General features: G+C 37.6%; 4 protein-coding genes across 4 annotated transcripts in view; all 4 read left to right on the forward strand.

The window, feature by feature from the left end:
* The first annotated feature begins 2329 nt into the window (after window positions 1–2329).
* Window positions 2330–105256, forward strand: Rrp1 (Recombination repair protein 1). The gene is made up of 7 exons (XM_090383814.1): window positions 2330–2496; window positions 29069–29335; window positions 55294–55495; window positions 64981–65052; window positions 69559–69702; window positions 85640–85820; window positions 105085–105256. Exons 1-7 carry the CDS (start codon window positions 2479–2481, stop codon window positions 105200–105202), a joined length of 1002 nt encoding a protein of 333 aa, XP_090239940.1. The 5' UTR covers window positions 2330–2478; the 3' UTR covers window positions 105203–105256.
* Window positions 105257–118946: 13690 nt separating this feature from the next.
* On the forward strand, window positions 118947–119303 carry LOC150091418 (uncharacterized). The gene has a single exon (XM_090390280.1). The coding sequence runs from the start codon at window positions 118947–118949 to the stop codon at window positions 119301–119303; it is 357 nt and encodes a 118-aa protein (XP_090246406.1).
* Window positions 119304–147684: 28381 nt separating this feature from the next.
* LOC150091419 (protein Abitram) lies at window positions 147685–148251 on the forward strand. Its single transcript, XM_090390288.1, has one exon. The coding sequence runs from the start codon at window positions 147685–147687 to the stop codon at window positions 148249–148251; it is 567 nt and encodes a 188-aa protein (XP_090246414.1).
* A 61629-nt stretch (window positions 148252–209880) lies between these two features.
* Sting (transmembrane protein sting) overlaps window positions 209881–288358 on the forward strand; it is a 103759-nt gene continuing 25281 nt past the window's right edge. The window contains exons 1-4 of the mRNA XM_090383827.1: window positions 209881–209958; window positions 224416–224542; window positions 242172–242422; window positions 283579–283771. Of these exons, the coding sequence (XP_090239953.1) occupies window positions 209932–209958; window positions 224416–224542; window positions 242172–242422; window positions 283579–283771 (598 nt within the window). The 5' untranslated portion in view covers window positions 209881–209931. The remainder of the gene's footprint in view (window positions 209959–224415; window positions 224543–242171; window positions 242423–283578; window positions 283772–288358) is intronic.

The following is a 288358-nucleotide window of genomic DNA, read 5'->3' on the forward strand; positions in this document are numbered from 1 at the left end:
TTTTGGCTGGTGCAGAATAAGCCTCAGGCTTCCTTGCACCATATGGCTAATAATAATAATAATAATAATAACGCTGTAGTGGACAGACTGCTAGTGGTGAAGGGGCTGATAAGGTCGGAGTAACCCCTGGCCCTAGTAAAAGTGGAAACGGAGCATAAAAAATGTGCCTTCGTAAGGTTCTGTTCAAATATCTAATGGGGAAAAAAAAAAAAAAAAATCGGACATTTCCTCAGTCAGTTTCATTCAAAATTTTTTCATGTTGGGTAGACAACTTGTACAGTCGAGACCCTCTAATTTTCATAAAATCGGACAAATGCTAATTTATTTGTGATTTTTTTTAGCATTTGTCCGATTTTACGAAAATTAGCGGGTCTCGACTGTACAAGTTGTCTGCCCAATATGTCTAATAAAGTTTCGAGACTTTAGGATTACCAGAATGTTTTTTTTTTTTTTTTTGTTTTTTTTACACTGTCAAAATTTTTCCTCGACAAAGTGGTAATCTAATACCTTCCGTTACTCGCTTGTGGCTCATGTTTCTGTTGAAACCGGGACTGTCCAGACAGAAAATCGGACGGCTGGTAACACTAGTTGGATTTGATTATTAATTTTGAATTTCAATCGGAACATTTTGCTGTATGTGGATCACCGGTATATCGTCTATCGATATTGTCGCAGTCAGTGTTGAATCCAGTGGGGTGACGGGGGGTGAGTTTCACCCCAGTGGAATAAAATTTCCCTCCGGTGAAAAATAATAATTTTCATTTTATAAAACACGAATTCAATAAATTTATGTCAAATAAATACAACACGAAAAATCACATCAACTAATGTAGTACTTGTTAGGTGGTACACGGCGAAAATAATCACTAAAATTCAAAAGACACGAAATTTTCAAAATAATTAAATGGGCAATATTTCTGGGTGCACAAATTGTAACTAAAAGACACTATATCAAGTGTCTGCATTTTTGTTTTATGGTTTTCAGGTTCCCTTTATTTTCACACGAACCATCTCTGGATAGTGTTTCACACAATCAGACTACTTACGACTAATTCTTTGTTTGTATATCGCAAACAAGATTGCAGGCTACGAATAGGTTCGCCTGAATTGGTTCCTGACAGATACTTTTAATTATAGTGTCCCGCGGCTGTCAGGGGAGTCTACTGTAGCCCACAGAGAAGTAAGATATGTTACTACTCTGTGCTGTAGCCACTAATTCATCGTCAGCAGTTTCGCTTTATGGTTTTCACATTCCCTTTGTTTGTTTATTTTAACACCAAGGGCCAATTCTTGTGGCCAATTCTTCCTTTGTATACTGCAAACAAGACGGTTTTTGGTCGCAACCTATAAACAATACATTTTATATCCTTTCTATTATATATGTATCTGTACTGTAATATTGAAAGATTGCATGAAAATAAGCTTGCTTAGAGAGCCCAAAATGAGTTATCCGAAAAATTAATAAATGAAGTGATTGATACATATGCAAAGAAAAAAGCAAAGAAGAATAAGATTAATACAATACATCACTTGCATGTTTGATTATAATTTGTATAATTTTTTTTTTTTTTTTGCAAATTTTAATCGGTCATTTTCATATTTTTAAAAAACTGTGATTATTGTCAGTAATGTGGTTTTTATGAACTGACTACAGTATTAGTATTTAGATGTTATAAATAATAAATATTTCCTTTTGTTTTCTCATATACTGTATGTCTCATAAATATATGCATATTATGCATAAATATAAATATACAGATTTGTTTGTAACATATAATTATGTTGCAAATATTAAATAATAATAAAAAATATACTACATGTACCCCCCCGAAGCTTACATTCTTCCCCCGGTGCATGTACCCCCGAAGTTTACTTCCCCCCGGTGCAAACGCTCTGGATTCAACACTGGTCGCAGTGACAATTAGCTGCCTACTGCCCCGATAAATTACTCGAGTTGATTAGTCGTTACTACTGAGGAAATTTTACTGTTTCAATGTGGTACCTGTCACAGTTGCTTTCACAGAGAAGTAAGATCAGGGACTCACATCTGGTGAGTACGGGCTTGGCACACCCAGGGTCCTGAGCTGGATATCATCATTCTTCTCTTTCTTGGTGATTCCTTTCTACTTCTGACTCTCTCTCTCTCTCAGGGTAACTCGGGAATTTTTTTTTTTTTTTTTGGCTGGTGCAGCATAAGCCTCAGGCTTCCTTGCACCATATGGCTAATAATAATAATAATAATACTTTGTAGTTACTAGCTAATTTGTCGTTCCCAATACTTTATATTTTCAGGTGGCGCTGGCCTTCGTGTTATATTTTTTCTGGACTGGCGGTGTCGGCAAAATGCAGGACGCTGAGAATCGTGTTCTGCGTTTTGTGTGGAAGGCGGGAAGTTCATATTGACGTGCAGTGGGATTATTCTGCTTTTTGAAACCAGATTATAAAATTTATTTCAAAAAGATTTCCCGTTTCGCAGACATGCCGCCAAAACGAAAGGTAAATGAAACGTGAATTAAACATTGTTTTGCATTATACTAACGAACATTCCACAATAGTAGGTATTATACTCATGAATACTCTAAGAAAAAGAACTTGCACTATTGGACGTTAGATTTTATTTTATTTTTATCTATTTAATTTTTGCGCTTATAAAATTTCATAATAGATAAAGAAATTTTATTACATATATTTATGGTCTCATCTTAATAGTCTTAAATTTGGCGATTTAGTCTTGATTTTTGAGGTTCTCTGTAGCTTACCGAGTTTGACCTGATTTTGCAGTTTGGCGTGCCGTAGTCACTAAATTTAATTTTTGAAAAATTCTTAACTCTTGTTCGGGAGGGGGGGGGGAAGGGTGCTAGTGAGTCTTAGCTATAACACATGACTGTTCTACAATAAGTTTTTAAGGTTTACTTTGGAAGTCCGTAAAGGTCAAATAAAATATGAAACAGCAAAGAAATAACGTATTCGAATATTCTATACAATAATATATTAAATCAGCATGACGTTACAAACCTTTACCAGGTCCTTTCCCTAACCCTAACGTCATGTCGTACGAGGCACCTCCAATCCATTGGCTAGTTTATTCATGGCACTCCCCTCCCCAAACTGCCATGCTCCATAGTCCCTACTGGTCGTTATTATTATCAATATTAGCCATGTGGTGCAAGGAAGCCTGAGGCTTATGCTGCACCAGCCAAAAAAAAAAAATTCTGAATTTCCCTGTGTGTGCTTGTGTGAGAGAGGTAGAAGGGAATCACCAAGAAAGAGAAGAATGATGATATCCAGCTCAGGACCCTGGGTGTGCCAAGCCCATACTCACCAGATGTGAGCCCCTGGGGTAAATTATTGCTGAAAAGCCCATTCCACAGTTACCATATATTTCTCCCCTTGTTTCTGTTTCTTTTCTTTTTTCAAAGTTCTGCAGTCCCCATTACGACAATTTTTACCATGAAGAAAATGTCCCATTTAAAGATATGATTAAATGTATAGGTTAGTGCAAAAGCCTCATTTTAACATAGCCATCTACCAAAGTAGTTAAATTAATTAATTAAATTGGCATCATTTTGGTTATATCTCATATTGTGAATGCCTTCACAACGAGTTACCATGGTATTGTACTGTTGTTGTTGGAGTGGGGTTTAATGGCGCAAGGGCTACTATGGCCAAATTGCGCCTGTTACTTTGATCTAGAAGTGACTGTATTGTACTACCTCGAATAAGTAACACTTCACCAGTGGAGAAGACTAGTGTTACTTATTCTCAGCGGATACCACCACCCAGACGGCACCGTTTCAAAGCTTGTTGGCTTCTCCTCGGTGGATGGGCAGGTACCCTGGTGTTGCAATGGTGACAACCCAGTTATGAAGTATAACTTCACAATATGAGAGATGCCTGTTGGTGTGCAGTGATATAGACTAAAATATTTAAGGGCAAAGGCCTCATGCTACGAGGTAGAATGACTAACGTATAGGTTAGTGCAAAAGCATCATTTTAACGTAGCCATCTACCAAAGTAGTTAAATTAATTAAATTGGCATCGTTTTGGTTATATCTCATATTGTGAATAGCATTAGCATTAGTAGAGGCATATGATGCAAGAAAGCAAGCTTATGCAGCATCAGCCAAAAAAAACACACTTCCATTTTACCCCTCCGTTCGTTCAAAATACCTGCCCAGCTGAACCTTAAATTTATTTAGACTATCAACTTTCACAACAAGGGATGGAAGTCTGTTCCACCAATCTAACTACCCACTGGCTAAAGGCAGATTTCTGCAAATCTATGCCTCATACCTCATATATACTTCATAATTGGGTTGTCACTATTTCAACACCAGCATACCTGCCCACCCACTTAGGAGAAGTGGATGGGCAGGTATGCTGGTGGCCACTTCACAAAAAAGAGTTCAATGAATGATCTTACTTGAATGCACAGTTTGTTTGTTATTTGGTTTTTAGGAGCATTAGCAACTAAGGCCATATTGCTCCAGGGATATGCGGTAGTTATTCCGTGACCTTTCCGCATCCTCCGTATTTGGTGGTCACAGTCTCAAACCCCGGTCTAATCAAGAAGCGTGTGCTACGCGCTGCTGCTCCTGCCCACCTGGCTACGGAGTCATTCCGTGACCTTTCCGCATCCTCCGTATTTGGTGGTCACAGTCTCAAACCCCGGTCTAATCAAGAAGCGTGTGCTACGCGCTGCTGCTCCTGCCCACCTGGCTACGGAGGCGCCTGTACTGTAGCAATTCTGTATGGAGGATTCAGTTTGTGAAAAATGAACCTCTACCAATGAACTGGATAGATAATATGTAGATAATTATGACCAATAGCCCATTATGATTTTTGGTGTCCACAGATACAGGGTATCCATAAACCTCCTTTATAAAACTAAAACATTTTGCAAATAGGGCACATATGCAAATCTGAAACCACTTCCAGGTGATAAAGGACATCTTCAAGTTTTTCTTCTACAACTGGAAAATGTGCATGCTGCAATAGATAGAAAAATAATTGCAAAACTCTAATCATTGCAGAATTGACCACCCAGTGATGCTGTGGTGTGCCCTTTGGTTCAGCGAGTTGCAGTCTGCCACTGCTGTTATATGTAAATTTCAAACAATTCTGCAATGGTATGGAAAGTTCATAAAGAATGCGTCTGTGCAGCTATCTTGGCATATGTGATGGCCAGACAAAAGTCTCTGTGAAGGCACAGAAGTTTGATGAGATTTTATGCAAAGCCTATGGAAATCCATAGGCTTTGCATTGGTACAAAATTTCATCAAGAGGATGAAATTTTGTTAGAAAATTTCTGCAGTTTTGGGATTATGTTGCCATCTACTGTAGCATGCACATTTTCTGATTGGTGAATAAAACTCAACTATTATTTGAAGTGGTTTCAGATTTTTATCATTTGTCCTAATCACACAGCTCTTGTAAAAGAGCTTTTTGGACAACCTGTACATTTGATATTCCTGTATATTCAATGAAAACACTGATGCTTGACATTACTTTCATAACTTTTAGCGACAGAAGTGTCAAGCTTTTTAACTGAAGGGATAAAGACGGCTACTTTCACTCAGCAGTGAGAGCTGGTGGTTGTTTAAGTAGCTGCATACAAAGTTTGTGTATGAAGATTTGTATTAAACCCCCTGGAATATTGGTTTAAAATTTTCTAGGCATTACGTTGATTGCATGCTAATTTTTTAAGAAACAAGTTAGAAGATTGCTTCGCTCCCTTCTGCCTTGTGTCACATGAACCTGAATTATGTTTTTATATTTTAATTTTTTTAGTGGGGGACCCCCCCCCCCTAAACACACCCCATTCTTCAGCATTTTTGATTCATTTTCCATTAATATTAATAGAGATTTTTGGTTGCCTTCAATTGTCCATGCGAAAAGCATGGTGATGTTAAGTCAACACCAACCTCAGATAATGATAACCTTGACTTTTGTTTATTGTCATACTAAAAGCCACAGGAAACTGTGTTCGTTGAAAAATTAAGTTATATTCCCCATCATTTGAATACATTTGAATCCGTGGCTATCACCAGCTCTGTCACCTGTGATATGTTCACAAACAAACATTTCTCCCTATTTCCACTACATGTAGTCTTGTGATATAAAAGTAGTCTTTCGTTTTTTGTATCTTTCCTTTCTTAATTGTGAAGCCTCTAACTTATTATTTTATTGTTTTCTTCGATATCAGGGTTTTTAAGTGCTGCTTCATACTCTATCTTTTCTTTTCTTCTTAGCCTTTCTGATACAATCTATCTCTTTTCTATTACTGTCATTATTAACAACATTGCTAATTGGTGAAGAAACTTTTGAAAAAAATGAATCATTGCCTTGAGACATGTAGAATTCTAAAAATTAAAAGCACTATAAATATTCTTTTATATGTAGAAAAATTTAAAGACTAAAAAATTAAGTTTGTAAAAGCATCTTTGAGACAGACCTGTCAATCACTTTGTTGTAGTATGACGCAATAGCAGTCAGCCCTGCCTTGAGGAATGCGCCAATAAAACCAAAACCAAACCAAACCAAACCTGCCTTGAGGAAAGCAAAATACTCTTATTTATAGATGAGGTTTCATCTATTTGTGGCAGGGGAAAATTTAAAAAGGGAGGGATTTTGACCCATTAAATTGGGTGGGGGGGTATCAAGCTAAAATTTAATTTTTTAATAGAATTAAAAAAATTCTATTAAAAAATTTTAAGAAAGAGCCTCCTACTGATCCAGATCTGAATCCAGTGGATTCAGATCTGGATCAGTAGGAAGCCATTCACAAATTTTCCAAGATGATGGAAAATTTGTAAATGTAACTCAAACCATTTAGATACAGTTTTTGCACAGTGGATTGTTGCATTGTCACCTTGAAAGAATCCATCACAATACAAGTAAAAACAGAGCATTGCAGGGTGAAGTTGGTCCAGTATGACAGAAATATATTCATTGGAGGTAACATGACCTGCTAACAGTATGAGTCAACCTAGTTCATAACAACAGAACATAGGCCATACCATGATACCACCTTCAGCCACTTGAATGGTGGACACAAGACAGTCTGGATGCATGGTTTTAAGGTTCACGCCACACTTTCACCTGACTATTGGTGCAAGAAAGTGTAAACAGAGACTCGTCAGCCTACACAATCTTTTTCCACTATTCCACGGTGCAGTCTTGGCATTGGCGGCACCGCTGAACTCAAATATTTTCATCTTTTCCAGAAACAAGTGGCCTTTGTGTAGGCACATGGCCACCAAATCCTAGGGTCTTTTAATTTCTGTTATGTAGTACAATTGGAAACAGGTCTTACTTTGCATACATTGAATTTTTCAGTCATTTGCTGTACACAGGACCCTCTATTCTCATACACAATTCACTTTAAAACTCCTGTGGTCTCATTCTTGGAATACAGACTTCCTGCCACATTTCTTTTTAGAGCTGTGTTCTCCTTTTGTCATCTACTCATTGTATACTTTTGAGATGGCTGTTTTCAACACGCCAGTGATTTCCTTTGTTTTTTTAAATTGTGGCTCCTGCTAATATACTCCAACAGTAGCACCTTTCTGAAAATTTGAATGATCACTTGTCTTTCCCATGATTGGATCAACTAAGAGGACCACAAGAACAAATAGTATTTATCTGATACCAAGGAACTGTGATCATGCTATGTGGAAACTTACATTTGCATACTGTATGTTTAATTATCTTTTGATACCATTTGATACCTCAAGGACCATATACCATGGTCCTTGAGGTTGTCACAGACATTCTCTCAGATATGCCAGACAAGCTGTACTTGCTACCTGGGAGTCTAAAACGCTGATGGAACTGATATTCGGGTGACACTCAAGTCAAGTGGACCCAATTTCAGCGAAGTCCGGACGGTCTGTGACAGCCAAATCCTCTGCTTGCACCTTCACGATGGTGGGACTGTTAGTAATCCTGGGTATAACCTCCATGCACAAGTACATGGTGGGTGACCACCCAGGTGTGAACCAACGTAAGCAGGGGTCGAGGTGTGGCGCCCACACCACATGGAGGAATGCCGCCCCTCTATGTTACCAGGCAGTACTAGGTGGTAGATGACTCTCATCAACTGGTGAATTACCACCACTTTGCTTATTGGAGGCTTGAAGTGGTGGAACCCATGTTTAGTCTCCAGAGCTAAGTTCCGGTCAACCCTTCCCTATCTCTTCCATCATGCAGTATGATTGATCACTTTTGAGGTTATGATGAACGTCGTGGCGAGATCCAATATTCCTTACATTTCGAGGGTACAGCTCTAAAACGGTGTTCGCAGGCCGGCCGCTAGTTAGTACACCGGACTGAACCTATTGGTAACTCTCTAGGAAGCTTCCGGATCAGCTAGTGTATAATCTTGCTACCTCTACTCTGCCAGATAGTGACTGGAGGGAGTCCGAGTAGTGTGTATGCGGGGAGCATTGTCGAGGCCACGTTATGTCAAGGATCAGGGTATATTCTTACCACATGTACACCATATCCAAAAATTTCATTACTTCATACAGCATATCCCACCTACTTTTTCTTACTATTGAATACACCATGAATTGTCAAACTAATAGAGCAAGCTTATCTGCGAAAAGATCTAAACCTCCCAAGGACTTCCTAATTCATTTCACAAATATACGTGGTCTCAATTCTAATCTCAACGATGTCCATTTCCATTTGCAGTCTGCCAAACCCCATGTACTTTTTCTGACAGAATCTCAGTTATCGGTTAATTCATCTACTGCTCATCTCAGATGCCCAAATTATTCTCTGTATGATTCCTTTCGCCTCGAAGGTGGTACTTGTGCATATGTCCGTTCTGATATTCCCTGTCAGAGACTTGGCAATTTGGAATCTCCTCTCTTTGATCTTCTCTGGCTTAAAATCTCTCTACCTCATTGTGTCAAATTCATCTGTTGTCTCTACCGTTCTCCCAACTCCACCAATCACTTGGAGCTCTTTGACTTCCTCTCTTTGCAACTTGACTTTCTCCAGTCCAACTTTCCTAACAGTGAAGTAATTTTCCTTGGTGATTTTAATGTTCACAACTCCAGCTGGCTTCCGTTTTCTAGTCACACCGACCCAGCAGGTCGAGATGCTGAGGCTTTTGCAATTACTAATGACCTAGCACAGATTGTTCATTTACCCACAAGAATACCGGACAATCCTAATCATACAGCCAATACGCTTGATCTTTTTCTCACAAACAACCCTTCTAAGTACACGGTCGAAGTGAGAGGTCCTTTAGGCACTTCAGATCACAACTTGGTGATTGTCTCTTCTCCAATGGAACCTTTATCTCATGGCTATTCCCAACCACGTGTTGTTTGGCATTACAAGAATGCAAAATGGAATGACCTGCAAGACTTCTTTTCTTCTTTTCCTTGGTCGGATTACTGTTTCAAAACTTCTGATGTCAACATTTGCTCGGATCGTGTCAGTGAAATTATTCTTGCAGGAATGGAATCCTTTATCCCACACTCCACTTTAAAATCTCGTCCTTTATCTAAACCTTGGTTTTCCAATAAATGTGCTAAGGCTGTCCAAGAGAAGAATTTTGCACATCGTAATTGGCTTGTTTCTAATTCTTCAGTTTCATTTTCTGCCTACACCAAAGCTCGCAACAGTTGTAAAGCAGTTATTAATCAGTCCAAACTAGAGTTTGAACAGGCTAAGAGTAGAAAACTTGCTTCTTGCCCTAATGGTAGCCGAGCATTTTGGTCTCTTGCCAAAGCTATTGGCCGCAACTTTTGCCCATCTTTGCTCCCACCTCTGTCCAAACTAGATGGTTCTGTTGCCACTTCAGCCAAGGATAAAGCTGACCTGCTAGCATCCCATTTTTCTTCCAGCTCATGTATTAATGATCTTGGTAAAACTCCTCCCACCATTCCCAACACGCTCCAATGCCTCCTGTGGTCTTCCGTCAAAAGGATATCAGAAGGATTTTGATAAATCTTGATGCTAAGAAAGCTCCAGGTCCTGATGGTATTTCTCCACTTGTTCTCAAACCTGTGCTCCTGAACTTACTCCTATTCTTTGCCGCCTTTTTTCACTTACTTATTCCAAAGGTGTTTTTCCTTCTGCTTGGAAATTTGCTCATATCCAGCCAGTTCCTAAAAAGGGTGACAAATCCCTCCCATCCAATTATCGTCCCATTGCAATTACTTCTACTCTTTCTAAAGTAATGGAGAAATCAATTAACCGCCAACTCTTGAACTATCTAGAAACCTTCCGTCTGATCAACAATCACCAGTATGGATTCCGCCAGTGTCGTTCCACTGGAGATATTCTGGTTTATGTTACCCATTTATGGACTAATTGAATGGAAAGGTTCGGTGAAGCACAAGTAGTTGCTCTTGACATCTCAAAGGCTTTTGATCGTGTTTGGCGTAAAGGTCTTCTAAACAAGCTTCCATCTTATGGTTTGCCAACTGTTTTTAGTAATCGGTTATCCAGTTTTCTCTCTTACCGCTCACTGAGGATGATGGCTCTCTGTCTTCTAACTTCTCCACTAATGCCGGTGTCCCCCAAGGTTCAGTTCTTTCCCCCACTCTTTTCCTCTTGTATATCAATGACCTTCTTCCATTGACTGGAAATCCTATCCATAGTTTTGCTGATGATAGCACATTGCATTCAACTTTCCATTTTGAGAAACCTTGTCCTGCTCAATCAGCTTCAACTTCTCGAAAATCTGCTACCAATTCCTTAAATGCCGATCTTCAGGTAATTCTCCAGTGGGGCAAAGACAACTTAGTTGATTTCAATCCTTCTAAAACTCAGTCTTGTCTTATATCTCGCAAAAAGGATTCTTCTGCTCCTATGCTTATCTTTAGTGACACTCCGATTTCTAGGCAAAATGATATATCTCTTTTGGGGATTGCCCTGACTTCTAATCTCTCTTGGCACAAGCACATTACAAATATTGCTTCCTGTGCATCTAAAAAACTTGGTTTTCTCTTTCGCTCTCGGCGTTACTTTTCTTCCAAACAGCTGCTCACTCTGTATAAATCGCAAATCCGCCCTGCCATGGAATATTGTTCCCACATCTGGGGCGGTGCCCCCAAACCTCTCTCAGGCTTCTTGATTCCATTCAGAAGAGGGCAGTTAGGTTAATTAATGATTCATCTCTAACAGAGTCTCTCCACTCGCTGTCTCATAGACGTACTGTTTCTGCTGCATGCCTCTTCTACAGATACTTCCATGGGCACTGTTCTTCTGAATTGTCTATAATTCCTGCTCTCTCTTTCAAAACAGTCCGAATACGTGCCGCCACTAGCCAACATCTATTTACTGTCCAACTTCAAACCCACAGAACCAACTTTTCATCTTCCTCATTTATTCATTCAACTGCCGTTTTCTGGAACAACCTTCCTTCATACGTATTTCCTGAAAATTATAATCTACAGAAGTTCAAGTCCAATGTCAACAAATATCTTCTTTCGTCTTCTTAACCTCAAACCCAAGCACGGTACTAAGTACTATAGGTTCTAATACCTCTAGTGTTTGGGGTTCACGTAAAAAAAAAAAAAAAATTTCCAGAAGATTTCTAAATTTTTGGCCAGTGATTGTATATCTCAGCAGGAACTGAGTTGTAAAAAGAGACACGTACAAAATGGATAAAAAAAAATTTTGTGTGACATATATTACAGTAGGGTCAGGGTTACCAAATGGATAAATAAATATGAAATTGAAATATGAAAAGATAGTCTGTAAATATGTCTATAAAAGTAAAAAGAAATTTTAAGGTTTAAAAAAAATATACAGGGTATTTCATAGTATGTGGAACGTACTTTCAAGACATAAAAACAATGAAAAATGTAAATGTATGCCCAAAATCATTTTTTGTCCAGTAAAAAAAAACCAAAAAAAAACCAACCATTGGCTGTTTACAACAGCAGAAGCAATTAGTTATAAAAGTTTAATATTATGGTGTACATAACTCTAAATTTATTTTAAGTGATATTTTATTTTTTTAATACAATTAAAGCTCTTTATAGTGCTCTTTTCAATGTCACAGTATGTCTACCTGGCGTAAAAGGTGACATTGTACAGCAAATATCATCTTTTAAGGGCACAAAGGGTGATAACTAATGATGTTAAGAGTAGATATGAACAAATACAGGTCAATGTTGAAAAAAAGTCACTAGTTAGAGTTGAATTTGAAAGTGTCTGCAATTCTGCACAGACATGATAGGAAGGAGTATAAATGAGAGCCTTATCAATAAATTTGGCCCTGGAGAGATTGTGTAAAGGTAGAATTTTTCTCAGTGTGGTCTGTTCTGCTTGTTAAAAGGAGAGTCTTCAACAGGGATGGGATAAACTTAAATAAAAAGGGCTCAAGAATATTTGCTGATGCTATTGAAGCAGTGTAAGGTCAGTCCGAAAGCTTCTAGCTTGGGGGATTCACAGACTAATAGATTAACAGTAGCTGCAAGGCAGAGCTGGGAGTAATTCTTGCACTGCTTCTATTGGAATGAGCAGCAGCAGAGAAAACAAGGTGCTGAAGATTTCAAGAACCGTTGGGAGCCATCATGGAACAGGTAAATACATGGGCTGTGTTAGGGTAACTAAGAGTAAGAACAGGTGCATGTTGAATTTCATGTACACCAATGCCAGGAGTATAGTAAAGAAATTTGATCAATTTGAAATTCTGATTATGACATCAAAGAGATAGATTGTTGGGATATCAGAGACATTGTATCACTCAGATATAAGGAATGCAGAATTGGAATTTGGGGAGTACAATGTGTATAGGAAGGGAGGAGGTGTTATGCTGTTAGTTAAGAAACAAAAATGCATCTAGTTGACATGGGTGAACAGTGCAGTGTTGAGTCAGTTTAGTGCAACAGAACCATTGGGAAAGCAAAAATGAGAGTGGGATTGTGTTATAGGCCTAAAGACTCTGATAAGCACAACAAACAATTGTACAGAGAAATAGCGGGCCAGTAAATCAGAATATGTTTATAATTTGAGATTTTAACTATCCGTATTGACTGGAGCTTGTGATTTGGTCACTCGCACACTAGCAAGACTTTTGTGGATTTACTGGATGATTTTCTACAGCAGCATGTTCAAGAGGTAACTGGAGGAAATAACACTCTTGATCTGATTATCAGCAGCATTATTCATGCCATTAAGAATCTGCTGATAAAGGAGCCACTAGGTGGCAGCGATCATAGTGTACTGATGTGAGATTTACTTAAAGATGTAACTACCATCAAGGGTAAAGGGAAAGGTTTTTACTTTTGTAAAGATAACTACAGTTGTCTCAGACAGTTTTTAAATTCTGTACAGTAGAACTGACGTTACCATCAGCAAATTCTAAATGTGAAGCATTCAACGAAATAATCATAGAATTTGCTAGGTTTTTTGTCAACTAAGAAATGCCATTTAAGGCTTAGACCTAAATGGATATCACATGAACTATTGAGACTCGTGGCAGAGAAGAAAAGTGATTTGGATGCATATAAATCAGTTGATATAGAATCAACTGATTCTATATCAACCCTGATATAGAATCAACTGATTCTATATCAGGGGTGGGCACGCATGAGGTCAATGAGAGCCACATTCCGGTTTTTCATATATTATAAAGAGCCACACCATAGTTACATAGTATTAAATACACAAATTCAAATTTAATTTAATTAATTTAAAATATTAATTTAATAATTAATATGGTTATATATTCTACACAAGTCTTAAGTGCTATATAAAGCTGATAGCAGAAAATGGCATCTCTCAAAGGCAAAAGGGAAAATGGCTTCTTCCTCTGAAGGAAATGCTAAAAGAAACACATTCACTTGGAAAATATTCTTTGTGAATACATACTAAGTATCATTTACATGTTTATTATGTATTTATTTAGCTGCTTCACAAAAATCAAATTATAATTTTAATCCTTACATGATTATTATGTATTACAACAATATGATGAGGTGGATTTGGTCTGAGGCCATGAAATACTTGTTGGTCACATATGTGGTCAGGAATGCGGCAGGTAGAAAACATCTTCAGATATTGATTCATGTCAAGAGGCTGGCCATGCATCATCTCTGGTATCAGTGTACGCCTAAGGAATAACCAAATATTATTAAATTTTCAGTAATTATTTATCTTAAATACTATATAAACTGTAGATTTCTTATTTAAAGGAATTAAACAGTTTTTTTTTTTTTATAAAAAGTAAATTAAGTTATTCAGAGTTGTTGCCCCAAGCATAAGAAACTTACATCCACAAGTGGATTCCCTATGTGTGATTGAGAAATTTGCTTACCAAACAGCCAATAATCCAAGAATGTGCTGATGATGGTGCTTAAATACACCGAATGGCAACTTTATTAGGTATACCTACCTAATAGCAAGCAGATATCCCTATTTGAAATTTGGTTGTTCTGTTTTAGTTATCAGAACAGCCAAATTTGTTGTAAATCTCTACTCCAAAGTGTTCATCCTACAGATACTCAACTGAATTGACATCTGGTAACTGGAAAGGCCATTGCAGTAGGCTAAATTCACTCTCATGTTCCTGGACCTAGTTTTGTGCAGTTCTGGCCTTTTGACATGGTGCATTATCCTGCTGGGAAAACCCATCTATGAATAGATAACCTTCACTGCAGCTACAAGGGAATGTGCCTCATCAGAAATAATTTGTGAATAACTTGTAGCATCCAAATGTTGCTCCAGTGGTATCATGGAACCGAGCTGCACCATAGAAAAACATTTCCTCACAATTACGTCAAAACCAGCCAGCATTGCTGACACCTTGCGCAATGGGTCCACAGACTTGCTTTCACCACATTCTGGTATTTCCAACAGCAGGGTCAGGGATTTGTCAAACCAAGCAATGGTTTTCCAGTCCCTGCACCCGTCCAGTGTTGGTGCTTCTGAGCTCACTGTACCATACCATATTGTTTTTTTTTAGCATTAGCATTAGTAGAGGCATTTGATGCAAGAAAGCAAGCTTATGCAGCATCAGCCAAAAAAAAAAAAAAAAAAAAAAACCACTTCCACTTCACCCCTCTGTTCGTTCAAAATACCTGTCCAGCTGAGCCTTAAACTCATTTAGGCTATCAACCTCCACTACAAGGGATGGAAGTCTGTTCCACCAACCAACCACCCGCTGGCTAAAGGCAAATTTCCGCACGTCTATCCTACATCTGTCTTTCCTCAATTTGAATTTATGCCCTCTCAGGTGATTTTTCTGAGCTAGAGGAAGAATCCCATCAGCATTGAGCATGCTCAAACCATTCAAGACTTTATACACCTCTATCAGATCACCTCGCTGGTGCCTAGTCTCCAGGCACTGTAATTTGCAAAACTTAAGCCTTTCTTCGTAAGAGCACCCCTTTGTTCCATTCACTAATCTTGTTGCCCTTCTGTACTCGTTCCAGCAGCTCTACATCCTTCTTGAAATGAGGCCTCCAGACCTGTATACAGTACTCTAGGTGTGGCCTGACCATTGCCTTATACAAGGGAATAATCACCTCCTTATCCCTGCTGGAAAAATTCCTGTATATCATTGACAATACTCCATGAGCTACTCTTGCAGCCCGTCTGCACTGCTCAGAGAACTTCATATCTGCCTGCACAACCACCCCCAAGTCCCTTTCATTCTCTACCACTGTCAGTGTAGTACCACAGAGTTGATACGTTGCTCTGGGGTTGCTGTTTCCCATGTGTAGTACTTTACATTTGTATACATATATATATTTGTATACATATATATATATATATATACACATATATGTATACATAAAGTATACATATATAAGAAAATATAATTAAGAGAAAGAAAATACAAAATAATTATTTCAAAATTTTAATAATAAAAATAAAATATAATAAAAATGCATTAATAAAAAGTATAACATTTAACGAAGACCTTTGGTCAAATCTTTGAAATTTGGTGTAAAATTTGTTAAAGCCGTTCGCAGCAATTCTGTAAGATGATGATTGGTTAACTGTGAACGATATTTCGACTTCACAAACTTCATTGTGGAGTACAAAGATTCACAGCAATATGTTGTACCAAAAATTGAAATTAGAGGGCAAGCAGCTTTCTTTAAATGTGGATATTTTGATTCTGGCACGAGTTTCCAAAATTCAATTATAGAAGTAGATTTGTGCTGCATTTGCAATGCCTGATCCTCTTTCACATCTAATAACTCCAATTCCCCAGCCGCTTTTTCAACAAGTATTATTTCAGAAATTGGAAATCCATCTTCAATAATATCACAAATAAATGGGTTCACAAAATATGCAAATATAGATTTCAAACCTATGTTTTGAAATCTGCTTGCAATTCTTCAGTTTTTCTTTGTATTCGTCTAACTTTTCTTCTTTGATATTAATTATATTTGCTTTTACTCGTGGAAAATGATTAAATATTTTGTTCTTAAGATTGTACACAAAAAGCCGAAGTTTAGCTTCAAAACTAAATACAGTTTGTGACAAATCAATAATAATTTTTTCCTTTCCTTGTAAAGCCAAATTAAGTGTTTGCAAATGTTTTTTAATGTTTGTAAGGAACATAAGTCAGAAAGCCAAGTTTCATTTTCTAATTCTGGGTATTTTTTCCTTTTTCTTTTGTAAATGTTTTGTAAGTTGACTTACAAAACATTCAGTTGTAAGTTGACAGCCATCTTACAACACACCATAGGGATAAATCACTGGGCAATTCATCTGTTTCGTCATTCACTCGCAACTCTTCTAAAAAGTTCCTAAATTGACGATGTGTTTTGGCATTTGTTGTAATTAAATTCACAATCTGCAAAACAATCTTTCACACATTTTCGTATTTGAAGTACTTCGCTATGAGATGCTCGCGGTGAATTATGCAGTGAAGAGAGTAAGAAACGTGGGATTTAGGATCGTTGTTTAAAAGACCAATGAGACCTTGGTTTTTCCCCTATCATTGCAGGCGCTCCGTCAGTAGTAACACTTACAAGTTTATCACGAGCCAATTCAAATCTGTTCATTACTTCATCAAGTGCATTTCTAACATTGATACCGTGAGTTTTTTTGATAAGAGCTACTAGGTCTAACATTTCTTCCTTCACATTTACATCTGCAGATACATAGCGGACAAAAACAGCCAATTGTGGAACATCCTGAATGTCTGTAGACTCGTCGAGAGCTAAACTAAATGCTGTACAATTTTTCAAATCACACATCAAACTATTTTCAACCTTTTTACTAATTGCACCAATACGACGCTCAGTTGTACGGCGTGACATAGGAACCTGTGCGATCAATTTATGTAGTTTTGTATTATCTGGATCCAAAATTTTAACCAATTCTTCCAAGTTTCTTTTGATAAATTTTCCTTCTTCATATGGACGTTTGGCACGAGCAATATTCCAAGCTATCAAAAAACTAGCTTTGTTTGCTCTGTCATCTTCGCGACTAAAAGAAGACAAGAGTCCTTGTTGCTTATGAAGACCAGATTGAAGACCAGAAGGACTTAAGTTTCTCTGTTCGCAGTTTTGAATTAAGTGGATATTGAGTTAAAAAGTGGGGATGACTTACTTCGTAATGTCGACATAAATTGCTTACTTTGTAGTTTGCAATTGTAACTTTACAAATAAGACACAACTTTCTATTATTGTCAATAAAAGCAAAATTTTCTGCCCATTCTTCTTGAAAGATTCTATTTTCTTGTTCGTATTTTCGTTTTTTGATATTTTCTGAGGTCATGTTATCAAAAAATTTAAATAAATTTAATTCCAAAGTCTGAAATTGAAACAAAATAATTAAATTAATTTTCGGCGTGGAAAAATTACACTCCGTAAACAAGTTTAAATTGCTTAATAAAAAAGTCTACTTACCAGATTTTTTTTAAAAGTATGAAAAGCACTGCTGGCGCCAGCAGTGTAAATGCGTGCAGATTTATTTATAATTAAAATAAAAATCGCAAAATATCTAGACATAAAAAAAAAAAATAAACACAACATAAAATCCGTATAACAAAATATTAGTTACTTAGTTAATTTAACAAGATTCAGTGAAAAAAGTTCTGAAATAATAATAAAAAAACGGATTTAAATTTTCAGTGGGAACCGCATTTGCCCACCGTTGTTCTATATCAACAGATAATCAGTTTATATCCACCATAGGCTTCTATATCAGTTGATATAGAAGTCTATGGTGGATATAAACTAGTCTGTAATCATGTCACAAAGCAGGATAGGCAAGCGAAGGCAGATTACGAGAAATCTTTGGCAAAGGATGCAAAGAAAAACAGCAAAGACTTCATTACTTATGTAAACTCTAGAAGGAAGGGATGAATCAGATTGGTCCACTTGATATCGATGGTTCGACTATTGCTGATCTTGCTGAAGTTGCAGACAAACTGAAAGATTATCTTGCATCTACGTTCACACGAGGAATTCTCTAGGGAAGTAGAAGCCAGAAGTTTATTAAACTCTAATGGAGCTAAATGATTTTGTAATAACTGAAAGCAAAGTGGAGGAGAAATTGAAGTTAAACATAAGAAAGGCACCTGGGGTGTGTGGGATTTATCCAGTTATATTAAAGGAGGCAGCAAAGGAAGTAAGCAGACATTTAGCCACAATTATGAGAGCATCCTTGTTCAGGGGAGGTCCCCCACGGACTGGAGATTTGCAAATGAATCCCCAATTCACAAAGGGGGATCAAAGTGTGACACGAGTAATTACAGACCTTAGTTTAACTTCTGTTATGGGGAAAATATGGAGTCATTGGTCGAAGAATATATAGTTGAGACACAGTATGGGTTTGTTAAGGGGAAGTCTTGACTGACCAATTTGATTCGATACTAAGAGGCGGTGACTAAGGAACTGGATGCAAAAAATAATTTTGATATCATATATTTGGATATCAGGAAAGCTTTTGATACTGTTGCACATGGAAGAATACTGTACAAATTGGAGCAGTATGGCATTAAGGGCAAGTTGCTGCTATGGATAAAGGGATGGCTGAATTGAAGAAGGCAGAGAGGTAATCAATGGAGACTGCTCTTTGTGGGCTAATGTTATTAGTGGATTCCCCCAGCGATTGGTATTGGGCCCATTTTTGTTTTCTGTATTTATCAATGATATTTTGTTTTCTGTATTTATCAATGATGAAAGTATATCAGGGTTAATGCCCATATTTGTAGATAATACAAAGATTGGCAGGGTTTTTAATGACATTGATTGACAGTACACTACTGCAACAGGATCTAGAAAAGTTGAGCAGATGGGCTGAGAGGTGGCAACTGAAGTTTAATATTGACAAATGTAAAGTACTGCGTATGAGTAGCATTAATCCCGGAGTAATGGACAAACTGTGTGGTACTACACTCAGGGTAGTGGAGAATGAAAAAGACCTGGGGATAATTGTGCAGTCAGATATGAAGATTTCTGAGCAGTGCTGGCAGGTTGCTAGAGCTGCTCATGGGATCTTATGATTTATATATAGGAATTTTGGTAGCAGGAATAAGGTGATTAAATGCTTTGTATAAGGCAATGGTCAGGCATCACCTTGAGTACTGCATACAGGTCTGGAGGCATCATTTTAGGAAGGATGTAAAGCTGCTGGAATGAAGTTGGTGATGGGAACAAAGGGTTGTTCTTACTAAGCAAAGCTTAATTTTTGCAAATTGCAGTGTTTGTAGATTAAGCACCTGCGAGGTGATCTCATTGAGGTGTATAAGGACTTGAATAAGCTCAATACTGATGGGATTCTTCCTTTTGCTCAGATTATGTACCTGAGGGAGCATAAATTCAATTTGAGGAGAGACAGTTGTAGATATTTATTAGATATCTATGAAACTTGCCCACGAACCCAATTTTAGTACAGACTATATTTTTAGCGCCATCCGTCATACCCACTGATAGCAAATCCCAATTCAGTTTGAGGCTGTCAATTGTTTCTGACACACCCAAAAATATATTTTCACCTGTTGTATCTTTAAAGCATTTTTAATTCAACTAGCTCTTTGTCTACTTCAAAACTTTGATTTACACCTCGGATATAAATTAGTAATTGCGCTGTATGGCTTATCTTCACTCTCGTCAGTTGCCATTGAAAAATGTGTGGATTTACGAACTTTTTCTACGAGTTGATTTTGAACATCGGCTCCTAAATCTTCAATTATTCTCATTACAGTTGACGAAGATAAACGTACAGATGCAAAATTGTTTACTTTCTCAGGGCATACTACTTCTGCAATTGCCAAACAAATTTAGCATTAGCATTAGCATTAGTAGAGGCATTTGATGCAAGAAAGCAAGCTTATGCAGCATCAGCCAAAAAAAAAAAAAAAAAAAAAGTAACATAAATAAATCAAAATAACCACTTCCACTTCACCCCTCTGTTCGTTCGAAATACCTGTCCAGCTGAGCCTTAAACTTATTTAGGCTATCAACTTCCACGACAAGGGATGGAAGTCTGTTCCACCCACCAACCACCCGCTGGCTAAAGGCAAATTTCCGCACATCTATCCTACATCTGTCTTTCCTCAATTTGAATTTATGCCCTCTCAGGTGATTTTTCTGAGCTAGAGGAAGAATCCCATCAGCATTGAGCATGCTCAAACCATTCAAGGCTTTGTACACCTCTATCAGATCACCCCGCTGGTGCCTAGTTTCCAGACACTGTAATTTGCAAAACTTAAGCCTTTCTTCGTAAGAGAACCCCTTTGTCCCATTCACCAATCTAGTTGCCCTTCTCTGTACTCGTTCCAGCAGCTCTACATCCTTCCTGAAATGAGGCCTCCAGGCCTGTATACAGTACTCTAGGTGTGGCCTGACCATTGCCTTATACAAGGGAATAATCACCTCCTTATCCCTGCTAGAAAAATTCCTATATATCATTGACAATACACCATGAGCTACTCTTGCAGTTCGTCTGCACTGCTCAGAGAACTTCATATCTGCCTGCACCACCACCCCCAGGTCCCTTTCATTCTCTACCACTGTCAGTGTAGTACCACAGAGTTGATATGTTGCTCTGGGGTTGCTGTTTCCCATATGTAGTACTTTACATTTGTCAATGTTAAACTTCATTTGCCACCTCGAAGCCCATCTGCTCAACCTTTCCAAATCCTGTTGCAGCAGCATAGTGTCAGTAGTGTCCTTGACAACCCTGCCAACCTTCGTATCGTCTGCAAACTTGGACATTAAGCCTGATATACCATCATCAATATCATTTATAAATACAGAAAACAATAAAGGCCCCAATACTGAACCCTGAGGGACTCCACTAATAACATTAGTCCACGATGAGCAGTGTCCATTGATTACCACTCTCTGTCTTCTCCCCCTCAACCACCCCTTTATCCATAGCAGCAACTTGCCTCCAATGCCACACTGCTCCAATTTGTGCAGCAGTCTTCCATGTGCAACAGTATCAAAAGCCTTTCTAAGATCCAAGTATATAATATCAAAGTTATTCCCTGCATCCAGTTCTTTTGTGACTGCATCATAGTATCCAATCAAATTGGTCAGGCAAGACTTCCCCTTAACAAAACCATGCTGTGTCCTAGCTATAACTGAAGTCTTGTCTAGATGATCCTGCAGTGCTTCTTTCACCAGTGCCTCCATTAATTTTCCGGGAACAGAAGTTAAACTCACAGGTCTATAATTACTTGTGTCAGCCTTTGATCCCCCTTTGTGAATTCGGGTCACATTTGCACATCTCCAGTCAATGGGTACCTCCCCTGAGTCCAAGGAAGCTCTCATAATTATGGCTAAGGGTTTGCTTACCTCCTTTGCTGCCTCCTTTAATATAACTGGATAGATCCCATCCACCCCAGGTGCCTTTCTTGTGTTTATCTTCAACAATTTCTCCTCCACTTTGCTCTCAGTTATTACAAGATTCTCTAGCTTACTGCTAGAGTTGAATACACCTCTGGCATTCCCCTCGCTGAATAACTCCTCATGTGTGCAATGAAGCCTTGATGTGTTCAAGGAATATAATGTGAAACGTCATTGCACCACAAAGCATGCCTCACATTACAATAAATTTCAAGCAGCTTTGCAGCAGAACAAACTCCAAGAACTAAACCAAACTTTTCAAAGTCAACGATAGAAGATTGTTTGTTTTGAAAAACAATTGTTTGTTTGTTTTGTTTTGATTGAAAATTTGTTTTACAAATCCTCCATCCGTAAAGGCCCTTCCTTCTTCGGCAATGATTTGGAAGACTTGAAACCTAGCTCTAACTGTAAATAAATTTTGATGAGTAAAAGTTCTAATCTTCTATCGTTGACTTTGAAAAGTTTGGTTTAGTTCTTGGAGTTTGTTCTGCTGCAAAGCTGCTTGAAATTTATTGTAATGTGAGGCATGCTTTGTGGTGCAATGACGTTTCACATTATATTCCTTGAACACATCAAGGCTTCATTGCAAATAAGACATTTGCAAGTATCATTGAGCAGTGCAAAAAAGTAATTAATTGGCCACTGCTAAATAAAACATGACATTCAGCATCAACTTTTCTTTTTTTCGACATCAACTTTTACATGATTTTTATGGGGTCACTGGAACAAAAAAAAAATACTTGTGAATATTGAAATAAGTAAGCACTGACATGTCTCAAAATTTTATGAAATATTTTAACATAAAGGTTTTTATTATAATATTATCACTCTTATATCACGTGAAATTAATAATATAGTTTATTAGGCTGCTTGCCTAATAAACTACATTATTATAATATAAAACTTAATTTTATATTATTTTATAAAACTATATTATTAATAGTTTAATAAGGTGACTTTTCGGTACCCATCAGCACATAAGGTGACTTACCGATACCCATCAGCCCTTTCTGTTCTCCCCATAGCATGGTCTAATGGGTATTGGTAAGATACCCGAAAAGTCACCTAATTAAACTATTAATAATATAGTTTTATATTATAATAATGTAGTTTATTAGGCAAGCAGCCTAATAAATTATATTATTAATTTGAATTTGAATATTTTCAGATATTACAGTTACAGTTACCAATATTACAATTTGCAAATTAAGATTCTAAAGTATTAAGTTTTGAATTGCTGTTACTATAGAAAACAGGGATTTTAATACAAAGATTAAATTCATACCTGCTGACAGCCTCCTCTTGCCAATGCTACTAGAAACTTTATGTGCATACAGGCTGCCAGCAGTTAATTTATAGCAGAGGGATTAACTCCATTAACCAATAGGATAGTGTCATATTTTTATCCTGGATCCTGGAATCTTGTATAGTAGAAGCCAGGGTTGACCTTTGCTCCCATGCTCTATGTGCAGGCTGGTTCAGGATCTTACTGATACCAATCATCAGACCATGCTGCTGGTGCCAGGTTTTATCCTGGATCCGGAATTCTTGTGTAGTGGATGCCTAAGGTGAGCTTTGCTCCCATACTCTGTACATCAGGGTTGGTGTGCAGGCTGGTAAGGGATTAGGAAATCCCTAATTACTGTCTCTAATGCCTATTGCTATTTAATGACAGGGTTTTATTAACGGATTATTTTAACAGTTTCAAAGAATAGCTCTGAGTGTTGAATGATATCTAACAAGACTAAGCTGACGACAGAAAGGTGTCAACACTATTAATCAACCAACGAATGTTAAAATAATCTGTAAAATGTGTTTTTCATAAATTTTATTATTTGATCTAATATAAACATTAATTTTTACGATCTAACTGAAATATCCACGGGCTGGATAAAATTCTTTTGTGGGCCGGATCCGGCCCACAGGTTATAGTTTGGGCACCCCTGGCTTAATGTATTCTGCTGCCTCAGGTAGCATCAGAGTATGAAAGATAAAGTATCCAGATCTTGAAAAGATACTTCTGGACTGGATAATGTTGATGATGCAAAAAACATACCTGTAGATGGAAATGTTTAAAAAATTAAGAATGAATTGTTTGCACTTCGGATGAATATTGGAGATTTCAAATGTTCTGATGGATGGTTCCAGAAATTTGGCTCGTCATGGGCTATATTCAAAAAAAGTAGCCGGCAGAAGTGTAACTATCAACAGCTATGAAGGAATGCAAGGAAAATTGTTTAAAAAATGTTTTGTTGACTATGATCAGAATGACATCTTCAATATTGGTCTGGTTATATGTCCAGAACAATGGAACTGATGAAACTGGACTGTTTTTAATAGTAGTAGTAGTAGTAATAATAATAATTATTATTATTACTACTACTACTACTAATAATAATTATAATAATAATTATTATTATAATTATTAAGTTGCTGCTGGATAAAATGCATACATTTAAATGTGATAATGTAGCGGGGGGGGGTTAAACCAATGGATTACCTAGCAGAAAACATGTTTGGTACAAAAGAGGCTTTCTCTCTAATCATTTGGGAAAGCCCAGAAGCCTCAGTGCTTTAAAGGTTCAAAGAGTTGCTGACTTTGTATTGAGTAAACCAAGTGGCTCCTGGATGTCTCCAAAAATCTATGGATCGTGGACTGAGATTACAAGATGAGCTGGGAGAATAGAAAAATTTTGCTGTTTAGAGATAGCCATACCCCTTGTTACCAATTGAATGGTCTATATGCAATAACTGTTGAGTACCTGCCACCTAATATGACATCAGTTCTTCAGCTACTCGATCCAGTTGTAATCTAGTTGTTTGAAGAAAAAGCTGTTGAAGAATGCTATTAAATAAATTTGTGCTGTCTCAAAAACAAAACAGTGTGAAAATGATGTACTGCAGAAAATGTTTTTATGTATTTCAGAATGGGATAAAGAAAAGTGATTGCCAACAGCTTCAAACATGCTGGATTTGTTAATAGCCTTGAATGATGCAAAAAATGAAACTTTGTAGGCTTCTTTGTCTGTTAATTGCAAAGAACAGTCTGGTAATACTGAGGAAATTTTTGAGGATGCATGCCATTTTAAACTTAGTGGGAAATGTATTTTGAAGACTGTCTAGAGACCTGTGTTTTTAGCAACAATTTTTTTTTTTTTTTTTTTTTTTAATTTAGGATTTTTATATTTAAGTTTAGCATTTTTTCCAAAAATTTTATATACTTTTATATTAATTTTTTTTTATTCAAAAATATCATTTTCATTTCAATTACAATTTTAGCATCTACTTAGCATTTTTATTATGAATCATATTCAGTTTCTAAAGTATGTGCTAAAGTATCTTTCCGCTATTGACTGACCACCATACTGATTTGCTTGCTAACATTTCCAAATTCTTCATACTTTTAGTGGCCAACAATAACTGTAAAATATCAAGTTTTGAGGCACATTTAATGTTCAAAATCATTTGATCAAAAAAAGGGTTTGTACCCTTCAGTACATTTGATATCCGTCAAGTTAGGGAAAAAAGGTATTTTTCTAAATGTCATGTTTGCTCTGCATTAAACGAGCATTTGCACCCAGCTACTGAATTGTTATTCATTTAAAGGAATATCTAATTTTGAAATCCATTTCTGAGAAAGTTGACTTATATATTATTTTATTATTTTTTTTTTTCTTGCACATTACTTAGTAATTCTGAAGTTTCTACTGGGAAAATATCATCCATATTATTTTGTAGGCCATTTTTAATAATTGATTTATTCCTACAATTATTGAGCATATGAATAATTAAATCAATAAAGAAATGGATTTATCACAAATTTCACTTACGTATTTATATTCAATCCTTATTGATGGATCCAGCTGATATATTTCTATTTTTTCTGATGTATGATATATGCTATCAGAATTTTTGAAGAAATCAAATAATGGATTGAAATATTTATCTAAATATTTCACCAAACAAAATCATGACTTTAAATGAGCTTGGGCTTGGAAATAATTTTGAAGAAAGATAGTGAATAAGATGTTTCCAAAAATTTTTTATACCTTGACTTTTTTTTTTTTTTCAAAAATATCGTTTTCATTTTGATTATTACTTCGTTGAGAGATTTTGATTCATTCATAAAAATATTTCCTACTAAATTAATTGTGTACTCAAAACTACAGTAAATGTAAAATTTGATTTCCTGTTAAAACAGAAAGTTTGCTATCAGAGATGAGGTGATTGTCCCCTTGTATAAGGCAATGGTCAGGCCACATCTTGAGTACTGTATACAGGTCTGGCTGCCTCATTTTAGGAAGGATATGGAACTGTTGGAACGAGTGCAGAGAAGGGCATACTTTCTGTTAATAAAATGGCAACACTGTTTGAAATAAAACTGCAAATACACAGCATTCCTTTTTATCCTACAGTTTCATTTATTGATATCACTATAAGTTTATCTTTGACATTTTTTTTTTTTTTTTATTTCTGCTTTAATGCTTGCTTTGCAAATTGGCAAATATTCACTCCTTAAAAACGAGCCACACACTGTAGATCCCCAGAATCTTGTACATGTTTGTTGAAATACTATCACACTGCAGGATTATAGAATTTTTCTAGAGGAATGTTTGCTTTGAGACATCAATACTGTGTCTTGAATAAAAATGGACTTGTTCTCATTTACACATGCTTCCTGACATGTAAAATCCTTGTTATTGTTGACTGGCAACTAAGATTGGTTGGTGGAAGGTTTCGATAGTGCTTAAGATGATTAACACTTCTGATATATTTGTTCTGATTATCCATCTTCTTCCAATCTAGTCGACAGTTGCAATGTTTACTTATCAAAATTTTTTCATCATTTATGTAAAAGCCTTCTCTCTCCTTTTAAGTTTTGCTGCTCACTCAAGAATATCAATTTGTGTTTGCCCCATGATGTTAGGATTACCAGAAAAATAAGTATTTTTATATTATTTTTACTTAATAAAATTTTAATGAGCAATTATTTAATAATCTTTATTTACACAATGAATATACAAGCGTGGTTATTATTTGGAAAATTTAGCTTACCTGTGGTTAATAGTAAATTATGTGAAAAATTGCAGGAATCAGTATAACTTAGAAAATAAGATTGTTCATATAAAATGTTTTTAACCACTAATAATAAATGGATAATGACACAAGCAACAGGCTAAGCATGCTAAGTTAACTTACATAGGGATTTCCATTTTGAGTTTTTCTGCCACCTGCCTTCCAGTATTACTTCAACTGAAGTGAACATAGAAGGGAAGGAACCAATCAGAGCCTTCAATAGGTTAATGTTTAGAAACTGTTTATTATAAAAAATAATTAATTTTTGGTTTATGTCAAATTAAGTCCTTAAAAGGGAATATTTTAAGGAGTTTGCATTCTTAAATTTCTCATTTATCACATGCGAAAAACACAGGTCTCTAGCTATGTATGCTAAGTGGATGTGAACATGTATATTTGAGGATGTGTACAAATGAAGAGGAACTCCTTGCAGATACAATGGAACCTGAAATTTATAGCGATTAAGAGGAATCTAATGTGATTGAGTAAGAAGTTTCCATTTAAGGATACTCAAGGGTTAGAACTTATGCCATTTTTTTCAAACACAGCTTGTGACAGTGAATTGGCCACTATCATGTACCTTCATAATTCTCTTTTAAAACATGCTCTGCCACCGAAACAGTGCATTTTGAGAGATTATTTTGAAAGGCTGAAAACAGTTCTGCTGGTTATGGTTAGGCTATGATATATAAGTATGTATATGAACACATCATAGATACTGTACATATGTAATTCACAAATTAACTTTACTACACCATACAATAACTGCAAAATGTATAATCTTCATTTTCTGGTTTAATACTGTAGTGCATATTTTGAATTAGGTTATACTATATTATATTATTAGAATCACATTAAATGTTCACACTTTTCTTTTGTTCTTTTCATGATTTTGTGAACAATCAATTCCCTCTTGGGGAGAGGTTGCTATAAACAGCTTTGATTCTAGTAACGTTTTAACTAAAAAGATCAATTCTAAGTGCAATTCAGTGGCGAAGGTTGGGGGGGGGAGAAACCTTAAAAGTGTTTATGCCATTAAGTGAGTGTGCATTTGAAGTGTATGGACTTGCTGAGTGTTGTGTGTCAACACGAAGACATCTGTACATGGAGAGGTTTCTGCATTGTGTGTTAGATAAGACCTTTCAGAGAATAATATATGAGTGTTTTGGAGATACAGGATTATTCACCAAGTGAGTTTCAGGCGATTGGTTGCCAGTACTGTTAGGTCAGAGGAGTAAGTCCTGAATTAAGTTGAGGAAAATCCTTGTGACAGCACCCAAAGGATATCAGCAGCTGGCACATAGGACATGCAGAGAATTTTATGGAAACAGTAGTTCTATCCATTGAAAGATTACAAAGGTCTTTCTGAAGCTGATTTTCCACCATGAGAAACTTTCATACTTGGTTCATATAACAGTGTGCTTGCTATCTGTTATATGAATCAATGTTTTATCTACCCTCCATGTTTTCTAATGGGGAGGCTTCACAAAAAAGGAGTGGACAAATTTCAGTTGAACTTCAAATTGGGAAAGAATCACTAAGGAACAGGATGCAATCATCTTTAAAAGCTATGGAATTTTAAAATAGTTTTTTTTTTTTTTTTATTAAGCAAGTATTTTTCTTTGATTTTAGTCATCTAAATAATTTAAAGCTGTACATTTATTAAATTGCAGGTCTGTGATTTGTGATGCTGTTTGACTGATTAGTATTAATCCTGATATTTGAAGTAGAATATTAGGATTGATAATTTCCTACTACTGGGCTTATTTAAGAGAGCTTTCAAATTAGTTTAGTTCCTGTGTGTGTGTGTGTTAGCAGTTTTCATTAACTACTTTGTTTTTCTAAAGCATGAGTACATAGTCTGTGTGCTGAAGCATTAATCACAGCAAACACTGAAAACACATGTTGCGTGGTGGTGGTAGTAGTAATGGCAAATGGTGCAAGAAAGCAAACTTATATGGCATTAGCCTTATATAGCTCTGGTACTCAAGTGTTTTGTGATTCTGTCACCTTATGTATATGCATTTGTTATTCACTTGCTGCTGTTTTTTATATATGTATTCTGTATTCACTTTATGATGTGTGCATTGAAGCGCTGTACGCTATGCAGCAAATACTGGTTTTCCTCTGGATTGTACAATAAAATAAATCATGTTGAATTTCACCAAAAAATCTTATTTACATTACTTTTTTTTTAGGTAGCAACTAAAGCTTCAGGATCTTCAAAAAAAAGAACTGTCTCAGAGAGCAGTTCATTTAGTTCTGAAGAAGAGGTAAAGGATATCAAAAAATCTAAGAAAAAAGTGCCATCAAAGAAAGCCAGAAAAAGTAGCCCTTTAAGGTCACCTAAAGTTGCTAGTGTGTCACATCAGAATTTTAATTCAAATGCAAAATCTTCCCAGGGGAACAAATGGAATCTGAGGATATCTTCTTGGAATGTTAATGGCGTTAGAGCATGGCTTGAGGTGAAAGATTTTTAAATGTCTTAAGTCATTAAGTGCCTTTTTAAATTTTAACTCGGTTAAATATTTTTAATGAATGCTCTGCAAAATAATCAGAAATAAATAAAATGCAAGACAATATCTATCCTTGACATATCTTTTATCCACTAGGGAAAGGTGTGTAAAATATGCTGCAGGTCAGGTCCACATGATGGTTGAACTAATTCCATCCTGTGTAGTACCATGTCAAATATTTATAAAACATGTATTACGAATTTGCTGTTAGCAAAATTTTTTTTCCCCTAAATACTTAGCATAGTACTACAAGATTTTTTTTTTTCTACTTTAAGCTTGTTTATTGTTAGGTGTTAACTTTGTAATAATACATTGCTTATTGGTCAATTTGAACTAGGCACAAATTGATGGGAAAAAAATCTTGCATTAAAGCTGAGAATTCGTCCCTGTTAAAAACTTAGCGTTTAATGCTTCAATGTAGCATTTTGATTATATCATTTCAGTGCTAAACTTTAAAGTTCATATAATTAAACTAATTTGTTCTTGTGATTCTCTTTCAACCATTAGTAATTAGTTCAGTAGTGAATAGTGACAGTTTTGCTGTTTATTTACTGTTATTCTTTTATAGTTATTTACATCTTAAAAATCAGAGCTGTGAGGTTATCAATAATTTTTTTTCATCAGTCAAATAATTTTGCTGATCTGTTCCAATATTAATTACAGTAGAAGCCTGTTTAACTGATTCACTGAATTAACTAGTGTTTTGCCTTCCCTCTTTAAAGCATGCTCTCTAATGCCCAGAGCACGCTGCAGCATGCCATGGGCACTGGTTCAGTGTGTTTACATTTAGTGTAGTACACTACGCCTGCTTTTCGAATTGCTTGTTTCCCAAGGTGTGTGTCTGTTCCAAACTGTATTTGCACCAGTAATATTATTTGTTACTGTAATAAACTTAATTAAACTATTACATAAATTAATGAAATATTGGGTAAGAACAGAAAGAGCTATTTCTATGAAAACCAAGGTGGTTGCTCTGGAAAGACTCAAAGGTGAATCTCAGGGAAAAAAAAAAAATTGTTGTTGAATTAGTGTGGGTGACACAACTACAAAAGATGGAAAAAAATCATAAAATCCAGAAGGATTTTGTGCTCAGTTTGTTTCACAAGGGTTGTTAATTTCTTGTTCCACTTTAAAGAAACCAAAATTAGAGATAGTAGACAATGCATTATGGATGTGATTTATGCAAGAAAACTTCAGTCATTGGATCCATAAAAAACAAGTGTTGGTCTTACATCAAAAGACTGATGTGTGCAAAGTTTTACAGCAAGTGATGGATGGCTTGGACATTAGAGAAAATTTATTTTGCTGAAATATTTATGGAAGGTTTAAATATCAAAGAAAAAAATTGATTGGAGAATAACTCTACCACCTGCATGGTAAAGAATAACTCTATCATGCAGGTGGCTACTGTGAATCGCTGTAGCTACTGTGACAATGCAATTGGAACTTATAAATTACTGCTTTTTGTTGTTGATAAATCAACTAAACCTAGATCTTTTAAAAAACATAAATTGTTGATCTTTATTAATTTACTATCACTTGCAAAAGTCAGCATGGATGGATTCTGTATTATTCACAGATTTTTTTTTTTTTTTCTAATTTGTGCCTTCTGTAAAGAAACATATGAAGAAAATAAACTTACCTTAAAGGTTATTCTCTTTCTGGTCAATGCTCCTTCACGTCCCAGTTGTGAGAAACTTAATGAAGGGGGATAAAGGCCTTGTTTTTACCAGAAAATGTAACCTCCTTGATCCAGTCTGTGAATCAAGAAAGAGTTCTAGAATGGCAAAAATTTGAGTTCAATTTTGAAAAAATAAAAAACATGAATATAGGTCTTATAGAATTGTTAAAAGTCAACATCAAAGATGTTCACAATATAACACTACCATGGAACAAAATTCCTAGTTCAAGCTATGCTAAATATTGGCAATGACTGAGGTTGACAAAACTAATGAAAGTCTTAAACTGCAAGAAGATAATGAAGAACATAGTGTGTTAAATGATTTCAGGCAAATTGAAGAATCCAAAGATTTACATCAAGAAGACATAACGGTGGATTCGTTGTGACAATTTGTTGGAAAACAGTATTAAATGATACAGAAATCAAATCAGCTGTGATAGAAACAGATGGAGCTAAATATGAAGAAGAGATTAAATCAAATCAAGGGATAAAAATTTCTCATGCAGCAGCCAAAAAATATCCTATATATAGCCCTACATTGTATTGACCCACAGTTTGATTTTGAAATGTGGCAAAATATCATATTCCAAATGGATTAATGATTTTACGTAAATGAATGTACAAGTGAAAATAAAATTCTTATAGTGTGTGTGTGTACAGGGTGTCTCAAAAATATTGGTACAAATGTTTAGGGGAGGTAGGTAACATCTAAAGGAATGTGAATCGCACAGGAACCCATAACGGGAAAGTAGTAGCAGAGGCACAAGAAGCAGAAATGACACAAGACAGTAATTAGTGGCAAACATTTATTTGACATAATATTAACAATGGAGTATGAGATGGATACATTTCATGATGTTACAACAGATGCTCGAAGGTTCCACCAAGAGACGCAATGCATGTGTGACACCGACACTGCAGGGATTGGTGGACATGGTCGAACACACCTGGAGTTTCTTTGACAGCAGCAGCACAGACGAGTCTAGCAACGAGATCCATTTCCATCTCCACAGGCGATTCATACACAATAGATTTGAGGGCCCCACAGAAAGAAATCAAGGCTCGATAAATCAGGTGAGCGTGGGGGGCCCAGGCCAAGCAACAGGTCCACCACGGCCAATCCAACGACTCCCAAAACGCCTGTTCAAATGGTCACGAACACACCTTCCATAATAGGCAGGCGCCCCGTCATGTTGAAACCAAATGTTGCGTCTCACATTTGCTGGAACATCGTCAAGTAACCCTGGTAGAACTTGTTCAAGAAAGATCCGATATTTAGTGAAGTTCATGCGGGATGGTAAAAGGTATGGGCTGACTAAGCAGTCACCGACCATACCTGCCCACACATTTATTGCAAAGCAATGTTGTACCGCATGGGGGCACACACCGTGTGGGTTGTTGCGAGCCCACACATGAGCATTGTGCTGATTGAATAAGCCTTCCCGAGTGAAATAAGCCTCATCCGTGAACAAAACATAGGCTGGAAAATTCAAGTCTTGAACACTTTCTTGGAGAAACCACTGCGCAAAAGCCACACGTGCAGGATGATCTTGGGGGAGCAGTAACTGAACCCTTTGGAGATGAAGGGGGGGTGTAAGGAATCGTTGTGCCAGACACTGCAACGAGACACTCCTAAGGCAGAGGCAACGGCACGTGTGCTGGTAGTAGGATTAATCTGGACGGCATTCAACACACTTTCTTTCATGGCGGGAGTTCGCGTCGAACGTGGGCTACCCGCACTACTCCTGTTACCTCTAAATGACCCATAATCGCACAAATTTTGATGCACATGCGCAAACAAACGGTGGTCCGGTACATGTCTGTCTGGGAAGCGTTCTCCATAAATTCGTTGAGCGGCTCATCCATTGCCCTCTGCTAATCCATGCACTAGGTGCATGTCTGCCAGCTCACAGTTCGTATATCGATGCATGCTCTTCGTGCGGCGACTACTGCTTGTATGAGTAAACCAGAAATTTTCCCTCTCGTGAACTGATGAACAGTGCTGTCTACCGACTTACAGTGACGTTTCCTGTTATGGGTTCCTATGCGATTCACATTCCTTTAGATGTTACCTACCTCCCCTAAACGTTTGTACCAATATTTTTGAGACACCCTGTATGTGTGTGTATAAACTTCAGTGAGAATAATGATTAAAAAATATTTTTTAATTTTCGCTGCATCAGGACTACCACTATTCAAATCCTCTGCATTGGCGGTTCGATCTGGGGATCGGATGGTGGACTGATCTTTCGATCAATTTGCCTTTGCGGCGATTTGTCTAGTGATCGAAATGCAGTGATTCCCTGACCATTATTGCCCTTGTGGTACTCTGTTGAGATGGGACATAATGATCAAGCTATTTCTGTTTTTGTTTTATTTTATTTTATCGTAGTTGTTCACATCTCTGTTCATGATATTTCACATAAATTTGGACCTGGTGCCCGGCAGAGGGGGCGCCGTTAAATTTCATTTAATTGGCTATTCAAAATTTAATTGATTGTATTTTATTATCTTTGTATTTGGACTTTCTAAATTATCTTCGAGAGTTTCTGCTGCAATAATTTTATTCTCTTCCCTCCCTGTTGGTTTGATCGTTACGTATAATTTCACAATTCTCGCTCTTTTGTCTTGCCATGCTGCTGGCATTTTTATTTATTTTTTAATCATTATTCTCACTTAAGTTTATATCTGAAGTGTCATGTAGAGGAAAATATGATCTGATGCCACAGCACTTGCCAAAACTATATTTGGTAATGGAACGTCTCATATCCCCAAGGCTCCCATTGGCCGTATGCTTTAGAGAGAGAGAGAGAGAGAGAGAGATAATCTTTATTACCCTTCACGGCCATTTCCCAAACTTCCGGGAAAATTGAACAATTATTTACAAAAAGGTAATTTTACAAAGAAAACATATTATAATACAAAGGAGAGAACTCCTTACGAGAGTTAAATCTGATTGAGCTGGCTTAACATCGAGATAAGAGCACCAGCTCAATCAGACAGGAACAGATGCAAGGTATACATCAGTCATTGCTGATTAGTCCTACTCGTCATAATTTTTTTCCGATAAGTCCGGTCAGCAGCGAATTTGTTCAGGTCGGCGTCCAGTGCCTGGGTTTGCTAGAGCATCTGCTGAGGAAGGAACCTGTCTGAGAGATGGAGTCGTGCTGAATGCGAGTGGAGCTCGGGATTGGCCCTAAGGGCAGCAGGGAGGATCCTCCAGCCACAGGTATCCCAGAATGAAGGTATTGCCATTATGCCTGTTATCATCTTGACTGTTGCTAGGAGGCATTGGTCGTCGACTAAGGTGGGAAGCCGTGGAATTCCGAGAGAGTTGGCAAGCTGTGTGGTCCGAATCAGAGCTGGAAGGTTGTGCTTCCTGTTAGCCCACTTTAGGAGCCAGAATTCTGTGGCAAAGAGTGGTTTCTTTATTGACAGTGCCGCTGACGCCCAAATTTCAGCAGCATAGAGTAAAGGTGGAAAGATAACTGTTCTTATGTACCTCATGGTTATCTTTTTATCTGTGATATGAAGGAGATGTTGTTTTGCTATCCACCGGAGTCTTGAAGCACGTGTGAGGAGCATATCCATGTGGGCGTTGAATCGAAGTTTTGGGTCGAATACAACGCCCAGATCACGATGGCTGGACACAATTGGGATGAGGGTGTTGCCGACCGAAGGCTGGAGAGAAGAAGGAGTTTGCTTCAATGAATACACCATGAATTCGGACTTAGCAGGATTGATCTTAAGCCCAAACTGGCAGAGGTAAGATGTGACTGTGGTGAGAGTGTTGTTAATTTCCACTTTTACCAGATCTAGATCTTGACCGGGAGTGATGGGAGTGAGTATCTTGATATCGTCCGCATAGCTCAGTAGACATCGAGAATGTGCAACCAGTGGGAAGATAATGGATGAAAACAGAAGGCCCGAAAGGACCCCTCCTTGTGGGACTCCTGCGGTGACGGATCTAGTAAGGGTGCGATCTCCTGTATGAAGCTTTATAACTCTGTTATTCAGAAGAGAGGAGAGAAAGCATAATATGTTCCCTGTGATCTGGAAGTGGCATTCCAGGAGAGTGAGAAGTTGGTTTACTTGGATGGCATCAAATGCAGCTTCAATGTCTAAGTAAGTCACAGCTAGTTCCTGCCTATTCTCCAATGCTGACAAGATAGTATTTGTGGTGGCTAGCAGATTGGTGATCGTTGATCTGTTTGGAAGGGAGTAGTGAATTTGGGCTGGATTACTGGGCAAGATCTGCTTAGTGAGGATGGGGAGTAAGGCCTTCTCCAGGAGCTTCAGCAGGCTGGAGGAGTTGGAGATGGGTCGGAAGTGTTTAGGTTTCCCCTTTTTAGCTTTACCCCTTTTTTATGTAAGATTCAGTTTTCAATTATTTCAAACATTATTCAAGTGTGTGTGTGTGTGTGTGTGTGTGTGTGTGTGTGTGTGTTTATTTGGGACACATCAGGACTAGTGCATTTTTGCCCAATTAAGCAGCTGCCCCAATTATCCGAAGTTTCACGTAAATAGTTAAAAATTCAATGTATCCCCCCCCCCTTTTTTTTTACAATTGGTTCACTGTACAATCAAATCACGTTACAACAAACTCAACATAGTAAAGTACAGTTCACTATACGATGTGCAGTAAGCGCCGGTCATTGTGATCATGTTTGTGAATTGAATTTTAATTCTATTAAACAGCAATTCTAATTATCGAAAATAGGAGGAATATTATCCACAGGCTATAAAAGCAAATATATATTAAGCACAAATTTACCCTTTATTACCTTACCAATTAAAAAATTAAATGATACATGAAAATCAGAAGAACACATGTGATAATTGGAATAATTAATACATACTGTAATATGTACATACGAACTAATTGACATTTCTGTTCACTGACATTTGTGGGTGGGGGTTAAAATTTAAAACAGTAAGAAGATAAGCAATCAATAACAAAGAACACGGCACACACAAATTGCAAGTAACACGATACATGTGAGAACGGAGTAACGAGTTACAAAGCCTTAAAAATAGGAATGAAGAGAAGAGCTGAAAATTAATTTTTTTATATGATTGAAGATTTCATGGAAGTGTAAACACATTTCACCATAATAACCCACAGAATTCCAGCTGTCGGTATTATCGCAAATTCAATAAGATCGAGTTTACTGTCCGTTTATGATAGATTTCACTAACAGAAAAGCCCAATAAAACAGGTGACTGCTAATTATTTTTATTATTTTATGGTTGTGACCTCCAGAATTTAACTGAACCACGTGATACCGTCGGAGACAATCGTAGGGTAATCTCCAGTGCTGCGGTCTCCTGCCCCAATTAAACAGCATGCTGTCCTAATTAAGCAAAGTAAACCCTGGCTATTTTCTCGATTGGTTTCTGTTTTTTAAGATTTGCCCAAAATAAACAGCTGCCCTGATTAACCGGTGGCCCAAATACCGGAATCCACTGTGTGTGTGTGTGTGTGTGTGTGTGTGTGTGTGTGTGTGTGTGTGTGTGTGTGTGTGTGTGTGTGTGTGTGTGTGTGTGTGTGTGTGTGTGTGTGTGTGTGTGTGTGTGTGTGTGTACACATAAAATGTATATATTTTTTTGAATTTCCAACTTTAACTGACTTTTTTCGAATAAAGAATCAACTATTGCTCCTGATCACTTGCATAAGGCGGCTTCTACTGTAATAATAAAAGTAAAAGTAGGAGAGAGTAAATGGAAAAATATTATATTGTACAGTTTAGTAAAAATATTATTTCCCAATCAAAATTATGTATGGCAAAAATAATTTGAAAGGGGAAATGATTTTTTGCCAGAAGTTTCATGCAAGTGCATCACTTTAGCAAAGTCCCATTCTAGGATTTCTTTAACTGTTCACTACTTGCCTTAAGTGACACTTATATGCCTGGATAGTGTCATGTGAGAAAACTTTTTTTTTATTATTATAAAAAAATTTATTTTTATTCAACTGGAAACCATTTTCTAATTACAGTGGGGCCCCAACATCCGATGGTAATTCGTTCCACAAAACCCATTGTAAGTTGAAACCAATAATACATTGTTTTCCTGTAATTCATTCCCCAACATCACACAAAATAGATATTTCTTACATGTTATACTTAATTTTTACATTAAAAATGAGTGTTTTATAAAGATTATTTAATATATAGCCATAAAACATCTTAAAATAAAAAAACAATATATTAGCATTTACCTTAGACTTTAAGTGCAGAGCTGATGAAATCAGTGGTGGTGGGACTAAATCAAGCATCGTGTTTTTTGTCTTGTTTTTTGCTTCTACGGCAAAGAAACTGTCCAAAGTGGACAGTTTTTGACAACTTTTTTGTAGCTTCCTTAAGTAAGAAACAACTTTGTCTTCTATTTTGCACATCATGAGTTCAGTGTTTTCAATGTCGGGATGTTTTTTTACCACTTCTCTTAAAAGCTCCCAACAAGAAATGACAGTCTTCAGCTGACACTTTTTGGGTGTCTTCTTCCTTCTCCTCTCCAGTGTCACTCTCCGTAATTTTCTCTAACTCTTATAGCTCTTCTCTTGTTAACTCACACCCATGAGCATCAATAAGGTCCTCCACATCCTCTTTGCCAACCTCCAGACCCATTGATTTACCAAGAGTGACAATATCATTTGTCAAAGCACCATCATCTTCAAATCTGTCAACATTATGGATAATTAAAGGCCAGATGTTTTTCCAGGCTGAATTTAAGCACCTGGTGGAAACATCATTCCAAGAACTTACAATCAGCCTCACACAGTCCAGCATGTTGAACTTTGACATCCAAAAGTCTTTGAGGGTGACAGCATTTTTGCCAGAGGTCACTGCAAAACAACTTGCAAACATTTTCGTGGTGTAGATTTTCTTGAAGTTTGCAGTCACTTGCTGGTCCATTGGCTGAAGAAGAGGAGTGGTGTTGGGTGGCAAAAATTTGACTTGAACAAAGTCAAATTGTGCCTCAAGAGATTGAACAAGGTTTGGATCATGGCCTGGTGCATTATCCAGCAGGAGCAGTGCCTTCACAGGAAGCTTATTTTTCTCAAGATAACTCTTCACTGAAGGACAGAAAACTTCAAGCTCCCATTCATTCAAGACATCCTGTAATCCAGGCCTTGTTACTCCCAACATGCCCTGGTTGACCATTTATTGTTTAAATACTCTGGGGGTGTTAGAGCGATATACAAGCAAAGGCTTCAGCTTAAAATCTCAAGAGGCATTGGCACCCAACGGGAGAGTGAGTCTGTCTTTCATAGGCTTATGCCCAGGTAAACTAGCCTCATCCTTAGTGATGTACATTCTCCTGGGCATTCGCTTCCAAACGAGGCCGGTTTCGTCAATGTTAAAACCTGCTGGGGAAGATAACCCTCCTGATCAACAAACTCTTGGAATTCAGTTTTAAAGGTCTCAGCCACTTTTTTTATAAGCACTGGAATTCCTCCCCATACTTTTTGCCACTTTTGATATTCACTCTTTTTTTCAAGTGCTAAAACCAGCCTGTGCTGGCTTTAAAGTCTTCAAAGTGCATGCACTGCCACTGGCTGATGGAGCTTTAAGTTTCAGATCACCACAGATCTGAAACAATCGTAGGAGTGATGTCCGCACACCACGTGTTGAACAATAACAAAGACGCTAATTGGTTGAGAACAATTGTACGAGTGATGTGATGTTCCATCCATCTGAAAATTTCCACCCATGTATCATTCCAGCTATATCGGAAAGCGATCGGTACCTGCAAATATCACTGATCCTTAAAATAAAAGATCGTATGGAAGGTATATCGGTTCCTGAGAATATCGGATGTTGATGTCATCGTAAGTCGAGGCCCCACTATATTAGGAAAACCATTTTTTGATTACAAGATATCAAATAAAAATAAATGAGAGAAACAGGTAATAATATTAATATTGTTGTTATCTTCCTTCTTAGAATTTAAGGTCACTCAACTGAAATGTCTTCAAGTGCAGAATGGGTGTAGGCATTGTCATGCAGCAAGAACCAGCTGCCTTTCTCTCAATTTATTTCCCAAACTTTTACAACTGTCCTCATTTCAAGAGGTTGATGGATGCTCACTTCTTGGGTTGTCTTTGAACTGCTTATACCATTCAAACACACTGGTACAACTTAATGTTTCATTGCCATAAACAGTTTTTAACATTTCTGAAGTTTCTGCTGCAGCCTTTCCTAGTTTAAAGCAAAATTTTATGTTTATTTGTTGCTCCATTGCAAAATGGAGCAACATTACTGGATTACTGGATGGTCTTGGTACCATAATCTGTTGGAGGAAGTTTGAACTACAACGTACCACTTCCATTTATTTTAAAACTCATTGAACATGACTGTAACAGCACCAGTCTGGGAACTTTATTGCCACTCCTCATAAGCAACAGATGGCTTAAACTTTGTTGTTATTCAAATAACAAAGTTTAAGGTCACTCAACCGTCCAATTACGAGTAGAAATATCCATAATTGAACATTCCTGTTTATTTAACCTGCATTGGTCAAATGTAAAAGTTATGTTTATTGAATTTGCTAGCTATCAGTGTAACTAAAATGTAAGAGCTCCAGTATCAATAAACTGATTTCTCCATCACTAGTGATCAGTGAGTCTCTGATCACTAATAATGGAGAGGTGTCTTTAAAAGATGTGCTTGCACCTTCACAGTGATGGGACCGATAGTAACCCTTGGTATGACCCCCCATGTGCAAGTCCAGAAATACGGCACCTAGGTGGTTCCGGATGACCGCTAGATAGTCTGCTGTACCGAACCTATCTATGTTTGGTAACTCTCTGAGCCTTCCGGATCAGCTAGTGTATAATCTCGCTGCATCTACTCTGCCAGATTGTTTGGAATAGCTTGATGTAAAGGTTAGTGAGCTTATTTCTGAAGAAATGATCGTCCAACTTGGCTCTCTTCCTGCAGATATGCAGGTTAACACTGTACAAGACATTCTAAACACTGTCTGTGAGACCACTCTAAAAGAGAAAAAATGAACTGTGTTCCATGGTGAACCCCAAATCTCACTATTCTCAGAAAAAACTTACAAAATGCTCATCGTAATTTTCAGAGAGCTATAACAGGCCCAGGGCTGAGATTTGACAGACTTGGTGTGTTGTATAAATCCAACAGAAGGAGTTACTTCAATACCATCTTCCAAGAGAAACTCGCCTGGGCAAGGTTTGTTTAGCACAACATAAATGAAGATCCGTGGGGATTATCCTACAAACTTGTTACAAACAAGATTCATCCCGGTGATGTTTTCTCATCTATTATTGTGAATGGTAATGAAACTCTGGACTGGAACTTGTCAATTAAAGCCATTTTGGATGGGTTGCTCCACGAGGACACTGCCTCCTGTGAAAACACCATCCAAACTACAATGAGATTAGATCATTTATCATACCAAGGGCCCCGCGTCGAGGCTCCATTTTCAGATATTGAGCTGGAATCTGCTATCTCAATCTTAAGGGATGGAAAGTGTCCTGGGCAGGACCTCCATGAGATTTCTGTTCTCAAAAGATTTTGGAAAAATTGCCCATTAATAATATTAAATCTTATGAATGCTCTTTGGGGTTATTCCTGTTGCCTTGGAAATAGGCTAGACTTAAGCTTCTGCTTAAGTCCTTTGACAAACCCTCCAATGATCTGGCCTCTTACAGGCCCCTTGCTCTGCTGCCCATCCTTGGCAAAGTCCTAGAAAAATTGTTTCTTATTTTCCAAATTACTATTTAGATAGAAATCTAAGCTCCCCACTTCAATTCGCCTTTACCTGTGGAAGGTCTTTTGTTGATGCTATTTGTCAGGTTCTGAATACTGTTCAAAATTCCACTTCTAAATATGTCCTAGGTCTCTTTGTTGACTTTAAAGGGTCATTTGACGCTGTTTGGTGGCCGAGTATCCTGGCGAGGTCCAGAGAGGCCGGGGTCTATGCTCCCATTTACTGCCTCCTTTCGAATTATTTTGATTCTCGCAGCATCACAGTCGCTTCAGGATTTTGTTCTGTCACAAGATCTGTAACTAGGGGCTACCCTCAGAGCTCTGTTCTTGGCCCTGTGTGCTGGAACATGATCCTTGATGGGTGGCCCTCGGTTGATCAAGACGACATCCTTCAGCTCGCTTATGCAGACAACTTTGTTATTCTGATTTTTGGTAATTCCCGCCGGGAGCTTGAGCACAGAGCAGATGAGGTTCTTGAGGACTAGAATATCTGGTGTCAAACACAAACTTCAAATCTCAACTAACAAAACAAATGTTGCTAAAGGGCTTCCTTGACGTGAATAGACCACCTGTTATTAAGCTAAATGGAGAAACAATTAGGAGTACTAGGCAGCATAAATACTTAAGAATTTATTTGGATGACCATCTTAATTTTAATTATCATGCAAAATATGTACTTCCGAAAATAAAAGCTATAACCTATAAAATTATTAAAATTACCAAGAGTACTTTTGGTGTAAAGAAATCTATTAAATTATACTACCCTTTTATATTTATATCAATTGTGTATTATGCGGTTGGGACCTGGGGATATAGAATTAGTAATTCCCTTGTTCAAAAATATCTTGCTCAAGCACAAAGATTTTTTCCTTCTCGCTGTAAGTAGAGCTTGTCGAACTGTCTCTACAGCTGCTCTCCAGGTCCTCAGTCATCAATTGCCAATCCAGTATGAAGTAATGTTACACTATCTTTTATATTGTAGAAGAAAAAATGTTCCTGTGGTTGTAAATGGTTTTACTTATAATACTGACTTACGAGAAAATGTAGACATTAAAAGAATGAGAAATGAATGTTGTAGAACATGGCAAAATACTTGGTCTACTTCTACCTTGGGTAGGGAGACCTTTAGGTTTTTTCCCCAGGTTGCTGATTATGATAAGAAAATGGACTGGTTCAATCCTGGCTTATATGTTACGTTTCTATATACTGGTCGTGGCAGTCTTAACTCTAATAAAAATTGTTCTCGTTAGGATTAAGTAACACCTCTCTCTGCAGTTGTGGTGCTCAAGAAACTGTTGAGCACCTCGTCTTTCATTGTCCTCTGTATTAAGACTGGACTTTCAACTTCTCACAAATGTATTTGTTTGCTCTGAACTGCCAAAGTTAGTTAACTGTCCTGAGTATTATGCTGCCTTCTCCACCTATGTGGAGAAAATGTTTAAATGGAGGAAAATAATTCTGACTCCTGAGGTTCAGTAAAATACTAACTTAATGTCAATTGATAGTAAAAGACTGCCGTCTGTCGGTTGGTTGGAAAGACTTTACTGGGTTTTTTGAATTTTAGATGGAAGGGTTTATGGCACTTTCTATTGTTTTGGAAACCAGAAATTATAACTATTCTTTTGAAGTATAAATCTTTGTAATGCTCAGCTGGTTGTTGGGGACTGATCACTTTGGCTTGTTTGTAGACTGTTTCCATTTTTGAATTCTCTTACCTGATGTATTGATCAGTCTGCTGGACTCTGAAGCCCAGTGTTTATTTTGTATCACTATCATTGTAAATAGCCTTTATGTATCATTATCATTGTATATAGTTGCTTTAAATTGTACACAATGTACACTGTTACCTTTTAGCGGCAGATAGGGGAAACTCTGGAGCCTGCAAAAATTTAATAAAATACTTTGAATACTTTTGCCAGATTGTGACTGGAGGGAATCTGAGTAGTGTGTATGTGGGGGGCATTGTCAAGGCTGCATTATGTCAAGTAGGTGGGTATATTCTTGACATGTCTATGCCATATCCAAAAATTTTATTACTTCATACAGAATGCCCCCCCCCACCTTTTCTTGCAACTGAATAAACCATGATTTGTCAAACCAGTAGAACAAACTTATCTGCAAAAAGATCTAAACCTCTCAAACACTTCCTCATTTATTTCACAAATATATGTGGTCTCAGTTCTTATCTCAGTGATGTCCATTTCCACTTGCCAAACCCCATGTGCTTTTTCTGACAGAATCCCAGTATTCGGTTGATTCAACCACTGCTCATCACGAATTGTCTGAATTAGTTGCTGTATGATTGCTTTTGCTTCAAAGGCGGTAATTATGCATATGTCTGTTCTGATATTTCCTGTCAGAGACTTAGTAATTTGGAATCTCCTTTTTTCGATTTTCTCTGGCTTAAAATCTCTCTACCACATTCTGTCAAATTCATCTGTTGCCTCTATGATTCTCCCAAATCCACTACCAAATACAGAGGATGCGGAAAGGTCAGGGAATGATCACCGCATATCCCCAGAGCAATATGGCCTTAGTTGTTAATGCTCCTAAAAACCAAATAACAAACCCAAATCCACTAATCACTTGGAACTCTTTGACTTCCTCTCTTTGAGACTTATCTTTCTCCAGTTCAACTTTCCTAACAGTGAGATAATTTTTCTTGGTGATTTTAATGTTCACAACTCCAGCTGGCTTTTATTTTCTTGTCACATGTACCCAGCTGGTCAAGATGATGAGACTTTTCCAATTACTAATGATGATCTTGCACAGATTATTGATTTACCTATGAGAATACCAGACAATTCTAATTATGCAGCCAACACCATCTTTTTCTCACAAACATCCCTTCTAAGTACACAGTCAAGGTGAGTGGTCCTCTAAGCATCTCAGATCACAACTTGGTGATGGTCTCTTTTCCAGTGGTGTCTTTCTCTTTTGGCCATTACAAGAATGCAAAATGGGATGATCTGCAAGGTTTCTTTTCTTTTCTGTGGTTTGATTACTGTTTCAGATCTTCTGATGTTATTGTTTCCTCAGATCATGTCAGTGAAATTATTCTTGTAGGGATGAAATAATTTATTCCACTTTCCACCTTAAAATCTCATCCTTTATCTAAACCTTGGTTTTCCAATAAATGTGCTAAGGATGTTCAAGATAAGAATGTTGCATATCACAATTGGCTTGTATCCGAATTTCCAGGTTCATTTTCTGCCTACACCAAAGCTCGCAACAATTGTAAAGCAGTTATCAATCAGTTCAAACAGGCTAAGAGTAGAAAACTTGCTTCTTGTCCAAATGGTAGTTGAGCATCCTGATCTCTTGTCAAAGCTATTGGCAGCAACTTTTGCCCATCTCTGTCTAAACGATTTGGTTCCATGCCACTTCAGCCAAAAATAAAGCCAACCTGCTAGCATCCTACTTTTCTTCCAACTCGTTTATAGATGATCTTGTTAAGCCACCTCTTACAATTCCTGGTACATTCCATTTGATGCCTCCTGTGGTCTTCTGTCAAAAGGATGTCCCAAAGATTTTGAAGTCTGGATGCTAAGAAAGCTCCAGGTTCTTGATGGTGTTTCTCTACTTGTTCTCAAAACCTGTGCTCCAGAGCTTACACCTGTTCTGTGTTGTCTTTTTTTCTCTTTCTTATTCCAAAGGTGTTTTCCCACCCTTTTTTTTTTTTTTTTTTTTTTTTTTTTTTTGGAAATTTGCTCATATCTAGCCAGTTCTAAAAAGGGTGACAAATCCTTTCCATCCAATTATCGTTCCATTGCACTTCTACTCTTTCTAAAGTAATGGAGAAATCATTTAACTCTAACTCTTAAACTATCTAGAGACCTTCCATCTGATCAATAATCACTAGTATGGATTCTGTCAGTGTCAATCCACTGACACTGGCAGAATCAGTGTCACTTATGTTACTAATCTGTGGATAAATTCAGTGGAAAAGTTTGGTGAAACTCAAGCAATTACTTTTGACATATCAAAGGTCTTCAAAATAACCTTCCATCTTATGGTTTGCAACTGTTTTTTTGTAATTGGGTACCCAGTTTTCTCTCTAACCACTCACTGCGGGTGATGGTAGGTGGCTCTCTGTCTTCTAACTTCTCCACTAATGCTGATGTTTCCCAAGGTTCAGTTCTTTCTCCCACCCTTTTCCTCTTGTATATTAATGACCTTCCACTGACTGGAAATCCTCTCCATAGTTTTGCTGATGATAGCATATTGCATTCCACATTTGAGAATCCCTGCACAAATAGCTTCACCCTCTCAAATGTGCTACTAGTTCCTTAAACGTTTAAATACAGTTGGAACTTGGTTATAATGAGCACGGAAATAACGAGGACATGGCTGTAACGAGCAAAAAGCCATAATGATTTTAATTTATGCGTATTCCCATACAATCGCCCACTGTTACAACGAGTGTACTACACGGATATACCAAACAAATTTTGGTAACTATGCAAACATTCTTAATTGCTTGGGGTCAAAAAACTCAAATCTTGGAATTGACAAAAATGAAAAGGGCGACTTAGCTTTTATGACCATCCATATTGCATTGGATTAGCGGCAAGTTTATGTCCTTGTCCTTTCGGGGACAGGGGCTATACAATAATGCATTGGCATTCAGCTTGTCACATTACCCTATTTACAGATTTTCTTGTATTTACTTAACCATAAATTTATTTCGGGACTTCTAAAAATTTTGTCAATGGAACATCTAAGGACTTTGTATGCAGATCACTTCACTGTCATTTTAAATAAAATCAGTTAGAAAGGAACCCTTCCTTCAGAAACATGTCTACTAACAAAAGAAAGTCTCTCGATTCACGAAAAAGTCAATTATTTGTGAGTTAGAAAGTGGTGCAAAAAATGTTGAAGTGTATTTTTGTCCTCTTCAACAGTAACAACGTTGTGAAAGAATAAAGATGTTTACATATTGGCACTGGAAAAGAACATAACAGATTTAAAAAAAAAAATTTAGAAAGTGTGAGGTTACAAATGCCGATGAAGCATAGATTGAATGGTTCACTACAAAAAGAAGTGCTGGATTTTCAATAGACGGCCCGATCTTGAAGGCCCAAGTGGAAAAATTTGCAAAAAAAATATTGTGTGCAAGCATGCATAGCGGAAGTCAAGTGAAACTTAACTTCTTTAGGCAAGCATTTATGACTTGACCGAGGATCCTGTATTGATTGTATGAATGCTGCAGGCTGTACAAATGGGAGCCTTGGAGATATGAGACATTCCATTACCAAATATAGTTTCGGCAGGTGCTGTGGCATCGGATGATATTTAAAACCATTTGACTTTGATAGAACTGGAATCAGTTTGTTCTTGAGAGGGCCACGACAGTGTTACAAGCCGACATTTGACTTACATCCTCATTTGGAAATGCTATGCACACAGAACAGACTGAACCAAAATCATTATCCAGGAATGTACATTTAAACTGTGTGTGGATGCTTCGGTCTTTCTTAAAATCCTGTTGCTGCTCCGGCTGTGTATTGTGTTGAATGATTTGGAGTACTTCTGGAAGTCAGTTTTGGCTTCTTCGCTTTCCATTTAGGACTGGGCTTTGAGGACTCTTTATCGTTTTCATTTGCAGTATCAACTTCCATGACTCCTTTTTCCAATTCACTTCTAATATTTCTGGGGTGATGTAAGGCTCTGAAAATGTGGGTGGACCTTCTCGGATCCTTCATTCAGCTCCATTGCATGCTGTAATTTCTTCCCCTGTCAAAAGATAACTTTGTTGATTTCTGTCATTTTAAAACTCATTCCTATCTTATATCTCGGAAAAAGGATTCTTCTACTCCTATGCTTATCTTCGATGACACTGATTTTTAGGCAAGGTAATATATCTGTATTGGGGATTACCTTGACTTCTAATCTTTTTTGGCATAAGCACATTACAAATATTGCTCCCTCTGCATCTAAAGAAATGGATTTTTCCAAAACAGCTCTTCACTCAGTATAGGTTTCAAATCCGCCCTACCATGGAATATTGTTCCCACATCTGGTGTGGTGTACCCAACACCTTTCTCAGGCTTCTAGATTCCATTCAAAAAAGGGCAGTTGGGCCAATTAATGACTCATCTCTAGCAGAGTTTCTCCACTATGTCTCATTGGTGTTCTGTTTCTGCTGCATGCCTTTTCTATAGATTCTTATTGGGCACTTCTTCTCAATTGGCTTCTGCAATTACCACTCTCTCTTCCATAGCAGTCTGAACATGTACCACAACCAGGCAGCATCCTTTTACTGGTTACTGTCCAACTTCAAACTCACAGTACCAACTTTTCTTCTTCCCGATTTATTCATTCAACTTAAGTTTTCTCGAACCACCTTCCTGATACTACTTATTTCCTTAAAATTACAATCTATAGAAATTCAAGTCTAATGTCAACAAGTATCTTCTTTCATCTTCTCAACCTTTAGCCCATCTATGGTGCTAAGAACTATTGGTTCTAATATATTTCATGTCTGGGTTTTCATAAAAAAAAAAAAAAAAGTCACAAATCCCTCTGTATCTAAAAAACTGGATTTTTCCAAAACAGCTCTTCACTCAGTACAGATTTCAAATACACCCTACCATGGAATAATATCAAATTTAAATATCTGCTTAAAATATAAAATTTGTTAATAAGAATTAAGAATTATAAATTTGTCTGCAAACCAATTCTGCAGTCAGGTGAACTCTAAATATTTCTCCTCAGCACATGCCCATCAAATAGAATAGTGGTTCCCAAAGTGGGCAGTATCGACACCTGGGGCAGTGGCTTTCTTTCGGGGCACAAAGAAACAGGGAGGCATGTGAGACCAGACCTTCCTGAGTGTGTTGGTTGCTTATTTACTATTGTTCAGATTAGCGCATAGCACGAATATTTGTGCATATTTTTTAAATAATTACCCATGGTGTCACACGAATGGTGTGCAGCACTGACAAGATTCCATTCTCAAATTATAAGCGAAAATCACGCTTATTATGTCTGTTAATCATGTCTGAGTACAGCATTTTCAGGAACTAGCTTCCTTGGAACAATGGTCTCTTCTTCTTCTTCAAGAGGAGTGTTTCCATTTACAGTGGGTTTCCTCAGCCTACAAGTTATTTCTTGTTAGGAATTTTTTCCCGCCATAAAGCGCGGTTCAAGGTGTCTTGGTCGGTTAAACCTCAGGCTGTCGTGCACTCCCGTACTCCATCCATCCATGTCCTCCTAGGTCTTCCTCTTCTCCTTCTTCCAGGAGGTATCCATTCCAGGATAGCCTTTGGACGTCTATTTTCTTACATCCGTTTTACGTGTCCGTACCATGTTAGACGCTTTTCTTTGATGGTGTCAATAATAGTCTTTTTCACTTCCATTTTTTTCCCCTTATGTTTTCATTCCGTTTTCTGTCTCTTCTAGAAGTTCCTGCTGAGCGTCTCCAAAAATCCATTTCTGTGGAGAGCAATTTGTTTTCCGCTCGCTTATTCAATGTCCAGGTTTCCGCTCCATACAATAGAAGACTTTGTACAATCGTTTGAAATATAAGTTTCTTTGTTTTATTTAGGATATTTTTGCTCCACAGAACAGAGTTTAACATGCTGATAGCCTTTCTGTCATCTGTAATTCTCTTATTGATCTCTGCTCGGGATGATCCATCACTTTGTAAGATTCATCCTAAATATTTGAATTTATCGACTTGTTTGATTTTAAAACCTGCAATATTTAGAACGTGTCCCGGCCCTGAAGACAATATTTCAGTCTTGCTAAAATTGATTTTTAGACCCCATTGTTTATATTCCTCAAACAATTGACAACATGCATACTTTGCATCTTCTAAGTCTTAGGCTATCACCACTTGATCATCTGCAAAAAGTAAATTGTGAATATAGGTGTTCTTATTAATCGGTAATCACATTTTATTACATTTTTTTTACCAGAATCTTAGGCAGATGTCGATATAAATTTTGAAAAGTGTTGGTGACATGCAACAACCTTGTAATAAGCCTTTTGAAGTGTGGAATTCAGGTGACCAAGCTGATCCCACTTTAATTCTGCATCTATTATTCCTGTAAATTGCCTTAATAATGTTAATCAGTTGTCCATCAATATTTGCCTCTTTCAGTGCTTCCCATAAGAGTTTTCTTGGAACACTGTCATATGTCTTTTCAAGGTCAATGAAAATCATAAAGATTTTTTTCCTTTTGATTGGCATTTTTCAAGGATCTGTCGTACTGTTGAGATATGATCTATACATGACCTCCCAGCTGAAAAACCACTTTGTTCTTCTGATACCTTGATTCGGGCTTCTAAATGGTTCCTGATCCATTTTCCAAGGATCTTTAACAGCGGGTTCAGGACGCATATTCCTCTGTAATTTGAACAGCTTTTCCGATCGCCCTTCTTATAAATTGATGTAATATATCCTGTTATCATTTCTTTCGGTATTTCTTCTCCTCTCAGTATACTGTTTAACAGTTTTTGTATCAGAACAGCCACTCCTCTTCCTCCATATTTCAGAAGTTCCATGTAAACTCCTCCAGGTCCTGGTGATTTGCCATTCCTTCCTTCCTTTAGCAGGAGTTCCACTTCCCTAACAGAAACTTTTAAGCCCGAGTCTTCTACACCAAAATCCTCCATTGTTTTGAACTATTCCGGGTCTTCTTTTAAAAGTCCTTGATACACTGTCCAGTCTTTCAAAGATATTAATTGCAAACCAGCATTGTGTTTATTCTGTTTTCTCAAGTCTTTAAGGACCTTCCACAATGGTCTCTGCAGCATTTTTTTTTTTTTTTTTTTTTTTTTTTTTTCAAGTGTAAAAGATTCTTTTACTTTCGTTTGTGTGCCAAGAATTAGCATTTTTAATGAAAAATGACTACAATGAAATAACCAGAAATAGAAAGAAATAGTTTACTGTGGCAGTTATATAAATAAGGAACCATGCAGACTGTAAATATATTTCCATCTTAGAAAATGAAATGAATATTTGCATTTTGTAAATAAGTAGTAAATAGAATGCACAAGTTCACTCACACTTCTTATGAAACCAATTAAACCTTAAGATTAACCAATAAAAACTAAAGATTGGTGGGACACTGGATGATATCTGAGAGTCTTTTGTGACCATTTGGATGCACTGCATAAAGATATGTCTGAACGATTTAAGGATCTTCTTTTGATAGAAATTCCAGAATATCCATTTTTAGATATTGAGGAAGTTGAGGTATTAGAGGAAGAATTAATTGAGTTACAAAATGATATTGAACTGAACCAAGGCTTAAGAAATCTTATCAAGAGTTTTGGTTACAGAAGAAAATTTCTGATCACTATCCTGCACTGTGAACAGTGGTTAAGAAGCTACATATTGCATTCCCAACTTCATATTTAGTAGAACATAGTTTTAGTATGGTCATCCAACTTATTTCCAAGCAAAGAAATCGACTCCAGATTACTGAATGTGGTGATTTGACTCCTCTTAAGTAACTTTGAACTGGACTGAGAAACTGGTATTATGTTATCAAGTCCATCCTTCACATTAAAAATTTATACAGAAAAATCAACTTGTTACTAAATGTAGTTTTAAGACTTTTGTTAAATGATTGTCAGATTTTGAAAAGCTAATATCACTAGTCCACTAATTTCAATATGTTGAATTAAATAAAATAAAACTCTTAGTGGATTTGAAATAATGTGCAATTAATCGTTACCGTCTTGAATTATATTTTTTTATTATCTTCCTCAAAGTCTGCCACTTTGAAAATTTTTTTTAAGTTACGACTGGGGCATTGGGGATGAATATATGAAATATGGGGCAGTGACTCAAAAGTTTGGGAACCACTTAAATAGAAGACTGTTTTTTGTTTTATGAAATAAATCACATTGTGATTTATTATTAATAAATTCATAAGCAAATAAGATGCAAAAATAAAGAATAATATAGTTTTATTTAGTCACTAAGATGAAGGAAGATAAATTTCACCTTCATTCGTTTTACTCTCCCCTGTCATTGCCTTATTGATGTTAGTGAAATTCCCCTCTAAGGTTCACAGTTCCAAGTTATTTAGCTTGCATATTTGAAGTTTTCACTCGTATAAGCACTGCACCCTTTTGCTAATTTACGGTTGCGTTGGCGGTAACTGATGCATTTTGGTATGCCCATTATCTTTTTCAAGTACAGTCTCATTATTGTCTTGTACAGTGGAATTATGACCTTTCTATTTCTACAAGGAAATGTCAGATAAATCATCAATAGGACACCGTTAGGGCCTTCTTGCCACCTGTGTACACTGCATGGAACTTGTGCATGGAGAACTTCCCAAATCCTTTAATTCAACTCCTCCTGGAGTGTAAGTTATTTTAGGATTGTTACTTTTGAAGGTTCCCCCCCCCCCCTTTCTCTTAAGCATTGCATTTTGCAGCATTAAAATATAATATTTACATCCATTGAAACCTACTCATATAATTTTGGAGGAGCACTGCTTGACACTGGCCGTTAATCACCTCCCGATCTTGATATAAGGTGCAAATTTTGACGTCCTCCCTGTATTCCTTTATCAGTGTCATTTTTTTCCCTCCTAACACCAGTCCTTGAGGGATCCCACTTCTAACAGTAGCCCTGTCTGAAGAGTAACTATAAATTACAATCTTCTGCTGCAATCCATCTAAGGATCTTATCCCTGATGCCAACACGATCCAGTTTATAAAGTAATCTTTACTGTGGAACACAGTGAAATGCTTTGCTAAATTCCAAATGTCAGTTATTTCCTATATCCATGTCACAAGTGACTCTTAAAATAGCTAACCATATTTAGTTAAAGATTTTCTATTTATGAAACCATGCTGTGTTTCCTTGAGAATACCATTTCTATCAAGATGCCCCTGTATTTTTAATTAATAATCATGATGATTATTACCATTTTCCCTATGGTGGAAGTTTTCGGAAGCCAAAAGTTAGTTGTTAAGGAAAGTAAATGAATAGCATATGTACACTGCCCTGTGCTTCCAATCTTATTGCAATTGTCTCCAACTTTCTGAGATACCTTATTTAGTTGTTGGCTGTCCTTATTTGGTTTGCTAGCTGCTATTGTAGCCATTGGGGCCTGTCTGCCTCCCTTTCTGAAAGAGATAAAGCTCAAGAAACCTATAGGGAAACAGAAATCCAAAGAAGAAAAAATTAGTCAAGAAACACTTGTCATGATGAACCGAAGACAACAAATGAAGAGCAAGAAAAACACTGACAGGGAGAAAATTGAGTATACTGAGTTATGCAAAGCCATTAGAAAGAGACTCAGAGAGGACATAAGAAGATTTAACACAAGAAAAGTAGAACAAGCATTAAGGGAAAACTAAGGATTTAAATCAGCAGCCATGAGCAGTAATACAGAAAGACAAATGATACTGAAACTGAAGAATAGCGATGGTGTACTTATAAACAGCAGAGAAGGCATAATTCAAATAGCAGAAGACTACTATAGAGAATTATACAAGGAGCGAGGGAATGATACCAGCAGTGGGGAACATGGATTGCAAAGTAGCAACACATACAACATACCCGATATTCTTCCTGATGAGGTAGAACATGCATTGAAGAAAATGAAGAATCGGAAAGCCCCGGGGGAAGATGAAGTTACTGTAGAGTTGTTAAAATTGGGAGGAAGAGACATAACACAAAAACTGGCAAGGCTCTTCACAAAGTGCATTAGAAAAGGTGTGATGCCTAAGCAGTGGAATAATGCAATCATAGTTTTGCTGCATAAGAAAGGAGATAAATCAGAAATTGGAAATTATAGACCAATTAGCTTATTATCCCATATCTACAAGTTGTTCACAAGGGTCATTACTAACAGATTAGAAAGAATACTTGATGAGAATCAACCGAAAGAGCAAGCTGGCTTTAGGACAGGATTCTCAACTATGGATCACCTTCACGTAATATCACAGCTAATGGAGAAAGCAAATGAATATAAAACACCATTATGCCTGGCATTTGTGGATTATGAAAAGGCATTTGACTCCATACAGCATAAGGCAATGTTTCGGGCACTGGAAAGACAAGGCATAGATACTCCATATATTATGATTTTGAAGAAAATATATGAGAGTGCTACATCCTTTATTAGGCTAGACAAAGACAGTAGAAAATTTAAAATCGAGAAAGGAGTTCGACAAGGAGACACAATATCTCCGAAGCTGTTTACTGCTGCCCTTAAGGAAGCTTTCAGAAGATTAGACTGGTTGTAGAAAGGAGTCAATGTGAACGGAGAGTACCTAAACCATTTACGATTTGCAGATGACATTGTGGTCATAAGCCACGATCCCAAAGAATTAGAGGAAAATCTTAATCAGTTATGCACAGTTAGTAAGGATTTTGGACTCAAGATGAATATGGCTAAAACAAAAGTAATGATGAACAAGTATGCCACGGAAAGGGAAATAATGATTGAAGGAGCAGTAATTGAAAAGGTGGAGTCATATACTTATCTGGGACAAGTTATTAGCTGTAATAATGATAAATGGCTGGAAGTCAAGAGAAGAATAAATTTTGGATGGATAGCATTCAGGAAATATAGTCACATACTGAAGAGCAATATCCCAGTTTGTCTAAAACGTAAAATAATGAATCAATGTATACTCCCCACCATGACTTATGGAAGTGAAACTTGGGCACTCACCAAAAGAATGGAAGAGAAGCTAAGAACTACACAGCGAAGAATGGAACGAATTATATTGGGAATCAGACTGTTAGATAAGAAGAGAAACACATGGATTAGGCAGCAAACTCAAGTAAAGGACATTCTTATCAAAACTAAAGAACTAAAATGGTCTTGGGCAGGACACATAGCTCGAAGACATGATGACAGATGGACTAAGAAAATAACAGAATGGTACCCAAGAGGAGCTAGAAGAAAACCTGGAAGACAAAGGCTGAGATGGATAGATGAAATTCAGGAGTTTTTGAGTAGTAAATGGATGGCCAGTGCTCAAAACAGAAGGAACTGGAAAGTTGCTGGAGAGGCCTTCATCCTGCAGTGGATTGAAAATGGCTGATGATGATGATGATGACCTTTTACATTTGGGATTTTTTTAAAAAAATTATATCATTCTCATTTTCATAAAGAAAATGTAAATTATACAATATGAGGATGGGATGACATTGTAACAAAAAGGACTGTAGGTTTTATGTTAATTATGCACTGCTGATTTTTGGACCAATAGTTAGATCTGTACTAGTTTTAACAATAAAAAATATGCAAGAAGTCCTATGCATTTTTACTGCTTCACTGTTGTTTGAATCGAAGCATTTTTGTACCATGCCATTGATCTTATTCTCCTGTAGAAGTTATTTCAGGAATTCCTTAATGCTTTTTGATGTTTTTTTTGTAAGGTCCATTTTTAATAGAATATATAAACTTGATTGTCCATGAGTGTGTTCTTCGTCTAGCTATTGTAATTTGTGCTGTTTACAATCACTGTTCCTATGCCTTTTTCAGACTGGTGTGAATGCTTTGAGAGCCTTGGCACTTGTTTGTTCCTCCAGTTTTAGGTTGAATATGTCTTGTTTGAGTTCTGTAGCATTCCTAATGCTGTGAGTCAACTCTAGAGTGAATTATTTTCCATCTGGAGATTTGGAATTATTGCATGAGAATGCCTAAATGTCGTAGTTCAGGAGTGATTTTTTTTTTTTTTTTTTTTTTTTTTTTATTGGTAAAATAAAGTATTAGTATTAGTAATGGCCATATGGTGCAAACAAGTCTAATGCTTTTGCTGCACCAGCCAAAAGTAGACGTACTCTTCTCTGACTCAACACAGTTCAGGAAAATGATCATATCATTGTGTAATGTACCCAATATTCCACTCAGTGGGATAGCATTCAGCTCTTTTGAATCAAGTGAATTATCCTCCATTTATCATTGATGATTGATGTAACATACATTCTTTTCCTCCCCCAAAATATGCCTGTAATCTGCATACATAGAGCATACTTTTCCTTCTACAATCAGTTTTAGATGTTCAATCCACAGCTAAGGCCAGCCAGGATGTGCCTGGCTGCCCACTCTGAACTACGAGGAAGTGGAGGCCCATTTACTGGTTCATAAATAGTCTCTGTGAGGAGAGTTGAACTATAGCTTAATATTCTTTTATCTACTCAGGACAAAGGAATCACTGTGCACCCAGCTGTTCTACTTGATCTTGGGGCATTCCAGGTAAACACAGAGCAACTCTGGAAGTGGGTATCAAAAAATACAGAGCACTGTATCAGACAAGGACTGAGTTAACCACAGTATAGTGTGGGATGGCTGTACTGAAAGAGACCTCTTCACTATGATTTTTTTTTTTTTTTTATTCTCAACTAATGAAGGATCTGATTAAGAGTACAAATTTTGTAGAATTTGGTTAAATTTCTTAATCTTCTTATCAATAAGAAGTAATTATGTTTCATATAAATAAGATTTAAATAATTACTGATGTATTTGTACATTGTCTTTCATTAAAAAAAATTAAAACAGAAAGATAGTCTAGAATACCTTTCCCATGAGAAGCCAGATATCTTCTGTATCCAGGAAACAAAATGTTCAGAAAAGAAGATCCCTGCAGAAATGAAAGAAATTGATGGTTATCATGCTTATTGGCTATCAGGAGAAAAGGAGGGCTATTCTGGAGTAGGTTTATTGTCCAAAGAGGAGCCACGTAAAATATCATATGGCATTGGTAAGTTATTTGTTTCTTTTAATTCATTGATATGTAGATACATTTATTGATACATTAACTTTGTAGCATCAGTGATGAGATTTTATGTGATCATTTAAAAAACAATTAGGGTGGGATAATCGATGAAATGAAGCTGTTTCTTAGAATTCTTAATAATCTACAGAAATTAAAATTCATTGTTGGTCTTTGCAACTGTTCACAATACTAAAATGTGATTTCTTACTGTCACCTGTGTTCCATACCATATTCCAAACATAGAATGCTATGACATTGTCAGTAGACAATTAATTTAAAGTGAATATAACACATCCTTCTAGAAATGGGACAGTTTGCTGAATTATTTTGCAGTGAACTAATAACTTGTAGCTCAAGAAGAAGCAGAAATTCAGAAATTGGCAGTATCTAAGAAGTAGATAACAGAGAACATAATTCTTTGTCAGACTCAGTAAATAGATAAATAACAGAGCCAAAAAATTCCAAATAAAAACACCATACTGTAAATCTTAATATAAAAATTCTGTCAAAGTAATGTCTTGTTCTAAATAGTATGGAGCTACTGAAATTAGCTGTGCTAATCAAATAAGTTTTAAATTGTAAGGATTTTGTCTCCATAGCTGTCTCAAGTGCAACTGCATGCTCTTACAAATTGTATCCTGTCATTCATGTGTAATTAGAATTAATGATATTATTATTTAACCTCACTAATGTTTGTTAGTATCGATAAGGTTTAAGAAGAAACTTAGTAAAGATGAAATTGTACTTACCTTTAATTAGAGGGTATTCCTTTTATATTTCTGCTTGTAAAAAAAGATTAGCCACTCTCAGCCATGTTAAATTTTATTATAAATGCTACCTGTAGATCAGCCATCTCTCTCTCTCTCTCTCTGAGCACTTCAATCTCAACCTGGAGTGTCACATGCCATACTGAGAGAGTATTATTACCAGGTGAGAGGAATGCTTTTGATGTGAAAACGAATAAGTAATGGATGTTTTAACGGAAGAATATAAGATTTTATGCATTGGGCTTAATGTGATCATTGGTTGTTGTTTGCTAATAGAAATGTTTTGCCTGTCTTTCCTAAACACATTATAAATTCCATAATGAAACTCATTATGATTTTTATATGATTTGAAGATTTCAGTAAAGGGCAAACACATTTCACCATAATAACGTAAAAACCCACACAATTCCAGCTATCGATATTTTCACAAATGCAAAAAGATCGAGTTTACTACCTGTTTATAATTGCTTGCAGTAACAGAAAAGCCCAATAAACCAGAAAAGTGTAAATTATTTTTATTGTTTTATGGTCATGACTTCCAGAAATGTGCTTTAGAAAAATATCACAAAGGCATTTAAAATTGATTCTTATAAGGGAACATATGATAATGATGAAAGTGCATGCATTTTAATGATTTGAATTGGTAACTAATACAATTTACAAACCATGCTCATGACCTTTATATGACCTTAAGGTCACGCTTGTGACCTTAAAAACGACATTTCAGAGAGATAAATAGCTTAGTTATACAGCGAAAATTTCAACTTCCGAGATCTTGAAACGAATTACCAAAAAACTGTATGTTATTGGGTTCACATTACGATATTTTAACAATACGATGGTGTCTCTGGAACGGATTAATATCGTAAAGCTGGGTACACTGTATTGTAAAGCTATGCACGTGGTTTGAAATGCGTTATTTATGAATGTTTAACATTCATTTTTTGCAATTAATGTTCACATTTTCGATTTTGTCGATACTTGATACTTGGGGGGGAGGGACTCGTAAACCCGAGAACTCATAAAGCGAGAACTGCCTGTATTTACAAAATTTCTAATACTTATTTATACTTATTTAGGTTTTTAATTTCTAATCTACTATTTTCTGCATTATTCAAACATCTCATGAAGTTCAATTAATAATTTCATTTTCTCAAAATTCAGTTATTAAATTAATTAAATATTTAATTGTTCACATAATAACCAGAAGTGAGAGGGTGCTGCTGTCTTTCTTCATCATATATAAGGGCAGCAACTTGGAATATAAATCCTTTTAGCTATGTAGTCCACTATAAGAAGGTATAGTTCATTTTCTATTTATTTAATTTCTGTTTTTACAGAAAACTAGTTTTGATTAACTAATTGAACTGCTATTTAAGAAAATGAGGATTTATTCTTATAATTTCCTATGGAGCTTCTATATTTTTATCTTATCCATATATTTTCTAATATATCAGGTATTTTCTATTTTACTTGATTTTATATCTTATTCAAAAGACTTCTAATATATCAGCACCTCCGTAGCCAGGTGGGCAGGAGCAGCAGTGCGTAGCACACGCTTCTTGATTAGACTGGGGTTCAAGCTCAAATACCACCAAATACGGAGGATGCGGAAAGATCAGGTAATGACCACCGCATATCCCCTGAGCAATATGGCCTTAGTTGCTAATGCTCCTAAAAACCAAATAACAACGACTTCTAATATATCACATAATTTTCTAATCATTATTGGATTTATGATACATTAGGTATTCTAAAAGTTCTTCTAATTACATCATATATCACTACATACTATAATACCAGGATCCTTACTAAAAGGTCAGGCAGTTACACTCCCGGTAAATCCCAAGTATCTATATAATATGCTGTTTTGCTTTTGCTTTCTGCTTGCTAAACAACTCTAATTTTTTATACCTCAAAATCTATTAGAGCAATTCAAGGGAGATTGAGGTCTATTAATATCCTTATTCCTCTTCATATTCACCTTAATTTTAGGCATAAGCCTTCCTTTTCACTACATAAATAAATAGTTGGTACTTATATATTATTCAATTCAATTATTATTAATTTTCACTGCTATCTTCCGGGATGGTGGTTATTCTGCCAGTTTTCTGCTAAATTTAAGGTATATTAAAGTAAATAAGCCAATTTGATTATATATTCACAGTAAATTCTTGGTATATTTGAACATAGAAAAACTCTCAAATGGCAAACAGAAACAGATAGCCTCAGCTAATTATTGATCGGATATATTGAGTGGAGCTAGCCCTAGTTAACATTCTATTCAATGTATCCATATATCTATAATTAGCTATATTATTATTTTAATTTTACTATTTCATTTTATTTTATTTATTTTTATTATATTCTGTGTTTATTTATAGGGTACAACAAAGAAGTCCAACTTACGTTACCTAAATACTTGGCCCTTTGAACTAATGAGTATAGTTTTCACCCCTAATACTTTCATTCTAAATTCTCCAATTTATCTAGTTGGTATTATAATTAACTAAAAAATTGTTTTATATATATATATATATATGGTGATTTGCATAACTGTGGCCATTCAGTAGAAAGCTGGTACACATGCAAAAATTTGAATCATGATGAGAGGGCTCACGTAAACAGATAAAAGCAGCATTTCAGCATTAGCCAGTAGACAACGACTTTACCCGGAGTTGAATAATTGGGAAGCTCGAGGAACGTCGAAGTGCTAGGAGTGTGGCTGCAGAGTTCGGTATCGCCCATAGCATCGTCTCACGTGCGTGGTCAGCCTTTAGAACGACAGGTACAGCTGTTCGAAGTACCAGTGGCGGTCGCCCACGAAAAACAATGCCCAATGATGACTGCTATATACTTCTACAGGCCAAGAGGGACTAACACCAGAAAGTGGGATCCATTGCAAACCAGCTGCAAAGGATATCGCGGTTTACTGTGGCCAGGTGACTCCACAAAAGGGGACCATTTTCCTGCCAGCCAGTATGCTGTGTCTCTTTAACACCTGCCCATCGGAGACACCGTTTACAGTGGTGCATCGAACACAAGAACTGGATAGCAGGGCAATGGGGTAAGGTACTCTTTACTGATGAGAATAGATTCAGTCTCAGCAGCGATTCTGGACATCAGCTAATCTGGCGAGAGGTTAGCACATGGTATAACCCCGCGAATATCACTGAAAGGGATCAATATGGCAGTCGAGGTGTTCTTGTCTGGGGAGACATTATCTTGTATGGACATACACAACTCCAGATACCGGAAGGCAGTACTGTAACCTGTGCATGCTTCTGTACTTAGGTAATCCTTCCTCTTGTGCGTCTGTTTCAAGGTGCCATTGGCTCCGAGTTTGTGTTTATGGATGATAACGCCACACCCCATCGCACTGCAGCTGTTGATATGCTTTTGGAAAATGAGGATATTGTTCGTATGGATTGACCTGCCCACTCCTCCAATCTAAATCCAATCGAATACATATGGGACGCTCTGGGGAGACGTCTAGCGGCACGTCACACCCACCAGAAAATGTTCACCAGCTGAAGATGGCACTGACGGAGGAATGGATGATGTTACCGCAAGAACTTATCAGCAGCATTGTTCTAAGTATGGACAGGTGGTGCAAAGCCTGCATCAATTAGGGGTGGCCATATTTCCTACTGAGGACCACCTCTTCCCTTTGTTCCATCTTTGGCAGCAATGCATCTTTATTATGGCAGCCAGTGCTATGTTGCCATTTTTGAATAAAGTCCCTCTGTACCGTTTTGTTTCTGTTGTTGTGTCGGCGTTATTTCCTTCATTTCTGTACCTCACAAGGTTCCTTTGTTATGCTTTTCCCATATCCAGGCTACTCTTATGAGACACTTCAGGTGAAAACCCTTACTGGTCCTTAAGTTTTCCACACCAATGTGTGTGTTTATACTGCATGATTCAAATTATCAACTTTGCTTCCATGTATATATAAATATAACCAGCTTTGTTAAACTCTAATATGTAGACTGATATGTATCGTTAAAATAATTGTAGGTTGGTTTGAATGTTCTTTACGCAATTTGCAATAACCACTGTGAAACCGTGTGAATTCATCAAAATATATCTGAATTGACTCTACCCACAGACCTAATGTAACAACAGTGACAAAAGCCATATTGGCACACCCCAATAACTCGTGCTACTACTACTCACACACCAGGCTCTTTCTCTCTCAACTACCCTATAATAACATCAAACTGGTTAATGGTTCATGCAGGTGCTTTGTGACTAGCTTATATATCTGTAATTAGCAAGAGTAGTTTAGTGCTGTATTATGAAGTTTACTGAATTAGTGGCAGTGCAAAAAGAGGAAAGTTTCACCCCTTTTTTACATGAATTAAGAGTATTAACATTCACATTTTGGGACATTATTTGATGTTTAATACTTTTAATATCCCAAAATGTGAATGGATTTTCTCTCTCTCTCTCTCTCTCTCTCTCTCTCTCTCTCTCTCTCTCTCTCTCTCTCTCTCTCTCTCTCTCTCAAGAAGGTATATGTAATTATAAATAATGAACAACACAGTGCTTGTTTCAATGTTCAACTCATGTACATTAAGCTGTGTGACTATTATGGTGGCAGAAATGAAACACTGTGATTGATCTCTTTTGTTACAGAAATGGAAAAGGTTTTGGTATGCCTCATTGTGAATTTCTTAAGAATTGTTAATTTTTTTTTTTAAATCCTCCAATGCAAAAAGTATTTTCTTTGAAGTACAATTATTACTTTTCTTTCTCAAATTGAGTGTGTTCATGTGGACACTTGATGATGAACAGTGCCAGTATTGGGAAATTGTGCATTTTGTATTGTTGGCAATTGTTCTTTTTTACTGCAGTGTAAACAAAATGGATTGCACATGCACCCCTAACACGAGTTACAGTTATGTGAATTCTCTGTGATTATGCATTCAGTTCTGAAGGAAGTGAATAGCAATGTAAAATTTAAAGGCACCATATAATTATGCTGTATGCAATACACTAGCAAATTTTTGTCATAACAGTGTAGGGTTTTGGTAGTATTTCCGAATTATTATACAAGCTATTCAGAAATTGCTGGATCTGATTCAGACTTCAAATTTCATTTTGGGTGCATTTCAAATAATCCATACTGAAATGCATATTAAACCATATATCATTGGTCAGAGAATGATAGTGACTTTGAAATACATCACATTTCGAATGATAATCCAACCCAACAGTGGGCATGTCACTGGGTAGAATTATTCGAAATGTGATATAAAGTGCCAGAGCTGTTAAAATCTAAAATAACAAAATCTGTCAGATTGACATCAATGTCAATTTTAATATTTCTTAATTTTTTCATCCAATCTGCATCATTGTGTTGGAATTGAACTAGTTTTATTACTAAAAAATTAAATATTAGCTTATTTTTCATTTTGACATGTGTTGTATAAAGGTGCACTTGTGGCTGTAAAGCCAATTTTCATATAAACATCTTAGGAAAATGTATTATTGCTCATTACAATTCCATAGTAATGCTCATTGTGTTGCTTTGTCCACACAAACAGTAATGCAGCTATGTATAAAGTATGCCAATTGAAGTAATTCCTTATAGCCAGTATTAGAGTATCAGAGAATATTCAATAAAATAATAATTGTGCTGTGAAGAAATTTCAGTAAATTTCTAACAAGATAACAAGATTGATACATTTCATTTTTGCCACCATTATACAGTTTGGTTTATATGAGATATGCTTAAAAATAAACACACAAAAAAATTTAGGAAAAAAAAATTCAGATATTCTCTTTCTGATGCAGTTTTGACATGTTCTTGACCACCGAATCTGAACAGCAGTGCCATTGTCATAAACAAACTTTGGCTCATCATTTCTGAAAAGCTGCAAAAGCATGACAAATCATTCTGAAAGAGCCAATTGTAAAATTTCATGAAAATCCATATATATTGCATGCAGATGGAGAGATGAACAAATAATTGTTGGATTTTTATTGGTCCAATAGAAATGAAATTTGGAATGGTTTGATCTTTCTAAAGAACCAAATATGAAATTTTATGAAAGTCCACTAGGGGTTGAATTACTACATGTGGACGGATGGTCATAGTTACAGCAATAGACACTTTATGCATAGATGCTAATGTGCCTAAAAAATCTAAGCCCATTATCACCTTTGCAAAAACAAAATCCCTTCCCTTTGCCTTTGTATTTCTTTGAATAAATCCTGTATCAGTATGCTGTTATCACTGCTAAAATGCTCCTTTACTTGAAGATTCTTAACACATGATGAATCACCATTGCTAACCAAATCAAGAATATTGCTTTCTTTTGTTGTCTAACATGCTGGTGTAAAAAGCAGTCTGAGAAATGTTCTGAGCAAATTGAGAAATGTTTTGCTACTTGAACTACCAAACCACAAGTTCCAATTAATGTTTGGTAAGTGTAAATCACTCGTGATAAGACATTCTAATTTGCTGGCCTACTCTGTGTATAGTTGTTCGTTATACTCATCACAATCATTTAGCCTATAATAGACTCCAGCTTTCATTTTTGTTTTCCCGTGGTTTGTCCCACCAGACTTAATCAGTACTACACTGGCAACTTGTGTACTGGTTGTGATGTTTTAAAGTCTATGTGCTCCTTAACTAAGATCATCGCTTCTCTTCCCCTGTCATGTCTGTTCCTTGAACATGGGCAGGTTTCAGTATTGATTTTGTTGCCTCCTTCCTCGTAATCAAGAAAAGAGCTGTCTTCATCTTGACTTGCCCCTAATGCAGTGGATTTCAACCTTTCTTTCTGTAATGAATTTCTCTTAAGCAGATTACTTGTGGGGTAAGATTAAAAAAAGTTGCATTCAGAAAAAAAATTGATATTCCAATATGTGCAAATTAAATGAAGGTGGTAGATGACTTTCATCAACCGGTGAAATACCACCACTTTGCTTATTGGAGGCTTGAAGTGGTGAAACCCATGTTTAGTCTCTAGAGCAAAGTTTCCGGCATCCCCCTTCCCCCATACTTCTCCTTCAACCCATGCACGGTACTAAGTACTATAGGTTTTGATATCTTTCGTGTTTGGGGTTTTCATAAAAAAAAAAAATAAAAATAAGATACTGTACCACATTTCTGAATGTATTGTTTGTATAAAATGTTATGCAGTGCTATATTTCTTACGAATAAAATATTTCAAAATGATAATCCCTGTATAAACATTCTTACTTTTGTGGTATGCATTTTCATAGTTTTATTTATTTATTGATTTTAAAGTCAATATTTAAGTAAAAAACAAAGAATTTTTTGTTACTTCTATGTCTTAGAAAAAGTTATTTCGGCAGAATTTATATGAACAAATGACAGTTCTTTTTAAAATAATTTTAACAATACAGTAAACCCCCGCTATTCGCGGGGGTTACGTTCCTGAGAAATGTCGCGAATACTGAGTTATGGCTCCCATAGTAATAAAGGGGTTCCGTTCCAAAGTATGAAATATATAAGAAAAACTAGTCTAAAATTTTGTCTATGTATGTATTATATGTACCTTCATAATATGACTATGTACATAGACAGTACATAGTGAAATGCAAGCATATGGCATCGAAATGAAAATAAGAAACAATTTAATATTAAATGTAATATTTATTAGAAATTTCAAACAAATCTTTCAAACTAGCGCCTTTGCTAGCAAAAAAACTTATCCTGCCAGTGCTATCACCAGTTTCACTAAAGTGTTGATAAAGGAGTTTTGCTTTTTCACGAATGATGAGTGAACTTAACGGAATTTTATTTTGAGTTCGGTCTTCTATCCACAGATTTAAAGCTTTTTCCATTTTCCCTAATTTAACATCACGAGTTACAGAGCAAATTTTTTAAGCAATTAGCGCGTTTTCACGGACACCATGGCGGATTTTTTCTTCCGATTTTTTGATCGATCGTACCGTTGACTCATTGATTTTATAATGTTTTGCCACTGAGGAGACACTTTCACCATTAGAAATTTTGTCTAATAACTCAATTTTATTCGCTAAAGTCATCTTTGATATTTTCACATTTCCCTTGTTATTCGTAGCCATATTTTTGTACGGGTTAGAAAGAACTTGTCCACAATAAAGTCACTTTCTTTTGTTAACACACTCGAAAAAGTCTGTTTTAAACTGCAAAGCGGTAGATTTATCACTTTTGTAAGCATATCAATTTATAAATTGATAAATTTATTCAATTTATAAGCGTATAAATTAAAAGCAAACGACAAAACCTTCCATGACAAGCGCATAACACATACTGAACAAGGATTAGTGAGAAACATCCACACTCGCGATTTTGTCATCCCTCTCCCCCCAACCCACTGAGCGTTGTTTTGACAGGGAAAGATAATTTTAGCCACGTCCATGTTTTTTTTATGGCGGAAAATATTCACGGCCCTTTAAAATTCAAATTTTTTTAGGTTTCATTTTATATTAAATCAGCGACTGCGAATACAGATACCACGAATAATGGGGGTTTACTGTACTCATTTTACTGAAATTTCAGTACAACAAAACGATTTGTATGCTCCTAAGGAGTCATTTCAATAGGATATTACTCTGTTTATCATTTTCATTATACTAATTGGAGTTTTGAAAATGATATAAAATTGTTTACTCTACTTTAAGAAATTTATTAATTCTTTGCCTTTTCAAACTTAATCAAGGAAATAAAACTTGCTATTTTAGGTAAACCAAAGCATGACAATGAAGGTAGAGTGATTACTGCTGAGTATGCCAAATTCTATCTGGTAAATGTTTGTAAGTACTTTTTGAATATATTAAATGATCTGTTTTATTTTACACTTAGTATGCTAAAGCAGCATTTCTCAAAGTGTGGTCCACACCTAGTGCCTTTTTACTGAAAAATATAGACATGGCAAGTATTAAACAAAAGTTTACACTATTCTTCCTGCTCTAGGTAGTTTTGATAAATCTGTATAAAAAAAAAAGATAAAATGGGAACTTCTTGGATAGGGGAGAGATATTGGTCCTTGGAAAATATACAAATAATCACATTATCCTATTATTATTATGCAACATCCAAAAATTCTGCAAGTTATGGCATGCAAGTGTGGAACTAGTTTCCCATCTTTGGTTTCTTTAAAAACAAGCATAGAAATAGATTGAATGTAGAGCGCCAGATTTAAGGATAAAATTGCCTTCTTTTGCACTTTATGTGAAGTTGTTATTTAATGTTAAACGTCATCATTACATTATTTTTCTTAATTATTTAAAAGCCATAAAGGGAATAATACATGACATTGTTATATGATTAAATAGTGTACTTCATATATATATATATATATATATATATATATATATATGTGCATTTATATTTTAAGACTGCAAAAAAAGTTTTAAAAAACTAGTCCCCAACTATATAAAGCTTGGATGTGCTAAAATGTGCTAGTGTTCCAGAAGGAAGTTCCCATTTTACCTTTTTTTAATACAGATTTTTTATCAAAACTGTCTGGAGCAGGAAGAATAGTGTAAAGTTTTGTTTAATACTTGCCATGTCTATATTTTTCAGTAAAAAGCATCTTTTTTAAAAAATTTTTTTTTATATCATCCCCAACGTACGTGTACGTATACATTGAAGGTTATCAAAGCTTATACGCTTTAAAATCTGGCACCCTTGGGGATTGAGAGGTTCCTGGTTTTCAAATTTTCTGGATTTTATGTCAGTGTACTACCTAGTGGTTGACAGTTTTAGAGGAGTACATTTCAATAAATATTAAGCACAGACTGAACTTAATTTATATCTGTAAACATTTATAATCACTATTGTATCCTTCTGTCTGATTTGCAGGCAGCAGGATTTAAACTGCATGGATAATGCAATGGTCTTAATTTTCACAGCAGAACAAACTTGCCTTAATGAGTTTCTCCAGCATTACATTATTTTCAACCAGTAGCTCTAGCTATATTACAACTTTGAAAACTCTGATTTCGTATACCACGTAGTAGCCCATGCCGAACAACTTCTTTACAACTTTTTTGCTTACTTATTGTTACTACAAACCATCTACTATCTAACAAGAGACAGCAGCAGTGTCATCATTTAAACAAATGACCATTTAACCTTTTGGAGAGGAAATGTGTTTTAAAGTAGTGTAATACCAGCACGACTCATTGTAAAGGCAAGTTTGCAGTTTGTTGTGCTGTGAGACTTAAGACCACTGCATTATCTATGCAGTTTAAATCCTTCTGGAGGTACTATCCTTCCCTCTACAAACAGAAGTGTTGCAAAGTCTATTGGCCATTACAATTAATATATGACTAGTGAAAAGCCCACTGAAATTAACAAGAAGGTAACCTATTCAAAACTAATTTATTTTGTTACAAATATAAACAACCACTGCTAAGTCAGTTGTTTATAAGTGAAAATTTCCTTTAATGTCTAGCAGACAAAAGTATAAATGACAAAAGTACCACAGTTTGCAAAAATAACCAATTCAAATCAATGAAATGTGGCAAGGAAGCGCATTATTAAAGTGCATATCATATGTGAAATATGTAAATCAGTTCATGAGTAGCATAACCAGAATAAGTGGACCTCAAGAAGAAATATAATTGTATATGAGCCAGGTGACATTCAAACAAACCTGTGCCTCTAATGAAAGTGTTTGAGTCTGTTGGCTTGAGGCCCACCCTTGCAGGAGAACAATTTATAATTAATGTAAGGTTTGGGGAATGATAACTTGAAATTGTTATATATGCCAGTGGGATTGATGTCAGGAGATACTGTTATGTCTCCCGACATGAATCCCACTGTCTTGCCCTTGCCCTGTCTGGGGGAAACTTTATCATTTATTAGAAATAACTGGTAAATGCTGCACCTCCACAAATTCTGACATAGAGTTCAAGGATTATGTCCCTATAATTCACAACAGACAGTTCTGTCTAAGACCTTTTAAGCTCTGTGCATGTGTTGCACATTATGCCTATGTAGCAGTCACTTTCCCTGATATTTATGGGTTGGTTTTAGGCCCTCTCACCCCCCCCATCCCCATCCTTTGGTTGATATACTAAGAATCAGACTACAGACTGAATGTGGACTGATCCAAAAATTATCACTGGACCACTGCTCTTTGATCAAACTAACAAGTTAATGACACCAGTAGAAACACTCTTCTGGTGCAACGAGGTGAGAATGGTACAAATCATGGATTCCCCCCCCCCCCCCCCCCCCGAAATGAATGCAGTTTAGTGGGTGATATTTCACAGCTGCAAACCATGAAGAGACCTGCTCCTTAAGTCATCTGGAAGTTTAGAACAGATATTATTTACTGGTACAAATGGTACCGTTGCTTAAAACACCGGCAGTTGTGTTTTTACTGTTCACCCAGATGTGATATTCTGAATCTCACAATCAGAATTGGAGGCAAAAAAAAAAAAAAAAAAAAATTCTCAAAGCTGTCCAAGAAGGTCCCTTGCTACCTTTACCCATGAATCACCCATTTAGATCCTTGTTAACTACTCTAAACCACCCATATTTGTATATCTGAATTGCTTATTTGCTTCTACAGAAAAGTGCTCATTTGCTTTTACATCAGTCATTTATCTACATGCACAATTTCCATTTACAAAGGTAAGTATGTAACCTTAAATATACATAACTTCTGTCCATCAGTATAGTTGCTCGTCAGTTTGATTTGATTGATGTACCATAACAGATGCTTCACACTACTACTACTAAAAAACATTGACACAAACAACTGTTACTCTATCATGACTAGCTATAATTATCAATTATAGTTGGTCATGATATATGTGACATTACTGTAAGGGAACACCAAAGTACAGATAAACCTTGATATATACGAGTTTAAGTTAATACAGTCACAAACATTTATACCATTTCTCTATATATGTCCCCTAAAATTTCAAATGGTGCAGCTGGTTATGAAATAAAATTTTTAAAGCTAAAAAAAAAGATGCCATAAAACTTTTCCGTAAACAGTGTTACCAGATTGTACTTCTGCTGCTCCATTATCCTGCCATAAGCTCAGTTTCACTTAGGCAGCCATCCAAGGCAGACATGTCAAAGCAGTCTCTTCCCATTACTGTATTTCACATTAAAAAATAATATTTTGTAAAAGTTCACCATATCCAAAAGGAAAAGTGATATATTAGTGGAATCTGATAAGAAGAAAAGTAAAGGTATTACTTTGGATACGAAACTTGACATTATTAAATGGTTTGATAATGGTCAAAGCAAGACAAGCATCAGCATGGTGCTAGACCTTAACGAGTCTAGGGTACGACTAATTCTGTCCAAATCTAAGGAATACATAGAACAAGGTAAAGTTGCATCAACATCTTTTAGCATGCAGTGCACTAGGAACTGAAGTCCTATTTTGGTTGAAACGGAGATTCCTTTAATAACTTGGCTTGAAGATTGCAATCAAAAGCGGATTCCAATTGGTACCAATAACATAATGGTAAAAGCACTTAGCCTGTTTTCATCGCTCAAAGAAAAGAAATTCAAAGGGGATACAATGATATTTTCTGCTGAAATTTCATAATTTTATGAAGGAAAAAGAAGGCTACAACTATTTAAACGACTCTTAAAAAATATTTTTCTAGAAAATAGTATATCCATTTTTCACTCAATTTGTAGCTCATTTCTTTAATAAACATTTTTTTTTTAGCTTGCTTACTTTTCATTATTCTTTATATTTCTATCTATGTACACAGTTAAAACATATTTTAAAGGCCTAAATTAAGTCTTGTGATGAATGTTCCAAAACATCATGGATGAATTAGAATTTTTCCCATTGGTTTTTAACTTCAATTTATGTGGTTTCGAGATATATAGTACACTCGTTGCACGATTTAACCACATATATCGAGGTTTACCTGGTATCGAGGTTATTGGTATCAGGAAGGAATGCCAGACAAAGGAATAGTAGAACATACATAGATTATAATGGAAATAATTTTACACTAAAGATTTTGAAAACTATTTGTTACAAGATTAAATGTAAGCTAAGGTAAAACAAAAATTACAAACGTAACCCAAAGTTTAAAGTTTAAATAGGATGATATAAATAATACATATTTGCATCTGTGATACCTTGTCCAATAAAGACAATCCTATTATTGGAAAACATAATTCATGAAGGATGTAGTATAGTCAGTTTTTTATTCTGAGGTTTAAGATATTTGTGAACTTCCATTAATTTAATTCTGGAAATGTATCTAGGTTTGTAATTGGGTCAAATTACTTTAAAGTAAGATCTTAAACATGTTTTCTTATAGATGTTCCTAATGCTGGTAAGGGTCTAGTGAGACTGGATTATCGAATGGATTGGGATAAAGATTTTCGGAACTATCTGAAACATTTAGATGACAAAAAGCCTGTTATCTTATGTGGAGATTTGAATGTTGCTCATCAAGAAATTGGTAAGAATGGCATGGTAATTTTTAGTTACTTGTATTAATTAAAATAAAGTTGTTGATTTCAGAGTTAAATTTTTCTTAACCATACAAATTGAGTTATTACACAGCATGTCTTAAAAGTTGGGAAACTCATATTTCTGCATATGATACATTAGTTATGTGAGGATTTTCGATGTTTAGTGTATGACACTAACAGCATGTGATGGTTTGCATGAATGATATCCTGTTAAGGGCATTAGCAAAGGCACATGATTCAAGAAAGCAAGCTTATATAGCATCAGCCAAAAAAAAAAAAAAAACCCTTATTTCACCCATCCACTTGCTCCAAATGTTTGTCAAGTCCTGCCTTGAATCTATTTAAGCTATCAACTTCTACAACGACAGATGGAAGTTTGTTCCAGCAATCAACCACCCCCTGGCTAAAGGCAAACTTCTGCACATCTATCCTACAACCGTCTTTCCTCAAATTGAATTTATGCCCTCTCAGGCGATTATTCTGAGCAAGGGGAAGAATCCCATCAGCATTGAGCATGCTCAAACCATTCAAGGCTTTATACACCTCAATCAGATCACCTCGCAGGTGCCTAGTCTCCAGACACTGTAATTTGCAAAACTTAAGCCTTTCTTCGTAAGAGCACCCCTTTGTTCCATTCACTAATCTTGTTGCCCTTCTGTACTCGTTCCAGCAGCTCTACATCCTTCTTGAAATGAGGCCTCCAGACCTGTATACAGTACTCAAGGTGTGGCTGACCATTGCCTTATACAAGGGAATAATCACCTCCTTATCCCTGCTAGAAAAATTCCTGTATATCATTGACAAGACACCATGAGTTACTCTTCAGACCATCTGCACTACTCAGAAAACTTCATATCTGCCTGCACAATTACCCCCAGGTCCTTTTCATTCTCTACCACTGTCAGTGTGTTACCACAGAGTTGATACGTTACTCTGGGATTACTGCTTCCCATATGTAGTACTTTATATTTGTCAATATTAAACATTGACAAATGCTAATAATCATCTCTCCATTGTATATAAACAGTCTGGTAAAAATGTACTCATTCAATTCTCAGCTACAAATCTTGAAAACATACAAATGAGTTTCACACTTACAGATATTTAGATAATAATTGTTTCATTTGATAAAAAAAAAAACTACACGACTATCACAATTTAGAAGGAAGGGTTGGAGACTAGAATTTTATTTACACCAGAATCTTGTAGCACAAAAATTTTATTTACACCACATGTAATCTAATCAGTCAGGATAATCAATTATTTTGACTGTTGATGAAACCAAAATTCACATAAGAAAAGTAAGTTGTTCAGAACATTTATTCATAGTTGAAATAAAACTGCAAAACCAGTTACAATATATGAGTTGTTTTATCTGGCTGTTTGAGCTCGTGCACAACATAACCTGAACCTGATTCGAATGCATCTTCAATTCTTTAAGGCTTGTTATGCATTCCTGTATGACCCCACGTTGTTGTGAAAGCTTTGGCAGAAATTTGACAACAATATGGGTTGTTTAGCGCCATTTCTTTGAAATTTTCTAGGGAGTTGCAAAATGCATCCAACTTCCAGCTGGTTATCTTCTATTATAACCTTTGAATTGTGGTTATGATTATTATGATTCACACTAGTTTGAAAAAACAGTCAGCAATGCTATTAATGGTTGATTGTCTTTGGTTTTTTAATAGCATGAATGTATTAAATATTTGAAGTTGCAACACTTCACTGGACTGTATCAGCACAAAAATCACTCTAGTGGGTACAATCATTGGTAGAACTGCACCAAAGCTTTTTTTTTTTTTTTTTTTAATGTATGAGTAACACACTTAGGATAAAGTTTTAACCTAAGTGTGGATACCCATTATAAACAATTTCTCCCAATGTAAGCAAGCTCAACTTGGAAGACAAAAGCCCATCTTAAATTTAGTAGATTTGGAATTGCCAAGCTGGAAGAGGAGGATCTTACTAAGTTGATAGGTTTCCATTACACTTTGGTCACAGTATGATATGACTGTATAGGAGCAGGAGCACGTGCTCGCTCTTTGAGTGGGCCGGGGTTCAAGGCCATGACTGCTATATACGATTAATGTTTATATTGATGATTTATTGTAAGCTCCACTGATGTAGTGGTCATGCTGGAGTATAAACAAGAACATAGTTACAAAACCAGGAAAGGAAGCTACTTCTTCACTTCTGTCTTCAGTTTGAACTTGATGTTTCGATAGATGTTGTTTATATGTTCATAGAAGGTAGTTCAGGGCCTTGACTCCAAATGGTCAGAGTATAGTCCATGTACTGTAACCAGAGTTTCAGCTTGTGTGGAGAAGGTTTCAAGTGATTCTATTAAAATAACAAGAATGGATAGAAAGTGATTTTGATATATCAAGCCTAGTTTGTTTAATGTGGAACAGATCATATTCTGATCATACTAGGAAGGCAAGCTGAAAATAAAGTTTGTCAGACAAAATAGTATTTACATTGGATTGTTAAAAATATATACAGGTAACCCTCGTATAATACGGTAGTTTGGTTCCTACAAAATCTCGTGTAATGCAAAACCATGTTATACCGGACTAAGAACTAGTACAAAAAGGGGAATTACGTTCCAAAAGCTAACAAAAATACACATTTTTTATTTTTTTTAATAACTCTCGGAAAGTTAATTTTTATAGCAGTAATAAATTAGTATTTTAACTTTAATTTTATAATAGTAATAACTGAACACGTCTTATCTTACAAACTGTGAAACTTATGTCACGTAATGTACATTAATTTAATTTTCTTCCTCTTTATCGCTGCTAAGCACAATCTCTTCTGCAGCATCTAGATTTCGTGTACCTTCTGCTCTCTGTCACAATCAAAGTCACAATTGCATGCTTCGAAGTCACAATTTTTTATGGTCTCAAACAAGCCCAAGTTCGATAGCACAGAACCTAACCTAGGGATCTCCCAACAAAATGCAGTGGACCTCTGCTTTAAAGATATAAAACACAAATTTAACTCTATTACCTTACCAATTAAAGTTAAATGATACGCGAAAATCTGAAGAATATTTGAGTTAGCAAAATAAAAATAAATTTACACTTACCTACATAGCTTTAATTAATATGTACTGTAATATGTACATACTAATTGATATTTCTGTTCACTGGCATGTATGTATGTATATATATATATATATATATGAGGCATTACGTCGAAAAGGGCTGTCAATCCACTCGATGAAGTAGGGGATTGATGGCCATGTGGTGTAATGCAATACGTTATATTATTATATAAATTTGTACAGTCTTTAAGATTTAGTATTATTATATAAATTTATACAGAAATTAAGATTTATTAATTATCTTGCTACAGATAAAATGTTTTCATTAGTAAAATGTTATGAAAAATCATTATCATTTAGCATTATACTTTTTATCTTAACTCAAAATGTATAGGCCATATGGAATGAAGATAACCAAACTAGGTTAACTTGATTACAAATTTGTATGAACACTAATACTTATATGAAAAACACCAATAATTGGTAACAATCTACAATTAAACGTGTGTGTGTATATATATATATACACGCACGTTATTTTTTTTATTTTTTTTCCGGTTGTAAAATTTAAAACAGTAAAAATGATAAGCAATTAGTAACCAAGAACAGCTCACACAAATTACAACAACACAATATGAACAAGTGAGATACAGAGTAGTGAGTTTCTGAAAATTTATTTATGTTCTTTATGATTGAATATTTCATGGAAGGGGAAACACATTTCACCACAATAACGTGAAAACCCGCAGAATTCCATCTGTTGGTACTATAGCAAATGCAAGAAGATAGAGTTTACTACCCATTTATAATTTATTACACTAACTGGAAAGCCCTGGAAAGTGATATAGTTGTACACGTTGGCACTAATAATAAGAGTAGGAGACCGGCAGAATTACTTAACAAGTACAGGTCACTGTTGAACAAAAGCCGAGAATTAGGGTTGAATTTGAAAGTGTCTGCAATTCTGCCCAGACACGATAGGAGGGAGTATATGATGAGAGCCTTGTCGATCAATTCGGCCCTGGAAAGATTGTGCAAGGCTCAAGGGGTAGAATTTTTTTCAGCCTGGACTGTACTTGTTAACAGGAGAGATTGCTTCTACAGGGATGGGATACACTTAAATAGAAAGGGTGCAAGAATATTTGCTGATGCTATCGAAGCAGTGTTAGGTGGGTCGGAAAACTGCTAGCTTGGGGGGAGACAAAGACCAATAGATTGACAGTAGCCACTGGCAGAGGTGAAAGAGATTCTTGCACTGCTTCTATTAGAATGAGCAGAAGCCTGAAAAACAAGATGCATGGTATTTCGGAGACTGCTGGGAGCCATTGCGGTACAAGTAAACACATGGGTTGTGTTAGGGTAGCTAAGAATAGAAACAGGTGCAGGTATACTTGCATGTACACCAATGCTAGGAGTTTAGTAAATAAATTTGATGAATTTGAGGTATTGCTCAAAACATCAAAGGCAGATATTGTTGGGATATCAGAGACGTGGTGTCACACAGATATAAGGGATGAAGAACTGCAATTTGGGGAGTACAACATCTACAGAAAGGATAGGAAGGGGGGAGGGGTTATGCTATTAGTTAAGAAACACATAAAAACCAAGGAAGTGAAGCCAGTCGACATCGCTGGACAGTGCAGTGTTGAGTCAGTTTGGTGTGACATAAGCATTGGGAGATCAAAATTGAGAGTAGGAGTGTGCTATAGGCCTAATGACTCTGATGAGTATAATAAGGAACTGTACAGGGAAATAGAGTGGGCAAGTAAATCAGAGAGTCTTATAATGGGAGATTTTAATTTCCCAGATATTGACTGGAATTTGGGGGCTGGTTACTCACACACTAGCAGGGCTTTTGTGGATTTATTGGATGATTGTTTTCTACATCAGCATGTTCGGGAGGCAACTAGAGGGAGTAATACTCTTGATTTGATTATCAGCAGTGATTCTTCATGCATTAAGAATCTGCAGATAAATGAACCACTAGGTGGCAGTGATCACAGTGTGCTGAAGTGGGATTTACTCAAAGAGGTAACTACCATTAGGGGTAAAGGGAAGGGTTATTGCTTCTGTAAAGGCGACTACGATGGACTGAGACAGTATTTAAATTCTATACAGTGAAACCAACTGACGATGTTACCAACAGCAAATTCAAAATGGGAAGCATTCAAAGAACTTATCTTGGAAGCTACTAGGCTTTACATACCAACTAAGAAATATTGTTCAAGGTTTAGGCCAAAATGGATGTCAGATGAACTAATGAAGCATATGGCAGAGAAGAAAAATGCATGGGATACTTACAAATGAACACATGACACAGAAGCCTATGATAGATACAAGTTGATATGCAACCAAGTTACAAAGGAGGTTAGGCAGGCGAAGGCAGATTACGAGAAATCCTTGGCAAGGGATGCAAAGAAAAACAGCAAAGAGTTCTTTACTTATGTAAACTCTAGAAGGAAGGGGATGAATCAGATTGGTCCACTTGATATTGATAGGTCAACTGTTAATGATCCTGCTCAGGTAGCTAACAAACTAAATGAATATTTTGCATCGACATTCACACATGAGGAGTTATTCAGCAAGGGGAATGCCAGAGGTGTATTCAACTCTAGCAGTAAGCTACAGAATCCTGAAATAACTGGGAGTAAAGTGGAGGAGAAACTGTTGAAGATAAACACAAGAAAGGCACCCGGGGTGGATAGGATCTATCCAGTTATATTAAAGGAGGCAGCAAAGGAAGTAAGCAAACCCTTAGCCATAATTATGAGAGCTTCCTTGGACTCAGGGGAGGTACCCATAGACTGGAAATGTGCAAATGTGACCCCAATTCACAAAGGAGGATCAAAGGCTGACACAAGTAATTATAGACCTGCGAGCTTAACTTCTGTTCCAGGAAAATTAATGGAGGCACTGGTTAAAGAAGCACTGCAGGATCATTTAGACAAGACTTCAGTTATAGCTCAGACACAGCATGGTTTTGTTAAGGGGAAGTCTTGCCTGACCAACTTGATTGGATACTATGATGCAGTCACAAAAGAACTGGATGCAGGGAATAACTTTGATATTATATACTTGGATCTTAGAAAGGCTTTTGATACTGTTGCACATGGAAGACTGCTACACAAATTGGAGCAGTGTGACATTGGAGGCAAATTGCTGCTATGGATAAAGGGGTGGTTGAGGGGGAGAAGACAGAGAGTGGTAATCAATGGACACTGCTCATCGTGGACTAATGTTATTAGTCGAGTCCCTCAGGGCTCAGTGTTGGGTCCATTATTGTTTTCTGTATTTATAAATGATATTGATGATGGTATATCAAGCTTAATGTCCAAGTTTGCAGACGATACAAAGGTTGGCAGGGTTGTCAAGGACACTACTGACACTATGCTGCTGCAACAGGATCTGGAAAGGTTGAGCAGATGGGCTGAGAGGTGGCAAATGAAGTTTAACATTGACAAATGTAAAGTACTACAGATGGGAAACAGCAACCCCAGAGCAATGTATCAACTCTGTGGTACTACACTGACAGTGGTAGAGAATGAAAGGGACCTGGGGGTGGTTGTGCAGGCAGATATGAAGTTCTCTGAGCAGTGCAGACGGGCTGCAAGAGTAGCTCATGGAGTATTGTCAATGATATACAGGAATTTTTCCAGCAGGGATAAGGGGGTGATTATTCCCTTGTATAAGGCAATGGTCAGGCCACACCTAGAGTACTGTATACAGGTCTGGAGGCCTCATTTCAAGAAGGATGTAGAGCTGCTGGAACAAGTACAGAGAAGGGCAACAAGATTAGTGAATGGAACAAAGGGGTGCTCTTACGAAGAAAGGCTTAAGTTTTGCAAATTACAGTGTCTGGAGACTAGGCACCAGCGAGGTGATCTGATAGAGGTGTATAAAGCCTTGAATGGTTTAAGCATGCTCAATGCTGATGGGATTCTTCCTCTAGCTCAGAAAAATCACCTGAGAGGGCATAAATTCAAATTGAGGAAAGACAGATGTAGGATAGACGTGCGGAAATTTGCTTTTAGCCAGCGGGTGGTTGGTTGGTGGAACAGACTTCCATCCCTTGTGGTGGAGGTTGATAGCCTAAATAAGTTTAAGTCTCAGCTGGACAGGTATTTTGAACGAACAGAGGGGTGAAGTGGAAGTGGGGTTTTTTTTTTTTTTTTTTGGCTGATGCTGCATAAGCTTGCTTTCTTGCATCAAATGCCTCTACTAATGCTAATGCCCAATAGACCGGAAACAGCAAATTTTTTTATGGTAGTGACCTCCTGAAATGTTCTTTGGAAAAATATCACGAGCAATAACGACTAGCAAGTCAACAGCAAGGATTCACTAAAAGAATGGAAACATTGAAAATTATATCGAACATAAAGGGTTTTCCCAGCATAAAAGTTCAAAAATACTGTGTTATGTGAGATTTCCTGCAATTCTCAAATCGTGTTGGAGTGAAACCATGTTGTAGAAGTACCATGTTATACGGGGGTTGCCTGTATATGCTATTTGCACTTAAACTGTGATAATACATTTTATGTAAGAAAAAGAAAGAAAGAAAGGAAAAGAGAGAAAATTTAAAAGCATTAAAACATGGGTGCTTTTGATTGCAATATTTGTTGAATGGTGCTATTTGGAGAACAAATTTTTTTGAACTAAATTTAAATGAATTGGGAACACCCCCCCCCCCCCAACAAAAAAAAAGCTCCCATTATTTTTTAGTATCATTGATGATAAAGAAATGATTATTTTGCTGCATCAACACTTTCAATTTCAGTGTTACAACCTACTAGATGCTGTTATGAAGGAAGAAAATTTATGCACAGTGGTTCTTGGTTGTGGAAATGATAAGTGCACAAGGAAGCTTGAAATATAACAAATTATCCCAAGTCATGCTTGGCATTTTAGCAGTTCCTTATGCAGGTGCCTCCGTAGCCAGGTGGGAAGGAGCAGCAGTTCGTAGCACATGCTTCTTGATTAGACTGGGGTTGGAGCCCGTGATCACCAAATACGGAGGATGCAGAAAGGTCAGGGAATGACCACCGCATACCCCCTGAGCAATATGGCCTTAATTGCTAATGCTCCTAAAAACCAAATAACAACAATTCCTCATGGTAATGCTAATTGTGAGAGAATATTCAGTAAGGGGTAAAAAAAAAAAAACCACACTTGCTCAGATCTTCTCTATCTGGTGAACTTTAGAAATGTTCTTGGCAGCCAAATCTAAACAGCAACGCCACAGTTATAATCAAAACTTTGACTCAACATTTCTAAAGAGAGTGGTCAGTATCTTTCTTGTGGTATACATAATCAGTTGATGTCTAACAGACAATCCAAAGACAGAAAAATTCTAGGTAAGCCCATCACACGTGTTTCCTAAAAATTACAATCTACAGAAATTCAAATCTAATGTCAACAAGTATCTTCTGCATTCTCGACCTTCAACCCAAGCACAGTGCTAAGTACTATAGGTTCTAATACTTTTTGTATTTTCATTAAAAAAAACAAAAAAAAAAAAACAACTCTGGTAAAACAATCCTGTTGTGTTTTAATATAAAATATATATGATGTCAATGAAATTTAATTTCTGGTAAAGGTGTGGACTTTAAAACCTCTTGCCCATTTTAAAAATTCATCTGTTTTCCTCTGCATATATACCCAATCTGCAGATTTTCAAAATTTTGGCAGCTATATACATAAGTCCCTTCCAGCTTCAAAACATTGAAACTGTAGCCAATCCACCCTGAATCATAGATGAGCTGAACAGGTATTTTGCATCCATTTTTACAACTGAAAGCATATTTTGAGCCAAAGGGAAATGGGAATGGATAGCTACTTCACATTGGTGAAGCAGTTACTGACAGAAATCCAGTTTAACGGTTGGTTGGTTATTTTATCATACAAGGTGTGTCAATAAAGTTTCCAGACTGGTGCTGTTTAAAAATAAACATAAGTGGTATGTTTTAGTTCAGACTTCTGCCAACAGATTGTGGTACAGAAATTGTCCAGTAGGCTGACAGGTTACAAGTAACAACCAGTTTCTTTAGTAGTGTTAACGTTCCATGTCATGATTTTACAATTGAGCAACGAACAAATATCAAATTTTGCTTTAAACTGGGAAAATCTGCAACAGAAGTGTTATGAAATGTTAAAAACCCTTGATTGTGATGAAATGCTAAGTCATACCAGTGTGTTTGAATGGTATAAGTGGTTCAAAGACGGGCGTGAGGATATTCGTGATGACCCAAGAAGTATCTGTCAACCTCTCAAAATGAAGATAGAACTGCAAAAGTTCAGGAAATTGTGTAGATTGTTATTTGACCCTCAGAATGATGGCAAATAAATTGGATGTGAATAAGGAGATTAGTCAACTTCTGCATGAAGAGTTAGGGAAAAGGAAGGGCTGTACAAAATTTGGGCTGCACGTCCTCTCAGATGAGCAGAAGCACTGAAGAGGTCATCGTGCAATGACTTCATCCAGACTTGTCAAGTGCAATGCTAATTTCCTCGACTGCATTGTCACTGGTGATGAGTGTTGGGTGTTTCAGTACAACCTAGAGACAAAGTATCATCTCAAAATCATCACGAAGGCCCAAAAAGTTTTGCTTACAGAAGTCCAGGATCAAGACAATGCAGGGCATGTTTTTTGACAAACAGGGTGTACAAATTCACAAAGAATTTGTACCTGAAGGGGAGAGTCAATGCTGCATTCTAAGTACATGTGCTTCAAAGGCTATTTGAAGTGCATTTCCTGGGTGATGCCACACTTTTAAGAGAAGGGCATATGGTTCTTGTTGCAAGATAATGCCCCACCTATTCTGTATGTGTTGCAAAGACATTTAATGAAACGTGGCATTGTATAGCTCAACCATCCATCCATCTATCCTGCTTTCCTGATCTAGCACTAGCCAACTTCTTCCTCCTTCCTAAACTGTAAACTGCCCTCAAGGAAAGATTTCAGGATATTGGGGACATAAAGAAAAACGTTACCACCGAACTGAACATCATCTCTTAGGTATGCCTTTTCGGAAACTTTTAGAATGGTGTAATAAGTGCATTCAATCAGGTGGTCATTACTTTGAAAAAAAAATTTGAGCTCCTTCACTTTTGTGTTCTCCTAATTGTCTGAGAACTTTATTGCCACACCTTATACAAAAAGTCTCTTTATTACCGATCCTCTCCCTGTGCGCACACACAACTAGTTGTTTCCATGGAGACCTTGTCCATCTTGCAGTGTTTCAACTGTCACAGTGAAGCTAGTGATAATAAATCCATTATCAAACAGACAAAAAGAACAATGGACACGAATGTGGAAAGATCAAACAAATAATAAACTTTTTGAAATCAAAAGAGAACCCAAAAAGTGGCAATCCAGCCTCAGTCAAAACAGAAAGGAAGAAACCATATAGCCAGATTATGCATTGGTCATACATTCCTCACTCATAGCTACCTACTAACAAACAATGACCCTCCACAATGCAGTAACTGTTTATTCTCATACACAGTGAAGCATATCATCACAGAATGCCTGCTATATCAAAAATAACAGAAAACAGCTTTTTCCTCTAATTTTCATAATTGCAACCAGTTAACACTAGAGTGTCCTAGGAGATCGAGAGAACGTGGATGATATTTTTCTTTTCTAAAATTGATAAATAAATATCACCTTACCTGATCCCCTATCATCTGTAAGAAAAACGAAGAAAATATCAGACAGTAATTAGTGCATTACAGCCTAAGTTGCTGATGCACCAACAAATCTAATAACAATAACAACATAAGATCAGTCCTTCTTTCTTTAACAAATCTTTAACAACTGAGATCACTAGAGCATGTTATTGGCGATCAGGCAAATATTAATGAACTCTTCAGCTTTCTGAAAAAAATTGGAATGTATCTCCGATTCTGAAGTTTTCTAAAATGAAATTGAAATGGCTTCAATTCTGTATTATTTCCTAACACATCCCTATGGACAGGTGCACTATAGCCAGTGTAGCTTATTTTCCATTAAACACACACAGTGGAGCCAGCAGCAAAATGAATTCTTTATAATGGTTGTAGTAAGCAGACTAGGAGGTTAATAACCATAAAGAAAATGACTGTACTTTCTTGGACCATAAGGTACACATTTTTAATGGAAAATATTGCACAATGTCCATGTGGCTTTCTGGTGGGAAAAACCTGTATCTCAGTGACTTTACAATTTCAGTGACAGGTAAACAACAAAAAAGATGGTTGTTCAGTTAAATGCAGTGTTAGCTGTAATTGCATAAGTCTCAGCCAACAGCAGCCATGGAATGTATCAATTAACAAGTCCTCTAAATTATTCAGGTGTGAGGAGTGAATAAAATGGGTCAAGGCACCAAATTAAAATTTGATAGTAACCGGATGAATGAAACAACTATTTCTCAGGTGTGCATATAGGTGAAAAGTTAGTGGTTCTTAGTTATTAGTAATGGCAACGATGCAAGAAAGCAAGCTTATGTAGCAGGTCAAAAAATAAAATTTCCCATATCACTTGTCCATACCTTGTAATAGTTTGTCTAGTTCTTCTTTGAATTTATTAAAACTATCCACTTCTACAACCTCAGAAGGAAGTTTTTCCAACTATTAACTGACTGAAGGTAAATTTCTGTACATCTGTCCTGCAACCATCCTTCCTTGGTTTTAATTTATGCCCCCTCATATGTTATCTTCTTCGTCCCTTTGTTACCACCATCACTAATCTGATTGCTCTTCTCTGCACCCATTCCAACACATCCACATTCTTCTTAAAATGTGTCTTCTAGACCTGTGTAATACTTAAAATGTGCCCTAACCCATTGCCTTATACAATTGTATAATCACCTTTTTCCTGATGGAAAAGTCCCTGTATATCATTGACAAAAATCCCATGCTTGCCTTTGCAGTCTGACTGCACAATTACTCTCAGATCCTTTTGTTTCCACACTACTCTGAGTTTGGTAGCACAGTTGGTATGTCAGTCTGGAATTACTGCTAACCATGAGTAGTACCTATGGGTAGCAGTAAGCCCAGTTGCAGTACCTTACTCTGATTACTGTCTTTAACCCTCTTCCCAATTTTCAATATCATTAATAAATATAGAAAACAACAATGGGCCTAGCACTGAATCCTGGGGGAGAGACTCTGCTAATAACGTTAGTCCAAGAAGTGCATTGATAAGCACTCTGTCTTCTCCTGCTGAACCATCCCTTTGTCCATAGCAGTCACTTGCCCCTAATGCCACACTGCTCCAATTTGTACAGCAATTAGATTGGTCAGACAAGATTGCCCCTTAACAAATCCATGCTGTGACTGCAGTATTAGTGCATTCCTATGTAGATTTTCCTGAATTATTTTTTTGACCAGTGACTCCATTATTTTACCTAGAGTAGAAGTCAAACTAACACAATAATTGAAACAAATTCCGAATTTCTGTTTCAAATATATTTAATAAAATATTTTTTTCCAAAATGTTTCTTCTGACATGGGTGCTTTATATGTAAGATATGGTGGTTGCTTTTATAAACACACTGCCCTATCATTAAGATCCGGACACCTGTCTTTAGACAAAAAAAAAGCTTTTATTGTGTCATTTAATATTTTGTATTGAAATCTTTTGCTTTTATGACAGTCTTCAGTCTTTGCAGCATACTCTCAACCAGCTTTTTATAAATGTCAGGTGATGCGTTCCTCCACTTGGCCTTTAATACAGCCACCAGTTCAGCCTTGTTCTTTGGGCGATCTTGACATGCACATACCCAACGATCCAATACATCCCAAAGAAGTAGGGTTCAAATTAGGGCTCTGTCCTGGCCAATCTAACTTTTCCACAACCATGTCCTCAAACCACTCTGTTAAGACCCGAGCAGTATGGCATGGCATGGCATGTTGTCTTGCTGATACCGGTATGGGCCTTCCCCCGAAGTATTGCCATAATGTTGGAAGTCTAGGATGTCCTGGTATCGCACAGCATTCATGGTTTTGTTAATAACGACCAATGGGCCCAAGCCAAACCATGAAAGGAGCCCCATACCATGACACTGCCTCCACCAAACTTCATTGTTGGAAGGATACAATCATGAAGAAACTGTTCCCCTGACATTTGCCACACCCAGGAATGGCCATCAGACTGGTAGAGTGCGAACCTCGACTCGTTCTGTCCATAGGACTGTTTTCCACTGCTCTACATTCCAGGATTCGTGCTCCTTACACCATGTTAATTGGCATCTAGCATTTGTTGAGGTGATCAGTGGCTTGTGAACAGCTGCACGACCATTGTAACCCATATCATGGAGTGTCCTTTTTTTACTAGTGCTGACATTAGTCCCAATACTCTCACAGAGGGTTTGTGTGACTTGAGACAATGGCAAATTACGATTTTCAGGCACAGTTCTTCACAGAATTCTTTTGTCCTGTTCTATTAGTTTTCAGGGTTTACCAGGCCGTGTATTGGCAGATTCAGTGCCATTCCTCTGCCATTTGCATATGACGTCACTAACTGTTGACCTAGGGATCCCCAGAGTGACTGCGAGGTCTCTTACAGAATGCTTGCTTATATGGCATCGTACTATCATTCCATGTTGAAAGTCTGTTAATTCTGTTGAACGTTCATCTTGCATGCCCACTTTCGCAATTGTCTGTTTGAAGCCCAGTGTGCATATTTATAGCAGATTCTGTGACATGTTGCATGCATAGGACCTGTTTCCCCATCGATGGAGTAGTGTTCAGATATTAATGGTAGGGCAGTGTGTATCTATATACCCATACTTATTTGCTAATTTTGTTTTTTGCACTGTAAGGAATATGCACCGATGAGCCAAAACATTGACCAGCGAGTCGTTATGCAAATCTAAGCAACTGCAGGTGAACTAAGGCGCGTGCACGGGTCTAGACACAGTATAAAAAACACCTGATACTGAGCTCCGTTAATCAGTTTGTTGTTATTGTTTGTTATTTTTGGTTTTTTTAGGAGCATTAGCAACTAAAGCCATATTGCTCCGGAGATATGCTGTGGTCATTCCCTGACCTTTCCGCATCCTCTGTATTTGGTGGGCACGGGTTCGAACCCCGATCTAGATCAAGAAGCGTGTGCTACACACTGCTGCTCCTGCCCACCTGGCTACGGAGGCACCTCGTTAATCAGTGTTACTTTTGTTCTTCAGATGGGAAAGGCAGCGGACTTAATGAGTTTGACAAAGGCCAAATTGTAATGGGCAGACAACTGGGTCAGAGCATATCCGAAACGGCACAGCTGGTGGGGTGCTCACAGTCAGCCGTGGTTAGTACCTACTGAAAGTGGTCCCAAGAGGAAAACCCACGAACCGCCAGCGAGGTGTTGGACAACCACGGCTCATCGATGCTCGAGGTGACGAAGGCTCTCCTGGATGGTACGTGGCAACAGAAAGGTGACTGTGGTGCAACTCGCTGATAATTTTGAATGCTGGTGATGGGAGTAATGTGTCACGACACACAGTACATCGAATCCTGCAGAAAATCTGGCTGCGTAGCTGCAGGCTGCTCAGAGTGCCCATGCTAACCACGGTTCACCGGCGACATCACCTACAATGGGCACGCAAGCATCGAAACTGAACCTTGAGTGATTAGAAGAAGGTAGTCTGGTCCAATGAATCACGTTTCCTGTTGCACCATGTGGACAGCCAGGTATATGTGCATCATTTAACTGGGGAAGTGATGGGGCCTAGATGCACCATGGGACGAAAACAAGCCGGTGTCATGCTTTGGGTGATGTTCTGCTGGGATACCCTGGGTACAGTCATCCATGTGCCGAGCACTCTGACATCTACACCACCTACCTAAACATCATTGTTGACCAGGTGCACCCTTTCATGGCAATGGTCTTCCCCTCTGGCAGTGCCATCTTTCAGCAGGATAATGCGGCATGCCACACTGCCCCGGGTTGTTCGAGACTGGTTTGCGGAACATGAGGAAGACTTTCAGGTATTGCCCTGGCCTCCAAATTCCCCAGGCATCAATCCCATCAAGCATCTGTGGTTTGTGCTGGAACAACAACTCTGATCTGCAGAGTCCTAACTATGAAGCTTACAGGTGTTAAAGGATCTGCTGGTTACATGCTAGTACCAGATACCACAAGACACATTTAGAAATCTTGTAGCATCCATGGCTCGCCTGGTACGAACTGATTTGTCTGCACGTGGAGGACCAACATCATATTAGGTAGGTGGTCATAATGTTTTGGCTCATCGGTGTATATATACTGTATAAGAATGTGCAAATTACATTTTTGTTGCCTTTTTGGCTTTTCACCTTTCTTCTACTACTATGGACAAGTACAGAAATGCAGTTCCTACATGGTCAGGTGTGATCCCTTGATGAAATACCTGATCATGTATCAATGGATTTGCTTCATTTGCATATCAGGATTTGCTTCAGCTGACATCAGATTCTTCACATTTGCCTTACCTATATTCAGCCTTTATCTAAATATGTTTCCCCCAATATCTGATGACAGCTGTACTATTTTTTATTTTATATTTATTATTATTTTTTTTATTTGTATTTTACTGTACTAATTTTACTTTACAGTTCACCCACCTTCTATTGGCTTTGTAATTCACCCATAATTTTTTTAATACATCATAACTTTTAGGATATTAACGTACTTTCACATATCTATTACACTTCCTTTTCTACTATCCTCACCCTTCTAGTTACTAGCACTTTGTGTAATTTTCACATCCATTTATGTATACTTTATTCAATATTTTAATACAAACTTACACACTCTCTCTCTCTCTCTAAATATTTTGACCTTACAAATTTTAATTTTACCTTCTATTCCTCAGTTTATTATGTTTGGAATATGTTCATTCACCATTGATATATTTCTCCCTCCATAGACATTGCCAATCCAAAGACCAATACACGCAATGCAGGATTTACTAAAGAAGAGCGAGATAATTTTAGCAAATTACTTGATGCAGGATTTCTTGATAGTTTTCGTCAACTCTACCCAGATGTTACAGGAGCATATACTTTTTGGACATACATGAGAAATGCCAGAGCAAAAAATACTGGCTGGTGAGTTTTACAGTACCTCTTCCCATTGCTGTGTAGCTTTCAAAATTGCTTCCTGGAAATATGTTCCATTTCTTTCTCCTTTATTCTGAATTTAACATACAGTAGAACTTAGATTGTCTGTCGGGGTATGGGACAGAGACCATGATGGATAATTGAATAAATAATAGAATATGTACATTAAAAACATTATACACATGATAGACCGGGTTATCTAACTTGTTTATTTTATTAAATAACCTAATGAAATTTAATTAAACTTTAATTATTATTTTTTTTTTACTGGGTCATCAAAATCATAGTACAGATATCTACATACATACCCATTTTTAATATTTTAACTTATTATTTTAATATATTTTAATTTAATATTTTGTCTAGTAATGTCAAAAAAATTTAAAAGAAAACCAATATTACATACATACAACATTGTTCTAATGTCATTAGAGAAATTTAAAAGAAAACAATATTGCATAATTAAATTTCTTTTCTAAAAAAGTCAGTCAATTTCTTTTGTTTCATTATCCCTTGAGCCTTTTGGGAGGTAGTGTTACGAATTTTACGCAAAAGTAACACTTGTGTAGCATCTTCTTCTTTTAATCTCGAACCACTCAATTCACTTTGACAACATAGTTTCAGCTTCACAGTGGCTATGTTTGTTCCATCAGCAGTAGCTTTTTCTTCTTCAGTTTCAGAATCATCTGAAATTGTCATCACCCTTTGCACAATTTCATTGTCGTCTTAAATTTTGCATCCGATGTCCATTTTGTCCATATCCAGCCAATCATTTACTTCATCCATCGAAATATTTTTAAAACCAGGAACATTAAAACATAACTGCAAAATATTCCAGCTTCTTTGTATTGTTTGAACTGGAACATCATTCCAGGCATCAGTGACATTGAAAATTGTGTCTTTTATGGCGTAGCTTTTCCAAAACTCTTACATCTAATTTATTTTCTGCCGAAACAAGTTTTTGAATGAATATTTTGTGATAATGACGTTTCATGCTCTCAATCACTACACTTGGTCCATCGGTTGAATGAGAGATGTCGTGTTTGCTGGCAAAAAGTAGCACGATATTTTGCCATCATTGATTTTTAAATCGCATACGTGTATGGGATGAGTAGGCGCATTGTCTATCAGTAGCATTTCATATTGTGTTAAACCTTTTGATGCCAAATATCATCTTACACGTAGTAAATATTTTATGAAACCAATCATGAAATATATCTTGGCTCATCCACGCATTGTTTCGTGAGAAATATTTAACCTGGCAAAGCATTTAAATTAATATTTTTAAATGCTCTGGGTCTTTAACCAAACTTCAATCAGTTATTTCCTTCTGTAGTTTTTTACGATAAACAGAAATTGTTGTCCTATCTGTACTTAGCTTCTCACCCTGGATTGACAACTGTCGAATACCATGGCGATCTGATGCTAGCTTTGAATGAAGGATCTCCGCCTAGTTTTTTTATTGATTTCAGTGACTTTTTCAATTATTATAGGTCCCGACAATGGAATTCCTTGGCTACGTTTTTGAACAAACCATTGAAGCATTGCAGTATCCAATTGTTCATTTCTAGCAAGCTTCATTGTTTTATGACTTTTAACATTACTATCAGTGTTTCTGTTTTCGACACATGGTTTTCAATTTTGTCTGCATCATGCCTTATATCATTTACTGTTGTTCTTCCTGTTCCATAAACTGATGCTATACTTGTAGCTCTTTCACCTTTTCTTAGACGATTGATTATTTCAATTTTTTGTGAAAATCGCTGCACTGCTCTTCTTACTTTTCTCTGTCATTCCAATGGGTTTACTAAATAAAAATTATTAAAATATGAAACAAGAGGTTAAAGTACAACTGTATACAGAGAGTTGTAAACAAAGGCTGAGTGACACATGGTGCCAATATCATAATACATTGCTCATCTCTTAATATAATAAGTGAATAGGCACATTATAGCCTTAGCAGCTTATGTGCCATTAAGCCTCCATAACAACAACAACAAATAATACATTGCAGTGCAGTGGGGTTAAGTGACAGTTAACAGAGACTGATGGTAAATAGGGTGACTGACATTTGAAGTTCTACTGTATACCTTTACTAACAGATCACAATCCTAAACTCATTTGCAAAAATGAGTTTAGAAATGAATATACTCTGTTGATCATTATAACTATATTTAACTGTGATTATCTTACTCCTCTATCTTCAAATAATTGGAGTGGACACTAATCCACTCAAAGCATATCTTATCACATGATCACAAATGTGAAGTTACACTGGAACTTGAACTGCTTAATGTGAACATAAAAATGAAAGCAACAAATATAGTAAACTCTATGTTATAGTGCTTTCAAAGGAACTGTCCCTAAAATCATTACAAGCAGGAAAATATAAGGGGCCATCCCTCTCTTTTGGCAGCTATTTTTCATCAAAATTTGGTGGATAATATTGATTTATTAGCTTTTTTTTTTTTGTGGTGTTTATCAAGCAATGGTTTATATGCAAGTTGAAAATCTGCACACTTAATATATAACATTGCTTTTTTGGCATCTTTGTTTTTTTTTTTTTTTTTTTCCTCCATTCTGTTAAAAAGAACGTTAAAGATCTGTGAATATATTTTGTTTAAATTAAACTAAACCTGTCTTGAATATTGCTGTAAAACCATGATAAATGTAATATTAACATATAATGATGCTGTCATTAATGAAATGTATTGATATTGTGTTAAAAACATGCACAAGATTCTGATTACTGCATTAGTGATGAAAGTGGATGAATAAATAAATGCAAGAAGAGTTTTGGCTGTCACAGACTGACCAGACTTAGCCAAAATTAGGTCCACTTGAGTTGAGAGTGACCCCAATATCAGTTCCATCAGTGTTTTAGACTCCCAGGTAGCAAGCACATCTTGACATATCTGAGAGAATGTCTACGATACCCTCAACAACTAAAATAATAGTATAGTTAATAACGTAGTGAATATAAGAGTAGTAGAGTCTTGTGATACAAGAAAGCAAGCTTATGTAGCATCAGCCAAAAAAAAAACATTTCACACATCCATTCTCTCTTTTGTCCATTTGTCCAGTTCCTCGTTGAATTTATTTAAGCTATTAACTTCCACAATAAAAGGTAGAACTTTGTTCCAGCAATCAACTACCTGCTGACTAAAAGCAAATTTCCACATATCTATTCTATAACTGTCTTTCCTTGATTTGAATTAATGCCCTCTCAGGTTCGTAATCTGAGCAAGAGGAAGAATCCCATCAGAATTGAGCCTGCTCAACTCATTCAAGGCCTTATACACCTAATTCAGATCAGCTCGTAGGTGCCTAGTCTCCAGATTCTGCAATTTGCAGAACTTAAGCCTTTCTTGGTAAGACCACCTTTTTGTTGCCCTTCTGTGTACTCGCTCAAGCAACCACATCCTTCGTAGAGTGAGGCCTCCAGACCTGTGCTAGTACTCGAGGCGTGGCCTGACCATTGCCTTATACAAATGGATAATCACTTCCTTTTCCTTACTAGCAAAATTGCTCTATATCATTGACAGTAGTAACACATGATCTGCTCTGGCAGCCTGTCTGCACTGCTCAGAAAATTTCATACCTGACTGCACAATTACTCCCAGATCTTTTTCATTTTCTACCACGCTAAGTGTAGTACAACACAGGTGGCATGTTTCTTGGCACATTACTTCTACCCATATGCAGTACTTTGCATTTGTCAATTTTAAACTTCAGTTGCCACTTCTCAGCCCATCTGCCCAAATTTTCTAGATCCTTTTACAGTAGCACACTGCGATTACAGTCATTAACAACCCTGCCAACCTTTGTATTATCTGCAAACTTGGACATTAAGCCTGATATACCTTCATCAATATCATTTATAAATATACAAAACAGCAGTGGACCCAACACCGAACTCTGGTGAACTCCACTAATAACATTAGTCCATGAAGAGCAGCATCTGTTGATTACTACTATCTTCTTCCACTCAACCACCCTTTTGTCCATTGTAGCAACTTATCCTTAATACCATACTGCTCCAATTTGTACAGTAGTCTTCCATGTACAACAGTGTCAAAAGCTTTTCTGAAATCCTAGTATATGATATCAAAATTATTTTTTGCATCCAGTTCCTTTGTGACTACATCGTAGTATCCAATCATATTGGTCAGGGAAGTTTTCCCTCAAGAAACCCAGCAGTGCTTCTTTAACTGGTGACTCCATTATTTTCGCCGAAACAGAAGTTAAACTAGCAGGTCTGTAATTGCCAGTGTCACCTTTCAATCCTGCTTTATGAATTGGGTATACATTTGCACATCTCCAGCCCACGGGGACTTCCACTGAGTCCAAGAATGCCCTCATATCATCGCTAAGGGCCTCCTTTAATTTAAATGATTTAATATAAAGGATGCAAAGACTGTCTTTGCATCTGTGTCCCCTGAATTTTTATGCATCCCATGTATTTTTCTTCTCTGCCACATCTCTTATTAGTTCATCTGACATCCGTTTAGGCCTAAACCTTGAACAATATTTCTTAGTTGGTATGAAAAGCCTAGTAGCTTTCAAGATTAATTCCTTGAATGCTTCCCATTTAAAATTTTCTGTTGGTAACATCATCAGTTGGTCCACTGTATAGAATTTAAGAACACTGAGACCACTGTGGTCACCTTTATGAAGCAAAAATTGTTCCCTTTACTCCTGATGGTAGTTACATCTTTGAGTAAATCCCACATCGGTACACTGATTCTGCTGCCTGGTGGTTCCTTTATCTGCAGATTCTTAATGCATGAATAATCACTGCTGCTAATTGGATCAAGAGTATTACTCCCTCTGTTGCCTCTCGAATATGCTGCTGTTGAAAACAATCATCCAATAATAAATACATAAAAGTCTTGCTAGTATGCAAGTGACCAACCCACAACTTCCAGTTTATATCTAGGAAGTTAATTCCCCCATTATAAGACAATCTGATTTACTAGCCCCCTCTGTTTCTCTGTATAGTTGTTCGTTTTGACTCATCGGAGTCATTAGGCCTATTAAACACTCCTACTCTCAACTTTGCTTTCCCAGTGCTTATGTCACACCGAACTGACTCAACACTGCACTGCCTACCAACGTCAACTGAATGCACTTCCTTAGGTTTTGTGTCTCTTAACTAACAGCATAACCCCTCCTCCCTTCCCATCCTTTTTGTATGCATTGTATTCCCCAAATTGCAATTCTGCATTCGTTCTCGGTTTGACACAGTGACTCTGATATCCCAACAGCATCAATCAGCTTTTGATGTCTTCATCAGCATCTCAAATTTATTAAATTTATTTCCTGTACTCCTAGCATTGGTGTACATGCAAGTATACATGCACCTGTTCTTACTCTTAGTTACCCTAACACAACCCATACTTTTGTTATTTACTTGTTCTATGATGACACCCAGCAGTGCTTAATCTCCAGTAACTCGCTTTCCAGGCTGCTGCTCATTCCAGTAGAAGCAGTGCAAGAATCACTTTCACCTCTGCCTGTAGCTGCTGTTAATCTATTTGTCTGTGAATCACCTCAGGCTAGCAGTTTTCCAACCCACCTAACACTGCCTTGATAGTGCAGCAAATATTCTTGCATCCTTTCTATTTAAGTGTATCCCATCCCTGTAGAAACAGTCTCTCCTGTTAACAAGCACAGACCATGCTGAGAAAGATTCTACCCCATGAGCCTTGCACAATCTCTCCAGGGCCGAATTGATTGACAAGGCTCTCATCATACGAGGGGGTTTTGATAAGTTTCTGGCGTGACAAGAAAAAAATCTGAATATATGAAAATCCTTTTAGTATGTTGTTACCCAATGTCTCATAACATGTTGTCAAAATTTCATTCATTTCCTGAAAGTAGTAATTTTTTTTTAACAGGTCTCAAATGACCACGGCGACGCAAAGTGTGACTTTTTCCAAAGTTGAGAAGAGAGCCGCCATCAATTACCTCTTCTCCAAGAAAATGGGAGCCAAAGAAATTTATGACAAATTTAAACAAACAATGGCCAAGGAGTGCCCTTCATACAGCACAGTGAAATCGTGGGTGGTGGATTTCAGGAGGGGGAGAACAAGCACAGAAGATGAGGAAAGACCACGAAGACCCAGGACCATAGTGACTGTGGAAATTGTCAATAGTGTCTGCGACCCAATCCTTGCAGACAGGAGGATGGGTCTGCAGCATGTAGCAGACACACTAGGCATCAGTTTCGAGCAAGTGCATTACATCGTGCATGAAGAATTTTGTATGAGAAAACTGTCTGCCAAGTGGGTTCCCAAACTCTTGACAGCTGATGACAGGAGGCAAAGAAGGGACTGTGTGAAGGCACTTTTGGATCATTTTTCAAGTAGTGCAAGTAGTGTTATTCAATGAATAGTGACAGTTGCGCCTCCATAGCCAGGTGGGAAGGAGCAGCAGTGCGTAGCACACACTTCTTGATTAGACCAGGGTTCGAGCCCATCACCACCAAATACGGAGGATGCGGAAAGGTCAGAGAATGACCTTTATATTCCCATATTCCCGGAGCAATATGGCCTTAGTTGCTAATGCTCCTAAAAACCAAATAACAACAATAGCGACAGTTGATGAAACACCATTGTATGTGTGTGATCCTGAGACAAAAATCAATCCATTCAGTGGTGCCATGATGGATCACCATGACCCAAAAAATTTCACAGACAGAAATCTGCAGGGAAAGTGATGGGTGTGATATTTTGGGGATAATACTCAGCGAATACCTGGAAAAAGGCACCATCTTGAATGCTGGACGTTATGTGGTCATGTTGGACAAATTGCATGCTGCTTTGAAGGGAAAGAGGTGGGAAAAGTTGCCAAATGCATCCTTTTCCTCCAAGACAATGCTCCCTGCCACAAGGCCAGAATTGGAATGGAGAAAATTCGTGACTTGCAGTATGAAATCATTGAACATCCCCTTATTCTCCAAACCTTTCCCCTCGGTCTATTATCTGTTCCCCAACCTCAAAATGCACCTCAAAGGTACTACATTTAGGGACACAAGAGATGTTATATCAGCAGTAGAGATGGTTTGCAGACAAAAACTTCTATTACCATGGGATAGAATTGCTGCAGGAATGTTGCGCTAAGTGTATCAACCTTGGAAGGGAACCGTGTTGAATAAAATGACATTCATTTGCTACTGGCGCCATGTTTTCTTTCTGAGACCGGAACCTTATCGAAACCCCCTCATATATTCCTCTCCTATCGTCTCAGGGCAGAATTTCAGATGCTTTCAAATTTAACCCTAACTCGCAACTTTTTTTCAACATTAACCTATACTTGTTAAGTAAGTCTGCAGATTTCTTACTCTTAGTGTTATTGGTGTACAACAATATCACCCTTTGTGCCCTTAAAAGATGGTATCTGCTGTACAACGGCATCAACTTTTGTCCCTGCTAGACATAATACCACCTATCCTTTTTTGCACAATATATTTCTCATCTCCCTGACATTAGAGTCACCAACAGTAACTAGTTCCTGTGGGACCAGCACATTCTGCCCTGAAGGTTGCAGAATGTGTTGCCTGATGCACAAGTGTGAGCTCTGGCGTCGAGTTGGGCAGCTGAGAGTTTGATGGGTCTTCCCATTTCAGTTCCTTCGAGAGCATCTACCCTACTCTTCAAACTCTCATAGACACCCATCAGAACGCTGAGTTTTTTCACATAATTTATTGACACTCTGGCTCACACCTAGCACACACACACAAAGACATCCCCCTTGGCCAGATAGTGTCCTATTCTAGAAAGGCCTGTAAAAATTTCACAAGTTGCACATTTTTTTAGGCTGTGATGCATTGGAGATTTGCCCTCATCAGTTTCCCCTCTTGAGCCACAGCACTCCTGCTACTTTGTGCACACTACTTTACTGTTCTAGTCAATGCATAATTTCTGTTTAAATACGGTTTAATTAGTTAACAATGAAAATTAATAAGGTTAATAAATTTAATTGATTAATTTATTGTACTATACTTGACTGTACAATACTATACTAAGCTAATGCAGCGATACATATTCCACTATATAGCTTTATGTTATACCTTAGCTGCCGACCGGGCTAGCCGGGTGGGTAAAGTACCTGCCTAGCAACCCAACATACAAGTGTATTTGTAAGTTATTGGCGGCTTCCAGGGTTTCCCCTATATCCGCCGTTTGTTAGGCTTTTCGCCAAGTTGCCGGCTTAGAAAAGAAACTTAAAAGAGCATCTAAATATAAGAAATATATATATTACACACACAAAAAAAAAAAAAAAAAAAAAAAGTTTAAAGAATTTAAATTTTTAAGTTTTTGAATTTTGGAAAAAAAAAAAAACTTTTGCATCTGATAGATGAAATGTGTAATTAGGTGTGCATTAGTGTTATGTTTGCGTTGTGTGTTTGCCGGCACCTGGCATTTAGCAGTAGGGGGCTGTGGCAGGTTTGTGTTACAGCCCCTCACTCCCATCCCTAGCCACGTGGAGGCAGCCAGGGTCTACTTTTTCTTATGGGGACGCGGACTGGTCCGGTCCTGTGGTTGATTCTTTGGACTTCTGGTGTCCCGTTAATTTGATCCTGTGTGACCGGGTAACGCATCAGGGAAGGTCCCCTCAGAGTTACCAGGGCACACCTTTAGTTTTGTTTCCTCTTAGTAATTAAATATTATAATTAAAGTAAAATAAAATAATGTAAAATAAAGTAAAATAAAATAAATAGAATAAGGTTAAGATAAAGTAAAATATAACAAAACAGAGTAAAACAAAATAAATAAAATAAAATAAAATGAGATAAAACATAGTAGAATAAGATTAAAATGAAACAAATAAATCTAATCCATCTCTTGCAGGGCCCAATCCTGTCCAAGAGTGGTAGTGATGGCACATATTGTCAAGGTGACATGGCAAGAGATATACATTAATATCATTAATTATTGATTGTCTGATATACAGCAGCACGAACACCGCCATTCCTCAGACATCATCATTCTTTGTTACACATCATTAACATTACACATCAGGCAAGTTTTAGTCTCTTAGTTCCTTTAGTCTCTTTCCTTGGAGTCACTTCATAATATTTTTATATTTATTTGCTATATAATATTTATTATATTTCTTTATCTAACGTGATGTTTATCTTATTTTGTCTAGTCCCACTCTTGCAGGGCCTAATCCTGTCCAAGAGTGGTAATATGGTATTGTTTCATGGGTGACATGGCAACAGTCATTTCTGTGTATGTCAACTCTTGCAGGGCTCAATCCTGTCCAAGAGTGGCAGGACATGGTATTTCAATATGAGGTTATTTTTAATTAATTTTAATTTAATTCAACTATTATTAGATTAATTGATACTATTAATTGATTTATGGTACATTCAAAGTTCATGACCATCTCTATGGTTCTCTGAGGTGTCAGGATGGTAGTCAGTATGTCCTGTTTCCTTTGTCACCTGTTTGCTTGTAGTAGTGTCCTTTGTTGTCTTAGACCTGTACACTGGGTGTGTAGGTCAGCATCATGCCCCCTGTCTTCATTTTTGTTGTTTTCATTATCACTGCATTACTATTGTTCATGTGATACTGCTGTTTCCAGGATGATTTTCCACCATTACCCTCACATAGCAAGTGTTCCATAGGCTTAGGCAATGACAGTTTCATCTGGTCCTGGTGAGCCTGGCACAGTTACGGTATGGTACATTCAAAGCTTATGTCCATTTCTCCGGTTCTCTGAGACAACTAGACTGCAATCAACATGCCCTGTTCTCAGTGGCACATGTCTGCCTGTAGTGGATTATTGCGTTGTCTGGGACCTGGTCACTGGGGGTATGGGTCAGTGTCATGCTTCCTGACTTCAATTTGTTGCTTGTATTATCACAATCATTTCCTTTGTTCATGTATCTATGATGATTTCCACCCTTACCTATGTTCACTAAATGTCTTTAGGCTTTGGCAATGACAGGTTCGTTGTTCCTGCTGAGCATGGCACAGTTAAATTATGTTCCATCCATAGATTTTGATCATTTCTGTGGTTCTCTGGGTTGGCAAGACTTGAATTAACAAGCCTTATTTTCAGTGTCACCTATTTGTTTGCAGGAGAGCACTGTGTTGTCTGAGACATGAATACTAAGGATCTGGTCAGTTTCCTGCTCCTTGAATTTATTTTTGCTGTTTACAATATCTCAAAATTTCTTTTGTTCTCATATTGCTGCTGTGTCTTGGATGGTTTTCTCCATTTCCTATATTCTCTATATGCTCCTTAGGCATTGCCAGATTTTACTAGTCCTGATGCCATGGCACAGTTACATTATGGTACACTCTAGGTTTGTAACCATTTCTATGGTTCTCTGGGATAACCAGACTATAGTCAGCACGCCCTGTTTCCTATGGCACATATTTGCTTTTAGTATTGTTCTGTGTTGTCTTAGACCTGGTCACTGGGGTGTAGGTCAGTATCTTTCTCCTTATCTTTATTTTGTTGTTTTTATTATTGCAACATTACTTTTGTTCATGTAACATTGCTGTGTCTAGAATGGTTTCCACCATTTCCCATACTCATCATATGCTCCTTTGTCCCAGGCAATGACAGATCCAACTGGTTCTGTTGATCATTGCACAGTTTATTTATGGTACCTTTAAAGTTTGTGACCATTTCTATGGTTCTCTGAGATGACTAAGCTGTTGTCGCCGTGCCTTGTTTTCAGTGGCACATATTTGCTTGTATCAGATTACTGTGTTGTCTGAGACATGGACACCGGGGTATGGGTCATTCTCATGCTCCTTGACTTCAACTTGTTGCTTGTATTATCACAATCATTTCCCCTGTTCATGTAATACTGCTGTATCTATGTTGATTTCCACCCTTACTTATACTCACTAGATGTCCTTAGGCTTTGGCAATGACAGGTTCCTTGTTCCTGTTGAGCATGGCACAGTTGAATTATGTTTCATTCATAGATTTTGATCATTTCTGTGGTTCTCTGGGTTGACAGGACTGGAGTCAACAAGCCTTGTTTCCGGTGTCACTTATTTGTTTGTAGAAGGGCACTGTGTTGTTTGAGGCATGAACACTGAGGGTGTGGGTCAGTTTCATGCTCCTTGATTTTACTTTTGTTGTTTACAACACCACATCATTGCTTTTGTTCACATAGTACTTCTGTGTCTAGGATAATTTTCCTCCATTCCCTATAGTCATTTTATGTTCCTTAGGTTTAGGCATTGACAGATTTTACTGGTTCTAATGAGCATAGCCCAGTTACTTTATGGTAAATCATGGTTTGTAACCATTCCTTTGGTTCTCTGGGATAGCCAAACTGTAGTCAACATGCCCTGTTTCCTGTGGCCCATATTTGCCTTAGTATAGTACTGTGTTGTCTTGGACCTGGTCACTGGGGTGTAGGTCATTACCTTGTTCCTTGTCTTTATTTTGCTGTTTTTATTATTGCAACATTACTTTTGTTCATGTAATATTGCTGTGTCTAGAATGGTTTCCACCATTTCCTATACTCTCTATATGTTCCTTTGTCTTAGGCAATGACAGATTTAACTGGTTTTGTTGATCATTGCCCGGTTTAGTTATGGTACCTTTAAGGTTTGTGACCATTTCTTTGGTTCTCTGAGATAACTAAGCTGTTGTCACCATGCCTTGTTTTCAGTGGCATATATTTGTTTGTATTAGACAGTCAATTTGTGGTACACTCTTAGTTTTCATCATTTCTATGGTTCTCTGAGTTGGCAGGACTTGAGTCAGAAAGCCCTGTTTTCAGTGGCACATGTTTGCTTGTTGATGAGCACTGTGTTGTCTGTGGCATGTAGTTTTAGGTGTAGACTTGTGTGTTGCACAGGCTACTCCGGCATGCCCAGGAGGGCCCTTCTTCTCTTGAATGCTTTTGTTGCAAAGTTTGCTAATGCTTGGAATTTTTCCGGTGTTTCCACCACTTTTGGAAAATCCTCAGTGTGGTACACTTCTGTTTCAAGCTGGAATGGTTGTCTCAGGTCTGTGTAATTTATGCATTCCAGCATTATATGTTCTACTGTTTCTTGTGACCCGCATTTGCAGTTGGGAGAATCTGCTAACCTCAGAGCATGCAATCTTGCATTTAAGCTTCCATGACCCGATAAGAGGAAGGTAGTATATAGGCCTGGTTGCATCCAGGGTTTATTTGTTTTACTTATTTCCTGTGCCAGGGGGAGGAACTGGTATGTTGTTCTTCCTTTAGTGTCCTCTCTCCATTCCCTTTGCCATTGTGTGGTAAACATTTCTCTTAGTCTTTTTTGCTCTTCTTTATCTGGTACATTCGGATCTGTTGAGTATTCTGCAAATGAGTGTGGAATTCCTTGTCTCCTGTAATATCTTAAATATGTCTGTATGATTTCATATGTTACTGGTAATTTTCCGCATATTATCTGGAGTGCAGATGTAGAGATGGTTCTACATGCTCTGGATGAGGCCAGCAGAAAAATTCTTTGTGCCTGCGGTAGATATTTTTTTACTAGGCAGTGTCTAATGCTGGGTGCCCAGGCTCCTGCTCCATAGCATATTATTGGTAAGAATAGGCATTTGTAGTATATTGCCAGAGTGGATGATGTTATGTTCCATTTTTTTCTTGCAATCCTTAGTAGTTTTCCAGTTAATTGTTGGGTTCTGTTCCTTAGGTATTTTGCATGTTCTACAAAGTTTAATTTTTCATCTAATATTACTCCTAAATATTTGTACTTTGGTTCCATGCTTATGCTTTGTTCATTAATTTTTATTAATGGTGGTCTGTTTCTGTTGAGCTTTCCCTTGAAAAGGACTTGTTTTGTTTTTTCTGCTGACAGTTCTAACTTATTTATTGTACACCAGGAGTTTAGGTCATTTAGTACCTCTTTTGCTGTGGTTTCCAGCTGACGCCTTGAGTTGCCATGTAGGAGCAGAACAAGATCGTCTGCGTATGCTATTTTAGTTGTTTGGGGGAAGTCTTTTGCGAGCCACTCATCAAGGACCATGTTCCAGCAGGCTGGGCCAAGAACAGATCCCTGTGGGCAGCCGCGGGTCACCTGTCTTGTTACAGAGCATGCTCCACTTGTGACCACAAGGTGCCTGTTTGAGAAATAGTCTGTTATCAGACGATAGATCGGAATTGAGACCTCTGCCTCTCGAAACCTCGCCAGCACACTCTGCCACCATAGGGTGTCAAAGGCACCTTTGAAGTCTACAAAGAGACCTAGGACGTAATTAAATTCCGAGGAAGTGATTGTGTCTAGAACTTGTTTGATTGCTCCCACAGCCGACTTGCCAGGGGTGAAGCCAAATTGACAGTGTGAGGAAAGATTTTTTTTAGTATAGTATTGTAGGAATCTGCCTACTATTAGTTTTTCTAGAACTTTACCTATGACAGAAAGCAGGGCAATGGGGCGGTAGGAGGAGGCTAGGTTTGGGGCCTTGTCAGGGTGTTTGATTAGCACTTTCAGGTTTGCTGTTTTCCAGGGCTCAGGAAATATGCCCTCATGTAGGCATTTATTAAAGAGGATTTCAAGTACTGTGCTATTTTTCTTCCACAGTCTTTTCAATATTGTTACTTCTATCAAGTCCATTCCTGGGCACTTTCCATCACTAAAGGAGAGTATTGCCTCATTTATCTCCCCATGTGTGAAGTCATCTTCTCTGTCTGTTGCTCTGTATGCCAGGTGTTGCATTCGGATGGCTGTCTGTGTTGGGCTCTCAGGGTTTGCAATGTCTTGTTTTATAATCCCATCTAGGATTTTATTCACTGATTGTTCCCATGTCAGTGTCTCGCTTTCTGTGGAGCTTATAATGGAGGAGAATACTTCTCCTGGGCGTGTTTTTTCAAACACTAGCCTGTAGACCAGGCCCCATGGGTCTTTTGCCAGTGTACTCTCTACCAGCCTTTTCCAGGCTAACTGTTTTTCTTTATGTATGTCACTGCAATATCTGCGTCTGGCCTCTTTATATATCTCTTCAAGTCTTTCTACTTGGTCATGTGGTCTGTGTGTTCTCCTGGCTTTTTTCAGATCTTTTCCTTCTGGATTTTTTTTACTGCTTTCCTTAGGATTGTCAGGTCATTTGTCCACCAAGGCACCTGGTTTTCTTTCCTCCGTTTTTTCTTTATTGTGTCATTGCATATTTCTGTGAGCAGTGAAATTACCCTTTCCACTGTTTGTTCCGTTGGGAGCTGTTTTATTGTTTCTAGGAGATTGCTGGTGAACCCATCTGCCACTTGTTTGTCAAACTTGTCCCATTTTATTTTTCTTGTTTGATATCTGGGAATATCCTGGGTGATTCTGTTGCCATGAGGGTTCTGCATTGTTGAGTAGGTAAATGTGATCACTGCGTGGTCACTTGTTGACCAGTAAGGATGGACTTTCCAATTTGTTATTGCATTGGCTAGTAATCTGCTGGTGAGGGTGACATCTATATACGATTCTCCTGATGCTGAGGAGAATGTTGGTGGGTGTCCCGGGGTATTGTGCACTGTTAAGTTTTTTTGAAATGATCAGTTCTTCCAGAAGCTCCCCTTTTGTATCTTGATTGGGGCTATTCCACAATGGTGAGGATGCATTGGCATCTGCCATTATTAGTATTTGTTTTCCAGGGAGAGTATTTAGGACTGCCTCTATGAAGTTTATATATGGTGTGATATCTTGGTTTCTACCTGGGCATCTCATGTATATTGAGGTTGCGTATATTTGCCCACATGGGCCCTCTAGGCAGGCTGTTGCTGCATATTTTGTACATAGACTGTTTATTTTGGTCACTGTTATATTTGGATTTATTATTGCTAGTGCAGCCCACACCCTTGTTACCGCTCCTCTCCCCTCTCCGTCGGTTGATGGTTCCGCTTGGATTATCCTTGTGTTGTGTGGCAGTCCCTTTACTTTATCCCTATAGTTGTAGGGTTCTTGTAGGCCAAGGATATCTAACCTTTTGTCTAGGGCTATTTTGGTGAGATCAGAAGTCACCGAGGCCGAACGTTGGCAGTTCAGTTGGCAGAAGGTTAAATTTTCACTACTTGTGTTATTATTGGTGTGATTATACATAATTGGTCTTTTGTTTGGTTAACTCTTGGGCCCTTACAAACTCTGGGCATGTGTGATCTCTGTAAGAGTGATTGCTTTCTCTCTTCCGTGTTTTGCAATTTGAGCATGTTGCCGGTCCTTCCGGCCTAGGGCAGGAGGCCTGTTGGTGCCCGACCTCGCCACAGTGGCCACGTGTGCTCATCCTGCCTGCAATACTTTGCTGAGTGCCCGTATGCCAGGCATTTGAAGCATCTGGTTGCCACTAGAAAGTCTTTCAGGTAATGCACCGACCACCCTATGTATATGCGCCCATCTTTGATTAGGCGCATACGTATGCGTGGTGAGACCTCCAGTATCAGGTGTTTGTTGTTCTTTTGCCTGGCATTAATTCTGAAGCGGACTTTAATTTCATTTGTAAATTCCTCTAGGGAGATTTTGGAGCCCTCAAAGTTTTTTTCATATAAATCTTCCAAGAATTCATTGTCTGGAAGATCCTTATTTATATCATATACTATTATTGTGGGATTTAGTTTGCGTGGGGAGTCAATCTTAAAGTTGTATTCCTGGAACTTATTACATTGTTTTAGTTTGTTTAGGTCGTTGAGTGAGGCTGTCTCTATTACCACTCCTCTGTCTCTTAATTTCCTTATCGATTTGATTTTAATATTTTTGAAGTCTTCCTTGAAATTGCTTGTAATTGTGTTGCTGACTTCTTCACTCGTTTTTAATTTACTCTGGTCGTTTGGTTTCACCAGGACTACGTGCTTGATCTGTGTCCCTGATGGAATTAGGTCCTGATCTGGTTTTCCTTCTACTTTAGCCGCCGTTACATTGGCATATGTTGCCACTGGTGTTGATGTGGGCATAGGTTTTTCTTTCATTGTTTTAAGTCTTTCTATTTCTAGGGATGATTGTATTACGAGGTTTTCGACAGATCCCCATATTTTTACTAACTCTATTACCATATTTGCTGTTACGGTTTTCCCTTTTTTGAAAACCTGTAGGAAATTAGTTTTTAATTCCATCAATGTTTCTAAATTGGTTTCACATGTAGGTTGGTCCAGTCCGTTTGTGTCGTTTATTATAGTGTCATCTTCTTTTCCCCTTGTTTGGGTATTAGGTAATTTTTTTCTTAGTTCAGTCGCGATTTCTGCTAGGGGGTCATCTGCCCCTTTTCTCCTTGGTGCTGGGGTCAGGTTTCCTGGCATCGCAGTTGTGGAAGTTGATGTGTCGCTACTAGTTGAGGTATCCATTTGTTCTGGTTTCCAGTGCCTGTATCCGAAATCAGTTATTATGCTGTTTTTGTGGATCCAGTGCTTCCGCTATAATTTTTGTTGTGTTGGTCCCAGGGCTTTGAAATTTCCTGGGTGTGTTGGTATCGGCTAGTAGATGCCAGATATCAATTTTTTTCCTTGTTTGGCTAATTTGGGGCCGAGTTATCAGCTTTAGAAAATTTTCCCGCTTGGGGGCGCTGTAACTTGGGGGGGGGGTAAAATTTCTTTCCCCCTTCTTGCGGCCTAAGTTTCAACTCCGTAATACCCCTGGGGGCCGAGTTATGGTTAGTCTAAGTTTCGCTCTTAAATACGGCGATGTTCCTGTGTCCGGGTATATGTTGTCATCTCGTTGCCTCTATGACTGTTAGACTTAAGCAGGGCAGCAATTCCGGGGCTTCTATCTCTCTCTGTGCTCCTACTATAATTTATTCCCTGTACTTGTTTCCTCGTACATTTTCCTTTGAAGATGGTGATGTTCATGGGTGGGGGATATGTGGTATTCCTGGGTAGTTGGGATCTGTTTTAGGAGGCCTCCTGCCAAATATCGGCTCAATCGGCCCAATGGTTGATTTGATATGAGTTTGATGGTAAGGATGGTGATGTTCTTGTCCTTTTCTGTATGTTGTGCGTCTATGTGATCGGGTTAGGCTATTGGGGGGCCTGGCCCAAGTATCAGCTGAATTGACCCAGTATTCCTGGAGTTATTCATGTTTAGTTTCTGGGGTGACGATGTTCTTGTCTTCCTTGTCTGTGGTATTATATGCTAGCCCGTATGTGGCTTTATCAATCACGTGTGCAGCTCCGTTCCCTGCTCTAACAAATGCAGTCCCCAATTGCCCGTATGTTCACTGCCGTTGTCAGTTGCTCTCTTCCCGCCAATTCCTTTGTTTGGACATTGGGGAAGAAGGCAGTATGTCCACCTGGGTTGTTATTGTTTTTGTATGTAGACCGCGTGGCCGACGGAGATTTTCTCTTTCCGGCATCTGATCACGCTATTTCTATTTCTGAGGTGTCCCCAGAGTCACAGACATTATCCCTGGTGTTCCAGAATATACAGCAATATAAAATTAATGCCATAACATATAGTTTCGTTGTCAGCAATTTCCTATATATCTGCTGTATAGCTTCCCATGTTAAGTCTATAGGCCAAGCAGATATTCCATACGATTTTTTTTTTTTTTTTTAATTTTTTAATTTTAGTCTTACGACGCTAGTTATTGCTGACAGCAATTAAAAAGTACCCTATATCACTAACCTGTTGTTCCTTCGTCCGTCCGATATCCTTTTATATCCGTTTGGCCAGCGAAATCAACAGAGAGAATGAAAGGGAGATTGGAGAAGTGACAATTGCAATCCCTAGCAACCCAACAGTCGCGGGTTCGAATCCTGCCTCGGGCTTGGATCAGAGTACTGCAAAAACCTTGGGAGGTGCATTATGGCCACAGATGCCGATGCGCCAACAACTACCAAAAAAAAAAATATATATATATATATATATATACCTTAGCTATCAAGTTCGAGATATACACTCAAGTTATGCTATTCCGTAACGATCACAATGTTAAATTAGTTATATCCTTAGCTAAATAGAAAAGATATATGCTCAAAAAGTGATTAAAACCTTCAAAATACTTATTTGTTACGATTAAAACCCTACTAATTTTCTGCACTACTGGTTACTCTATGATATTTCCACCAAAACACTGATACAATAGCAGTGTGAGTAGCAAGTTTAACTTATCTATTTAACTTACAAAATCACTAGCTAAATTTAAAAAATAAGCTAATTAATGCTACTAAGCCTATTTAATCTCTTTGTAAAACACAAATTAATACGTTAATTAATCAGAAATACAATAAAATTCTTAAGAAACTTATCTATTTGCAGCAGCTCCAGAAATCTACATCTTCACACCTATAGTCTCATTACAGGGTTGTTCAGTGAATACTACTGCAAGCGGTAGAAAAGTAACCAGTTTCCGTTTGGATTATTCACTGTAATGTTAATTTCACTTCACTGAAAGCCACCATCAAAAATATTGATAAAGTATTGATCAACTTTACAGTGATAAAACCACATGAAACAAAAGTCACTATCAGCAATGTAATTCAGTAAAATTAGCAATTATATACTGCAAACATGTTTAATCTTTAAAACTTACACGCAGCCTGCTTTTTCATCTTGAAAATAAATTGTCCTCTGCATATTCATAAGTTTATAAACTCTGAAAATCAGTTACTGCTATACAGCTAACGGTGACTTTACTTGCTATTGCAGAGCTTAATGCTATATATTCTCAGCAAAATTATTAGAAGTTTGAAAGACTGTCTTGTCCTTTCTGTTTTTGTGTCCAGCTGGATATAAACTGTTTAATGAAGTGGTGTTATTACTCATAGCAGAATAAACTTTGCAGCTTGCATGCAACTTCTTTACAACTGTTTTGTTTGAATGTTGTTACTGAGGACCATAAGTGTGTCATATTTTTAACAATTGTCCTGTGGTGAAACCTTTGTTTGAAAGTAGGGCAATACCAGGGAAACTTGTTGTGAAGACAGACTTTGTTCTGCTGTGAGCATTAAGACTATTGCATTAACTAAGGATTTAAATACTGCTAGCTGCAGAAACACAAAAGGACACAAGAGACCTCCAAACCTTTTATGAAGTACAAAACATAAATTATTTACTCAAAGTATAAAGCACTGACTAATTTGTTCACAGGAGTACACAACTATATTAACATCTAGGAACTCATTGGCTGAAGGATTTAAAAGCAATACAAACACTACATTTGAAATGTCCGGGTGAGAAATGCTATAAGCTAAAATTTTGAGGATGTATTTTCAGTGAATTTTCTGTGAATAACATTAAATTCGAATATAAGAAGTTTTATAAGTTAAAATAGATAAGTAACCTTGTAAATTAAATGAAATGTTAATTTCCTGTAATTTATTTTATTACAGGCGACTGGATTATTTCTTGCTGTCAGAACGTCTAAAATCAAAGTTATGTGATAGTTTAATCAGAAAGGATGTATATGGTAGTGATCATTGTCCAGTCACTCTTTTAATTGCTTTCTAAAAACTTCAATTATTCTATATAGATGTTTTTATTTTATGTTATCTAAATCTACAAAAAAAAAAAAAAAAAAAAAAAAAACACGAACGATTGTCTTTTAGTACAACTTAAATTCAGCCTCATTAAAGACATCTGTGTGCAGTAGATGTTATATTTTAAATGTAAAAAAGGAAGATTAAACAGCTACTCTTGTTTTGAAATTTATAATGTATTCATGTTTGTCTACTGTATATATGTGAAATTAGGATTACTTCTATTTCCGGTTTGTTGGAATGATTTTCAACTTGTATTATTTTCAAGTTTTATAATTTCTTAATTTAGGAACATTTTTTAAGATAGATCAAAATTCAATTCCTAGATGAACACAATAATTTGGAAAGTTTGTAGAATGACCTAATGTATTATTCAGACAATTCTGAAATTTTATGTATAGGAAGTGTTGCTCAGCAGGGTATGCTTTGATAATAGTATATAGCTGTTCTAATAGTAAGTTTTTTTATTTCTTCTGTAAGCCGTGTCTTTTGAAAATACCAAATTGGAGAAATCTGAAATGCCATTATCAATATCTGTATTTGAAGGGCATGCAAGCAGTAGAGGCCTGTGGTGTTCTATTGATGATTTATCAATTTGCTTATAGAGAGATCATTATCCCATTGTATATTGTAAGACCATATGTGGCATACTATGTCATGGAGACTTTACCTAACAAAATACATCAGGCTTCTTCAAAGGGCAAAAGAGGAGCAGCCCACTTGGCAAGATTTGCAAAAGGGCACCCTTATGAGGAAAGACTTCAAATGTGTGAGCTACTGAGCTTGTTGACAAGGTACCTTAAAAGAGAGGCTCTGAGAGGAGATATAAAATCAATGGAGAAATTTTTTACTATTATAAATGATGATTCCAGAATTAGTGGCTATGAATTTGAAATATGGCCTGGACAAAAAGATTTAGACTGAAGCTGATAAGTTGTAAATAAGTTAACTCAATGGGTAGTTTGAGATGACAGCGTGGGAAATTCAAAAGTCAGCTGGATAGGTAGCTTTTTGATTTTTATTTTATTTTATTTATTATTATTTTAAGCCCATGGCTTTCTTGCACTATTATGGCTGATACTCTAACATTCCACTTTTGCTAAGTGTTATGTAAATTTTATTAATGGAAGAAAGCTATGGAAAGATGAGTACTGATTGAGTTTCTGTCAATTCAGAGAGTAGCAGCAGTGGAAGAAATGCAAAATCGTCAAATGACTGTTAAACATATTTCTCAGTTTCCTGGAATATCTAAATGCAGTGTGTGCTCATTGATTATTTTAAGTTAAAGGGTTTCTTTTCAAGTGATTTCACAAATTTTAACTAAAATCCAGAAAGCCTGCTGTGCAAGGACATTGGAATGCATTTTATCAAAAGGGCTGAATACTTTTTTTTTTTTACCAGTTTATAACTTTAAATAAGACATGGGTACACTTTTGACCACGAGTCCAAGTGTTGAAGCTGACCTGGAAACACATTTCTGCTATCTGAGAAATTGTCTGTTATACACTCAGTAGGCAAGGTGATGATACTCTTAAACACAGTTAATAGTGAAATTGCATAAAGCCATCAAGGTGGAGCAGTGGGAGAAGTTGCACTCTGGTAACCTTTTTCACCAAGACAGTTCATGAAGTCCACTGTTGCAATGTCTGCTACTGCAGGTGCATTTTCAAAATCCATGATCACTATTTCTCAGACCTGGGTTCCTAGTGGCATTTTCTCCTCTCCAAAACAGATTTTATCTGAATGAAGAAGTGGTATGTGCTAGGAGAGACTGTACTGCAAAAGACAGTGTTGAGGGGTATAAAGGATTTGAGAACCACTGAGAAAAGATCCTTGCTGTTCAGAGGAACTATGCTGAACACAGAAATTATTTTCAAAGCCTAATTTTTTTTAACCATTCTATGACCTTTTTGAGCAATTCTCATACATGCACCTGTAGCTGTTCATGTACAAGGGGCAGATGTATACAAACATTAGACATTGTTGGGCATTCATACAGAAGTAGTAATAATTATAATAAACAGCACATAATCAAGTGTAAGGATTCTGTGAGAGAGCTCAGCTTTGTACTTTCTATCCTTCATAAATGGAACAGGATCAGTATTAAGAGAATTAATAAGGACTAGTGATGGTCCTAGTCGTCAATACTCTTAACCCTAACTGCTAAAAGCTGGTTGTGTTATATTCCACAGTTTTTCTCAAACTGGGGTCTGCAGACCCCTGGGGGTCTGTAGGCCAATTCCAGAGGGTCTGCAAAATGTTCAGAAGGGGGTATCAAGTAATGTGTTTATATATATGTAGAGGTCCACAAACTTTTTTTTTTTTTTTTTTTTGATGGGGTCCGTAGATCTCAGTAGTTTGGTAGCTGCTGTTATATTTAATACTATTAACATTATTGCTTGACCATACCTGAAATTAGTACTCCCCCAAAAAAAATTTAATTAAATCAATAAAATAAAAACCTCTATTCTCAAAATTGTAATGCTAAATTCTCTTACTGAATAAATTCATCCATAATACTCAAGTATCCCACTCCATATTTCAATTTATCATTCTGTCTTAAATTTCCTTTTGATTCTTCCATAGTATTTTGAAATTATTTAAACCTTTTGGACCTGTGGTGACTATTCTGATTTCTTTGCATTTCCTTTTTTCTATATTTTTCTACACACACATTTTTGTAAATGTTTTGCTAATCTGTGGATTAACTTCTTAAAATGTACTTTATTTCATTGATTGGTATAATGACACTTTAAATTTACATTTATTCTGAGTGTTCTTGTTTTAAGCAGTGATATCTGGGTGTTTTGAGGTGGATTTAAACTCATCAAATTTTTCTTTGGCACACATTCTAATTGCTCAGCACTAACATTTTGATTATACTCATTTTTATGTTTACATTGTTCAAGCCCTAATAAATGCAGTGCTCTGAGTTATTCTGTTTGTGAACCTGAGTTGAAATTGAATTCTATTCCTTCATCACCGTAATATCTGAAAATGGCAATTTCTGTCACTTCCACTTATTTTGTGTCTGCTGTTTGTGTATGCTAAGAATTGTTCCAGTTGTAGTTCCCTAAGTTCTCATACTAGATGCATGTAAGAGACCATACTAATGGTTTTTTTCCCCTCTAAAACCTCCATGAGACCAGGCAAGAGGAGAAAGTGGATTCTCCATGCCTAAACCTACATTTCTGTGTGTATATTTTCCCTTCAAATTTAAAATGCTAGGTTCTGATGCTTAGCATTTAAAAATTTCAGATTGTTATTAGACAAGATTCTGTTTATGTGCAGTATCCTAACTTCTCATCTTCACCTTCCAAATCTTTCTCTGATGGAAATATGTTTTTAATTTTATGGTGGTGAGGGAACAGAATTTAGTTCTCTCGAACCTTCCAATGAATATACAAAAGGCCATCATCAGATCATTAATGCGCAGAAAGAAAATTTGGGGCATTCATATGCATATGAATGTCCCATTGCTTTTAATTTAAATTATTTGAAAATAATTGGAGGTGAAAAGTAACGTTGAGAGAGAGAGAGAGAGAGAGAGTGAAAGTGTGTGTGTAATTGTAAAGATACATTGATATATAGAAATATGGGGAAGGACTGAAGCATTATGGATGAATTTAGTGAGTAGCAGAATTTCAAATTGAAATCTCAATGTTATAGGCATGAAATTGGGGGGGGATGCAAATTTGGGTATTTTAGGGCTTATATATGCTAATGGTATTTAATATAACATAACTAGTTTTTAGATGGGTATGCTTGTTCTGCTTGCTTAGCCACTAGATTCTCAATCCCTTGTGATTTCATCAATCTCTTAAAAAATATATCTACTATCTTAAAGATATCCAGTTTGTTGTTGTTAGTTATGCATGTTATCAAGAAATTAGCAAAGCTTTCACAATGTGATGATTTGTTAATAAAGGTAATAATCATTGTAGTATTAAGTGTCTTAATTAACAGTTAACTCTAAATTGAAATTATTTGATGTCACAATTAGGGAACTGCTCTTTTTTTCTTTTTTCATTTTATTTATTTAATCTTAATATATAGCTGTTTGATAAATTCATAGTTTTGTCTGAATAATTCCTCCCCTAATCATTAATATGTTATTTCCTATATGATTTGCATATAATAAAACTTATTTATCTTTGTACTAATTTTTTAAAACTCTTAACAGTTGTTAAATTGTGACAGTTTTCTGGGCTTTGTGGAGAACTGCACGAAGCCCAGAAAAAGTGCATGCAAATACACACACAACAGACTAGTGGTCTCCAACTTTAGAGTAACCAAGATCTGTTATTTTAAATTGCATTAAATTCATTTACGATGTTACTAAAGATCTACCTTTATTCATTAAATTGTTTTACAATTGTAAAGTGAACATAATTGTAGTTTTATTATAGTAATTATAAAAATGTATATTTTTACTTATTTCTAGAAAATAGGTAGGTATTTTTTACACATTTCTAAAAATCTGCAACTTCTTTTGATGAAAGAGGAAACTCTAATTATAAACAACTTGCAAGTGAAACTACTTGGGTTTCATTTTGAAAAATCACAAAGTTTAAATTTTATAATTCTCTGAACAATAAAACATATTTAACGATAAATATGACATTTATTTGCGCTAAAATAAAATTCCATTAATAGTGTGGCATTGGAGGCAAATTGCTGCTATGGATAAAGGGGTGGTTGAGGGGGATAAGACAGAGAGTGGTAATTAATGGACACTGCTCATCATGGACTAATGTTATTAGTGGAGTCCCTTAGGGTTCAGTATTGGGTCCTTTATTGTTTTCTGTATTTATAAAACATTATTTAGCGAATTAATGAGAGCTTTGACACCACATTTTATACGAACTTCAGAAGATTCTGGTGTGTGAGTTAATAGTGCAGTTTGAATGCTTTCACTAAAATGTTTGTCCGTTAACATATTCATTGCTTCCTTGAATGCAAATATGTAGATTCAGATTTTAACCCACTTGGAGAGAGAACTACCCTACTTTTATAACTTTGTCTTCCACATTAACAGAAGAAAAACTGGATATTTTGTCAAGTGACATTCATTGGAAGCTGATTAATTCAGCCATAGTGACAAGAAAGCCCAAAAATATTTTTGCCCTTTCCAATCCTGAGTGACTCCATCCCAAATCGAAACCATCATTGGAAAAGCCAGCAGTTAAAGTGTTAAGTTAGTGTGATACTTTCTTTTGATAGCATTGTAAGATTTGTACAATCATGTTAAGCTAATGAATAAAGAGTAGGAGACCGGCGGAATTACTTAACAAGTACAGGTCACTGATGAAAAAAAGCCGTGAATTAGGGTTGAATTTGAAAGTGTCTGCAATTCTGCCCAGACACGATAGGAGGGAGTATATGATGAGAGCCCTGTCGATCAATTCGGCCCTGGAAAGATTGTGCAGGGCTCAAGGGGTAAACGTTTTTCAGCCTGGTCTGTACTTGTTAACAGGGGAGATTGCTTCTACAGGGATGGGATACACTTAAATAGAAAGGGTGCAAGAATGTTTGCTGCTCCTATCGAGGCAGTGTTAGGTCGGTCGGAAAACTGCTAGATTGGGGGGTACAAGGACTAATAGATTAACAGTAGCCACTGGCAGAGGAGAAAGTGATTCTTGCACTCCTTCAATTGGAATGAGCAGCAGCCTGGAAAATAAGATGCAGGATATTTAAGAGACTGCTGGGAATCATGGGGGTACAAGTGAACACATGGGTTGTGTTAGGGTGGCTAAGAGGAAGAGCAGGTGCATGTATACTTGCATGTACACCAATGCTAGGAGTTTAGTAAATAAATTTGATGAATTTGAGGTATTGCTCAAAACATCAAAGGCAGATATTGTTGGGATTTCAGAGACGTGGTGTCACACAGATATAACGAATGCAGAACTGGAATTTGGGGAGTACAATGTCTACAGAAAGGACAGACAGGATAGGAAGGGAGGAGGGGTTATGCTGTTAGTTAAGAAACACATAAAATCCAAGGAAGTGAAGCCAGTCGACATCGCTGGACAGTGCAGTGTCGAATCAGTTTGGTGTGACATAAGCATTGGGAGATCAAAATTGAGAGTAGGAGTGTGCTATAGGCCTAATGACTCTGATGAGTATAATAAGAAACTGTACAGAGAAATAGAGTGGGCCAGTAAATCAGAGAGTCTTATAATGGGGGATTTTAATTTCCCAGATATTGACTGGAATTTGGGGGCTGGTCACTCACACACTAGCAAGGCTTTTGTGGATTTATTGGATGATTGTTTTCTACATCAGCATGTTCGGGAGGCAACTAGAGGGAGTAATACTCTTGATTTGATTATCAGTAGTGATTCTTCATGCATTAAGAATCTGCAGATAAATGAACCACTAGGTGACAGTGATCACAGTGTGCTGAAGTGGGATTTACTCAAAGAGGTAACTACCATTAGGGGTAAAGGGAAGGGTTATTGCTTCCGTAAAGGCGACTACGATGGACTGAGACAGTATTTAAATTCTATACAGTGGAACCAACTGACGATGTTACCAACAGCAAATTCAAAATGGGAAGGAAGCATTCAAAGAACTTATCTTGGAAGCTACTAGGCTTTACATACCAACTAAGAAATATTGTTGAAGGTTTAGGCCAAAATGGATGTCAGATGAACTAATGAGGCATATGGCAGAGAAGAAAAATGCATGGGATACTTACAAATTAACACATGACACAGAAGCATATGATAGATACAAGTTGATATGCAACCAAGTTACAAAGGAGGTTAGGCAGGCGAAGGCAGATTACGAGAGATCCTTGGCAAGGGATGCGAAGAAAAACAGCAGAGTTCTTTACTTATGTAAACTCTAGAAGGAAGGGGATGAATCAGATTGGTCCACTTGATATCGATGGGTCAACTGTTGATAACCCTGCTCAGGTAGCTAACAAACTAAATGAATATTTTGCATCGACATTCACACATGAGGAGTTATTCAGCGAGGGGAATGCCAGAGGTGTACTCAACTCTAGCAGTAAGCTAGAGAATCTTGTAATAACTGAGAGTAAAGTGGAGGAGAAACTGTTGAAGATAAACACAAGAAAGGCACCTGGGGTGGATGGGATCCATTCAGTTATATTAAAGGAGGCAGCAAAGGAAGTAAGCAAACCCTTAGCCATAATTATGAGAGCTTCCTTGGACTCAGTGGAGGTACCCATGGACTGGACTGGACATGTGCAAATGTGATCCCACTTCACAAGGGAGGATCAAAGGCTGACACAAGTAATTATAGACCTGTGAGTTTAACTTCTGTTCCTGGAAAATTAATGGAGGCACTGGTTAAAGAAGCACTGCAGAATCATCTAGACAAGACTTCAGTTATAGCTCGGACACAGCATGGTTTTGTTAAGGGGAAGTCTTGCCTGACCAATTTGATTGGATACTATGATGCAGTTACAAAAGAACTGGATGCAGGGAATAACTTTGATATTATATACTTGGATCTTAGAAAGGCTTTTGATACTGTTGCACATGGAAGACTGCTGCACGAATTGGAGCAGTGTGGCATTGGAGGCAAATTGCTGCTATGGATAAAGGGGTGGTTGAGGGGGATAAGACAGAGTGGTAATTAATGGACACTGCTCATCATGGACTAATGTTATTAGTGGAGTCCCTTAGGGTTCAGTATTGGGTCCTTTATTGTTTTCTGTATTTATAAATGATATTGATGATGGTATATCAAGCTTAATGTCCAAGTTTGCAGACGATACGAAGGCTGGCAGGGTTGTCAAGGACACTACGCTGCTGCAACAGGATCTGGAAAGGTTGAGCAGATGGGCTGAGAGGTGGCAAATGAAGTTTAACATTGACAAATGTAAAGTACTACATATGGGAAACAGCAACCCCAGAGCAACGTATCAACTCTGTGGTACTACACTGACAGTGGTAGAGAATGAAAGGGACCTGGGGGTGGTTGTGCAGGCAGATATGAAGTTCTCTGAGCAGTGCAGACGGGCTGCAAGAGTAGCTCATGGTGTATTGTCAATGATATATAGGAATTTTTCTAGCAGGGATAAGGAGGTGATTATTCCCTTGTATAAAGCAATGGTCAGGCCACACCTAAAGTACTGTATACAGGTCTGGAGGCCTCATTTCAAGAAGGATGTAGAGCTGCTGGAACGAGTACAGATAAGGGCAACAAGATTAGTGAATGGAACAAAGGGGTGCTCTTACGAAGAAAGGCTTAAGTTTTGCGAATTACAGTGTCTGGAGACTAGGCACCAGCGAGGTGATCTGATAGAGGTGTACAAAGCCTTGAATGGTTTGAGCATGCTCAATGCTGATGGGATTCTTCCTCTTGCTCAGAATAATCACCTGAAAGGGCATAAATTCATATTGAGAAATGACAGATGTAGGATAGATGTGCGGAAATTTGCCTTTAGCCAGCGGGTGGTTGGTAGGTGGAACAGACTTCCATCCCTTGTTGTGGAAGTTGATAGCCTAAATAAATTTAAGGCTCAGCTGGACAGGTATTTCGAACGAACAGAGGGGTGAAGTGGAAGTGGTTATTTTTTATTTATTTATTTTACTTTATTTATTTATTTTTTTTTTTTTTTGGCTGATGCTGCATAAGCTTGCTTTCTTGCATCAAATGCCTCTACTAATGCTAATGATTTCACCTAAGTCATGTTTATTAATGAACTATAAGAATTTCTTTCAACCAGAAAGTCTAAAAATTCTTGATTTTAATTGAATGTCATTTTGCATGGAAATAGCCTCCATTTGAAAATTTTCACCTTTTACATAGTATTTCCTCAATAATTACTGACAAGCCACTTATCTCCTCAAAAAATGGATTTGCCACAATTATTTTTTTTTTTTACAAAACTTTTAAAAACATCTGTTAAACACAACACTGATCTTTTAGGCAATCTCCAAAAATGATTGCACATTCAATACCATTGTTTTCCAACAATTTTGACCATTTCTTATTTATAAACATTAAATCAACCAGCCAGTTCTCATCAGGTAGTTCTCTTTATTTGATTCTAGGAATGTTCTTATCTCTGGAAGATCTATAAGCTTTTGCAAGACCTTTCCTCTGCTTAGCCACCTAACTTGTGCATAAAAAATGTGTTCCCCATAGCTATCATCAAGTTCATCTAGAAGAGGATTGGATGTGTGGTGCTTCAGGTTTCTTTCTTGAATTGAGAAGCACCTCCATAGCCAGGTGGGCAGGAGCAGCAGTGCGTAGTACACGCTTCTTGATTAGACCAGAGTTCGAGCCCGTGACCACCAAATACAGAGAATGCAGAAAGGTCAGGGAATGACCACCGCATATCCCCGGAGCAATATGGCTTTAGTTGCTAATGCTCATAAAAACCAAATAACGACAACTTGAATTGAGTTTGCTATCCTTACAACTTTTACATGAGTGAAATCTGCAATAGAATCTCTGGGTGAATTGTGCAGTGATATGCAGTGAATGGGGGGAATGCAGAATCTTCATTACAAAGAGTAATAAACCCCTTGTGTCCACTAATAGCCGGTGCACCAATAGTAGTTAGACAGGCCAGCTTATCTATTGGCAAAGGTTCCTTATACAGATACCTCTTAAAAGTATCATAAATATCATCTCCTCTAACTCTTCCTTTCATTGAAATGACTGAGCATCTATATATTTAATAAAGAAGCAGTTTTCTTTACTCCATCAGTGTGAACTATAGGCTTAAACTGATTTGGCTGGAAGTGGTCTCAAATTGAAGCTATTTCTTCTTAAGTGTGCACAGAGTTTTTAAAAAATTCCGAATAGTTTTATTTTACGGAATGGGCCAGTTTTGTAGTTCAAAGTATTGTATGTAAAAGCGGTAACCAGGGTTTCCTCTATATGCCACCGAGTCACCTAACGGCAAAGTGCCAAGGCCAGCATTAAAAAAAAAAAAGAGAGAGAGAGATCTAATGAAATGTATGTATATTAATGTGTGTTTTATTGTATGTTGCAAGTCGGCACCTGGCATTTAGCAGTCAGGGGGCAGGAGAACAAAGGCACCCCGACTCTCATCCCAAGCCACGAAGAGGCAAGGCAGCCAGGTTCTACTATCAAGAGATACGTACTGAGGTTGTCACAAGGAGAAACTCAAAATAAGTTAGAAGGAAAAGGGGGAGAGAGGATGAAGAAAAAGGAACAGACGAGAAGAGGAATAGAGATATCCTCTAGAATATAAAAGGGAAAAGTAAGAAGACTACAAGGAATGTGCAATTAAAAACTAATTATCAACAGCTATGCATATATACCTACATACAATCAATTTTACTCAGTAATCACAATAAACCCAGTCATAACCATTAGAGCAGATAACTTAAAATCAATTTAAAACTCCAAAAACAACAAGGCAAGAATCATACCAATTAGCAATCGAAATACTGCAAATCAATAAGATTACAAAAGCTTGAAAAACTTGCCACTAAAACAGCCAATCAATCAGCAAAGCCCCCAACATGATTAATGCAAAATAACAACACATAACAAGGTAATTAGTCTAATTACACTTCCAAGGCACAATCAGAGAGCAAGTCCCAATAGGCAACTTAAAATTTAACTTAACAATAATCAAGCAGTATTTTACATTTTAACAAGTGATAGATTGAACCAAACCCTGACACCAGAAAACTGGGATCAGGATCAAGCCAGAAAACACATAAATACAGGCTGTCACAACAGAGACATTCAAACAATACAAGAAGAAAACACTAATGTTGAGAATCCTCAACCAGTACTGATGGCAAATTACTAAACAGCCATGACAACTTCTATAATATACAAGTTCAGCTGAAACTAAAACCCTTTATGCAGCAACTCGCATAAAATCATTTTAAATAAATTCAGGTTTAAACAACTATTAAGGTTATAAAGTTTTGTAGTACAAACGAGAATAGTTCAACATTCACTTCATACGGTGACAGACAAAAAAACTGCATCACTTGTGAATTTTGCAAATAATGAGTTTTGCCCTACATTCTGGGTTGCAAAAATGTTCGAAATGCATTTGTTGGATGGGATATATATCTCTGTGAATGAAATCCAATAAAAAGACTCCACCTGATATACCTAATTGCCATAAATATCTTCCCAAAGGGTAAAATGCTTAATTAATGGAAATATGAGAAATCATGCAAATGGCAGTTGTGACAACTAAAATATACATTTATTGTATTTACATGTACAAACTGAAATGACAAGTTAACATAATAGTATTATGTACTGTAAATCAGCAAAATAAGTCCTCAATATTTTGTTTTTCCTCCTTGAGCTGCAATTACAGCCTTGCAACGATCTGGCATAGAGTTAATCAACTTCTGGATATAAGGTTTCCCAATTTCGTAGTACGACACTCTTACAATTCTCTCCTGCAGCTGAATCTTACTTGTTGGCTTCTTCTGAGCAATTTTAGGTAACATTATGTACCAGCAATTTTCAATAGGGTTCAAACTTGGACTTGCAGGGCCAGTCCAATGCTGTAATGCCAGCATTTCTGAGGTATGACTGCACTTTAAGAGAGAAAAATGAGGGAAAACATTGGTGTATGTTTTAAGCATTGTGAGACAAGAAGACATCATCATTAAATCTAAATAGCATAAAACTTCAATTTTGCTGTGTGGGAAGGTGCTGTCCTGTTGAAAAATGCAGTTTTAGACGTCTGTGTGGTGATCCCTAATAACGGGTTTCAGGTACTCCTCCAAGATAGCAGTGTAGATTTTTGCATTCACCGTTCTGTTAATAAACTTAATTTGCCCCAACCCTTTGCTTGTTATGCATCCCCAGACCATCTGACTAGCGGTGAACTTTACAGTGCAGTGTTATGCAGTCAGGATGATATGCCTCCAATGTGTGGTGTAGTCACTCTCTTACGGCATGATCCAGGTCTTCTCTTCACCTCACCGGTTTCACGCTTTAATTTCAGTATCCAGAATACTGTTGACTGGTGGCAGCCTATTTTATCAGTGATAGTGCATGTAGAAAGCCCTTCCCGGGACAGAGCAACAGCTACACTTTTTTTTTTTTTTTTTTTTTTCCTTGGTGTCAACTGGACGTATTGGAGCCATGTTACATCTCCGCAAAACAGGATACAGTCAGTCCTCGTATAACACGTGTTTACACTACACAAATTCGATCATACACAATTTATAAATAGGGGAACGATATCATGTATAACATGAACCGAATTCGCTTATGTACGATTCGCCTTTGTGTTTACAAGAAATGGCAGTCGAACGCGGAATCATCCCAACTGAACGCAACACGTTCGGTTGGGGTGATTCCGCAACTGAACGTGAACGTGATAGGAATGAAGAGAAGATTCTGAAAATGTATTTGTTTTTTGTTTTTTTATATCAGTAAAGGGGAAACACATTTCACCATATTAAGGTAAAAACCCACACAATTCCAGCTATCGGTATTATCGCAAATGCGATTAGATTGAGTTTACTACCAGTTTATAACAGATTCCACTAGCAGAAACGCAACTGGAAATTGTTTTTATTGTTTTATGGTAGTAAACCCCAGAAATATGCTTTAGTAAAATGTGAGGTGTTAATAGTGCATCTCTGCCTTTACAGTGTTGTTTATTCATTTGGTACTTAGTACATAAAATACTTAGTATTTTATTACGATAATTTATTGTGTTTGGTAATGTTTTGGTTTCAAATGTCTGTTCAATCTTGGGTGGTCGGCACCTAACTCTATTTTTCCCATAAGGCCTGTTGTTTATATTGCACGATTTTGCATTGCACGAGGGTTTCTAGGAACACAAGTATCGTGCTATATTAGGACTGACTGTACTAATGAGCGTGTCTACCCTTCCAACGCCGTATTTATAGTAATGGCTGATGCAATATCTTGCAATTACTGTCTGATGCAATAGAAGCGTTACCTGATGCAATACCTTTGCTTTGCGACAAACAAAATAACTGTAATCAAACAATATCTTATATGTTTCATTGCAAATGTTACTTTTTTAAGGTGATGCAGTTTGTTTGTCTGCCACTGTAGATGGAGCCACAGGAAGATGTTAACTGTTATACAAACAGTTGTCTAAGTTGATAAGGCATTTTTTTCTGATTAATACACAATAAAAGTACAATTCGTACTTTAACTATATAACTGATTAATAATTTGCACAATCGTGTCCTTTGTTCCGAATAAAATAATAATAATTCTCTAGTAGCGCTGCTTACCTTAAAAGAAAAAACTAATTGTGCACTGCTCGCTCACTATATGTCCCCACATTGTGCACGTGAGCTCATACACTCATTGCCATTCGTTACATTTAAAACGTATTTGAAATTAAATTGAATTAGATCCTAATCTGGTGCCTCCGTAGCCAGCTGGGCAGGAACAGCAGTGTGTATCACACACTTCTTGATTAGACCAGGCTTCGAGCCCGTGACCACCAAACATGGAGGATGCAGAAAGGTCAGGGAATGACCACCGCATATCCCCCGAGCAATGAGCAATATGGCCTTAGTTGCTAATGCTCCTAAAAAACCAAATAACAACACCACCACCAGATCCTAATCTAATAGTTTGTGACAGTTTGATTCCTTTTGTTTTTGGCCGCAACCTTACTTATGTAAATGCTGTTTCTTCACGTGCTATTCTTGCTGCAAAAAATGACGAGTGTGAAAGAATCAATTTAGAAATTTTACAAATGATGCCTTGTGATTCGTTACAATATGAGTGTTAACACAGTTATATCTGAAGATGCTGAAGAAATTTTGCGATATCCAACCGAATTCCTGAACAGCCTCAGTTTAAGTGGTTTACCACCCAACATTTTAGAGTTAAAGGTAGGAGTAGTTGTTATTTTACTGCGAAATATGGCAATGTCAGAAGGATTAATCAATGGTATGAGACTTATAGTCAAAGTTATGCATCAGAATTGTTTGGATTTAGAAATAATAACAGGAGAAGCTAAAGGAAAATGGGTACTCTTACTGCACGTAGATTTGACTCCATCTGATTCGACTTTGCCATTCTCATTTAAGAGATGGCAGTTTCCTATTCGGCTGGCTTTTATGATGACTAAATAAAAGTCAAGGGCAAACATTTGATAGAGTAAGAATTTTGCTTAATAACAAAGTATTTAGTCATGTCCAATTGTATGTAGCAATGTCTCGGGTCAGATCATTCCAGCATGTTAAGATAAGGTTACCAGAAGGGCACAAGAATACAAAAAATGTCATTTTCAAAGAAGTATTATAGAGACTACTTCATTTTAAGAAGTTGAGCCGCAACATGAGTGTCACGGTACTTTTTTTACACTTCCAAATCAACTTTTCCCAGAAAATTGAGGAAGTGTAAGTGAAGAACACAGTGAGAGGTTTCACCAGGACATTAAAGACGTGGAGATGAGGTACCAGGGGGAGGTGATCAGTTTTTAAAATGAAAGGTGAGTTTTTAGTGGACTTTTTACTATTCTGCCCTTTTTAGTAGTATTTTTAAGATGTATTTGAAATTTTTGCAATGGGTACTGCTAGTTTCTTCTTCAATGCAAAAATCATCAAACACTATATTCATGCATATCATAGCTGTTGTTGTTGTTTGGTTTTTAGGAACATTAGCAACTAAGGCCATATTGCTCCAGGATATGCGGTGGTCATTCCTTAACCTTTCCGCATCCTCCGTATTTGGTGGTGATGGGCTCGAACCCCGGTCTAATCAAGAAGCGTGTGCTACGCACTGCTGCTCCTTCCCACCTGGCTACGGAGGCGCTACCATAGCTGAGCCGTGTTAGACACATTCTGTGATTCATCTAATTGAAAGAATTTTTGAAATAATGTTAATTCTGTGGCATTGGTGTTAGTATTGAGCTGTAAGCCTTCTATAGCTAATACTACAACTTGCATGTATTTTTGAACAATGATTCTGCTACTGCTGTTACTGCTTCTTTAATAATAGCTCCATCCGTGAAAGATGTTTGCCATTTTTCTGTTAAGCAATTCTAAGTGATACTTCCATAATTAACACTTTTTTTTTTTTTAGTAAAGACTTGTTTCCCAAGAGCATGCTTCATTTCTTGTACCTCTTTTGTTTCGTATGGCAGATTCTTAAAAAAAAAATCAACTGAAAACTGCTTATGAGTGAGTTGTAGAAAAGTGTCTTCCAAGATTACTTTATTTGGAACTAACATTTTAGTACCACAAATTAAGCATATATACACTTGTCTTTCACTGTCATAAACTAGTATTTATATTTCCACTCTTCAATGAATATGATGTTTTCTGTTTCTTTTTTGACAGTCCAAATTGTTTATTCATTTTAATTTTTGGTCCAAAAGGAAAAATTTTATTGGTAGAAATTGCAATAAAATTATGAATCATGATGAATTCTTGAAAAGCAAAAAGTTTAATGCATTACTAAGTCATAAGATTACAAGAAGAGAATTGAAGAAAAACATGCATGAACGTGTTAATTTTGGTAGATAAGAGTCCAACTTAGAGGCAGTGGGGTCAACTTGAAAGTTGGAAACTTTAAAGGATGTATAAGATGTAAACATGATGAACAAGAAGCACAAGCAAGAGCCCTGAAGTAGTTGGGAGTAAACTCATTCAGTATTTCTAACTTTTTTCAATAAAAAGTGATAGGGATGGACTTTGCTATGAGATTCTTTCAAAGTGACAAAGATTGACCCTTCAAACAAGATCAGCTAGTTGGAGACCCCTGCCCTAGACTAATACAGAGTGTTTATTTTAAAAATTAAACCCAAAAACAATCAAATCAAAGGAAAATACAATTTATTATCAGAATAATTAATGAATAATAGTTTACAATGCTGTTATAATAATAGTTTACATTGTGTCCTTTTACTCTTTTGACAATGTAGCAAGTTTGACTTAACAGATTTTGCACCAGTACACTCCTGACTGTGTTTTGAATGCTTGCTTTGAGCTGCTTAATGCTTCAGATTGCTTTCATAAGCAATTCTTTAATAATCCCCATAAAAAGAATTCTGAGGATGTTCAGTCAGGGACATAGGTGTCCAAAGTCCTTTATTTGATTCAATCCCCAATAAATGTGCAAAATTTTCGAAACTTCCTTAGTTGCATTTGTTGAAGCTGCCGTGACTTCTGTTACACCAGAAGATTATCATCCCTCTAATGAGTGTAGTATTACTATTGAATAATGGAAGGAATCAAAGCTTATACAGCATTAGCCCAAAAAAAAAAAAAAAAGTTTCTGTTCACTTGATTTGCCCATTACTTCTAGTAATATGCCAATTCTTTGTTAAATTTAGACTTCCAGAGGTCTATTCCAACAGTCAGTCACTCTTCACACAGGCATAATATTCCTGTTATGATCTTTGAAAACTTAATGGTGAAATCATATTTTTTTTGCATATTTTCCAGCCAAGTGTCCCTTCAAAACTTTCATAGTTTGGGTGATTACTAGACTGGCTCCCACTTTACTGTCAATTGAAATATCTACTTTAGCTTCCCTCTAAGGAATCAGAGTTCTCATCACAGGCCAATTTAGCCTATGCAGAAAGATAGTTCTGTCTGTATACCATTCACAGCCCCCTCTCCCCGAAGATTCTGTCAGTCTGCTTGCACTGCTCGGAACTCTTTCAGATTAAAATTCCTAGGACTTTTTCCTAATCTAGTCTTGAGCTTGGTACTATCCTACCCAAATGATTGTTATTCTGGTATTATTTCTACCTTAACGCATTACCCTGCCATTCTTTGATCCATCTGCCCAATTTATCCCAGTCTTGATGTTAGCATACCCTGATTACTTTCTTTAACTGCCCTGCCCTGCCCACCTTTGCATCTTTGGAAACATTAAACTTTAATACTTAACCTTACTGTTTTCTAACATTATTGTTAGAAAACAGTAAGGGACTAGACAAGAAATCCCAAGGAACTCTACTAATAAAATTAATACATGAAGGGTAGTAGCCATTAATAACCACATTGTTTCCTACCACTCTGCTATCCCTTTATCCATACCTGATTGCTCCAGTTTGTGTAGCAGTTGTTCATGTGAAACAGTATCAAAGGCTTCATTGAAATCTGTTATGTATGTCAAAATTATTCTTTTCATCCAGTTTCATCATGATAACCTCATTAGCTAATCAGATTAAATGATGTCCCTTTAACAGATCCATTTTGTGATTTCCTTATCAGTCATTTCCTATCAAGATGATCTTCCACTACTCCTTTAACTGTTATTACTACTACTTCCTTTGGCACAGAAGTCAAACTTCAGCATCTTTAGTTCAATTTACCCTTTGAATCACTCTTATTAATAGGAAATACATTTGTACAACTGAAATCTGCAGGGGGCAGCCCTTTAATCCATGAATGTTCTCAGTATATATCTGATTATATTATAGCTAAGAGTTTATTTATTTTTAATATAATTGGATAGATTCCATGTGCCCTAAGTGTCTGGTTTACTTTTAGTTGCAGTAGTTTATCTTCCAGTTTCCTTTCATTTATCATAAAATTACTTAAATCCTAATCAGTATTAGATTTCTGTTATCCCCAAAATGATCTCTAAATCTGTTAATGTAGATGCAGAATATATATTCAGTTTTATCATTAACCTGTACAGGATCGTTAATAGTTATGTCATTTGTATCAAGTGAACCATTGTAGTTCTCTCTCTCTCTCTCTCTCTCTCTCTCTCTCTCTCTCTCTCTCTCTCTCTCTCTCTCTCTCTGTAGCATTAAAACCCACAAATTCCAGTCTGTACTGAAAGTTAAAATCCATCATGACAAGATGTTTCGTTTTTCCAACTCAGCTCACTCTGTTTGTCTGTATAATTGTTCATTATGTTAATCAGAGTAATTTCATTATAACATACCCCTACTTTCATGTTCCAAAGTTTATAATCACACCAAATTGTCTATTACACTTTCAGCCTGTGTTAATATTATGCTCAAATCTGTCTGTTGGTGTAATGTTTTAAAATCAATGTGCTTCTTAACCAAAAATATAACTCTTGCTCTTCCCTACCTCCACTCTCCTGTCATATCTGAGTGACACTTTCTAATATTCTTATATCAGCATTTGATGACAATCACATAATTTGAATTCATGAAATTTGTTTATTGTGCTCTTGGCACTAATTTATAAGCAAGTATATTTATGCCTGTTTGTGCTCTTAATAACTTGGACATACCCCATATAATTGCTAGTCCCATTGAAAACTTACAGCAGGAATTGCCATATCCTCCAACCCCTTTCCAGGTTAGTACATGTCCTAATAGAAATAGTGCAAGTCAGTTTTACTCCTGCTTATGGCTGTCATTAAAATATTGCATATTGTCCTTAATAGGATATAAAATTTTTAATTAAATTTTAAATTATTCATTTTACAATCTATGTTAATGTTTTAAAGGAAGTTAAATCAAATTAAATGCACTTGTACCATGTGAGAAATTAAGATGTTTATCAACCTACACTTAATATGGGTTGACTGCTCAAGGTTCTGCTGAATTCAAGCTTCTGGGGTGGGGGACATAAAATGAAAAAATGAATTAAGAAACAATTCATAGTAATGTACAGTCACAGTTGTAACTACATTTGATATGATTTAATAACAACAATAAATTCAAAAAAAGATTTTGTACCAAAGAGGGGGGGTTGAATTAAGATTCTGTATCTTAATTTATTTTACTTCATATTCTACACTGTCCATTTGGCTAAAAATCAATATTTCTTTTAGGTTATTAGAGGTATTCTTTGAATTCACTGAGATTGGTCAGGCATCTTTCCCCTCAGGCCATTCTTTATATACAGCGGTTACTCGTTATTCAAGGATAATTGGTTTCAGAAAATTCCACTTAAACCAGAGACAAAATTTTCATAATTTGTATTATGTACTTTTACATAGAAAAAAATGGATTGAAGGAACTGAAAAATGAGGCAATTATTTTATTAGACATTTTTTATTTTAGTATGTTGAACAATGTAAGGTTAAGCAAAGTTTATTACACTATTTTTCAGTTTTACGAATAAAGAATGAATCCAGAGGGGGGGGGGGGGGGTTGCCATATTTTTTCAGATAAAATTGTCTCAGCATTTAGTTATGTCTTTAACTTCACAGACTTAACTTTTGCTGCACGATCATGAAGAGGGTCATTCTCAAAAATATTCGTGCTTGGTCAATTTTCTCAAGGGCTTTCTTTAATTTCAAATCCTCGTAACTGCGGGGACTCGGATAATGAATACTCAGTTACTGGGGACCCCCTGTAAAATTACTCTAGGTGCCAATAGCATAATTATTTACTGCTCAACACATTTCCCCCTTAAGCTGTATACTGGGTGAATCGTGTAACCTTGTTTCCAAAATTTCTACTCTGCTGTGTACTCTGGTTTCCCAATATTCAAAGTTTCTCATTGATTCTACGTACACACCCAACTAGATTTGCCATTTAAGTCTATCCATAACATAAGTTAGATTTAGTCTTATAGCATTGTGCATTATCCCATTAAGCAAAATACTAAAAGTTCCCTTTTAGTATTCAGATTTTTTTCAATATACACTTGGGTTCAAAGAAAGAGCATCACCCCTTTATAAGATTGACACGTGTAGGTGACAACATAATATTGCATCAGCTGTTACTTTCAGCTATATAAGCACGCTCTGCAAGAGTTGCAGTCATTCCTTTGTGTCAGGATGGCGAGTTACCTGCAGTTGATGCCACGAAGGAAGAGTGCAATTGTTGCTTTACGTAAGGAAGGGTGTTCTTCCCAGCATATTGCTTATAGTGTCTTGTAATCAGTCAACAGTGAATAATTTCTTTCCAAACTCAAGAATACTGGTTCTGCTGATAGGAAAAAAACACCGGATGCAAACGAGTCTCTACGCCAAAACACAACTGTGTTTTGAAGCGCTTATGCCTTAAAAACCATAAAGCTCCATCTGAGCTGAAAAGAGAATGGGAAGAACATACAAGAGTGGTAGCAAATGCAGTAACAATCAGAAGACGCCTCTTCAAAAAATGGACTTGTAGCCCATCGTTCTAAGAAGATGCCCCCTCCTCACACAAAAAAGGAAAAAGGCCCGATTAATTTGGTGTATGGAGCATGTCAAATGGAGGCCCCCCCCCCGAGCAGTGGAAGTCAGTTATTTTCTCAGATGAGAAGAAATTCAACCTGCATGGCTCTGATGGGAGACAAAAGATTCGCCATAGATGTGAAGAATACCATCCGGACTGTATGGTGTCTGCAGTGAAATTCCCTACCAGCCAAAAATGATAAGGGGATGCATTTTGTATCGCAGAGTAGGTCACCTGCAGTTTATAAAAGATTCTGTAATTGCCAATGGATATATACCTGGCTATATTGGAAGCCAAATTGCTGCCAACCATTAGAGACCATTTCAACCTGCCAAGTAACTGCATCTTTCAGGACGACTGCTCCTTGTCAATGGGCGAAAAGTGTAAGTAGGCATTTCTGTAGTTACTTTAGCTTCATATCTGCATTAGAGTTTCGACAGTAATGTGTTTACATTTGTTACAGGTGAAAAAATGGTTGGAAGAACGGTCCATTACAAATCTTAGCTGGCCAGGAAACAGCCCAGACCAGAATCCTATTGAGAACCGTTGGCATTGTATGGAATCTGCAGTTGCCAGAAAGGGCCAGAGGCAGTTCAACTAAATATTAGTTTGCACCTGCTGAACTTTTCATTTTGTTTTCCATTTAAAGTGATAAACTGAAGCAAGTTTGAGGGCTTCTGATAGCATTTCAGTCATAATTGTCGTGTTTACCAAAACTGTTGTATAAAGGTTGCAAATGCTCATTTTTGAATATTTTGAGAGCACCTATCAAATATTACTTAGCTTTGCCTTAAATTATTAATAAATATCTTTTGTTTATATTTCTATTTGTGATGCTGGTCATTAATGTAACATACCATTGCGAAAAAGGTTTAGAAACGTGAAATTCCTAAGTGATGCACTTTCTTTGAACACCAATGTATATCTAATTTTTAGCAGAATGTCAGTTCTTACAAAAAAAAAGTCCTCTTCATGTGGGCAACTTATTAAAGTTGTGCATGAAGTATTGAAGGGGATAAGTGGGTTAAAGGCCTGCAAGAACATTTTTAACATTCCATAATTGTACTATCACATGCCAATGTTTCTAAAAGCTTCCCCTCCCCCCAAAAAAATTCTTGGTGCAAAACTGATCAGCATGAATCAAATTAGTTAATGTTTGCATTGCCTTTTAAGTGCATTCAGGTTACACTGGTAAAAAAAATTTACATCAACTTGCAGATTCAAAAGAAAATTGAACCAGATTCCAAAAATACCATATTTGTCTATATCCCATCTCCATTGAAAAATACACTGAAATTTTAGTAACTTAAAGAACAACCAATTTCAAATAAACAGTATATATGTGCTATTTTAAAAATGAGTCTTATTTTAAAATACTTTAATCACACATTTAATGTGCTGTGTACAATATACGTTTGTTTTCCTTCTGTTTTCGACTCGTGTAACCTTGTCTTATCGTCCATTTTGTTTTCCATTTTAAGAAACCAGTAATTTCCCATCATGGCAGTATCCCAGCAACCTTTAGCATTAGCATATGATGCAAGAAAGCAAGCTTATTCAGCATCAGCCAAAAAAAAAAAAAAACACACACCACTCCCATTTCACCCCTCCGTTCGTTCGAAATACCTGTCCAGTTGAGCTTTAAATTTGTTTAGGCTATCAACTTCAACAACAAGTGATGGAAGTCGGTTCCACCAACCAACCACCAGCTGGCCAAAGGCAAATTTCCGCACATCTATCCGACATCCGTCCTTCATCAATTTGAATTTATGCCCTCTCAGGTGATTATTCTGAGCAAGAGGAAGAATCCCATCAGCACTGAGCATGCTCAAACCATTCAAAGCCTTATACACCTCTATCAGATCACCTCGCCAGTGCCTAGTCTCCAGACACTGTAATTTTCAAACTTAAGCCTTTCTTCGTATGAGCAATCCTTTGTTCCATTCACTAATCTTGTTGCTCTTCTCTGTACTCGTTCCAGCAGCTCTACATCCTTCTTGAAATGAGGCCTCCAGACCAGTATACAGTACTCAAGATGTGGCCTAACCATTGCCTTATACAAGGGAATAATCACCTCCTTATCCTTGCTAGAAAAATTCCTGTATATCATTGACAAGACACCATGAGCTACTCTTGCAGCCCATCTGCACTGCTCAGAGAACTTCATATCTGCCTGCACAACCACCCCCAGGTCCCTTTCATTCTCTACCACTGTCAGTGTAGTACCACAGAGTTGATACGTTGCTCTGGGGTTGCTGTTTCCCATATGTAGTACTTTACATTTGTCAATGTTAAACTTCATTTGCCACCTCTCAGCCCATCTGTTCAACCTTTCCAGATCCTGTTGTAGCAGCATAGCATCAGTAGTGTCCTTAACAACCCTGCCAACCTTTGTATCATCTGCAAACTTGGACATTAAACTTGATATCCCATCATCAATATCATTCATAAACACCGAAAACAACAACGGACCCAACACTGAACCCTGAGGAACTCCACTAATAACATTAGTCCACGTTGAGCAGTTGCCATTGATTACCACTCTCTGTCTTCTGCCACTCAACCATCCCCTTATCCATAGCAGCAATTTGCCTCCAATGCCACACTGCTCCAATTTGTGCAGCAGTCTTCCATGTGCAAAAGTATCAAAAGCCTTTCTAAGATCCAAATATATAATATCAAAGTTATTCCCTGCATCCAGTTCTTTTGTGACTACATCATAGTATCCAATCAAATTGGTCTGGCAAGACCTGCCCTTAACAAAACCATGCTGCGTCTGAGCTATAACTGAATTCTTGTCTAGATGATCCTGCAGTGCTTCTTTAACCAGTGCCTCCATTAATTTACCTGGAACAGAAGTTAAACTAACAGGTCTATAATTACTTGTGTCAGCCTTTGATCCTCCTTTGTGAATTGGGGTTACATTTGCACATCTCCAGTCTATGGGTACCTCCCCTGAGTCCAAAGAAGCTCTCATAATTATGGCTAGGGGTTTGCTTACTTCCTTTGCTGCCTCCTTTAATATAATTGGATAGATCCCATCCACCCCAGGTGCCTTTTTTATGTTTATCCTCAACAATCTCTCCTCCACTTTCCTCTCAGTTATTACAAAATTATCCAGCTCACTGCCAATGTTTACTTTACCTACATCATTCTCCTTCCTGAATAACTCCTCATGCGTGAATGTAGATGCAAAATACTCGTTTAGATTGTTAGCCACCTGAGCAGGATCCTCAACTGTTGAACCATCAATATCCAGTGGACCAATCTGATTCATCCCTTTCCTTCTTGAGTTTAAATATGTAAAGAACTCTTTTCTGTTTTTCTTTGCATCCTTTGCCAAGGATTTTTCGTAGTCTGCCTTTGCCTGCCTAATCTCCTTTGTGACTTGGTTACAGACCAACTTATATCTATCATAGGCTTCCATGTCACCCATTAATTTGTATGTATCCCATGCATTTTTCTTCTCTGCCACATGTCTCATTAGTTCATCTGACAACCATTTAGGCCTAAACCTTGAACAATATTTCTTAGTTGGTATGTAAAGCCTGGTAGCCTCCAAGATTAGTTCCTTGAATGCTTCCAATTTTGAGTTTGCTGTTGGTAACATCATCAGTTGGTCCCACTGTATAGAATTTAAATACTGTCTCAGACCATCATAGTCGCCTTTACGAAAACAAAAACCCTTCCCTTTACCTCTGATGGTAGTTAAAGTGGTACCTTGGTACCACTTTTCCATCATTGATGTCCTGATGAAAGTAATCCCTTGGTCATCACTGATGTCTCCCAAATTTTGAAGTAAAAAAAGATGGGAATGAAGAAAATGAATTTTCAGATATTTGGCAGCCCAAATATTCATAACATTGTAGTAAAGTTGATGCCAGAGATCCATAATTATCTTTCCTTCTTGCAAGTAATCCATGATTTAAAATGATCACCAAGCTGCTAGTTCAGTATTGTGTAACTTTGTTTCAATACATCTTTGAGAAGTTTGAAGTCCAATGAAATTGCCTTTTTTAGTTTTGTATCTGTTAAATTAAAAAAAATATATATTTCCATTAGCAAAATCCATTTCTTTATTCAGAGCCTTAAAATTCTTTATTAAGCCAAGATTTATATGCAAAGTTGGAAAAGAAACATTGCATTGATTGAACAAAAATGTTCAAAGTTGAACATTTTTTGTTCAGCTGTGGAACATAAATTACTTCTGCCTGGTAAAATTCCTCCCTCTTTTCCCTCTGCCACAATTTTTCTGTTGCATGTCGTCTCATAAACAGAAAACAGTATTCTGTGAAACTTCTGTAGACTAGTTAGTAATCCAATTAATTTAAGATCAGCACAGGTATTCCAAGTAATGTTATGGTACTTTATTACACTCGGCAAGGCCTCCGTAGCCGAGTGGGCAGGAGCGGGAGTGCAGTAGCACACGCTCTTTGAGTAGACCGGGTTTCAAGCCCCTGACTGCTGAATTCGGTCGATCTGCCAACCCGCACTGGACCAGCGTGGCAGATTATGGTCCATTTCCCTCAGCATAAATTGTTGAGGAGGCTTCCATCCTGCAGTGGGTTGATAATAGCTGCACTTTACTTTTACTTTTATTACACTCGGGAACTTGCACTTACTTTCATATATTTCAAGACGACGACACAACGGATATTATGTAGCAGTATTGCTACATAATATCCATTATGTAGCAATACTGCTTTTAAACTTTATTTTGGGGTATTGCTAAATATAGGACATTCATTAGGATTGTGTCCACTGCTGAGTTCATTCAGAAGACCACTAATATCTACAGAAACACATAAGTGGAAGACAGGCCTTATTGCTGATGGTATTATAGAATATTTATTGCTGTACTTGTTTTTTCTAGACATCCCTTACATTTTTGTCATGCAGAAATAGCAATCTTCAGTGGTTGTGCAATTCTTGCCACTCCATTAGAATAGAAAAGGCATATTTTTTATTTTCCTAGTTCACTACATCTGGTTTTTGATGCAGGTAATACAGCACATATATGAGCCCAAGTTTTCTCCTGATCTCTAATTTTGCAACTAAAGTACAAAATTTACACTGTAGCTTTCCTTCAAGTTATTGTAAAATGCCATGTGTAGCAGAAATTGTTAGGGTGATTGAGACACTTAAACGTTTTAGCAATACAATGCTAAGCAAAACATAGAAGAAAAATAATATGTAACTAATATGAAAAACTGTGTACTTATACAACTCTGTTACTTTTTTTTGACCTAATCTCTCAGTTGTAAGATAGATGTGCGGAAGTTTGTCTTTAGCCAGCGGGTGGTTGATTGCTGGAACAAACTTCCATTTATCGTTGTAGAAGTTGATAGCTTAAACAGATTCAAGGCAGAACTGGACAAACATTTGAAGCGAGTAAATGGGTGAAAAGAGAAGGTGTGTTTTTTTTTTTTTAGCTGATGCTATATAAGCCTGCTTTCTTGCATCATGTGCCCTTGCTAATGCTGTAACCGAATTCTCCAGAACTAGCAGAATTTGATGCTTGCATGCTTTAGTAAATAGTAATTAAAAATAATAATTAAATTAATGGTACGAGGGGCATTCAAAAAATAACCTACACCTGCCGCCATCGCTTGGTATAATTGCACAACAAATGTGGCGCCTGCGCGGAATGGTGTTCGTATCGTGCGCTCCCTGGTAGAACAGTTTCGTTCACGTAGCGGTAACAGTTGTGTATGCGTAAGCGTTACTCCAAGTTCGAGGTATGCGGAACAGTACGATTTTCGTGGGGAAAACGTCTGAATTGTTCCGAGATTTGTGGCAAAAGGCACAATTAATGCTGATTCATACTGCCAAACGTTACGATCTTTGCGAACAGCCATGAAAAACAAGAGGCCTGGAAAGTTAAGCAAAGGTGTTGTTCTCATTCAGGACAACGCCACTCCACACGACACTTTCTCCAAAGTTTTGGATGGGAGGTATGGCAACGTCCGCCGTACTATCGCATCTTCGGCAAGCTGAAAGAACATCTAGGGCGACAAAAATTTGCAAACTATGAGCAAGTGCTAACAGCAGTTCGACGGTGGCTGAATGACCAAGGAGTGGATTTCTATCATCAGGGAATCGAACGTTTAGTCACACGTTCCGAAAAGTGTTTACATCAACTCGTGTGACTATGTGGAAAAGTAGTGCAAGGTATGTGCTTTCTATTGCATTATGTTACATAGCTCAATCGATGTCTCTTGGGCTACAATGGCCAAGTATAATTTATTTTTTGAATTATCCTCATATGTTAGCTACAGATATACCAGCCCTTTCGTCATTTCTTAATAGTTAGATAATGTTTTATAAGCTCCGTGATATCTTACCACTACTCCTAGCTTAGGCAGCAGCTCTGCTTTTTATACTACGAGCTATGCAGCATAGTCCATTACTGATGGGGCGGTCAAAATTCAGTGACCACTGAGTGTACGCTTTGAGATTCCTTAAATAAATGAAAAATTTTCACATGCTTTGGTTTCCAAGCTTTTACTAGTTCCCTCGATATCGCCTTCCACTGATATGGATGTTACTTGTATAGTAACAGACATTTTGAAATAAATTTAATCCCAGTAACGAAGCAATAGATTCTTACCCCTTCGTCACGAGATTCACGAACGAGCCCATGTGCTCTTTAACAAATAATCCGCCTTCATGTGTAGCGCACGTAACTTCTCTATCGGATCCATGAGGCCGACCAACCTGAGAATGTTTCTGAAACCATCAATAGCTTAAAAACTCTTGTTACATAATTAGCACAGTTCTTTCTCTAGATTAATCCAAATAAATCTGCACAAATGGTGTCCTCACTCAAATCACGCCCAACTCAACTAAACCTGAAAATCTATGGAACCTTCGTTAACCACGCACAGAGATCTCGGGGTCATCTTTAACCCTAAACTCAACTTTAAACACCATGTCGCAAATATTCACAAAAAGTTTTGCCGATCCAGATGGCTTGACAAACAACAACACCTTCATGTCACAGAGTCTCAGTATACCCTTCAATATATTTACCTCTTTCTTCAGCCAGTCATCACCTACGGATCTGAAATTTGAGCGTCGGCAGCGAAATCCACGCTAAAAACCATCTAATCTGATGAGTACTAGCTTTTTTCGGTGGGTGCTCTTCAAGCACAAACTTCCACCCCTCACATAGACACACTCACACTTCAGAAATGACCAAACTTCCAAGCTACAGAAAAGTCTCAGAATGGAACTTCACCCTCTGCTTACTCGTCATCATTAAAATGATAGCGGGTGAAATCAGTACGCCAAGTTTTTGGCAGATGTGTAACTGGAGAATCCCCTGAAACCCGAAGAGCCTTCCCTTCTTTAGAGTCCGTGGCGTAGAGGCTCAGGAAGGGCGACAGATTCTTGCCACTGGAGATGCTCCAAAACGTACAGGGGATGGATACTGACTACAAGAAATTCATTGAGGACAAAGCCTACAGAGGAAGTATCATCAAGGAGCAGCTCTCGTCTTCAGCAGAATGACTGTTGTTGTTTTTCCTTGATCGGTATGTTGCTATTGCGAAAAAAACTGTTTTCACGTGTTTGCAACTTGTTTTTTTTCCTGTTTTAGTTCCTTTCTATGTTAAATCCCTAGCATTTTTGCTGTTATGAGCATTGCATCAGGCATGCATGTAAAATTTTCACTGATTGCAATAAAGATATTACATACACTGTTGGTAGAATCGCCGTCCTCATCACACCGAGCGGAAAAGACCTGAGTTCGATTCCCATCGATGACGTGAGAAATTTTTATGGGCCTTTTCACAACGTGGCCGAGATAGTCGGTCTCAGGCGAAGGTAGCATGGTTTTCCTCCTGGAAAATTGAGTTTTAAGTCCGGCAAACAGAAAATCGACCTCAGAACGCCTACAATTTACAGACAATATACATGGACCAATATGGACTTGGTCACTAGTGCTCCTAAAACCCTACAGCAGCAACAACAACAGTCAGTCCAAACTAACCGTTCCGGTGTCCCCAGCCCTTTGAACTCGCCCACGCAGGGAGCACAGTGGATAGAATTTCCGTCATCTTCCAACTGAGTTCTTAAAACACTTGAGTTCCATAAAAATGCTGAGTTTGTTGGTCTCAGGCATAGCATTTTCTTTCAGAAACTCTGGTTGTTCGTCCAGCAAATTGCAAATCGGCCCCAGAACACATGCAATTTACAGACGTATTATATATGGCGCAATAGTCGTTGGTTGTGTTAGGGTAGCTAAGAAAAAGAACAGGTGCATGTATACTTGTGTGTACACCAATGCTTGGAGTTTAGTAAATAAATTTGATGAATTTGAGGTATTGCTCAAAACATCAAAGGCAGATATTGTGGGGATTTCAGAGACGTGGTGTCACACAGATATAAGAAATGCAGAACTGGAATTTGGGGAGTACAATGTCTACAGAAAGGATAGGAAGGGAGGAGGGGTTATGCTATTAGTTAAAAAACACATAAAATCCAAGGAAGTGAAGCCAGTCGACATCGCTGGACAGTGCAGTGTCGAGTCAGTTTGGTGTGACATAAGCATTGGGAGATCAAAATTGAGAGTAGGAGTGTGCTATAGGCCTAATGACTCTGATGAGTATAATAAGAAACTGTTCGGAGAAATAGAGTGGGCCAGTAAATCAGAGAGTCTTATAATGGGGGAATTTAATTTCCCAGATATTGACTGGAATTCGGGGGCTGGTCACTCACACAGTAGCAAGGCTTTTGTGGATTTATTGGATGATTGTTTTCTACATCAGCATGTTCGGGAGGCAACTAGAGGGAGTAATACTCTTGATTTGATTATCAGTAGTGATTCTTCATGCATTAAGAATCTGCAGATAAATGAACCACTTGGTGGCAGTGATCACAGTGTGCTGAAGTGGGAGTTACTCAAAGAGGTAACTACCATTAGGGGTAAAGGGAAGGGGTATTGCTTTCGTAAAGGCGACTACAATGGACTGAGACAGTATTTAAATTCTATACAGTGGGATCAACTGATGATATTGCCAACAGCAAATTCAAAATGGGAAGCATTCAAAGAACTTATCGTGGAAGCTACTAGGCTTTACATACCAACTAAGAAATATTGTTCAAGGTTTAGGCCAAAATGGATGTCAGATGAACTAATGAGGCATATGGCAGAGAAGAAAAATGCATGGGATACATACAAATTAACACGTGACACGGACGCCTATGATAGATACAAGTTGATCTGTAACCAAGTTACAAAGGAGGTTAGGCAGGCGAAGGCAGATTACGAGAGATCCTTGGCAAGGGATGCGAAGAAGAACAGCAAAGAGTTCTTTACTTATGTAAACTCTAGAAGGAAGGGGATGAATCAGATTGGTCCACTTGAGATCGATGGGTCAACTGTTGATGACCCTGCTCGGGTAGCTAACAAACTAAATGAATATTTTGCATCGACATTCACACATGAGGAGTTATTCAGCGAGGGGAATGCCAGAGGTGTATTCAATTCTAGCAGTAAGCTAGAGAATCTTGTAATAACTGAGAGCAAAGTGGAGGAGAAATTGTTGAAGATAAACACAAGAAAGGCACCTGGGGTGGATGGGATCTATCCAGTTATATTAAAGGAGGCAGCAAAGGAGGTAAGCAAACCCTTAGCCATAATTATGAGAGCTTCCTTGGACTCAGGGGAGGTACCCATTGACTGGAGATGTGCAAATGTGACCCCAATTCACAAAGGGGGATCAAAGGCTGACACAAGTAATTATAGACCTGTGAGTTTAACTTCTGTTCCCGGAAAATTAATGGAGGCACTGGTGAAAGAAGCACTGCAGGATCATCTAGACAAGACTTCAGTTATAGCTAGGACACAGCATGGTTTTGTTAAGGGGAAGTCTTGCCTGACCAATTTGATTGGGTACTATGATGCAGTCACAAAAGAACTGGATGCAGGGAATAACTTTGATATTATATATTTGGATCTTAGAAAGGCTTTTGATACTGTTGCACATGGAAGACTGCTGCACAAATTGGAGCAGTGTGGCATTGGAGGCAAGTTGCTGCTATGGATAAAGGGGTGGTTGAGGGGGAGAAGACAGAGAGTGGTAATCAATGGACACTGCTCATCGTGGACTAATGTTATTAGTGGAGTCCCTCAGGGTTCAGTATTGGGGCCTTTATTGTTTTCTGTATTTATAAATGATATTGATGATGGTATATCAGGCTTAATGTCCAAGTTTGCAGACGATACGAAGGTTGGCAGGGTTGTCAAGGACACTACTGACACTATGCTGCTGCAACAGGATTTGGAAAGGTTGAGCAGATGGGCTTCGAGGTGGCAAATGAAGTTTAACATTGACAAATGTAAAGTACTACATATGGGAAACAGCAACCCCAGAGCAGCGTATCAACTCTGTGGTACTACACTGACAGTGGTAGAGAATGAAAGGGACCTGGGGGTGGTGGTGCAGGCAGATATGAAGTTCTCTGAGCAGTGCAGACGGGCTGCAAGAGTAGCTCATGGTGTATTGTCAATGATATATAGGAATTTTTCTAGCAGGGATAAGGAGGTGATTATTCCCTTGTATAAGGCAATGGTCAGGCCACACCTAGAGTACTGTATACAGGCCTGGAGGCCTCATTTCAGGAAGGATGTAGAGCTGCTGGAAAGAGTACAGAGAAGGGCAACTAGATTGGTGAATGGGACAAAGGGGTTCTCTTACGAAGAAAGGCTTAAGTTTTGCAAATTACAGTGTCTGGAAACTAGGCACCAGCGGGGTGATCTGATAGAGGTGTACAAAGCCTTGAATGGTTTGAGCATGCTCAATGCTGATGGGATTCTTCCTCTAGCTCAGAAAAATCACCTGAGAGGGCATAAATTCAAATTGAGGAAAGACAGATGTAGGATAGATGTGCGGAAATTTGCCTTTAGCCAGCGGGTGGTTGGTGGGTGGAACAGACTTCCATCCCTTGTCGTGGAAGTTGATAGCCTAAATAAGTTTAAGGCTCAGCTGGACAGGTATTTCGAACGAACAGAGGGGTGAAGTGGAAGTGGTTATTTTTATTTATTTATGTTACTTTTTTTTTTTTTTTTTTTTTTTTGGCTGATGCTGCATAAGCTTGCTTTCTTGCATCAAATGCCCCTACTAATGCTAAAAATGCTAAAATGTGCCTAAACCCTACAACAATAACCTTCGACCCGCATTTACCTGGATGGCGAATGGTAGTTTACCACTTCTTAATGTGCTTAAAAGTAGCAAAACTGCGCGTTGGCAGTAGGTTCTGTCGAAACTACATAGCTTTTTTTACGGTTAAATCCGTTTTTGGAATACTAACGTACAGTATTATCCATTTTAATGCAGTGGTATTCATTCGCAGGTTCCGTTCACATATAAACAGGATCTGTTGTTCGACACCAACGGAAAAATTAATCCACCGTGTGGAATTGCCATAGTCAGAACCGACGGTTAAAACTGCTCACGCGTGACCTGCTATTGTTATGCACACATCTCTCACAATAGTATGCGTGGCCTGCTATTGCGAGAGATGCGTGCATAATTTCAATAAAGTAGTGTATAAGAAAACTCAGATAAATTTCAGATAAAGTGTACTTTCAGAGTGAGGCCGTTTTTCTGATAATGAGTACACGTAAACTGTCAGGTTTTGAATTACACTGTTAGGATATTTGTTTTGAAATATTTTACTCTACTACAAAAATCCTAAAATTATTAATAAAATTTCTATAATTATTTTACAGAAATGCCATTAAATTATTTCAAATGTTGGAATTTTAGGAAAAATCTGAAAATGTGCGAAATAAATATCGGATTACACAAGAACGTAATTTCTCATTAATCATTGCCCTCGACGGTTTATTGAAAATGACTGCATTTCATCAACAGCCTTCCATAATCATTATTCACATGTGAAAAGCGTAACCAATAATAAAAATAAAACTATTTTTCAATATATGTCAGATTTGAACCCGCCTTATATATGGAATTTGAGAGAGGGATATTGTGAAAAAGGGAAAATTTATATCTGTCAATGTGCAAAGCATATAAGTCCTCTAGTGGATGTTGACACTATTGCTCTTGTTTTTTAATGTTAATTGTAAGTGGTGTTTTCCTTTATTAATTGCTAGTGAATTTCTGTGGTTAATTTTTTGCTTTGGGTATCTCAGTTAACATTTTTAATATGTAGTCCGTTTAAAGTTTAAAAAATCGGTAATGATCCTGTCTTAATGATTAAAACTTTCAGTTAAAGTGAGGCAACGATATATTGTTTCAGCTAGTGACTACTTTATTCATTTTTATTTTTAGCGTTCATCATAGTTTATTTCTCTTAGTAATTATTTAATAAAAAATATTTCTCTTAGCGGCTACCGCGGAAGTGCGGTTTCGTTCTTCGGTACGTGATAGTTTCGTTTACAGAATAAAAATTTTCACAACGTGTTATATGCCTTTCCACCGTCCGTTTTGCTACTCGTTCCAGTTCGCAAAATCTTGCTTCCACACTATCGCGAAACCTCAGAAAATAGAATTACAGTAGAATCTCGTTAATACAAGGAACAAGGTAATAACGAGGCCTCAAATTTCAAAACGTGACCATTTTCAATGGTGCATATCTATTACGTAATGTGAACTGAAGCTATGGCTAACGATAATAATAGTATTTTGATTAGTTTTTCTTATTTATAAGAGAAGCCATAAGAAAAGATACAATATTGAAATAAAAATTGTACCCCACGTTTACTACATAAAGTTGTAAACGTAGGAGACAGTATTTAATAGTAAATAATATTTAATATTAAAGGAAACACGAAACCAGTTAACTCTTTAATAAAAATCGATTCATTTAACGAAAGAATATCATTTTATTTACACAATTTGTCTTACTTTCACATTTATTTTCTGGAAAATGTTTTTCAATGATTTGTTTTTCACCAAAGCCACTCTTTTGTGAGGTGACTGATTGTTACATTTGATGCAATACCATCCCAAGAAATGACAAAATTATGAACGGCACTAAGGATATTTCACTTTGGCTGCAGATTGTTCTCTCCTGTGTTGAGGATCAAGTACATTATCAGGCAAGCTTTTATAGCCTTGAGGTTATAAACAATACTTTTAACCTGCTGCTGCAAAAACTGATTGTATTGCAATGAATGTTCTTCAGCTTATGTCTGAGCAGAATGTGGTGTACAGTGATTTATAATAATTACAATGTTCCTATTTTCTGAAGCCGTTCTTGTCTTTTCTCAATAACAAGACTGAAAAATTTCGACTGCAAGCCAAGCAACTTCTATTGGCTAATTGCTTGGAGGGAAGTTGGTTAACTACTTGGAAAATTTTCCAGTCATAAGTGGGTGTAATTTTGTACTGCCAAATGTGCATAAAAGAATAATAATGCTTTCTTCACTTAATTTCCATCATTGCAAGACATTAAATAGTAAATTTTTTTGGGGGGAATATAAATTAAACTTTAATTAGGATTGTACCAAGCCTTGTACTAACCATATAAAATAAAAATTTAATTCTCATGGACCAAAAACAGACTAATATATAGGGTATTTCAAAAATGATGGTCAATAATTTAAAGGCGAAAAGTACAAACCAAAATAAGCAAAAAAGTCCAAGTGAACATTGGGCTGCAAATGAACCGTTTTCGAGATAATGCACATTTTCTGTTAAGATCCGCCACTGAGAGTACTAGTTTAGCAAAAAGCTGTGAATCCTTTGCTGAGGGTGGCTTTATTAAACATAAGATAATACATTTTTAATTTTTGGTTTCAACACCACAGGATGTTACATGTTGCAGGATGTTCTTTCTCACACCCTTTCCTCAACATCAGATGTTATGCTTCTGGTCCCACCTGCTCATACTCCATGTGCAAAGCACCCATGTTCTCTAAGGCATTGATGTACCCTGATGAATGTGCACTTGTTGGGCTGCTTTCGTCGCGGAAATGCTTAGTACAAACATGCAGTCTTGAGTGCACTGCTGTTGGCTTTACCATACGTGAAATGCATGTCCACATACTCTTCGTTGTTGTAACCTCTTTCCATGTTGACTATCCTTTGACAAGTACTACTATGCCTGCTACTTCTCGGAGCACTGAGAGATCAGAAACGGAGAGAATGAGCATAACCTAACCTAAACAAGCAAGTCAGTGGTGGATCCCAACTAGAAATTTGCAATATCTCGAAAACGATTCACTTAAGGACCCATGTTTACTAGGCTTTTTTCACATACTGTAGTCTGTACAGTTCACCTTTAAATTATTGACCATCACTTTTGAAACACCCTGTATATTAACCAGATTTTGTGATAAGCATTTGCTATGTATAAAAGCCTATCCTTTAGTAGAGAAATAATATGTGCCCTTGTTTAAACAAGAACTTTGTATAAACAGAGTTTTTATTAGTGAGATTCTGTTATGAGTGGAATTTGTAACTTTGTGCTGAAATTCATATTCTGTTTTGGATAAACTTTTGTTATCACCTGAGTAATTTATCTGTGGTTCTGCTACCCTGCTAAATTGGTCCCTTCCACTGTGTTCTGTAGTGTTTATTCTTCTATTTTATTCAACCAAGGGTGTTGAGACCCATCATGGGCACCCAGGAAAAACAGCCTCACCAAGCCTTTCCTCTCAGTTACATTTTTCTATAAATTTTGCCATGTTCTGGACACGAAGCATGTGACATACAAGCTGCCCCTCCTGCTTAGCACTTATGCAGCAACACATTTTTAGTGTATTTATATATTTTAAGTTTCAGGAAGGAACAGCAGATTTATCTCAATCAATACGAAATTGTTAGGCGGATTTGTACATTTTCAAAAAAATGAAGTACCTCATGAAAATTAAAACATTGTAGAGTTTATACACTGAGTGATCACTGAATTATGACCACCTACCTAATACTCCGTAGTTCCTCCTTTTGCCCTCAGTACAGCAGCTATCCGACATGGCAGTGATTCAACAAGATGTTGGAAGCATTCGGGATGTATGGCCAACCAAGCTGTGTGTAATGCAGGTATGGAGGCGTCTGGATACACCAGATGCCTGATATGCCTTTCCATAGTGTCCCACAAGTGCTCTATGGGATTGATATCGGGGGAATTCGGAGGCCAATTGATATATGCTGGAAGTCAGAACTGTGTTCCTCAAACCATTCCTGCACAACAAGTGCCCGATGGCTTGGTGCATTGTCATCTTGAAAGACACCATCGCCATTCGGGAAAAAGTGTAACATAGCAGGGTATACACAGTCAGCCAGCAGTTGATGATAGCGGATACCACTAATGCACTGTTCCACATGCACCAGGCATCCAAGTTCCTGCCAGTGAAACATGCCCCACACCATACATCCGCCTCCACCAGTCTGCTCTTTTGATACCATGCTTGATGGATCAAGAGCTTCATGTTGTTGACGCCAAATCCATACACGCCATCCACGGTGTGGAGTAAATAACGTGACTCATCCGACCAGCACACTTCCAGTCTTCTAATGTCCAACTTGCATGCTCTTTGCGCTAGGCGAGCCTTTTATGCCGATGAACCTTGGTTAGGAGAGGATGCTAGAGGTTGTCTGCTGGTATAGCCTATATGTGCAAATGTGCGATGCATGGTCATGCCAGATATTGTTCCCGGTTGGCCCATGTTGTATTGTGTAGTCAACTCTTGAACAATGCTGCGCCTGTACAAGTCGTCGGACCTGGTGCTTACATGTAACATCAACCTTTCGCTGACCTTTGCAGTTTTGCCGTTGGGTCGTTGTTTGACCATTTTGATGCCAGTCCTGGTACACTTTAACAACGGCTGCTCTCGAACACCCCACCAGTTCAGTCATTTGGGAAATTGAGGCACGAACTCATCGAGCTCCCACAACTGTCCTTTATCAAAGTCCGATAAATCTTTCCTTTTACCCATCACGCTTGGAATTTTACTACCTACTGAACCACTGACACCTTATCTATGCTACGTAGGTCGACCAACTCTGCACTCGTACCTCAAGTGGTCAACGGGTTGCATTCAGTTTTCATAGGAGTGGTCATAATTCAGTGAACACTCAGTGTATTATGCTTTAAGACAGTGGTTTTCAACCGGGGTGCCGCAACAACATTCCAGAGGTGCCACGTAATTTGGGTTTAAGTTACTTAAACTTATTATTTTTTAATTTATATGTTTATTTCATTATAAAAAGGTGTACAGTAACTTTTTAATTCTATGGTGACCTATAATTGATGCTTACTTAGTACCTCTATTTAAAGAATAAAATTATATACTGTATATATAATTTGTATTATGAAATGTAATTTTTATAATTATATTATTGTAAAAAATATCATAACATATATTTTTTAATATTATATATATACACACACACAGAGAAACGGATCTAACAGGCAGAAAATTGAGTAGGGGTGCTGCAAAATAAAATAAATTACTTAGGGTTGCCGTTATTAAAAAAAGGTTGGAAACCACTGCTTTAAGAGTTGCTACCTCTAAGTAAGCATAACATCTCTCTGGATTTTGCCCTTAAAGTCTTAATGTTTAGCATGGCATGGCATAGTTTGACTACCCTGTTACCAAACTATAAAATTTCTGTTCCATTTTGAGGTGAATATGATATTGGGAATTAATCACAAATTGATATTCACACTTATTAATAACAAACTGGAAATTAGAAATCTATATAAGTAAATAGCTATTACAGAACTCCATTTAATAATATTTTCATGAAAATTGCATTTAATAAATTAATTTTTTAGTTAGAATGTAATCTAAAAAATATATTTTATGTGAAAAAGTTTTAGGAAGTTCGCTTTGAATGTTTGGTCCTGAAGTTGTGCATAATTGCATAACTTCAAGACAATTATTGTTTAATTTTAAACAATAATTGCACATAATTGATTTAAAATTGGCTCATAACTGGTTTCAGAATCCAGCAAAATAAATGATTCTTAAAATATAATTTTTATATATAGATGTACTTCTCCCATTTGATAATTTTAATTTTTTCATTACCAAATATTTAAAAAATGAATTGTCTCTTGTCTTTTTCATTGCAGGATTATTTAGGTGTTTCTGTACTTCTTTCCCCCCCCCCCCAGACATTGATATTTTTATATATTATTTATTTAATTTTGTAACAATTAATTGATTTCCGTATTGTATCGTCTTAACTAAATTAAATTCCGAATTACAGTGTGCAATTAGATTTGTATTTCAGAAAGTTGTTTATTAAAATATGTTCCAGAAACTAGTACACTTACAAAAATTTCTATGTTTTTTATTAATACATTATTATCTTAAAATTTTATATTTTCGCAATTAATAAAAAAAAGTTCATCTTCCCTATAATATGTTGAAGCATCACAGCATTTTTTCTAAATGTTAAGAAATTACAGTATTTTCATAAAATGCTGGTGCAAAAGCTTCAAAAAGATATCAAAATTTGAGCCACTGAAAAGTAGTGTCAAAATTCTGGAATCGGTGTTAAGAAAATACCATCATCTTTAAATCAGTGGAGTTACTCAGTATATATATTGTAACAGTATTATAAATTAATAATAACTAGCGCTCTCTGCCCCTTGCTTGCCATCCCCTGTGCACGCTTTTCTACGTAATATGTAGTTATGACAGAGTAACTCAAATCTTTTCTATGTAAAAGACACTCCTGTAGAAAAACACATTGATAGAGATCTAATCTAATATATAAAAGAAAATAGAAAGTGTAAGAAAAAACTATAAAAAGTAAAATTATTTAAATGTCCAGTAAATTAGAGTTATTAATAATTGCATGTTCTATCTTAGACTCTTGATCGAACAGACTGATGGCTATGCAGGCCCTCAGGAGCCTCATAGCCATCAGCCTCATATCTAAGCTGACACTGGCCATTTGGGTAACACCCAGGCCAGTGTGGGACAGAGCTGCAAAAAGCACACTCCGCCATAGGGATCTCTTTCCCTATATTCTTTTATTCCTACCCACCTGGGGTGGTTGTCTCCTTCCCCACCCACCCTTTTGCCTGGTGGCTCACCCCACCACCCACTTTCAACTCCCACCCTCTGGACCACAATGAGTTTCCTGTACCAGGTTCCCCCTTACTGTTTCCCCTTTCAAATCAAGCAGGTGCCTCAACTACTGCCCCCCTCAGTTCTCTACCACTTTTATCCCACCCTTTTCCTATCTCCCCATTATCTCCTTTCCAATAAATTTTTTTTTTTTTTTTTGGGCTGTCCTTGGATGCCTAGGCTACCCCAGGGTTCACCCCATCAGAGCTTTTTTTCTCCTAATGTGTCCTGAGTTGCCTCCCTGGGGCAGTGATGGAAACTGGGAGTGTTAATGTGGCTTTCCACAGGCCACCAAGCTAAGTGGCCAGTAGAACAACACAACCCACACTAATACTTCACAAAACACAACCCTGGCCTTATGTAGAGTATTGTATTCTACACAGAGTAAAAATATGGAGTTGAGGGAAACCCCCGGTGCAGCCAGGCAAAAATCATATGTCACTACGATCGATATCTAATCAGGAAATGACCTGTGTAATTATTTACCTGTGAATTTGTAGTGCAAGGCATTCTCAAGGTTGAATAAATTTCACTATGTAATTATTTACCTGCATTTACATAGGTCACTTTAGGAAAAGGCTTTTGATTCGAGTTCCATAATGCATAAGGAATATGTATATATTAAGTGTAATAGCATCATTAATACACAGCCATTTCTGAATAAACAGAATATTTATAAGGCAGCATCGTTTTAAGTTATATCTCATATTGTGAATACCTTCACAACAAGTTGCCATGATATTGCACTACTTCTAATAAGTAATGCTTCACTTAAGGAGAAGACTAATGTTACTTATTCTCAGATAGGTACCGCCACCCTATTTTTATGAAATACTAAACTATTTTACAAATATATAATATTCATTAATGTACAAAAAACATTACAATGGAACATCAAGTGATGCACATGTACGAGGTGGTGAATGTTATGGAAGCAGTTGTCAATAATTAATTGCATTTGTAGTGATGTAATTGCCTCGCCCTCTTCTCCCATTGGCTCGAATAAATATCACTAGGAGGAAAACTTTTTTAACGTATAGAGAGATATTTATTAAAGTATATCAACCAGAAAAACATTTTGAAGTGCCCATGTTTGAACAGATGTGATGTGGAATTCCAAAACATGTTAAAAACATATTCTGGCCATGACTACTCAGTATGTGACTTTTAAGGCATAAAGGGATACTGCCATACTCAGTCCATCAGCCTCAAGTGGTTGTTTTTCAAGGAGTAAAATGTTTTTTATTTTTTATGTTAACCCATTATAAATTATTATCACAATTTTTTTTTTTTTTTTTTAATTTGGAAATAAAATCATGTCCTCCCATGTCCCTTTCCCCCCAATTTTTATCTTAATGAGTCTACAGTAGTTTGTTTTCATGCAATGTTGGCATCTGACAAAAATAACATGCTGTTTTTTTTTTTTTTTTTTTTCATTAGCTAGAGTGTACAAACATTGCTCATCAACTGTAATTTGGCTCCCATACCCATATTGAAGTGGGTGTGGTGTCAGATGCATTTCGTAATTCACACTTTCACTCTGGCGGATGGGGTATGAATATATTTTCATCAGTGGCATATTGTAATTTGGCTCTTTGTACTATTTGGGTTTTGAAAATTTTTTATTCTCTGTTGAGTACACCATGATAACAGAACTGACACAAATTCCACCATGAGAAATGTATCAAAGGATTATACATTGTTGATTAAGGTTTATTATCAAAACACTAGCAATTTCTTTGTGTTCTATATATACCACAACCAGAAACAATTCAGATTTTGGGCATTTCATTAAAAAAAATGGGCCGAGCAACATAATACAGAAGTTTGATGTTTGTTTGTTTATTTATTGGCTTTATGGTGCAAGGGCAGTAAGATGCCATAATGCACTTAATTTGATGAGAATGGTTGTTTGTGTGAGGGCAGAGGACAGTGATCATATTCTGAAGGATCATATCTTACTTTATGATATAATCATAAAATATAATCTTTCTTTAAATATAAAATTTATAATAATAATTAATATAAAATAATAATTTATATAAAAGATTTTATTTAAATATAAATTTTTTTTATATTTATATAAAATCGGAGTCTTCCCAAATGTCATTAAAATCAAATCAGTTGAAACTGGTAATTATTATTTCTTTGTCCATCCATTCATCCTGCATGTACCAACTCGACTGTCAGTGGATAGATTTTAATGAAATTTTAAATATGGGTCATTTAGAATGATTTGTTGAGCCTTTTCAGATTTTATTAAAATCAGACCAATAGAAGACCTCCAGTTACATTCCATTCTTTTTTTTTTTTTTCATAAGTATCACACAGGTTAACCGTATACTGTAATTGTAGCTGAAGCACTGGATGTTGTTTGTTGTCACGTTCTGATTGGAGGGATGCATGGACAGTGTGGCAGCTGCATATAAGCAAAATGTTCTGTTTGCTCATAAGTTGCTTTTTTTTTTTTTTTTTTTTGTTATAAATCAAGATTTATCACTATTTGCTAAATTCATCTGAATTGAATGAATTGTATACAATAACTAACATGGTATACGTTGGCACAAAGCCTAGTTGCCTGGATAGTGGCTTTCATGCAGGAATTGGCAATATTACTTATTGCTCTCCATACTGCTGTCAGGAATCTTCTTAATCTGCTGACTGGCTATTTCAAGCTTATTGACTAGGGCAACTTCTCACTATGTGACTGCATGGGTTTTACGGATACCACTAACATTGTGAAACGGTAATCCCTTTCACTCTTAATTCGTGCTTTCTAGTTTACCTAAATTGCCTTGTCGCCTCCATAGCTAGGTGGGCAGGAGCAGCAGTGCGTAGCACACGCTTCTTGATCAGACCGGGGTTCGAGCCCGTCACCACCAAATATGGAGGATGCAGAAAGGTCAGGAAATGACCACTGCATATCCCCGGAGCAATATGGCCTTAATTGCTAATGCTCCTAAAACCCAAAGAACAACAACAACCTAAATTGCCTAAAGGCCAGAGGTGAGAACAATGCATACAAAGTTGTCTCTCGTAATTCCGTCATTATATGGAAATTTTCTTCATTCAAAGGAAACTGTTGTAAATGTAATTACCAAGGGGAATTCAAGTCCGACTGTAATTAAATCAAAAATGAAGCAGTTTTAAAATACATAACTGATTGATTGCACCATTAAAATGCTGGGGATGGGACCCCACTCGCTCCACCGTAGTTTCAGCTCTGGATAATCAATAATTGCATTCGGGATTTCATTTGTAAAATAAATGATCGTCTCAACAATGGGTTCACAAATTTAAAAAAAAATAAAAAACAATGGGCTCTCGCGAGCCCACTGATTATACTCAAAGTTTGATGTGATATTCTCCTCAGCATCTTAGATGTTGCAAGTTTAAAAGCATACTTTAGTGTTTCTCATGAACCCATGCAGTGGTTACATTTCTTTGTTCTTAGGTAGGGCTCACATTTGGTGAGTACTGTATAGGCTTGGCACACCCAGGGTCCTGAGCTTGGATATCATTCTTTTCTTCCTTGGTGATTCCCTTCTACTTCTGACTCTCTCTCTCTCTCTCTCTCTCTCACACACACACACACACACACACTCTCTCTCTCAGGGTAACTCAGAATTTTTTTAATAATAGTCATATATGGCAAACCCAGGGTCCTGAACTGGATATTTTTTTTTTTTGGTTGGTGTAGCATAAGCCTCCAGCTTCCTTGCACCATATGGCTAATAATAATAATAATAATATTGTGTCATGCATACCTCAACTTTCTGAAATACAAAAACAAAATGTTAATTATAAACAAACTAAAATGTTGTAAATAAGCAAAAAACATGTTAATAATTAAGTGGTGTTATATAATTAGATAGGACATAATTGCAATACTGGAATAGCATTTACATAGGAGTAACAAGACTTTCAGGACACCCTGTAATACTTTATGCTGAAGCAACTGCAAAACATCATTACAATATTAGGACTTCCTTTTATGTTGATGTTCCATTATTATCAGCATTTATTTGTCTAAAGTTTTATCTTGATTTACTATATTTTTTATTTGTCATTTGAGTGCAATATTTTTTTACTATTATACATATTTTTTTCATGATACAAAAAAAAGAAACAGTCATTCCAAACTTTTGCTCAGGAATGTATAATAAGCTTAATTTATTCTTTGAAATTTTTATGAATGGCTTATTTTTAATCTTCGGAAGTAATAATTTCAGTCTATACTCTTCTCTTTCAGGAAGAGTATTTATTCTCCAGAAAAAAAAAAAAAAAAATATATATATATATATATAGACAGAGAACAAATTAGATTTAAAAGAAACATATACTAATGGCTGAAACATTTCATGCTGTAGACCATATAGAATTTTTACAGCAGCACAGAGTTATTCCCTCATTTCCTGGTATTACTGAAAGATATTTTGAACCAAGATTCTTCAAGCACATCAATTTGGATAATACAGTGTTTGACCAGTGTATCCTATTTCACTCAAATAGGATTTGTGTAATAACTCTTTCACCTTCCCATCCTGTTGTGCGGCAAAAGAAAGTTGTTATTCATGTGGATTTTGAAACTCTTGGGGTTAGCAGATTAAGTAATAAAGTATCTGGAAAGGCAAAGAGAGGGGGTCAGAAATTGAAGCCTTTGTCACCTCTTTGTATTTTGCATTGTAATGATGATTCTGTATATACTCTTGTTAGTGGTGTAACAGGAACTTTAGTGGAAGTCAATGAAAAGCTCATAGAACAGCCAAGTCTGTTAATGGAAAAGCCATGGTCAGATGGTTATATTGCAATTGTATTGCCTCCCCTTGGATTTAGTGACACTCAGAAGTCATCTATGTCCAGTGTTCTTTCTTTAAGCTCGGAGATGGAAACTAAAACTAATAGTAGCTAAAATTTTATTTTAATCATTTCTGCATTATTAAAAAGATCAAAGAAATTAAACAGATTCTGTAACTTTCCAAGATATATATGATTAATAAAGATTTCAGTGAGGAATGTTAAATAAACATATGTGATTTCAGTAGCATTTTTTCCACTAAAATTATATTTTGAAGAACTGTGGAATTGGGCACACTTATTATTAGCTATAAAAGAAATGTGGTGAGCAATAATATAAAAATGTTTAAAAGTAATTTTTTTATATATACGAGGGGTGATCATTTAATTTGCAGACTGTGTGCTCATGACAAGACTTGTCGAGCTAGTGTTGTGTGAAGAGATGTGTGTCACTGACAATCATTTTGAAGCAAGTATCATGATGGACATACAGATTGAACAGCAACATGCGATTCGTTATTGTGTCAGAAGGGGCTTAAAAAATATATATAAATATTAAATATAAAAAAAAGTAATTTTTTTATATATACGAGGGGTGATCATTTAATTTGCAGACTGGTGCATAAATTAAATACCACTAGAGGCACTCTCCCTGATCGCTACTGAGCAGACTGTGTGCTCATGACAAGACTTGTCGAGCTAGTGTTGTGGGAAGAGACGTGTGTCACTGACAATAATTTTGAAGCAAGTATCATGATGTACATACAGATTGAACAGCAACATGCAATTCGTTATTGTGTTAGAAGGGGCTTAAATGCATCAGAAACAGTTAGAGAGATGGATGAAGTGTATTTTAATGAGTAGGGTTTGATTTTTATGACCTTAAAAATGTAAAAACATGACGAAAATATGTCATTAAATTTAACCAAATATGACCTTAAATATGACTAAATAATTTACCTTTACATACTGTATAAATAATAATATTTACTTTTTTTATTCTTTTAAAGTTGTACAACGGCTTGTTATACAAATTTCTAACAAATAATATAATGAAAATATCACAATTTGCAAGTTTTTTTTTTTTTTTTTTTTTGAAATATAAACATTAAAATTTTTTTTAAACATACAAAACCCAAAATGTATAGGCTAAAGTACAAGGTGCTAAGTACTTTCCATCACATTGCAATACCTGTATCCACCCCAAATGTTTTGGAGTTAATATTCGCTTGTAAGCAGAGAATATCTGCTTACAAGCATATTCTCTGCTTACAAGCAAATATTCTGCTAATATTCGCTTGTAAGCAGAGAAGGCCCTTTCAATATCACAAGATGTGATCGGGGCAAAATTAAACGCGGTGTGAAAGGCATAATTTCATCTGTATCTCATATTGTGCTCTTCCTTCACAAGAGTTGCCCATGTATTGCACTACCTGGAAAGAGTAACGCTTCACTAATAGAGAAGACTATTGTTGCTTGTCTTACCACCACCCACTGACGACTGACGAAAAGCCAACTAAATTTGAAACGGTGTCGTCTGGGTGGTGGTACTCACTGAGAATAAGTAACAATTAGTCTTCTCTATTAGTGAAGCGTTACTTATTCGAGGTAGTGCAATAGATGGGCAACTTGTTGTGAAGGAAGAGCACAATATGAGATATGGACGAAATGATGCCTTTCATGCTACTATCGTAGTTGTTTTTTAAGAGTTATCTATGGTGTATCTACACCGATATTCTATTTATTAATTAATTTCTGTACCTTTTTATTGCACGCATTGCAATATATTATTTTTCCATCCGTTTGGTATGTGTCTTTAGACTCTTCTACAGAAGAAACCCATTTTCTGAAAAGCTCAATTTTGGCTTCATTTCACCAACAGCTGACGTTTCTACTGTATAAAATAAGTTGAACGAATAATTAGTTGAACTTGGTATAAGGCGAAACTACTGTAAAGTTTTTTAAATTATAACTAAGATTACACTACTGTATGGCTGTGAGTGAATAAAGAGCCAATCAAAATAACTTTGGGATTTAGGCGCTTGTGCCCACCCACGCTGGAATGTGAAATGATTAAATTTACCCACAGTTTTTTAGAAATATATTTTAAATCAATTTGATAAATAATTTGTCGATTATCGTAAGACGAAATATGAAAGTTTTATGTCAACAAGTATAAAATATACTATTAAATATATTTCATATTTTTTTTGAAATTATGACCTAATGTGTAAAATATTATGAAATATGAAATTACAAACACACTTCTTTAGGATCCTCAGACCATGTAACATGGTCCCACTAAGTTTCATGCCTTTATGTAAACAAAAAATGAATATGATAATACATAAAAATCCGAACCCTAGTAATGAGTGTCTTGGTAGGACTACCATATTCCGGTATGACCGAACTTTCTGGTGTGAAGTGGTTTCTCCATCAAGACAGTGCCAGGCCCTATATGGCTTATATTGTGCAGGCAGTGATCACTGCCATAGATGCCGAGGTTCTGCCACATCCTCTTTATTCACTGGACTTGGCCTCGTGTGATTTCTTCCTGTTTCCACTTCTGAAGAAAGCTCTGAAAGGCAAGCATTTCGCATCTGACACAACAATGTTTGCACAGCCACAGCAGAAGCATTTTGCAGTCTTTTGAAAAATGGCTTGCAAGAAGCATTTAATGCATGGGTACGACAATGGTGAAAGTGTGTGAAGTTCAAGGGAGAGTATTTTGAGGAGAAATCCACAGAAGATTCAGATGATGACAAGATAAGATCTTGCATCCCTCCCCGAATTAAATGATCACCGCTCGTATTTTCAGTAGTCCTGTGTGATAGTTTTATCATTTATAAATCCTCCCAAATTTTGTTGCCTTGAAGTCTGATCCTGTGACAGTCCAGATTTTGGGTTGTCATAGTATATAGTCTTATGGGGGAAGAGGGTGCAATTCTGCACTGAAACAGTTTACATAATACAGGCAACCCTCATATAACACGGTAGTTAGGTTTCTATAAAATCTTGTGTTGTGCAAAACCGTGTTATACGGGACTAAGAACCAGTTTGGAACGTAACCCAAAGGGGTTACGTTCCAAAAGCTAGCAATAATATACCTTTTTTTTTTATAACTACCGGAAACTTTTTTATTTTTTATTTTATTTTACAAAATAGTAATAACTGTACAAATGTCATACAAACTGTGATACACATATGCCAGATAATGTATGTTCATTTAATTTTCTTTCTCTTCATCGCTGCTAAGCACAATCAAACGAGAACATTTTCACTATTGCAGAATGTCTTCGCCTTCTGAACTTTCTAATGCAGCATCTAGACTTTGTGTATCTTCTGCTCTCTCTAAAAAATCGGTAATCTGGGCTTGTTTGCTTTTGCTTGATAGATCTTTGTAAATTTAATGGTATGGAGCTAAGCATTTTTGAAGCTCCATTTTGAACTTTGTGCTCCATTCAAAGGATCTGTGTTAAAAAAAATAAGATTCTAATTGCTCGGCTAAGTTGATGCCTTCTCGTATGCTTTTTAGTGTAAAATTTGTAACTTCAGAATTTTCATCTGTGCTATCATCCTCTGAATTGAATTGGTTTACCTCCGATGCCATTTCCACCAAATCCGCTTCAGTAATTCTTGAACATCTTCAGTAGTCATATCATTAAAACCTTCCCCTCTTATTGACTTAGCAAGTTCTGCTATCGCACCAATTCTGTTTTCTGTCAGTTTGACCATATTTCTGGAATGAACTGACTCTGGCCATACATTTTTCCAACATGCAGTTAATGTTGACGGTTTGTTTACTTCTTTGAGCGATAAAGCTATGATTCCGATACAGTCTGCAATTGAAAAATGTTTCCATGCCTCCATCACTTCAATAGTAAGGATTTTCTGGTGTAATGAGTTTTAAAGGTAAATTAAAAAAGTTGTATTAGATGGTAGGAACAACTTCAACATTTGGATGACAAATCTTTTGGATGGTCTAGTGTGTTATGCAATAGTAATAAAACTTTGAAATCTAGATTTTTTTTTTTTTTACACAAGTTCAATAGCACAGAACCTAACAGGGGGATTTCCAAACAAAATAAAATACTGGGATTTCCCAAAAAATAAATATATATATATATATACAGTGTATTGCATAACAACTAGCGAGCCAAAAGCAGCATTTACAAAAAAAGAATGGAAATGTTGAAAAATTACATCCAACATAATAGCAGAATTTTCCCTGCACAAAAGCTCAAAAATATATTATTTGAAGTTTGCCTCAATTCTCTAACCTTGTAAGAGCGAAAATGTGTTGTATAAGTACCATGTTGTGTGAGGTTTGTTGCATTTTATCAATCGTATTAGAGCGAAACCTGTTGTAGAAGTACCATGTTATACAGGAGTTGCCTGTACTATAGTATCTTTGTCTTTTATCAAAATGTTTATCATTCTGTTTCTTATAGGTTATGGCTGAAAACAAATTTTAGATGACAATGTAATGAGCTGGTAACTTTTTTAGTAGTGTTTATAGTAAAGTACAAACAAAAAAAAAAAAACAAGAATAATAATTCTCATTTTTAATTTTTAAAAAATTTGTTTCCATCTCGTGTTTAATACATCAGATGGAAATCCCCCTCTCCCAGTTATAGGCTGCCAAATGCAGGTGTGGTGCACACCTACATTTGGCAGCCTCGAAAGTAGTAAAGAATTTTTTTGATGTTGAGATATAAAGGTTGCTGGTTTTTGGCCTTCGTTAAAACGAAAACAGGCAATTTGGATATGTTGAAAGTTTATAAAAATATTGGATGTTTCAACATATCCAATATTGGATATGTTGAAAGTGCATAAAGGGTACGTTAAAATTTATATATTTTATTCACTTTATGTTGCAATTTACGTTGGAATGGAATTTTAAACAGAAAATTCACAGATTTAAGAAATAAAAGCAAAAGTGAAAAGTTTTCTTTTGTATACACATGTAATGGATAAACTAGAAACATATGTTGCCAGCAACTATTACTGCACTTCATTTTCTGCTAAATGCAAAAGGCCTGAAATCAGAAAGGCAGCCAGAGAACAGAAAATTGCAGTATCCTCATGGTCTAAGGGATCCTCACATTTAGAAACACAAACATTATTTAAACATTTATAAACATCTGCAAAATATAAAGCAATCTTTTCATATACTGATCACAATTTCATGAGTTGCATCACACTCTCTCTTCAGCAGTGGGATAGTGGAAAGAATATATCTAATGGTTGTAGTTAAACATCTAATTCTTAAAGTGATTTTTCACTTATTTAGTTTAAACAGTTATCAATGCCATCTTTTTTTAAAACCAAGATTAATGTGAGTTATCTTGGTTTTAATGTAATATAAAAAAAAGGGCTGTATAAAAGATAATTCTGAAAGACTGCTTAACAATATGTCAATGTTTGAAACTTTTTTTTTTTTTAGGAAGGATGTAGAGCTGCTGGAATGAGTACAGAGAAGGGCAACGAGATTGGTGAGAGGAACAAAAGGATTGTTCTTACCAAGAAAGGTTTAATTAAGTTCTGCAAATAAAATTGTAACATGTGGAGATTAGACATCTGCCAGATGATCTGATTGAGGTGTATAAGGCCTTGAATGGTTTTAGCAAACTCAATTCTGATGGGATTCTTCCTCTTGCCGAGATTACGTACCTGAGAGGGCATAAATTGAAATTGAGAAAAGACAATAGATGTGCAGAAATTTGCCTTTAGCCAGTGCGTGAGTGATTGCTAGAACAAACTTCCATCTGTCATTTTGGAAGTTGACAGCTTAAATAAATTCAAGGAAGAACTGGACAAACTTTTGGAGCAAATGGATGGGTGAAATGGGAAGGGTTTTTTTTTTAATTGTTGGTGCTGTATAAGCATGCTTTCTTGCATCATATGCCTCTACTAATGCTAACTTCTGTGGTTTAAAAAAACAAAATATTTATTGTAAAATAAATAGATTAAATCCATCTACATAGACTTGCAAATATGAAAAAGAGACGTGTGTAGGATTTGCTCTACAAGAAGTTTTATGGCAAGATCAAAGCACTGTCCTCCATGACATAGTTTTGTCAGTTGTGTGGAGAGAAAGTTCAGTCTATAGACTGGAGGAGTTTCTGAAGGTTTCTTCAGTTGGGGCTGTAGTTATTGCTGATTTTCCATCCTTCACAACATTCAAAAAACCATCTTATGAATGTACACCTTTACATATACCTGACAGAACACTGGATGCTATCAGAACTGGTGCATTATTACCAAAATCAAAAAAAAAATACTGTATCAAAAATTCCCAGGATAATTATGAACAAATTAAAATGTTTTATCGTAAAAGTTGAATTTTTTTTTAGCTATGTTTAAGTATTCACTGAATTCTCATTGTTGAGTTTAACAGTGCAATCTTTTCCATGACTGATAATGACATGTTTGCATTCTTGTCTGAATCTACTTAATTTTTTGCAAGTATCTAAAGATTTTCTTACTGCTCAAAGTGGTTACCAAAGATCTGTTTGTGATTCATTGGTAATAGTAACTATGGCCAATTATATGTTCTTGGTTGCCTTACATTTGATGAGGGCACAATTACTAGAAGGACCACAGCTGCCAAACAGTACAGTGACTAGGTGATTTTCTGGTGTGATATCTAGCTTTCCTTAGTGTGAGCCTTTATAACTTTAGAAGTTCTGCTTGCAATGTACTGCCCTTTATTTTTCTGATTTCTTGGTCACTAAGGCACTGCTACTCCATTTGGTTGGGGCTGGAGTTTTGGAGGAAAAGTGTTCGCTAAGGCTAAAAGGAGCAAACATGGATATTGACATGTGGCCAATATCAGCCTGACTATAATTCCAGAGGACACCTGTCTATTTTAACAGGTATACTGTAAAAGCTGGCAGCAGGCTATTTATACTATCATATTTATTTAGTCAGTGAAAATCTTATGTGATGGTACAAGTACCAAAGTGTCGTTGCTGTCAGGTTGTTGAGTAGGCATATATCCAAATTGTGAGTCAAAATATCACATCAAATTTGACTGGACTGTAAGACATCACTTCTCAAATTGTAAAGATCTATTCTCAAGTTTGAAAATTCAGCAAACTTGAGAAGAAAACAAAAGTAGAATTTTGAACATAAAGTAGCCTATCAAAAGATAAGAAAACAAATATTGCTAGCTCACCAAAGAACAGTTTTTACCGAAAAATGTCAGTGTGCATCAACCCAAACAGACTTCATTCCCTCTGAGCATATTCAGTAACTGAATGAGCTTATTCTTAATTTGTACAAAATATGGTTGGCGAAGCCAGCAGTATTCCAGTTACCATTCCACCTGTTACACCTTCTGCTACTCAGATAATACTACTAATCCAGAACAGCATATACGGACACAGATGATATGAATAACCAAAACAACTGCTTCTAGAGAGCCATATAGGATGTTTCATCTTTCCAAAAAAAAAATAATAAATAAAATAGATTGGTAGAGATGTCATAAGCAACTCTAGTTTAAAAAGTTATGTGGCCTGCTTAACTGTTAATGATCTTTTAAGTGATTACTTATGAGAAAAACAGACCCCTGGAAACTATAGCTGCACCAATTGTATTTGGAAATACAATAACCATGTCTTTATATATCTTTTACCAACTCCTTTCTACTTATTAGGAGATTTTAACAGGTATCCTCTGTGGGATCTTCTTGCATGGATTACTAGATTACAAGAGGGCAAATAATTGAATCTTTACTAGATAAGCACACAGCCTTATTCAGTTCAACACACTGACCTGCGTACCTATATGCATTTTTCTTCAGGAAACACTTTAGCTATTAATCTTCTCATCTATTCCCCCCCCCCCATTCTGTATTCATATGTAGAGTAGATAGTGCATAATGATCTGCATAACAGGTCATTATGCAGTCTCGGAATTTTTTCTAGTCATGTAGAGAAGACTTCATTTCTTTTTATAGGACGGTGCAACCATACTTGGAACATTGTGTCCAAATCTGGAGGCTGCATCTAAAGTAAGATATAGAACTTCTATAGAAGGTGCAAAGGAGGATTTTGCATAAACAAGGAAGCCACAGGCTTTCCTTGCACTATGTGGCCAAAAAAACAAAAAACATGTAGATAAGAAAATACAATTTATATGCTTTCCTCCTGATATAGGTAACTATCCAGTTGACCTTTGAATTTGTTCGAACTGTCAGCCTCAACTGCCTGCAAGGACAACTTGTTCCAGCAATCAACTACTCACTGACTAAAAGAAAACTTCCTACCATCTAATCTAAACCTCAACCCTTATAATTTGAATTTATGGATCTGTTCTAGAATTTTTTTTATAGCAGTGAAAATTCCACCCTCATTCATTTTACAAATACCTCTCAGAGCCTTATAAACCTCATTCATGTTGCTCCTGAGGGAGCAACATAAGGGAGATTAGTAAAATGAATGAATGAGGAATATTCTCACTGTTAAGTCAAGAACCAAGGGCACAACTATAAAATTTTTAGGAGTAACAGCAGACTATAATTTATAATGTTTACCCTCAGGCACAGTTTTGTGGGAATGAGTATAAGTATCTACAAGGGTGGCTGAGGCAGAGTTTGACAAAACTTTTTGAATGTGAAAATAATGAGGTTTTTTTTTTTTTTTTTGGCCGATACAGAATAAGTTCACTTTCTTGCATTATTATCCATTTTAATACTAACACCAAACAACTGCACCACAATCAGAATAGTACATAACTTCGAAATTTCCGAGGCAAAGGTATCTATTTGTCTCATATCTGGTTTCATGAACCAGTTATCAAATCTGATTCCATAGATAACCCCAGGGGCTCACTCTGGCGAGTATGGGCTTGGCACACCCAGGGTCCTGAGCTGGATATTATCATTCTTCTCTTTCTTGGTGATTCCTTTCTACTTCTGACTCTCTCTCTCTCTCTCTATCGGCGCCTCCGTAGCCAGGTGGGCAGGAGCAGCAGTGCGTAGCACACGCTTCTTGATTAGACCGGGGTTCAAGCCCGTGACCACCAAATACGGAGGATGCGGAAAGGTCAGGGAATGACCACCGCATATCCCCTGAGCAATATGGCCTTAGTTGCTAATTGCTCCTAAAATCCAAATAACAAACAAACAAACAAACTCTCTATCTCTCAGGGTAACTCGGGAATTTTTTTTTGGCTGGTGCAGCATAAGCCTCAGGCTTGCTTGCACCATATGGCTAATAATAATAAAATGCCAGATACCAGGTGTCCTGACTTCTATACCACAGTCTTCTCAAGATGCACACTTCTATACTAATCACTGAGGGAATAATGATTGCAATCAAGCTAAACATAATAAGAATAAAACACGGAACCTGTTTCATAGGTATCCACTCTCAACCTCATCAGTTATAAAAATCTTAAAGGCCATAAAATACAGGAGGCAAAAAAGACCTGGGAATTCGATGTTCCTCTACCATTACGAAAAATGCAATATATAAATGATCTGTAAGAAAATATAGCAACTTAATGGAAAATATCCTCAGAAGTTAATTTCTTTTTGCAGCTTCTGATCGTCTTGTTAACTCATCAGGGAGGGTTTTGTCTTGAATAAAATCCATGCTTTAAGAAGATAAGATCTTAGAAAATATATTTTGGAATGTGGACGACAAGATTCATAATTGAAGATGGTGATTGTATTCCCTTTCTTCGCAAAACATTTTATGGCGCCTCCATAGCCAGGTAGGCAGGAGCAGCAGTGTGTAGCACACGCTTCTTGATTAGACAGGGGTTCGAGCCCGTGACCACCAAATACGGAGGATGCGGAAAAGGTCAGGGAAAGACCACCGCATATCCCGGGAGCAATATGCCTTAGTTGTTAATGCTCCTAAAAACCAAATAACAACAACAAAAACTTCTTTTTGTGATTTAGAAACAGCCTTCCTTGAGCAGGCCACCAAGAAATATAAATTCTGTGGTAGCTATTTGATGATATCATAATCATATGGGGACATAGCATAGACACTCTCAAACAGTTCCTGAATTCCCTGAGCTGTTTTCTTGGATGTGGGTCCAACGAGGACCCAAAATGTCTTTCTCAAAAATAATATATAGAAAGCCAACTTGATACACGCATCATCATCATGAATTATGAATTCTGTCATCTGTACACCACTAAAGTATTTGTTCTAAGATTAGATTACCATTCTTAGAATTGAATGCTTTGACAGACATTGAATTCCTAGGATGATAAACCCCTCAGGTTGAGCTTAAAGCAATCAAAAACATTGTAAGAAGGATTAGTTACTTAAAGAATTAAATTATTATATTACTTTGCATTACAAACTAGGGTAATACAAGATAGCATCATTTGGAGTAGCATAATCTATATTAAAAATGTAAAGTCGTACATATTACAAATTGTATACTTATAAATAACACACACATACACACGAGGTGTGGCAATAAAGTTCCTGGACTGGTGCTGTTGCAACATGTTTGATGAGTGAAAATAAATGGAAGTGGTATGTTTTAGCTGGTAGGTTGCAAGTAACAGCCAGTTTTTGTCAGTAGTATTAAGGTTCCGTGTCACAATTTTGCAATGGAGCAATGAATGAATGTCAAATTTTGCTTTAAACTGGGAAAAATCTGCAACAGAAACGTATGAAATGTTAAAAACTGTTTATAGTGATGCAACATTGTTGTACCAGTGTGTTTCAATGGTATAAGCAGTTCATAGAAGGACATGATGATGTTTGCAATGACCCAAAGAAGTGGGTGTCTGTCAACCTCTCTAAACAACGACAGAATTGCAAAAGTTTGGGAGATTGTTGTTTGACCCTCAGAATGGTGGCTGATGAGTTGGATATGAATAAGGAAATGATTCATCAAATTCTGCATGAAGATTTAGGGAAAAGGAAGATCTTCAAAATTTCCACTGCACACCCTCATAGATGAGCAGAAGCAATGAAAAGTATCATCATGTGAAGAATTCATCCAGACTTGTTAAGGCAATCTTAATTTCCTCAACTGTATTGTCACTAGAGATGAGTGTTGGGTGTTTTCAGTACGACCCAGAGATGAAATCAAAACATGCAGTTGGTTTTCAAAATCATCAAGGCCCAAAAAATTTTGTTTACAGAAGTCTGGGATCAAGATGATGCAGATCATATTTTTTGACAAATGGTGTGATTCACAAGGAATTTATACCTGAAGGGGAGATTCAGTGCTGCATTCTACATACAGGTGCTTCAAAGGTTTTGAAGGACATTTCCCGGAAGGCTGCAATTTCAAGAGAAAGGCAACTGGTTTTTGCTGCATGACAGTGCCACTGTCCATTCTGCATTTGTTGTGAAGATATTTCTGGTGAAACATGGCAATGTATTGTACAGATCAACCATCCACCCTACTCTCCTGAGCTAGCACCAATAGACTTCTTCCCCTTTCCTAAGGTGAAAACTGTACTCAAAGAAAAGCGATTTTGGGATGTTGAGGGACACGAAGAAAAATATAACTGCCAAACTCAACATCATCTCTTTGGATTACCTCATTGATGCTTTTCTTTTCTAAAACCATTTTCAAATGCTATAATGAGTGCATTCAATCAGGTAGTGATTACTTTGAATAAAAATAAAACCATTTTTGAACTCCTTCGCTTTGTGTTCTTTTTATTGCACCAGTCTGGGAACTTTATTGCCACACCTCATATATAGTGAAACTTACTTGAGATATTTTCAAAGTGGCCAGATAATTATGAACTTATGCAAGAAAACACTATAAGAGGATCAAAATGTTTTTTTCATTATGCTGAAACTTGAAATGTAGAGGAGAGAAACCTTACAGTAATCAGTTATTTGCATTTTTTAAATACGTTTTACCATACTTGCCAAGTACAGTTAATGAAGTGGACACAATGAGTTAATGGTGTAGTTAAGTTTACCAAATTTAAAGGAATGCTTGTGCATTGGTAATTATTGTGTACAAACAGATAAAAAAAATTTAAATAGCTGCTAGCAAATTGAAGAAAGGTAGGTGGAATAAGCCGAGATTCATGTTGACAGTTTATACTCAGTCATATGGTTACTTCCAGCAGGATAATGCACCAGTGCACAAAGCCCGAATCACTATGGAATGGTTCCAGGAACATGACAATGACTTTTCGTTGCTGCAGTGGCCCTCTCAGTCCGTGGATCTCAATCCTATTGATGAATTTGGAATGAGCTGGAAAGGGCTGTTTGCTGCAGGCCTACACCTCAGTCCTACATCTCAAGGAGCTGTGTGACATACTCATGTCTGCCTGGTACTCCATTCCTGCACAACGTTTTCAGCATCTTGTTCAATCCGTGCCTAGATGAATTCAGGCTGTTTTGAAGGCTAAAGGAGGCCCAACACGCTACTAGGTAGGTGTACCTAATAAAGTGGCAGCACAGTGTGTGTGTGTGTGTATATATATATATATATATACCATATATATCAAATGTTCAAGGGGTGCTCTGTTTATGATGTTTCTATATACAGTCGAAGCTCTTTATTAGCGATCCTCTTTTTAACTTCCCAACACATTATAACATCCTATGTGGTTAGTCCCAGCCAATTTCTCATTAACCTAATGCTATTTTACATTCAGTATAATGACCTTGAAAATAAAAGGATTTTTCTATAATCATAAATTTCTACCTCTTAATCTGAATTTTCACTTTCTTGTAACATTATTCACATTAAAAAATGACAGGACACTTCAAATATATTGAGTAATTGCAACCTGACCTTGAGAAATCATTTTTTAAGATTTCTCACACTCTTTTCTCACAGTGCAGTAATCAAATGAACATCAGCTAGAAATCAGTAGCAGTGTACGTTTTTTGGTATGGCTTCAAGAAAGCAGATAGCTCTGCCAATTGTGGAAAATTAGGATTTTGCAAGCTGTAGATAATGGTGTGCATTCTAAGACCGACATCACCAAACAGTTCCACATTCCTGAGAATACCCTGTTCACTATTCTGAAAGCTCGGAAAAAGATTGAAAGTTTAGAGAAATCTGCTGCTGCACCGGGTAGAAAACGAACATGAAAGGCGCAGTATCTGAAACTTGAAAAGATAATTTTGGAATTGCTAATGATGATGCGTGCAAAAAAGTTCCTTTAGATGGTAACCTTTTAAAAGCTAAGGCTGAATCATTTGAGCATCGAATAGATATTGAAGAATTTAATAGTTCAGGTGGATGGTTCTAGAAATTTAAGATTTGTCATGGTCTGTCTTTCAAAAAAGTGTGGTGAAAGTGCAGCCATGGATAGTGACACTACAAGGGGATGGAAGGAAAATCGTTTAAAAAATGTTTTGCTGACATACAACCACAATGATAATCTTCAATGCTGATGAAATTGGACTCTTTTTTTTTTTTTTTCTTTTTTTTTTAAACTGCCAATGGATAAAACACATTTAAAGACAAGAAATGTGGTGGAAAAAAAAGACCAAACAAGAGATTACCGTTTTCCTATCAGCAAACATGACTGCACAGAGAAGCTTCCTCCTTTAATCATTGGGAAAGTCAAGAAGCCTTGATGCTTTAGAGGTTTGAATACATTACCAAACCAAAAGGTATGAATGACATCACAAATCTATGAAGAATGGATCAGAGACTTAGATTGCAGGATGAGGGGGAAGAATAGAAAAATTTTGCTCTTTTTGGATAACTACACTCCTGATTGTCAAGTAAACTACCTACGTGCAATCACTGTCACGTACCTACCACCAAATTTGATGTCATTTCTTCAGCCAATTGATCAAGGTGTTCAATGCAAAATTGACATCCTGCAGGCAATGTATTTATGTGTTTAAGCATGGAATGAAGCTGATGAAAAATTGATTGCCAACTGTTTCAAACATGCAGGATTTACTGCCTTGGATGATGCATTGTGTCAAGTTTTGCATGCTTCTTCCTCTATTAATTTAATACTGTAGTACATATGATAAATAAGATTATACTGTATTTTATTAGTAGAATTACATTAAATATTCAAGCTTTTACATGTTTTGTTGGAGATTTTATGAACAATTGATATAATCCTTTCAATATAATGACCATTTTTCTCATTCCCCTGGAGGATATTATATAGAGCTTTGACTGTATGTTGCTTTGCTACAAAGAATGAATATTTTGTAATGGTTTTCTATATGAGGTGCAAATTGTCACTAGATTGACATTATGAACATTGAAAAACTTGCCAGAATTGTTTTTAACTGCATAGTGAGCCACAGCATGCTGGTTTATTGTGTTGATGTACATTGCCACATGTAGTAATCATGTAATTCTCAGTTTATTACACGTTGTGATAGTAACAGTATGCAGATTGTATCCAAATATAAAATATCCAGTTATATATAAATTCAAAACATGCAGCAAATATGGTTAGATGTATACTAGTAAAAAAAAAATAATCTCGTCAGCAGTGAAATAGGTATTAAAACCATTGGATACAGGAGAACATGTGATGCGCATAGATTGAGCACTTGACTTACACAAAGCAATGTATAATAACAATTTATATGAATGCTGACAAAATCAAGGAGTGTTTCATAATGTTGTGCCATGAAATGTTCTTCCAGAATTACCAAAGAAAGACACCTCATTACAAACAATGTGGAGAAACCATTAAAAGAGACCCCTGGATAAAAAGTCTAGATAGCTTAATTCCTAAATTGGAAAACTTCATAATTTCTACATGTTTGTTAATGGTTACCATGCAAAAAAAAACTTGGACAAAAATGGTTACCATGCAAAAAAAAAACTTGCTTGCAGCTGCTCTTAGTCTGTTCTGTGTACAATAGACTCAGAATAATGGCACCTTTGGGATTCAATGTGCCATTATTTAGATTTTTCAGTTATCTAGAAAGTTTTTTTTTTTTTTTTTTTTAATATATTTAATGCAGGAATAAAGCTAAATAAGAAATAGAGAGATTAAGAATGCAGTTTTATTAACTGCACATAAAAACATAAACACGTTGGTGAGCCAATGTTATACATGTTATATTCTGTCATTAATACACTCCTACTTATGTCCCTTTCTATTTTCTTTATTATATCAAGTTTAGTCTGCACGGGTAGCACAGTGGTATCATCGCTGTCCTGAGATTGGCTGAGTTAGTTGGTCTCAGGTGTAGATAGCAAGGTCCCAGCCCAGAAAGTCAGGTTTTTCGTCCAGCAAAGAAGGCAAATTGACCAGAGAACACGATTTACAGAAATGCACATGGGTATATAGGCACAATATGGCCTTAGCAGCCCTTGTTCCATTAAACAACATAACAACAACATGGAATTACCTTTCCAGATGACCCTAATGTAATAGTTTGGTTTATATCAAGTTTGTCACTAAGCTTTAATGTTGTTCTTCGTTTCTTCTCTGTATGTGGTTTATTAACTTTAAAGCCATAGTGAGGGGTTTTTAATTTAAAGTAAATGTAAAACAGTGGGATAATCCTTGATATCAGTACAGAATTCACTTTCAAAATGGCAAATGTAAACAAATACAGTAATCACATGACTTGACGTTTTCTCTTTTTCGGCACTGCAAGACATCTGTGCTGTATGTAAACATCGGATCTCAGTGTGCCATTAGCCCGAATGTTCCGTTATTTCAACAGTCTACTGTATTCCCTCCCTCCTCCCCAGGATAGAGGTTTTTTTGATCCACATGACATGCTATCAAGGCAGTGTTAGGTGGGTCATCAAACTGCAAGCAGAAGTGAAACTGATTCTTGTTCCTATTGGGACGTACAGCATTCGAAAAGCAAGGTGTCCAAGATTATGAGACCAGCTAGGGCTCTTCATGGAGCAAGAAAATATTTGTCCTGTGTTAGGGTTACTAAAAGCAAAATATACTTGCTTGTACATATATACAAGGAAGGTGCATATATTAGCATTAGTAGAGGCATATGATGCAAGAAAGCAAGCTTATACAGCATCAGCCATAAAAAACCCTTCCCATTTCACCTATTCATTTATTCCAAATGTTTGTCTAGTTCTGCCTTGAATTTATTTAAGCTGAGCTTTCATTACAGATGGAAGTTTGTTTGCTGGCTAAAGGCAAATTTCCACACATCTATTCTACAACTGTCTTTCCTCAATTTGAATTTATGTTCCCTCAGGCAATAATCTGGGCAAGAGGAAGAAGAATCCCATCTGCATTGAGCATGCCCAAACCATTCAAGGTTTTATACACCTCTATCAGATCACCTTGCCAGTGCCTAGTCTCCAGACACTGAAATTTGCAGAGCTTAAGCCTTTCTTCGTAAGAGCAACCCTTTGTTCTATTTACCAGTCTCATTGCCCTTCTCTGTACTTGTTCCAGCAGCTCTACATCCTTTCAAAAATGAGGCATCCAGACCTATATGGTACTCAAGGTGTGGCCTAACCATTGCCTTATACAAGGGGATAATCACCTCCTTATCCCTGCTAGAAAAATTCTTGTATATCATTGACAAGACACCATAAGCTACTCTTGCAATCTGTCTGCACAGCTCAGAAAACTTCATATTTGACTGCACAATTACCCCCAGGTATTTTTCATTCTTCACTACCCTGAATGTAGCGCCACACAGTTGATATGTCACTCTGGGGTTACTGCTACTCATATGCAATACTTTACATTTGTCAATGTTAAAATTCATTGCCACCTCTCAATTTTTCTAGATCCTGTTGCAGTAGTGTTCTGTTGTTAACAACCCTGCCAACCTTTTTATCGTCTGCAAACTTGGACATTAAACCTGATATACTGTGATCAATATCTTTAATAAATACAAAAAACAATGGGCCCAACACTGAACACAGGTGGAATCCTCTAATAACATTAGACCATGAAGAGCAGTGTCCATTGATCACCACTCTCTGTCTTCTCCCACTCAACCATCTCTTTGTCCATAGCTTCAATTTTCACCTTAATGCCATACTGCTCCAATTTGTACAGTAGTCTTCCATGTGCAACAGTATCAAAAGCTTTCCTAAAATACAATATATGATATCAAAATTATATTTTTTGCATCCAGTTCCTTTGTGTCTGTATCGTAGTATCCAATCAAATTGGTCAGACAAAACTCCCTTAACAAACCCATGCTGTGTTTGAGCTATAACTGCTGTCTTGCTTGCTTGTATACTAATACTAGGAATATAGCAAAACAAATTTGATGAATTTGAAGTACTGGGAAGTCATCAAACACAGACACATTGTAAGAATGTTGGAGACATGGTATCGCTCAAACATAATGAATGCAGAATTTGAATATGGGGATACAATGTGTAAAGCAATGACAGATGGAGGATCAGTTTGGTGTGACACAAACCGTAAGGGGGAAAAAAAAAAAAGAGAGTAGGAATTGTTATAGGCCTAATGATTGTAATGAGTATAATGAATGCCCGTGCAGACTAATAGAGTGGGCCAGAAAATCAGAATGTTTTGTAATGAGAATTTTAATATTTAATACTTTGAATATTTATTGGAACTTGTAGATTGATCACTCACACAGTAGCAGGACCTTAGTGGACCTGTCACATGACTGTTCCCTACATTAGCACGTTTGAAATGAAATGAGAGAAAGCAATACTCACGATCTGATTATCAGCAATAACTTTTCATTCATTAAGAATCTGCAGATAAAAGAACCATTTGGCGGGAGTAATAACAGCGCATTGATGTAGGATTTACTTAAAGACAACTATTATTAGAGGCAAAGGGAGGGCTTTTGCTTTCATAAAGGTGACAGTGGTTTCAGATGTTTTTTAAAATTGATTCAGTGGGACCAACTAATGATGTTACCAACAGTGGATTCTAAATAGAAAGCATTCAAGATAGTAATTGTAGAAGCTACTAGTCTTTTTTTATGCTAACCAAGAAATACTGTTCAAACCTAAGAGAACTGGATGAGACTCATGTTAAAGGTAACAAATACATGGGATGCATTTAAATTATCAGGTGATACAGAAGCTTACATTAAATATAAACTAGCCTGCAATCAGGTCACAAAGGTGGTCAAGCAATCTAAGACAGATTATGAGATTTCTATGGCAAAGAATCTAAAGAAAAGCAGCATTGCTGTTTTTTGTATTTATTAATGATATTGATGAAGGTATATCAGGCTTAATGTCCAAGTTTGCAGATGATACAAAGAGTGGTTAATGACAATAATCAGGGAATGCTACTGCAACAAGATTTAGAAAAATTATGCAGATGGGCTGAGAAGTGACAGTTGAAGCTTAACATTGACAAATGCAAGGTACTGCGTATGCAGTAATTCGAGAATAATACACCAAATATGTGGTACCACACTCAGGTTACTGGAGAACGATAAAGACCTGAAAGCAATTGTGCAGTCAGACATGGAGCAGAGAAGTGCAACAAGATAGTGAGGGGAACAAAAGGGTACTCTTATGAAGAAGACAGTTCTGTAAATTGCAGCATCAGAAAACTAGCCACCTGCGAGAAGATCTGATTGAAGTGTTTAAGGCATCATGCGACAGATCGACTAAGGTCCTGCTACTGTGTGAGTGATCAACCCACAAGTTCAAGTAAATATTTGATCGAGTAAACTAAATGCTGATGGCATGCTTCCTCTTGCTCAAACAATACATGTGAGAGGACAGTTTAAAATTGATGCCTTCAGCCAGCAGGGTAGTTGATTGTTGGATAATTTTAAGGACTAAACAAATTTACTGGGGATGGTGGATTATCTGATATATATTTTTTTTTTTGACTGATGCTCTACAAGCCTTCTTTCTTGCATCATTTGCCGCTACTAATACTGTGTTCGTTGTGGATAAAACATCTCAATATTTGATTAATTCGAAAGATCTAGTTAATAATGTTATGGTTAGCCTGAAGAGAGGTATAGCAGCCAAAACACATGCTAAAAGAGTGTAAGTATGGAAAAAGATGCAAGGATTGAAAGGTCTAATAGCACAAGTTCACATGAAATGGTTAGTTGAGGAGGGAGAGGCACACTTCTGAATATTGGCTCTTCGCTCTGAATCTTTGCCCTGTTTTTGTTTGCATTGTTGCTGTCAAATAATTTCACAGTTATTTCACGATCAACAGACTAGTGTGTGGCTACATCAAGGCGTATTGCTATTATTACAATATTAGCCAACCGAACATCCACACGGCTAGTTCTGTGATTTTCAGGAGTAGAATGGTCCATGAAAAAATTTCACCAGTGGAACCCATGAAGGCAAATATAAAGTTAAATGGGAGGGGGTTGCAGGATCCTTTTGGCCTTGGGTAAAACTCCAGATTAAGATACCCCATCCAACGTGGCAGCTAGCAAAATAGTGAGAAAGCACAAGTGATTAACAAGTCGTGACTCCACCCACTGTCCTCCTAGGTTGATATGCCTAGGGTGTTTTTAGAGCGCAAACTCATTTTTTGATTCAAAAACAGCAGGATGGGGGGATAAATACCCTACCTAAGCTAAGTATCCCCCTCCTCAATGACACAAAACAACCAAAAAGAAAACACCTCCACGATAATCATCCAATCACAGAACTCAACCGTCTATCACAACACTGAGTGGGAGGTGCCTTCACCTGTCAATCACTTCTTTCCTTGCTATTTTGGATGGGGTAAAATAATCTGGAGTTCAGCCTGGCCTTGTATTTTGACCACCTTTCCTCCTCATTATTACACCACTCCACACAATCACCAAAAATAAACTGACATTGTCAAAAGAGCATATAGCATCTCACAGGAAAACATGCTCTATTTAACAGTTATTTCAAAGGAAACAAAACTTATGTTTCAATTTAAATACTTTCTAAGAATGCAATTGTGTTGTAAATAGAAGGACTATGTGCATGTGTATATACACATGCACATATATACATACATACATGTATATACATATACATACATACATGTATACATACATACATACATACATGTATATATACATACATACATACATGTATATACATACACAAGCATAAATCAGAAAGTAAGGTATCCAGTGTTTTATATTCAAAAATGAAGGAACTTAGAAAAGAAATTTTGTACTTCCATGGAAACAAGTGGTTTTTTTCTCATGAACATTAGTTCCTAAAAAGGATGACAAACCCTCCCATCCAGTTATTGTCCCATTGCACTTACTTCTACTCTTTCTAAAGTAATGGAGAAATCTGTTAACTGTCATCTCTTAAACTATCTAGAAACCTTCCATCTGATCAATGATTGCCAGTATGGATTCTGTCAGTGTCAATCCATTGATGATAAACTGGCTTATGTTACCCATGGACAAGTTCTATGGAAAAGTGTGGTGAAACTCAAGCAGTTGCTCCTGACATTTTAAAGTCTTTTGAACATGTTTGGCATAAAGGTCTTCTAAATAAGCTTCGTTGTATGGTTTTCCAACTATTTTTGTAATTGGGTATCCAGTTTTCTCTGACCGCTCACTGTAGGTAATGGTAGATGGCTCTCTGTCTTCTAACTTCTCCCACTCTTTTCTTCTTGTATATTAATAATCTTCTTCCATTGACGGGAAATCCTATCCATAGTTTTGCTAATGATGGCACATTGCATTTCGCCTTCCAGTTTGAGAAACCTTGCCCTGCACAAACAGTTTTAACTTCTCAAATATGCACTACCAATACCTTAAATGCTAATCTCCAGTGGGACAGAGATAACTTAGGCGATTTCAACCCTTCTAAAATCTGGCCCTGTCTTATATCTCGCAAAAAAAAAGGAGTCTTCTGCTCCTATTATCTTTGATTACACTCTGATTTCTAGATAAGATCACATATCTATATTAGGGATTATCCTGACTTCAAATCTCTCTTAGCATAAGAACACCATAAATATTGTTTCCTCTGCATCTAAAAAAGTTGGTTTTCTCTTTTGGTCTTGATGTTACTTTTCTTCCAAACAGTTCGTCACTCTGTACAAATTGCAAATCTGCCCTACCATGGAATATTGTTCTCACATCTGCAGGCAGTGCCTCACAAAAACTCTCTCAGGCTTCTAGATTCCATTCAGAAGAGGGCAATTAGGTTAATTAATGACTCATCTCTATAACGTCTCACCACTCTTTCTCATAGATGTTCCGTTTCTGCTGCATGCTTTTTCTATGGATACTTCCACGGACACTCTTCTTTTGAATTAGCTTCTATAATTCCTGCTCTCTCTTTCAAACCAGTCCTAGTGTGTACCGCAACCAGTCAGCATCTGTCTACTGTCCAACTTCAGACTCATAGAACCAACTTTTCTTCTTCCTCATTTATTCCTTCAACTTCTGTTTTCTGGAACAACCTCCCTCCCTTCATACTCATTTTCTGAAAATTACGATTTACAGAAATTCAAGTCTAATGTCAACAAGCATCTTTCATCTTTTCAATATTCAGTATCCGTGCATGGTACTAAGTACTATAGATTATAATTCCTCTCGTGCTGGGGGTTTTCATTAAAAAAAAAAAAAAAAAACACCATTCAAACATTTATCATAATGTTTGATGAGATTTTCAAAACCATTACAGAATTGTTTCATGATACTAGTAATACCATTGTCATTGCCAACACGTCATTATTGTTACAGAAATATATTCCTACAAGATGTTGCTTAACCCCGAGTCAGGCACGCAGTCTCGATTCGATCCCAGACAATATTTCATCAGTTCAACCAAGGTAACAGTTAACTACAAGTTTAAGATTATAATAGTAAAAGTTTAAGTATAAGACAATATTGTTAAGTGGAAGATTAATTATAAGATTATTACATATTTGTATACATTCAACTACTTATGGATACATGTATCTACCATGTCCAGAGCCATTACTAGCACAGACTGGAAATCACACTCCAGGATAACCCAAGTACTAACTTTGTATTCTTCAGTCATATATTGTTCACTTTCCTAAAACTAAAATGTTTGAGTGTCTATTTCTATCATAATTACTCACCTAATTTAGCATACTGTTAGCTAAACCACTATACAATTGCTTATAACCACAAAAAACATGTACACAATATATATATATATATTATTTTTTTTTAATTTAAATTTATGTCCCCTTGTTTATATCATCCAAGAAAGAATAAGGATGTCATCTGCTTTTCATTTAGTGTCCATTTAAAGCAGTGGTTTTCAACTGGGGTGCCGCAACAACATTCCAGGGACGCCACATAATTTGGGTTTAAGTTACTAAACTTATTATTATTTTTTTAAAATTTATATGATTATTTCATTATAAAAAGGTGTACAGTATCTTTTCAATTTTGTGGTGATCTGTAATTGATGTTTACTTAGTACCTCTATATGAAGAATAAAATTATTATATACTGTATACATATAATTTGTATTATGAAATGTAATTTTTATAATTATATTATTGTAATAACTATCATATATATATATATGCAGAGAGAGAAGCGGATCTAACAGGCAGAAAATTGAGTAGGGGTGCCGCAAAATAAAATAAATTACTTAGCGGTGCTATTATTAAAAAAAAAGGTTGAAAACCACTGATTTAAAGCCTTAAACACTTCAGTCAGATCTCCTGGCAGGTATCTGGTTTCCAGCCTCTGCAATTTGTAGAACAGATTGTAGGAGTATAGACATGATACTTTTTTTTACAGATTAATGAAACTGACAACATTTTGGAGTAGTATACCATGATTCTTGTCATTAACGACTCTGCCAACCTTTGTATCATCAGAAAACTTAGATATTAAACTTGATATTCCTTCATCAGTATTGTTAATAGATATTGAAAACAATAAGGGAGCCCAGCAGTGACCCCTGAAGGACCCCACAAATAACATTTGTCCAAGAAGAGCAGCAGTATTGTACAACAGTTTTCATGTGGAAGGTTTGAGCATGCTCAAATGCTTTTCTGAGATCTTAGTATATGATGTCAAAATTATTTTTTGCATCCTTTTTTACTGCATAATAGTATCTGATCAGATTGGTAAGAAAAGATCACCTCCTTAACAAATCGATGTTGTCATTGTCTTGTCTAGATGAGCCTGCATTACTTTTTTAACCAGTGATTCCATTATTAATTCTCCCTGGAATGGAAGTCAAACTTCCAGGTCTGTAATTACACACTTTACCTTTTGATCCCCCCCAGTGAAGAAGGGAGACATGCACATTTCCAACATGACCTCGATAGCGTAGGCTCTCCAACATTTGCAACAGGACCTCGATAGCATAGTGCCTTCGGCTTGCGCTTGCTGATTGAAAGAACTTGGGTTCCAATCCCGCTGGAGGACTTTCCAGAAGTTTACTTGGATCTTAGAAAGGCTTTTGATACTGTTGCACATGGAAGACTGCTGCACAAATTGGAGCAGTGTGGCATTGGAGGAAAATTGCTGCTATGGATAAAGGGGTGGTTGAGGGGGAGAAGACAGAGTGGTAATCAATGGACACTTCTCATCGTGGACTAACATTATTAGTGGAGTCCCTCAGGGTTCAGTGTTGGGTCCATTATTGTTTTCTGTATTTATAAATAATATTGATGATGGTATATCAAGCTCAATGTCCAAGTTTGCAGACGATACAAAGGTTGGCAGGATTGTTAAGGACACTATGCTGCTGCAACAGGATCTGGAAAGGTTGAGCAGATGGGCTGAGAGGTGGCAAATGAAGTTGACAAATGTAAAGTACTACATATGGGAAACAGCAACCCCAGAGCAATGTATCAACTCTGTGGTACTACACTGACAGTGGTGGAGAATGAAAAGGACCTGGGGGGTAATTGTGCAGGCAGATATGAAGTTCTCTGAGCAGTGCAGACTGGCTAACTCATGGTGTCTTGTCAATGATATACAGGAATTTTTCTAGCAGGGATAACGAGGTGATTATTCCCTTGTATAAGGCAATGGTCAGGCTACACCTTGAGTACTGTATACAGGTCTGGAGGCCTCATTTCAAGAAGGGTGTAGAGCTGCTGGAACGAGTACAGAGAAGGGCAACAAGGTTAGTGAATGGAACAAAGGGTTGCTCTTACGAAGAAAGGCTTAAGTTCTGCAAATTTCAGTGTCTGGAGACTAGGCACCGGCGAGGTGATCTGATAGAGGTGTATAAAGCCTTGAATGGTTTGAGCATGCTCAATGCCAATGGGATTCTTCCTCTTTGCTCAAAATAATCACCTGAGAGGGCATAAATTCAGATTGAGGAAAGACAGATGTAGGATAGATGTGCGGAAATTTGCCTTTAGCCAGCAGGTAGTTGGTAAATGGAACAGACTTCCATCCCTTGTTGTGGAAGTTGATAGCCTAAATAAATTTAAGGCTCAGCTGGACAGGTATTTCGAACGAACGGAGGAGTGAAGTGGAAGTTTTTTTTTTTTGGGTGATGCTGCAAAAGCTTGCTTTCTTGCATAATATGCCTCTGCTAATGCTAAACATGTAGGGGTCTCTCCTAAACCCAAGGATGCTCACATAATGATGGCTAAAGGTTTGCTTACCTATTTTTCTGCATCTTTTAATATCATTGGATAAATTCCATTAGCCCCAACTGCCTTATTCACTTTTAGATTCAATAATTTCTCTTCCACTTTGCTTTCTATTTATCACAAAATCATTTATCTCCCAATTATGACTTTTACTTCTTATATTCGCATTCCTAAAAACTACTTCATGTGTGATTATAGTTGCAAATATGATGGTTAAGGAGTACAAGAATCAGTATGTATGGTTAAGAAGTACTGTACAAGAAACAGTTTGTATGTTAATGAATATGCCAAGACTTTTCACAAGGATATTTGTGAAGAATTTTCTGGAAAGGTTTGGTTTTTTTTTTTTTTTTTTTTTTCTTTCTGGTTTCAAAGCAACAATGAAATAATTGCCTTGGATGTAATTTTATTTTATTCTATTTTTTTGTTATTTGGTCCTGAAACTAGACAATTTTTTTGTGCGGAGTTGAGAGGAAATACTTAAAGCTTTACACATTTGGTTTTGAAGAATTCATCTGCGATTATTGTTGCAGCTGATTTCTTTATACAGACTTATCCTTACTCGTGGCTATCACATTTTCAATATATTCCTGTGCAGGGAGAGAGTTATATCAGCATTGCAATAAAATGTTTAGGACAGTAGACCCTGTTCCTGTTCAAAGTGCCACAGATGGAAATCAAATGGCAGCATATTCTGTGGCCATCTGGCTAAGAGGGCAGTCACACAATTTAAATAACAAAACTCAACAGCACTAAATACACACCACTGATTGGCCTTTATCTAGTTCGATATCTACACATTTTACTAGGCAAGGTTGCTGTAGGTTGGCTGGACTGCCTTAACACAACAAATAAAAAACAAAAAAGTCCTTTTCATAAACATTGTACTCACTGTATTCAAATTTTGTATCTCTCCCCTCCGTATGTGAGTGGCCATGTTTTTGATATCCCTATGATGATTTTAATAGGTGTAATCTCCTAATTTTCAATGCTGTTTTCATGCCACCATCTATTATAAATTATTTCTATAAATTAATTGAAAACATAAATAAGAAATGACAGCACGTACTGGAAAAATTTCAAGATAATTCATTCAAAATGAGATCTATGTACATACTCATAAAAGATTTAATTCATTACTGTACCTCTGTCTAGGAAAATAACTGTTCAGGAAAATCGCAGTCACGACTCGAGACCAGATGAGACATTCTGAACAAAATCTACCTCTTACCTAGGTCCGTTCATTTTTGGTCACTACTAAATATATATATATATTTTTTTTTTATTATTATTTTTTTGTTCATCATGTTATCTTGTTGATTGATTTTAGTATTAGCCTGGTATCCTGATTCAACATAATAAATACAGCCTTCCCCCCCCCCCCCTTTTAGTATCATGTGATTTAGATGTATGTGCATTTACATGTATAACAAACTTTATTTGTAATTAAACAAAATTTAATTTTCTGTTTTAGCTTACAAATGGCAACAGATTCACACTGGATTACTGCTTTTCGCTTGGTAAATAGGAAGAATTGGGCATCTAAAATATCCATTGTTGTTTGCCTATCTTTGTTACTGTTACTTTATTTATCCCATCCATCTTTTAAGAATCTGACTGGTGTGGTCATAAATTTTGAATTCTGCTGTAAGTAGTTATAGTTATTTTTTTATTTTATTTTTTTCCTGTGCTTTACTGAAAAACGGTATAAGAAAGTGGTGGTTGCAACTTGCATTTCTGATTTTTGAAAATTTATAGTTTCAGAAATCATTTTTATAGTTGTTATTATAGTAATGCTTTTTAATTTAAAACTAAAGTATCACAAGGCTTATAATTACATAATTCTGACCTTCAAAATGTGACATGTTTCTGAACCACTGAGTTGCACTCTTTCTGCTACATAACAACTGTATTGTATGCCTGAATTCCTATACATGCATGGAAATACCATTTAACATAGTCTTTACACCCAGTTTGCCAGTTGATTGTAACCAGCTATCCTTCTTGAGAATATAGTGATTTTTCCTCTTGCCATCTCATTTGGAGAGGTCTGGGTTCAAGTTATATCAGAGACTGGAGAAATTCTTAAAATCCTTTTCATTTGGGGCTGTAGTTAGCTGATCTCAGGAAAAGGAAATAATAAAGTTTTTTCCCCACGAGTTAATTCCAGATTTTTTAGCTGAATGACTTGAAAATTACTACACAAACATGCACACAGTTCAATATGGCATTAGTTGTTAATACACTATATAAATAACAATAGCAACAGTCTACAATAACAGTGTGAGATCCCAAATTGACATTATTGTATGAATGTGATATTTTTTTATAACAGATTATAGTAGAGTATTGAATAATTAAAATAATTTATAATTGTGCACCAGCTTCATTTGATTAATTAAATTAACAGAAGAATTGGTGATTGCACAAAACCTGAAACCTAGTCATATGTGCCACTGGTATAATCATACTGTTACACTAAGATAACCCTTCATAACCAATGGAATAATATACAAGGTATGATAAAAAATTTTGGTGAATGTTGCAAAAAAATTAATTTTCTAAATGATAACTGCTTGCATTGTTAATATTTTATGATGGACCACACACTTGCTCCATCATTCCTGCCACTGATCAAAACATTTTTTTGAAAGCTTCTTTTCTGAATGCTTTTAGGCAGCAGATTGGTTGATTGGATTTCTTGAATTGATTCAGATAATTTTTATTTCATATCTTGTTTTATTTTTGGGAATAGCCAAAAGTTTCATGGTGCCAAATCAGGTGGATGTGTCATGATGGGACTGTTTATTTCAAGTCAAAAATTGCCAGAAAATTATCTTGGTGAAGGAGCCAACCATTTCACTATTTCTCAAGTCATTTATGGTAGATTGCACCTCTCGGCCATCATAAAACTTCTTGACAGTGGCTCTATTAAAAATGACACTTTGCAGAATGAATTTTCATAACACCATCCCTTCATCAAAAAACATAATCAGCATGACCTTCAAGTATAATTTTGACTGTCACACCTTTTTTGGCCTTGGTGACAATGTTGTTTTCCATTTTTCATCATAGCATTATCTCCATAAACAACCACATCATGGATTTCTGTGACTGACTTTCCAAGTTTACAACAAAATTTAATGTTTATGTACTCTTTATATTTTGTCATTTTCAGTACGTGTGACAAATGAGCTAAACAAGGGTTCATTCGAAGCAGCCTTCTACTAAATGGTACGTAACAACAAGGTGTGTATGTGTGTGCATGCTCAAAAGATGCTGTTGTAAGTTCAACTCATAATCTTTTAGCTGCTTACCACAGTGCATTCGTGCCTCCATAGCCAGATGGGCAGGAGCAGCAATGCGTAGCACATGCTTCTTGATTAGACCAGGGTTCGAGCCTGTGACCACCAAATACGGAGGATGTGGAAAGGTTAGGGAATGACCACCGCATATCCCTGGAGCAATATGGCCTTAGTTGCTAATGCTTCTAAAAACCAAATAACAAACAAACAAACTGTGCATTCAAGTAAGATCATTCATTGAACTCTTTGATCAAACCTTGTATATACTACAGTTTGAGTTCTTTTGTATAATTTAAGTTGATATATATTGTCATATAAATAAAAACACTTAAACCTCATCTTTCACATAATTTTTTGACATTCGTACTGTGATCATTTGTAAAATGAGTTTTTGAGGCCACATCTCACCCATTGCACATCAAGTGCTGGAACAAAGTTAAGGCTTCATAAAACATGATTTTGCCTATGTTTAAGGCTTTGTAACTTGACCATTTGAGCAAGTCAAGCAGACTGTAATGGAAATTTTCACATGCATGGAAAATTTCACAGAAGAATATATATATGTACAGTATAAATTCACTATAATACATACAATTAATATTTTAATATATTTTATTTATTTATTAACTACACACATGGTGTAAAATTTCTTAACAAAAAAAGGACCTGGATGTAATTGTGCAGTTTGATGTGAAGTTCTCTGAACAATGCAGACAGGCTGCCAGAGCAGCTCATGGGCTTTTATCCCACTGTATAAGACAGTGTTCAGATGACATCTGGAGTACTGCATAGAGATCTGGAAACCACATTTTAAGAAGGATGTAGAGCTGCTGGAATGGGTACAGAGAAAAGCAACGAGATTGGTGAGGAGGAATAAAGGGGGTGCTCTTACTAAAAAAAGGCTTCAGTTCTGCAAATTGCAGCATCTGGAAGCTAGGCACTTGCGAGATGATCTGATTGAGGTGTTTAAGGCTCTGAATGGATCGAGCAAGTTCAGTGCTGATGGGATTCTTACTCTTGCTCAGGCTACATGTGAGAGATCATAAATGCAAATTGAGGAAGGACAGTTGCAGAATAAATGTGCGGAAGTTTGCCTTTAGCCAGTGGTTGGTTGATTTGCTGGAACAGGCTTTCTCCGTTGTTGTGGAAGTGGATAGTTTGAATAAATTCAGGGATGAACTAGCCAAACTGTTGGAGGGGATGGATAGATGAAATGGAAATTTATTTTTTTGGCTGATGCTGTATAAACTTTCTTTCTTACATCATTTGCCACTATTAATACCAATTCAAAAGCACCTTCTTAGTGAGTGAATGCATATGCTTAAAGTAATAAAGGGAAAAAAATTGAATAGTATTAGTAGTGGCAAATTATGCAAGAAAACAAGCTTATAAAGCACAGCCAAAAAAAAACAAAAAAAAAACCACACATTATTCTCCAAGAATTTATTTAGTTTTTCCTTGAATTTATTTAAGTCACCCACTTCCACAACAACAGGTGGAAATTTCTTCCAGCAGTGAACCACCAGCTTGCTGAAGGGAAACTTCTAAACATTTATCCCTTTTGTTCCCTTCACCAATCTTGTTGCCCTTCTCAGCATCCATTCCAGCAGGTATGCATCCATCCTAAAGTAAAGCCTCCAGCCTATATCAAGTACTAATCGGGGATTCTTCCTCTTGCTCAGATTACAAACCTTGAGGGAGCATAAACTGAAATTGAGGAAAAACAATTGTCAAATAGACATGTGGAAATTTGGCTTTAGTCAGCGGGTAGTTGATTGCTGGAACAAACTTACATCTGTCGTTGTGGAAGTTGATAGCTTAAATAAATTCAAGGCAGAACTAGACAAACATTTGGAACAAATGGATGGGTGAAATGCCTTGAATTTATTTAAGCTATCAACATTTTTGGCTGATGCTGTTATAAGCTTGCTTTCTTGCATCATACACCTCTACTAATGCTAATATTTATGATATGGCTTAACCATGGCCTTGTAGAAAGGAATAATCATCTCCTTATCCCTGATATAAAGGTTTCTGTATACCATTGGCAAAACCCCACAAGCTGATTTGGCAGCCTGTCTGCACTGCTTGGAGAATTTCATGTCTGACTGCATAATTACCCACAGATCTTTTTCATTCGACACTACCCTTAGTGTAGCACCATACAGCTGATAGTTTACTCTGAAATTACTGCTACCTATATGCAGTACTTTGCATTTGCTAATGTTTAACTTCTGCTGCCATTTTTCAGCCCATCAACCCAATTTTCCTAGATCTTGTTGCAGTAGCTCACCCTGATGACTGTCATTAACCACCCTGCCAAACTTTGTATCATCTGCAAACTTAGACATTAAGCCTAATATATCTTCATCAGTATCATTGATAAATATTGAAAACACCAATGGCCTAGCACAGAGCCCTGGGTAATGCCTCTGATAACATTACTTCATGAAGAGCAGTGGCCATTGATAACCACACTCTGTCTTCCACTTAACCATCCCTTTATCCATAGCAGTAACCTGCCCTTAATGCCACATTGCTCCAGTTTGTACAACAGACTTTTGCAACAGTATCAAAAGCCTTACTGAAATCCAAGTATATATCAGAATTATTTTTTGCATTCAGTTCCTTGGTCACTGCATCATAGTAACCTATCAGACTGGTTAGACAAGACTTCCCTTAACAGAGCTCTGCTGCAACTGCAGTATAATTACATTCTTGTTTAGATGGTCCTGTATTTCTTCTTTAACCAGTGACTCCTTTATTTTCCTGGTAACAGATATTATGCTGACAGGTCTATAATTACTCATGACATCTTTTGATTCCCCTTAGTGAATTGGAGATATATTTGCACATCTCTGGTCCATAGGGACTGCCTCTGAATCCAGGGATGCCCCTCATAATTATGGCTAAGGGTTTGCTTACCTACTTCATTACTTTCCTTAGTATAATCGGAAAGATTCCATTCATTCCAAAAGAACTTCAACAATTTCTCTTCCACTTTCCTTTCAGTTATGACAAAATCATTTAGGGCCCTTTTAGAGTTTGATAAACCTCTGGCATCCCCTTCCCTAAAGAATTCCCCACGTGTGAATGTAGATACAAAATACCTCTTCAATTTGTCAGCAACCTGAGTCCATTAACATCAAGTGACCTATTGTGATTCATCTCCTTCCTTCTACTGTTAATATAAGCATAGAAATCTTTTCCGTTGTTCTTTGCATTCTTTGTCATAGACTTCTTGTAATCTGCCTTTGCCTTCCTAACTGGAACGGAACATGATATTGCCATGGGGGATGTCTTTGTGTGTGCGCGATGTAAGGAGTGTAAGGAAATCAGGCGACAACTCAGCGTTGTTATGGGCCTATATGAGAGTTTGAAGGACAGGGTGGATGCCCTCGAAAGATCTAAATTGAGGGGCCCATCAGGCTCTCAGCTGCCCACATCAACGCCAGAGCTTGCACTTGGTCATCACGCAACACAGCGGCAACCCCTAAGGCAGAATGCGCTGGTCCCACAGGAACTAGTAGTTGTTGGTGACTCTATTGTCAGGGAAACGGGGAACATCCTTTGTAAAAAGGTTAGGTGGAACAGGACCAGGGTATGTCTGCCAGGGGCAAAGGTTGATGACGTTGTAGAGCGGATATCATCTTTCAAGGGCACAAAAGGTGATATAGTTGTACACTTTGGCACTAATGATATTAAGAGTAGGAGACCGGTGGAATTACTCAACAAGTACAGGTCACTGTTGAAAAAAAGCCGTGAAATAGGGTTGAATTTGAAAGTGTCTGCAATTCTGCCCAGACACGATAGGAGGGAGTACATGATGAGAGCCTTGTCGATCAATTCGGCCCTGGAAAGATTGTGCAAGGCTCAAGGGGTAGAATTTTTTTCAGCCTGGACTGTACTTGTTAACAGGAGAGATTGCTTCTACAGGGATGGGATACACTTAAATAGAAAGGGTGCAAGAATATTTGCTGATGCTATCGAGGCAGTGTTAGGTGGGTCGGAAAACTGCTAGCTTGGGGGGAGACAAAGACTAATAGTTTAACAGTAACCGCAGGCAGAGGTGAAGGTGATTCTTGCACAACTTCTATTAGAATAAGAAGCGACCTGGAGCGAGGGGTGTTGGGGGTTTCAGGGACGGATGGCAGTCATCATGGAATAGTTGGGTATATGGGATGTGTTAGGGTAACAAGGAATAGGCATAGGAGCATGTATGCTTGCATGTATACCAATGCTAAAAGTATAGTAAATAAATTTGATGAATTTGAAGTGTTGGTCAAGACATCAAAGGCGGATATTGTTGGGATAGCAGAGACGTGGTGTCACAAAGATATAAGGAATGCAGAACTGGAATTTGGGGAGTACAATGTGTACAGAAAGGATAGACAGGACAGAAAGGGAGGGGGTGTTATGATGTTAATTTAGAAAAACATAAAATCAAAGGAAGTGCACCCAGTTAATATAGATGAACAGTGCTCTGTTGAGTCACGATAGGAGGGAGTATATGATGAGAGCCTTGTCGATCAATTCGGCCCTGGAAAGATTGTGCAAGGCTCAAGGGGTAGAATTTTTTTTCAGCCTGGACTGTACTTGTTAACAGGAGAGATTGCTTCTACAGGGATGGGATACACTTAAATAGAAAGGGTGCAAGAATATTTGCTGATGCTATCGAGGCAGTGTTAGGTGGGTCGGAAAACTGCTAGCTTGGGGGGAGACAAAGACCAATAGATTGACAGTAGCCACTGGCAGAGGTGAAAGAGATTCTTGCACTGCTTCTATTAGAATGAGCAGAAGCCTGAAAAACAAGATGCATGGTATTTCAGAGAATGCTGGGAGCCATTGCGGTACAAGTAAACACATGGGTTGTGTTAGGGTAGCTAAGAATAGAAACAGGTGCAGGTATACTTGCGTGTACACCAATGCTAGGAGTTTAGTAAATAAATTTGATGAATTTGAGGTATTGCTCAAAACATCGAAGGCAGATATTGTTGGGATATCGGAGACGTGGTGTCACACAGATATAAGGGATGCAGAACTGCAATTTGGGGGAGTACAATGTCTACAGAAAGGATAGACAGGATAGGAAGGGGGGAGGGGTTATGCTATTAGTTAAGAAACACATAAAAACCAAGGAAGTGAAGCCAGTCGACATCGCTGGACAGTGCAGTGTGGAGTCAGTTTGGTGTGACATAAACATTGGGAGATCAAAATTGAGAGTAGGAGTGTGCTATAGGCCTAATGACTCTGATGAGTATAATAAGGAACTGTACAGGGAAATAGAGTGGGCCAGTAAATCAGAGTGTCTTATAATGGGAGATTTTAATTTCCCAGATATTGACTGGAATTTGGGGGCTGGTTACTCACACACTAGCAGGGCTTTTGTGGATTTATTGGATGATTGTTTTCTACATCAGCATGTTCGGGAGGCAACTAGAGGGAGTAATACTCTTGATTTGATTATCAGCAGTGATTCTTCATGCATTAAGAATCTGCAGATAAATGAACCACTAGGTGGCAGTGATCTCAGTGTGCTGAAGTGGGATTTACTCAAAGAGGTAACTACCATTAGGGGTAAAGGGAAGGGTTATTGCTTCCGTAAAGGCGACTACGATGGACTGAGACAGTACTAAAATTTTATACAGTGGGACCAACTGATGATGTTACCAACAGCAAATTCAAGGGAAGCATTCAAAGAACTTATCTTGGAAGCTACTAGGCTTTACATACCAACTAAGAAATATTGTTCAAGGTTTAGGCCAAAATGGATGTCAGATGAACTAATGAGTCATATGGCAGAGAAGAAAAATGCATGGGATACATACAAATTAACACATGACACAGAAGCCTATGATAGATACAAGTTGATATGCAACCAAGTTACAAAGGAGGTTAGGCAGGCGAAGGCAGATTACGAGAAATCCTTGGCAAGGGATGCAAAGAAAAACAGCAAAGAGTTCTTTACTTATGTAAACTCAAGAAGGAAGGGGATGAATCAGATTGGTCCACTTGATATTGATGGGTCAAGTGTTGATGATCCTGCTCAGGTAGCTAACAAACTAAATGAATATTTTGCATCGACATTCACACATGAGGAGTTATTCAGCGAGGAGAATGCCAGAGGTGTATTCAACTCTAGCAGTAAGCTACAGAATCTTGAAATAACTGGAAGTAAAGTGGAGGAGAAACTGTTGAAGATAAACACAAGAAAGGCACCCGGGGTGGATGGGATCTATCCAGTTATATTAAAGGAGGCAGCAAAGGAAGTAAGCAAACCCTTAGCCATAATTACGAGAGCTTCCTTGGACTCAGGGGAGGTACCCATAGACTGGAAATGTGCAAATGTGACCCCAATTCACAAAGGAGGATCAAAGGCTGACACAAGTAATTATAGACCTGTGAGCTTAACTTCTGTTCCAGGAAAATTAATGGAGGCACTGGTTAAAGAAGCACTGCAGGATCATTTAGACAAGACTTCAGTTATAGCTCAGACACAGCATGGTTTTGTTAAGGGGAAGTCTTGCCTGACCAACTTGATTGGATACTATGATGCAGTCACAAAAGAACTGGATGCAGGGAATAACTTTGATATTATATACTTGGATCTTAGAAAGGCTTTTGATACTGTTGCACATGGAAGACTGCTACACAGATTGGAGCAGTGTGACATTGGAGGCAAATTGCTGCTATGGATAAAGGGATGGTTGAGGGGGAGAAGACAGAGAGTGGTAATCAATGGACGCTGCTCATCGTGGACTGATGTTATTAGTGGAGTCCCTCAGGGCTCAGTGTTGGGTCCATTATTGTTTTCTGTATTTATAAATGATATTGATGATGGTATATCGGGCTTAATGTCCAAGTTTGCAGACGATACAAAGGTTGGCAGGGTTGTCAAGGACACTACTGACACTATGCTGCTGCAACAGGATCTGGAAAGGTTGAGCAGATGGGCTGAGAGGTGGCAAATGAAGTTTAACATTGACAAATGTAAAGTACTACACATGGGAAACAGCAACCCCAGAGCAACGTATCAACTCTGTGGTACTACACTGACAGTTGTAGAGAATGAAAGGGACTTGGGGGTGGTTGTGCAGGCAGATATGAAGTTCTCTGAGCAGTGCAGACAGGCTGCAAGAGTAGCTCATGGAGTATTGTCAGTGATATACAGGAATTTTTCCAGCAGGGATAAGGAGGTGATTATTCCATTGTATAAGGCGATGGTCAGGCCACACCTAGAGTACTGTATACAGGTCTGGAGGCCTCATTTCAAGAAGGATGTAGAGCTGCTGGAACGAGTACAGAGAAGGGCAACAAGATTAGTGAATGGAACAAAGGGGCGCTCTTACGAAGAAAGGCATAAGTTTTGCAAATTACAGTGTCTGGAGACTAGGCACCAGCGAGGTGATCTGATAGAGGTGTATAAAGCCTTGAATGGTTTAAGCATGCTCAATGCTGATGGGATTCTTCCTCTAGCTCAGAAAAATCACCTGAGAGGGCATAAATTCAAATTGAGGAAAGACAGATGTAGGATAGACGTGCGGAAATTTGCCTTTAGCCAGCGGGTGGTTGGTTGGTGGAATAGACTTCCATCCCTTGTGGTGGAGGTTGACAGCCTAAATAAGTTTAAGGCTCAGCTGGACAGGTATTTTGAACGAACAGAGGGGTGAAGTGGAAGTGGGTTTTTTTTTTTTTTTTTTTTTTTTGGCTGATGCTGCATAAGCTTGCTTTCTTGCATCAAATGCCTCTACTAATGCTAATGCTAATGAGTCAGTTTGGTGTGAGATAAGCACTGCGAAAGGAAAAATAAGAGTAGGAGTGTGTTATAGGCCTAATGACTTGAATGAGTACAATGAACAATTGTACAGAGAAATAGAGTGGGCCAGTAAATCAGAATGTCTTATAATGGGGGATTTTAACTTCCCAGATATTGACTGGAACTTGTGGGTTGGTCACTCACACACTAGTCAGACTTTTGTGGATTTATTAGTTGATTGTTTTCTGCAGCAGTATGTTCAAGAGGCAACCAGAGAAAGTAACACTCTTGATCTGGTTATCAGCAGTGATCATTCGTGTATTAAGAATTTGCAGATAAAGGAACCACTAGGTGGCAGTGATCAGAGTGTGCTGAAGTGGGATTTACTCAAAGAGGTAACTACCGTCAGGGGTAAAGGAAAGGGTTTTTGCTCCCGTAAAGGGGAGTACAGTGGTCTCAGACAGTTTTTAAATTCTGTACAGTGGGATCAACTGACGATGTTACAAACAGTAAATTCTAAGTGGGAAGCATTCAAAGAATTAATCGTGGAAGCTACTAGACTTTATATACCGATTAAGAAATATCGTTCAAGGTTTAGGCCTAAATGGTTATCAAATGAACTAATGAGACTCGTGACAGAGAAGAAAAATACATGGGATGCATATAAATTATCAGGTGACGCAGAAGCCTGTGGCAGATATAAGCTAGTCTGTAATCAGGTCACAAAGGAGGTTCGGCAGGCGAAGGCGGATTACGAGAAATCTTTGGCAAAAGATGCTAAGAAAAACAGCAAGGATTTCTTTACTTATATAAACTCTAAAAGGAAGGGGATGAATATGATTGGTCCACTTGACATCGATGGTTCGACTGTTGATGATCCTGCTCAGATAGCAAACAAACTGAATGAGTATTTTGCATCTACATTCACACGTGAGGAATTATTACAATTTGAAAATGGAAGAAGGTTATCAAATTGTAGCAGTGTGCTTAATGATTTTGTAATAACTGAGAGCAAAGTGGAGGAGAAATTGTTGAAGTTAAACATAAGAAAGGCACCTGGGGTGGATGGGATCTATCCAGTTATTTTAAAGGAGGCGGCAAAGCAACTAAGAAAACCCTTAGCCATAATTATGAGAGCATCCTTGGACTCAGGGGAGGTTCCCACGGACTGGAGATGTGCAAATGTGTCCCCAATTCACAAAGGTGGATCGATGGGTGACACGAGTAATTACAGACCAGTTAGTTTAACTTCTGTTCCAGGTAAAATAATGGAGTCGCTGGTTAAAGATGCATTGCAGGGTCATCTAGACAAGACTGCAGCAATAATTCAAACACAGCATGGGTTTGTTAAGGGAAAGTCTTGTCTGACAAATTTGATTGGTTATTATGATGTGGTCACAAAGGAACTGGATGCAAAAAACAATTTTGATATCATATACTTGGATTTCAGGAAAGCTTTTGACACTGTTGCGCATGGAAGACTACTGTACAAATTGGAGCAGAATGGTATTAAGGGTAAGTTGCTACAATGGATAAAAGGATGGTTAAGTGGGAGAAGACAGAGGGTGGTAATCAATGGGTGCTGCTCTTCGTGGACTAATGTTATTAGTGGAGTCCCACAGGGTTCGGTGTTGGGTCCACTGTTGTTTTGTGTATTTATCAATGATATTGATGAAGGTATATCAGGCTTAATGTCGAAGTTTGCAGATGACACAAAGGTTGGCAGGGTTGTTAATGACAGTGTGCTACTGCAACAGGATCTAGATAATTTGGGCAGATGGGCTAAGAAGTGGCAACTGAAGTTCAACCTTGACAAATGCAAAGTACTGCATATGGGTAGAAGTAACCCCAGAGAAACGTACCAACTGTGTGGTACTACACTTAAGGTGGTAGAAAATGAAAAAGACCTGGGAGTAATTGTGCAGTCAGATATGAAGTTTTCTGATCAGTGCAGACAGGCTGCTAGGGCGGGTCATGGGGTTTTGTCAATGATATATAGGAATTTTGCTAGCAGGGAAAAGGAGGTGATTGTCCCTCTGTATAAGGCAATGGTCAGGCCACGTCTTGAGTACTGCGTACAGGTCTGGAGGCCTCATTTTAGGAAGGATGTAGATTTGCTTGAGTGTGTACAGAGAAGAGCAACACGATTGGTGAGGGGAATGAAGGGATTCTCTTACCAAGAGAGGCTTAAGTTCTGTAAATTGCAGTGGCTGGAGACTAGGCACCTGCGCGGTGATCTGATTGAGGTCTATAAGGCCTTGAATGGGTTGAGCACGCTGAATTCTTATGGGATCCTTCCACTTGTTCAGATTACCAACCTACGGGGACATAAGTTCAAATTAAGAAAGGACAGATGTAGAATAGATGTGCGGAAATTTGCCTTTAGCCAGCGGGTGGTTAATTGCTGGAACAAACTTCCATCTGTCGTTGTGGAAGTTGATAGGTTAAATAAATTTAAGGAGGAACTGGACAGGCATTTGGAGGGAATGGTGTGATTTTTTTTTTTTTTTGGCTGATGCCGCATAAGCTCCTACACTTGCTTTCTTGCATCATGTGCCACTACTACTACTACTACTTCCTTTGTGACTTGATTACAGACTAGTTTATATCTACCATAGGTTTCTGTATCACCTGATAATTTATATGCATCCCATGTATTTTCTTCTCTGCCATAAGTCTCATCAGTTTATCTGACATCTAGTTAGGTCTAAGCCTTGAACAGTATTTAATAGTTGGTATGAAAAGTCTAGTAGCTTCTATGATTACTTTTTGAATGGTTTACATTTAGAATTTGCTGTTGGTAATATCATCAGTAGGTCCCACTGCATGGAATTTAAAAACTGTCTGAGACCACTGTAGTGTAGACCACCTTACGAAAGCAAAAGCCTTTACCCTTGACAGTAGTTATGTCTTTAATTAAATTTCACATTAGTACACTGTGATCACTGCCACCTAGTGGGTCTTTTACCTGCAGATTCCTTATGCTTGCAGAATCACTGCTGATAACCAGATCAAGAGTATTGTTTCCTACAGTACTTTTCAAAAGTTGCATAATCAGTTTAAGCATATTAAATAGTAATGTAAATATAATATCAGTTAAAACACATGCATTAAACTATAAATTTCACTAAGTTCCTACTAACAATATCATAAAAAATATCCTTAAGAATATCTAAACTACACAATCAGATGGTAATTATTTCTATTCAGTGTAGCAAAGGCTTAATTAATCAGTACTCACCTCCAAATTATCCATGTATTATCACATTGAAGATATAAGTAAGGTAAAGATAAACTTATTAAAATACCATTAATTAAAAATAGAAAAGTAGCACTACATTAGTAATTTAAGATTAAGCCTGGAGAAAGAAGAGGTGCACCACCCATTCTCCCGGTTGTCATCTATAAAATCACTATGTAAACGAAGAAACTAAAATCTTAAAAGTTGTAACATAAGAAGCCAAGAGTCTAAACGATAGACTTTCAAAGTAACTCATCATCAGTTCGTCTAAGGTATGAGCGAAGGCAGAGTTCAAAAGAAATTCTAAGTCTCCATGATGCAATGCATCATGGGGACTTAGAACTTCTTTTAAACTCCACCTTAATTAAGCCTTTGCTACATTATTGATTTGTGAATTAACATGGTACTTTAAGACTTACTATAAAGGTTTTTTCATTATTCAGTGTATTTAATATCTAACCAATGTATAAGATCTATTAATAGATTACAAAACTGCCTTACAATCCCGAACCTTATATCCTGTTTTCCAGCAATCCCTCTCAGTGAATATATTTGGGAACATAACCTCCCTATGAATAAAAATTTTCATGGAAGTGTCAAACCTAATGAGGTGGCACACTCTTTGGGTTTGACATATCTATAAAAATTTAATTTCTACAAGATGGAGCTGTGATTGATTGGTTATCTGTTGTGTATTTTTGATTAACTTTATCTGTACTGGCAGTTGGTTTGGACACTGGTCCAGTTGCTTGGCCATGTCAATTCCACATTTAATCCCACTTGACTTTTCTCTTTGAAATTTCATTAAAGGCAATGTATATGTAGTCCTCCTCTCTGTCATTTATACTTACTGGAATTAAAGGTCAGAGCACAGCTGTGCAACTACAGGAGAATAACTTTTTCATATGTGCAACTGTATGAGAAAAACATGAATATTCATTGCATGTGTTCAATCCCATGAGGTGCCTACATAAAACATCTATAGATTGCAAAAAATAAAAAAATAACTTTTTTAAGTTTTGGGACCAATATGTGCTGTGCCTTTCTTATTAAATTTGTGATTATTGCTTTACAAGTTTATATTGCGTACACCGTGATTGTTATGTGATATAGACAATTATAGCGACTATTTAAAATTGTCAAAAAAAGGTGCATGAGGCTGGTTGATCCATAAATCTTTGAATAAAACTGGCTGCTTCTGTTGTAATATTATACTGAAATATGTCATGCAAATGAAAAACATAAAATGTATTTTGTACTCTTCATATAAAATGTATAACCTGCTCTAATATGTTTTTTTTTTTTAGTATTTGTTTTATTTATAATTTAGGATTCACTTGTTTTTGAATACATTGTCATTTTCTGTTTGAAATTAAAACTCAAAGGACTTTTTTTTTTTTCATTTAAACAGGAATGGCAAAATTTGTAAAACTTATTAATAGATTATTGACATTTTGTAAATACCATTTTAATTGCAGGTGTAGTAATGCTGATATGTTTTGGAGTTGGTGGATTTCTGAAGAGGATTTATCTCTTAATTGATGAGTGGCCACTCAAGAATGAGTTGCATAACAATGAAATCGTTAATCTCCTGAGTTTTGTATTTACTAATAGTAAAATATATTCTGCATTATGCATCATAGGAGCAATTTTACTTGTAAGTAACCAGTTATTTTATTCTTTTTTAATAATTCTGAAAATTTATATATTTCAGCACATGCATATTGAGAATAGGTTTACCTTGATCTTGTATTTTTCATGTTTGCATGAGAATCAACACAAATTTTTTTCAATTTTCAAAGGGAAAATCAAAGAAGACACTTTTGTTTAAAGATATTGGGAGTTTCATCTGTGTAGACTGAGTAGATGAAGGTCGTGACATCGCTGAAATGCGTGTGAGGGTCTCAAAGACTCTACATACCTGAATCAGGAGTAGGATAGTATGATCATATAGAAAAGATGGGAGAAGGAAGATTAGTTAAAATTTAATACATAAATGAATGGTAATAGGCCTAGATGCAAACTAAAAGGGAAGGTGGATTGATGTGTCAGGCAAACATTAGTGGAAAGAGTCTCACTCTGGCTAGGGTTAAAGTCTTACAAGAAAAAAAGGATAGTATGGAGGAAAATAATGAAAGATAAGCTTATGCCCTGAAAGGACTGATTTGTATTATCAAAAATGATGTGTATGTTCACTGGTTACAACAGATTTGGATGAAGATGTGACGACAACTTCAAATTAAGCCTTAAAAAAATCAGTAAAACAAAACAAAATAAATCTCCTATTACCTGGATTTTTCTGATATCTTTCCAAGCCCTTTCTGAATTTACAGTATGTCTCTATTTCTACAAGATTAGGGGAGTCAATTTGTTCCAAAAGTGAGTAATCCTTTGGTTAAAAGAAAATTTTTTTACATCTGGTCTACAACTAATCTTACTTAATTTATGTACATTTCTGTATATAAATTAAATTTACTTATGTACATGGCCACCTGCAAAAGAATTTTTTTACCAGGTATCCTTATAAAAATAACTGGATTTTGAACAGTTAGTTCTGACACACTATACTGTATTCTGAGATATCTCTGCATTAGGAATGCCTATTTAGTACTTGGTTGTTACATCATCTTTAATACTCAACTTGGCCTGGATATGTTGCAGCATAGAAGTAGCATAGAATCCATGAGGTGCTGGAGAGTGTCCAGTGGTACGATAACCTATGTTGACCACACTGCATCCCACAGCTGCTTGCTGGATATATATATTCAATGGTACTTGATCCAGGTAATGAACAGTCTATTCCAAAACTTCCGCTACATGTTCAATTGGACTGAAATCACATTTTTAGTGGCCATGAGAAGATTGGATAACTTGTTGGGATGCAGCATTGCAGCCCTGTAGAGTATTTTCTTGTTGAAAGCTGCCTTAGTGAAGACAATCAACATAAATAGGTCGGCCATTGATAGGTGCCAGAGGGCCCAGGGTTCCCCATCCAAACATACCCCAGGCCCAACCCTCTTTCATGCAGTGAGATTTGAGTGCATTATTTTAACTGAATCATACCTATTCCCACCTGCCTGCATGCCGCAGTTGCAAACATAATTCATCAGATCACTCAACCAGTTTTCAGTCAAGAAACCTCCATCTCTGTCCCCATTGGAACTTGTTTGGGTCACATCTCTAGCCCTTTTTTGCATATAGAAAGCTGTCTCATTATATATATATGCTGATGTTTATTATGTTTATTACCTTGTTTTATTGTGTATACATTGATTTTTTTTTTTTTTTTTCCTTCTATGCAGCATATAAGACCTATTAATTGATATCAACATAATAGTTATCATTTGGCATATAAATAAATATTTTTTAATGTGCATTAAGATTCTGTAGTTCATTAAAATTGCCATTGTACAAATTAAAATATTTCTTTTTCAGTTACATTTGAATTAAATTTATGTCCAGGGTGATTTGAAAGTCACTGTTTATTTTTTGTTAAAGGTATTGTTGGAGTACCATAGTACAAAAGATTCCTAGAAGCAATGTTTAGTAGACAGTTTTACCAAATCATAAAGTAAACATGGTGTAATCAAATAATGGTTTTTTTTTTTTTTTTTTTTTGTGATAAATTAAAGTTATGAATTAATCCTACAGTATTTCTTCTGAAGTAGGAATCTATTAGCCTATTGGGTTTGGTATAGTAGAGTTTTCTGTGTTTGTTTCTGGCAGTATTTGTGCCATTCTTTAATCAGGAGTCTGTGCTTCTATGTTTTTGTGGGTGGGTGTGTAGGCCTCTGCTTATTTTTTTTGTATTTTTATCTTTTATCTTATTGTATATTTTGTATTTTTATCTTATTTATTTATTATTATATATTTTTTTTCGGCGTCTCTGTAGCCAGGTGGGAAGGAGCAGCAGTGCGTAGCAAACGCTTCTTGATTAGACTGGGGTTCGAGCCCGTCACCACAAAATACGGAGGATGCGGAAAGGTCAGGGAATGACTACCGCATATCCCGGAGCAATATGGCCTTAGTTGCTAATGCTCCTAAAAAAAAAACCAAAATAACAAATTTTGTATTTTTAATTAATTTATTTTTTATTTGGTAGTTTGATTTTCAATTTTCACTTGAATGAAGGTGACAGTTTGCACCTCTTTAGCATTAGCATTACTTGTTGTCGTTTGAAAAATTCCTTTAATCGAGTATAATAGCATTAAATTTTGTAAATCATTATCAGACAATTTTCTGTTTTTACTGTACACATAATCAAATTTCATCATAGGCACTCACATCCTATAGATAGATAAAGGAACCACTAAGTGGCAGTGATCACAGTGTACTGAAGTGGGATTTACTCAAAGAGGTAACTACCATCAGGGGTAAAGGGAAGGGTTTTTGCTTTCGTAAAGGTGACTACGATGGTCTGAGACAGTATTTAAATTCTATACAGTGGGACCAACTGATGATGTTACCAACAGCAAATTCAAAAATTCAAAATGGGAAGCATTCAAAGAACTTATCTTGGAAGCTACTAGGCTTTACATACCAACTAAGAAATATTGTTCAAGGTTTAGGCCTAAATATGGATGTCAAATGAACTAATGAGACATATGGCAGAGAAGAAAAATGCATGGGATACATATAAATTAATGGGTGACATGGAAGCTTATGATAGATGTAAGCTGGTCTATAACCAAGTCACAAAGGAGATTAGGCAGTCAAAGGCAGATTATGAGAAATCCTTGGCAAAGGATGCAAAGAAAAACAGAAAAGAGTTCTTTACTTATGTAAACTCTAGAAGGAAAGGGATGAATCAGATTGGTCCACTGAATATTGATGGTTCAACTGTTGATGATCCTGCTCAGGTGGCTAACAAACTAAACGAGTATTTTGCATCTACATTCACACATGAGGAGTTATTCAGGAAGGGGAAAGCCAGAGGTGAAGTAAACTCTGGCAGTGAGCTAGATGATTTTGTAATAACTGAGAGGAAAGTGGAGGAGAAATTATTGAGGATAAACATAAAAAAAGGCACTCGGGGTTAATGGGATCTATCTAATTATATTAAAGGAGGCAGCAAAGGAAGTAAGCGAACCCTTAGCCATAATTATGAGAGGTTCTTTGGACTCGGGGAGGTACCCATAGACTGGAGATGTACAAATGTGACCCCAATTCACAAAGGAGGATCAAAGGCTGACACAAGTAATTATAGACCTGTGAATTTAACTTCTGTTCCAGGAAAATTAATGGAGGCACTGGTTAAAGAAGCACTGCAGGATCATTTAGACAAGACTTCAGTTATAGCTCAGACACAGCATGGTTTTGTTAAGGGAAAGTCTTGCCTGACCAATTTGATTGGATACTATGATGCAGTCACAAAAGAACTGGATGCAGGGAATAACTTTGATATTATATATTTGGATCTTAGAAAGGCTTTTGATACTGCTGCACATGCAAGACTGCTGCAAAAATTTGAGCAGTGTGGCATTGGAGGTGAATTGCTGCTATGGATAAAGGGATGGTTGAGGGGGAGAAGACAGAGAGTAGTAATCAATGGACACTGCTCATCATAGAGTAATGTTATTAGTGGAGTTCCTCATGGTTCAGTGTTGGGTCCATTGTTGTTTTCTGTATTTATAAATGATATTGATGGTATATCAAGCTTAATGCCCAAGTTTGCAGACGATACAAAGGTTGGCAGGGTTGTTAAGGACACTACTGACACTATGCTGCTGCTACAGGATCTGGAAAGTTTGAGCAGATGGGCTGAGAGGTGGCAAATGAAGTTTAACATTGACAGATGTGAATTACTACATATGGGAAACAGTAACCCCAGAGCAATGTATCAACTCTGTGGTACTACACTGACAGTGGTAGAGAATGAAAATAATCTGAGGGTAATTGTGCAAGCAGATATGAAGTTCTCTGAGCAATGCAGATGGGCTGCAAGAGTAGCTCGTGGTGTCTTGTCAATGACATACAGGAATTTTTCTAGCAGGGATAAGGAGGTGATAAGGAGGTCAGGCCACACCTTTAGTACTGTATACAGGTCTGTAGGCCTCATTTCAATAAGAATGTAGAGCTGCTGGAACGAGTACAACAAGATTAGTGAATGGAACAAAGGATTGCTCTTACGAAGAAAGGCTTAAGTTTTGCAAATTACAGTGTCTGGCGACTAGGCACCGGTGAGGTGATCTGATAGAGGTGTATAAGCCTGAAGCCAGAAGCCTGAAAAACAAGATGCAGGATATTTCAGAGACTGCTGGAAGTCATTGCATTAGCATCAGCATTAGCATTAGTAGAGGCATTTGATGCAAGAAAGCAAGCTTATGCAGCATCAGCCAAAAAAAAAAAAAAAAAATCCACTTCCACGTCACCCCTCTGTTCGTTCAAAATACCTGTCCAGCTGAGCCTTAAACTTATTTAGGCTATCAACCTCCACCACAAGGGATGGAAGTCTGTTCCACCAACCAACCACCCGCTGGCTAAAGGCAAATTTCCGCACGTCTATCCTACATCTGTCTTTCCTCAATTTGAATTTATGCCCTCTCAGGTGATTATTCTGAGCTAGAGGAAGAATCCCATCAGCATTGAGCATGCTTAAACCATTCAAGGCTTTATACACCTCTATCAGATCACCTCGCTGGTGCCTAGTCTCCAGACACTGTAATTTGCAAAACTTAAGCCTTTCTTCGTAAGAGCACCCCTTTGTTCCATTCACTAATCTTGTTGCCCTTCTCTGTACTCGTTCCAGCAGCTCTACATCCTTCTTGAAATGAGGCCTCCAGACCTGTATACAGTACTCTAGGTGTGGCCTGACCATCGCCTTATACAATGGAATAATCACCTCCTTATCCCTGCTGGAAAAATTCCTGTATATCATTGACAATACTCCATGAGCTACTCTTGCAGCCCGTCTGCACTGCTCAGAGAACTTCATATCTGCCTGCACAATCACCCCCAAGTCCCTTTCATTCTCTACCACTGTCAGTGTTGTACCATAGAGTTGATACGTTGCTCTGGGGTTGCTGTTTCCCATGTGTACAAGTTTTGCGGTACAAGTAAACACATGGGTTGTGTTAGGGTAGCTAAGAATAGGAACAGGTGCATGTATACTTGCGTGTACACTAATGCTAGGAGTTTAGTAAATAAATTTAATGAATTTGAGGTATTACTCAAAACATCAAAGGCAGATATTGTTGGGATATCAGAGACGTGGTGTCACACAGATATAAGGAATGCAGAACTGGAATTTGGGGAGTACAACGTCTACAGAAAGGATAGACAGGATAGGAAGGGAGGAGGGGTTATGCTATTAGTTAAAAAACACATAAAATCCAAGGAAGTGAAGCCAGTTGACATCGCTGGACAGTGCAGTGTTGAGTCAGTTTGGTGTGACATAAGCATAGGTAAATCAAAATTGAGAGTAGGAGTGTGCTATAGGCCTAATGACTCTGATGAGTATAATAAGATACTGTACAGGGAAATAGAATGGGCCAGTAAATCAGAGAGTCTTATAATGGGGGATTTTAATTTCCCAGATATTGACTGGAATTTGTGGGTTGGTCACTCACACACTAGCAAGGCTTTTGTGGATTTATTGGATGATTGTTTTCTACACCAGCATGTTCGGGAGGCAACTAGAGGGAGTAATACTCTTGATCTGATTATCAGTAGTGATTCTTCATGCATTAGGAATCTGCAGATAAATGAACCACTGGGTGGCAGTGATCACAGTGTGCTGAAGTGGGATTTACTCAAGGAGGTAACTACCATCAGAGGTAAAGGGAAGGGTTTTTGCTTTCGTAAAGGCGACTATGATGGTCTGAGACAGTATTTAAATTCTATACAGTGGGACCAACTGAAGATGTTACCAACAGCAAATTCAATATGGGAAGCATTCAAGGAACTAATCTTGGAAGCTACCAGGCTTTACATACCAACCAAGAAATTTGAGGTTCAGGCCTAAATGGTTGTCAGATGAACTAATGAGACATATGGCAGAGAAGAAAAATGCATGGGATACATACAAATTAATGGGTGACGTGGAAGCCTATGATAGATATAAGTTGGTCTGTAACCAAGTCACAAAGGAGATTAGGCAGGCAAAGGCAGATTATGAGAAATCCTTGGCAAAGGATGCAAAGAAAAACAGAAAAGAGTTCTTTACCTATTTAAACTCAAGAAGGAAAGGGATGAATCAGATTGGTCCACTGGATGTTGATGGTTCAACAGTTGAGGATCCAGCTCAGGTGGCTAACAATCTAAACGAGTATTTTGCATCTACATTCACACATGAGGAGTTATTCAGGAAGGGGAATGTCGTAGGTGAAGTAAACATTGGCAGTGAGCTAGATGATTTTCTAATAACTGAGAGGAAAGTGGAGGAGAAATTGTTGAGGATAAACATAAAAAAGGCACCCGGGGTGGATGGGATCTATCCAGTTATATTAAAGGAGGCAGCAAAGGAAGTAAGCAAACCCCTAGCCATAATTATGAGAGCTTCTTTGGACTCAGGGGAGGTACCCATGGACTGGAGATGTGCAAATGTAACCCCAATTCACAAAGGAGGATCAAAGGCTGACACAAGTAATTATAGACCTGTTAGTTTAACTTCGGTTCCAGGAAAATTAATGGAGGCACTGGTTAAAGAAGCACTGCAGGATCATCTGGACAAGAATTCAGTTATAGCTCAGACACAGCATGGGTTTGTTAAGGGCAGGTCTTGTCTGACCAATTTGATTGGATACTATGATGTAGTCACAAAAGAACTGGATGCAGGGAATAACTTTGATATTATATATTTGGATCTTAGAAAGGCTTTTGATACTGTTGCGCATGGAAGACTGCTGCACAAATTGGAGAAGTGTGGCATTCGAGGCAAATTGCTGCTATGGATAAAGGGATGGTTGAGTGGCAGAAGACAGAGAGTGGTAATCAATGGACACTGCTCAACGTGGACTAATGTTATTAGTGGAGTTCCTCAGGGTTCAGTGTTGGGTCCATTGTTGTTTTCTGTATTTATAAATGATATTGATGATGGTGTATCAGGCTTAATGTCCAAGTTTGCAGACGATACAAAGGTTGACAGGGTTGTTAAGGACACTACTGATACTATGCTGCTGCAACAGGATCGGGAAAGGTTGAGCAGATGGGCTGAGAGGTGGCAAATGAAGTTTAACATTGACAAATGTAAAGTACTACATATGGGAAACAGTAACCCCAGATCAACGTATCAACTCTGTGGTACTACGCTGACAGTGGTAGAGAATGAAAAGGACCTGGGGGTAATTGTGCAGGCAGATATGAAGTTCTCTGAGCAGTGCAGACGAGCTGCAAGAGTAGCTCATGGTGTCTTGTCAATGATATACAGGAATTTTTCTAGCAGGGACAGGGATGTGATTATTCCCTTGTATAAGGCATTGGTCAGGCCACACCTTGAGTACTGTATACAGGTCTGGAGGCCTCATTTCAAGAAGGATGTAGAGCTGCTGGAACGAGTACAGAGAAGGGCAACAAGATTAGTGAATGGAACAAAGGGTTGCTCTTACGAAGAAAGGCTTAAGTTTTGCAAATTACAGAGCCTGGAGACTAGGCATCGCCGAGGTGATCTGATAGAGGTGTACAAGGCTTTGAATGGCTTGAGCATGCTCAATGCCGATGGGATTCTTCCTCTTGCTCAGAATAATCACCTGAGAGGGCATAAATTCAAATTGAGGAAGGACGGATGTCGGATAGATGTGCGGAAATTCGCCTTTAGCCAGCGGGCAGTTGGTTTGTGGAATAGACTTCCATCGCTTGTTGTTGAAGTTGATAGCCTAAACAAATTTAAGGCTCAGCTGGACAGGTATTTCGAACGAATTGAGGGGTGAAATGGGAGTAGTGGTTGTTTTTTTTTTTTTTTTTTTTTTTTTTTTTATTGGCTGATGCTGAATAAGCTTGCTTTCTTGCATCATATGCCTCTACTAATGCTAATGCTAATGCTAATAAAGCCTTGAATGGTTTGAGCATGCTCAATGCCGATGGGATTTTTCCTCTTGTTCAGAATAATCACTTGAATGGGTATAAATTCAAATTGAGGAAAGACAGATGTAGGATAGATGTGCTGAAATTTGCCTTTAGCCAGTGGGTAGTTGGTTTGTGGAACAGACTTCCATCCCGTGTTGTGGAAGTTGATAGCCTAAATAAATTTAAGGCTCAGCTGGACGGGTATTTCGAACGAATGGAAGGGTGAAATGGGAGTGTTGTTTTTTTTTTGTTTGTTTGTTTGTTTGGCTGATGCTGCATAAGCTTGCTTTCTTGGATCATATGCCTCTACTAGTGCTAATCCTTTCTCAATCTGACTATTACATTTGTCACTAAATGTGTAAAAAGTTCACAGGAACACAGAATACTGATCAGTTTTGTAATAAGTTGCTGCAGTTCACTGGCTATTTTTGTTTTCTGTAAACCTTTTCTTTTTCCTAGCCTCAAAAGAAAAAAAAAATCCATTGGGATCAAATCAGAGCTCCTTGCAGCTGAGACAACTCTGTTACCCAAATCTGCTAATTCATCTGTTAGGGAAATTAATATCAAACCAGCTTTGCACAGGAATGCTGTTGTCCTGCATAAAGGTCATTATTTCCTCTACATTTGGGCAATGCATGACTATAGGAAAAACAAAGCTTGGAAATCCAGAGTGGAGTGTTTCTAAATTAATCACATCTTGTAAAATGTACAGACCTACAATTCTATCATGCATCGCCCCACACCACACTGTCACCCCCACTGCACTGCTTCCTGAGGCCTCTGTTGTTACTAGCAATTAGCTGATTGTTGTGTCCATTGTGTTTCTAAATAAAAGGTTATAAACAGTCTCCATCATCAAGAGATTTAAGCATAAGGCAGCTAAGTGGCTGCTTAGAGGGCCTAAATTTTTTATGTTGGACTAGGCTTAAATCTCTTGATGATGGAGACTTTGTTTATAACCTTTTATTTAGAAATACACTAGACAAAACAATCAGCTAATTGCTAATGACAACAGAGGCCTCATAGCTTCATCTGGCCAAATCATATTCTTTAATAGATCTTACCATTCCTCCAGCTATTCAAATATGAATTTGGCAAGCTGCATCCTTTATTCACAGTCCTCTTTTCACTTAAGTTTTGTTTTTCTGAATTGTATTACAGAATGGCAAGTCAGCCCAATTTTGTGCATACATACTCTAATGAATTTCTTAAGACTATGTGTTACAGCATCTCGTATCAACTTAAAATTCTTATCTGACACAGAAAAACATTTCTATTTGCCTAATTTTTTTAGATCTTGTTGCAATAGTGTACTTTGATTACTGACTTTAATCACCCTTGCCAACCTTTGTGTCATCTGAAAACTTAGACATTAAGCCTGTTATACCTTCATCAATATTGTTAATAAATCCATGCTGTGACTACAATTGCATTCCTGTTCAGATGGTAGAGGCATACGATGCAAGAAAGCAAGCTTATGCAGCATCAGCCAAAAAACATCTCTCCCATTTCACCCCTCCATTCATTCCAAATGCTTGTCCAGCTCAGCCTAAAATTTATTTAGGCTATCAACTTCTAGAACAAAAGACGGAAGTCTGTTCCATCAATCAACCACCCACTAGCTAAATGCAAATTTCCGCACATCTATTCTACAACTGTCTTTCCTCAATTCGAATCTATGCTCCCTCAGGTTCTTAATCTGAGCAAGAGGAAGAATCCCATCAGCATTCAGCTTGCTCAACCCATTCAAAGCCTTATACACCTCAGTCAGATCATCTTGCAGGTGCCTACTCTCCAGGTGCTTCAATTTGCAGAGCTTAAATATTTCTTGGTAAGAGCACCCCTTTGTTCCCCTCACTAATCTTGTTGCTCTTCTTTGTATAAGTTCTAGCAACTCTACATCCTTCCTAAAATAAGGCCTCCAGACCTGTACACAGTACTCTATGTGTGGCCTGACCTTTGCCTTGTACAACAGGATAATCGCCTCCTCGTCCCTGCTAGCAAAATTCCTATATATCATTGACAAGATTCCATGACCTGCCCTGGCCACCCATCTGCACTGCTCAGCAAACTTCATATTTGACTGCACAATTACTCCCAGGTCTTTTTCACTTTCCACTTCCCTGAGTGTAGTACCACACAGTTGGTATGTTTCTCTTGGGTTATTGATATCCATATGCAGTACGTTGCATTTGTCAATGTTAAACTTCAGTTGCCACTTCTCAGCCCATTTTCCCAACTAGATCCAATTGGAGGAGCATACTGTCATTGACAACCCTGCCAACTTTTGTATCATCTGCAAACTTGGACATTAATCCTGATATAACTTCATCAATATCATTGATGAATACACAAAACAACAATGGGCCCAGCACCGAACCCTGGGGAACTCTACTAATAACATTTGTCCATGAAGAGCAGTGTCCGTTGATTACCACTCTCTGTCGTCTCCCACTCAACCATCCCTTTATCCGATGTAGCAACTTACCCTTAATGCCATACCTCTCCAATTTGTTTGTTTGTTTGTTTGTTTGTTGTTGTTTGTTATTTGGATTTTAGGAGCATTAGCAACTAAGGCCATATTGCTCCGGGATATGCGGTGGTCATTCCCTGACCTGTCCGCATCCTCCGTATTTGGTGGTGACGGGCTCGAACCCTGGTCTAATCAAGAAGCGTGTGCTACGCACTGCTGCTCCTTCCCACCTGGCTACGGAGGCGCCTTCTCCAATTTGTACAGCAGTCATCCATGTGCAACAGTATCAAAAGCTTTCCTGGAATCCAAGTATATGATATCAAAATTACTTTTTGCATCCAGTTCCTTTGTGACCACATCATAGTATCCAATCAAATTGGTCAGACAAGACCTCCCTTTAACAAACCCATGCTGTGTCTTAACTATTACTGCAGTCTTGTCTAGATGATCCTGCAATGCTTTTTTAACCCGTGACTCCATTATTTTCCCCGGAACACAAGTTAAACTAACAGGTCTATAGTTACTTGTCACCTTTTGTGAACCCCCTTTGTGAATTGGTGATACATTTGCACACCTCCAGTCTATGAGGACTCCCCTGAGTCCAAAGAAGCTCTCATAATTATGGCTAAGGGTTTGCTTGCTTCCTTTGCTGCCTCCTTTAATATAACTGGATAGATCCCATCCACCCCAGGTGCCTTCCTTAAATTTAACTTCAACAATTTCTCCTCCAATTTTCTCTCTGTTATTACAAAATTACTTAGCTCTCTGTTAGAGTTTGATAAACGTCTGGCATTCCCATCATTGAATAACTCTTCATGTGTGAATGTATATGCAAAATACTCATTCAGTTTATCAGCTACCTGAGCATGATCATCAATAGTCAACCCATCAATGTTAAGTGGTCCAATCTGATTAAACCCTTTCCTTCTAGAGTTTACATAAGTAAAGAACTCTTTGCTGTTTTTCTTTGCATCCTTTGCTAAAGATTTCTCATAATCCGCCTCTGCCTGCCTAACCTCCTTTGTGACTTGATTACAGACAAGCTTATATCTGGTATAGGCTTCTGTGTCACCTGATAATTTATATGCATCCGATGCTTTTTTCTTCTCTGCTACGAGCCTTATTAATTCATCTGATATTCATTTAGGCATGAACATTGAACAGTATTTCTTAGTTGGAATGAAAAGCCTAGTAACCTCCAAGATTAAGTCCCCAAAGGCTTCCCCTTTAGAATTCAACGTTGGTAACCTCATCAGTTGATCCCACTATACAGAATACTGCTTTAACCAGTGAGTCCAATAATTTCCCTGCAACAGATGTTAAGCTAACAGGTCTGTAATTATTCATGTCACCTTTTGATCCCCCTTTATGAATTGAGGCTATGTCCACATATGTCCAATAGGAATCTCCCTGAATCCAAGGATGCTCTCATAATTATGGCTAAAGGCTTGCTTTTCTCCTTTGTTGCTTCTTTTAATATGATTGGATAGATCCCATCCATCCCAAGTGCTTTTTTATGTTCAGCTTTAACAATTCCTCTTCCACTTTCGTTTCAGTTATCACAGAGTCATTTAGCTCCCCCCCATTGGAGTTTGATAAACTTGTGGCATCCCCTCTCTTAAAGAATTCCTTACATTTGAATGTAGATGCAAAATACGTAGTCAATTGTCAGCAACCTGAGCAGGATCATCAATAGTTAAACCATTGATAGCAAGTGAACCAATGTTTATCAGCCTCTTCCTTCTACTGTTAACAAAGTAAAGAAGCCTTTGCTACTTTTCTTTGCATTCTTTGCCAGAGATGTCTTGTAATCTGCCTTATCTTGCTTACCATTCGTTGCGACTTGATTGTAGACTAGTTTTTATCTACCACAGGCTTTTGTGGTAGATAAAAAGGTAAGGGCTTTTGCTTTTATGAAAGCAAAAGCCCTTACCTTTACTCTTGATTGTAATATCATTAAATAAATCTCGTGTCAATTCACTGTGATCATTGTCACTTAGTGGTTCTTTTATCTGCAGATTCTTAATGCATGAATAATCACTGCTGATAATCAGATCAAGAGTATTACTTTCTCTTGTTACCTCTCTAATATGCCGCTGTAGAAAACAGTCATCCAGTAAATCCACAAAATCCTTGTTAGTGTGTTAGTGACCAAACACAAGTTCCAGTCAATATCTGGATAGTTAAAATTCCCCATTATAAGACATTCTGATTTTCTAGCTCACTCTAATGTATTTCTCTGTACAATTAATTGTTTGTTACACCCATCACAGTCACTGGCCTATAACACACTCCTACTCTCATTTTCAATTTGCCACCCATGTCATCTGGTTGCACTGCCTTAGATTTAATATGCTTCTTAACTTAGTGCATAACCCCTTTCACTCCTGTGCTGTCTGCCCTTTCTGTACCCTTCTGTTTAGTCACAGACTGTACTGATGCCAATGTTCACTCTACAGAGCTATTATGAGTCCCTGCTTAGCTATCCTGTCTCCACAGGTCTGTAGGTTATGTGGCCAGATGAACAACATAACCTAACACTCTACTACACAAACTGCACAATACACACCTCATCTGGCCTTCACAGAGTGTGTTACATTACAAAGGTATGATGTGAAGTTGGGGAAACACCTGGTGTCGCTAGACAGGAAACACCCAGCGCCTCCGTAGCCAGATGGGAAGGAGCAGCAGTGTATAGCACATGCTTCTTGATTAGACTGGGGTTCGAGCCCATCCACCAAATACGGAGGATGTGGAAAGGTCAGGGAATGACCACCGCATATCCTGGAGCAATATGGCCTTAGTTGCTAATGCTCCTAAAAACCAAATAACTAACTAACAGGAAATACTGTATACTATCTCCTTTCCGTACACATTGTACTCCCCATATACAAATTCTGCTTCCTTTATATCTGAGTGACATTTCATCTCCAATATCATTTCAATGTCCAGATTTGATGACCTAAGTACTTCAAATTCATCAAATTTATTTACCATACTCCTAGTATTAGTGTACATCACGCACTTTTTACTGAACACATGCAGAGGCATCCCCCTTGGCTGTATCATGTCCCATCGCAGATAGTCCACAAACATCAAACACGTAACATATTTTGTAAGGCCTTGATTCTTAGGAAAACTGCTCCCATCAGATTTTCCATGTGGGCCATATAATGAGAAAACTAATTAAAGGGAAATATTTCTTGAATTATATAGACCACATTAAGATGAAAAGAACAGTGGCAGTTTGTTAACATTATTTTTATAAATAAATAAGAAATAAATATGTATATAATATCAAAAATGGTAGCTTGAAAAATATAATGCATTTATGTTTGAGATACTGCTTGAAATGTCTCAAACAGTGTAATACAGAATTCTGGGTTCTGTGATCTGTTCATATGTAATTATTGTTGGTACATTAGTGTTAATAAGTAATTAATAAAAATAATTTTATGCTTGATTAAGTGAAAATAAAGAAATGTAAGGACTTTCCTGGCTATATAGTTTATATATCATAAACCTTGAGGAAGAGTGTAGTTATGTAGAATAGGAGTATGTTCTTGCAATAATGTTGGTGCTTGGGACATCTATATCGCTTTGCCGTGCAGTTATTTGATGCATTTCTTGGAGAACCTTTTACTTCTTCTGTCATATAGTATAACTATGCCCTAAGTAAATTTAGGGCTAAAGCCTCATTCTGTGAGATCTGAAAAATATTATTGTACCTCTAGGGCATAAACTTCATTTTGTATATAGTAATGAGCAAACTTACTTTGTTCATTTCTTGCTATGTACAGAATGAGGCTAAGTCCTATAATGTGATCATCTAAACTAGTGATGTACAGCCCAGAGGCCATGAAGGCAGTCTGACAGAACTTTATATGGTCCTGTGACTTCATTGGATATATTTATTCTTAATTATAACATACATATAGTTTTAAGGGCAGAAGAATAAAGATAGACGGGAGAGTAGAGAGAAGTGAAAGAATAACAAGAGAGGGAGAGAGAGAGAGAGAGAGAGAGAGAGAGAGATGAGCGAAGAAAAGCAAAAGATTAGTTAAGAACTAATCTTTTCTAAAGATGGAGAAACAGTAGTGAAAGAGAAAGATAATGGGGAAAGGGATTAGTGAAGGTTATCAGGAGAGAGAGAGTAAGAAAAATAGTAGGAAGATAAAGAGGAATAGCAAGAAGAAAAGAGATGGAGTGATAATGGTACATGTAATAAAACAACGTAATAATAATAATAATAATAATAATAATAATAAAAAGTAATACCAAATGATATAATATCCAAAGAAAATTGGATATTATACAATGTACAATCTCAGCATTTTTTTCAAGAACTAGTTGCTGAAATTATACATAAAAAATAATATCAAGCTTGTCTCTGTTTCGGATATAAAATATATGCCAAAAAAAGGTATTAGTTAGAAACTTTGACAATAAAGTTTACATTATATATATATATATATATATATATGTTCTAATAAACATGATGAACAACTCAGAAACTGTTCATCATGTTTATTAGAACTAAACTCACTATACATCTTGAACTAATTAACCTTCATTGTAGGAATGAGCTTAAAGCAAAATACAAATAAATAAATTAAAAAAAAAAAAAAAAAAGGAATTGGCTAAATTTTTTATGTGCTTCCCACAAGGTAAGCATTCTGCTCTACATTAGAATGCAGCATTTTTAGGTAAGTTTTTTTGGAAGTACATATACACTGTGCTGCCACTTTATTAGGTACACCTACCTAGTAGCATGTTGAGCCTCCTTTAACCTTCAAAACAGCCTGAATTCGTCTAGGCATGAATTTAACAAGTTTGCTGAAAACGTTGTGCAGGAATGAAGTACCATGCAGACATGAGTGTGTCACGCAGTTCCTTGAGATTCGATGGAGGTGTAGGCCTGCAGCGAACAGCCCTTTCCAGCTCATCTCAAAGATGTTCAATAGGATTGAGATCCAGGGACTGAGCGGGCCACTGCAGCAAAGAAAGGTTATTGGCACGTTCCTAGAACCATTCCATAATGATTTGGGCTTTGTGCACCGGTGCATTATTCTGCTGAAAGTAACCATCTGACTGAGGATAAACTGTCAACCTGAACAGAACTTGGTCAGCAACAATGTTTAGGTACGATGTGGCATTCAGACGTTAATCTATGGGTATCAATGGACCCAACGTGTGCCAAGAAAACATTCCCCACACCATAACACTGTCCCCACCACCTTGCACAGTAGTCATCAGACATGACAGGTCCATGGATTCATGTTGTTTTTGCCAAATTCTGAGCCTTCCATCAACATGATGCACCAGGAACTTCGACTCAGACCAAGCAACTGTTTTCCAAGCCTCGATAGTCCAGTGCTGGTGTTGCTGTGCCCACAGGAGGTGTTCTCTCTTGTTCTTCATTGATAACAAAGGTACGCAATGTGGTTGTCGGCTGTTGTAACCCATTCGTGACAAAGTGCAACTAGTGGTCCGTTGCGATATTTTGTTCTGATGTGCGACATTGTGGCCCATCTGTTTGCTTGCACAATTCTAGCCATCCTCCTCTGACCTCTCATCAACAAGCGATTTTCTTCCACAGGAGTGCCGTTGAGAGGATGTTTTCTGTTCGTTGCACCGTTCTTAATACACCCTTCAAACTGTGAAAAGTTCAGGAGAACTGCTGTTTCAGAGAAGCTTTGTCCAGCACATTTTGCGCCTACTACCATGTCATGTTCGAAGTCCGTTAGATCACTCCTTTTCTCCATTGTTGCTATGGTTTGTACACTTAACTGATACTAGAAAGGCTGTTCTGCTGCATTTATATCCACAACTGTGGTCACGTGACTTGCAACGTTGCAGGACAAACCATTTGTGTGCACTGCAGGGGTGTACCTAATAAAGTGGCAGCACAGTATATCTGCAAACAGGCTTTTCATTAGTGAAATTGAACAATTCGGCATTTCAGAACTTATTTACAAATGACAATCTGAACTCATTTGTGTAATTGACAACAAGTATTACACCCATAAGAAACACTTAGTTTCTCCTATACAAACTCAATAAAATCATTAGTTAGGTTTATTTTATTTTATGATTATCATTAAAGGAGTTTAAGTATTTGTTTAATTTATTTAATTATTTTATCTTATAATGTTTCCTTATATATAATTTTTACTCTACAAATAAAAATTCTATTATATTTGAGAATTTTTAAGATCATTTCATTCAAAGGCTTACATATAAATAACAAAATGATAATGTAGCCCTTTGAGTTGTGCGTCACTGATATAAAGTAATCATCTAATTTTTTTTGTTGTTGTAGGATTATTTTAAGGCCCTATTAATTCTTTAATTGGCTAATAAGGCCCTGATACTAAAAATATATTTTAGAAATAATTGAAAGATTATTGAAAAAAAAATCATCCCCTTAAAAAGTTTGATTACTGTATTAATAAAAAAAATCATTTATGAAAAGTAATAAATTTCTAGTGGAGGTATTAAATGTAGGTAAAACAATTTAAAGTATTTAAATTAGTAAAGAGTTTAATGGGGAAACCAATGCCCTCAGAAATTGAGGGGTACCTGATTTTAAATTTTTCCAGAATTTAGAGGGGCATATCTAGTGGTTAAGCAGCTTTAGAGAAGCACATTTCAGTGAAATTAAGCACAAGCAACTGAATTTAATTACATTTGTCTATAAACATTTATGATGACTATCTTGTCCAACCATCTGTTTTTTGCTGGCAGCAGGAGTTGAACTGATAATGCAATGGTCTTAATTCTAACAACAGATCTAACAAAAAATCTGCCTTTGTAATGAGTTGCTTCTGGTATTGCACTATTTTCATCGCCGACCGGGCTAGCCGAGTGGGTAAAGTACCTGCCCGGCAACCCAAAGGTCGCGGGTTCGATTCCCGCCTCGGGCTTGGATCAAAGTACTGCAAAAACCTTGGGAGGTGCAATATGGCCACAGAAGCCGATGCGCCAACAACTACCAAATCAAAAAAAAAAAAAAAAAAACTATTTTCATCAGAGAGCTTTATTAACCATATTGCGACTTTTAAAACTGATTTTTTATGCCACTTGGTAGCTCACTACAAACAACTTTTCTATAACTGTTTTTCCTCTGGTTCTTCATTAAATAGAAGTTGGTCACTTGAGACCACCTGCTATTTAATGATGGACTAAGTGGTACTGAAACAGGCTGTTGTAGCAGTCTCGTCTTTTAAACATGTGGACAATTAATCATCTGCAGAGGCCTTATGTTTGCAAGTAGCGCAAGTCCAGGAAAACTCATTGCAAAGACAAGTTGTTGTGAAATTTTCACAACTTGTCTTAATTTTCACAAGTTGTGCAGTTGCCTTAATTTTCACAAGTTGTGAAAATTAAGGCAACTGCATTATCTATGCAGTTTAAATCCTGCTTGGTGCAAAAACAGATTAAAGGACAATATAGCACTGCAAGCTTCTTTATAAAGATAGAGGCAGGGTGGGCAAGGGGTGCACTGCACCCGGGTGCCAATGTTCAAGGGACGCACTGAAAACTCAAAACTTACATACACATATGAAGAAAATTTTAAAGGAGCACCAAATTTCAATTGGCACCCGGGGTGCCACATACCCTAGGAATGCCCCTGGGTTGTCTAGCATCGTCGTAATGCAGTAGATGTTGCTTCACTCTCCAGCGTAAGCAGATAAATTGCTTCCGGAGGTATTCTGTGTGTGCATCAAATCTCAGCTTCCAATCAAAATAGACACGAGGTCCTTATGGCTGGAAACCACTGGGATGGAGTAGTGCCACAAACTAGATGAGTTGAATTACTGCTGGTTGCTGTTTCAGTGAATAAATCATTATTGCAGATTTAGAAGGGTTAAGGTTTAACCAAAAAATCTGCAAGTAAGTTGAAAGACTGGTCAAGTTCTCTGTGATTGAAGATGCTATTGCCTTTGGGTTTGTAGTTGGTGGGATTAGGGTAAGCAACTTAATATCATCGGCAAAAATTAAAGCATCATCACGGGGACACATAAAAGGAATAAGAATGGCTGAGAAAAGGAGCCAGAAAAGGACACCACTTTGTGGATATCCTGCAGTAGTTTTCTGGGTAAAGTGGACTTCTTCATTGTGAGGTGGACACTCCTATTACTCGATTAAAGCGGTAAAGAAAGCTAATAGATCACCATTAATCGTGAAGAAGGATTGCAGAAGACCGAGAAGGGCTATGTCTAGGCTGTTAAAGGCAGCTTCAATATCTGCATACACAATAGCCAATTCAGATTTAGTTTTGACGGCCTGAAGGATGGATGTCTGTGCTGCCATGAGGTTTGTTACAGTGGATCTGTTTGCGACTGTGAAATGAAACTGTTTTGGTTTCTGTGGCATGAGTTGTTTGCTTAATTCTGGAAGGAATACTTTTTCTAGGAGTTTTAGAAGGGTGGAAGAGGTTGAGATTGGTCTGAAAACTTTTGGGCTTATTTGCACTTTAACTTTCGGCAGTAGAATTACAGAGTATTCATTCTACTGGGCAGAGAAAACTTGTGTGAAAAGGACTGAGTTGAAGGTTGAGAGCAATGCATCTAGGATGAATGGGCTAAGGCACTTAATCATGAAATGCATTATCTTATCTCGGCCTGCTGTACTAGATCAACGCAGGGAGTGTATAGCATTTATCAGTTGCTGTCTGGCGATAGAAATGATGGAGAGGCCATCAGTAGGAGCAAACTCTGAGTATTGGAGAGGAAGTTCTATAGAAGCAGAATTGGCTTTGAATCTTTCAGTGTAATCCATCCAGTTATCTGGATCAAGATTTGAAGTAATGAAGCTGTGTCTGGTAGAGTACGGTGCCTTTCCTTTAGATAAGGTAACATTGGTGTATCTATCAGTGATCAATAGATTCAGGCGACATAATGGATTTTGGTGAAATGGATAGTGGGATGAATTTTGGCGAAGCGGAATATGCTTTAAATTAAAAATTAAAGAATACTATGATAAAATACAAGAGCAAATTTATTGATGAAGTCTAATTTCTGGGGAAAAAAATTCAAAGTGCTTAAAATGTCAATTTAAACGAGTATTGGCTTTGCCTCAACTGGGAGAAAGCGATCGCAAAAGATTATTCCCATCAATTTTGCAAACTTAGTGTAGCAATCAAATATTGACAAATCCAGATTTAGTCAGAGTAACTGTTGTTCTGGCCATCCTTTTGGAAAGGTGGAAGCTGTACAGTTGGACAGAGAAGTATAAAAACCCATTGTATGGGAGAAAAGCTTCCGAATGAAATGCATATATTTATGACTTCGAAAGTCAGCCAAGAAATGTGTTTTGCAAAAATAAGGACTGTATTGGCAGGGGTGGGCTGTTCCAAGGATGCGAGGGGTGCACTGCATTGGGCACCTGAAAACTTGAAACTTACATACATATATGAAAAAAATTTTAAAGGGGGAGTGCCAAATTGTAATTGGCACCCAGGCTGCACATACCCTAGGAATGCCCTTGGATAGGGGTGTCACCCTTTTTTGCATAGATTCTTACAGACAAATGCAATTGTTGATATGAGTACTGGATTGCTTTCTTAATAATTACGGATTGTAAAATATTGATTTTTTGTAAAATGTGTCAAATTCTAAAGAATTGCAATTTATAGAGTGTTGGATTTTTACAGAGTTTACTGTGTATTGTTAATTTTTACACTGTACTAAATTTCTATATTTTGAAAGGACTATAAAAAGCACCAAAAAGGGTACACACTGTATGGTAACTGATACAAAACTACACATTAAATTTAATCAAATATCAACCCAAACCTAAATTGTCCCCAGAATTTTAAACGGATTTTGTCAACTGGTATCCCATCTCATTACATGCCACAACTCCTTAGTAAAGTGAAGAATTAACACAACATTTCAAAAACCTCTAAAATCTATCATTGAGCAGGGTTGAGAGGCTGCAGCCCTGTGCTGCCTTGGTAAATGAAAGGAAGGAACATAGCATTTCAATAACCTCTAAATTTCACCACTGAGCAGGGTTGAAAAGCCATGACCCTATACTGTGACAACCTGAACTACAGAATTCTTATTTGGTTAAAGACATGAACATCAAAACAGTGTACAGCTATGAAGCATAGAACATTATATCCCTTCCCCCAGGTGAAAACCCTCTAAAAGTGAATTGTGTTAAACTCAAGAATTTAAATAATGAAGAGTTTAAATGTCACTGAATTCAAGATAACATTTAATTTTAGACTTTACTGTTCCCTATTTTGAAAGGATTTTGTAACTAAATATGCTTGCTGATATTGTCTCAGCAAGATTACAGCATCTCTTCATGGGTGCTTTTTGGAATCTTTTGTAAAATGGAATGTGGTGTTAATGTAAAAACAAACAAATATTTTTTTGATATTCTTTTTGAACGACTGGTATCCCAATGTTATTATATTGTTATCAATGAAAGCTGACTTCTTTAGTATATAAAATGACAATGTGCTTTATACAATATGTAAAGTAGATAAATTTTTTCCTTCTAATCATAGTCAAATTTTTTATAGTTCTTTTATAGAAACTACTTTCTCATTTTAAAAGAATTTTGGAGTGTCCTCTTAGTACTCATAGCTATGACAGGAAGTTTTCTGACCCTCAAGGTATGGGAACATGGGCCATTTTATATTTTATTAATATATTTATGTATTCTTCTCTTGACTTTTTATAGTTGTAATACAAAAATGTTTCATTTTCTAAATTGCCACATTCTCTGAAACTTTTATAGTTGACATAAAGTTTTAATAGCTCTAATTTATTAAGACCCTGAAAAGTGATTTTCGTGTTACATTTCCATTCATTTTTGTGTTACAGAGGTTGAAAGATATAATAGACTGAATCACTATTCATTGAAGATAATGTTTGTCAGTATGTTAAAAAATTAAGTTTATTTTGTACCAAACATAGTTCAATTGCACATTTCTTAAACAGAACTCATTCTGATGAAGGAGTCATGCAGTTGTCTTTGAAACATGAACAGTTTATATGTTTGCTATTCATATTGTAATTATAGCATATATATTATAGTTCTGTTTAGTATGAAACAAACTTAGTTTTTGAACATATTGACTAGTGTTATGTACACTAAACATGTTTTTTATCACTTGAAATATGATAATATAAGATTTAGTACATCAAAATCAGTATAATTATCTTTTTGAAATATTTATTCATTTCTTAGTAAATTTAGCATACTATTGTAATTGCTTTTATATATTTCCTTTATTTTGCTATAAAATTTATAGTTAACAAGTTATAATTCATTAACTATAAAAATCCTTGTATATGTGAACCACATAACACACTGCGTGAGTATGTTCTGCCTTGCTCTTATTATGCTAAATGACATTACCTTCTCATAATACCCCTCGACGTGGGCACCTGTACGTGGTGAGGGGACCTCCCAGTGACGCTGCTGGACTTCCAGACTAGCATCACTGGGATCCAACGCCCACAGCCTAGGTTCCGGGCTTACATCAATGGAATCCGGCGTGTTTGCCGTGCGCTGCGACCCGTGGAAATTCGGAAAGGGGGATCCTGGTGGTTGAGGGGCCCAGCTTCAATACACCACTTTGGCCCCTGCTTCGACAAGACGGGTGGTCCTGGAAGGCCCGGCTAGGATCAATCGGCTAGTAGGCTCGCCTGCGAGGGTCAACCGTGTCAATGCCACGCCCCTACCCTCATGGTCCGAGGGACAGGATTCAGGCTGGCGGCGGTGCGGGTATAGTGTCTGGGTAGCCCTGGCGTCCCACTCCCGAGCGCATTTATTGCATGCCGGGTAGTGGGCGTCCCTTTGGGCTCCGTGGTGGGTGGGGAGCCCGGGCACTGAACAAATAAAAAACCTCTATGAATCCTGAGAAACTTACTCCTTCAGGGGCCCCAACCCGGTCCCTATCTGAAAATTTAGACAGAGAATCAGATAGCATTATTGCTAATAAGAGGCAGCGAACCGAATTACCATCAGGGCCAGTCCCAAGGTTCCTAATCATGCACTCAACCGGTGAAAAACCGATTGGTAAAATGTCGCCCTTTTTCATTCAAAAAGGGTTAGATGGGTTAGTAGGTTCTCCCAAATCAGTTAAGAGGCTCCGTTCTGGAGACCTCTTAATTGAAACAAAAAATGACAAGCAATCCGAACATCTACTCCGAGTAACATCAATCGGAGGAATCCCTATAACAGTGACACCACACAGAACACTCAATTCATCGAGAAGTGTCATTTCGGAGTGGGACCTTCTCGACGTGACCGAGGAGGAAATCTGCTCCGAATTAAAACCACAGGGAGTCATTGCCGTCAAGAGAATCACTGCGCGAAGGGATGGAAAAATTGTTAAAACAAGGAGCGTAATCCTGACTTTTAACACTCCTAAACCTCCTGACGAGATTAAAGCTGGATACATCAACTGTTCAGTGCGTCCATACGTTCCGAACCCTTTACGGTGCTTTAAGTGCCAGAAGTATGGACATTCTCAAATGGCCTGCCATGGAGTCCTTGCATGCGCTCGATGCGGTGCAAAGGACCACGAAACAACAGCTGTTCAGCCGCAAAACCCACCTGTATTAACTGTGAGGGCGAACATCCGGCCTACTCACGAGCATGCCAGAGGTGGAAAGAAGAAAAAGAAATTCAACGGCTGAAGGCAGAGCTAAATATATCATACCAGGAGGCAAGGAAATCGGTCAAACCCCTGAATATCAACAGACCTACCTACGCCCAGAAGGTAGCAGGGAGATGTTCCGTCGGAACTCAGACGGACATGACCATTCCTCCAAAGGAGTCTTTCACTCCCATCGCGCGGTATCTCTTAAGTTCGCAAAAACCTACACAGAAGGACCAATCAGCTGCCACTCCTATATCGGTACCTCCTAATGCTCCACAAATTACAAAGGTAGTTATGAAAGAAAAGAATAAGAAAGGGGAAGTCCCCCCTAGCACCCAAGAAAAGATGGATGTCGAGCAGAAGGAGGTACCCGAAGAGTCAGTCTTGGAACTCTTTGCGGAGGAGGAAATGGACACGGGACAGCGTCCTTTCTTCCCCAAAAAAGATAAATCCAAGACTGACAAAAGTAAGCCCTCAGCACCTCGGAAGCCGCCTGATGGACCCACCAAGCCAAAATAATGGCTAAATTCCTACAATGGAATTGTCGTGGATTCCGGCGAAATATAGATGACATCAAGGCCCTCCTGCAAAAGCACGAGCCAGTTTGCTTTTGCTTGCAGGAGACATATCTAAAGGCAAATGATGATCCCACCATGCACAACATCACAGTTTTTCGAAAGGATAGAATTGCGGACGGCTCTGTACATGGGGGAGTGGCTATCCTTGTGGGTAACCATACCCCAGTGCAGCCCTTGCTAATTACAACCAGCATAGAGGCTGTTGCAATTCGCCTTTCAGTGGGATTCTTATTAACTGTATGCTCTATTTATTTGCCACCTGGGACTGACATCTCCCAGGCAGACCTTGATGATCTTCCAAAGCAGTTGCCTCCCCCTTTATTACTTCTCGGGGATATGAATGGACATAACACCCTGTGGGGTAGTGCTAACATCAACGGAAGGGGACGAGTCATAGAGCGTATGCTCAATGACAATGACCTTTCCCTTCTAAATACTGGAACAAACACCTTTTTCCACATGCCTACTCGTACCTTTTCTGCCATTGATCTCTCTATCTGCTCCCCTTCTCTGCTCCCTTCACTCACTTGGGAAGTGGAGGAGAATCCATACGGAAGTGATCACTTCCCTGTGATAACCTTGTTACACAGTGGGAGACCATGTCTTCCCTTCAGGTTACCACGGTGGAAGATTGATCAGGCTGACTGGACTGCCTTCCAACATCAGGCAAATTTTAATCTTAGTACAGTCAGTCAAGAGCCTATCAATGATGCAGTTAAGTACATCACAGAAAATATTGTCCAAGCAGCTGCGAATGCTGTTCCAAAAACATCTGCCCGGTTTCCACCATTTCCCAAACAAAGCGTGGGGGATATTCCGCCGATATCCTACCACGACCAACCTTATAGCCTTTAAACGTGCACGAGCCAAAGCACGCTACATCCGTCGTCAGAGTCAAAAGGAATCGTGGATCCGTTTTACATCATCTATTAACATCATCTATTATTAAACTGGACTAATTATCTACCAATTCTAAGGTAGTCTGGGATAAAATCCGGAAAATGAAGGGAAAATACACAGCGCACCCCTCATCGGTCCTTGAATATAATGGATGTACTATTGCAGACTTTACTGCAATAGCGAATGCTCTTGGGGAAACTTTTTCTAACATCTCCGCAACATCATCTTACTCCCCAGAGTTTCTGGTCCTAAAGCGCAACGCTGAAAAACAGGCCCTTAAATTCACATCGAAGGGATCCCACCCATACAATGGGCCATTTAATATCCATGAGCTGAAAACAGCACTCGCCCGTACAAAGGCTACCGCTGTTGGACCAGACAACATCCATTATGAAATGATCAAACATCTTTCACCAGAATCCATGGACCGTCTGCTCCTCCTGTACAACAGAATCTTCCTCGAGGAGCACTTTCCGGAAACCTGGCGCAAGGCAACTATTCTTGCTTTTGCTAAGCCAGGAAAGGATCCTAAATATCCAAAAAACTATCGTCCTATTGCTCTGACCAGCTGTCTGTGCAAAATATTGGAGAGAATGGTCAATGCTCGGCTCTTATGGTATTTAGAATCGAATGACCTTCTCTCCCGCTTTCAGTGCGGCTTCCGAAGAAATAGGTCCACATTGGACCACTTAGTTAGACTGGAAACATCTATCCGAGATGCTTTCCTAAAAAGAGAACATTTGGTGTTGGTGTTCTTTGACATGGAAAAAGCGTACGACACAACTTGGAGATTTGGTATTTTAAGAGACCTATACAATCTCGGTCTGAGAGGCCACCTTCCCATTTTTATTAAAAATTTTTTATCCTGCCGTTATTTCCAAGTTCGTGTAGGATCCTCCCTTTCGCGGCCTTTTTGCCAAGAGGTGGGGGTACCACAAGGATCTGTCTTAAGTGTTACGCTTTTTGCCATTAAAATAAATTCTATTTCAGAACAACTTCCTCCAACTGTAAACAGTGCACTCTATGTCGATGACTTCAGCATATTCTCTCAATCATGCAATATGAGGGTTATTGAGAGACAACTGCAACAAGCTATTGACCGTGTTAACATCTGGGCCACGGCCAGTGGTTTCAGGTTCTCACCGGAGAAGACCGTTTGCGTCCATTTTTGTCGCAAACGTAACCTCCACCCTGAGCCTGAATTACGACTTGGACAAAGCACCATCCCAGTCGTATCAGAGGCAAAATTTCTGGGACTCATTTTTGACAAAAAGTTGACATTTGTTCAACACATTCGTCAGCTACGTACGAAGTGTACGAGAGGGCTTAACATCCTCCGCTCTCTCTCTTCTACCTCTTGGGGTGCAGACCGATGCACTCTACTACGTCTGTACCATGCACTTGTACGCTCAAAATTAGATTATGGGTCTCAGGTGTATTCATCTGCCAGAAATAGCGCCGTTCGTTGGCTTGACCCCATCCATCACCAAGCCATTCGTATCGCTACTGGTGCATTCCGAACATCACCTGTCCAAAGTCTGTATGTCGAAGCAAATGAACCATCGTTGTCGCTTCGACGAATGCAGTTGTCTCTACAATATGCCTTCAAGCTGAAGTCCCTGCCGGACCATCCCACGTGGACATCCGTTTTCGAGCCACGATGGGAAAATCTTTATAACACACGGCGGACCGCCAATCGCCCATTCGGCATTCGTGTTCAAGAGCTACTCAATGAGCTTAACATCTCGGTAGACAAGGTCGCTCGATCACCAAAGGAGCCCCTTCCACCCTGGCATGCACAAACACCAGCATGTGACTTCTCGCTCAAACTTGCGACGAAGTCTAATACTCCAGCCTCTGTCTACCTTCAGCTCTATTCACAACACCGTGCAGAACATTCTGACTTCTTGCCAGTTTACACAGACGGCTCGAAGTCAGAATCGTATGTGGGATCTGCTGCTGTCTTTCCAAATAATACCGTATCACAGCAGATACCCCTTGACTGCAGCATTTACACTGCAGAGCTGCATGCCATAGAGTTAGCTCTAGATCACATAAGAAAACACCGTTACCAACGGAGTATTATATATGCCGACTCAATGAGTGCACTACAGGCTTTATCAGCGATGTCACACACTAATCATCCAACCCTGTCCCGAATCCAGCAGATAATATACAGCCTCTTTGTAAGTGGATTCGATATCCGATTCTGCTGGATCCCCAGTCACATCGGGATTAGAGGAAATGATTTGGCTGACACTGCAGCCAAATCGGCAGCCCTGACGGATAATCTTGACCTGTTAGTCCCCTATACAGACTACAGGCAAGTGATCCGTAGTAACCTACAATCTCAGTGGCAAGATTCGTGGCATCGACTGATTACTACAAACAAACTATGTCGAATTAAGCCTATGATCCATCCATGGCGGTCCAGCTTACGCAGGGATCGCAAAGAGGAAGTTGTTCTTGCTCGGCTCCTCATAGGACACTGTCATCTAACACACTCCTTTTTGCTGAGGGCTGATGACCCTCCTATGTGCGAGCAGTGCGACACCATTTTATCCATCAAACATATTTTATGTGACTGTACCAATTTTAGAAATGCTCGTTATACCGCTTTTAACCATCTGACTGAGCCATATACACTCAGTCAGATTTTATCCGACAATGACCATGTGTCTGCTATTTTTAGTTTCCTAAAAACAGTAAACCTTTTTACTCGTATTTAAAAAAAAAAAAAATCTTATTATTTTAAGGTTTACTATTGTTACTCGTTTACAGATATTTGTCTTTTACAGTTTACAATTGTTTTTATACTCTGACTTAGTGACCTAATTCATTAGGTCACTGAATGTTTTACTAATTTTGTTGACAAAGTTTTGGCGCATTATAGCCTAAGTTGCTGATGCGCCAATAAAACTCAACTAACTAACTAACTAACTAACTTCTCATAATAGGTGTTTCTGTAGCAGACATCAAATATGGCTGTCTCCGTGAATATCCATTAGACGTACACTATTATCGAATTCTTGGTGTATGAGGAGAGTTTTTCTTAAACTGTAATGAAGCATCATTATATTGTGTCTATAAATTAAACATTGGTTTGCATGTTTTCCATGTGAAAAACCCAAGATTTTTGGAGACAAAAAATATGTAACTTGAACAAGCTAATTAATTCAGCCATAAAGTTCATAAATATTATCCCCCATCCTACCTTGACAGGATTCAGCCTAAGCCTTTTCTATGCAGTGGAGAAGAACAGTAATTGTAACCACAGTGCTATATGGATAGCACTGTGGTTACAAGCAGTTACAAGAGAAGGAGGCTATTGAAAACATCCATAAACTGTTGCTTTCATGAATGTCTGTTAGAAAACAGATGAGCCACATTTGACAATTACCACAGCAGCACTGTGTGGGTTAAGATGTTATTATCATAAAAAAGAGGCAGGAAGGATGTAACAAGTAATAGTGCTAAAATAAATATAGATTTGAAAAAAAAAATGGTGTGGCATTACATTAATTATGAAGCAAGAATAAATTAATAATAAAAGACACTTCTCTGCATGGAATAGGTTTTATTACATAATACATCTTAACTCATCTGGTCCTGTACAGTGAACATTGAATATTAGTTAACCTAAATTACATTATTTACAAAGATTAATTTACAGTAATACAGAACATTTTAACTGCAAAAAGGTCAATCTGCACAGAGAACACAATAAAATGAAGTCCTTTATTGATTTATCTTTTTTTTTTGTATTCTCTATGCAAACTGCTTTTTATGTTTAAGGTGTTTTGTAATTAAATAAATCCATTTATTCTCTAGACGACCAAGGCCAGAAAAGTTTACAAACTTTATCCTAACTGCATACATATTGAATTATTAATGGCCTGCACATTTTTTGTGGCAGCATACTGGCTTAAACCAGCAACCCCCTTACTTGTACTACTGCTCCTATGCCAATTTTCAGAGACACTCAAATTTTTAGACAAAATTGCATATCTGTGTTGGGATCACCCTGACTTCTAAACTCTCTTTGCACAGGCACATCACAAATTTTACTTCCTTTGCATAAAAAAAAAATGGGTTTTCTTTTTCACTCTCAGCATTGTTTTTCTTCTCAAAGGCTAAACCTGCAAATCTCAAATCTTCCCTACCATGGAATATTGTTCCACATCTGGGGTGGTGCTCCCAAAAACCTCTCAATCTCCTAGACTCTATTCAAAAGAGGTTAATCAGATTAAATAATGAACCATCTATGAAATCTCTCCACTTTATGTCTCACAGATATTCAGTTTCTGCTTTGTGTCTTTTCTATAAATACCTCCATGGACACTGTTCTTCTGAATGGCATCTATTATCTCATGCATCTAAAGAACTTAGCAGGAAACTGAACAGAATAGGCCTGATGTAGCCGAGTGGTCAGGAGCATGAGTGCAGTAGCACATGCTATTTGAGTGGACCAGGGTTCAAGTCCATGACTGCTAAATGCGATTAACATTTGTATTGTATTGTGAACAAGAATATTTAAAACCAATGTAAAATCAGTATTGTCATACACGTTAAGGGTTTAGTATTGAACAATGTTAATTAAAAAATCATTTTATAGTAAACGTTTTTGTAATTAACTAAGAAAAAGTCATTTAGTATTTTCTTGGTTTACCAGAAATGTGCTTATAGCCCAAGCTAACTTATAAAGTACTAGAGAGATACAGCTGTGTGACATGATATGCATTGTTATTTGTATAAAGTAAAACTAAAATTATCTCAAAACAAAAATGCAGTTTTGTAGTTAATGTTATTTGACACTACACCCTCATCATGCAAGGTGTGAAAATAGCTGTAGAGACTGTTAAGATCCAGATTCTTGTAAATAGATGCACACGAACTGTTTTAGATGGTCGGATAACATAATAGATAAAAGTCACTGAGAATAATCATATGACTGAATAAAAATACAGCTAAAACAAAGAAGTGGGAGATAGATAGCCACATTTTCAGAAGACTAGACCAAACTGAAAGAAGCAATGGAATGGTAAACAATGGAATATAAGGTAAAAGGAAAAGAGGAAAACAGAAAGAGAGAAAGAGAATTGGAAGAAGATAAGAGAGTAGAGGTTGGAAACCTTTGGCATAGTATTCTAAGAGACAAACACAAGATGATTTTGAGTGACTTGTGCAGTGTTCTCCCCAGCAAATGGGTGCACTGCCCAGTGCATTTAACTGACTGCCCAGCTAAAATTTAAGTGATTCTCGTGGTACCATATGGTACTGATCTCAATCAATATTAATTCAAACATACTATGCAATCGAGGTCAACAGGAGTGGATGCCAATCCAGCTGGAATTGTGATTGGATGCCGAAAGATCGGTAGAACTCAGCTTTCCGGTACGTAACCTACCTACGCAGTTTAAGTCCTCCCGCTATTCGACCATCGCGCTGACGTCATGACGTAATCTGGATTCACAGTGCGAATCCAGATTACCAAGAATATTGTCGTGTACTTTATGTTGAGCTATCAGATGCCAGTCAGTTGATGGCATCGATACATTTGGTTGAATTCTGCGATTCACTGAGTCGACTCAGATTCACTTTTTTATTCAAATCTTTCGGACACTTTCTGAGTAAACTCAATGTATTGACTCGCCCACTCTGTAGTCATCTCTATGGCAAGCTGAGTACCATTATAATTCCACAAGCTAGTACACCACATTACATTCTGTGAACTGTTAGATGCATTGTTTGTTCTTGGTCTCCATACAAAGCACAAATATAATAATATATATATATATATATTGCAATAAAATTAAACAAAATAAGAACCCATAATGAGTAAGAAGTTAAATCAGAAAAGATTTAAATTTAAACATTTTTCATTATTATTTTTTTACATCGAATTTTAATAAAATTGTTTTTTTAAATTTGTTATTAAAACATTCTACTTTTTAAATAAAAAGTACCTTATTTGTTAAATTTAGTATGTTTATGTACATGTGTTGGAATTTTCATTTTTCGGTTAAAAAATATAACACTAGCCAATATTAAAATTTTTAAATGTTTGTTGCACAAATTATCATTAAACCAATATAATGTTAAATTATGCAATTAATTTTTGCTCTTTATAAATGTAAATGTTATTCGATTAATTTCTGTTATTTATAATATTGTATTTCACTTCCCCACCCGCTACTTCATAATGCCACCCAGCTGGCAAAATGTTCTGGAGAGAACACTGTTGTGAATGATTTAATTTAATTATTCGAATAAGGTATTGTTACAAAACTCATAATTGAAGACAAATAGTTGTTTCTGTATGTCTTCATTATGGCTCTTGTAACAACAGCTTCAAAATGCATTTTAAAAGCTTTTGCTTACTTTTGTATTTTTTATACAGTATATAGAATTTTGAATTTTAAAATTTACTATTGATATGCAGAACTTTATATTAGAATGAAATTAGCTCACAAAACTGTATGTCAGAGTGGATTTAGTACATCCTATTTTAAAACAATTGCTATCCCTTGCTGGAGGGTGTGTGGGGGGGAATGACACAATAGAATAGAATAGAAAGATTTGAAAGGAAATCAAGGGAATGGCTCAAAAGGAATTAGGTGTATGATTTTCACCTGAGATCCAGTGCTTTAATTAGAAGTTAGAGGAATAACTCAGTAATATGATAGACATTAGTGTTTATATTAGTAATACCAAATTATGGAAGGAGGCAAACTTTTTCTGCATCAGGCAAAAATGAATAAATAAATAAATAATAATATTAATTTAATCATACTATACCCACAAATGGTAGAATCATACCATTCCCACAAAGTAATTATCCAGTTCTGCTTTTTTAACATAACAGGACTGACTGCCTCCACCACATTATGAGGCAACTTATTCCAGTGTTTATTCGACAACCTGCTGCCCATATGTGAACTTCATAAGATGAGATTTTATGTGTGTCCCCGGGTTCATATCTCACCCCAGAGAAGAACAAACCTTCCGTCAGTCATTTTTTTCAATCCCTTCAGCCTTATACATCTCAGCTAGATCTTCCCCTTAGATGTCTAGTTATTAAACTTTGCTGTCCACATCTAACCTCTTCTTATGTGCATTGATTTGCAATAATTACTAATCTGGTTGTCCTTTGAACCCTCTCCAGAGGTTCCATGTGATTTTTTTAAGTGTGGTCTCTAGACCTGAATGCAATATTCCAAATGCAGTCTATCACCTTATAAGGAGAGATAATGACATCCTTCTCTGTACTATCAAAAATCCTGTAACCCATAGACAGGACACCATCTGTCTGTTTACTCTGCATAGAACATTTCATCTTAGACTGAATCATAACACGTGTGCCTTTGTCTCGAACCGCTCTTAGCTCCTCTCGCCCTAGCTTATATGTGACTCTGGGATTTCTGTGTAATGTATAACTTTACATTTAGAAGCATTAAACTGTAGTTGCCATTTTTTTTAATCATATATGCAACTAATCTAAGTCTTTTTTGAATGAACAGGGCCTGACTCAAATTGTTAACTGCCCTTCCCACCTTCAAATCATCAGCAAACTTTGAAATCTTACCTTTGAATACCCTCTTCAATATCATTTATGAAAATTAGAAATAGGAAGAGACCCAGCACTCATTTGTGAGGGATTCTACTTGTTATGCTTGTCTACCGTTGAAGACTGACCATTTATGACAACCTTCTGTCTCCTATTTTTTAGCCGCCTACAATCTAGTGTAGAATCTTACTAGTAACTACAACTTCTTCTAGTGTATATAGCAACCTTCTGTGAGGAACAGTATGTAAAGCTTTACATACTGTTCCTCACAGAAGTTGTCAAACTCAAATAGGAACGGGGGCCACTAAACCTTATATGAGGATCAGTGCAGGCCGCATATTGACTTCACTTGAAAATGCATTGGTTTTTCAATGTTTATATGTATTTATATTTATTTATTAACACATTCATTCAGATAGGAACTATAGATAAAAAGAAACATATAATTTTATGTTTTAATATCAAATAGATTCAAAATCACTACAAATGATATCACCACAAAAAGATTCAAAATTAATTTAATATTGTTTACTAGAAACTTGGCATCTTTTGCTAGAAACTATTTTATCATTATCAGGTATAAGCTTTTGTGATAATGCAGTTTTCTGTATTGATGATAAGAGCTCACTTGTTAATCTTGTCCTATATGAAGTTTTCATATTTTTTTTTTTTTTTTTTAAGAAAACCCCAAACACAAAAGGTATCAAAACCTATAGTACTTAGTACCATGCATGGGTTGAAGGAGAAGTATGGGGAGAGGGGGATGCAGGAAACTTTGCTCTAGAGACTAAACATGGGTTTCACCACTTCAAGCCTCCAATAAGCAAAGTGGTGGTATTTCACCGGTTGATGAAAGTCATCTACCACCTACATAGGACGGTCTTCAGTTGTCTTCAGGAGTAAAAATAACTGTTGCAAAGGTATGTTTTACCAAATATAGCTAAGATTCTTGCAGCAAACATGCACATTTTCAACAAAATGTCTTGGCAAGTAAGAATAAAAATCAGGAACACCAACTTCACTCTTAGCATTGTGTTACACTAAATTCTAACAAGTTCCATTTGAATGTTACTTTTTGCTTTCTCAACATCAAAAGAAAATGGAGTGCTAAATAGTAAAAAATTGTTTTCACACATCTTGAATCCTTCAAATCGCCTTTCAAGTTACTTCCTACTTAAAGGGCATGCGTAAACCAAGGTCAAAAGAGAATTTTATGATTTTTAGTTTTAAAATGAAGTATTATCTGTGTTTTATTGTATTTTTATTATTTTGTTGAATATTTCCCAATTAAATTTTAATCTGATTCAGGCCATACTCAGGAGTGTTGTTGGTCACATGCAGCCCGCAGACCCCGTGTTTGACACCTCTGGTCAAGATATACAAAGGGTACTAGGAAAGTTTTGCAATATGACGCAACAATGAATCACAGGAAGCTGCTTGTTGCTGCATGTTGAGACATGTTCATACGTGCATAGTAGCCGCCGCGCCAAGTCGATGGGCTCAGTTATTCATTAGTAGTGAGAGTGCAAAGTGCTTGCGATGACATCTTGGTCACGAAATAAGATAAGGACAGTTTTGCGGTATAATTTCGTGCATGGTTTAACCATAGACCAGTGCTTAGAAGAAATGACTCTTGCACTAGATGATGATTGTCCACATCGTACAACGATATTCAGGTGGTATAGAGAATTCCAAAGGGGAAATTTCACTCTGGAGGATTCTGAGAGGCCGGGAAGGCCACGAACGTCAGTTACGGAGGAAAACGTTACTGCTGTGAGGAAAATGCTTGACGAAAACAGGCGAGTGACCTACCAACAGATAGAGGATACTTTGGGCCTAAATGCACCAGCAATTCGTTCGATTCTGCAAGATCATTTGCACGTGAAGAAACTTTGTTCTCTCTGGGTGCCGCATCAACTGACTGAAGAGCAGATGACACGATGTGTGACTTGGTGCTGGGAGATGTTAAAAAAGTTTGATAAGGGACAATCTCGGTATGTGAACAACATCGTGACAGGTGACGAGACTTGGCTGTACTATTACGATCTGCCGACCAAGGCTCAAAACAAAGTTTGGGTCTTTGATGATGACGACACACCCGTAATTGTCAGAAAATCCCGATCTGTAAAGAAGAAAATGATAGCTGTATTTTTCAAATCGAGTGGAATTGTGGAACGTGTCGTTTTGGACACACAGACGACAGTCACAGCTAAGTGGTATACTGAACAATGCCTGCCTAAAGTCATTGGATCTGTGAAGAACCTGCGGCCAAAGTCAAGAATGGACACCTGGTACCTCCATCACGATAATGCTCCAGCTAACCGCGCCAAAGCCTGCACCGAATATTTGACCACGACAGGACTGAAACTTCTCGAGCACCCTCCCTACAGTTCAGACCTTTCTCCCTGTGACTTTGCACTGTTCCCGCATGTGAAAATGAAGCTAAAAGGGAGGCGGTTTTCCAGTGATGAGGACCTTCTACGGGCTTGGGACAACGAGTGTGCTTTACTCCCTAGTGAAACTTGGCAGAACTGGTTTAAAGATTGGTTTCGGACGATGGAGAGGTGTATTGAATGTAGAGGAAATTACTTTGAAAAAATTAAATAAACAAAGCTGTATTGCAAAACTTTCCTAGTACCCTTTGTATAATGTGAAAATTGTTATCTGAATCAAACTGCTTAATAACTACATCATAGCAATTTACCAGATTGGTCAAGCATAATCTCCTTTTAACGAACTGATCTGGGATCAAGGTACCATTCTTACCAAGATGGTTCTGAATGGCATGTTTAACCATAAACTGTAGGCTCTAAGTTCTTCCCTACCACAGAAGTTAAACTTACTAGCATATAGTTAAGTCTTTAGCACCACTTTTGTGTATTGAAGGACATTAGCACTTTTCCAGTCAAGGGGATCTTACCAGAGTTCAGTGACGCCCTCATTAACATTTCCAGTAGTTTGACACACCCATATACAGCCTTTTTATTAAATATCTTTTTCCCCTCAGTACCTTTTCTAAGAATTGCTCCTCTGAGATCATTATTATTAATATATTTTTATTATCACTTATTTTTTGCCAGTCTTATACCTTAACATTCCCTAGAGTTTCATGCTTGTTTCAACTGTGAACATCTGTGATTTACTGTTTTAATTTACTGTTTAACTCATCTGCCATTTCTGCTGGGCTTTCTGTGGATTTTACACTGCAACTGATTAAGGGACATTAATTTATGAAGAACTCTGTATCAACTTTTAAGTTAGCAAAAATTGTTTTCTCAGATGGAATCCTGTTGTGTTTTTGGTACTTTTATAACTTTAATAACTTTTTAAGTAATTTCTGTTTTTGCATAATATTATAAAATGAGTAATAGATATTTTTTAATTAACTTTCCTTGCTGTTTTTGCATATTTTAGACTCCTACTAAAATTGAACTTAATAGAATTCTTGAAGGTAAAGGTTTAAATATTGGAAGCGGATTAGCACAGTGGTATTACCTAAATTATTTGAAGAAAGTTATTCCCAGGTCATTCAACAAGCCTTGTAAGAGATAATATTATCTTTGTTTTCTTAATTAAATATAAACTATAGCTTAATGAAGTGAAATAAAATATGTTTAGGATGCTTCATAATAGAAATAGAAATTGAAAAAATATTAATGGTGATTATAGTAATGCAGTCTATAATGAAATTAACAGATTGCCATAAATGAAATTAATAAAATAATGGAATCAGTAATTGTAGTGTTTCATATAGTTCTTCAATATCTTAATGTACAAAACATATATACAAGTATGACACTTCGTCAAAGTAGTAAAGATGTTGGATTATATTTCAACACAGCCACTGAATTAATTTAAAAATTGCATCTGTTTCTCTCTTGGAAATGCTTTCGTCCCTCCAGTGACAGAGGCTGTACTTTCTTCTGTCAAGGCTTGGACTTTTGCCTACATTGGAGATAACGCTGTTATCCAAATGAGCATAAACCCAAGCCTTGATGGCAAAAAGTTTGTTTTGTCACTGAAGCAACTAAAGGATTCCCAAATGGAAATTGAATGCATCACAATCCTAAATGATCCATGTCTGTGTTGAAATATAACTGTGGAACCTTTACTAACTTTGATACAGTATACATTTTGATTTTAGAAATAAAATTTTTGGAAAAAAAAAAGCACTGGGTGATTATGATTAATTAATAATTACTCATAATCACTGGTTGATTATGATTAATTAATAATTAATCATAATCACCCAGTGCTTTTAATTCATTAAATAATTTTACTGACGTACAAGTTAGTGCAATTGCATCATTTCTGTACGTAGCCAACTACTTAAGTAGTTATAAATTGGCATCATTAAGTATATCTCATATTGTGAATATCTTCACGAGTTGCCATGATATTGCTCTACCTCAAATAAGTAATGCTTCACCATAGAAGACTATTGCTACTTATTCTCAGTGGATACCATCACCCATACAGCACTATTTCAGAGCTTATTGGCTCCTCATCGGTGGGTGGGCAGATACCCTGGTGTTGCAATGATAACAACCCAGTTGCAAAGTATAACTCCACAATATGAGAGATGTCTGATGGTGTGGAGTAATTTAGATTGCAGAATAGTTAGGGCTAAAGCTTCAGGTTACGTAGGGAGTTAACTGACGTACAAGTTAGTGCAATTATATCATTTCTGTACGTAGCCAAAAGTAGTTATAAATTGGCATCATTAAGTATATCTCATATTGTGAATACCTTCACAACGAGTTGCCACGAGAGATGCCTGATGGTGTGGAGTAATTTAGATTGCAGAATTAGTGCAATTGCATAATATCTGTACGTAGTACAGAAACGATGCAATTGCACTAACTTGTATGTCAGTTAACTCCCTACATAATCTGAGGCTTTAGTGCTAAACTATTCTGCAATAATAATTTTATTAATTATTAATAATTTATAAACTGTGCTCTTAAAAAGTGTCTGTCACTGGATTGATTCAACCAAATACAATGTGATTTTTCTATTAATTGAACCATTTCAATTCATGAAAAAAAAAAAAAAAAAAAAAAACAGTTATCACATACTACACTTTTTTTAATTATTTATTGGAAGACCTCAAAGCAAAATATATTCAATATGCCCTCTTTGTGAAAGGACATGTCAAAGTCATAATGAAACTCCACACAAATTTTGAAAGCTGTACTGCTTTCAGAATTTGTGTGGAGATTGACAATACTCATATTGTATTGCTTCTCAAATCAGTTATGTGGGTATAGTTTAAATACTTGGTATTCGAGATCTCCCTCTAGAAAATAGTTGTGCGGATTTAAGTCAGGTGCCAGAGATGCCCAAGAAAACCTCTGCCACAAACATCCCCCTTGACACGGTGAAGGAAATCTCCCACTGATGTTGCTGGTCCTCAAGATTGGTATCACTGGAATCCAACAGCCACAGCCTAAGTTACATACTAACACAGTAGGAATGTGGCAAGTTTACTATGCACTGTGACCTTTGGAAATTCGGAAAGATGAATCTGGTGATTTGAGGGGGAGAGGATCAGCTTCAACATTACAATTCTTGGATAACTCACCCGGAATCAATCATCTAGTGGGTTCACTGTGCTGATGCCATGTTCTTACCTTGTATTCATGCTAGCTGAGGTGCAGGTATAGTACTTGGGAAACCTTGGCATTGACTTCATGAGTGCATTTATTTCTTTCCATCTTATATATTGGGCTTCCATAGTGAGTGGGGAGCCTGGCCACCAAAAAAAGAAAAATTCTCATGAATCCTGATAATATAAATCTTTCTTCTGGAATAACCCAACAAAGTCCCTATCAGTAAATTTAGATATTGTCCCAGTTACCATCACATCAGCAAAGAGACTCAGAACTGAAGATATACAATTCATCTTGCTATAATGTGCAACATGTGTTTAAAAAAAACCAGCATGCTGTAGAAATGCATGGTGTAGCATGCCCAATTTTCATATAATAATCAGGGATAGGTCCCATAAAAGCTATAAGTTGCCAATGCTTACCCTATTTTCAAACTTATTTGTATGAGCAAATTTACCAATCATAGAGTTTTGCCCTATGATTGGTAAATAACATATTAAAACTCAAATGTTATTAAATAAAAATTTATTGAAATAAAACATACACAAGCAATATTGTTTCATTTCTGATGGTTAATTTTTTAATCAGAGGTGGGGGGGACTTCTTATATTTGGCTAGTTTTTTTTTAAGAATGAATGTGAGTTTGGTAGCCCCACCCTCCCTTGTTTTTTTTTTTTTGTTCTCCTAAAATAAATCTGTAATTGCTCATTAAATTTCACCAAAAATTTAAAACTTCCATTTTTATTTCAATATTTAATGCTTTCATTTTTTTTTAAATACTGTCGTTTATTTAATTTTTTTTTTTTTTTTTTTTTTTTGCATTCATTGTTTACAGTAAGGGTAGTAACAATATGTATATATAGAAGCTGTTTATACAGTGGGGCCCCAACATCCAATGGTAATTCGCTCCACAAAATCCACTGTATGTTGAAAATGTTGTAAGTTGAAACCAGTAATACATTGATTTCTTGTAATTTGTTCCTCAACAACTCATTAAATAGGTATTTCCTACATGTTATACTTCATTTTTACATTAAAAATTTTATTGTGTTTTATAAAGATTATTTAATAATCATAAAACATCTTAAAAGAAAAAAAAAACTTGGAAGTGCAGAACTGATGAAATCAGTGGTGGCATAGTGGTGGTGGGACTATGTCAAGATTCATGTGTCTTTTCAGTCTTTTGTTGCTACTGACAAAGAAACTATCCAAAGTACTATTTTTATTACTTTTTTGTAGCTTCCTGAAGTAAGAAATGACTTTGTCTTCCATTTCACACATCATGAGTTCAGTGTTTTCAACGTCAACGTATTTTTTACCACTTCTTTTAAACTCTCCCAACAAGAAATGACAGTCTTTAGTTGACACTTTTTGGGTGTCTTTTTCTTCCTCTTCAATGTCACTCTCCCTAATTTTATCCAACTCTTGTAGCTTCTCTGTTGTTAGCCCACACCTACTTTCATTTCATAAGGTCCTCCACATCCTCTTCGCTAACCTCCAGACCCATTGATTTACCAAGGGGGACATCATTTGTCAAAGCTCCATCATCTTCAAATCTGTCAATGTTATGGATAATTAAAGACCAGATGTTTTTCCAGGCTGAATTTATACACCTTGTGGAAACATCATTCTAAGAACTTACAATCAGTCTCACACAATTCAGCATGTTGAACTTTGATCTCCAAAAATCTTTGAGGATGACAGCATTTTCACCAGAGGTTGCTGCAAAGCAACTTGCAAACATTTTTGTGGTGTAGATTTTCTTGAAGTTTGCAATCACTTACAAACTTCGAGTCAAATGCCAATCTCCAGGTAATTCTCCAGTGGGGCAAAGACAACTTAATTGATTTCAATCCTTCTAAAGCTCAGCCTTGTCTTATATCCTGCAAAAAGGATTCTTCTGCTCCTATGCTTATCTTTGGTGGCACTCCAATTTCTAGGCAAGGTGATATATCTCTTGTGGGGATTATCCAAAAGAGATATATCATTTTTATATTATATAAATATAATATAAAAAATATCAGAAGAATGAAAAATGCATCCAAGTTGACATGAGAGCACCGAATTATGAAGCAGAATAAAGCATGTGTGCAACAGAATAAAGCATACGTGCATATATTTACTGCCACTGCATATAAGCATCTCCATAACCAGGTGGGCAGGAACAGCAGTGTGTAGCCCACGCTTCTTGATTAGACCAGGGTCTGAGCACGTGACCACCAAATATGGAGGATGCGGAAAGGTCAGGAAATGACCACTGCACATTTCAAGGGTTTTCACATGCAAAGGCATTATCAAGGCTTCACTTCCAGTCATCTGGATGTCTAACTCTAAGGCCTGGGTTACTCTCGAAATCTTCAAGGAGTGGTTCAACAAACATTTCATAACAAGTAGAAAAGTACTGTGCTGAAAACAACCTTCCATTCAAGATCCTTTTAATAGTGGACAATGCTCCTTGCCATCCACCTCACGTTGATGATTTTCATTCTAATATTAAAGTGGTGTACCTGACTCCTACTACCACCTCCCTCTTATAGCCAATGTATTAGGGGGTTATTGCTACATTCAAGTCTTATTATTACTCAGAAAGAACTTAAGGAAGCCTTAATTGCAACAGAAAGAGAGGGTGGAATGACCTTAAAGTAGTTTTGAAAAGAATGTAACATCTACGATGCAATAAAGAATACAGATGCTGTATCATCAAATATGAATGGGATCTGGAAGAAACTCATCCTACAGTTTGCTCATGACTTCTGTACATTTGAAGAGGTAGAGTCAGTCTCGAAAAACGTGGTGGTGCTCGGAAAACAATTGGATCTCAAGGTGGAGGAAGAGTGTGTTTACCAATTGTTGGAAAGCTACTCTCAGGAGCTGACCAATGAAGATCTCTTTGAACTTGAAAAACAGAAATAGCAGAAGGAAGCTGAAGAGGAAGAAGTTGTTGAAAAAAAATTTCATTTGCAAGCAGCTAGCTGAAGTTCTTTCTTTAATAGATAAAGTATTATCATCATTTGAGGTTTGAGGTCCTAACACCAAGCAGCATGCCAAAGTGGCAACAGGTGTATACAATGCCATTGCTTGCTATGAGCTAATCTACAAAGAGAAGAAGAAGAAAACTGTGCAGATTAAAATCCATCAGTTTTTCAAGAAAGTAGACGTGAACATATGACATCCACAGGTGGTACCAGGACCAGTTAGTCTCCTCCCAGATCACCAGAATCGGTGTCATCGAAAGTTTATGATCCTCCTTCTCCACAACACTAACAATGATGTCAGCAAACTAAACTCTTGTTTATTTTTGTTCTTGTGTATTGTTTCTTGTTTATACACTATACATTATTGTTTACAGGTATGTAAACAGTGCTGTACACATGACCTGGTGAAGTTTGTTGGGGGTTATAATCTTGGTGACTTGTACCGTACTGTACACGTATCACGGGTTCGAATCCTGCCTCAGGCTTGGATCACAGTAAAATGCAAAAACTTTGGGAGGTGCATTGTGGCCACAGAAGCCGATGCACCAACAACTAACAAAAAAAAAAAAAAAAACTATACATGTAGTTAGTATTTACGAGACTGAAGTTGGACTTACATGAAAAAAAACCAATTAAGTACATAAGTCAAGGAGTGCCTGTATAATATATATATATATATATATATTTATTTATATCAGTAATAAGGAAAGGAAGTTAATAATTATAACAACTGTAACTAATATTTATGGGTCAATGCAGTTGCAGAGCAATTATGCATTACAACCATAATATGTATAAAATATGTATAAAATATTGAAGATAATAACAGAACAGATAAATCAAATAATACCATTCAGGAATTCTAAGAAAAGCATATATTAATCATCGGGTCAACGATGTTTAATATATCCTTACATTTATAATTTCTTACTTTTGATGCTAAATTTTCTTAACTATTTTTAATTACCTATATTTGGTTTAAATTCAAATTACTTAGCATATATTGATCATTACAGAAACAGAGAACTTCTTGTCGTTTTTTGCCTTCAGTCTGGGTGGTTGGCTCCAGTTGAAGTCATCTGGATTGTGGGTAAACAACGATAACAATTTTTTTTTTTTTTTTAAATCCTTTGCGTTTTCTTAGAATTCCTGAATGGTATTATTTGATTTATCTGTTCTATTTTCTTAACTATATATTAGATAGTATGAATCAGAGCTGTAATACTCAATATGTTCTACGTTGATAATAATATTAGTAAATTAATAAGAGGAGTTTACCTCAATATAGTACGTAGAACACTTCCGTATGATACCCTCCAGAAATTAAAACGAAAAAATCGACAACTTACCGGTACATTAAAGTAAAATGTAAATAATTAAATAATCAATTTAACACAATTCATAATCAATTTATGTTGAACAGTGGCACAAACAGCTTAACAGATTCTTTAAAGATACCGAATTTAAAATTATAGCTAGGCCTATACGGAAGTTAACACTATACTGAACAATTGCTCGATTCTTTCCGCGTTCGCAACACAAATTAATGATCTGGTATACAACATTTCTTGCGGTGATTGCAACTCGTCTTACCAAGGTTCGACGTGGTTTTCTCTTAATATTCGTGTAAATCAACACGAAGCCTCAGTTCGTGCTTCTCGTTCAGCAGCGTCAGAATTAGCCTTTCATGCCATTAACGAAAAACATACTTTTTTATTTAACGAGGCCAAAATACTTAACGTTGAACGTAATTATGCGCGACTATTAATTGCAGAAACCGTTGAAATTAAATTACACGAGAATTCTGTTAATGTTCGGCGGCCATATTTGATCTCCGATGCGTGGACCTTTACGTGCATGCGCAAAGACATATAATCACTATTTAAGTTGCAGGTTTAACCTGATTCGGTAATTTTCATTCCTGTGATCACGACAGTCGGTCGAAAAGCATTGTCAGCTTCAGGAAGGAAAATCGTTTTGAATATTTTCGTTAGATTCTTTTAATTGCGTTAATTTGAATTTTAATTGTTTTAAATTGATTTTGAATTGTGTTAAATTGATTATTTAATTATTTATATTTTACTTTAATGTACCGGTAAGTTGACGATTTTTTCGTTTTAATTTCTGGAGGGTATCATACGGAAGTGTTCTACGTACTATATCGAGGTAAACTCCTCTTATTAATTTACTAATAAACTTAACTATATATATATATATATATTATATATATAGTTAAGAAAATATATATTCTTAACTATATATATATATAATTATTCTTTTGTATTATGATGTTTCAGTTCGCATTTTATTTTTAATATTCTATTATAGTAGTTTTATTTAATTTCTTTCTAGCTTTTTCTGTTGTCCCAGTAGCTGTTTTAGCAATGCATGGGTACAAACAGAGTACCTATTATTATTCTTTTGTATTATCATTCTATTGTGGTTTAATTCGTCTTTGTTCATCATTAATGTCATTGTTTTTCGCCATGATGGCTAATTAAACATTGTCCGTGCCGGTGTTTTTTACCTGTAGATATTATAGTTAATACATTACTGGTCTTTAAGCTAGCCTATTCTCGGTTATCTTAATTACCCGTGGCCTATACATTTAGGATTTTGCAACTTGTTGTGCATTACTAAAGAAATTTTCATAACACTTATTGATGAAAAACTGTAGCAATAGGCAAATTATCAATATTATTTTATAACTATATCTATAATTTATACATTTTTATACATTTTTTGTATTACATCACATGGACGTCAATCCCCTACTTCATCGGGGGCTTTGAGTGGATTGACGGCCCATTCGATGTAATGCATTTTTTACTTACCCGTTTCTGTTTGCATCTATCACAGCTTTGCTATTAAATTAATTCTAAATTCCAAGGTTCTTTTTGAATTTTTTTGGACTTATGATTATTTTATTCTTCTTGATTGTTGTTAGTTAAATTATTATTATTTATTATGAATTAAATTAATTCTTTATAATCTCTACAGCAACTGTGATAGAATACACAAAGCCCTACGGGTAAGTTTTTTTGTATTGCAATACTATTACTTACTTGATGTGTTCCAGTGGAAGTCGAAGAGTCGAAAAGGGAAAGTTTCCCGCCTTTAACTTGTTTTAAGGATGGCTATTTTTATGGCGCAGTCGCATTAACGTTTTACTGTGTGCCGATGGTGTATTGGCCGAAGTCCCCGATTTTCAGGCCAATGTCTATTGTGGATTTTGTTGTTGAATCGATGAATTTTTTTATTTATTTGCGTATTTACATTATTTTTACATTTGTTTTATGCCTTACCTCGGACAGTGCCGGTACCGCTTTTCCAAGGCGAACAGCACTTATTTGTCCAGAGGCAAAGCCCTATACATATATACAGCCTCTTACTATGGGGGGGGGGTTCAATTTTGGCAATAGGTCGTGGTGCAGTCAGGCGACGAGCCTCGCCTGAGTGCAATAAACCTAGTAAATAAGGGGATACTCTTCTGAGTAATTACTATTTTATTTTTATTTTTAGCTGGTTTTTGATAAATGTATATGGGTTTGGGGTGGTGTTTTCTAATATTTGCGTATATGGCAGTTTTTATGTGATATCTACTGTATTGTTTGGGAATTTTGTTTCTATCCAGTGTTTTGATGAGTTTTTGTATTGCTATTTTTCCGCTATTTATATTGTTGCATATTTTTAATAGTCTGTTTGTTTGATTTCTTATGGTATTACCATGTATATGCTTTGATATGTTACTTTCCCAGTGTGTGAGTTTTATTGTTTCGAAATTAAAATGGTCTCTTTTATCATGGTGATGTGTATATATTTTGTCTGGGTGGATGGCAATTTCGCTGTCTAAGTAGACAGCTTTTTGGTTGTTATCCGGATTTGAACATTAAATTTTTAGGTCTGCTGGGTAATTGTTCTTTGCTACATTTATAAAGCTGTCATGGTTGATCACGAGTACGTCATCTATATATCTGTAAAATTTTATATTGTCCGTAATGTTACTTTCATAATGGTGCAGGTAGAAGTTAGCCATGGCGCATGAACTGCTGGATCCCATAGCTATCCCCCTGCTTTGTATATACATTTTGCCTCCCATTAGTATGTAGTTTCCTTTGACACTGATTTTTGTGAGGTCATTCCAGTATTGTTTGTTGCATTGTAGTACGTTGTGATATTTTTGGTAATATATCTGTAGTACTTCCATTAGGTTGTCGTGCGCTATGCTTGTAAAGAGGTTTTTGAAGTTGTATGTGTTTATACTTTTAATATTATTGTTTTGGTTTTTTAAATCGTCCAAATATTCTTTGTTGTTGTTGATAATTCTGGTGTTTTTAATTTCTTTGGTGATGTTTTTTAATTTGTCTTCCATGATCTTACTTATATACTTGATATAGCTGTTTTTGCCTGAAGTAATGAATCTTTTTCCCGTAGGAATCTTGTGATATTTCGGAATCCAGTATATGTAGGGGTATTGCATCCTGTCTATTGCATCTTTTTATGCATAGCCAATATTTTTTGCTGATGCTGTTTGGATTGGCTTCTATGTACTTGTATGTTTCATTGTCATGCAATTCCTCTTTTATGGCTTCTATGTAGAATCTTTTGCAAATGATACTGAAATTATTGTTTGCTTTGTCGGTTCTAGTGATAACAAATTTGTTTTGTAATTCTTTGATTTTATTGTTGATAGTTTTTAAATTTAAGTGATTGTTATTTATATGATGTTTTTGTATTGTTATGTTTTCCCTGAAACAGTCTAGTATGTTTTCAGTATTGGCGTTTATCCAACATTGGAATGATTCTATAGGTTCATTGCTTTTGTATGCAGCTTTTAATGCAAATTGTAACAGATCTGTGTATATTGATTTTTTTATATATTCCAATCTAATTGGGGTGTTGGGTCTGAATTTTGTACCCTTTTTCATTGTTTCTCTTAGCGTTTTGTCTTCGGTAATATTGAGGTCTCCTGTTACTATATGATTGTAATGTGTATTGATGGAATTTTTATATCTACTTTCCTGGCAGTGACAAGTTTGTTCTCCTTCATTCATATTATCAATGGTGTTTTTGTAATTGCAGATGGTTAGTCCTATTGGCTTGGTGTATCTGTATCTAATGTTTATTTGTGTGTTTTTGATGGGTAGGTAACATTTGTTATTATTTATGATATTACCTATATTAACTGTGTCGTATAAACGGTTTTGGTATTTAATTATGCAGTACTCTTTTTTAGTATGTTCGTTGAAATTTATGCCTATTCTGAATTTAAATATATCTTCAAGTATATTGTTGAGGTGTATGTTCTGGGTATTTTGCCTTTGGTATATTTTGCTAAGTGCTTTAAGTTTGCTTATTTTAATAGAGAATAGTGTGTTGTGTATATTTTTGATGTTTATGGGGTTTGTGTCCCATTCTGTTAATAGTTTTTCGAAATCATTGATATTTATTGGTATTTTGCTGTTGTTTTTATTGTATTCCTGTAATTTTACGTTTTTAATGCCATTATATTGCCAGTTTTTGCTGATCTGGAAGATGTTGTAAGTACATGTTTCTGGGCTGGTGAATGCGAAATTCCTTCCGTTGAATCGATTGTTTAATCCATAGGGATATAGTGATTTATATAAAAGAATGAACAGATCCTCCATGATTCCTCTTTGTGTGTTGTTGTCGATAATTGTCAGAATGGCAATGGATACGTTGGCGAAGTCATGCATTTTGAAATGTCTGTATTCGATTTCGTTATTGTATTTGTCTGCCCTGTTTTGTTGGGCGTCTGTTGCAGCGTTTTCATCAAATCTGTTTATTTGTGATCTGTGAAGGTTCATACGAAGGTGGAGCTCCGTACTTGTTTGTCCGATGTATTGTATCCCACATATCCCGCATGTAATTAGGTAGATTACATTTTTGGTGTGACAGAATGTTGGTGCTTCTTTAGAATTTAAATGGTGTCTGTGCATGTAGGGACAGGTTTTACATAGTTTGCTGTTGCATTTTTTGAATTTTGATCAAACACTTAAAGAAATAATGGAAAAAGGAACAAAATTCAGACCCAATAGCCCAACCAATTTATTCAGCACACGTAAATCCTTATACAAGGATTTACTGCAATTCGCATTCAAAACTGCACACAAATTTAACACACCCATAGAGGCATTCCAAATATGGATAAACATTACCACGGAAAAAATCATGAATAAAATCCAAGGTGTCTTAACAATAAAGAATCAAGTCAAACAATACAATTTGAAAGTCATTAAACACAAGACGAAAGAACTGCAGAAGAAATTCGTTATAACGAACACAGACAAGGCCAGCAACAACTTTAGCATAATATGCAAAATGTTTTACATAGAGACTATTAAAGAAGAAATGGACAACAGTGAAACATACAAACAAATAGTATCCACACCCAACAGCATCAATAAGAAGATGATAGCACTACACAAAAAACTAAAACTGAAAATAGAAATCACAAAATACCCATTCATTTACTGGATCACAAAATACCCACCGGCAAAAGGTTCATAACAGCAGGGAAAAACAGTTATACAAAAGTTTCCAGTAACCTATTGAAAGACAAACTTAAAATTATATTCAATGAAATAACTAGCACCAAAATAATCACCAGCAACAAAACATATCTAGACTACATCCAAAACAAAAGCAATAAGATAAGAAGCCTATACACCTATGACTTCCAAAACCTATTCACCAGCATATCACATGACAATTTAATTAAAGTCCTTTCAGTCTACTTTCAAAACCACCAAAATAGTTTAAACTGTAACAAACAATACTGGAACGATTTAGTCAATCTCAACGTCAAAAATAACTATGTAATGATGGGAAACAGAATCTATTTACAGACCAGAAGAATAGCCATGGGATCGTGCTGCTCCAGTGCGATTGCCAACCTATACTTACACCACTTCGAAAATAACATAACAGAAGAAATCAACATATTTAGATATATCGATGACGTCCTAGTCATCAACCACGACGGTTTTGAAACACTAGCCCAAGTAATATACCCCACCGACCTCAGCATAGAACGTACCAACCAAAACAGCAACTTACAAGCATATTACCTAGACAGCCAGATCACTATCAACAATAACAAAATCGAAACTAAACATTATGACAAAAGAGACCACTTCAACTTCCCAGCTATAAAGCTCATCCACTGGGATAGCAACATTGCAAAACACATATACGGAAACACAATTAGGAACCAAACAACCAGAATAATAAAAATATGCAGTAATACAGAAAACACAACAGAAGCAATTAACAAACTGATAAAAACACTCACAAAAAACAATATACCCTACAATTATAGCAAACACCACATAAAAGCAGCCACACTTATTGATAACAAAAATCAAATATCAATATCAAAATACCTAAATTAAGGTCCGGATCTCTTACGCTCAGAGGAGGCTCGTCCTCTGACCGCACTATAATCCGGCTTCCTATATTAACCCACCCTTCAAAATAAAAAATAAATTTGTGTGTAACGAGACGCAAGGTAACATTCACTTTACAGGAGGCTGTAAATATGTAAGTAGCTATCCCCGAGGACATAACGGGCTGTTATGCCTTAGAAAAGCTATACCGGCCCAGTCCAAAGGGATAGCAAACCAACTTATGTAAATAACAAAAAATAACGCTTGTAAATAAAATACAACCAAATCACGTTATTTTCAAATTAATGTTCACCACGGAGTTAAAACGGAAACAACCCCCCCCAACCCAGCCCGCACCCCGGCTGATATTGTTGGGATATCAGAGACGTGGTGTCACACAGATATAAGGGATGCGGAACTGCAATTTGGGGAGTACAACGTCTACAGAAAGGATAGACAGGATAGGAAGGGGGGAGGTATTATGCTATTAGTTAAGAAACACATAAAAATCAAGGAAGTGAAGCCAGTCGACATCGCTGGACAGTGCAGTGTGGAGTCAGTTTGGTGTGACATAAACATTGGGAGATCAAAATTGAGAGTAAGAGTGTGCTATAGGCCTAATGACTCTGATGAGTATAATAAGGAACTGTACAGGGAAATAGAGTGGGCCAGTAAATCAGAGTGTCTTATAATGGGAGATTTTAATTTCCCAGATATTGACTGGATTTTGGGGGCTGGTTACTCACACACTAGCAGGGCTTTTGTGGATTTATTGGATGATTGTTTTCTACATCAGCATGTTCGGGAGGCAACTAGAGGGAGTAATACTCTTGATTTGATTATCAGCAGTGGTTCTTCATGCATTAAGAATCTGCAGATAAATGAACCACTAGGTGGCAGTGATCACAGTGTGCTGAAGTGGTATTTACTCAAAGAGGTAACTACCATTAGGGGTAAAGGGAAGGGTTATTGCTTCCGTAAAGGCGACTACGATGGACTGAGACAGTATTTAAATTTTATACAGTGGGACCAACTGATGATGTTACCAACAGCAAATTCAAAATGGGAAGCATTCAAAGAACTTATCTTGGAAGCTACTAGGCTTTACATACCAACTAAGAAATATTGTTCAAGGTTTAGGCCAAAATGGATGTCAGATGAACTAATGAGGCATATGGCAGAGAAGAAAAATGCATGGGATACATACAAATTAAGACATGACACAGAAGCCTATGATAGATACAAGTTGATATGCAACCAAGTTACAAAGGAGGTTAGGCAGGCGAAGGCAGATTATGAGAAATCCTTGGCAAGGGATGCAAAGAAAAACAGCAAAGAGTTCTTTACTTATGTAAATTCTAGAAGGAAGGGGATGAATCAGATTGGTCCACTTGATATTGATGGGTCAAGTGTTGATGATCCTGCTCAGGTAGCTAACAAACTAAATGAATATTTTGCATCGACATTCACACATGAGGAGGTATTCAGCGAGGGGAATGCCAGAGGTGTATTCAACTCTAGCAGTAAGCTACAGAATCTTGAAATAACTGGGAGTAAAGTGGAGGAGAAACTGTTGAAGATAAACACAAGAAAGGCACCCGGGGTGGATGGGATCTATCCAGTTATATTAAAGGAGGCAGCAAAGGAAGTAAGCAAACCCTTAGCCATAATTATGAGAGCTTCCTTGGACTCAGGGGAGGTACCCATAGACTGGAAATGTGCAAATGTGACCCCAATTCACAAAGGAGGATCAAAGGCTGACACAAGTAATTATAGACCTGTGAGCTTAACTTCTGTTCCAGGAAAATTAATGGAGGCACTGGTTAAAGAAGCACTGCAGGATCATTTAGACAAGACTTCAGTTATAGCTCAGACACAGCATGGTTTTGTTAAGGGGAAGTCTTGCCTGACCAACTTGATTGGATACTATGATGCAGTCACAAAAGAACTGGATGCAGGGAATAACTTTGATATTATATACTTGGATCTTAGAAAGGCTTTTGATACTGTTGCACATGGAAGACTGCTACACAGATTGGAGCATTGTGACATTGGAGGCAAATTGCTGCTATGGATAAAGGGGTGGTTGAGGGGGAGAAGACAGAGAGTGGTAATCAATGGACACTGCTCATCGTGGACTGATGTTATTAGTGGAGTCCCTCAGGGCTCAGTGTTGGGTCCATTATTGTTTTCTGTATTTATAAATGATATTGATGATGGTATATCGGGCTTAATGTCCAAGTTTGCAGACGATACAAAGGTTGGCAGGGTTGTCAAGGACACTACTGACACTATGCTGCTGCAACAGGATCTGGAAAGGTTGAGCAGATGGGCTGAGAGGTGGCAAATGAAGTTTAACATTGACAAATGTAAAGTACTACACATGGGAAACAGCAACCCCAGAGCAACGTATCAACTCTGTGGTACTACACTGACAGTGGTAGAGAATGAAAGGGACTTGGGGGTGGTTGTGCAGGCAGATATGAAGTTCTCTGAGCAGTGCAGATGGGCTGCAAGAGTAGCTCATGGAGTATTGTCAGTGATATACAGGAATTTTTCCAGCAGGGATAAGGAGGTGATTATTCCATTGTATAATGCGATGGTCAGGCCACACCTAGAGTACTGTATACAGGTCTGGAGGCCTCATTTCAAGAAGGATGTAGAGCTGCTGGAACGAGTACAGAGAAGGGCAACAAGATTAGTGAATGGAACAAAGGGGTGCTCTTACGAAGAAAGGCTTAAGTTTTGCAAATTACAGTGTCTGGAGACTAGGCACCAGCGAGGTGATCTGATAGAGGTGTATAAAGCCTTGAATGGTTTAAGCATGCTCAATGCTGATGGGATTCTTCCTCTAGCTCAGAAAAATCACCTGAGAGGGCATAAATTCAAATTGAGGAAAGACAGATGTAGGATAGACGTGCGGAAATTTGCCTTTAGCCAGCGGGTGGTTGGTTGGTGGAACAGACTTCCATCCCTTGTGGTGGAGGTTGATAGCCTAAATAAGTTTAAGGCTCAGCTGGACAGGTATTTTGAACGAACAGAGGGGTGAAGTGGAAGTGGGTTTTTTTTTTTTTTTTTTTTTTTTGGCTGATGCTACATAAGCTTGCTTTCTTGCATCAAATGCCTCTACTAATGCTAATGCTAATGAAATAGCGGATAGATGACCAGGTAAGGGAATGTTAGTTAGTATTGATTAATATTATTAATTAAAGTTAAATAATTAGAATTATAACTAACTTCTTTAGTTATTATATAATTTGAACACCACAGACCCCTAGGAATAGGTTAGACTTAAAACGCTAACAAAATCTCCTGTTCAGGATACACCTAATACCCTACAGAAAATAGACACCAAAATTTAATTAATCTAAGCAATCAAACTAAAATATATCAAGCACGTATAATAGTCCAATTGCCCATGGCAATGACATTAACGTAGCAAGGGACAAATTAAAAACAATCAATTAGACACTAACTAAAATAATAAAAACACAATATATATATATATATATATATATATATATATATATTTTTTTTTTTTAATGAGGAGCCTGGGTGTATATAAAATGAGAATGACTGAAATCTATGCAAAATGCGGTAGTTGGATCTGTCAGTAATTATTTATATTACATCTCATAGTTTCTGTACTTCTCTTCCCTTTGTAGTTGTTTCCTTTTCCACTTTCGATGCATATTACAATTGATTTGCCGATTACATTGATCAAGTCAATGTTTTTATATGGACAGTGAAACCTGCGTGTTGCCATCTTCAATGTTTCTGGTATGATAAAAGGGAATAAAAACACCTCACATTTGAATTTTCCTGCCTTAAAAAAATAGTTATCAAAAACTCATTCCATTGGGTTTACATTATTTGAATCAAAAAAACAGAAGAATATGTTAATATTGGTTTAAGTGTAAACAACTTTGTTTTGAGTTTACTTTGTGTAATAAAATGCAAGCAAGTGCTATTGATTTATGATACCAAAAAACAAAAAGTGATTTTTAAATAGATAAATTTTGTATATAATCCAGCCTTTACCATTTAATTAAGGTAACTGTGATAATGATATGTTAATTTACTTTTCAAAGTCAGTTCAGAACAAGATATAAATATTTTTCTAAAGGAAATGGGGGAACTAGATTGTTTTAAATTTTTTTTTAGAATGAAAAACCGAATTTTCTTTTTCTGAATTACTTTGTCTTCTCTTCAAACTAAATGACAAGTTAGTTTCACTGGGAGATAAATCAATTCTCAGGATTTGATAATTGATTGGAATTTTTTTTTTTTTTTTTTGGATTTTTTCCCCCCTTCAATTTTACTGCTAAATAAAACCTAGTGCAAAAGGAATCAAATGAAAAACTTGTATAGTTGTTGAGTTATTGAAGTTCAAAGAGTGTTCCAGATGGAGGGACATAAGAAAATTATTATATAGATTTCCTTCTATTAGAGAACACATACTTATGCATTATAGAACTTGAAGAAAGTTGCACTCTGTATAATGTATGATGAATTGTCTTTTTAATTACTTACTATTTGGTAAAGTCTGCTATACAAAAAGTTTGCCATTGTGATTTGGTCATTTCACTTTGCCTGAATTGAATAATGCAGTTTTGCAGTTACATTTTATGCACTCTTACATCTATATGTACCAAAGATATTGATGAAGAGAATGAGTAAATGTTTAATTTGAATTTCTATTACAGTACTATACAATAATTGCAGTTTTTTTTTTAATAAAATAAGATTAAATTTTATTTGTTTTGATTTCCCTATACACACTTTTTTGTTGGTTGCAATATGTTTTAAATTGGTACATATCTAAAATTTTAGTTTTATTACTGTTATCCATTTATTTTTTCCTAGTTTGTTGGGATGCTTAGATAACTGGAAAATTTAGATAACCAGAATGCCCTGATCCCTATGTATGCCAGATAAAGTTTTTACTCTGACATGCTTAGCTATATTGATATCACAAAATAAAACTTGGTAAAGTAATATGTGTATCAAGCATCATTTTTCACTGGTTTACTTTTCACAACATATTCTTCATCATTATTTTGTAATTAAATACACTGAGAAGATTTTCCATGTTCTTTTACTATTACAGGTTTGTTGTCATCTAAACAAGAACTAATTATTCATATTTGTTTTATATTTCTTTACACGCTTAGCTATATTGGAGAGAATTAAACAGTTTGAAGATAGTCATGAAGTAGAAGTTACAGTGAAGAAAATAATAATCCTTTTACCAGCTTCATGTAATTTAAAAGGAAATCTGGAAGACATGGAAGGTGATGAAACACAACTTCCTCGACTTCAGCGTTCCAGAGAAATTCCTACACTTTATCAGAATGCAGGTGGAATAAAAGACAGGCCTTATAATAGCACTGTGTATGAAGTTGTGTATAGCAATGACAAACAAGTAAGAATTTTATAATATCTTTAACAGTTTCACCATGTGGCACTAGAATAACAAATGGCTGCAATAATCATAACATACAATATCAGAATAGCAAGTATCATAGAAACAAAGACGGGGAATACATAATATAGTCAAGAAGTTCCTGGACTGTTGCAATTAATAAACACAACATGATTGGCTATCAGATTGCAAGTTTCAGTGTGCACCTAGCGGTCCATAGAAACTTGTTAATCATTCAATACATTGAGCACATTCAAAAGATCCCACCTGCTTGGTGAGATCTGCAAAAGGCCACCCATATTAGGAAAGACTTTATGTGTGGGCTACAAAGCTTGACAGCGAGGGTTAGATTAAGGTTTATAAGGCTCGGAGAGGGGATAGTAAAATGAATGAAGGCAAAATTTTCACTGTTATAAATGATTCCAGAACCAGATCACATAAATTCAAATTATGAGGAAAGAGATTTAGACTGAATTGTAGGAAGTTTTCTTTTAGCCACCAAGTTATTTCATCCCAGATAATTCATCTCTTATTTTTCTTTACTTACAAGTAATAATCCAAGCCATTCTTCATAAGGCAGCTTTCCTAAGTACTACCAAGGTATCATTTGAAACTGGCCTTGTTGAAAGGGAAAATTATGTAGGAAGTGTTTTTGTTATCATGGTATTATGTAGTATCGATTACTTTATTTTCTTGAATACCTTGCACCCTTGAATGTACCATGTCCCTATTTTTAAGGCATTAAAAATTTAAAATAAAAAACTTTTTATGCAAATTTATTGAAGTCTTAAAGTATACATAATAGGTAAGCTTACCCTGCCAGTAATTCATACTGTAATACATAAGAAAAGCTGTTGTATCCCATTGTGCCCCATTCTCAAATCAAACAAAACTATCCAATATCAAAACAGATATATACCAGTACACTTACTCTTCTCTTCTTTTGTCTTTATCATCAGCTGAGCTTGTGCTTAGGGTCATTATTTCTATTGCAACCTGATTCTTGTGACTGAATGATCACACATTGACTTTTAGCAGTGCCTTTATTTTCAGGATTACATACAGTGGTCATTTTCTGCCATCAGTCATTATGAACAGCATTAAAGTTCATTATTGTTTCTTGTTGCCACTAGTTCTTAAAATAACACTTTTCTCACCTATGGTATTCACTATTGTATTGAACGGTATTTTTAAAAGTACACTGCTGTTTGCTCAGCATTACCAATTTTAAAAAGAATGCACAAATGCTACCACCACAATTTGATAATGTGTCTTTGAAAATGATGCTGTTATATATGAAAATGTATGCTGAAAATTATGCCTTATGTTGTTAGTTAAGAACCACATAAAATCTAAGGAAGTGCATCCAGTTGACATAGATGGACAGTGCAATGTTGAGCCAGTTTGGTGTGACATAATTACTGGGAAAGCAAAGATGAAGGTAGGCTTAATGACTCTGATGACTACAATGAACAATTGTACAGAGAAATAGAGTGAGCCAGTAAATCAGTGTCTTATAATGGGGGATTTTAACTTCCACTGATATTGACTGGAACTTGTGTGTTGGTCACTTGCACACTAGCAAGGCTTTTGTGGATTTATTGGGTAATTGTTTTCTACAGCAGCATGTTAGAGAGGCAACCAGAGAGAGTAACACTCTTGATCTGATTATCAGCAGTGATTCTTCATGCATTAAAAATTTACAGATAAAGGAACCACTAGGTTGCAGTGATCACAGTGTACTGATGTGGGATTTCTTAAAGATGTTAGTTACTACTACCATCAGGGATAAAGGCTTTTTGTTCCAACTAAGAAATACTGTTCAAGGTTTAGGCCCAAATGGATGTCAGATGAACTAGTGAGACTCGTGGCAGAGAAGATAAATGCATGGGATGCATATAAATTATCAGGCGACACTGAAGTCTATTGTATATATAAGCTAGTCTGTAATCAAGTCACAAAAGAGGTTAGGCAAGCAAAGGCGGATTATGATAAATCTTTAGCAATGGATGCAGAGAAAAACAGCAAAGACTTCTTTACTTATATAAACTACAAAAGAAAGTGGATGATTCAGATTGATCCACTTGATATCAATGGTTTTACTGTAGATGATCATTCTCAGATAGCTGCCAATTTAAATGAGTATTTTATGTCAACATTCACACACGAGGAGTTATTCAAGGAGGAGAGGGCCAGATGTTTATCAAACTAACACGGTGTTAAAATAATTTTGTAATAACTGAGAGCAAAGTGGAGGAGAAATTGTTGAAGTTAAACATAAGAAAGGCGCATGGGGTGGATGGGATATATCCAGTTATATTAAAGGAGGTGGCAAAGGAAGTAAGCAAGCCCTTAGCCATAATTATGAGAGCATGGACTCAGAGGAAGTCCCCACGGACTGGAGATGTGCAAATGTATCTCCAGTTCACAAAGGGGGTTCAAAAGGTGACACAAGTCACCTTTTGAACCCCCTCATTATGAAAAGACCTGTTAGTTTCACTTCTGTTCCAGGGAAAATAATGGAGTCACTGGTTAAACAAGCATTGATAATGCAGTAATAATTTAAACACAGCATGAGTTTGTTAAGGGGATGTCTTGTCTGACCAATTTGATTGGATACTATGATGTGGTCACAAAGGAACTGGATGCAAAAAGTAATTTTGATATCATATACTTGGATTTCAGGAACTCTTTTAATACTATTGCACATGGAAGACTACTATACAAATTGGAGTAGTAGGGCATTAAGGGCAAGTTGCTACAATGAATAAAAGGATGGTTGAGTGGGAGAAGACAGAAAGTGGTAATCAATGGATATTGCTCTTCTTGGACTAATGTTATTAGTGGTGTCCCCCAGGGTTCGATGCTGGGCCCATTATTGTTTTGTATATTTATCAATGATATTGATGAAGGTATATCAAGCTTAATGTCAAAGTTTGCAGATGATACAAAGGTTTGAATAACAGTAAAGAAAGTATGCTATTGCAACAGGATCTAGAAAAGTTAGGCAGATTGTCTGAGAAGTGGCAACTGAAGTTTAACATTGACAAATGCAAAGTACTGCATATGGGTAGCAGTAACCCCAGAGAAATGTACCAACTGGGTGGTACTACACTCAGTGTTGTTTGTTTGTTATTTGGTTTTTAGGAGCATTAACAACTAAGGCCATGTTGCTCCGGGGATATGCGGTGGTCATTCTCTGACCTTTCCGACTGACTCGAACCCCGGTCTAATCAAGAATCGTGTGCTATGCACTGCCACTCCTGCCCACCTGGCTATGGAGGCGCCTACACTCAGGGTGGTAGAGAATGAAAAAGACCTGGGGGTAATTGTACAGTCAGATATGAAGTTTTCTGAACAGTGCAGACAGGCTGGTCATGGGGTCTTATCAATGATATACAGGAATTTTGCGAGCAGGGCTAAGGAGATGATTATCCCCTTGTATAAGACAATGGTCTGGAAGCCTCATTTTAGGAAGGATGTAGAGTTGCTAGAATGAGTACAGAGAAGGGCAACAAGACTGATGAGGGGAACAAAGGGGTGCTCTTATGAAGAAAGGCTTAAGTTCCGCAAATTGCAGCGTCTGAAGATTAGGCGCCTGTGATGTGATCTGATTGAGGTACATAAGGCCTTGAATGGATTGAGCAGGCTCAATGCTGATAGGAGTCTTTCTAACAGATATTTATTTAAAGTATACCCAGTAAAATAAAATAAAATAAAATATTTCCAGAAGCTTTCGGAACTCGTGTCCCTTTCTCAACTGACAGAATTTTTAAATACATTACAAGCAAACTGTGGCACGTTACTCATTCGTCATTGTTGTAGCACGGACGTGTGCTGCCTTGCGCCAGTGATCATCCATCAATAAAACGGTTGTCTCCAGGATTGGATGTATACGCATGCCTTTCTGGCGATTTAATGCCTTAGGGTTGTTCATTATGTTTAGTGACTCTAGCCATAGGCGGTGGCGAAAGTGTCGCGCGTGGTCCACTATCTCAAAGTCGCGCTTGGGGTCAAGATCGTGGTTGGTAGCCCAAAAATGTTCTGCAAGCGCGGACTGGTCAGTTTCGGCAAGCCGGATTGCTCTGTCGTGTTCCGTGAGGCGATCCTGGAGACGTCTCGATGTCTCACCTACGTAGCAACTGTTACAGGCCCTACAGGTGATACGGTACACTACATTGCTGCGTAAGACAGGTGTGACAGGGGTCTTCACACTGGAGACAAGTGAACGTAGGTTCCTACCTGGTAATTGTACACATTTTATGTTGTAACTTCTCAGGATCTTCGAGATACGTCCTGACACTCCTGGATAATACGGAATGTAGGCGGATGATATGCCGACTTGCTTCGGAGGTCTTGGGTTGGAAGTAAGTTCTTGTGCCTGTAACAAGCATCTGTTTAGTACATGGGATGGATAACCGCATCTGGTTAAGTCCGCCTTCACACGGGAGATCTCGTTACGTCTAATTGTGTCGGTGCTGGAATGGCTCCAGGCCCTGGAGAACAGGGTGCGGGCAGTGCTACTGAGATGGCTTGGAGCGTGGCCGGACCCGTAGTTGGTGAATTGACCGCACCACATGGGTTTGCGGTATACTGAGGTCTCTAGATGTGGGCCTACGCGATGCACTAGCACGTCCAGAAACGGGAGCGAACCGTCCACCTCTGATTCTACGGTAAACTTGATGAAATTGGATAGAGAGTTGAGGTATTCTAGTAGTACCGTTTCAGAACCACGTGGTATTATGGTAAAAATATCGTCGACATATCTACACCACGTTGTAATAGGTGTAGGTGGGTTCTGGTGTATCTGCTTCTCCAGATCTTCCATGGCGATGTTAGCTACTACGGAACTGACAGGGGCACCCATAGCAGTGCCATGTACTTGTTTGTAGAGTGAGTCTTCAAAGGTGAAGATGCTGCTAGAGAGGCATAGGTTGAGGGCGGTACAGATGTCATCAGTGGATAGTGACGTCCTGGATTGGAGGCTTAAGTCGCTCTCAAGGAGCCTTCTGGCGCAGTGCACGGCCTGTTGGACGGGAATCGAGGTGAATAAAGAAACCACGTCAAATGATGCCATGACAGAGTTATCAGGGATTGAAATGTCCTTAATGGTGTTAATGAATTCACTGCTGTTTTTAACGGTGTGAGATGTATTACCTATAAGAGGCGAGAGGAGGCTCGCGATGTGTTTGGACAGTTCATACGTTGGGGCACTGCAGCAAGACACTATAGGTCTGAGAGGAATACCCGGTTTATGGATCTTTGGTAATCCGTAGAATTGTGGTAGTTGGCAGCCAGTAGCACGCAGAAGATGGTGAGTCGCGGTCGGGATCTTCTTATCTTTAAGCCATGCGTGGACAAGTTTATTAACATTTGCTTCCAGACGTTTCAAGACTTTAACGGGAGGATCAGGTAGAGGTTCATATACGTTAGGATCGAGTAATAGGGCCAAGGCTTTCTCTCGGTAGGCTGATCGGTCCAGCACAACAGTCCGGCGCCCTTTATCAGCAGGAAGTACAACGATGGAGTTGTCTTTTCTTATAGATGACAGGGCGGCACGTTGGCGGTGGTTGAGGTTTGAGCACGTTTTTCGAGTGTTGCGGAGGACTGCGGCAGTCTTGAATCGGATCTCGTTGGCAGTTTCTTCGGGAAGGTTGGTAATACTGGCTTCTATGCCCATAGCGAGCTGTGTGATGGGAGGTTTCGATGGTATAACGGCGAATTTCATACCGTTTGATAAAACACTCAGCTGCTCATTGGACAGTTGTTTGTTACTTAGATTCAAGACGAAAGAAGTCGTGTCGTCTGAACGAGTGTTCGTCTTTAAGGAGTTAGTTTCTATGCTCAAGTTTATGAACTTGCGCTGTTGGCGTAAACGGTAGGTATCCGAGGTCTGACTAGCCCGATGGCAGATGGTATGTATAAGGTTTGTAAATACAATAGGCGAGACCTTACCTTGTATGTGTTGTAACAGTCTGGACTTGTTGTAGTCAGCGTTCCTGATTTCACGGTGGAGATGGGATATCCATAAATTTAACGTGCGCAGGCTGAAGTTAAAGCAGGCACGATCCATATGAGAGTTGTGGAACGGGGCTTTGTATCGGAACCCTTTAGGTATAATTCGATTGCTTTTGCATCTGTGGGCGAAGCGTAAATGTTGCCTGTAGCGAGCTATTGAGAGGAAGCACTTTTGCAACTGTGCACAATCGTTGTAGGTATTATGGCCATAAAGTGATCGAATAGTGACAAATGGGCCTGGAGTACTGGGGTCCATAGTTTAACAGATATTTATTTAAAGTATACCCAGTAAAATAAAATAAAATAAAATATTTCCAGAAGCTTTCGGAACTCGTGTCCCTTTCTCAACTGACAGAATTTTTAAATACATTACAAGCAAACTGTGGCACGTTACTCATTCGTCATTGTTGTAGCACGGACGTGTGCTGCCTTGCGCCAGTGATCATCCATCAATAAAACGGTTGTCTCCAGGATTGGATGTATACGCATGCCTTTCTGGCGATTTAATGCCTTAGGGTTGTTCATTATGTTTAGTGACTCTAGCCATAGGCGGTGGCGAAAGTGTCGCGCGTGGTCCACTATCTCAAAGTCGCGCTTGGGGTCAAGATCGTGGTTGGTAGCCCAAAAATGTTCTGCAAGCGCGGACTGGTCAGTTTCGGCAAGCCGGATTGCTCTGTCGTGTTCCGTGAGGCGATCCTGGAGACGTCTCGATGTCTCACCTACGTAGCAACTGTTACAGGCCCTACAGGTGATACGGTACACTACATTGCTGCGTAAGACAGGTGTGACAGGGGTCTTCACACTGGAGACAAGTGAACGTAGGTTCCTACCTGGTAATTGTACACATTTTATGTTGTAACTTCTCAGGATCTTCGAGATACGTCCTGACACTCCTGGATAATACGGAATGTAGGCGGATGATATGCCGACTTGCTTCGGAGGTCTTGGGTTGGAAGTAAGTTCTTGTGCCTGTAACAAGCATCTGTTTAGTACATGGGATGGATAACCGCATCTGGTTAAGTCCGCCTTCACACGGGAGATCTCGTTACGTCTAATTGTGTCGGTGCTGGAATGGCTCCAGGCCCTGGAGAACAGGGTGCGGGCAGTGCTACTGAGATGGCTTGGAGCGTGGCCGGACCCGTAGTTGGTGAATTGACCGCACCACATGGGTTTGCGGTATACTGAGGTCTCTAGATGTGGGCCTACGCGATGCACTAGCACGTCAGAAACGGGAGCGAACCGTCCACCTCTGATTCTACGGTAAACTTGATGAAATTGGATAGAGAGTTGAGGTATTCTAGTAGTACCGTTTCAGAACCACGTGGTATTATGGTAAAAATATCGTCGACATATCTACACCACGTTGTAATAGGTGTAGGTGGGTTCTGGTGTATCTGCTTCTCCAGATCTTCCAGACTGTTACAACACATACAAGGTAAGGTCTCGCCTATTGTATTTACAAACCTTATACATACCATCTGCCATCGGGCTAGTCAGACCTCGGATACCTACCGTTTACGCCAACAGCGCAAGTTCATAAACTTGAGCATAGAAACTAACTCCTTAAAGACGAACACTCGTTCAGACGACACGACTTCTTTCGTCTTGAATCTAAGTAACAAACAACTGTCCAATGAGCAGCTGAGTGTTTTATCAAACGGTATGAAATTCGCCGTTATACCATCGAAACCTCCCATCACACAGCTCGCTATGGGCATAGAAGCCAGTATTACCAACCTTCCCGAAGAAACTGCCAACGAGATCCGATTCAAGACTGCCGCAGTCCTCCGCAACACTCGAAAAACGTGCTCAAACCTCAACCACCGCCAACGTGCCGCCCTGTCATCTATAAGAAAAGACAACTCCATCGTTGTACTTCCTGCTGATAAAGGGCGCCGGACTGTTGTGCTGGACCGATCAGCCTACCGAGAGAAAGCCTTGGCCCTATTACTCGATCCTAACGTATATGAACCTCTACCTGATCCTCCCGTTAAAGTCTTGAAACGTCTGGAAGCAAATGTTAATAAACTTGTCCACGCATGGCTTAAAGATAAGAAGATCCCGACCGCGACTCACCATCTTCTGCGTGCTACTGGCTGCCAACTACCACAATTCTACGGATTACCAAAGATCCATAAACCGGGTATTCCTCTCAGACCTATAGTGTCTTGCTGCAGTGCCCCAACGTATGAACTGTCCAAACACATCGCGAGCCTCCTCTCGCCTCTTATAGGTAATACATCTCACACCGTTAAAAACAGCAGTGAATTCATTAACACCATTAAGGACATTTCAATCCCTGATAACTCTGTCATGGCATCATTTGACGTGGTTTCTTTATTCACCTCGATTCCCGTCCAACAGGCCGTGCACTGCGCCAGAAGGCTCCTTGAGAGCGACTTAAGCCTCCAATCCAGGACGTCACTATCCACTGATGACATCTGTACCGCCCTCAACCTATGCCTCTCTAGCAGCATCTTCACCTTTGAAGACTCACTCTACAAACAAGTACATGGCACTGCTATGGGTGCCCCTGTCAGTTCCGTAGTAGCTAACATCGCCATGGAAGATCTGGAGAAGCAGATACACCAGAACCCACCTACACCTATTACAACGTGGTGTAGATATGTCGACGATATTTTTACCATAATACCACGTGGTTCTGAAACGGTACTACTAGAATACCTCAACTCTCTATCCAATTTCATCAAGTTTACCGTAGAATCAGAGGTGGACGGTTCGCTCCCGTTTCTGGACGTGCTAGTGCATCGCGTAGGCCCACATCTAGAGACCTCAGTATACCGCAAACCCATGTGGTGCGGTCAATTCACCAACTACGGGTCCGGCCACGCTCCAAGCCATCTCAGTAGCACTGCCCGCACCCTGTTCTCCAGGGCCTGGAGCCATTCCAGCACCGACACAATTAGACGTAACGAGATCTCCCGTGTGAAGGCGGACTTAACCAGATGCGGTTATCCATCCCATGTACTAAACAGATGCTTGTTACAGGCACAAGAACTTACTTCCAACCCAAGACCTCCGAAGCAAGTCGGCATATCATCCGCCTACATTCCGTATTATCCAGGAGTGTCAGGACGTATCTCGAAGATCCTGAGAAGTTACAACATAAAATGTGTACAATTACCAGGTAGGAACCTACGTTCACTTGTCTCCAGTGTGAAGACCCCTGTCACACCTGTCTTACGCAGCAATGTAGTGTACCGTATCACCTGTAGGGCCTGTAACAGTTGCTACGTAGGTGAGACATCGAGACGTCTCCAGGATCGCCTCACGGAACACGACAGAGCAATCCGGCTTGCCGAAACTGACCAGTCCGCGCTTGCAGAACATTTTTGGGCTACCAACCACGATCTTGACCCCAAGCGCGACTTTGAGATAGTGGACCACGCGCGACACTTTCGCCACCGCCTATGGCTAGAGTCACTAAACATAATGAACAACCCTAAGGCATTAAATCGCCAGAAAGGCATGCGTATACATCCAATCCTGGAGACAACCGTTTTATTGATGGATGATCACTGGCGCAAGGCAGCACACGTCCGTGCTACAACAATGACGAATGAGTAACGTGCCACAGTTTGCTTGTAATGTATTTAAAAATTCTGTCAGTTGAGAAAGGGACACGAGTTCCGAAAGCTTCTGGAAATATTTTATTTTATTTTATTTTACTGGGTATACTTTAAATAAATATCTGTTAAACTATGGACCCCAGTACTCCAGGCCCATTTGTCACTAGGAGTCTTTCTCTTGCTCAGATTGCAAACCTGAGGGGGCATAAACTGAAATTGAGGAAAGACAGTTGTTGAATAGATGTGCAGAAATTTCCTTTAGCCAGCAGGTAGTTGATTGCTGAATCAAACTTCTCTCTGTTGTTGTGGAAGTTGATAGCTTAAATAAATTCATGACAGAACTAGACAGTCATTTGAAATGAATGGAAAGGGTTTTTTTTTTTTTTTTTGGCTGATGCTGTATAAACTTTTTTTTGCATCATATGCCTCTACTAATTCTAATGCTAAAATGCAGTACTTTTTCTTCATGGGTATACATTGTCAAGCTTATTACATATACCACACTTTGAGCAGCATTCTTTTCAACCCATTTAGGAAAAATGCACCCTATCCATTTTTTATCCACAAGCAAAACTGCCCAATCTCCAATCATTTGATTTTCCTTATTGGTGTGAATTTAGTAGCCATCTGTCAAATATATTGTTTTTTCAACATGACTTAATGGCTGATTTAGACAATCGACAATATCAGCATCATTGTCAGCTCTACAAGAATGTAGTATCATCACCAGCTCTCCAAAAATTATGAATAGATCCATATTTATGCTTTTGATGGTGTTTTTCACTTTGTTTTTGCTATATCTATGGAAGCTATTTAAAATGAACATGCTATGGTGATTTAATAATGTTCTGGCACAACTATTTTAGATTGAACATGTCTAGTAGAATCATACCAGTAAGTATACTGATACAATTCTGCCACATATGTTTAATCCAGTCTGGGACCAGAGCATTGTCAATCCAACTTGATTCTTGTAACTGGATGATCATTCTTTTTAGGATTATATGCAGTGGTCATTTTCTGCCATCAGTCATGATGAACAGCATTAAAGTGCATTATTATTTCTTGTTGCCATCAGTTCTTAAAATAACACTTTTCTCACCTATGATATTCGCTGTTGTATTGAAGGGCATTTTTAAAATACGCTGTTGTTTGCTCAGCATTACCAATTTTGAAAAGAATGCACAAATGCTGCCACCACAATTTGATGACATGCCTTTGAAAGCACAGTACTTTCTCTTCGTGGGCATACAGAAGTAACTGGGAAACAATTTGTGTATTAAAAAGAAAAAAAAATATCTGGGAGATGCTTGTTTTCCTTCTAATACACAAATTGTTTCTTGGAAAACTCACCATCATCTCCGCCTTTCCTCGAAAATCTCCAGATTTCACATTCTTTGTCTAATGCTATAAATATGTCTTTAACTGGTACATTTCATTTGGCACTGCATGCCTGAACTGCTGCTTCTCACTTATCTATTCACAAAACTTTTCTGTCCCAGGAAATTTTACTTTCTGCCCACAAAAACTCTCCTCTTATGCTTTGCACCATAAACTCCTTTTTTTTTCTCCAATCTCTTATACAAGGTTTCATTATCATATCATATTTTTTTGAATACACCATGAATTGTAAAACTAATAGAGCAAGCTTATCTGTGAAAAGATCTAAACCTCCCAAGCACTTCATAATTCATTTCACAAATATATGTGGTCTCAATTCTAATCTCAACAATGTCCATTTCCACTTGCAGTCTGCCAAACCCCATGTACTTTTTCTGACAGAATCTCAGTTATCTGTTGATTCAAATACTGCTCATCTCAGTTGCCCAAATCATTCGCTGTATAATTACTTTTGCCTCAAAGGTGGTACTTGTGCATATGTCCATTCTGATATTCCCTGTCAGAGACTTGGCAATTTGGAATCTCCTCTCTTTGATCTTCTCTGGCTTAAAAAAAAAGCTGTGAAATAGGGTTGAATTTGAAAGTGTCTGCAATTCTGCCCAGACACGATAGGAGGGAGTATATGATGAGAGCCTTGTCGATCAATTCGGCCCTGGAAAGATTGTGCAAGGCTCAAGGGGTAGAATTTTTTTCAGCCTGGACTGTACTTGTTAACAGGAGAGATTGCTTCTACAGGGATGGGATACACTTAAATAGAAAGGGTGCAAGAATATATGTTGATGCTATCGAGGCAGTGTTAGGTGGGTCGGAAAACTGCTAGCTTGGGGGGAGACAAAGACGAATAGATTAACAGTAGCCACTGGCAGAGGTGAAAGAGATTCTTGCACTGCTTCTATTGGAATGAGCAGAAACCTGAAAAACAAGATGCAGGATATTTCAGAGACTGCCGGGAGTCGTTGCGCTACAAGTAAACACATGGGTTGTGTTAGGGTAGCTAAGAATAGAAATAGGTGCATGTATACTTGCGTGTACACCAATGCTAGGAGTTTAGTAAATAAATTTGATGAATTTGAGGTATTGCTCAAAACATCAAAGGCAGATATTGTTGGGATATCAGAGACTTGGTGTCACACAGATATAAGGAATGCAGAACTGGAATTTGGGGAGTACAACGTCTACAGAAAGGATAGACTGGATAGGAAGGGAGGAGGGGTTATGCTATTAGTTAAGAAATACATAAAATCCAAGGAAGTGAAGCCAGTGGACATCGCTGGACAGTGCAGTGTCGAGTCAGTTTGGTGTGACATAAGCATTGGGAGATCAAAATTGAGAGTAGGAGTGTGCTATAGGCCTAATGACTCTGATGAGTATAATAAGAAACTGTACAGGACTAAGGCGCATTTAGGGCTAGAGCCTCAAGCTGCGAACAAATTTAGACTATGTATATAAAGTGCTTAGCATCAGAAACTGTACAGGGAAATAGGGTGGGCCAGTAAATCAGAGAGTCTTATAATGAGAGATTTTAATTTCCCAGCTATTGACTGGAATTTGGGGGCTGGTCACTCACACACTAGCAAGGCTTTTGTGGATTTATTGGATGATTGTTTTCTACATCAGCATGTTCGGGAGGCAACTAGAGGGAGGAATACTCATGATTTGATTATCTACAGTGATTCTTCATGCATTAAGAATCTTCAGATAAATGAACCACTAGGTGGCAGTGATCACAGTGTGCTGAAGTGGGATTTACTCAAAGAGGTAACTACCATTAGGGGTAAAGGGAAGGGTTATTGCTTTCGTAAAGGCGACTACGATGGACTGAGACAGTACTTAAATTCTATACAGTGGGACCAACTGATGATGTTAACAACAGCAAATGCAAAATGGGAAGCATTCAAAGAACTTATCTTGGAAGCTACTAGGCTTTACATACCAACGAAGAAATATTGTTCAAGGTTTAGGCCTAAATGGATGTCAGATGAACTGATGAGGCATATGGCAGAGAAGAAACATGCATGGGATACATACAAATTAACACATGACACAGAAGCCTATGATAGATACAAGTTGATCTGTAACCAAGTTACAAAGGAGGTTAGGCAGGCGAAGGCAGATTAAGAGAAATCTTTGGCAAGGGATGCAAAGAAAAACAGCAAAGAGTTCTTTACTTATGTCAACTCTAGAAGGAAGGGTATGAATCAGATTGGTCCACTTGATATCGATGGGTCAACTGTTGATGATCCTGCTCAGGTAGCTAACAAACTAAATGAATATTTTGCATCGACATTCACACATGAGGAGTTATTTAGCGAGGGGAAAGCCAGAGGTGTATTCAACTCTAGCAGTAAGCTAGAGAATCTTGTAATAACTGAGAGTAAAGTGGTGGAGAAATTGTTGAAGATAAACACAAGGCACCCAGGGTGGATGGGATCTATCCAGTTATATTAAAGGAGGCAGCAAAGGAAGTAAGCAAACCCTTAGCCATAATTTTAAGAGCTTCCTTCGACTCAGGGGAGGTACCCACAGACTGGAGATGTAGAAATGTGACCCCAATTCACAAAGAAGGAACAAAGGCTGACAAAATTAATTATAGACCTGTGAGTTTAACTTCTGTTCCAGGAAAATTAATGGAGGCACTAGTTAAAGAAGCACTGAAGGATCATTTAGACAAGACTTCAGTTACAGCTTGGACACAGCATGGTTTTGTTAAGGGGAAGTCTTGCCTGACCAATTTGATTGGATACTATGATGCAGTCACAAAGGAACTGGATGCAGGGAATAACTTTGATATTATATACTTGGATCTTAGAAAGGCTTTTGATACTGTTGCACATGGAAGACTGCTGCACAAATTGGAGCAGTGTGAAATTGCTGCTGTGGATAAAGGGGTGGCTGAGGGGGAGAAGACAGAGAGTGGTAATCAATGGACACTGCTCGTCGTGGACTAATGTTATTAGTGGAGTCCCACAGGGCTCAGTGTTGGGTCCATTATTGTTTTCTGTATTCATAAATGATATTGATGATGGTATATCAAGTTTAATGTCGAAGTTTGCAGACGATACAAAGGTAGGCAGGGTTGCCAAGGACACTACTGACACTATGCAGCTGCAACAGGATCTGGAAAGGTTGAGCAGATGGGCTGAGAGGTGGCAAATGAAGTTTAACATTGACAAATGTAAAGTACTACACATGGGAAACAGCAACCCCAGAGCAACATATCAACTCTGTGGTACTACACTGACAGTGGTAGAGAATGAAAGGGACCTGGGGGTGGTTGTGCAGGCAGATATGAAGTTCTCTGAGCAGTGCAGATGGGCTGCAAGAGTAGCTCATGATGTATTGTCAATGATATATATGAATTTTTCTAGCAGGGATAAGGAGGTGATTATTCCCTTGTATAAGGCAATGGTCAGGCCACACTAGAGTACTGTATACAGGTCTGGAGGCCTCATTTCAAGAAGGATGTAGAGCTGCTGGAACGAGTACAGAGAAGGGCAACAAGATTAGTGAATGGAACAAAGGGGTGCTCTTACGAAGAAAGGCTTAAGTTTTGCAAATTACAGTGTCTGGAGACTAGGCACCAGCGAGGTGATCTGATAGAGGTGTATAAAGCCTTGAATGGTTTGAGCATGTGCAATGCTGATGGAATTCTTCCTCTCGCTCAGAATAATCACCTGAGAGGGCATAAATTCAAATTGAGGAAAGACAGATGTAGGATAGACGTGCAGAAATTTGCCTTTAGCCAGTGGGTGGTTGGTTGGTGGAACAGACTTCCATCCCTTGTCGTGGAAGTTGATAGCCTAAATAAGTTTAAGGCTCAGCTGAACAGGTATTTTGAACGAACAGAGGGGTGAAGTGGAAGTGGTGTTTTTTTTTTTGGCTGATACTGCATAAGCTTGCTTTCTTGCATCAAATGCCTCTACTAATGCTAATGCTAAAAATCTCTCTACCTCATTGTGTCAAATTCATCTGTTGTTTCTACCGTTCTCCCAACTCCACTAATCACTTGGAGCTCTTTGACTTCCTCTCTTTGTAACTTGACTTTCTCCAGTCCAACTTTCCAAACAGTGAGGTAATTTTTCTTGGGGATTTTAATGTTCACAACTCCAGCTGGCTTCCGTTTTCTAGTCATACCGACACAGTTGGTCGAGATGCTGAGGCTTTTGCAATTACTAATGACCTTGCACAGATTGTTCATTTATCTACAAGAATACCGGACAATCCTAATCATACAGCCAATACGCTTGATCTTTTTCTCACAAACAACCCTTCTAAGTACAGGGTCGATGTGAGAGGTCCTTTAGGCACTTCAGATCACAACTTGGTGATTGTCTCTTCACCAATGGAACCTTTATCTCATTGCTATTCCCAATCTCGTCTTGTTTGGCATTACAAGAATGCAAAATGGGATGACCTGCAAGACTTCTTTTCTTCTTTTCCTTGGTCGGATTACTGTTTCAAAACTTCTGATGTCAACGTTTGCTCCGATCGTGTCAGTGAAATTATTCTTGCAGGAATGGAATCCTTTATCCAACACTCCACTTTAAAATCTCGTCCTTTATCTAAACCTTGGTTTTCCAATAAATGTGCTAAGGCTGTTCAAGAGAAGAATGTTGCATATCGTAATTTGCTTGTTTCTATTTCTCCAGTTTCATTTTCTGCCTACACCAAAGCTCGCAGCAATTGTAAAGCAGTTATTAACCAGTCCAAACTAGAGTTTGAACAGGCTAGGAGTAGAAAACTTGCTTCTTGCCCTAATGGTAGCCCAGCATTCTGGTCTCTTGTCAACGCTATTGGCCGCAACTTTTGCCCATCTCTGCTCCCACCTCTGTCCAAACCAGATGGTTCTGTTGTCACTTCAGCCAAGGATAAAGCTGACCTACTAGCATACCATTTTTCTTCCAACTCATGTATTAATGATCTTGATAAAACCCCTTCCACTATTCCCAACATGCTCCATTCAATGCCTCCTGTGGTATTCCATCAAAAGGATATCAGAAAGATTTTGATGAATCTTGATGCCAAGAAAGCTCCAGGTCCCGATGGTATTTCTCCGCTTGTTCTCAAAAAAAATCTGTGCTCCTGAACTTACTCCTATTCTTTGCCGCCTTTTTTCACTTTCTTATTCCAAAGGTGTTTTTCCTTCTGCTTGGAAATTTGCTCATATCCAGCCAGTTCCTAAAAAGGGTGACAAATCCCTCCCATCCAATTATCGTCCCATTGCAATTACTTCTACTCTTTCTAAAGTAATGGAGAAAGCAATTAACCACCAACTCTTAAACTACCTAGAAACCTTCAGTCTGATCAACGATCGCCAATATGGATTCCGTCAGTGTCGATCCACTGGTGATATTCTGGCTTATGTTACCCATTTATGGACTAATTCAATGGAAAGGTTTGGTGAAACACAAGTAGTTGCTCTTGATATCTCAAAGGCTTTCGATCATGTTTGGCATAAAGGTCTTCTAAACAAGCTTCCATCTTATGGTTTGCCAACTGTTTTTAGTAATTGGTTATCCGGGCGCCTCCGTAGCCAAGTGGGAAGGAGCAGCAGTGCGCAGCACGCGCTTCTTGATTAGACCGGGGTTCGAGCCCGTCACCACCAAATACGGAGAATGCGGAAAGGTCAAGGAATGACCACCGCATATTCTTGGAGCAATATGGCCTTAGTTGCTAATGCTCCTAAAAACCAACCAAACAAACAAGAGTAATTGGTTATTCAGTTTTCTCTCTGATCGCTCACTGAGGGTGATGGTAGATGGCTCTCTGTCTTCTAACTTCTCCACTAATGCCGGTGTCCCCCAAGGTTCAGTTCTTTCTCCCACTCTTTTCCTCTTGTATATTAATGACCTTCTTCCATTGACTGGAAATGCTATCCATAGTTTTGCCGATGATAGCACATTGTATTCCACTTTCCATTTTGAGAAACCTTGTCCTGCTCAATCAGCTTCAACTTCTCGAAAATCTGCTACCAATTCCTTAAATGCCGATCTTAAGGTAATTCTCCAGTGGGGCAAAGACAACTTAGTTGATTTCAACCCTTCTAAAACTCTTGTCTTATATCTCGCAAAAAGGATTCTTCTGCTCCGATGCTTATCTTTAGTGACACTCCAATTTGTAGGCAAAATGATATATCTCTTTTGGGGATTACCCTGACTTCTAATCTCTCTTGATACATGCACATTACAAATATTGCTTCCTCTGCATCGAAAAAACTTGGTTTTCTCTTTCGCTCTCGGCGTTACTTTTCTTCCAAACAGCTGCTCACTCTGTATAAATCGCAAATCCGCCCTGCCATGGAATATTGTTCCCACATCTGGGGTGGTGCCCCCAAAACCTCTCTCAGGCTTCTAGATTCCATTCAGAAGAGGGCAGTTAGGTTAATTAATGATTCATCTCTAACAGAGTCTCTCCACTCGCTGTCTCATAGACGTACTGTTTCTGCTGCATGCCTCTTTTACAGATACTTCCATGTGCACTGTTCTTCTGAATTGGCTTCTATAATTCCCACTCTCTCTTTCAAAACAGTCCGAACGCGTGCCACCACCAGCCAATATCCATTTACTGTCCAACTTCAAACTCACAGAACCAACTTTTCATCTTCCTCATTTATTCATTCAACTGCCGTTTTCTGGAACAACCTTCCTTCATACGTATTTCCTGAAAATTACAGTCTACAGAAGTTCAAGTCCAGTGTCAACAAATATCTTCTTTTATCTTCTCAATCTCCAACCCAAGCACGGTACTGAATACTATAGGTTCTAATATCTCTCCTGTTTGGGGTTAACATAAAAAAATATATATATTTTCTACTAGCAGTATGATTTTTGTTTGCATTTTTTTAGGAAAAAAAGTGTGCAGGGTATCTGAAAAAAAATGGTAATTCCTCAAGATGCCACCATGTATAATGAAAGATATATAGAGATGTAGAGATATTGCACCAGCTACAAGAAGCAACTCAGCAAAAGTGTCCAGTCTTGGCATAGCCAAGTGATCAGGCACAAGGGTGCAGATGTACATGTGCTTTGAGTGGACAGTGGTTGAAGCCTGCATTACTACTAAATACAGTTATTATTGTATTTGGTGTCAAAATAATTAAAGTGCATTATTGTTTCTCCTCTGACCACTAGGTCAGAGGAGAAACACCTAGTGGTCATGCTGGAGTTTCTATCTTGCCAACTGATCTGCATGTAGTCATCTTGAAGCATAAACAGAAAGTATATTTTTATTTTTTTAACAGTGGGCAGCAAAAGACTGAAGGTGTTGAGAAGATTGACATTACAGCTGGATATTGCTTCCTGCTCATTTCTCATAGTACTGTCAACATTGTGGCATTGCCTCCTACTGATTTCTCATGGAACAAGAGCTTACTAAACACAATAGTGTTTTGTTACCACATTCTCCTTACTCTCCGTAATCTCTTGCCATTTGATTTTTTCTTTTTCACACAGATTTTGAGTTGCACGAATAAGCAAATAGCATCTTGAGTTGCTTCATTAACCTCTTGTTTGTTTCCACCATGAACAAGAGGTTATTGATGCAGCTGAAGGTACTGTCCACGTTGTCCACCCAATTCTGGAACTGGGTGGGCAACATGGACAGCACCGTCAGCTGTACAATTCACTTTGGTACAATTGCTGGTAACAGTTGAAGTGCATTACTATTGATGCAGATTTCAGAGTGGCTGTGTCTAGGTTTCATTATGTTTAATATATGAGTCCATGAACATTTTGACTGTACTATATATGTAAGAGCTGTAGTTCTTAGAGGTGCAGTAGGAACTAATGACAATGAAAGAATAATACTAGTTGAAGATTTAAATAGCAGCTTAGGAAATAAAAATTATATCTACTTCAAAAGAAAAGTAACTCTAACAGTAATATACCATTTTTTTCAAACCATACACTCTTAATTACAAACACGATATTTCAGCATAAAGGCAGCCACAAATTTACATGAAAAGAGCATAATAGAAAAAAACAGAAAAGTATAACTGACATATCATTTTAGAAAAGGATCTTCAACTTTTTTAACAACTGCTACTTAAAGATGCAAGGGTATATAGAAGATTTAGTAGCCATCATCTCTTACTGGGCAAATTAGAATTGGCAATTAGCACCAAAAATAAAACAAATGAAGAACTGGGACTCTGAATTTGAACATTTTTAAAATGTAGACCTTTGAAGGTATTTTAAAACAAAATACCTTCCCATTACCATTGAATAAATTCATCATCTACATGCAATAGGAAAGTATTCAGATTCAAGAGTCCCAGTTACAGAAGACTTGGTCACTAATGTTTGTAAAAATTAAGTAAGAAGTTTATTACCATTAGTACTTTAGTCATTTGGTAGATGTAATAAAGGCTTAAAATTAGAGAGAGAGAGAGAGAGAGGAATGTTAAGGTTCCCAAGGACAATACTGTAGTATAAAATTTCATGTTGTTGTTCTTAATAGCCAAGTCACAAGTTTAGACAATAATTAAGCACACATATGGAAAATATGAGTGTATTGAAAAGAAAATCACTTTCAGTGATTTTCTTTTCCATACACTCACTTGTTAATGGGATAAATTATCTTATTTATAACCTTAGAATTTGACAAGAATTAATTCAGAATTCTACACTTTTTTTGATGCCTCTTTTATTTTCATTCTTCTGTGAGCACAACTGTGAGAAATTGATTTTTTATATTATGTTTTGAAAATAAAATGCCTCTCAGTGCTTTAACATGCTTTTTGTCCTCTCTTATCTCCATTATTATCTTTAACTGACAGCAAGTGAAATGTCAGTCAAAAAACCTGCACATTTCAGTCATTGAATGCTAGCCAAATTCTTCCACGATGTGAAGATAGAAAGCATAATGAATGGGCATGCTGCCATAAAGAACATATGTTGTAACGATTGGATGAAAGAGATGTGTGCTAATATTAAATTCATGTTTTTCAGCATGTGAAGTTATTGAGACTAGGCTTAAATGGATCCTGCATTTTTTTACTTTTTGCAAAGTCTAGAAGACCCTGTGCAGTCAGCTCTGGGTTAATAACAAGATGCTCATCCGAAGCTAAAGGAACATGTAGTAGCACATTAGCTACATTAAAGGGAAATAACTCAAAGAATATTATATCAGGATTGTTTCATAAAAAGATTTTAGTTCATATTATCTTTTTAAACAGCAAATCAGTTTTTAATCAGAGAAGAATGACTCCAACAATATGTAGTTACATTTGAAACACACAGCAACAAAATTTATGTGATAACAAAAATATACAAAACTTCTGTTAACAAAATTTAATTTAATTTAATGAAACTGAATAATGGAATAATGAAATTAAATTATATTAAATAATAAATTAAATAATCTCATAATTTAATGAAACTCACATTGGCACAACAGACAAGTTACACATGGTTGTCAACGTGGACTTGTGTGCTGAGTTCCTTTAAGTTCAGCCTTTTTATTAGGTATTTTGTCATCTTTTTTCACTTCTCAGACTATCGGACCTAGAAAAATTGGCCAGATGGGCTGCTGAGAAGTGGCAATTGAGGTTTAATATTGAAAAATGCAATGTACTGCCTATTAAAAGAATTAATCCCAGAATAACATACCGATTGGGTGGCACTGCACTGAAGATAGAGGAGAAAGAAAAAGATCTGGGGTAATTGTACAATCTGACATGAAGTTTTCTAAGCAGTGTAGATGGGCTCTATCACTGATATATGGCCCCGGGTGCCAAGCGATTGTGACTAAGCGATTTATCAGTACTTCCAGTGCGATTTCCAGAAAGCGATTTACAGTTCCTTTTTGTTCTTATCGTTAAAAAATCTATTCATTTTATAACAGCTCTCGTAACAAAAGTCCCTGTACAGAGCAAGGAAGGAAAGCCACCTTTCTTTTTTTTCATAGTATATTATTAATCCCTACTAATCTTCGCTTGGTCACACCAGGCACTGCTCCTGCCTCCCCGTGGCGGGGCCGGAAATCTTGGCAGAAAAGTCTCTCTGCCAAGGGCTAAAAGGAGCAACGATGGACTATACCAACACTGACTCTTGCGGGCTCAATGCCCCATCACATTCTAGAGAGCAGGAAGATTATACCCCTTCCTTTGCTAAGAGACAAAAGAAGGATACAGACCAGAATATCTGGCCTCATTTCCTCATAATACATTCTTTGACTGACCAGCCAGTCAGCAAACTTTCTCCTTTTCTGATCCAGAAAAGTTTAGAGAATGTCGCTGGCTCACCAAAAATGGTTCGCAGACTAAAATCAGGTGACCTGCTTGTTGAAACTACACAATCCAAACATTCTGACAAGCTACTTAAATTGAAAACACTTGGAGGAACTCCCATAGAAGTGTCACCTCATGCCACCTTAAACTACTCAAAAGGAGTTGTAACAGAATGGGATCTCCTACATGTATCCGAGGAAGAAATTAAACAAGAGCTTTCAGAACAAAATGTTATTCAGGTAAAAAGAATACTAATCAAAAAGGATGGTTCACTACTTCCAACCAGAAACATTATACTAACTTTCAACTTGCCAAATCCACCAACATCTGTAAAAGCCGGATACTTGAACTGTCATGTCCGACCGTATATACCGAACCCAATCAGATGTTATAAATGTCAAAAATTTGGGCATTCACAGACAGTATGTCGAGGGACTGCTGTATGTGCTTCATGTGGATCTAAAGACCATATCCATACCGAATGTTCTGCACAAACCTTGCAGTGTCCAAACTGCAGAGGCAACCATTCCGCTTACTCCAAAGACTGTGAAACATGGAAAAAAGAAAAAATGATTCAGAAGTATAAAACCGAGCACAAAGTTTCCTACCCTGAGGCAAAGAAACAAATATCACCAATTACAATAACACGCTCATATGCAGCAACTGTCCAACAGCATAAACAGATCACTGCTGTTACCACCACTACCACTTCAGTTCAAACCAACGTTACAGTCCCACCAAACATCTCTATTTCTGATTGGGCTCGCTCAATCCTAGCTCCATCAGCAATATCATCTTCAACCTCAACTTCTAATCAAGCCATAAATACACCTGTTACAATTCCGCCAACAATGCCGTCTATGTCACGGCCAATCATGAATACTAAAAACTTAGATAAAGATGACAAACCCCCTGCCCATGATCATATGGATACATGTGAAAAAGAAGACCCAGAAGAACCAATCTTAGAGATACATGCTGAAGAAGAGATGGAAGCTCGCCCAATCTTCCCCAGAAAAGAGAAAAAGCCTGAGCGATCCAAGCAGACCCCCACTCGTAAAAAGTCAGAGACAAATACAAATACAAAGCCAATATAATGCGCACAATAATACAGTGGAATTGTCGAGGTTTTCGCAGCAACCTGGATGACACTCGCAATCTAGTTGATAAATATCACCCGGTAGGCGTCTGCCTTCAAGAAACTAACCTCACACCTCAAATAAATGCAGCAGTAAACCACTACGGTATCTACAGACAAGACCGAAAATTTTCCGGAGGAGCTCATGGTGGAGTTGCAATCTTAATTGATTCCAAAATTCCGTGTAAACGCCTCCAACTACAAACTCTTTTGGAAGCAGTCGCAGTTCGAGTCTCAGTACATTTTACTTTCTCACTGGTCTCACTCTACCTTCCTCCAAATCAAGAATTTTCATTTTCAGATTTGGAAGCGTTAGTAGCCCAGCTTCCACCTCCGGTCTGTATTATGGGAGATTTAAATAGCCACCATCCCATGTGGGGATCCCGTCATCAAGACAAACGTGGTAAATTGATTGAGAAATTACTGGAAGAGCAAAATCTCTCTCTCCTTAATACTGGTACTGAGACATACATCCATTTGCCCACTGGAACAGCCTCTGCAATTGACGTATCCATATGTTCACCTGTCCTATACCCATTGATTGAATGGTCAATATTGAAGAATCCACTGAATAGCGACCATTTTCCTGTGATCTGCAAAATACTAACAAATGATGTTGCACATCACGATGGCCAAAAAAGATGGAGATTCCATAAAGCTGACTGGACTAAATATAAAACAATTGCAGCAATAGATGAACAAATAATCACCACTCAGCCCATAGACAATGCTACAGCTCATGTCACAAACCAAATTTTAATAGCAGCTGAAGCTACAGTTCCTCGGTCATCTGGAAAATGCCATAAACATGACACAGCATGGTGGACTGAAGAATGCAGTATAGCCAAAAGAGAGAAGAACAAAGCTTGGAATCTCTTCCGAAAATATCCCATTTTCATCAATCTCATAAATTTTAAAAAAGCCAGAGCCAAAGCTAGATATCTCCAGCGTAAAAGTAGAAAGGAATCATGGATACGTTTTGCCTCCACAATTAACAAACATACAGATACCCGTGTCATATGGAACAAAATCAGAAAACTAAATGGGAAATTTCTTTCAGTTCCAACTCCACTAATAATCTGGAATGGACAGGAGATAACCAACCCCAAGGAAATCGCTAACTTACTGGCAACTACTTTTGCAAATATATCAGCAGTATCGGCATATACTCCATCTTTTCAGAAAACTAAAACTGTAGCTGAAAAATACAGACTAAATTTTAAAACCAACAAACAACTCCCATATAACCAACCTTTCAACATAGAAGAACTACAGAAAGCTCTGGCTAAGTCTAGGAAAAGTGCAGCAGGATTTGATGGAGTTCACTATGAAATGATCCAACAACTTAATCAAAAATCTCTAAAGGCATTGCTTATGCTATACAATAGAATTTATATGGAAAACTACTATCCAAATTCCTGGCTTCACTCCCTTATAATTGCCTTACCAAAACCTGGCAAAGATCACACGATCCCTACAAATTATCGACCAATAGCGCTAACAAGTTGCCTTGGGAAAATCCTCGAAAAAATGGTGAACAATAGATTAACCTGGTTTCTGGAAACATATAACGTTCTTAACATAACTCAATACGGATTTCGTAAAAACAGATCATCTCTGGACCCCATGATAAAAGCAGAAGCAAATATCCGAAATGCTTTTCTAAGGAATGAGCATCTAATAATGATCAGTCCTGATATAGAAAAGGCCTTTGATACTACCTGGCGATACGGCATTCTTAAAGATCTCCACAATATCGGTTTGCGAGGAAACTTACCACTCTTGGTAAAAAATTTTCTGAAAGTTAGAACCTTCCAGGTAAAATACCAAAACAATCTGTCAAAAATATACACACAGGAAGAAGGAGTACCCCAAGGCTCAGTGCTGAGTGCAACCTTATTTGTCATCAAAATAAACTCTATTATAAAAGACCTGCCAAAAACAGTTGAAACATTCCTTTATGCTGATGATGTTACTATCTCGTGCCATTCACAAAACATGAACATGATAGAAAGACAATTGCAAAGCGCAGTGAACAAAATAGAACTGTGGACTAAAAACAATGGCTACAGATTATCAGAACAAAAAACAATAGCTGTACACTTCTGCAGAAAACGAAAAATGCATCTAGATCCAGAAATAAAACTAGAAAACCAGCTGATACCTCTAGCAAATAGTATACGTTTCCTTGGCCTGATTCTTGACAAAAAACTTAACTTTTTGGAACACATCAAATACCTCCGAACAACCTGTCAAAAAAAACTGAATATTCTCAGAGTTCTTTCTGCAATGAAGTGGGGAGCCGATCGGTTCACACTTCTTCACCTATACCATGCTATAATCAGATCAAGACTAGACTATGGAGCCACTGTGTACAGTTCGTGTAGACCAAGTGTCATCAAATGGCTCGATTCCATACATCATAGTGCCTTACGAATCTCTTCAGGTGCATACAGAACATCACCAGTACAAAGCTTATATGCAGAGACTCATGAGCCCTCATTATATCTCCGGAGGCAAATGCTGCTATTAAACTATGCAATTAAAATCCGAAGTCTTCCTCACCATCCTACTTGGCAGTATCTTTTCAATCCACAGTGGGAAATCCTCTACAGCAATAAACCCACAGTAAATAAACCAGCCGGAATACGACTAAAAGAAACAATTTCAAAATGGGGCCTAAACTTTGAAAATGTACACGAGGATAACAGCATAAGTATTCCACCATGGCACACTTTCACGCCAAACTGTGACTTTTATTTTCAACAGTGGGGAAAAAGCACTCTGGCAAATGTCAACATAAAACAGATGCATGCAGCCCATGCATCACAGTTCTCGGAATACCTTCATATATATACAGACGGCTCTAAAACAGACACCAAAGTTGGTGCTGCAGTGGTATTTCCACACACTGTTCTCTCACAACAACTTCCAAATCAATGCAGTAGCTATTCCGCTCAACTATTCGCCCTACAAATGGCCTTAAAATACATAGATTCTTCCCCTCTTCTAAAACATCTCATCTACACAGATTCATTGAGTGCAATACAAGCTCTCCAACAAAGACAGACTCCATCACATCCCTTTCTCTATCAGATACAAGCTCACCTTGTGAAACTTAAAAGCAAAATGAGGCAAGTAAAATTCTGTTGGATCCCAGGACATACAGGCATTGAAGGTAATGAAAGAGCTGATCAAGCAGCAAAGAATCCTACAAACGCAAACCAAAGGTTTTGCAAAGTTCCATATACCGATTACAGACCAATCATAAAACAGTTTCTCCACAATCAGTGGTCACAAATGTGGCAAAATGAATTAAACAATAAACTGTTTCAAATAAAACATGAGCTACAGCCATGGAAATTGAGTCTTCGCAAGAATCGGCATGAAGAAGTCATTATATCCAGATTACGCATTGGACATACACATCTTACGCACAATTATTTACTCACCAAAGCAAATCCTCCAGAATGCCCTCACTGTTCTTGTCAACTCACTGTAAAACATTTCCTTATAGAATGTCCACAATACCACATGGCGCGACAATCAGCCTTCCATCTCCCTATAAATTTCCAAGATTCTCTGATCTTATCACAAATCCTAGGCGAAAACTCCAACATTGAAAATATCTTCACTTATTTAAAATTAATAGGATATTTTGACCAGATATAAATCATATTTAAGAAATATAAATGTCTTTGTCACTAAACATTAATAGATAGGCGCAATATGGCCAAAGTTGCTTTTGCGCCAAAAAAACCCAACAACAACCAACCAACCACTGATATATAGGAATTTTGCCAGCAAGGACAAGGAGGTGATTGTTCTTGTTCTATAAGGCAATGGTTAAGCTGCATCTTGAGTACTGTGTACAGGTTTGGAAGCTTCATTTTAGGAAGGATGTGGATTTGTTGGAATGGGTGAAGAGAAGAATAATAAGATAGGGTCATAAAACACTTAAGAGTTATAATTTACTCTTACCATAATAGGCTTCAGTTCTGCAAATTAAAATGTCTGAAAACTAGGCACCTGCAAGGGGACCTGATTGAAGTGTTTAAAGCCTTAAATGGATTGAGTAAATTAAATGTGGATGGCATCCTAAATCTTAAGTTTTGGCTTAAGTTTTGCAAGTTACAGTGTCTGGAGACTAGGCACCAGCGAGGTGATCTGATAGAGGTGTATAAAGCCTTGAATGGTTTAAGCATGCTCAATGCTGATGGGATTCTTCCTCTAGCTCAGAAAAATCACCTGAGAGGGCATAAATTCAAATTGAGGAAAGACAGATGTAGGATAGACGTGAGGAAATTTGCCTTTAGCCAGCGGGTGGTTGGGTGGTGGAACAGACTTCCATCCCTTGTGGTGGAGGTTGATAGCCTAAATAAGTTTAAGGCTCAGCTGGACAGGTATTTGGAACGAACAGAGGGGTGAAGTGGAAGTGGGATTTTTTTTTTTTTGGCTGATGCTGCATAAGCTTGCTTTCTTGCATCAAATGCCTCTACTAATGCTAATGCTAATCTTTCTCAGACAACATACATAAGCAGACAAATTTAAATTGAAAAAGGAAGGTTGTAGTAGTAGGTAGTAGTGGCAAATGATGCAAGAACGAAAGCTTATATAGCATGCACACACACACACACACACACACTCTTTGCCCATCCACACTCTCCAAGAATTTATCTAGTTCTTTCTTGAATTTATTCAGACCATTCACTTCCATATCAACAGATGTAAGCCTGTTCCAACAATCAACCACCCACTGGCTGAAGGCAAACTTCTGCACATCTATCCTGCAACCATCCTTCCTCAGCGTGAATTCATTACCCCCTCATGTGTGTAGTCTCTGCAAGAAGAAGAATGCCATTAACATTCAGCTTACTCAATCCATCAAGACTTTAAACACTTCAATCAGATCTCCCTCGCAGGTGCTTAGTCTCCAGACAGTGCAATTTGCAGAACTGAAGCCTTTCTTGGTATAAGGTATGTTCGTGTCTGACGGCACCTGGGATTTCTCCCATCTCTGCATGTGTTTGCTGTATCAAGGACAGTACACTGTCAAGCCAGAGACTTGAAAGTGTGTGGGCCGTGTCTGTGCACTGTGATGTGTTGTGCCCATTGTTTGTCCGGCTTATTGGTCACCAGACGCAATGTTGCCCATACCTCACCAAGTCACGGCTAGCCGGGTGTGTCCTGTATCACAAGTTGCTCTGGCAGGTCCCGCCACCTAGTTTCCTAGGATTTCATTGGCTAGGACCTAAAAAAAAAATTTCACATGTTTGACATTAATGCTGAATGAGATCGCTGTTGGGGTTGAAAGCTAGAGAGATGTGTTAAAAGGCCTAATAGGTTGGGCAAAATTTTGATGTTATTAAATTTAGATGTATGGGGCTATGCACTAGATGAAGGATAATAGTAGGAGGGAGGGGAAGCTGAAGACTGGGGGATAGAAGTAGAAGTAAGGGGTCAATAGAAGAGATGACCCCTGCTAGATAGCGTGGCATACCCATGCCACACCAGAGGAAGTTTGGATGGCAGGTAGGGAGGCAACGAAAAGATACCTCCCCCTGCCAGGTATAGGGGTTGGAAGCAGGCTGGGCTAGGTGTCCAGCCTGGGTCGCCATATGGCTTAGGCAGCAGTTAGCTGCAGTCCTGGTCTTTGTTCCAATATCTTGGTTGTCCTTTCCTTGGGATCAATTTCCTTTTGTCTCATCTCTGGTTTAAGTCAAGTGTGCAGTGCTGGTTGTCACTAATTCTAGTGGTCAGTTGTGGTTGTTGAGTCAACTGTTGGGTTGAGAGGAAGCTGTTTGTGGTTGCGGTTTCTCTAGGTGTTTTGAGGTCACAAACTTGCAGTTTTCCTGTTTGTTGCAGAAGGTAGTCACTTTATTGAGAGCTTAGGTTTCCTTAACTTGTGGGGTGATAAGATCTTAGAGTCCCAATTCTCTCTCTCTCTCTCTTCCATTAGTGTGGTTGTGTCATTTTGTTGTTTGCACTTTCTCCTATGTTGGTAATTCCTTTTGTTGTCATTTATCTTGCCACTTTCCTAGTTGGGGTTTGGTGGTTGTGGTAAAGTTTGTTGCTTGGCATATACGGCCTGTGCCAAGTCTGAAAGGCTCTGTAAGTCTCAGCACACTCCAGAATGTGGTGTTCATTATTTCTCGGGACGAATTGAATCTTGGTGATTAATACTAATCTGAGGTCCTCGTAGTGTTGCTATTTGCGCACCATGTGGTCCTAGACTGTATTTATCTCAAGGATGAATTTCTTTGTTATTTGTCTCTTTGTCGTTTGGGACCAGCATTGTTGCCATATCCCATGGAGGTAAGCTAGAAGTCACTTCTTTTCATTTGCTCTGTTGCTTGCAGGATCTGTAGTGAAGTCTTTGTATGTGGTGCTTTTGTCCCGACCAAGCTGGAAATTCATCCCAGCTGAAACCACCTCCAGGTCAAGGGGCAGGCTTCTTGTCATCACTTGTAGAGCTGGGGGGGGGGGAAATGTGTGGCAAGCTCTTGTCATGGTGAGTAGTTCCAGTCTTTGGATGGTGAGAAGCTTTCTAGAATTTATCTCTAGAAAGCTTTGTTGAACCAGACTCCAGAGGCATAAGTCACCGAAAGGACGAATACAGCTTTGTATAAGAGGGCAAGGGCGTGCCTCTTCAGCCCCCCAGTCTTTTCTTGCCACTCTGTTTATCATCACTGCATATGTTTTCATTTTCTTCTGTAGATTTTTTAGGTGTGGTTGGAATGTGAGGCTTCTATCCAGGATGATGCCCAGTTATTTTAGCTCAGTCATTAGTTTAACGGTTTTGTCCCGTATTTTGATTAGCGGAGGTCTCGTTGGGGCAAGGTACCCTTTTAGCAAGATGGATTGAGTTTTGATCGGTGATATTTGTAGACAATGTAGCTTGGTCCAGTGTTGCAGAACAGTTACGGCGTTGTTGGCAGCAGTTTCAATGTGCCTTAGAGTTTCCAGCTATGAGCAAGGTGAGAGATCATCCACAAAGGCCTGTGCTCGGACATCCCCCAGATCCATGGCTAGAAATTCATCCAGCACATAGTTCCAGAGGAGTGGTCCAAGCACAGAGCTCTGCGGGCAACCCTTATGTATTTGTCGTTCAAGTTTGGCAAAGGATGTCTTAACAAGAACTCTTCTATTTGAGAGAGAGCTTTTGCTGCAAAAATATAGGTTTTGGGGCAATTCTGCTCTCCTCAGCCGTGCGAGGATGCTCGGCCACCAAAGGGTGTCGAACATCCCTGCGAAATCAACTGAGATAATCATCAAATATTTGCTCTGACAGCTTTGAAGTGCTAGAGCAATGTTTTCTAGTGCATTGGTTGTGTTTCTTTGTGCCCTGAGACCATATTGGTTTGGCACTGGAAGTTGTGCAAAGTTGTAATACTTCTCTATTCTTTCTCGGAGGAGTTGCTCAAAGACCTTGCTCAACACTGAGAGCAAGGTAATGGGTCGATATGACTCCAGTAGGTGTGGTGGTTTGCTGGGGTTTTTGATTCGAAGCGTAATAACAGCTTTCTTCCAAGCTGTTGGAAATTGCCCCGTTGCCAAACTGTGATTATAGAGATTTAGTAAAAGGTCCGGAGCAAACTCAACTACCTTTTCTTGAAATCTCAGGTTCAATCATGTCTTCTCCAGGCATTTTCCTATTTCTCAATTTGCTGATGGCTAGGTGCAAGTTCAGCATTGTGAAGGGTGCCTTGTGGCCAGTAGTGCTCTACTCATCATTGTTGCTGCAGAGTTTTCTCTGTTAAAGGGTATTTTAGCCTTTTGGGGGAGTGATTATGGCGTCCAAGATGGCGCCAACCGCGTCTTAGTTGGTGGTAATATGTCCTTGGGGAGTCCTCACAGCATGGCATCTGATTCATTTTAATACGGTACATGGTGCCCCATGGATCCTGGTTTCCCATCGAGGAGACAAAATGCTCCCAGGACAGCTTCTTCTGCTGCCTGATCATTGCAGTGTAGGCATTTCTTGTCTCCCAGTATTGCTGCTTAAGCACTTCAACATCCTGAGGGGGCCCTGTACATTTTGCCCACTGGAAAGCTCATCTTCTCCTTTGCACTGGTTAGTTAGAGCATTAGCATTAGTAGAGGCATATGATGCAAGAAAGCAAGCTTATGCAGCATCAGCCAAAATAAAAAAAAAATAAAAAACACTTCAATTTCACCCCTCAGTTCATTCGAAATACCTGTCCAGTTGAGCCTTAAATTTATTTAGGCTATCAACTTCCACAACAAGGGATGGAAGTCTGTTCCACCAACCAACTACCCGCTGGCTAAAGGCAAATTTCCAAATCACCCTCTCAGGTGATTATTCTGAGCAAGAGGAAGAATCCCATCAGCATTGAGCATGCTCAAACCATTCAAGGCTTTATACACCTCTATCAGATCACCTCACCAGTGCCTAGTCTCCAGATACTGTAATTTGCAAAACTTAAGCCTTTCTTCGTAAGAGCAACCCTTTGTTCCATTCACTAATCTTGTTGCCCTTCTCTGTACTCATTCCAGCAGCTCTACATCCTTCTTGAAATTAGGCCTCCAGACCTGTATACAGTACTCAAGGTGCGGCTTGACCATTGCCTTATATAAGGGAATAATCACCTCCTTATCCCTACTAGAAAAATTCCTGTATATCATTGACACCATGAGCTACTCTTGCAGCCCGTCTGCACTGCTCAGAGAACTTCATATTTGCATGCACAATTACCCCCAGGTCCTTTTCATTCTCTACCATTGTCAGTGTAGTACCACAGAGTTGATATGTTGCTCTGGGGTTGCTGTTTCCCATATGTAGTACTTTACATTTGTCAATGTTAAACTTCATTTGCCACCTCTCAGCCCATCTGCTCAACCATTCCAGATCCTGTTGCAGCAGCATAGCGTCAGTAGTGTCCTTAACAACCCTGCCAACTTTTGTATTGTCTGCAAACTTGGACATTAAGCTTGATATACCATCATCAGTATCATTTAGAAATACAGAAAACAATAATGGACCCAACACCGAACCCTGAGGGACTCCACTAATAACATTAGTCCACGATAAGCAGTGTCCATTGATTACTACTCTCTGTCTTCTCCCCCTCAACCACCCTTTATACATAGCAGCAATTTGCCTTCAATGCCACACTGCTCAAATTTTTGCAGCAGTCTTGCATGTACAGCAGTATCAAAAGCCTTTCTAAGATCCAAATATATAATATCAAAGTTATTCCCTGCATCCAGTTCTTTTGTGACTGCATCATAGTATCCAATCAAATTGGTCAGGCAAGACTTCTCTTAACAAAACCATGCTGTGTCCGAGCTGTAACTGAAGTCTTGTCTAGATGATCCTGCAGTACTCCTTTAACCAGTGCCTCCATTAATTTTCCTGGAACAGAAGTTAAACTCACAGGTTTATAATTACTTGTGTCAGTCTATGGATATCTCTCCTGAGTCCAAGGAAGCTCTCATAATTATGACTAAGGGTTTGCTTACTTCCTTTGCTGCCTCCTTTAATATAACTGGATAGATCCCATCCACCGCAGGTGTCTTTCTTGTGTTTATCTTCAACAATTTCTCCTCCACTTTACTCTCAGTTATTACAAGATTATCTAGCTTATTGCCAGAGTTGAATACACCTCTGGCATTCCCCTCGGTGAATAACTCCTCATGTGTGAATGTCGATGCAAAATATTCATTTAGTTCAGACTATCATAGCTACCTGAGCAGGATCATCAACAGTTGAACCATCAATATCAAGTGGACCAATCTGATTAATCTCCTTCCTTCTAGAGTTTACATAAGCAAAGAACTCTTTAGTGTTTTTCTTTGCATCCTTTGCCAAAGATTTCTTGTAATCAGCCTTTGCCTGCCTAACCTCCTTTGTAACTTGGTTACAGATCAACTGCCGACCGGGCTAGCCAGGTGGGTAAGGTGCCTGCCTGGCAATCCAAAGGTCGTGGTTCGAATCCCGCCTCGGGCTTGGATCAAAGTACTGCAAAAACCTTGGGAGGTGCATTATGGCCACAGAAGCCGATGTGCCAACAACTATCAAAATAAAAAAAAATAAAAAAAATACAGATCAACTTATATCTAATCATAGGCTTCTGTGTCACATGTTAATTTATATGTATTCCATGCATTTTTCTTCTCTGCCTTACGTCTCATTAGTTCATCTCACATCCATTTAGGCCTAAACCTTGAACAATATTTCTTAGTTGGTATGTAAAGCCTAGTAGCGTCCAAGATAAGTTCTTTGAATGCTTCCCACTTTGAATTTGCTGTTGGTAACAACATCAGTTGGCCCCACTGTATAGAATATAAATACTGTCTCAGACTATCATAGTCGCCTTTACGAAAGCAAAATACCTTCCCTTTACCCCTGATGGTAGTTACTCTTTGAGTAAATCCCACTTCAGCACACTCTGATCACTGCCACCTAGTGGTTCATTCATCTGCAGATTCTTAATGCATGAAGAATCACTACTGATAATCAAATCAAGAGTATTACTCCCTCTAGTTACCTCCCGAACATGCTGATGTAGAAAACAATCATCCAATAAATCCACAAAAGCCTTGCTAGTGTGTGAGTGACCAACCTACAAATTCCAGTCAATATCTGGGAAAATAAAATCCCCCATTATAAGACTCTCTGATTTACTGGCCCACTCTATTTCCCTGTACAGTTTCTTATTATACTCATCAGAGTCATTAGGCCTATAGCACACTCCTACTCTCAATTTTGATCTCCCAATGCTTATGTCACACCAAACTGACTTGACTGCACTGTCCATCTAACTCTCTCGACCACCATGGCACTGCTCCAGTTTCAGGTTTTTCTTTTTTATGGCTTGATTGGCCGCATTTATAATCTCTTTGGTCACTGCACTCTAGTGAGCATCGGGATTTCTTGTCCGAGTACCATCCTGGTGTAGGTTCTGCATATTATGATTTGCTCTTTGAACTGATCCCATCTAGCACGATCCACTGCGAACCTGTGCTGCTTGAAGTTGGCTATCAGTGGCTCCTGCAGGGCTTGCAGAATGGTGAAGGTAATTGCATGGTGGTCTGATGTGGTCCATTCCTCGTGAACCACCCGGTCCATGGCGTAATTGGCGAGTGACCTGGTAGCTAATGTCTCATCCAGTGTTGCCTCCCAGAGGGTGGGGGCAAAAGTTGGTAAGTTGTTGGGGCAATTCAGGACTATTAGTCCACTGGCAGTGATGTATTCTTCCAAGCGTGCTCCATTCTTGGCCCCCCCCTGTGCTCCTTGGTGCTGCTGAACCAAAGGGGGAATGACAGTTTATCTTGGCTGAGATGAGTACTTTGTCTGTTGGGAGCTCGGTTAGTGCTTGGTTGAGGTACTGGGTTGCTGGTATTATGTCTTCTCCCAGACGACAATAGAAGGAGATGAGGAACATCTCTCCCAGTGGTGACATAATGTGGGCACAGGCAGCCCAACATGAACAAAGGTGAGTGACTAATGATTGTTAGGTCTGGGTTCCACACAATGATGGCTGCCTGGGGGGGGGGGTATGCCATCTGCCTGTGCAATTTTGTACCTTAAGGGATATCCCCAACTTTATTTGCAACTGTGTAAGGTTCCTGAAGTAGTAAAATATTGCAGTTTTCTTCTTCTGCCTTTTTTGTGATTTGGCCGTACGACTGCATATACTCTTTAGGTGTTTATTTGAATAAATTTTTGACTCTTGTTGTTCTATTCTTTATTCAGAGTTCCCATAATTGATTCTCTCCTGATAGATGCTCTTGGCTTTCAGGTAAGTGGGACAGTTTCTATCGCAAAGGGTGTGTGTATGCGGCTTCCTCAAGTCCTTGCAGTTCACACAAACTGGGTCTTTATCCTTGTTTGGGCAGGAGTCAAAACTGTGTCCCTTCTCCCTGCAGTGGCCGCAGGTCACAGTTTGGGAACACATATGTGTTGTATGCCCAAGTCAGCAGCAGCGGAAGCCCTTTGGGACCGCTACATGCTTCTTGTATTGATGTGCTCCCCAGTTTATGTATATTCAGGGGTGCCCTGTTATAATTCTCCAGGCATCCAGGGGTTAGTTCAATCACCCAAATTTATGGCACTACCATTCCTGCTTTTTGTCTGAACCACTGTGGCTGGGTTAACCTCTGGTAGGACTTGTTGCAGGTTTTGTCTATAGATCTCCTCTATAATGGTTGTTGATATTGTGTCCTTTTCCAGGTCATACACCACGATGGACGGACCCTTCTACTTTGGTGATTGAGCTACTAATCCAAGGGTTGGTAATTTTTCATTTTCTAAGGTGAATTGAGTGTCATCGCTGGTCACAGTTTCAATTATCACTTCCGTGTTTCGGATTTTCCTGATGAACTTTATTCTTGTGCTCTTTAAGGTCCTCTGTGAGAGAGTCCATCACAGCTTTCTTAACATCTTCACTTGATTTGTGTGTGTCCACTGTGGTTGGCTTGAGCACCACTAAATGTGGTTTGGGGAGTAACGTCTTTCTTGGTGGCAGTTTGTCTCTGCTGTCTGGCCAGGAGGAATTTGTCCTCAACTCTTCAGAATAGGTCAGGAAGTGTTGTGGCATTTCATTTTCCCAACCTTAAAGGAACTCTTCCAATTTAGCATTGGCCTTTTTGGACTCGATATGAAACTTGAGGGGAATAGTTTCCATCTTAGTCCATAGGGACACAATATCTGCTCTTAGCCATGTAATAATTCGGTTGTTCTGTTCCTTCAGCAAGTTTTCAAGCTCAGTTCTGAGAAACAAGATTTGTTCTGGGACCGGTCCTTCCAGCAGGGTAGGATCAAGGAGTCGAACCTCTTCCACTGACTTTGTCATTTAGCTTTGTAGCTCAGGTTGGGTCTTGTTGTGATCAGTTTGAGATCTGGTCTCTCATTCAGACTTTCTTTGTTTCATTTCTTTGATGAGGGTGGTGGTTTCTGATCATCTGTGGCTTCTTTGGGGTCATCATAATTGATGGTCTGTCACAGTCCTCCATTTGAGAGGCAATTTCTGGTGACATTTTGGACAATGTCGGATTTCCAAGATGTTCAGATTAACGAGATTCTATTGTTATATTCTTGGGTGCACATGAATGTTGGTACCTGACACAAGTTAGTGCAGTTAATAGCTCCTAAGTTATGCCCAGATTAAGTTTTGGGCTATCCCATATATAGAGATAACATTGGTGATCACAATCAGTTGAATAAAATACAATTTAAACCAGTGTCAAAATCTGATCACAGGACTTAGTAAACGCAAACAGGTATACCACGTGGTGGTCGATAATGAGCCACACTCGGAGGCCTGCAGCTTTCGTTCAACTTGTCCAGAAATTTTTCCGAGTGGTTCCTTAGATAGAGGGGACCTTCCTCATTTTACTGATATATATTGATTGAGTATCCAATTAGTATTTCCTTTCTAAATTTTTTCCCGAAAAACCCTTGTTTTTCCCTTTTCGTCTGCGCTAGGCATCTGTTGCGACCACGTGACATGAATGCATTTCCAATTTCAATATGTACTCCATGTTACAGTTAACTGTCAATTAAAATATTGTTCCTGTATTTATATACAGTTAGCAGTTAACACTTTGTAGCACCAAACTGTCAATATTAATCAGCTTTATGCTGTCCCTCTCAGTACGGATCCAAGATGGCAGCCAATATGGCATCACTATTGTTTTCAGAGCGACCGATCGGGAACGCGAGAAATAAGCACAACGAGGACCTCTGTACTATACATAAATAGTATTTCCATGCATATGAACAACAAGAGGTTATGGGAGTGATAGAATGAAACTATTTAAATTTGCTATTAGGGCTTTCCTAGTGCTTGGTCCACTCTAATGAAAATCACATATAGCTATACATAGCGATACATATACAGCTAGCATGTTACTATACAGCTTTACATATAAAAACTTATAAATGTCCATAGTTCTTAAAATAATCGTCTAAATCTCATGAAACGCCACCTGTAAGTCCAGTTTACTAAGTACTAAGTACTTCCCTCTATCATTTGAGACTGTTGCCAATTCAAAATTCCATGATTTCACTATAAAATAGCACTTTTATAACGGAGCTCACAAAAAACGTTACTGCTTCAGCCAAGGCACTAGGTGATGCCCTGCCTCGCTTGGTGAGAGCATCCTTTTGTTCCCTTCACCAATCTGGTTGACCTTCTCTGCACTCATTCCAGCAGATCTACCGCTTTCCTAAAGTGAGGCCTCCAGACTGTATACAGTACTCAAGATGCAGACTGACCATGACATTATACAAGGGGATAATCACCTCATTATTCCTGCTAGCAAAGTTTCTGTATATCATTGGCAAAATCCCATGAGCTGTCCCGGCAGCATGTCTGCACTAAGAAAATTTCATATCTGACTGCAATATTACAATACCTTGACTGCAGTACCTTGCATTTGTCAATGCTAAACTTCAACTACCATTTCTCAGCTTAACAACCTAATTTTTCTAGATCTTGTTGTAGTAGCATACTGTCATTACTGTTGTTAATTGCCTTGCCAACATTTGTATCATCTGCATACCTTCATCAATATCATTAATATTGAAAAAAGCAAACAGCCCATAGCACTGAACCCTGGGGACTCCACTTAACCATCCCTTTACCCATAACAGTAACTTGCCCCTAATGCCACATTATCATTATTGTTGTTGCTCTTATATTTCTCCCTGATTGGGGGATTCCACTCCATGACGGGTACTGCTACCAAGTACACAGGGTGGTTGTAATGTCTGGTGTTACTGCCGGTCAAGGAAATCTCTGACTATCCTACAGGTGTTCAGGATAGCGACTTTCTGGAGTTCCTTGTAGGTGTTCTCTGGGAGACCTATTGCTGCTAGGCTGCTATGTAGAGTCTTTGGTACCATACCGGTGGTTGACACGATGATTGGGATGGTTGATACTTCTTCCATATGCCACATGTCCTTGATCCCATGTCTCGGGTTTGTGTACTTCTTAATTTTTTCCTCATGGGTTTTATGGACATTGCTAGTGTTGGGCATCGCTATGTCAATCAAGTAGGTAGCCTTTTCCATCTTGTCCACAAGGGTTATGTCCGGTCTGTTGTGTGGGATGGTCTTATCCGTTATTATGGCGCGGTCCCAGTAAAGCTTGTGGGTTCAGGTTTCTAGTACTGCCTGAGGTTTGTACTTGTAGTATGGTAAACTTTCTTTGGTCAACTGGTATTTCCTCGCTAGCTTCTGATGTATTATCCTGGCTACCTGGTTGTGTCTATGAGTGTACTCAGTCTGGGTGATCACCTTGCACCCCGCGGTGATGTGTTGGATCGTTTCTTAGGCCAGGTGGCATCGTCGACATGTATCATCTGATATTCTGGGCACCTTTGCAATGTATTTTCTATAGTTTCTGGTGTTGATTACCTGGTCTTGGATGGCCAGCATGAATCCTTCAGTCTCGGGGAAGAGCGTCCTGCTTGTGAGCCATGCATTGGAAGCAATGTTATCGATGTGATCTTGATGGAGGTCATTGTAGTGTCTGCCATGGAGTGTCTTCTTTGCCCGTCTTTCTATCTTCGTTTCTTGTACCGTCTGGGCGGGAGATGTTTCCTCGCTTAGGTTGAGTGGGGTATACCACTTATCTATCTTCCTTATGGCCTGGCGGAGTGGTGCTGTGTTGTTCTCAAAGTATTGTTATTCTCTCCACTGCTGACTTCAGGTGGTGTTGGTGACTCTTGGTCATCATTGTCCTTGTTTTTCGTACGATATCTTCTAGCTTGGTGTTAGTCCAATCTATGACCCTGAATGTATATGTTATTACTGAAGCTGCATAGGTGTTTATGGCTTTAACTGTGTTCCCTCCGTTCAGTTTTGCTTTCAACAGGCTTCTGAGTCTCTGATGATATTTTTCTGTCAGGCACTTCTTGATTTCCTTGTGTTCTAACTGCTCAGCCTGCATCATTCCTAGGTATTTGTAGGTTTCTCCTTCTGTCATAGCTTCGATCTCTTTACCAGTCAGCAGCTGGTAGTTTTGGCCAACTAATTTTCCCTGGTGCAATGTGTGGGTCTTGCATTTTTCTAGACCAAATTCCATCCGGATGTCCTTGCTGAATTCTTTGGTAATCCGGAGTAGTTGCTGGAGTTGCTTCTCGGCTGCCGCATAGAGCTTGATGTCATCCATGTACATCAGGTGGGCAAGGGTGTACAGGTGTAATTATTATTATTATTATTATTATTATTTATTGTATTGTATTGTATTATTATTATCAATGTTATTATTATATTGTTATTGTTATTGTTGTTATTGTGTACAATATTGTTATTGTATTGTATTGTATTATAATAATAATAATAATAATAAACAAATTCTCTTAATAAAAATAAATTGTATTGTATTGTATTATTATTATTATTAGCCATATGATGCAAGGAAGCCTGAGGCTTATGCTGCACCAGCCAAAAAAAAAATCTCTGAATTACCTCACGAGACAGAGAGAGAAAACAAGTGTCAGAAGTAGAAGGGAATCACCAAGAAAGAGAAGAATGATAATATCCAGCTCAGGACCCTGGGTGTGCCAAGCCCATACTCACCAGATGTGAGCCCCCGGGGTTAACTTTGTTCCACTTGTATAGCAGTCATTTATATGCAAGAGTATCAAAAGCCTTCCTGAAATCAAAGTATATGATATCAAAATTCTTTTTTGTATCCAGTTCTGTGGTCACTGTATCTTAGTAATCTATCTGATTGGTAACAAATCCATTCTCTGACTGCAGTATAATTACATTCCTGTCCAGATGGTTCTATATTTCTTCTTTATCCAGTGACTCCATTATTTTACCTGGAACAGATCTTAATCTAATGGGTTGGTAATTACTCATGTCACCTTTTGACCTGCTTTATGAATTGGGAATGCATTTGCACATCTCCATTCCATAGGGTGCTCACCTGAATCAAAGGATGCTCTCATAATTATGGTTAAGGGCTTGCTTACCTCCTTTGCTGCCTCCCTTAATATTATCAGATAGATTTCATCCACCCCAGGTGCACTTTTTATGTTTAGGCTCAACAATTTCCCTTCCACTTTCATTTCAGTTATCACAAAGTCATTTAGCTTCCAGTTAGAGTTTGATAAACTTCTGGAATCCCCAACCCCTAAAGAATTCCTCTTGTGTTAATGTAGATTCAAAATTTCTATTCAATTTGTTAACCACCTGAGCAGGGTCATCAACAGTTGAACCATTGTCATCAAGTGGCCCAATGTGATTCAATCCCTTCCTTTACTGTTAATATAAACATAGAAGTCTTTGCGAGAGGCTTCTCCTAATCTGTCTTAGCTTGTCAAACCTCCTTTGTGACTTGATTACAGACTAATTTATGTATACCATAGACTTCTGTATCACCTGATAATTTATATGCATCCTCTGCATTTTTCTTCTCTGCCAAGTATCTCAGTAGTTCATCTAACATCCATTTAGGTCTAAGCCTTGAACAGTATTTTTTCTTTGGTGTGAGAAGCCTAGTAGCTTCTGTGATTACTTCATTACTTCCCTGAATGCTTCCCATTTAGAATTTGCTGTTGGTAACATCATCGGTTGGTCCCACTGCATAGAATTAAAAAAATGTCTGAGACCACTGTAAGTATCCTTATGAAAGAATAAGTCCTTTCCTTTACCCTTGACAATAGTTATGTCTTTCTTTAAATTCCACATTAATACATTTTAACTACTCCCACCCAGTGAGTCTTTTACCTGCAGATTCTTAATGCATGAAGAATCACTGCTGTAGAAAACAGTCATCCAAGAAATCTACAAAAGTCTTGTTAGTGTGTGAGCCACCAACTCACAAATTTCAGTCAACATCTGGAAAGTTAAAATTCCCCATTATAAGATATTCTGATTTAGTGGCACTCTGTTTCTTCTGTATAGCTGTTTTGTATACTCATCACAGTCATTAGGCCTATAACATGCTCCTACACTCAATTTTTTTTTTTTTTTTTTTTCCCATTGCTTGTATCATACCAGACTGAGTCAACATTGCACTGGTCACCCATGTTGACTGGATGTACTGCCTTAGATTTAATGTTTCTTAACTAAGAGCATAACCTTTCCACCCCTCCTGTCCTGTCTGTTTGTAAACATTGTTCTCCCATATTCAAATTCAGCATCATTTATGTCTGAGTGACACCACGTCTCTGCTTTCCCTACAATGTCTGCATTTGATGAATTAACCAGTGCTTCAAATTCATCAAATTTATTTACAGTGCTCCTAGCATTGGTGTATATGCAAGTATACATGCATGTATTCTTACTCTTAGTTACCCTAACACAGTCCATGTATTTACTTGTTCCATGATCAACCACAGCAGGGTCTGAAATCCTTGACACCTTGCTTTCTAGGCTGCTGCATATGGGAAAGATATAGATAAATTTGCTTTCAGCCAGTGAGTAAGTGATTGTTTAAACAAATGTTTATCTGAAGTTGTGGTGGTGGGTAGTTTGAATGAATTTAAAGAAGAATTATAGAAATTATTGGCAGGGATGGCAGATGAGGTAGGTAATTAGGGTTTTTTTTTTTTTTTTTTGGCTGGTTCCATAAGCTTACTTTTTTGGATTATTTGCTAATATCAGAAATGTAACTCTAGATTAACTGAATTTTCAATTAAGCCAATAACACTGATAAACTAGTATTCCACTGTATAAATAAAAATGTGTGCATATACACAGTTTACATACATATTTTATATATCTGGTATGATATTAAATAGATTTATTGTAATTTTATGGTTAGAAATAATTTTAATTTGGATATTTTTTTCATAGCCATATCGCTTTGTTGCTGAAATAGCAACACCACTGTTGACATTATACGAAATGGCCACAGAAGGAACAACAAAGACTGGGATCTCTCATGAAGAGATGCGATATGAACGTGATCTGTTTTATTTTCATCTGAAAAAACTCTTGGAAAATGATTTTGATTGTCAACAGTCTTGCATTCTTTTTCCTTATGATGGTAAGAATGTTCACTGTAATAATTTTATTAATTTTAATAATGCATTATACATATAAAAAGTTCTGTTTATACTCTGGCACTACTATATAGAGGTCAGAAAATTTTACAACTAATCATTTTGATAACACAATCATTAACTGCATTTGGTGGCCAAGAGGACTCAAATTTATGTCAACTGAAATCCATGTGCTATTGCATTTCAACAGTGACCACTAGTCAAAGTGTAAAAATTGCATTAATATGTATTATCCTTTCTTCCCATTGTCTATTGGATTTATTTAAAATGAAATGAAAACGTTCTCTAAAAAAAAATAGTAGACAGTTTAATAGTATGCCCCTCATATTTCGATTGAACACACTAAAAAATAATGAATTTACCTTAAAAAAAAAAACTGCAGCCATTATCAACCCACTGCAGGATGGAAGCCTCCTCAACAATTCATGCTGAGGGAAATGGACTATAATCTGCCACACTGGTCCAGTGCAGGTTGGCAGATCACCGTATTTAGCAGTCAGGGGCTTGAACCCTGGTCTATTCAAAGAGCGTGTGCTACTGCACCCCTGCTCCTGACCACTCGGCTACAGAGGCCTATATACCATTTTCTGTGGATGATAAACTTAACACAGCTTGGAGTATACAATTTTTCAACAGTTTTTCAACTTCTTCAACAACCTTTTGTCTCAGTTCCTGAAGCAAGTGAGAAACACATTTTATGTTATCTAATATTTTTACTAGTCAAATTAATATTTTCATCAGGCATTAAAGCAGCAGCAAAAGTTCTCAATAATGAAAATATTTTAATGTGCTGTTTATAATTATAATTAATACTGAGATACAATGTAGTTGCATTCTGTTAATTACAGACTTACTGATATAAACTTTTTTATTATTTATACAATAACATTTACCATTACACTAAATTACCATTTAAGGGACCTATATAAAGGTCCCTTAAAATAATAAAGTAAGGAACTATTTCTTTTACTGAGTGTGGGAAAGTGTGAGATAACCCAGCTGATGTTGCTAATGAATTGAATGAGTACTTTGCATCAGTCTTTACTGACAAAAGAGCCTTCATGCTTTGAAGAGGCTGTGCAAGTGAGGCTGAACCAATACATAAAGGCAGTTCTAAGAGTGAAGTTGGTAACTATAGACTGGTTAGTCTGACTTCAGTGGTAGGAAAAATTTTAGAGGCAGTGAATAAGAATGCAGTGATATTTAGATAGAAATGGCATTCTGAAGGACACATAACATGGTTTTGTTAGGGAAAAATCATGTTTAACTGACCTGGTAAACTGATTTGACACTGTTACTCATGTGCTAGATGTAGGGAACAATTTTGACAGTTTATTTGGATTTTAGCAAAACATTTGACTCAGTCCCTTTTGAGACGTTACTCTATAAGTTGGAGCATGTTCGGATTATTGGAAATATTCTAAGATTGATTGCTTGGTGGCTGTAGAGCAGCATGCAGAGAGTTGTGATTAATGGATATTCTTCAGATTGGTGTAATGTAACAAGTCTGGTCCCCCAAGGATCAACTCTCGGACCACAGTTGTTTCTGATCTTCGTAATAACATTGAGAAAGGGATAGAAGGCATAATATTAAAATTTGTAGATGACGTAAAGATTGGTTGAATCGTTAATGAACAGTGCCAATGAACCGTTAAATGTGGTCTTATAATTGCCTTTTACAAGCTCTTACACTTGGGAAATAGCAACCTCAAAATAAATTATACACTTGGTGGGGTTAAATTAAAAACAATAGAGGAAGAAAGGGATCTGGGAGTTATGATACAGGCAGATATGAAGTATTCTGAGCAGTGAAACAGGTCGCCAGGAAAGCCCGTGGTGGCCTATAGATGATTTAACAAACATTATCCTGTAGAAATAGGGAGGTCATAATTCCACTGTATAAAGCAATTGTAAGACCACATATGGAATACTGTGCCCAAGTATGGAGACCTTATCTGAAAAAAGACCTTCAACTTCTTGAAAGGGTCCAAAGATGGGCAATTCACATGGTGCGATTGGCAAAAGGGCCACCATACAAGGAAAGACTCTGATTATGTTGGCTACAGAGCTTGGCAACTAGGTGCCTCAGAGGGAATCTCATTGAGGTTTATGAGGCTCTAAAAAGAGTTAGTAAAGAATTTTTACTGTTATAAAGAGCTTCAGAAATAGGGACCATAAATTCAAATTAAAGCAGAAGAGGTTTAGCTTAGATTGTAGGAAATTTCCTTTTAGCCAGCAGGTCATTGATTACTAGAACAAGTTGCCTCCACAGATAATTGCAGCTGACACTGAAGAAATTGAAAGGTCAACCGAATAGTTACCTACATGAGGATATGAGTGCATAATATGTTGTTTCTTATGTTTTTTTTTTTTTTTTTAATCAAAAGTCTATGGCTTCCTTGCACTATTTGGCTAGTACTAATACTAATATTTAAGTTATGCAGTGTTATAAACTGGCATGTTGACATAGAGAATTAAAAACAAAAGCCATTTAAGTTCATTTATAGCTTTCAACTCAGTATCACTATATACCCTATAATTCCAGAAAAACAGATATATTTTACTATTAGAATCAATTTCTGTGTTGAAACATTTTTAGAGTTGTTTACACATATCCTTAGGTCCTTGAGGTTGTCACAGACATTCTCTCAGATATGCCAGACAAGCTGTACTTGCTACCTGGGTGACTAAAACGCTGATGGAACTGATATTCGGGTGACACTCAAGTGGACCCAATTTTGGCAAAGTCTGGACGGTCTGTAATGGAGGTTATAACCTCCATGTGCCAGCACACTGTGGGTGACCACCCAGGTGTGAACCAACGTAAGCAGGGGACGAGGTGTGGCACCCACACCACGTGGAGGAATGCCACCCCTCTGTATTACCAAGCAATACTAGGTGGTAGATGACTCTCATCAACCGGTGCAATACCACCACTTTGCTTATTGGAGGCTTCAAGTGGTGGAACCCATGTTTAGTCTCCAGAGCTGAGTTCCGGTCAACCCTTCCCCATCTCTTCCATCATGCAGTATGACTGATGACTTTTGAGGTTATGATGGATATTGTGGCAAGATCCAATCTTCCTTACATTTTGAAGGTACAGCTCTAAAGCGGTGTTCGCAGGCCAGCTGCTAGTTACTACACGGACCAAACCTATTGGTAACTCTCTAGGAGGTTTCCGGATCAGCTAGTGTATAATCTTGCCACCGCTACTCTGTCAGATAGTGACTGGAGGGAGTCCGAGTAGTGTGTATGTGGGGGGGGCATTGTCGAGACCACGTTATGTCAAGGATCTGGGTATATTCTTGCCATATCCAAAAATTTCATTCCTTCGTAGAAGTCCTCCCTCACTTTTTCTTACTATACAATACACCATGAATTGTCAAACTAATAGAGTAAGCTTATCTGCAAAAAGATCTAAACCTCCCAAACAATTACTAGTTCATTTCACAAATATACATGGTCTCAGTTCTAATCTCAACAATGTCCATTTCTGCTTGCAGTCTGCCAAATCCCATATACTTTTTCTGACAGAATCTCAGTTATTGGTTGATTCAACTACTGCTCATCTCCGTTGCCTGTATTATTCGCTGTATGATTCTTTTCACCTCAAAGGTGCTACTTGTGCATATGTCCGTTCCAATATTCCCTGTCAGAGACTTGGTAACTTAGAATCTCCTCTTTTCAATCTTCTCTGGCTTAAAATCTCTCTACCATTCTCCTAACTCCACTAATCACTTGGAGCTCTTTGACTTCCTCTCTTTGCAACTTGACTCTCTCCAGTCCAACTTTCCTAACACTGAGGTAATTTTCCTTGGTGATTTTGTTGTTCACAACTCCAGCTGGCTTCCATTCTCTAGTCACACTGACCCAGCTGGTCGAGATGCTGAGGCTTTTGCAATTACTAATGACCTCACACAGATTGTTCATTTACCTACCAGAATACCAAACAATCTTAGCCCTACAGCCAACACACGTAATATTTTTCTCACAAACAACCCTTCTAAGTAAAGGTCGAAGTGAGTGGTCCTTTAGGCACCTCAGATCACAACTTGGTGATTGTCTCTTCTCCAATGCTGCCTTTATCTCATGGCTGTTCCCAACCTCGTGTTGTTTGCAATTACAAGAATGCAAAATAGGATGACCACCTGCAAGGTTTCTTTTCTTCTTTTCCTTGGTCGGATTACTGTTTCAAAACTTCTGATGTCAACGTTTGCTCAGATAGTGTCAGTGAATTTATTCTTGTAGGAATAGAATCCTTTATTCCACACTCCACTTTAAAATATCATCCTTTATCTAAACCTTGGTTTTCCAATAAATGTGCTAAGGCTTTTCAAGAGAAGAATGTTGCATATCGTAATTGGCTTGTTTCTAATTCTTCAGTTTCATTTTCTGCCTACACCAAAGCTCACAACAATTGTAAAGCAGTTATTAATCAGTCCAAACTAGAGTTTGAACAGGCTAAGAGTAGAGAACTTGCTTCTTGCCCTAATGGTAGTGAAGCATTCTGGTCTCTTGCCAAAGCTATTGTCTTCAACTTTTGCCCATCTCTGCTCCCACGTCTGTCAAAA

Source organism: Mastigoproctus giganteus, chromosome 1 (assembly GCF_048544385.1).
Source record: "Mastigoproctus giganteus isolate SK-2022 chromosome 1, ASM4854438v1, whole genome shotgun sequence".
NCBI lineage: Eukaryota > Metazoa > Arthropoda > Arachnida > Uropygi > Thelyphonidae > Mastigoproctus > Mastigoproctus giganteus.

What these genes read in the sequence shown, in the direction of transcription:
- LOC150091418 (XM_090390280.1), top strand. Translation starts at nt 118,947, where the DNA reads ATGAGTGTTAACACAGTTATATCTGAAGATGCTGAAGAAATTTTGCGA.
- LOC150091419 (XM_090390288.1), top strand. Translation starts at nt 147,685, where the DNA reads ATGGCTGAAACATTTCATGCTGTAGACCATATAGAATTTTTACAGCAG.
- Rrp1 (XM_090383814.1), top strand. An exon ending in TGTTGCTCATCAAGAAATTG is followed by an intron (nt 69,703 to 85,639) that starts GTAAGAATGGCA and finishes CTCCCTCCATAG; the next exon opens with ACATTGCCAATCCAAAGACC. An exon ending in AGAGCAAAAAATACTGGCTG is followed by an intron (nt 85,821 to 105,084) that starts GTGAGTTTTACA and finishes ATTTTATTACAG; the next exon opens with GCGACTGGATTATTTCTTGC.